The sequence below is a fragment of the Oncorhynchus tshawytscha genome, linkage group LG06 (assembly GCF_018296145.1).
Source record: "Oncorhynchus tshawytscha isolate Ot180627B linkage group LG06, Otsh_v2.0, whole genome shotgun sequence".
Taxonomy (NCBI): domain Eukaryota; kingdom Metazoa; phylum Chordata; class Actinopteri; order Salmoniformes; family Salmonidae; genus Oncorhynchus; species Oncorhynchus tshawytscha.
Genome location: NC_056434.1, coordinates 1,022,671 through 1,310,419, shown reverse-complemented (window position 1 = coordinate 1,310,419; position 287,749 = coordinate 1,022,671). Strand labels below are relative to the sequence as shown.

General features: G+C 47.0%; 5 protein-coding genes across 11 annotated transcripts; 4 read left to right on the top strand and 1 right to left on the bottom strand.

Moving 5' to 3' along the window:
• Nucleotides 1-34,067: 34,067 nt before the first annotated feature.
• Nucleotides 34,068-50,307, top strand: chst7 (carbohydrate (N-acetylglucosamine 6-O) sulfotransferase 7). 3 transcript variants are annotated; one of them, XM_042322797.1, is made up of 2 exons: nt 34,068-35,448; nt 47,232-47,256. In XM_042322797.1, exon 1 carries the CDS (start codon nt 34,179-34,181, stop codon nt 35,424-35,426), a length of 1,248 nt encoding a protein of 415 aa, XP_042178731.1. In that variant the 5' UTR covers nt 34,068-34,178; the 3' UTR covers nt 35,427-35,448; nt 47,232-47,256. The 3 variants fall into 3 exon arrangements, with proteins under 3 accessions (XP_042178731.1, XP_024278644.1, XP_042178730.1); XM_024422876.2 differs by lacking the exon at nt 47,232-47,256 and adding an exon at nt 40,097-40,401; XM_042322796.1 differs by lacking the exon at nt 47,232-47,256 and adding an exon at nt 49,836-50,307 and having other exon boundaries at nt 34,069-35,448.
• On the top strand, nt 44,932-49,513 carry LOC121846703 (glutenin, high molecular weight subunit PW212-like). Its single transcript, XM_042323676.1, has 2 exons — nt 44,932-44,938; nt 47,571-49,513. Exons 1-2 carry the CDS (start codon nt 44,932-44,934, stop codon nt 49,511-49,513), a joined length of 1,950 nt encoding a protein of 649 aa, XP_042179610.1.
• Nucleotides 50,308-72,312: 22,005 nt separating the features above from the next.
• Nucleotides 72,313-167,698, bottom strand: slc9a7 (solute carrier family 9 member 7). Its single transcript, XM_024422874.2, has 16 exons — nt 167,343-167,698; nt 161,146-161,348; nt 158,769-158,846; nt 151,804-151,880; nt 151,616-151,728; nt 151,323-151,428; nt 137,976-138,117; nt 137,576-137,681; nt 135,214-135,302; nt 129,609-129,722; nt 118,810-118,921; nt 107,918-108,071; nt 91,356-91,419; nt 82,285-82,364; nt 80,170-80,275; nt 72,313-73,770 (listed from the first exon to the last, which is right to left on the bottom strand). Exons 1-16 carry the CDS (start codon nt 167,638-167,640, stop codon nt 73,525-73,527), a joined length of 2,088 nt encoding a protein of 695 aa, XP_024278642.2. The 5' UTR covers nt 167,641-167,698; the 3' UTR covers nt 72,313-73,524.
• A 7,542-nt stretch (nt 167,699-175,240) lies between these two features.
• Nucleotides 175,241-198,022, top strand: LOC112252006 (RP2 activator of ARL3 GTPase). 5 transcript variants are annotated; one of them, XR_006083542.1, is made up of 7 exons: nt 175,241-175,586; nt 186,536-187,204; nt 193,144-193,239; nt 193,656-193,770; nt 194,922-195,007; nt 195,671-195,843; nt 196,164-198,022. XR_006083542.1 is itself a non-coding variant. In XM_042322793.1 (6 exons), exons 1-6 carry the CDS (start codon nt 175,419-175,421, stop codon nt 195,752-195,754), a joined length of 1,218 nt encoding a protein of 405 aa, XP_042178727.1. In that variant the 5' UTR covers nt 175,241-175,418; the 3' UTR covers nt 195,755-198,022. The 5 variants fall into 5 exon arrangements, 3 of the variants coding, with proteins under 3 accessions (XP_042178727.1, XP_042178728.1, XP_042178729.1); XR_006083543.1 differs by having other exon boundaries at nt 195,671-195,906; nt 196,267-198,022; XM_042322793.1 differs by having other exon boundaries at nt 195,671-198,022.
• A 15,361-nt stretch (nt 198,023-213,383) lies between these two features.
• LOC112252005 (protein Jade-3) lies at nt 213,384-264,801 on the top strand. The gene is made up of 12 exons (XM_042322792.1): nt 213,384-214,116; nt 239,988-240,047; nt 240,807-240,889; nt 241,074-241,231; nt 241,332-241,522; nt 247,759-247,970; nt 252,038-252,205; nt 252,788-252,904; nt 253,627-254,163; nt 261,707-261,824; nt 262,614-262,766; nt 262,825-264,801. The coding sequence occupies exons 2-12, from the start codon at nt 239,999-240,001 to the stop codon at nt 263,613-263,615; spliced, it is 2,577 nt and encodes an 858-aa protein (XP_042178726.1). The 5' UTR covers nt 213,384-214,116; nt 239,988-239,998; the 3' UTR covers nt 263,616-264,801.
• The last annotated feature ends 22,948 nt before the right edge of the window (nt 264,802-287,749 follow it).

Genomic DNA, 287,749 nt, shown 5'->3' with positions numbered 1-287,749 from the left:
GATCCAGTTGCAGAGGGAGGTGTTTAGTCCCAAGGTCCTTAACTTTGTGATGAGCTTTGAGGGCACTATGGTAGGTGTAGGTAGGGGTAAAGTGACTTTGCATAGATAATAAACAGCGAGTAGCAGCAGCGTAAAAAGGGGGGGATCAATGCAAATAGTCTGGGTAATTATTTGAATAACTGTTCAGCAGTCTTATGGCTTGGGGATAGAAGCTGTTAGAAGAAGCTGCCTTTTGGACCTAGACTTGGTGCTCCAGTACCACTTGCTGTGCGGTAGCAGAGAAAATTGTCTATGACTAGGGTGGCTGGAGTCTTTGACAATTTTTAGGGCCTTCCTCTGACACTGCCTGGTATAGAGGTCCTGGATGGCAGAAAGCTTGGCCCCAGTGATGTACTGGGCTGTACACACTACCCTCTGTAGTGCCTTTGGACAATGATAGTTTGTTGGGGATGTGGACACCAAGGAACTTGAAGCTCTCAACCTGCTCCCCTACAGACCTGTTGATGTGAATGGGGGCGTGCTCGGTCCTCCTTTTCCTGTAGTCCACAATCATCTCCTTAGTCTTGGTTACGTTGAGGGATAGGTTGTTATTCTGGCATCACACTCCCAGGTCTCTGACCTCCTCCCTATAGGCTGTCTCATCGTTGTTGGTGATCAGGCCTACCACTGTTGTGTCGTCAACAAACTTAATGATGGTGTTGGAGTCGTGTTTGGCCATGCAGTCGTGGGTGAAAAGGGAGTACAGGAGGGGACAGAGCACGCACCCCTGAGAGACCCCCGTGTTGAGGATCAGTGTGGCGGATGTGTTGTTGCCTACTCTCACCACCTGGGGGTGGCCCATCAGGAAGTCCAGGATCCAGTTGCAGAGAGGAGGTGTTTAGTCCCAGGGTCCTTAGCTTAGTGATGTGTTTTGAGGGTACTATGGTGAACAGTGTTGTGTCAGAAACCACTTAAGGTGAGACTGATTCTTACTGCAGTGCTGCTGTCAGCCATCTCTTTGAAAATAACTTGTGTGTGAAACATTGTTACATTTAAAGTGGAACTGACAGCATTTCAGCAACATGACATCTTATTCAAATCTGTTCATTTACACCCCCAGGAAGAATGTGACTCTTAAAAAACAGAAACATCTGATACTTGACCACTTATATAAGGTCATTTTCACATTTTCTTAAATTCTGATGTTTGAGAATGATGTATAGTAAAGCATTTGTGAAAATTCTATCGCAATACAGAGTGGGAAAGAGTCCTTGTGTTTGGACAAGAAATACCTGCCCTTAGTGTTTACCCTCCACTACACCACTGGCCCTTAGTGTTTACCCTCCACTACACCACTGACCCTTAGTGTTTACCCTCCACTACACCACTACACTACTGGCCTTTAGTGTTTACCCTCCACTACACCACTGACCCTTAGTGTTTACCCTCCACTACACCACTGGCCCTTAGTATTTACCCTCCACTACACTACTGGCCCTTAGTGTTTACCCTCCACTACACCACTGACCCTTAGTGTTTACCCTCCACTACACTACTGGCCCTTAGTGTTTACCCTCCACTACACCACTGGCCCTTAGTGTTTACCCTCCACTACACCACTGGCCCTTAGTGTTTACCCTCCACTACACCATTGGCCCTTAGTGTTTACCCTCCACTACACCATTGGCCCTTAGTGTTTACCCTCCACTACACCACTGACCCTTAGTGTTTACCCTCCACTACACCACTACACTACTGACCCTTAGTGTTTACCCTCCACTACACCATTGGCCCTTAGTGTTTACCCTCCACTACACCATTGGCCCTTAGTGTTTACCCTCCACTACACCACTGGCCCTTTGTGTTTACCCCCACTACTGGCCCTTAGTGTTTACCCTCCACTACACTACACTACTGACCCTTAGTGTTTACCCTCCACTACACCACTGACCCTTAGTGTTTACCCTCCACTACACTACTGGCCCTTAGTGTTTACCCTCCACTACACCACTGGCCCTTAGTGTTTACCCTCCACTACACCACTGGCCCTTAGTGTTTACCCTCCACTACACCACTGACCCTTAGTGTTTACCCTCCACTACACTACTGTCCCTTAGTGTTTACCCTCCACTACACTACTGGCCCTTAGTGATTACCCTCCACTACACCACTGGCCCCTAGTGTTTACCCTCCACTACACCACTGGCTCTTTGTGTTTACCCTCCACTACCCCACTGGCCCTTAGTGTTTACCCTCCACTACACCACTGTCTGAACCTTAGTGTTTATCCTCCACTACACACTGACCCTTAGTGTTTACCCTCCACTACACTACTGGCCCTTAGTGTTTACCCTCCACTACACCACTACACTACTGGCCCTTAGTGTTTACCCTCCTCTACACTACTGGCCCTTAGTGTTTACCCTCCACTACACCACTGACCCTTAGTGTTTACCCTCCACTACACTACTGGCCCTTAGTGTTTACCCTCCACTACACCACTGACCCTTAGTGTTTACCCTCCACTACACCACTGGCCCTTAGTGTTTACCCTCCACTACACTACTGGCCCTTTGTGTTTACCCTCCACTACACTACTGGCCCTTAGTGTTTACCCTCCACTACACCACTGGCCCTTAGTGTTTACCCTCCACTACACCACTGACCCTTAGTGTTTACCCTCCACTACTGGCCCTTAGTGTTTACCCTCCACTACACTACTGGCCCTTAGTGTTTACCCTCCACTACTGGCCCTTAGTGTTTACCCTCCACTACACTACTGGCCCTTAGTGTTTACCCTCCACTACACCACTGGCCCTTAGTGTTTACCCTCCACTACACTACTGGCCCTTAGTGTTTACCCTCCACTACTGGCCCTTAGTGTTTACCCTCCACTACACTACTGGCCCTTAGTGTTTACCCTCCACTACACCACTGGCCCTTAGTGTTTACCCTCCACTACACTACTGGCCCTTAGTGTTTACCCTCCACTACACCACTGGCCCTTAGTGTTTACCCTCCACTACACCACTGGCTCTTTGTGTTTAGCCTCCACTACCCCACTGGCCCTTAGTGTTTACCCTCCACTACACACTGACCCTTAGTGTTTACCCTCCACTACACTACTGGCCCTTAGTATTTACCCTCCACTACACTATGGGCCCTTAGTGTTTACCCTCCACTACACCACTGACCCTTAGTGTTTGTCCTCCACTACACCACTGGCCCTTAGTGTTTGCCCTCCACTACACTACTGGCCCTTAGTGTTTGTCCTCCACTACACCACTGGCCCTTAGTGTTTGCCCTCCACTACACCACTGGCCCTTTGTGTTTACCCTCCACTACACTACTGGCCCTTAGTGTTTACCCTCCACTACACTACTGGCCCTTAGTGTTTACCCTCCACTACACACTGACCCTTAGTGTTTACCCTCCACTACACCACTGGCCCTTAGTGTTTACCCTCCACTACACCACTGACCCTTAGTGTTTACCCTCCACTACACTACTGGCCCTTTGTGTTTACCCTCCACTACACCACTGACCCTTAGTGTTTACCCTCCACTACACTACTGGCCCTTAGTGTTTACCCTCCACTACACCACTACACTACTGGCCCTTAGTGTTTACCCTCCACTACACTACTGGCCCTTAGTGTTTACCCTCCACTACACCACTGGCCCTTAGTGTTTACCCTCCACTACACCACTGACCCTTAGTGTTTACCCTCCACTACTGGCCCTTAGTGTTTACCCTCCACTACTGGCCCTTAGTGTTTACCCTCCACTACACTACTGGCCCTTTGTGTTTACCCTCCACTACACCACTGACCCTTAGTGTTTACCCTCCACTACACTACTGGCCCTTAGTGTTTACCCTCCACTACACCACTACACTACTGGCCCTTAGTGTTTACCCTCCACTACACCACTACACTACTGGCCCTTAGTGTTTACCCTCCACTACACTACTGGCCCTTAGTGTTTACCCTCCACTACACCACTGGCCCTTAGTGTTTACCCTCCACTACACCACTGACCCTTAGTGTTTACCCTCCACTACTGGCCCTTAGTGTTTACCCTCCACTACACTACTGGCCCTTAGTGTTTACCCTCCACTACACCACTGGCCCTTAGTGTTTACCCTCCAATACACCACTGGCTCTTTGTGTTTACCCTCCACTACCCCACTGGCCCTTAGTGTTTACCCTCCACTACACACTGACCCTTAGTGTTTACCCTCCACTACACTACTGGCCCTTAGTATTTACCCTCCACTACACTACTGGCCCTTAGTGTTTACCCTCCACTACACCACTGGCCCTTAGTGTTTACCCTCCACTACACTACTGGCCCTTAGTGTTTACACTCCACTACACTACAGGCCCTTTGTGTTTCCCCACCACTACACCACTACACCACTGGCCCTTTGTGTTTACCCCACCACTACACCACTGGCCCTTGTGTTTACCCCACCACTACACCACTGGCCCTTAGTGTTTACCCTCCACTACACTACTGGCCCTTAGTGTTTACCCTCCACTACACCACTGGCCCTTAGTGTTTACCCTCCACTACACTACTGGCCCTTAGTGTTTACCCTCCACTACACTACTGGCCCTTAGTGTTTACCCTCCACTACACTACTGGCCCTTTGTGTTTACCATCCACTACACCACTGGCCCTTAGTGTTTACCCTCCACTACACCACTACACTACTGACCCTTGGTGTTTACCCTCCACTACACTACTGGCCCTTAGTGTTTACCCTCCACTACACTACTGGCCCTTAGTGTTTACCCTCCACTACACCACTGACCCTTAGTGTTTACCCTCCACTACACTACTGGCCCTTAGTGTTTACCCTCCACTACACTACTGGCCCTTAGTGTTTACCCTCCACTACACCACTGACCCTTAGTGTTTACCCTCCACTACACCATTGGCCCTTAGTGTTTACCCTCCACTACACTACTTGCCCTTTGTGTTTACCCTCCACTACACTACTGACCCTTAGTGTTTACCCTCCACTACACTACTGGCCCTTAGTGTTTACCCTCCACTACACCACTACACTACTGACCCTTGGTGTTTACCCTCCACTACACCACTGGCCCTTAGTGTTTGCCCTCCACTACACCACTGACCCTTAGTGTTTACCCTCCACTACTGGCCCTTAGTGTTTACCCTCCACTACACTACTGGCCCTTATTGTTTACCCTCCACTACACCACTGGCCCTTAGTGTTTACCCTCCACTACACTACTGGCCCTTAGTGTTTACCCTCCACTACACTACTGGCCCTTAGTGTTTACCCTCCACTACTGGCCCTTAGTGTTTACCCTCCACTACACTACTGGCCCTTAGTGTTTACCCTCCACTACACTACTGGCCCTTAGTGTTTACCCCACCACTACACCACTACACAACTGGCCCTTAGTGTTTGCCCTCCACTACACCACTGGCCCTTTGTGTTTACCCCACCACTACACCACTGGCCCTTTGTGTTTACCCCACCACTACACCACTGGCCCTTGGTGTTTACCCTCCACTACACCACTACACCACTGGCACTTAGTGTTTACCCTCCACTATACCACTACACCACTGGCCCTTAGTGTTTACCCTCCACTACACTACTGGCCCTTAGTGTTTACCCTCCACTACACTACTGGCCCTTAGTGTTTACCCTCCACTACACTACTGGCCCTTTGTGTTTACCCTCCACTACACCACTGACCCTTAGTGTTTACCCTCCACTACACTACTGGCCCTTAGTGTTTACCCTCCACTACACCACTACACTACTGGCCCTTAGTGTTTACCCTCCACTACACCACTACACTACTGGCCCTTAGTGTTTACCCTCCACTACACCACTGGCCCTTAGTGTTTACCCTCCACTACACCACTGACCCTTAGTGTTTACCCTCCACTACTGGCCCTTAGTGTTTACCCCACCACTACACCACTGGCCCTTAGTGTTTACCCTCCACTACACTACTGGCCCTTAGTGTTTACCCTCCACTACACTACTGGCCCTTAGTGTTTACCCTCCACTACACTACTGGCCCTTAGTGTTTACCCTCCACTACACCACTGGCCCTTAGTGTTTACCATCCACTACACCACTGGCCCTTAGTGTTTACCCCCACTACACCACTACACTACTGACCCTTGGTGTTTACCCTCCACTACACTACTGGCCCTTAGTGTTTACCCTCCACTACACTACTGGCCCTTAGTGTTTACCCTCCACTACACCACTGACCCTTAGTGTTTACCCTCCACTACACTACTGGCCCTTAGTGTTTACCTTCCACTACACCACTGACCCTTAGTGTTTACCCTCCACTACACCACTGACCCTTAGTGTTTACCCTCCACTACACTACTGGCCCTTAGTGTTTACCCTCCACTACACCACTGACCCTTAGTGTTTACCCTCCACTACACCACTGGCCCTTAGTGTTTACCCTCCACTACACTACTGGCCCTTTGTGTTTACCCTCCACTACACTACTGACCCTTAGTGTTTACCCTCCACTACACTACTGGCCCTTAGTGTTTACCCTCCACTACACCACTACACTACTGACCCTTGGTGTTTACCCTCCACTACACTACTGGCCCTTAGTGTTTACCCTCCACTACACCACTGGCCCTTAGTGTTTGCCCTCCACTACACCACTGACCCTTAGTGTTTACCCTCCACTACTGGCCCTTAGTGTTTACCCTCCACTACACTACTGGCCCTTAGTGTTTACCCTCCACTACACCACTGGCCCTTAGTGTTTACCCTCCACTACACCACTGGCCCTTAGTGTTTACCCTCCACTACACTACTGGCCCTTAGTGTTTACCCTCCACTACACCACTGGCCCTTAGTGTTTACCCTCCACTACACACTGACCCTTAGTGTTTACCCTCCACTACACTACTGGCCCTTAGTATTTACCCTCCACTACACTATGGGCCCTTAGTGTTTACCCTCCACTACACCACTGACCCTTAGTGTTTGTCCTCCACTACACCACTGGCCCTTAGTGTTTGCCCTCCACTACACTACTGGCCCTTAGTGTTTGTCCTCCACTACACCACTGGCCCTTAGTGTTTGTCCTCCACTACACCACTGGCCCTTTGTGTTTAGTGTAGTGGAGGGCAAACACTAAGGGCCAGTAGTGTAGTGGAGGGCAAACACTAAGGGCCAGTGGTGTAGTGGAGGACAAACACTAAGGGTCAGTGGTGTAGTGGAGGGTAAACACTAAGGGCCCGTAGTGTAGTGGAGGGTAAATACTAAGGGCCAGTAGTGTAGTGGAGGGTAAACACTAAGGGTCAGTGTGTAGTGGAGGGTAAACATATGACTATGCTTCCAATCCTAGCGGATAAAACAGACTGCAAAGACGTCCTGGGCATAAGAAAGTAATCTATTCTAGTCTGACATCCATGAGGTGCAGAGAAAAAAGTGAACTCTCTGTTGGAGGGATGAAAAGCTCTCCAGACATCCGCATACCCCAGATCATCACAAATAGCTTTAAGTGACTTAGCTTGAGGAGAGAGTGAAGCTATACCACTGGGAAACCTATCAATAAGGGGGTTCAACAAGCAGTTAAAATCTCCTCCAACCACTGCAGTGTCTGAGTTTAATTCTGAAAAGTCTAGAAATACCTTAGTGAGGAAATCAGGGGGGTGAGCAGGGGGGAAGTAAATATTCATTATGGAAATGTTCTGCCCTTGTAAAGTACCATGAATTATAACAAAGCGACCAAATGTATCTTTCACACAATTCAAGACCTTAAGTGGTAAGTTATTTTTCACCAGAATTGCTACATCTCTACTTCTGGATGTAAATGATGAGAAAAACACTTGACCAAACCCCCCCTTGTTGTAATTTCAGGTGCTCCTTATCATCCAAATGAGTTTCTTGCAACAGGGCAAGATCAATATTTTCTTTTTTCAAAAAAGACAGTACCTTCTTCCTTTTAATGGGGTTATGGCTCCCTCTAATGTTCCATGTACATACACACAGTCTGTTACCTGCCATTGTGTCTTGACCATTCAATATCCCGACTGGATCCTACTGTAAAAGTGGGGTGGTACCTTTTTCCATGTGTTGAACTCTCCTCTATCTCACCGAGCATAAACAAACGACATGAAGCCTGAACTCGAACTATACTAAACCCAAAAATTAAACATGTAAAGATCCAAAAGGGGGTTTTCCCACTAGCTAACATGCAGGGATTTCAACTCTCCAATGTAGACACTTAAGTCCGCATTGCCGCTCAATAGCCTCATCCTTTATATGTATAGAAAAGAAAATCAATAGAAGAAGATTGAGGCTCTTCCACCTAAAACCAAGCCTGGGCACCAATATGGATTCACACATATCTCAGCCTGAGCTATAGCGGCTATTACTTTAGCAAGAAAAATAATAAAGATACGAATATTACTGAGCCGGAGTACGTGAGGACTCACACCACTGTTTCATGATCAGATTCAACCAAAAATAAACAAAGTTATTCAATGCTGTGGAGGTGCAGCTTAAAGTTATTTACCCGAGAGAGTCAGTAAACGCAGCAGCCTCTTCAGGTGTGTAGAGCTTTTTGGCGATCGGTTGACCATAATCTTCAATGTGGCCGGGTACAACAGTGCATAGTCCATCTTCATTCTCCTGAGTCGAGCCTTCGCCTCATCAAACGCTTTGCGTCTTCGTACAACCGCAGTGGAATAATCATTGAAGAATGAGACCTTTGGACTTTTACGTTGACTACCATCAGAGCCGATGTTTCTAGCCGCGTCCATGACACGCTGCTTGTCGGTGAAGTTGTGGAACTTTATAACCACCGTGATTGGGACCGGGTATTGGTGCTTGAGAGCGATGGGTTCTGTCCAGCTTCACACGACCAGCCTTAGTGTCCATTTGAATTTTCCGGGAGTCCCACAACACGAATATTGCATCTGTGTCCTCGATTATCCAAGTCATCAATGTGCTCCGCCATTTCGCGCACCTGTTTCTCAAGTGCTTTTATCTTCTGGCTGCCCCCAGGTGGTAAGGATAGGTAACAACACATCCGCCATGCTGATTGTCAACATGGGGGCCCCTTAGGGGTGTGTGCTTAGTCCCCTCCTGTACTTCCTGTTCACCCATGACTGCGTGGCCAAACACGACTCCAACACCGTCATTAAGTTTACTGACGACACAACAGTGGTAGGCCTGATCACCGACAACGATGAGACAGCTTATAGGGAGGAGGTCAGAGACCTGGCAGTGTGGTGCCAGGACAACAACCTCTCCCTCAATGTGAGCAAGACAAAGGAGCTGATCGTGGACTACAGGAAAAGGAGGGCTGAACAGGCCCCCATTACTATTGACGGGGTAATGGGTAGAGAGTTTCAAGTTCCTTGGTGTCCACATCACCAACGAACTATCGTGGTCCAAACACACCAAGACAGTCGTGAAGAGGGCAAGACATAACCTATTCCCCCTCAGGAGAATGAAAAGATTTGGCATTGGTCCTCAGATCCTCAAAAGGTTCTACAGCTGCATAACATAGTTGGTCAGAAGAACGATCAGAATTATCAGTGGGATCAGTGACCCTGCAGGACACCTGGAGATTCTCTGTCCAGCAGGCAGGAAGAACTGCTTGTGTGTTGGTGTGTGTGTGTCTACGTGTGTGTTTTACATACCTTCACCCTGCCTGAAGCCAATTTGCGTAGAGGCTGAGCTTGTTGTGTTTCAGTCCATTACTTTTCAACCACAGCTGAGGAGATCATGGTTTACACTTCCTCCTCCATATTTCCAGACCATTACACAGCCACCGGGCTATGCACCCTGCTTGTATGGACAGAGGAGGGGGAGAGAGAGATGACAGGGGAGGAAAAGAAAGGAGTGAGTGAGAATGGAGGGTGGAGGAGGGAGAGATAGTGAAGGGTGAGAGGAGGATTAGAGGATATACCGTAACGTTATATATAGAGAGGAGGGGGTTAGAGAATATACTGTAACGTTATATATAGAGAGAGAAAAGGGGGAGAGGGGGATTAGAGAATATACTGTAACGTTAAACAGTATATATATAGAGAAAAGGGGGTTAGTGTCACGTTTTATCAAGGTGGGTGGAATCAGGCGCAGAGAGCAGGTTTCAGTGATTCGACAGTTTATTCTCCGGCGCACAAAAAACACGGTCAACCCAACACACAGGGTGAATAATCCAACACAGGATCAAAAATAGACCGGAGAATAAAACACAAGTACTACACCAGATGACATGAATACAAAAACAATCCCGCACAAAACAAGGGCGGGACAACCTACTACATATAAGGACGTTAATTAAACTAAAATACACACAGGTGAAACTAATAAGACAAAACCAACAGACAAACGGAAAAGGGATCGGTAGTGGCTAGTAGGACGGTGACGACGACCGCCGAGCACCGCCCGAACAGGCAGGAGAGCCAACTTCGGCGGAAGTCGTGACAGTTAGAGAATATACTGTAACGTTATATAGAGAGAGAAAAGGGGGTTAGAGAATATACCGTAATGTTATATATATAGAGAGAAAGGGGGATTAGAGAATACACTGTAACGTTTTTATAGAGAGAGAAAAGGGGGAGAGGGGGATTAGAGAATATACTGTAACGTTATATATACAGAGAGAAAAGGGGGTTAGAGAATATACTGTAACGTTATATAGAGAGAGAAAAGGGGATTAGAGAATATACTGTAACGTTATATATACAGAGAGAAAAGGGTTTAGAGAATATACTGTAACGTTATATAGAGAGAGAAAAGGGGGTTAGAGAATATACCGTAATGTTATATATATAGAGAGAGAAAAGGGGATTAGAGAATATACCGTAATGTTATATATATAGAGAGAGAAAAGGGGGTTAGAGAATATACCGTAATGTTATATATATAGAGAGAGAAAAGGGGATTAGAGAATACACTGTAACGTTTTATATAGAGAGAGAAAAGGGGGAGAGGGGGATTAGAGAATATACTGTAACGTTATATATACAGAGAGAAAAGGGGATTAGAGAATATACTGTAACGTTATTTATACAGAGAGAAAAGGGGGTTAGAGAATATACTGTAACGTTATTTATACAGAGAGAAAAGGAGGTTAGAGAATATACTGTAACGTTTTATATAGAGAGAGAAAAGGGGAGAGGGGGATTAGAGAATATACTGTAACGTTATTTATAGAGAGAGAAAAGGGGTTAGAGAATATACAGAGAGAAAAGGGGGTTAGAGAATATACTGTAACGTTTATTATATATATATAAATATAGAGAGATACTGTAACGTTTATTATATATATATATATAGAGAGAGAGAGAGAGAGAGAGAGAGAGAGAGAGAGAGAGATTCAGTTGAATTGGGAAGTTTACATACACTTGGGTTGGAGCCATTAAAACTTGTTTTTCAACCACTCCACAAATTTCTTGTTAATTAACAAACTATAGTTTTGTCAAGTCGGTTAGGACATCTGCTTTGTGCCATGACACAAGTAATTTTTCCAACAATTGTTTACAGACAGATTTTTTCACTTATAACTTACTGTATCACAATTCCAGTGGGTCAGAAGTTTACATACACTAAGGTGACTGTGCCTTTAAACAGCTTGGAAAATTCCAGAAAATGATATCATGGCTTTAGAAGCTTCTGATATTTGACATTATTTGAGTCAATTGGAGGTGTAGCTGTGGATGTATTTCAAGGCCTACCTTCAAATTCAGTGCCTCTTTTCTTGACATCATGGGAATATCAAAAGAAATCAGCCAAGACCTCAGAAAAAAATATTGTAAACCGCCACTAGTCTGGTTCATCCTTGGGAGCAATTTCCAAACGCCTGAAGGGACCACGTTCATCTGTACAAACAATAATACGCAAGTATAAACACCATGGGACCACACAGCCATCATACCTCTCAGGAAGGAGACGCGTTCTGTCTCCTAGAGATGAACGTACTTTGATGCGAAAATGTTGTGGGGTGCTTTGCTGCAGAAGGGACTGGTGCACTTCACCAAATAGATGGCATCAGGAGAAGGAAAATTATGTGGATATATTGAAGCAACATCTCAAGACATCAGTCAGGAAGTTAAAGCTTGGTCGCAAATGTGTCTTCCACATGGACAGTGACCCCAAGCATACTTCCAAAGTTGGGGCAAAATGCCTTAAGGACAACAAAGTCAAGTTATTGGAGTGGCCATCACAAACCCCTGAAAAAGTGTGTGTGAGCAAGGAGGCCTACAAACCTGACTCAGTTACACCAGCTCTGTCAGGAGGAATGGGCCAAAATTCACCCAATTTATTGTGGGAAGCTTGTGGAAGGCTACCCGAAACGTTTGACCCAAGTTAAACCATTTGAAGGAAATGCTAATACTAATTGATTGTATGTAAACTTCTGACCCACTGGGAATGTGATGAAGGAAATGAAAGCTGAAATAAATCATTCTCTCTACTATTATTCTGACATTTCACATTCTTAAAATAAAGTGGTGATCCTAACTGACCTAAGACAGGGAATTTTTACTGGGATTAAATGTCGGGAATTGTGAAACTGAGCTTCAATGTATTTGGCCAAGGTGTATGTAAACTTCCGACTTCAACTGTTCCCTCTCTCCCTCCTCCACCCTCCATTCTCACTCCCTCCTTTCTTTTCCTCCCCTGTCATCTCTCTCTCCCCCTCCTCTGTCCATACAAGCAGGGTCATTGCATAGCCCGGTGGCTGTGTAATGGTCTGGAAATATGGAGGAGGAAGTGTAAACCATGATCTCCTCAGCTGTGGTTGAAAAGTAATGAACTGAAACACAACAAGCTCAGCCTCTCCCAGGTGACCACGCAAATTGGATTCAGGCAGGGTGAAGGTATGTAAAACACACACGTAGACACACGTAGACACACACACACCAACACACAAGCAGTTCTTCCTGCCTGCTGGACAGAGAATCTCCAGGTGTCCTGCAGGGTCACTGATCCCACTGATAATTCTGATCGTTCTTCTGACCAACTATGTTATGCATAAGAAATGTGCTTAGGGAATGATTAAAGACGCACTTCAGCTATTTTGGAACGGCTCCTGTTGAAAAACAATATCCCACGTATAAGTACAGTAACGTGCACACCACGTTTTAAGATAAACGCGAATCCGACCATCCCTGGTGAGACAAAACTGTGACTCGTCAGTAAAGAGCACTTTTTGCCAGTCCTGTCTGGTCCAGCGACAGTGGGTTTGTGCCCATAGGCGATGTTGTTGCTGGTGATGTATGGTGAGGACCTACAAGCCCTCAGTCCAGCCTCTCTCAGACTATTGCAGACAGTCACCACTGATGGAGGGATTGTGCGTTCCTGGTGTAACTCAGGCAGTTGTTGGTGCCATCCTGTACCTGTCCCGCAGGTGTCATGTTCGGATGTACTGATCCTGTGCAGGTGTTGTTACACGTGGTCTGCCACTGCGAGGAAGATCAGCTGTCCATCCTGTCTCCCTGTAGCGCTGTCTTAGGCGTCTCACAGTACGGACATTGCGATGTATTGCCCTGGCCACATCTGCAGTCCTCATGCCTCCTTGCAGCATGCATAAGGCACGTTCACGCAGATGAGCAGGGATCTTGGGCATCTTTATTTTGGTGTTTTTCAGAGTCAGTAGAAAGGCCTCTTTAGTGTCCTAAGTTTTAATAACTGTGACCTTAATTGCCTACCGTCTGTAAGATGTTAGTGTGTTTATAACCGTTCCACAGGTGCATGTTCATTAATTGTTTATGGTTCATTGAACAAGCATGGGAAACAGTGTTTAAACCCTTTACAATGAAGATCTGTGAAGTTATTTGGATTTTTATGAATTATCTTGATAGACAGGGTCCTGAAAAAGGCATGTTTTTTTTTGTTGCTAAGTTTATATAGGGGAGGTAATCAGGGAAGTGATGGAATCCAGGTGAGTCTGATGACGCACAGGTGAGCGTAACGATGGTGACAGGTGTGCGCCATAACGAGCAGCCTGGTGACCTAGAGGCCAGAGAAGGAGCACAAGTGACAATATAGTTGTTAAATGGGAGTTACGAGTGTGTTGATATAACAGTAATATTGTTTAAATTCTGCTTTTGAACAACCATCAGAAATGGTTAAAAAAGGTTATGAATACATATCAGGCGATAATTAAAAGAACGCGTGATCATGTGATCATGTAGAAATTCTATCAAACGTTTTAAGATGTCCGGTCACATTCACCGTCTGAATCTATAGAGTTCAAAGCTGCTGATGCCTCATTGTGATTGGTTAGTTATTCTCCATCATTTGCAACATTGTCCATGAGCATCAACACTATCTTTCCTTTGCTGTACCTCAAACTGTCGAGCAGCTGAGATAAACCTTTATGAGTTGATTTTAATCCTGGCTCAGAGTTTGTATGGGCAGTGTACAACATCATCCTATCGCAAAGTGCTGTACAGAAACCCAGCCTAAAACCCCAAACAGCAAGCAATGCAGGTGTTGAAGCACGGTGGCTAGGAAAAATTCCCTAGAAAGACCAGAACCTAGGAAGAAACCTAGAGAGGAACCAGGCTATGAGGGGTGGCCAGTCCTCTTCTGGCTGTGCCGGGTGGCATTAGTTGTCAAAGGTGCAGCAAATCAGCACCTCAGGAGTAAATGTCAGTTGTCTTTTCATAGCTGATCATTGAGAGTATCTCTACCGCTCCTGCTGTCTCTAGAGAGTTGAAAACAGCAGGTCTGGGACAGGTAGCACATCCAGTGAACAGGTCAGGGTTCCATAGCCGCAGGCAGAACAGTTGAAACTGGAGCAGCAGCACGGCCAGGTGGACTGGGGACAGCAAGGAGTCTTCATGCCAGGTAGTCCTGAGGCATGGTCCTAGGGCTCAGGTCCTCCGAGAGAGAGAAAGAAAGAAAGAAAATAGAGAAAGAGAGAAAGAGAGAATTAGAGAGAGCATACTTAAATTCACACAGGACACCGGATAAGACAGGAGAAGTACTCCAGATATAACAAACTGACCCAAGCCCTCCGACAGGGGGACACTGTGGCCACATCCGATGAAACCCCCGGACAGGGCCAAACAGGAAGGATATAACCCCACCCACTTTGCCAAAGCACAGCCCCCACACCACTAGAGGGATATCTTCAACCACCAACTTACCATCCTGAGACAAGGCCGAGAATAGCCCACAAAGATCTTCGCCACGGCACAACCCAAGGGGGGGTGCCAACCCAGACAGGAAGATCACGTCAGTGACTCAACCCACTCAAGTGACGCACCCCTCCTAGGGACGGCATGAAAGAGCACCAGTAAGCCAGTGACTCAGCCCCTGTAATAGGGTTAGAGGCAGAGAATCCCAGTGGAGAGAGGGGAACCGGCCAGACAGAGACAGCAATGGTGGTTTTTTGCTCCAGAGTTTTTCCGTTCACCTTCACACACCTGGGCCAGACTACACTCAATCATATGACCCACTGAAGAGATGAGTCTTCAGTAAAGACTTAAAGGTTGAGACCAAGTCTGCGTCTCTCACATGGGTAGGCAGACCATTCCATAAAAATGGAGCTCTATAGGAGAAAGCCCTGCCTCCAGCTGTTTGCTTAGAAATTCTAGGGACAATTAGGAGGCCTGCGTCTTGTGACCATAGAGTAGGTGTAGGTATGTACGGCAGGACCAAATTGGAAAGATAGGTTGCTTTGTAGTTCAGCAGTAAAACCTTGAAATCAGCCCTTGCCTTAACAGGAAGCCAGTGTAGAGAGGCTAGCACTGGAGTAATATGATCAAATGTTTTGGTTCTAGTCAGGATTCTAGCAGCCGTATTTAGCACTGACTGAAGTTTATTTAGTGTTTCATCCAGGTAGCCGGAAAGTAGAGCATTGCAGTAGTCTAACCTAGAAGTGACAAAAGCATTGATTAATTTTTATGCATCATTTTTGGACAGAAAGTTCCTGATTTTTGCAATGTTACGTAGATGGAAAAAAGTTGTCCTTGAAACAATCTTTATATGTTCGTCAAAAGAGAGATCAGGGTCCAGAGTAACGCCGAGGTCCTTCACAGTTTTATTTGAGACGACTCTACAACCATCAAGATGAATGGTCAGATTCAACAGAAGATCTCTTTGTTTCTTGGGACCTAGAACATGCATCTCTGTTTTGTCCGAGTTTAAAAGTTTAAAAGTTTGCAGCCATCCACTTCCTTATGTCTGAAACACAGGCTTCTAGCGAGGGCAATTTTGGGGCTTCACCATGTTTCATTGAAATGTACAGCTGTGTGTCATCCGCATAGCAGTGAAAGTTAACATTATGTTTTCGAATGACATCCCCAAGAGGTAAAATATATAGTGAAAACAATAGTGGTCCTAAAACGGAACCTTGATAAGATCTAAACCAGGCCAGAACTTGTCCGTGTAGACCAATTTCAGTTTCCAATCTCTCCAAAAGAATAATCCATCCACCTGACAGGTGTGGCATATCAAGAAGCTGATTAAACAGCATGATCAGTACACCACAACCTTGCCTCCTGAGCCCGTTGGGGAGTTGCAGCGATGAGACAAGATCATAATTGGGGAGAAAAAGGCAGTAAAATACAACAACAACAAAAAATCATAGAATGAATAGCACACACTGTTCCATATGGGATCTATACATTTCTATCAAAACATTCTGTAAATGTCCAGTCTCCTTAATGTCTATTTCCCCAAGTGTACATAATCAAGTCAAACCAATTCTATTTGATACAGCACAGGAGGTTGGTAACACCTGAATTGGGTAAGACGGGTTTGTGGTAATAGCTTGAGTGAAATAGGTGGAATGGTACCAAATACATCAAACACATGGTTTCCATGTGTTACATGCCATGCCATTCACTCCATTCCAGCCATTACTATGAGCCGTCCTCCCCTCAGTGGACAATAGTCCATTTTATTCCACAAACAAACAAAGAAATGGACATATCCTCCAACATAGCACACATACAGTGGGGCAAAAAAGTATTTAGTCAGCCACCAATTGTGCAAGTTCTCCCACTTAAAAAGATGAGAGAGGCCTGTAATTTTCATCATAGGTACACTTCAACTATGACAGACAAAATGAGAAGAAAAAAATCCAGAAAATCACATTGTAGGATTTTAAATTAATTTATTTGCAAATTATGGTGGAAAATAAGTATTTGGTCAATAACAAAAGTTTATCTCAAAACTTTGTTATATACCCTTTGTTGGCAATGACAGAGGTCAAACATCGGGCGGAGCAGTTGCCGTACCAGGCGGTGATACAGCCCGCCAGGATGCTCTCGATTGTGCATCTGTAGAAGTTTGTGAGTGCTTTTGGTGACAAGCCTAATTTCTTCAGCCTCCTGAGGCTGCGCCTTCTTCACGATGCTGTCTGTGTGAGTGGACCAATTCAGTTTGTCTGTGATGTGTATGCCGAGGAACTTAAAACTTGCTCACCCTCACCTCCTCCCTGTAGGCCGTCTCGTCGTTGTTGGTAATCAAGCCTACCACTGTTGTGTCGTCCGCAAACTTGATGATTGAGTTGGAGGCGTGCGTGGCCACGCAGTCGTGGGTGAACAGGGAGTACAGGAGAGGGCTCAGAACGCACCCTTGTGGGGCCCCAGTGTTGAGGATCAGCGGGGAGGAGATGTTGTTGCCTACCCTCACCACCTGGGGGCGGCCCGTCAGGAAGTCCAGTACCCAGTTGCACAGGGCGGGGTCGAGACCCAGGGTCTCGAGCTTGATGACGAGCTTGGAGGGTACTATGGTGTTGAATGCCGAGCTGTAGTCGATGAACAGCATTCTCACATAGGTATTCCTCTTGTCCAGATGGGTTAGGGCAGTGTGCAGTGTGGTTGAGATTGCATCGTCTGTGGACCTATTTGGGCGGTAAGCAAATTGGAGTGGGTCTAGGGTGTCAGGTAGGGTGGAGGTGATATGGTCCTTGACTAGTCTCTCAAAGCACTTCATGATGACGGATGTGAGTGCTACGGGGCGGTAGTCGTGTAGCTCAGTTACCTTAGCTTTCTTGGGAACAGGAACAATGGTGGCCCTCTTGAAGCATGTGGGAACAGCAGACTGGTATAGGGATTGATTGAATATGTCCGTAAACACACCGGCCAGCTGGTCTGCGCATGCTCTGAGGGCACGGCTGGGGATGCCGTCCGGGCCTGCAGCCTTGCGGGGGTTAACACGTTTAAATGTCTTACTCACCTCGGCTGCAGTGAAGGAGAGACCGCATGTTTTCATTGCAGGCCGTGTCAGTGGCACTGTATTGTCCTCAAAGCGGGCAAAAAGTTATTTAGTCTGCCTGGGAGCAAGACATCCTGGTCCGTGACTGGGCTGGATTTCTTCCTGTAGTCCGTGATTGACTGTAGACCCTGCCACATGCCTCTTGTGTCTGAGCCGTTGAATTGAGATTCTACTTTGTCTCTGTACTGACGCTTAGCTTGTTTGATAGCCTTGCGGAGGGAATAGCTGCACTGTTTGTATTCAGTCATGTTACCAGACACCTTGCCCTGATTAAAAGCAGTGGTTCGCGCTTTCAGTTTCACACGAATGCTGCCATCAATCCACGGTTTCTGGTTAGGGAATGTTTTAATCGTTGCTATGGGAACGACATCTTCAACGCACGTTCTAATGAACTCGCACACCGAATCAGCGTATTCGTCAATATTGTTATCTGACGCAATACGAAACATGTCCCAGTCCACGTGATGGAAGCAGTCTTGGAGTGTGGAGTCAGCTTGGTCGGACCAGCGTTGGACAGACCTCAGCGTGGGAGCCTCTTGTTTTAGTTTCTGTCTGTAGGCAGGGATCAACAAAATGGAGTCGTGGTCAGCTTTTCCGAAAGGGGGGCAGGGCAGGGCCTTATATGCGTCGCGGAAGTTAGAGTAACAATGATCCAAGGTCTTTCCACCCCTGGTTGCGCAATCGATATGCTGATAAAATTTACGGAGTCTTGTTTTCAGATTAGCCTTGTTAAAATCCCCAGCTACAATGAATGCAGCCTCCGGATAAATCGTTTCCAGTTTGCAGAGAGTTAAATAAAGTTCGTTCAGAGCCATCGATGTGTCTGCTTGGGGGGGGGGATATATACGGCTGTGATTATAATCGAAGAGAATTCTCTTGGTAGATAATGCGGTCTACATTTGATTGTGAGGAATTCTAAATCAGGTGAACAGAAGGATTTGAGTTCCTGTATGTTTCTTTCATCACACCATGTCACGTTAGTCATAAGGCATACGCCCCCGCCCCTCTTCTTACCAGAAAGATGTTTGTTTCTGTCGGCGCTATGCGTGGAGAAACCCGCTGGCTGCACCGCCTCGGATAGCGTCTCTCCAGTGAGCCATGTTTCCGTGAACCAGAGAACGTTACAGTCTCTGATGTCCCTCTGGAATGCTACCCTTGCTCGGATTTCATCAACCTTGTTGTCAAGAGACTGGACATTGGCAAGAAGAATGCTAGGGAGTGGTGCACGGTGTGCCCGTCTCCGGAGTCTGACCAGAAGACCGCCTCGTTTCCCTATTTTTCGGAGTCGTTTTTTTGGGTCGCTGCATGGAATCCACTCCATTGTCCTGTTTGTAAGGTAGAACACAGGATCCGCGTCGCGAAAAACATATTTTTGGTCGTACTGATGGTGAGTTGACGCTGATCTTATATTCAGTAGTTCTTCTCGACTGTATGTAATAAAACCTAAGATGACCTGGGGTACTAATGTAAGAAATATCACGTAAAAAAAACAAAAAACTGCATAGTTTCCTAGGAACGCGAAGCGAGGTGGCCATCTCTGTCGGCGCCGGAAGTGCGACCAGTGATCCTAGCAAGCATTTGTTCATAAGATGCCACCTCCAACAGTGATTCTGTCCACTGTTTCAGAGTAGGAGTGACCCTTCCAGATTCTAAGGATTACTCTAGCTGCTGTTACAGGTTAACGTCTCCATTAAGGACGATCTGCCCATTAGATGAAGGTTAAAATCTCCATTAAGGATGATCTGCCCATTAGATGAAGGTTAAAATCTCCATTAAGGACGATCTGCCCCTTAGATGAAGGTTAAAATCTCCATTAAGGACGATCTGCCCATTAGATGAAGGTTAAAATCTCCATTAAGGATGATCTTCCCATTAGATGAAGGTTAAAGTCTCCATTAAGGACGATCTGCCCATTAGATGAAGGTTAGGATCTATGATAAACTACTACTGCAACCAAGCCTCCTCTAAATGATGTCTGGTAAACTACTGCAACCCAGCCTCCTCTAAATGATCCGTGATAAACTACTGCAACCCAGCCTCCTCTAAATGATCTGTGATAAACTACTACTGCAACCCAGCCTCCTCTAAATGATCTACGATAAACTACTACTGCAACCCAGCCTCCTCTAAATGATCTATGATAAACTACTGCAACCCAGCCTCCTCTAAATGATCTGTGGTACACTACTGCAACCCAGCCTCCTCTAAATGATCTGTGGTAAACTACTGCAACCCAGCCTCCTCTAAATGATCTGTGGTAAACTACTGCAACCCAGCCTCCTCTAAATGATATGTGATAAACTACTGCAACCCAGCCTCCTCTAAATGATCAGTGATAAACAACTGCAACCAGCCTCCTCTAAATGATCTGTGGTAAACTACTGCAACCCAGCCTCCTCTAAATGATCTGTGGTAAACTACTGCAACCCAGCCTCCTCTAAATGATCTGTGGTAAACTACTGCAACCCAGCCTCCTCTAAATGATCTGTGATAAACTACTGCAACCCAGCCTCCTCTAAATGATCTGTGGTAAACTACTGCAACCCAGCCTCCTCTAAATGATCTGTGATAAACTACTGCAACCCGGCCTCCTCTAAATGATCTGTGATAAACTACTACTGCAACCCAGCCTCCTCTAAATGATCTGTGGCAAACTACTGCAACCCAGCCTCCTCTAAATGATTTGTGGTAAACTACTGCAACCCAGCCTCCTCTAAATGATCTGTGATAAACTACTGCAACCCAGCCTCCTCTAAATGATCTGTGATAAACTACTGCAACCCAGACTCCTTCTAAATGATCTGTGATAAACTACTGCAACCCAGCCTCCTCTAAATGATCTGTGGTAAACTACTGCAACCCGGCCTCCTCTAAATGATCTGTGATAAACTACTGCAACCCAGACTCCTTCTAAATGATCTGTGGTAAACTACTGCAACCCAGCCTCCTTCTAAATGATCTGTGGTAAACTACTGCAACCCAGCCTCCTCTAAATGATCTGTGATAAACTACTGCAACCCAGCCTCCTTCTAAATGATCTGTGATAAACTACTGCAACCCAGCCTCCTCTAAATGATCTGTGGTAAACTACTGCAACCCAGCCTCCTCTAAATGATCTGTGATAAACTACTGCAACCCAGCCTCCTTCTAAATGATCTGTGATAAACTACTGCAACCCAGACTCCTTCTAAATGATCTGTGATAAACTACTGCAACCCAGCCTCCTCTAAATGATCTGTGATAAACTACTACAACCCAGCCTCCTCTAAATGATCTGTGATAAACTACTACAACCCAGACTCCTTCTAAATGATCTGTGGTAAACTACTGCAACCCAGCCTCCTCTAAATGATCTGTGATAAACTACTACAACCCAGCCTCCTCTAAATGATCTGTGATAAACTACTGCAACCCAGACTCCTTCTAAATGATCTGTGATAAACTACTGCAACCCAGCCTCCTTCTAAATGATCTGTGGTAAACTACTGCAACCCAGCCTCCTCTAAATGATCTGTGATAAACTACTGCAACCCAGCCTCCTTCTAAATGATCTGTGATAAACTACTGCAACCCAGACTCCTTCTAAATGATCTGTGATAAACTACTGCAACCCAGCCTCCTCTAAATGATCTGTGATAAAACTACTGCAACCCAGCCTCCTCTAAATGATCTGTGGCAAACTACTGCAACCCAGCCTCCTCTAAATGATTTGTGGTAAACTACTGCAACCCAGCCTCCTCTAAATGATCTGTGATAAACTACTGCAACCCAGCCTCCTCTAAATGATCTGTGATAAACTACTGCAACCCAGACTCCTTCTAAATGATCTGTGATAAACTACTGCAACCCAGCCTCCTCTAAATGATCTGTGGTAAACTACTGCAACCCGGCCTCCTCTAAATGATCTGTGATAAACTACTGCAACCCAGACTCCTTCTAAATGATCTGTGGTAAACTACTGCAACCCAGCCTCCTTCTAAATGATCTGTGGTAAACTACTGCAACCCAGCCTCCTCTAAATGATCTGTGATAAACTACTGCAACCCAGCCTCCTTCTAAATGATCTGTGATAAACTACTGCAACCCAGCCTCCTCTAAATGATCTGTGGTAAACTACTGCAACCCAGCCTCCTCTAAATGATCTGTGATAAACTACTGCAACCCAGCCTCCTTCTAAATGATCTGTGATAAACTACTGCAACCCAGACTCCTTCTAAATGATCTGTGATAAACTACTGCAACCCAGCCTCCTCTAAATGATCTGTGATAAACTACTACAACCCAGCCTCCTCTAAATGATCTGTGATAAACTACTACAACCCAGACTCCTTCTAAATGATCTGTGGTAAACTACTGCAACCCAGCCTCCTCTAAATGATCTGTGATAAACTACTACAACCCAGCCTCCTCTAAATGATCTGTGATAAACTACTGCAACCCAGCCTCCTTCTAAATGATCTGTGGTAAACTACTGCAACCCAGCCTCCTCTAAATGATCTGTGATAAACTACTGCAACCCAGCCTCCTTCTAAATGATCTGTGATAAACTACTGCAACCCAGACTCCTTCTAAATGATCTGTGATAAACTACTACTGCAACCCAGCCTCCTCTAAATGATCTGTGATAAACTACTACAACCCAGCCTCCTCTAAATGATCTGTGATAAACTACTACAACCCAGACTCCTTCTAAATGATCTGTGGTAAACTACTGCAACCCAGCCTCCTCTAAATGATCTGTGATAAACTACTACAACCCAGCCTCCTCTAAATGATCTGTGGTAAACTACTGCAACCCAGACTCCTTCTAAATGATCTGTGGTAAACTACTGCAACCCAGACTCCTTCTAAATGATCTGTGGTAAACTACTGCAACCCAGACTCCTTCTAAATGATCTGTGGTAAACTACTGCAACCCAGACTCCTTCTAAATGATCTGTGGTAAACTACTGCAACCCAGACTCCTTCTAAATGATCTGTGGTAAACTACTGCAACCCAGCCTCCTCTAAATGATCTGTGATAAACTACTGCAACCCAGCCTCCTTCTAAATGATCTGTGGTAAACTACTGCAACCCAGACTCCTTCTAAATGATCTGTGGTAAACTACTGCAACCCAGCCTCCTCTAAATGATCTGTGGTAAACTACTGCAACCCAGACTCCTTCTAAATGATCTGTGGTAAACTACTGCAACCCAGACTCCTTCTAAATGATCTGTGGTAAACTACTGCAACCCAGACTCCTTCTAAATGATCTGTGGTAAACTACTGCAACCCAGCCTCCTCTAAATGATCTGTGGTAAACTACTGCAACCCAGCCTCCTCTAAATGATCTGTGGTAAACTACTGCAACCCAGCCTCCTCTAAATGATCTGTGGTAAACTACTGCAACCCAGACTCCTCTAAATGATCTGTGGTAAACTACTGCAACCCAGACTCCTCTAAATGATCTGTTGTAAACTACTGCAACCCAGCCTCCTCTAAATGATCTGTGATAAACTACTACAACCCAGCCTCCTCTAAATGATCTGTGATAAACTACTACAACCCAGCCTCCTCTAAATGATCTATGATAAACTACTGCAACCCAGCCTCCTTCTAAATGATCTGTGATAAACTACTGCAACCCAGACTCCTTCTAAATGATCTGTGATAAACTACTGCAACCCAGCCTCCTCTAAATGATCTGTGATAAACTACTACAACCCAGCCTCCTCTAAATGATCTGTGGTAAACTACTGCAACCCAGCCTCCTCTAAATGATCTGTGGTAAACTACTACAACCCAGCCTCCTCTAAATGATCTGTGATAAACTACTACAACCCAGCCTCCTCTAAATGATCTGTGGTAAACTACTACAACCCAGCCTCCTCTAAATGATCTGTGGTAAACTACTACAACCCAGCCTCCTCTAAATGATCTGTGATAAACTACTGCAACCCAGCCTCCTCTAACTGATCAGTGATAAACTACTACAACCCAGCCTCCTCTAACTGATCAGTGATAAACTACTACAACCCAGCCTCCTCTAACTGATCAGTGATAAACTACTACAACCCAGCCTCCTCTAACTGATCAGTGATAAACTACTGCAACCCAGCCTCCTCTAACTGATCAGTGATAAACTACTACAACCCAGCCTCCTCTAAATGATCTGTGATAAACTACTACAACCCAGCCTCCTCTAAATGATCTGTGGTAAACTACTACAACCCAGCCTCCTCTAAATGATCTGTGATAAACTACTGCAACCCAGCCTCCTCTAAACTGATCAGTGATAAACTACTACAACCCAGCCTCCTCTAAATGATCTGTGATAAACTACTACAACCCAGCCTCCTCTAAATGATCTGTGGTAAACTACTACAACCCAGCCTCCTCTAAATGATCTGTGATAAACTACTGCAACCCAGCCTCCTCTAAATGATCTGTGGTAAACTACTACAACCCAGCCTCCTCTAAATGATCTGTGATAAACTACTACAACCCAGCCTCCTCTAAATGATCTGTGATAAACTACTGCAACCCAGCCTCCTCTAAATGATCTGTGATAAACTACTACAACCCAGCCTCCTCTAACTGATCAGTGATAAACTACTACAACCCAGCCTCCTCTAACTGATCAGTGATAAACTACTGCAACCCAGCCTCCTCTAACTGATCAGTGATAAACTACTACAACCCAGCCTCCTCTAAATGATCTGTGATAAACTACTACAACCCAGCCTCCTCTAAATGATCTGTGGTAAACTACTACAACCCAGCCTCCTCTAAATGATCTGTGATAAACTACTGCAACCCAGCCTCCTCTAACTGATCAGTGATAAACTACTACAACCCAGCCTCCTCTAAATGATCTGTGATAAACTACTACAACCCAGCCTCCTCTAAATGATCTGTGGTAAACTACTACAACCCAGCCTCCTCTAAATGATCTGTGATAAACTACTGCAACCCAGCCTCCTCTAAATGATCTGTGGTAAACTACTACAACCCAGCCTCCTCTAAATGATCTGTGATAAACTACTACAACCCAGCCTCCTCTAAATGATCTGTGATAAACTACTGCAACCCAGCCTCCTCTAAATGATCTGTGATAAACTACTACAACCCAGCCTCCTCTAAATGATCTGTGATAAACTACTGCAACCCAGCCTCCTCTAAATGATCTGTGATAAACTACTGCAACCCAGCCTCCTCTAAATGATCTGTGATAAACTACTGCAACCCAGCCTCCTCTAAATGATCTGTGATAAACTACTACAACCCAGCCTCCTCTAAATGATCTGTGATAAACTACTGCAACCCAGCCTCCTCTAAATGATCTGTGATAAACTACTGCAACCCAGCCTCCTCTAAATGATCTGTGATAAACTACTGCAACCCAGCCTCCTCTAAATGATCTGTGATAAACTACTGCAACCCAGACTCCTCTAAATGATCTGTGATAAACTACTGCAACCCAGCCTCCTCTAAATGATCTGTGGTAAACTACTGCAACCCAGACTCCTCTAAATGATCTGTGGTAAACTACTGCAACCCAGCCTCCTCTAAATGATCTGTGATAAACTACTGCAACCCAGCCTCCTCTAAATGATCTGTGGTAAACTACTGCAACCCAGCCTCCTCTAAATGATCTGTGATAAACTACTACAACCCGGCCTCCTCTAAATGATCTGTGGTAAACTACTACAACCCAGCCTCCTCTAACTGATCAGTGATAAACTACTACAACCCAGCCTCCTCTAACTGATCAGTGATAAACTACTACAACCCAGCCTCCTCTAACTGATCAGTGATAAACTACTGCAACCCAGCCTCCTCTAACTGATCAGTGATAAACTACTACAACCCAGCCTCCTCTAAATGATCTGTGATAAACTACTACAACCCAGCCTCCTCTAAATGATCTGTGGTAAACTACTACAACCCAGCCTCCTCTAAATGATCTGTGATAAACTACTGCAACCCAGCCTCCTCTAACTGATCAGTGATAAACTACTACAACCCAGCCTCCTCTAAATGATCTGTGATAAACTACTACAACCCAGCCTCCTCTAAATGATCTGTGGTAAACTACTACAACCCAGCCTCCTCTAAATGATCTGTGATAAACTACTGCAACCCAGCCTCCTCTAAATGATCTGTGGTAAACTACTACAACCCAGCCTCCTCTAAATGATCTGTGATAAACTACTACAACCCAGCCTCCTCTAAATGATCTGTGATAAACTACTGCAACCCAGCCTCCTCTAAATGATCTGTGATAAACTACTACAACCCAGCCTCCTCTAAATGATCTGTGATAAACTACTGCAACCCAGCCTCCTCTAAATGATCTGTGATAAACTACTGCAACCCAGCCTCCTCTAAATGATCTGTGATAAACTACTGCAACCCAGCCTCCTCTAAATGATCTGTGATAAACTACTACAACCCAGCCTCCTCTAAATGATCTGTGATAAACTACTGCAACCCAGCCTCCTCTAAATGATCTGTGATAAACTACTGCAACCCAGCCTCCTCTAAATGATCTGTGATAAACTACTGCAACCCAGCCTCCTCTAAATGATCTGTGATAAACTACTGCAACCCAGACTCCTCTAAATGATCTGTGGCAAACTACTGCAACCCAGCCTCCTCTAAATGATCTGTGATAAACTACTGCAACCCAGACTCCTCTAAATGATCTGTGATAAACTACTACTGCAACCCAGCCTCCTCTAAATGATCTGTGATAAACTACTGCAACCCAGCCTCCTCTAAATGATCTGTGGTAAACTACTGCAACCCAGCCTCCTCTAAATGATCTGTGGTAAACTACTGCAACCCAGCCTCCTCTAAATGATCTGTGGTAAACTACTGCAACCCAGCCTCCTCTAAATGATCTGTGGTAAACTACTGCAACCCAGCCTCCTCTAAATGATCTGTGATAAACTACTGCAACCCAGCCTCCTTCTAAATGATCTGTGATAAACTACTGCAACCCAGCCTCCTCTAAATGATCTGTGGTAAACTACTGCAACCCAGCCTCCTCTAAATGATCTGTGATAAACTACTGCAACCCAGCCTCCTCTAAATGATCTGTGGTAGCAAACTACTGCAACCCAGACTCCTCTAAATGATCTGTGATAAACTACTGCAACCCAGCCTCCTCTAAATGATCTGTGGTAAACTACTGCAACCCAGCCTCCTCTAAATGATCTGTGATAAACTACTGCAACCCAGCCTCCTCTAAATGATCTGTGATAAACTACTGCAACCCAGCCTCCTCTAAATGATCTGTGGTAAACTACTGCAACCCAGCCTCCTCTAAATGATCTGTGATAAACTACTACAACCCAGCCTCCTCTAAATGATCTGTGGTAAACTACTGCAACCCAGCCTCCTCTAAATGATCTGTGGTAAACTACTACAACCCAGACTCCTTCTAAATGATCTGTGGTAAACTACTACAACCCAGACTCCTTCTAAATGATCTGTGGTAAACTACTACAACCCAGCCTCCTCTAAATGATCTGTGGTAAACTACTACAACCCAGCCTCCTCTAAATGATCTGTGATAAACTACTGCAACCCAGCCTCCTCTAAATGATCTGTGATAAACTACTGCAACCCAGCCTCCTCTAAATGATCTGTGGTAAACTACTGCAACCCAGCCTCCTCTAAATGATCTGTGGTAAACTACTGCAACCCAGCCTCCTCTAAATGATCTGTGATAAACTACTGCAACCCAGCCTCCTTCTAAATGATCTGTGATAAACTACTGCAACCCAGCCTCCTCTAAATGATCTGTGGTAAACTACTGCAACCCAGCCTCCTCTAAATGATCTGTGATAAACTACTGCAACCCAGCCTCCTCTAAATGATCTGTGGTAAACTACTGCAACCCAGACTCCTCTAAATGATCTGTGATAAACTACTGCAACCCAGCCTCCTCTAAATGATCTGTGGTAAACTACTGCAACCCAGCCTCCTCTAAATGATCTGTGATAAACTACTGCAACCCAGCCTCCTCTAAATGATCTGTGATAAACTACTGCAACCCAGCCTCCTCTAAATGATCTGTGGTAAACTACTGCAACCCAGCCTCCTCTAAATGATCTGTGATAAACTACTACAACCCAGCCTCCTCTAAATGATCTGTGGTAAACTACTGCAACCCAGCCTCCTCTAAATGATCTGTGGTAAACTACTACAACCCAGACTCCTTCTAAATGATCTGTGGTAAACTACACAACCCAGCCTCCTCTAAATGATCTGTGGTAAACTACTACAACCCAGCCTCCTCTAAATGATCTGTGATAAACTACTGCAACCCAGCCTCCTCTAAATGATCTGTGATAAACTACTGCAACCCAGCCTCCTCTAAATGATCTGTGGTAAACTACTGCAACCCAGCCTCCTCTAAATGATCTGTGATAAACTACTGCAACCCAGCCTCCTCTAAATGATCTGTGGTAAACTACTGCAACCCAGCCTCCTCTAAATGATCTGTGATAAACTACTGCAACCCAGCCTCCTCTAAATGATCTGTGATAAACTACTGCAACCCAGCCTCCTCTAAATGATCTGTGATAAACTACTGCAACCAGCCTCCTCTAAATGATCTGTGATAAACTACTGCAACCCAGCCTCCTCTAAATGATCTGTGATAAACTACTGCAACCCAGACTCCTCTAAATGATCTGTGATAAACTACTACAACCCAGACTCCTCTAAATGATCTGTGATAAACTACTACAACCCAGCCTCCTCTAAATGATCTGTGATAAACTACTGCAACCCAGCCTCCTCTAAATGATCTGTGATAAACTACTGCAACCCAGCCTCCTCTAAATGATCTGTGATAAACTACTGCAACCCAGACTCCTCTAAATGATCTGTGATAAACTACTGCAACCCAGCCTCCTCTAAATGATCTGTGGTAAACTACTGCAACCCAGCCTCCTCTAAATGATCTGTGATAAACTACTACAACCCAGCCTCCTCTAAATGATCTGTGATAAACTACTACAACCCAGCCTCCTCTAAATGATCTGTGATAAACTACTGCAACCCAGCCTCCTCTAAATGATCTGTGATAAACTACTGCAACCCAGCCTCCTCTAAATGATCTGTGATAAACTACTGCAACCCAGCCTCCTCTAAATGATCTGTGATAAACTACTACAACCCAGCCTCCTCTAAATGATCTGTGGTAAACTACTGCAACCCAGCCTCCTCTAAATGATCTGTGGTAAACTACTACAACCCAGACTCCTTCTAAATGATATGTGGTAAACTACTACAACCCAGCCTCCTCTAAATGATCTGTGGTAAACTACTACAACCCAGCCTCCTCTAAATGATCTGTGATAAACTACTGCAACCCAGCCTCCTCTAAATGATCTGTGATAAACTACTGCAACCCAGCCTCCTCTAAATGATCTGTGGTAAACTACTGCAACCCAGCCTCCTCTAAATGATCTGTGATAAACTACTGCAACCCAGCCTCCTCTAAATGATCTGTGGTAAACTACTGCAACCCAGCCTCCTCTAAATGATCTGTGATAAACTACTGCAACCCAGCCTCCTCTAAATGATCTGTGATACTACTGCAACCCAGCCTCCTCTAAATGATCTGTGATAAACTACTGCAACCCAGCCTCCTCTAAATGATCTGTGATAAACTACTGCAACCCAGCCTCCTCTAAATGATCTGTGATAAACTACTGCAACCCAGACTCCTCTAAATGATCTGTGATAAACTATTACAACCCAGACTCTAAATGATCTGTGATAAACTACTACAACCCAGCCTCCTCTAAATGATCTGTGATAAACTACTGCAACCCAGCCTCCTCTAAATGATCTGTGATAAACTACTGCAACCCAGCCTCATCTAAATGATCTGTGATAAACTACTGCAACCCAGACTCCTCTAAATGATCTGTGATAAACTACTGCAACCCAGCCTTCTAAATGATCTGTGGTAAACTACTGCAACCCAGCCTCCTCTAAATGATCTGTGATAAACTACTACAACCCAGCCTCCTCTAAATGATCTGTGATAAACTACTACAACCCAGCCTCCTCTAAATGATCTGTGATAAACTACTGCAACCCAGCCTCCTCTAAATGATCTGTGATAAACTACTGCAACCCAGCCTCCTCTAAATGATCTGTGATAAACTACTGCAACCCAGCCTCCTCTAAATGATCTGTGGTAAACTACTGCAACCCAGCCTCCTCTAAATGATCTGTGATAAACTACTGCAACCCAGACTCCTCTAAATGATCTGTGGTAAACTACTACAACCCAGCCTCCTCTAAATGATCTGTGATAAACTACTGCAACCCAGACTCCTCTAAATGATCTGTGGTAAACTACTGCAACCCAGCCTCCTCTAAATGATCTGTGGTAAACTACTGCAACCCAGCCTCCTCTAAATGATCTGTGGTAAACTACTGCAACCCAGCCTCCTCTAAATGTCAGTGCTTCTATCTGTTAAATGTGATTCCTGTATGAAGACATTATCCACCTGTTTTGATTTTAAATATGTCCAAATCTTTTTCCTCATCTCTTGGCTACCACAACTATTTATGTTCCAAGAGATTATGTTTACACAACCATAGGAGTAGTTACAGCCTGTGAAGTATCCCATGTAACAGATCACAACTGAACATCATTATATAACCATGAGTAGTTACAGCCTGTGAAGTATCCCATTTAACAGATCACAACTCTAATGAACATCATTATATAACCATGAGTAGTTACAGCCTGTGAAGTATCCCATTTAACAGATCACAACGGAACATCATTATATAACCATGAGTAGTTACAGCCTGTGAAGTATCCCATTTAACAGATCACAACTCTAATGAACATCATTATATAACCATGAGTAGTTACAGCCTGTGAAGTATCCCATTTAACAGATCACAACTCTAATGAACATCATTATATAACCATGAGTAGTTACAGCCTGTGAAGTATCCCATTTAACAGGTGACATTTAGTACCGTTTCCTCTTCTTTTTGTTTTAGTTTAGTCACATGATTTCTCAGTTTGCAGTAGTTTGCCAGTTGGTTGTGCAGCCAGACTTATGTGCCATTCCTTTAACCTCATCCCTCTCAACCATGCAATTGTTCAATTCCTCATCAATCCATGGGGATTTCAGTTTTTATAGTCATTTTCTTAGTGGGTGCGTGCTTATTAGTAACTGGCTACTAAATCCAAAGGATTTAGATAGTGCTTTAAAGCAGATTTCTGCAGCATTAGTAAAGATGGGATGAATACATGTTGTGATGATTTCATTCCTGTGCTGTTTGTAACTGGTAGGGTGACTGATAACCTGAACCAGGTTGCAGGCACTAGTTAGAGTTTGAAGCTTTTCCTTGAGTGGGCAGCTTGATGAAAGCTGGTCAATATTTAAATCACCCAGAAAATATACCTCTCTGTTGATGTCACATACATTATCAAGCATTTCACACGTTATCCAGATACTGACTGTTAGCACTTGGTGGTCTATAGCAGCTTCCCACCAGAATGGGCTTTAGGTGAGGCAGATGAACCTGTAGCCATATTACTTCAACAGTATTTAACATGAGATCCTCTCTATTCTTTACAGGAATGTGGTTCTGAATGCAAACAGCAACACCTCCACCTTTGGCATTTCTATATTTTCTGTCGATGTTATAACCTTGTATTACTACCACTGTATCATCTAAGGTATTATCTAGCTGAGTTTCAGAGATGAATGTCATCTGTTACTAGGAAATTATTGATTTCATGAACCTTTTTTAGCACTTTTCTGGGATGCTTGATTGTTTTTATCACTTAACACTGTTCATTTAAAGATGTTGCTGACTTTTCTTAGCAGATGTACATTCCTTGATTTATGGGGAGTTTCAGGCCCCGGAGTGAACATAATTGTACACTCGCAAAGCCGACTGAAAACAAGGGTGAGGGGCTTACGTTGCAATCTTCCCTTGCTTGGCTAATCATTTGGACCACCCTCCAAGATGGCGACGGGGATTCCCCCAAGGGTAAGTGGACAAGGGTAAGTGGACGAGGGTAAGTGGACGAGGATAAGTGGACGAGGGTAAGTGGACGAGGGTAAGTGGACGAGGATAAGTGGACGAGGGTAAGTGGACGAGGGTAAGTGGACGAGGGTAAGTGGACGAGGGTGTCTTTTTAAAGTGTTTGAACCGCATTCATTTTGTCCTGGTTGCGGACTTCGGTCTCACATTTTCGCCAATGCAAGGAGTTATGGGATAGCCTCCCTGGCGAAGGGAACCAAATAGTAAAAAAGGATGCTCACATGCCTGCTGTGTTTTCCAGACCTCCCAAATAGACCTACGCTTATAAAACTTCTAGTAAACTTAGTACAAACTTGCCTTTTCGCCTTATTATTTTTGGAATCGCACTTGATAAATGATAGTTGACTTAAGTACTCGCTATATGCTCTAGAAAGAACACAAGTATGTATTTTTTAACACACACAAAGTCACACAACACACACTCAACTCTTATTTTGAAGGCTAGGTTTGAACAGGATATGCGTTTGGCCAACGATACAAGACTGTGGATTTAGCCCAACCCACATCACCAGTAATGGAACCGATTCCTTATTTTCTAAGATCATTATCTACCGATGAGTGCTTTTTTGTTTTCGGCAATATAATATCTTCCAACTGAAAAATAAAACAACTTGGTTTTGGTATTTCGAATTCGAACACATGAAAAGAAAAATAAATATATTATTACATGGAAATAGAACAATCTTGTTGTTTTTATATTTTGTCCGCTACTCACATTTAGAGATAAGTGGGAAATCAAAGCATTTCGCAGTAGACCATTTATTGGCATTGAAATTGACAAAAGGAAAAATATGATTAAAAAAATTAATTTCCTCGTTTGGCCTTGCCGAGATGAAAGGAAATTTGAATTACACATAAACCAGTTTCCATGTGTTTTTTTTTCAGTTGCGTTAGTTTCAAAAGCACATAGACCAACGACCTGATCGATACTAGTGATTTATTGACTCTTGTCAAAGCAACAGGGTTTTTGGTGTGTGTGCAGTTTATAAATTGCTTGTTTAAAATATATAAGTTGTATAAAAGCCCCTTATATTTGAATCTAGAATCCCACTAAATGTCATTAGATCAACAAATACATGTAATTGAAACGCAAGTATTTTTAATGTAGAGATTCCGGTAAACTCTTTCATGTGTCCTACCAATTGCTATTGGATGGCAACAGGCCTGAATACATATGGAAAATAAAATTGGCAACAAATTGTTAGAATAAAAACTGAACTACAGTTATTTCTCTGTTTTCAGTCGGCTTTCGTTGGAGAACAGCTTTTCCTTTGCAGGGATATGTGTGTTTTTCACCAGTACAGCGCAAAGTATTCAGACTGCTTGACTTTTTTTTGTAACCTTTATTTAATATTTATTTAACATGTATTTATTTCAAGTAAGCTAAGAACCCTTTTTTATTTACAATGATGGCCTATACAACTTTTCCCACATTTTGTTACAGCCTTATTCTAAAATGGATTAAATGACATTTTCCCTCATCAATCTACACACGATATCTCATAATAACAAAGCGAAAAGAAAACAGTTTTTTTGGAAGAAACCCCCCAGAAATATCTTATTTTCCATATGTATTCAGGCTCTTTGCTATAAGACTCTACATTGACATAGAAACATCTATATAGGCTTAGCTATACATAAATATGATTCGAAAAAAACGTTTTATTAAAAAATAAAATTAAAATAAGGCTACATGAATGCACACTAGACTGAAACTATATAACTGGGCTTTTATTTTGAACCTGTGACGGTGGGCTTTTATGTCGTCATTTGAATGGGCGTGTCTAAGTCATTTATTGTTAAACTCTTTCTTCTTGCTGGTTTTAGCCTTCACAGAGCGGCACCGAACCCAACAACAGCCCTGTCTATCTGTGAGAGAGGGAAATGAAAAGGAGGCTACAGAAGAAATACTTCATTTTAATTCTAGCATATTCCGTGTTACTTCTGTTAATTCCGTATATGCTGGACTACAGGAGTAAATCAGGGCATATTAAACATGGCAAGCAACAGCCGAGGTGCCCCGACCTCGATGTGTGGAATAACGGGGACAAGTTCAGCAACACTACGGGTACCGTGGAAGAGACGGTAGTCAACAGGAGCCAGTCTAAAATACACGTTTATTTACATGCTACATGGAGGACGGGGTCATCGTTCTTAGGAGAGTTATTCAATCAACACCCCGATGTGTTTTACCTCTACGAGCCCATGTGGCATATCTGGCAGGCTCTCTATCCAGGAGATGCGGTCAGTCTGCAAGGAGCCGTGCGTGATATGATGAAGGCGTTATTACGATGCGACTTCTCAGTTTTAAAACTGTACACAGGGAGCCAAAATATCACCACGTCTTTTATATTTGGATGGAGAAAGAACAAAGTGATCTGCTCGGAACCTCTATGCGAGGCGTACAAGAGAAACGACGTGGGATTAATCCAAGATGACGTCTGTGGAAAGTGTCCAAGGAAAGATATCAAAGAGTTGGAGAGGGAGTGCAAGAAGTACCGCGTCGTGGTAATCAAAGGTGTGCGGGTTCTGGACCTCGGTGTACTCGTCCCGTTAATGAGAGATCCCGCTTTAAATCTCCAGATCATTCAGCTGTTTAGAGACCCGCGGGCAGTGCACAATTCACGACTGAAATCGAAACAAGCTCTGGTCAAGGAGAGCATACAGGTACTGAGGAGTAAAAAACAGACGGAGAAATACAAGCGTCTACTGGTGCCAAACAACAGGGGGAACCGGGCAGAGAATTATGTCTCTAGCGCAATGGAGCTAATATGTGACAACTGGCTGAACGACATGATGCTCATGATGAACGCGCCCCCCTGGGTGAAGAGGAATTACATCAAGATCCGCTACGAGGACTTGGTTCTACACCCCATGGAGGAACTCAGGAGACTCTACAGCTTCTCCAAACTCTCCTCCTTTCCTGCCATGGATAAGTTCGTGTTGAACATGACCCACGGACACGGTTACTCCTCAGACAAACCGTTTGTAATATCGTCCAGGGACGCTAAGGAAGCCATCTTCGCATGGAGAGAGCGGTTGAACGTTGAGCAGATCTCCCAAGTGGAAGACTACTGCAGTGAGGTCATGAGACAACTGGGCTATCAGAAGAACAGTGTGGATCAAACATAGACATTACAGCATCAAGATGGAGGTATGTAGGCCTGTGATGATAATGGTTTGTAGGCCTGTGATGATAATGGTATGTAGGGCCTGTGATGATAATGATGAAGGTATGTAGGCCTGTGATGATGATGACGAAGGTATGTAGGCCTGTGATGATGATGACGAAGGTATGTAGGCCTGTGATGATGATGACGAAGGTATGTAGGCCTGTGATGATGACGAAGGTATGTAGGCCTGTGATGATGATGACAAAGGTATGTAGGCCTGTGATGATGATGACAAAGGTATGTAGGCCTGTGATGATGACTGAGGTATGTAGGCCTGTGATGATGACTGAGGTATGTAGGCCTGTGATGATGACTGAGGTATGTAGGCCTGTGATGATGATGATGATCGTTTGTAGGCCTGTGATGATGGTATGTAGGCCTGTGATGATGATGGTATGTGATGATGATGGTATGTAGGCCTGTGATAAATGGTTTGTAGGCCTGTGATGACGATGGTATGTAGGCCTGTGATGATGATGGTTTGTAGGCCTGTGATGATGATGACGAAGGTATGTAGGCCTGTGATGATGATGGTATGTAGGCCTGTGATGATGATGGTTTGTAGGCCTGTGATGATGATGGTTTGTAGGCATGTGATGATGATGGTATGTAGGCCTGTGTTTATGATGGTATGTAGGCCTGTGATGATGATGACGAAGGTACAGGCCTACAGCTCAGTGCTTTCAACATGTCAATACCTCTCACAAATACAATGAAGTGATGAAGTCAATCTCTCCTCCACATTGAGCCAAGAGAGATTGACATGCATGTCATTAATGTTAGCTCTCTGTGTACATCCAAGGGCCAACCGTGCTGCCCTGTTCTGAGTCCCTCTTTGTGGCACCTGACCACATGACTGAACAGGACCTGCCTTGTTGATAGTGTTAAGAAGGCAGAGCATCGCTTTATTATAGACAGACGTCTCCACAATATGTTTTGACCATGACAGTTTACGATCTAGTGTTATTCCAAGCAGTTTAGTCACCTCAACTTGCTCAATATCCACAGTATTCATGACAAGATTTAGTTGAGGTAGTGGATGATTTGTCACAAATGCAATTATTTTAGTTTTTTAAATATTTAGGGCAAACTTATTCCTTGCCACCCATTCTGAGATTAACTGCAGCTCTTTAAGTGTTGCTGTCATTTCAGTCACTGTAGTAGCTGATGCATTGAGTCATCTGCATACATGGGCACAGTCTTTAGCATAGACTGGAAAAAGTAAGGGGCCTAGACAGCTGCCCTGGGGAATTCCTGATTCTACCTAGATTATGTTGGAGAGGCTTCCATTAAAGAACACCCTCTGTGTTCTGTTTAGACAGGTTGCTCTTTATCCACAATTTACATTTTATTTAACCTTTTTATTTAACTAGGCAAGTCGGTTAAGAAACAAATTCTTATTCACATTGATGGCCTACCAAAAGTCAAAAGGCCTCCTGACATGTGTTGCAACACATGACAACATAGCTTGGTAGCATCACAACATGACACCACAGCATGGTAGCAACATAGCATGGTAGCAACACAACATGACAACATGGCATGGTAGCAACACATGACACCATAGCATGGTAGCAACAACATGACACCACAGCATGGCAGCAACACAACATGGCAGCAACACAACATGACCACAGCATGGCAGAAACACAACATGACAACACAACATAGCATGATAGCAACACATGACAACACAACATAGCATGGTAGCAACACAGCATGACAACACAACATGACAACATAGCATGTTAGCAACACAACATGACAACACAACATAGCATGGTAGCAACACACCACAGTATGGTAGCAACACAACATGACTCCACAGCATGGTAGCAACACAACATGATACCACAGCATGTCAGCAACACATGACCACAGCATGATAGCAACACACCACAACATGGTAGCAACACAACATGACAACACAACATAGCATGGTAGCAACACACCACAGCATGGTAGCAACACAACATGATACCACAGCATGTCAGCAACACATGACCACAGCATGATAGCAACACAACATGACAACACAACATAGCATGGTAGCAACACAACATGACAACACATTATAACAGGGGGTGTAAAACCATAACACATGTTTTTCCAACAACAGACTATGATCAATAATGTCAAAAGCCGCAAGAATTCTAACAAAAACAGACCCCACAATCGTTTTATCCTACATTTTTCACAGCCAATCATCATCAGTCATTTGTGTAACTGAGCTTGTTGAGTGTCCTTCCCTATAAGCGTTATTAAAGTCTGTTGTCAATTTGTTTACTGTAAAATAGCATTGTATCTGGTCAAACACCATTTTTTTCCAGAAGTTTACTACGGGTTGGTAACAGGCTGATTGGTCGGCTATTTGAGCCAGTAAAGGGGGCTTTACTATTCTTGGGTAGATAAATAACTTTCGCTTCCCTCCAGGCCTGAGGGCACACACTCTAGTAGGTTTAAATTGAAGATGTGGCAAATAGCGTCTGCTATTATTCCATCCAGATTGTCAGACCCTGGTGGCTTGTCATTGTTGATAGACAACAATAATTTGTTCTTCCATATTAACTTTACGGAACAAAAAATTAAAATGCTCGTCTTTCATAAGTCAGTTATACTTGTGTAGTGTCAGCGTTTGTTGCTGGCATGTCATCCCTAAGTTTGTCTTGCCAATGAAAAAATCATTGAAGTATGTCACGACTCCGACCGAAGGACACTCCCCTTCCCGTTCGGGTGGCGCTCGGCGGTCGTCGTCGCCGGCCTACTAGCTGCTACTGATTATTTCCTCCCCCTCCTTATGTGTTGATTGAGTGCACCTGTTTTGAATTAGGTAGTAGGCTTTATTAGTCAGTCGACCCGCAGAGTTCCTTGTGCGGGATTAATTATTGTGACCATCTGTTTAGTGTACTTGTGTGCACGTCTATGGGTTTTGTGTTTTTCCCATTTTGAGGGTTTTCCCTGGACCGTTTTAAGTCCCCCTGTTTGGGGGCATTTGTTGGTTCATTACGCCCTGTGTGTTCGTGAGGGTTGGTTTATGTTCGCCGTTTGTCGGTGCATTAAAATAGCACTCACCTGAACTCTCTGCTTCCTGCGCTTGACTCCTCACCCACTACACTCAGATCGTTACAAAGTAGTTGGAAAGATCAGTGGGTTTTGTGATGAATGAGACATCTATTTCAATAAATGGATGTAATTTAAGGTGCTCCAAAGCTTTTTATTTATCTTTGTCTCATAGTGTCGTTTCTTCCCCTTTCTATTCAGTTTAGTCACATGATTTCTCAAATTGCAGTACGTTTGCAATTTTGATTATACAGCCAGACTTATTTGCCATCTATTTTGCCTCATCCCTCTACACCATACCAGTTTTCTATTCCTCATCAATCCACAGGGATATAACAGTTTTTACAGTCATTCTCTTAATGGGTGCTTATTAGTAACTGGGATAGGCAAATGTGTCAAGTGCAGCGTCTGGTTGCTCCTCATTACACACCATAGACCAGCAGCGTCTGGTTGCTCCTCATTACACACCACAGACCAGCAGCGTCTGGTTGCTCCTCATTACACACCACAGACCAGCAGCGTCTGGTTGCTCCTCATTACACACCACAGACCAGCAGCGTCTGGTTGCTCCTCATTACGCACCACAGACCAGCAGCGTCTGGTTGCTCATCATTACACACCACAGACCAGCAGCGTCTGGTTGCTCATCATTACACACCACAGACCAGCAGCGTCTGGTTGCTCCTCATTACACACCACAGACCAGCAGCGTCTGGTTGCTCCTCATTACACACCACAGACCAGCAGCGTCTGGTTGCTCCTCATTACACACCACAGACCAGCAGCGTCTGGTTGCTCCTCATTACACACCACAGACCAGCAGCGTCTGGTTGCTCCTCATTACACACCACAGACCAGCAGCGTCTGGTTGCTCCTCATTACACACCACAGACCAGCAGCGTCTGGTTGCTCCTCATTACACACCACAGACCAGCAGCTCTGGTTGCTCCTCATTACACACCACAGACCAGCAGCGTCTGGTTGCTCCTCATTACACACCACAGACCAGCAGCGTCTGGTTGCTCCTCATTACACACCACAGACCAGCAGCGTCTGGTTGCTCCTCATTACACACCACAGACCAGCAAATATGATTTACATCAACAACATAGGAATCACAACAAAACGTCTTATATGACCTCTTATACACTATATAAGTTCCAGCCTTTGGAACTTAGGTTTTCCTGGTTATGGCTACTATATTGTGATCACTACATCCAATGGACCTGGATGCTGCTTTAGAGCCGAGTTCTGCAGCATCAGTAAAGATGTGATCAATACATCAATACATGTTGCTGTTTTCATTCCTGTGCTGTTTACACTTTAAAGCTTTTCCTTGAGTGGGCAGCTTGATGAAAGCTGGTCAATATTTAAATCACCCAGAAAATATACCTCTCTGTTGATGTCACATACATTATCAAGCATTTCACACGTTATCCAGATACTGACTGTTAGCACTTGGTGGTCTATAGCAGCTTCCCACCAGAATGGGCTTTAGGTGAGGCAGATGAACCTGTAGCCATATTACTTCAACAGTATTTAACATGAGATCCTCTCTATTCTTCACAGGAATGTGGTTCTGAATACAAACAGCAACACCTCCACCTTTGGCATTTCTATCTTCTCTGTCAATGTTATAACCTTCTATTGCTACCACTGTATCATCTAAGGTATTATGAATGTAATCTGTTACTAGCAAATTATTGACTTGATGAACCTTGTTTCTTAAGCTACATATATTACCACGGGCTATTTTTAACACATTTCTGGGATGCTTGGTTGTTTTTATTACTTTACTGGGAAGCTTAGCAGAGGTAGACAGACATACTCATGTGTTTTTTTTTTATTAATGCAGGGTGAGATGCACACAGTGGTCTTCCTATAGGACACACCACCTCAGTGGTCTTCCTACTAGGACACACCTCCTCAGTGTTAACAGTGGTCTTCCTACTAGGACACACCTCCTCAGTGGTCTTCCTACTAGGACACACCACCTCAGTGTTAAGTGGTCTTCTTACTAGGACACACCACCTCAGTGGTCTTCCTACTAGGACACACCTCCTCAGTGTTAAGTGGTCTTCCTATAGGACACACCACCTCAGTGGTCTTCCTACTAGGACACACCTCCTCAGTGTTAACAGTGGTCTTCCTACTAGGACACACCTCCTCAGTGTTAACAGTGGTCTTCCTACTAGGACACACCTCCTCAGTGTTAACAGTGGTCTTCCTACTAGGACACACCTCCTCAGTGTTAACAGTGGTCTTCCTACTAGGACACACCTCCTCAGTGTTCAGGTCTTTAGGACACACCACCTCACTAGGACACACCTCCTCAGTGTTAACAGTGGTCTTCCTACTAGGACACACCACCTCAGTGTTAACAGTGGTCTTCCTACTAGGACACACCACCTCAGTGGTCTTCCTACTAGGACACACCACCTCAGTGGTCTTCCTACTAGGACACACCACCTCAGTGGTCTTCCTACTAGGACACACCTCCTCAGTGTTACAGTGGTCTTCTTACTAGGACACACCACCTCAGTGGTCTTCCTACTAGGACACACCTCCTCAGTGTTAACAGTGGTCTTCCTACTAGGACACACCACCTCAGTGGTCTTCCTACTAGGACACACCTCCTCAGTGTTAAGTGGTCTTCCTAGGACACACCATAGGACACACCACCTCAGTGGTCTTCCTACTAGGACACACCTCCTCAGTGTTAACAGTGGTCTTCCTACTAGGACACACCTCCTCAGTGTTAACAGTGGTCTTCCTACTCAGTGGGGACACACCTCCTCAGTGTTAACAGTGGTCTTCCTACTGGGACACACCACCTCAGTGGTCTTCCTACTAGGACACACCTCCTCAGTGTTAACAGTGGTCTTCCTACTAGGACACACCACCTCAGTGTTAACAGTGGTCTTCCTACTAGGACACACCTCCTCAGTGTTAACAGTGGTCTTCCTACTGGGACACACCACCTCAGTGTTAACAGTGGTCTTCCTACAGGACACACCACCTCAGTGGTCTTCCTACTAGGACACACCTCCTCAGTGTTAACAGTGGTCTTTCTATAGGACACACCACCTCAGTGGTCTTCCTACTAGGACACACCACCTCAGTGTTAACAGTGGTCTTCCTACTAGGACACACCACCTCAGTGGTCTTCCTACTAGGACACACCTCCTCAGTGTTAACAGTGGTCTTCCTACTAGGACACACCACCTCAGTGTTAACAGTGGTCTTCCTACTAGGACACACCTCCTCAGTGTTAACAGTGGTCTTCCTACTAGGACACACCACCTCAGTGTTAACAGTGGTCTTCCTACTAGGACACACCACCTCAGTGTTAACAGTGGTCTTCCTACTAGGACACACCACCTCAGTGGTCTTCCTACTAGGACACACCTCAGTGTTAACAGTGGTCTTCCTACTAGGACACACCTCCTCAGTGGTAACAGTGGTCTTCCTATTGGACACACCTCCTCAGTGGTAACAGTGGTCTTCCTACTGGGACACACCACCTCAGTGGTCTTCCTACTAGGACACACCTCCTTAGTGCTAACAGTGGTCTTCCTACTAGGACACATCTCCTCAGTGTTAACAGTGGTCTTCCTACTAGGACACACCACCTCAGTGTTAACAGTGGTCTTCCTACTAGGACACACCACCTCAGTGTTCAGTGGTCTTCCTACTAGGACACACCACCTCACACACCTCAGTGTTAACAGTGGTCTTCCTACTAGGACACACCACCTCAGTGTTAACAGTGGTCTTCCTACTAGGACACACCTCCTCAGTGTTAACAGTGGTCTTCCTACTAGGACACACCACCTCAGTGTTAACAGTGGTCTTCCTACTAGGACACACCACCTCAGTGTTAACAGTGGTCTTCCTACTAGGACACACCTCCTCAGTGTTAACAGTGGTCTTCCTACTAGGACACACCTCCTCAGTGTTAACAGTGGTCTTCAGTGGTCTTCCTACTAGGACACACCTCCTCAGTGTTAACAGTGGTCTTCCTACTAGGACACACCTCCTCAGTGTTAACAGTGGTCTTCCTACTAGGACACACCACCTCAGTGTTAACAGTGGCCTTCCTACTAGGACACACCTCCTCAGTGTTAACAGTGGTCTTCCTACTAGGACACACCACAGTGGTCTTCCTACTAGGACACACACCTCAGTGTTAACAGTGGTCTTCCTACTAGGACACACCTCCTCAGTGGTAACAGTGGTCTTCCTATTGGACACACCTCCTCAGTGGTAACAGTGGTCTTCCTACTGGGACACACCACCTCAGTGGTCTTCCTACTAGGACACACCTCCTTAGTGCTAACAGTGGTCTTCCTACTAGGACACATCTCCTCAGTGTTAACAGTGGTCTTCCTACTAGGACACACCTCAGTGTTAACAGTGGTCTTCCTACTGGGACACACCACCTCAGTGGTCTTCCTACTAGGACACATCTCCTCAGTGTTAACAGTGGTCTTCCTACTAGGACACACCTCCTTAGTGCTAACAGTGGTCTTCCTACTAGGACACATCTCCTCAGTGTTAACAGTGGTCTTCCTACGAGGACACACCACCTCAGTGTTAACAGTGGTCTTCCTACTAGGACACACCTCCTCAGTGTTAACAGTGGTCTTCCTACTAGGACACACCTCCTCAGTGTTAACAGTGGTCTTCCTACTAGGACACACCTCCTTAGTGCTAATAGTGTAACTCTGGTTCATAGGCACATGATTACTGCAGGCAATAGCTGTAGGATCAACAGAGGCTTTCAGGCAGTTAGAGGGACATATATTTGGTGACGTACATTGTGTCTACCAACACCCCTGGTGTAATGTACATTTGCCTGAAGCATTATGACAACTCAGCGTCACAATGGTAGGGATTAACTGAGCTGGGCTTGGGTCTTTAATAAGTCATTGTCTCAACGCAGCCTTATAATGCAGATTAACAGCAACAAGATATCATGATGAAACAGCAGTTTGAATTTGTTATTCTAATGGTCATATTGGTAACAATAAATAGTGATGTAGTCTTTTCAACATTTTATTAGTGAAAAAGCTGTGTGCATTAATTAAATAGATTCCTGGGGATCACTGTCCCAAGCCAATGCATATCTCCGGAGTAGGCGGTAGGCCTATTTCACTGTAGTCAGGGAATGGACTCTGTTCCATGTCAGTTAGTATCTAAGTCCTGACTAACCACTAGAGTCCACAGACTATGAAGTAATCACACACAACCACAGGAGTGTCTGATATCTCACACATATCTGTTATCACACATTAATTAACCGGTTGAACAAGCCAAGTTGTGCCCTCCGCTCTGCGGTGACTATGTCCAACCCAGTATTATTAGAAATATCACCTCAGTCTGAGATCATCATGAAACATCTCAGGATGAGATCAATGGATTGTAGAACCACACTAGTACTGCAGTAAGACCCATAGACCCACTAGTACTGCAGTAAGACCCATAGACCCACTAGTACTGAAGGTAAGACCCATAGACCCACTAGTACTGCAGTAAGACCCATAGACCCACTAGTACTGCAGTAAGACCCATAGACCCACTAGTACCGCAGTAAGACCCATCTCACAGTACCGCAGTAAGACCCATAGACCCACAAGGACAGTAAGACCCATAGACCCCTAGGACCGCAGTAAGTAGCTAGGACAGTAAGACCCATAGACCCACTGCAGTAAGACCCATAGACCCACTAGGACTGCAGTAAGACCCATGACCCATAGTACTGCAGTAAGACCCATAGACCCACTGTACCGCAGTAAGACCCATAGACCCACTAGTACAGCAGTAAGACCTATAGACCCACTAGTACTGCAGTAAGACCTATAGACCCACTAGTACTGCAGTAAGACTTATAGACCCACTAGTACTGCAGTAAGACCTATAGACCCACTAGTCAGTAAGACCCATAGACCCCAGTGCAGTAAGTAATGACCCACTAGGACCCAGTAAGAAGACCCACTAGTACCGCAGTAAGACAGACCCACTCACCGCAGTAAGACCCACAGACCCATAGTAGGGACCCACAGACCCACTGAGCTGGGCTTGGCAGTAAGACCCATTAATAAGTCATTGACCCACAACGCAGCCTTATAATGCAGATTAACAGCAACAAGATATCATGATGAAACAGCAGTTTGAATTTGTTATTCTAATGGTCATATTGGTAACAATAAATAGTGATGTAAGACTTTAGACCAACATTTTATTAGTGCAGTAAAAGACTGTGTAAGACCCATTAATTAAATAGACCCCTAGGGGACCCACAGACCCACTGACCCAGTAAGACCCAATGCATATCCCAGTAAGAGTAGGCGGTAAGGACCCACTAGGACCGCAGTTAGACCCACTAGGACCGTCAGTAAGGAATGGACAGTAAGACCCTAGTTCCATAGGTCAGTAAGACCCATAGATCTAAGTCCTAAGACCCTAACCACTAGGAGAGTCCCAGACTATGAAGTAAGAATAGACCCACACAGTAAGACCCAGACCCACAGGAGTGACCCTAGACCCATATCTCACACATATCTAAGTTATCACACATAAGAATTAACCAGTAAGAACAAGACCCACTAGTTAAGTAGACCCACTCCGCTAAGACCCTAGACCCACTAGGTAAGACCCTAGACCCACTAGTCCAGACCCAGTATTATAAGAAATATCACCTCAGTCTGAGATCATCAGTGAAACATCTCAGGATGAGATCAAGGACCGCAGTAAGATTGTAGAACCCACAGTAAGACCCTAGACCCACTGCAGTAAGACCCATAGACCCACTAGTACCGCAGTAAGACCCATAGACCCACTAGTACTGCAGTAAGACCCATAGACCCACTAGTACTGCAGTAAGACCCATAGACCCACTAGTACTGCAGTAAGACCCATAGACCCACTAGTACTGCAGTAAGACCCATAGACCCACTAGTACTGCAGTAAGACCCATAGACCCACTAGTACTGCAGTAAGACCTATAGACCTAGTACAGTAAGTACCCACGCAGTAAGACCCATAGACCAGTAAGACCCACAGTACCGCAGTAAGACCCATAGACCCACTAGTACCGCAGTAAGACCCATAGACCCACAGTAAGACCCATAGACCCACTACCCACAGACCCGCAGTAAGACCCATAGACCCACTAGGACCGCAGTAAGACCCATAGACCCACTAGGACCGCAGTAAGACCCATAGACCCACTAGACCGCAGTAAGACCCAGTAGACCCACTAGTACCGCAGTAAGACCCATAGACCCACTAGTACCGCAGTAAGACCTATAGACCCACTAGTACTGCAGTAAGACCTATAGACCCACTAGTACCGCAGTAAGACCCATAGACCCACTAGTACCTGCAGTAAGACCCATAGACCCACTAGTACTGCAGTAAGACCCATAGACCCACTAGTACCGCAGTAAGACCCATAGACCCACTAGTACCGCAGTAAGACCCATAGACCAGTAAGACCCATAGACCCACTAGGACCGCAGTAAGACCCATAGACCCACTAGGACCGCAGTAAGACCCATAGACCCACTAGTACCGCAGTAAGACCCACTAGACCCAGTAAGACCCTAGACCCACTAGGACCGCAGTAAGACCCATAGACCCACTAGGACCGCAGTAAGACCCATAGACCCACTAGGACCGCAGTAAGACCCATAGACCCACTAGGACCGCAGTAAGACCCATAGACCCACTAGGACCGCAGTAAGACCCATAGACCCACTAGGACCGCAGTAAGACCCATAGACCCACTAGGACCGCAGTAAGACCCATAGACCCACTAGGACCGCAGTAAGACCCATAGACCCACTAGACCCACAGACCGCAGTAAGACCCATAGTAAGACAGTAAGACCCATAGACCCACTAGGACCGCAGTAAGACCCATAGACCCACTAGGACCGCAGTAAGACCCATAGACCCACTAGGACCGCAGTAAGACCCCATAGACCCACTACCGCAGTAAGACCGCAGTAAGACCCTAGACCGCATAGACCCACTAGTACCGCAGTAAGACCCATAGACCCACTAGTACCGCAGTAAGACCTATAGACCCACAGTACCGCAGTAAGACCCATAGACCCACTAGGACCGCAGTAAGACCCATAGACCCACTAGTACCGCAGTAAGACCCATAGACCCACTAGTACCGCAGTAAGACCCATAGACCCACTAGTACCGCAGTAAGACCCATAGACCCACTAGTACCGCAGTAAGACCCATAGACCTCACAGTACCGCAGTAAGACCCATAGACCTCACAGTACCGCAGTAAGACCCATAGACCCACTAGTACCGCAGTAAGACCCATAGACCCACTAGGACCGCAGTAAGACCCATAGACCCACTAGGACCGCAGTAAGACCCATAGACCCACTAGGACCGCAGTAAGACCCATAGACCCACTAGGACCGCAGTAAGACCCACTAGGACCGCAGTAAGACCCATAGACACACTAGGACCGCAGTAAGACCCATAGACCCATTAGTACCGCAGTAAGACCTATAACTGACCAGTTTAACATCATCACAACACACCTCCAGCACGTCAGAGGGTAGACTGTACTATGTAGGCTTTACTGAGTCCTTCTGACGGGAAACGGAATGGTAGGGAAGTATTTCTTCCTCATTTATTTAAAAAATGTTTTTTTCACCTTTATTTAACCAGGTAGGCCAGTTGAGAACAAGTTCTCAATAACAACTGGGACCTGGCCAAGATAAAGCAAAGCAGTGTGACAAACAACACAGAGTTACACATAAACAAACGTACAGTCAATAATACAGTAGAAATATCCATGTACAGTGTGTGCAAATAGAGTAAGGTTAGGGAGGTAAGGCACTAATGAGGGACTGACGTTTATAAAGGCCTCTGGTGGGGAGGGGGGGTTGGCAGGGACTGAATCACACCCCCAGGCAGCAGCAGGCCTGCCCTGCTGGCGAGAACTGAACATAGGGACCATTGTATGAGTCTGGGCTCAGCCTGTCACCACACATCTCCTCTGACAAGCCCAGCCTTCAGGGCCAGGGGGGAGGGAGGCCAGCACCAGACACCAGGGCCAGGGGGAGGGAGGCCAGCACCAGACACCAGTCACAGGGGAGGGAGGCCAGCACCAGACACCAGTCACAGGGGAGGGAGGCCAGCACCAGACACCAGTCACAGGGGAGGGAGGCCAGCACCAGACACCAGTCACAGGGGAGGGAGGCCAGCACCAGACACCAGTCACAGGGGAGGGAGGCCAGCACCAGACACCAGTCACAGGGGAGGGAGGCCAGCACCAGACACCAGTCACAGGGGAGGGAGGCCAGCACCAGACACCAGTCACAGGGGAGGGAGGCCAGCACCAGACACCAGTCACAGGGGAGGGAGGCCAGCACCAGACACCAGTCACAGGGGAGGGAGGCCAGCACCAGACACCAGTCACAGGGGAGGGAGGCCAGCACCAGACACCAGTCACAGGGGAGGGAGGCCAGCACCAGACACCAGTCACAGGGGAGGGAGGCCAGCACCAGACACCAGTCACAGGGGAGGGAGGCCAGCACCAGACACCAGTCACAGGGGAGGGAGGCCAGCACCAGACACCAGTCACAGGGAGGGAGGCCAGCACCAGACACCAGTCACAGGGGGGGAGGCCAGCACCAGACACCAGTCACAGGGGGGAGGCCAGCACCAGACACCAGTCACAGGGGAGGGAGGCCAGCACCAGACACCAGTCACAGGGGAGGAGGGAGCCAGCACCAGACACCAGGGGGGGAGGGAGGCCAGCACCAGTCACCAGTCACAGGGGAGGGGAGGCCAGACCAGACACCAGTCACAGGGGGGAGGCCAGCACCAGACACCAGTCACAGGGGAGGAGGCCAGCACCAGACACCAGTCACAGGGGAGGGAGGCCAGCACCAGACACCAGGGGAGGGAGGCCAGCACCAGACACCAGGGGAGGAGGGGACCAGCACCAGACACAGGAGGAGGGAGACCAGCACCAGACACCAGGGGAGGGGAGGGAGACCAGCACCAGTCACCAGTCACAGGGGAGGAGGCCAGCACCAGACACCAGTCACAGGGGAGGAGGCCAGCACCAGACACCAGTCACAGGGGAGGAGGCCAGCACCAGACACCAGTCACAGGGGAGGGAGGCCAGACCAGACACCAGTCACAGGGGGAGGAGGCCAGCACCAGACACCAGTCACAGGGGAGGAGGCCAGACCAGCACCAGACACAGGGGGGAGGAGACCAGCACCGGTCACAGGGGAGGAGGCCAGACCAGCACCAGTCACAGGGGGGAGGGAGACCAGCACCAGACACAGGGGGGAGGGAGACCAGCACCAGTCACAGGGGAGGAGGGAGACCAGCACCAGTCAGGGGAGGAGGGAGTCACAGGGGAGGAGGGAGACCAGCACCAGTCACCAGTCACAGGGGAGGAGGGAGACCAGCACCAGTCACCAGTCACAGGGGAGGAGGGAGACCAGCACCGGTCACAGGGGAGGAGGGAGACCAGCACAGGGGAGGAGGGAGACCAGCACCGGACACAGGGGAGGAGGGAGACCAGCACCGGGCACAGGGGAGGAGGGAGACCAGCACCGGGACACAGGGGAGGAGGGAGACCAGCACCTGGCACAGGGGAGGAGGGAGACCAGCACCAGGCACAGGGGAGGAGGGAGACCAGCACCAGACACAGGGGAGGAGGGAGACCAGCACCAGACACAGGGAGGAGGGAGACCAGCACTAGACACAGGGAGGAGGGAGACCAGCACCAGACACAGGGGAGGAGGGAGACCAGCACCAGACACAGGGAGGAGGGAGACCAGCACCAGACACAGGGGAGGAGGGAGACCAGCACCAGACACAGGGGAGGAGGGAGACCAGCACCAGACACAGGGGAGGGAGACCAGCAGGTCTGTAAGCCGTCACCTTTCACAGAGTGGAGGAGGTGGGAGGCTGTTACTACCCATTGAGCAGCAGGCCTGTTACTACCCATTGAGCAGCAGGCCTGTTACTACCCATTGAGCAGCAGGCCTGTTACTACCCATTGAGCAGCAGGCCTGTTACTACCCATTGAGCAGCAGGCCTGTTGAGCAGCAGGCCTGTTACTCCATTGAGCAGCAGGCCTGTTACTACCCATTGAGCAGCAGGCCTGTTACTACCCATTGAGCAGCAGGCCTGTTCCTACCCATTGAGCAGCAGGCCTGTTACTACCCATTGAGCAGCAGGCCTGTTATTTTAGCTTGAGAAGGAATTTGCTAACTTTAGCTGTGCCATTTTTTCCTTTTCATCCAGGTGCCTGAAATTGATGGGAGAAACTATGATGTCAGGACTGGTGCCAAGGGAAGAGGAACTGGGAAGCAGCTAGACTGTTATAGGGTCGGTTTTCTTCAGCCAATCCTGTATGAACTGAAGGAGAGAGGATACACAGGGAGGGAGTCTGTCACGGGCTGGACAGAAGCATGTCAACATGAAGAGGACTTAGAGGGACAGAATTGTGCTTGAGATGCTAAAATGAGTTGTGCTTCCTGTTTGTGGATCTGTCAAAAGTGTTTGATACTGCTTTTTTTATTGAACAAGTTGTCCTCCACTGGCCTGAGCTCATGACATCAATCACGATGTCCTGAGTCCGAATTTCTTGAAGTACGTAAAGGTGTTCCCCAGGGATCGATACTAGAACCTGCTCTTTTCATTATTTATATAAATGCTATTGGTAAATTTGTTTAATAAAATAATTTAACTCCTGTTTAATACGGGGGCAACTACATGTTGTTTTCAAGTTCTCTCTAATGATCTCAGACCAGGCCCATAAATCAGCCTGTAGTGTCCGTGCCCCTTATGTGAGGAGTGATCTACAATACACTTTAAATTGGAGGAATTGATGCCTCTAGAGCATTTCAGACAGTTATTAGGTCAGCTTTTTACTGACAAATGTGTCTTTTTATAATTCAAATCAAATCAAATTTATTTATATAGCCCTTCGTACATCAGCTGATATCTCAAAGTGCTGTACAGAAACCCAGCCTAAAGCCCCAAACAGCAAGCAATGCAGGTGTAGAAGCACGGTGGCTAGGAAAAACTCCCTAGAAAGGCCAAAACCTAGGAAGAAACCTAGAGAGGAACCAGGCTATGTGGGGTGGCCAGTCCTCTTCTGGCTGTGCCGGGTGGAGATTATAACAGAACATGACCAAGATGTTCAAATGTTCATAAATGACCAGCATGGTAATAATAAGGCAGAACAGTTGAAACTGGAGCAGCAGCACGGTCAGGTGGACTGGGGACAGCAAGGAGTCATCATGTCAGGTAGTGCTGGGGCATGGTCCTAGGGCTCAGGTCCTCCGAGAGAGAGAAAGAAAGAGAGAATTAGAGAGAGCATATGTGGGGTGGCCAGTCCTCTTCTGGCTGTGCCAGGTGGAGATTATAACAGAGCATGGCCAAGATGTTCAAATGTTCATAAATGACCAGCATGGTCAAATAATAAGGCAGAACAGTTGAAACTGGAGCAGCAGCACGGCCAGGTGGACTGGGGACAGCAAGGAGTCATCATGCCAGGTAGTCCTGAGGCATGGTCCTAGGGCTCAGGGTCCTCCGAGAAAGAGAGAATGCACACTTAGATTCATACAGGACACCGAATAGGACAGGAGAGGTACTCCAGATATAACAAACTGACCCTAGCCCCCCGACACAAACTACTACAGCATAAATACTGGAGGCTGAGACAGGAGGGGTCAGGAGACACTGTGGCCCCATCCGAGGACACCCCCGGACAGGGCCCAACAGGAAGGATATAACCCCACCCACTCTGCCAAAGCACAGCCCCCACACCACTAGAGGGATATCTTCAACCACCAACTTACCATCCTGAGACAAGGCCGAGTAGAGCCCACAAAGATCTCCGCCATGGCACAACCCAAGGGGGGGCGCCAACCCAGACAGGATGACCACAACAGTGAATCAACCCACTCAGGTGACGCACCCCCTCCAGGGACGGCATGAGAGAGCCCCAGTAAGCCAGTGACTCAGCCCCTGTAATAGGGTTAGAGGCAGAGAATCCCAGTGGAAAGAGGGGAACCGGCCAGGCAGAGACAGCAAGGGCGGTACGTTGCTCCAGAGCCTTTCCGTTCACCTTCCCACTCCTGGCCAGACTACACTCATTCATATGACCCACTGAAGAGATAAGTCTTCAGTAAAGACTTAAAGGTTGAGACCGAGTTTGCGTCTCTGACATGGGTAGGCCTACCGTTCCATAAAAATGGAGCTCTATAGGAGAAAGCCCTGCCTCCAGCTGTTTGCTTAGAAATTCTAGGGACAATTAGGAGGCCTGCGTCTTGTGACCGTAGCGTACGTGTAGGTATGTACGGCGGGACCAAATCAGAGAGATCGGTAGGAGCAAGCCCATGTAATGCTTTGTAGGTTAGCAGTAAAACCTTGAAATCAGCCCTTGCTTTGACAGGAAGCCAGTGTAGAGAGGCTAGCACTGGAGTAATATGCTAAAAAATGTTGGTTCTAGTCAGGATTCTAGCAGCCGTATTTAGTACTAACTGAAGTTTATTTAGTGCTTTATCCGGGTAGCCGGAAAGTAGAGCATTGCAGTAGTCTAACCTAGAAGTGACAAAAGCATGGATTAATTTTTCTGCATCATTTTTGGACAGAAAGTTTCTGATTTTTGCAATGTTACGTAGATGGAAAAAAGCTGTCCTTGAAATGGTCTTGATATGTTCTTCAAAAGAGAGATCAGGGTCCAGAGTAACGCCGAGGTCCTTCACAGTTTTATTTGAGACGACTGTACAACCATTAAGATTAATTGTCAGATTCAACAGAAGATCTCTTTGTTTCTTGGGACCTAGAACAAGCATCTCTGTTTTGTCCGAGTTTAAAAGTAGAAAGTTTGCAGCCATCCACTTCCTTATGTCTGAAACACATGCTTCTAGCAAGGGCAATTTTGGGGCTTCACCATGTTTCATTGAAATGTACAGCTGTGTGTCATCCGCATAGCAGTGAAAGTTAACATTATGTTTTCGAATAACATCCCCAAGAGGTAAAATATATAGTGAAAACAATAGTGGTCCTAAAACGGAACCTTGAGGAACACCGAAATTTACAGTTGATTTGTCAGAGGACAAACCATTCACAGAGACAAACTGATATCTTTCCGACAGATAAGATCTAAACCAGGCCAGAACTTGTCCGTGTAGACCAATTTGGATTTCCAATCTCTCCAAAAGAATGTGGTGATCGATGGTATCAAAAGCAGCACTAAGGTCTAGGAGCACGAGGACAGATGCAGAGCCTCGGTCCGATGCCATTAAAATGTAATTTACCACCTTCACAAGTGCCGTCTCAGTGCTATGATGGGGTCTAAAACCAGACTGAAGCATTTCGTATACATTGTTTGTCTTCAGGAAGGCAGTAAGTTGCTGCGCAACAGCCTTTTCTAAAAATTTTGAGAGGAATGGAAGATTCGATATAGGCCGATAGTTTTTTATATTTTCTGGGTCAAGGTTTGGCTTTTTCAAGAGAGGCTTTATTACTGCCACTTTTAGTGAGTTTGGTACACATCCGGTGGATAGAGAGCCGTTTATTATGTTCAACATAGGAGGGCCAAGCACAGGAAGCAGCTCTTTCAGTCTGACAGAAAGACGACATGGTTTAGCTGCCTGACAGAAAGACGACATGGTTTAGCTGCCTGACAGAAAGACAACACGGCTCTCCAGAGGGCAGTGAGGTCTGCACAATGCATCACCGGGGGAAAACTACCTGCCCTCCAGGACACCTACAGCACCTGGTCACAGGAAGGCCAAAAAGATCATCAAGGACAACAACCACCCGAGCCACTGCCTCCTCACCCCGCTTCCATCCAGAAGGAGAGGTCAGTACAGGTGCATCAAAGCAGGGACCGAGAGACTGAAAAACAGCTTCTATCTCAAGGCCATCAGACTGTTAAACAGCCACCACTAGCAGAGAGGCTGCTGCTAACATAAAGACTTGAAATCATTGTCCACTTTAGTAAATGGAACACTAGTCACTTTAATAATGTTTACATATCTCACATTACTCATCTCATATGTATATACTATATACTGTATCCTTCACTATTCTTTACTATCTATTGCATCTTAGCCACTCTGTCTCTGCTCATCCATATAGTTTATACTTATATTCTCATCCCATTCCTTTACAAGATTGTTAGATATTAGATTTTGTTGTGGAATTGTTAGATATGACATGTTAGATACTGCTGATCTAGAAGCATTTCACTACACTCACAATAACATCTGCTAATAATGTGTATGTGACCAATAACGTCTGCTAACCATGTGACCAATAACATCTGCAAACCATGTGACCAATAACTTCTGCTAACCATGTGACCAATAACATCTGCTAACCACGTGACCAATAACATCTGCTAACCATGTGACCAATAACATCTGCTAACCATGTGACCAACAACTTCTGCTAACCATGTGTATGTGACCAATAACATCTGCTAACCATGTGGCCAATATAATGTGCTAACCATGTGTATGTGACCAATAACATCTGCTAACCACGTGTATGTGACCAATAACATCTGCTAACCATGTGTATGTGACCAATAACATCTGCTAACCATGTGACCAATAACATCTGCTAACCATGTGACCAATAACTTCTGCTAACCATGTGACCAATAACTTCTGCTAACCATGTGTATTTGACCAATAACATCTGCTAACCATGCGACCAATAACATCTGCTAACCATGCGACCAATAACATCTGATTTGGGTTAGCTGCCTTACAGAGGGGGATCACGTTGGTTTGTGCTGCCATCTCATAGGACGAGAGGCCTAATCCTTCCATCCAGTAGGCTATGCTCTATCCGTCCGTCGGCCAATCAGCCAGGCCCTGTCCTTCCGTCCCGGTCACTGGTGTCATCAGCACTAATCCGTCTTCAATCCCCAGAAAAGACAACAAGGCCACAGTCATAATAAGCCTCAGCCTGACTCGGGGTGGCTCCAGCTGGCCCTACCTGCCCTGGCCCTACCTCCCCTACCCTGGCCCTACCTGCCCTAGCCTGACCTGCCTGGCTCCAGCTGACCCTACCTCCCCTCCCCCTGCCCTGGCCCTACCTCCCCTCCCCCTGCCCTGGCCCGACCTGCCTGGCTCCAGCTGGCCCTACCTCCCCTCCCCTGGCCCGACCTGCCTGGCTCCAGCTGGCCCTACCTCCCCTCCCCCTGCCCTGGCCCTACCTCCCCCTGCCCTGGACCGACCTGCCTGGCTCCAGCTGGCCCTACCTCCCCTCCCCCTCCCCTGGCCCGACCTGCCTGGCTCCAGCTGGCCCTACCTCCCCTCCCCCTGCCCTGGCCCTACCTCCCCTCCCCCTCACCCTGCCCTGGCCCTACCTCCCCTCCCCCTGCCCTGGCCCTACATCCCCCTGCCCTGGCCCGACCTGCCTGGCTCCAGCTGGCCCTACCTCCCCTCCCCCTGCGCTGGCCCTACCTCCCCTCCCCTGCCCTGGCCCTACCTCCCCTCCCCCTGCCCTGGTCCTACCTCCCCTCCCCCTGCCCTGGTCCTACCTCCCCTCCCCCTGCCCTGGCCCGACCTGCCTGGCTCCAGCTGGCCCTACTCCCCCTGGCCCTGCCCTGGCCCGACCTGCCTGGCTCCAGCTGGCCCTACCTCCCCTTCCCATGCCCTGGCCCGACCTGCCTGGTTCCAGCTGGCCCTACCTCCCCTCCCCCTGCCCTGGCCCAACCTGCCTGGCTCCAGCTGGCCCTACCTCCCCTCCCCTGCGCTGGCCCTACCTCCCCTCCCCCTGCCCTGGTCCGACCTGCCTGGCTCCAGCTGGCCCTACCTCCCCTCCCCTGCCCTGGCCCTACCTCCCCTCCCCTGCCCTGGTCCGACCTGCCTGGCTCCAGCTGGCCCTGTCCTGGCCCTACCTCGCCCCTGGCCTGCCTGGCTCCAGCTGGCCCTGCCCAGGCCAAACCTTGCCCCTGGTCTGTCTGGATGGCTCCAGCAGATGAGTGTGGTTTCCAAGGTGTACAACATAGGAGAGGAGATAAGCCATAGAGCTTTAAAATGAACAACTGTATGGAGTCAACAGTTGTCCCCCTTCCTTCCCCCTCCCCCACCCTCCTTCCCCCACCCCCACCCCCACCCTCCTTCCCCCACCCCCTCCCTCCCCAGTCTACCACAGGAATCCAGCCAGCTGCAGCTCCACTGTTACTGAAAACACTCTCACATTAGTGTTAAATACAGAAATACCTGGGGTACCAGACCAGCCCACCAACCAGCCATCCAGCCAGACCAGCTCACCAGCCAGCCATACAGCCCACCAGCCAGCCATCCAGCCCACCAGCCATCCAGCCAGACTAGCCCACCAGCCATCCAGCCATTCAGCCCACCAGCCATCCAGCCAGACCAGCCATCCAGCCAGACCAGCCATCCAGCCATTCAGCCCACCAGCCATCCAGCCAGACCAGCCATCCAGCCAGACCAGCCATCCAGCCAGACCAGCCCCCAGCCAGCCAGCCAACCAGACCAGCCTTCCAGCCACCAACCATCCATCCAGCCATCCACCAGCCCACCAGCCAGCCAACCAACCAACCAGCCAGCCAGCCAGACAGCCATCCAGCCAGCCAACCAGCCAGACCGCCATCCAGCCAGCCAACCAGCCAGCCAACCAACCAACCAGCCAACCAACCAACCAGTCATCCCAGCCAGCCAACCAGCCATCCAGCCAACCAACCAGCCAACCAACCAGCCATCCAGCCAACCAACCAGCCATCCAGCCAACTAATCAGCCATCCAGCCAACCACCAGCCATCCAGCCAACCAACCAGCCAGCCAGCCAGCCAAACCGCCAGCCAACCAACCAGCCAACCAACCATCCAGCCAACCAACCAACCAACCAGCCATCCAGCCAACTAATCAGCCATCCAGCCAACCAACCAGCCATCCAGCCAACCAACCAGCCAGCCAGCCAGCCAAACCGCCAGCCAACCAACCAGCCAACCAACCATCCAGCCAACCAACCAGCCAGCCAGCCAACCAACCAGCCAGTCCGCCAACCAACCAGCCAACCAACCAGCCAGCCATCCAGCCAGCCAACCAAGCAGCCAGCCAACCAGCCATCCAGCCAACCATCCAGCCAGACCGCCAGCCAGACCGCCTTCTCCAAGACATTCAAGCCAGGCAGACACAGAACTGCTGACAACCATTACATGACGCGTTAAATCCATGAGTTATACCAAACATTTCATTAGCCTTTATTCACAGACCGCGTAGAGACTACCATTACATGAATCATCCAGCCACACACATACACTGAGTGCACAAAACATTAGGAACACCTGCTCTTTCCATGACAGACCGACCAGGTGAATTCAGGGTATGGTAGTAGGTGCCAGGTGCACCGGTTTGTGTCAAGAACTGCAACGCTACTGGATTTTTCACACTCAACAGTTTCCTGTATGTATCAAGAATGGTCCACCACCCAAAGGACATCCAGACAACTTGACACAACTGTGGGAAGCATTGGAGTCGACATGGACCAGCATCCCTGTGGAACGCTGGACACCCCGTAGAGTCCATGCCCCGACTAATTGAGGTGGTTCTCAGGGCAAAAAAGGGTGCAACTCAATATTAGGAAGGGGTTCCTAATGTTTTGTACTTTCAAAGTAGATTGGGACTATTGATTCAACTTGAATGTAGTGCTGTCTGTAATCATATTGATTCAACCTGAATGTAGTGCTGTCTGTAATCATATTGATTCAACCTGAATGTAGTGCTGTCTGTAATCATATTGATTAAACCTGAATGTAGTGCTGTCTGTAATCATATTGATTCAACCTGAATGTAGTGCTGTCTGTAATCATATTGATTCAACCTGAATGTAGTGCTGTCTGTAATCATATTGATTCAACCTGAATGTAGTGCTGTCTGTAATCATATTGATTCAACCTGAATGTAGTGCTGTCTGTAATCACATTGATTCAACCTGAATGTAGTGCTGTCTGTAATCATATTGATTCAACCTGAATGTAGTGCTGTCTGTAATCATATTGATTCAACTTGAATGTAGTGCTGTCTGTAATCATATTGATTCAACCTGAATGTAGTGCTGTCTGTAATCATATTGATTCAACCTGAATGTAGTGCTGTCTGTAATCATATTGATTCAACTTGAATGTAGTGCTGTCTGTAATCATATTGATTCAACCTGAATGTAGTGCTGTCTGTAATCATATTGATTCAACCTGAATGTAGTGCTGTCTGTAATCATATTGATTCAACTTGAATGTAGTGCTGTCTGTAATCATATTGATTCAACCTGAATGTAGTGCTGTCTGTAATCATATTGATTCAACCTGAATGTAGTGCTGTCTGTAATCATATTGATTCAACCTGAATGTAGTGCTGTCTGTAATCATATTGATTAAACCTGAATGTAGTGCTGTCTGTAATCATATTGATTCAACCTGAATGTAGTGCTGTCTGTAATCATATTGATTCAACCTGAATGTAGTGCTGTCTGTAATCATATTGATTCAACCTGAATGTAGTGCTGTCTGTAATCATATTGATTAAACCTGAATGTAGTGCTGTCTGTAATCATATTGATTCAACCTGAATGTAGTGCTCTCTGTAATCATGTTGATTAAACCTGAATGTAGTGCTGTCTGTAATCATATTGATTAAACCTGAATGTAGTGCTGTCTGTAATCATATTGATTCAACCTGAATGTAGTGCTCTCTGTAATCATGTTGATTAAACCTGAATGTAGTGCTGTCTGTAATCATATTGATTAAACCTGAATGTAGTGCTGTCTAATCATATTGATTCAACCTGAATGTAGTGCTGTCTGTAATCATATTGATTCAACCTGAATGTAGTGCTGTCTGTAATCATATTGATTCAACTTGAATGTAGTGCTGTCTGTAATCATATTGATTAAACCTGAATGTAGTGCTGTCTGTAATCATATTGATTCAACCTGAATGTAGTGCTGTCTGTAATCATATTGATTCAACCTGAATGTAGTGCTGTCTGTAATCATATTGATTCAACTTGAATGTAGTGCTGTCTGTAATCATATTGATTCAACCTGAATGTAGTGCTGTCTGTAATCATATTGATTAAACCTGAATGTAGTGCTGTCTGTAACCATGGCCTCTGCTGTCTCAGTGCTGTGACAGTCAATAAGAGGGGAGTGGAATGTCAGTATTCTCATTGTTCTGTCTCCAAAGTGACGGATATCTAAAACAAACACCCTGGAATCATCTGTGAAATAATAAAACCCTTATGATTAAATGATAAACACTTCAATAAAGAGATTGTTCATAGTAAAATAGTGTGGATGTTGTTGGTACTGAGAAGCATGCAGAGTACAGGATTTGATAACACTGCTATGACAAACGGACATGACGGATAGAGAGATTAGGGAAGCATTTAGAATTGTCATTTATTTGACCTGCAGAACATTGCAGGTAAAACTTTGCAGTCAGTTGTTGCTACAGGAGAGGTGTGACAGAAAGAGAGAGAGAGGAAGAGAGATGGGAGGTGTGACAGAAAGAGAGAGAGAGAGGGAGAGAGAGATATAGATGGGAGGTGTGACAGAGAGGTGAGAGGTGTGACAGAGAGAGAGAGAGAGAGATGGGAGGTGTGACAGAGAGAGAGATATAGATGGGAGGTGTGACAGAGAGGTGAGAGGTGTGACAGAGAGAGAGAGAGAGAGAGAGATGGGAGGTGTGACGCCGAGAAACTTGAAGCTTTCCACCTTCTCCATTGCGGTCCCATCAATGTGGATAGGGGGGTGTTCCCTCTGCTGTTTCCTGAAGTTCACGATCAGCTCCATTGTTTTGTTGAAGTTAGGAGTGAGGTTATTTTAAAGTTAAGCAAGCAACGCGGCTTGACAGGGTCTTGTTACGGAGGATGCATGATCCCGAGTCGGTAGGGGAGTTGCAGCCATGAGACAAGGCTGTAATTGGATATCACGAAAAGTAAAAATAATACCCTACAACCCAGCCCCATACAGCTATTAGAGGTGGATTGCATAACTAAGGCTGTGTCTTCAATACACGCACTCTATAGGGAAAAGGACGCCATTTGGGATGCGACCCTAGATCGTTAACATCATTGAGCTTCTCCTCTCACGTCCGTCTCTCTATAGGGAAAAGGGCGCCATTTGGGATGCGACCCTAGATCGTTGACATCATTGAGCTTCTCCTCTCACCTCCGTCTCTCTATAGGGAAAAGGGCGCCATTTGGGATGCGACCCTAGATCGTTGACATCATTGAGCTTCTCCTCTCACCTCCGTCTCTCTATAGGGAAAAGGACGCCATTTGGGATGCGACCCTAGATCGTTAACATCAGTGAGCTTCTCCTCTCACGTCCGTCTCTCTATAGGGAAAAGGACACCATTTGGGATGCAAACCTAGATCGTTAACACCATTGAGCTTCTCCTCTCACGTGTGTCCGTCTCTCTATAGGGAAAAGGGCGCCATTTGGGATGCGACCCTAGATCGTTAACATCATTGAGCTTCTCCTCTCACGTCCGTCTCTCTATAGGGAAAAGGACGCCATTTGGGATGCGACCCTAGATCGTTAACATCATTGAGCTTCTCCTCTCTCCGTCTCACACATTCCAGATTCCAGTGGAACAATGTGGCATTCATTCACCCTGCAACGTTCCACAACCCGCCTGTATATAGGATCCTCTGTGGACTCTGTCTGTACGTTCGGGACAACACACCCATACAGCCCACGCATAGAACATTGGGGATTTGTTCCCTTCAAGAAGGAAGGGATTTGTTCATTAACATTCAAAGCAGATGAGACAAACACTAATGTGTCTGCCTAGAAAACAGAATCCAAATTCCACTCCCAGGACATGCTTGTTCAACCCGCAGCTTGTTGGGTTGGTCTCCTTTGCTGCACAGCTGAACAGCCCCCCCCCCTCCCTCCCTCCGAAAACAATATTACTTAGAAAGACCCACTGGGCTAAAAGTGGACCAGCACATCTGGCATTTGCCTGAAATACCCTGCGGCCAGTCTGATACAGCTGGAGAGGACAGATCCAGCCAATCCAGCTGCAGTAACCAGTACAGATCCAGCCAATCCAGCTGCAGTAACCAGCACAGATCCAGCCAATCCAGCTGCAGTAACCAGCACAGATCCAGCCAATCCAACTGCAGAAACCAGTACAGATCCAGCCAATCCAGCTGCAGTAACCAGTTCAGATCCAGCCAATCCAGCTGCAGAAACCAGTACAGATCCAGCCAATCCAGCTGCAGTAACCAGTACAGATCCAGCCAATCCTGGAAGCTGGAGAACAGAGGAACAGGAACAGAAACAGGAAGCTGGAGAACAGAGGAACAGGAACAGAAACAGGAAGCTGGAGAACAGAGGAACAGGAACAGAAACAGGAAGCTGGAGAACAGAGGAACAGGAACAGAAACAGGAAGCTGGAGAACAGAGGAACAGGAACAGAAACAGGAAGCTGGAGAACAGAGGAACAGGAACAGAAACAGGAAGCTGGAGAACAGAGGAACAGGAACAGAAACAGGAAGCTGGAGAACAGAGCAACAGGAACAGAAACAGGAAGCTGGAGAACAGAGGAACAGGAACAGAAACAGGAAGCTGGAGAACAGAGGAACAGGAACAGAAACAGGAAGCTGGAGAACAGAGGAACAGGAAGAGAAACAGGAAGCAGGAACAGGGATGCAGGAGAGCAGAGACATACAGGAAGCTGGAACAGGGATGCAGGAGAGCAAAGACATACAGGAAGCTGGAACAGGGATGCAGGAGAGCAGAGAAATACAGGAAGCTGGAACAGGGATGCAGGAGAGCAGAGACATACAGGAAGCTGGAACAGGGATGCAGGAGAGCAGAGACATACAGGAAGCTGGAACAGGGATGCAGGAGAGCAGAGACATACAGGAAGCTGGAACAGGGATGCAGGAGAGCAGAGACATACAGGAAGCTGAAATGAAACCCTTTCCCCTATCTAGTGCACAGTTTTTTTTACCAGGGTCCAATGTGTCCTTGTCAATAGTGATGGACCCTGGTCAAATATACTGCACTTTATAGAAGACAGGGTGCCATTGGCTTCATAACAGAGATCACAGGAAGAAGGGTCCTGAACATGATTCTCTAGACACTCCTCGAGATAGGAGAGAGTACTACAACATCTAATGCTACTGTAGAAAACCTTGAAGCTTTCTACACTTCCTGGGATGATGTGTGTGTAACAGGGTTGGTTTCTTGCCTCTAAAGAAAGGTGTATTTAATGTTCAAGCATTCTTATTGGTTGGTTCAACTCTGATGACAATAAGGTGTGTTGTGATTGGCCCCGCTTGCAGATAGGGGGAGATCGTGAACGTCAGGTCTGCCCAGTATGAAAATGTGATGCAAGGGGTAGGTCACGTTCTGAATACTGGTTTCTTTTTTACAATGTGTACAAGTTTGCTGTACGTTACTGATTTATACATGTGTGGGTATATGGTACCTGTTAGGGATTGAGGGCTTTCCTGGGATGTGCTTTGGCATGTGATTGCTGTAAATAAGTGTGTTAGCTAGCATACACCGATGTAATGGTCACATAAGCCCACTGCTAACACAGTTGTCTTCATGCTACAGATTTTGCCATCGACAACCATCCATATCGTTAAGCCCTGACCAACTAACGTGCTGTTTCCCATTTAACAACAGAAATAAATGATGCTCAACTGGGACCACTGGCTGATGTGATTTATTAGGAGAAAACACAACGCAAGGAGACTACGATATCCATCTGTTACATGTGGAGTCATGTGAATGGATGTGTAGACAGATGCTAGTTTTCTGTGTTCCACTTAAGTGATAATGCCCGAGAAGCCAGTGTTTAGAGGATATATTGGCACGAGTGTTGTTAGACCCGGCTTCGAAGGCATTATCACTTTTATACAATGGGTTACCAACATATTCACATAATGATTGATATATTTTGAAAAAACTTTATTTTGTTGAATTTATTCATACTATTTCATCATTCCACGAGATATAGTCCCGAAGCAAATATTGGGTTGCTACCCAAGCAGGCTGTTCGTTCTATTGGTTCGGTTGTCAGACCCAGTCGTTCTAAATCGAATCCCCGAGCTGACAAGGTAAACATCTGTCGTTCTGCCCCTGAACAGGCAGTTAACCCACTGTTCCTAGGCCGTCATTGAAAATAAGAATGTGTTCTTAACTGACTCTCCTAGTTTAAAAAAAGGTAACATAAAAAAAAATACAAAAATGAAATGTTCTATTGCCATACTGGCTGGCAACATTCTTACCCCTTGCTTGCTAATTTACAGTCACGTCAAACCGTGCAGAAAGAATAACTACAGTAGCTGCATTTGTTTAATTTGTTTTCTAGTGACATTTATTTGTATACATCCATAACGATGACCTAATGAGGCGTGATTTCACTTGGCGTAGAAAATGTGCTCTCTTGTCAGGAAACTGTTGTTCAGAGGAGCTAGCCAACAACACAGCTAACACAACCACTTCAAACTGAAGCTGGACACTGTTGTTCAGAGGAGCTAGCCAACAACACAGCTAACACAACCACTTCAAACTGAAGCTGGACACTGTTGTTCAGAGGAGCTAGCCAACAACACAGCTAACACAATCACTTCAAACTGAAGCTGGACACTGTTGTTCAGAGGAGCTAGCCAACAACACAGCTAACACAACCACTTCAAACTGAAGCTGGAAAGACTGCAAACTAGCTGCACTTCGTTTAATCTTTTTTCAATTGACATTTCTGTATATATCCATAAAAATTATGCCAGCTGATTCATGATTTAGACTGGCTAAGAAACGCTGCCTGGCTGTCTGTCTTGTTCAGACTCCCGACACGTTAATTACTATGGGAAAGCTGGAGATCGAATTTGAATATTGAAACAACATTGCAAATGTCAGCGAGACAGACAGCAAGGTTGATACAAATCTCCACTGTTAAATTAAATGTTAGTCTAAAGGAAATGTGAGATAATGTCTAGATGCTTTTTATAGTGGAGATCAAGTTTATAAATTGCCTGGCTGGGCTGATGAGACAGTGGATTGTGCAGTCAGATGGAACAGAGTAAATAGACATTTTAACATCATAGATTTAACCGGTGGTAACTTCTGGAATAGACATCGGCTGGAATGCGCTTTTAATAGTGTTTATAAACTGGGCAGTTTGAGCGCTGAATGCTGATTGGCTGACAGCTGTGGTATATCTTCTACCTGAGTGATCCAGCACACACATGATGTGCATCCCAAATGGGACTCTATTGCCTACATAGTGCACTACCTAAGGGGACATTTCGAATGCAGAGGTACGGTACAGTAGAGACACGGTCTGTGTACGGTACAGTAGAGACACGTTCTGTGTACGGTACAGTAGAGACATGTTCTGTGTGTATGAATCTAGCAGTACCATAGATGATTAACAGAACTAGAGAGGACTAATGCCATGTCTGGCTAGCAGCCCAGACTAATCTAGGTCGGCATCCCAAAGAGCTCTGGTCAATAGTAGTGCACTATAATAGGGAATAGGGCTCTGGTCTAAAGTAGCGCACTATATAGGGAATAGGGCTCTGGTCTAAAGTAATGCACTATATAGGGAATAGGGCTCTGGTCTAAAGTAGTGCACTATATAGGGAATAGGGCTCTGGTCTAAATTAGTGCACTATATAGGGAATAGGGCTCTGGTCTAAAGTAGTGCACTATATAGGGAATAGGGCTCTGGTCTAAAGTAGTGCACTATATAGGGAATAGGGCTCTGGTCTAAAGTAGTGCACTATATAGGGACTAGGGCTCTGGTCTAAAGTAGTGCCACTATATAGGGAATAGGGCTCTGGTCTAAAGTAGTGCACTATATAGGGAATAGGGCTCTGGTCTAAAGTAGTGCACTATATAGGGAATAGGGCCCTGGTCTAAAATAGTGCACTATATAGGGAATAGGGTGCCATTTGGGATGCATCCCTAGTCAATACAGAGTTCTCTGTTCATGTTACAGGTGGACTTTAGATCTCTGGCCGAAACAGATCACACGTTGCATTCTTCACTGTCATGAGATGTGACCCGTTGAACGGCAGAGAACTGAGACAGAGGGTGTCATTGTGTTCACATGCTGTCGTTGTTCAGCCCCGCCAGCCAGTCTGTCAGAAATCCTTCCGTCAACAATGCTTTTAAGACTGTGGTTGTTATGTTGTACAAAAGGTTAACTTGGCTGGTTTTGTTGGAAAATACTTTTTATTTCATAAACATATAAACCCATAATGTAAAGTGTTGGTTTCGTGTTTCATCAGCTGAAATAAAAGATCCCTGAAATGTTCCATATGCCCAAAAAGCTTATTTCTCTAAAATGTTGTGCACATATTAGTTTATATCTCTATTAGTGAGCATTCCTACTTTGCCAAAACAATCCATCCCCCTGACAGGTGTGGAATATCAAGAAGCTGATTAAATAGCATGATCATTACAGAGGTGCACCTTGTGCTGGGGACAATAAAAGGCCACTCTAAAATGTGCAGTTTTTTCACACAACACAAGGCCACAGATGTCTAAAGTTTTGAGGGAGCGTGGAATTGTTATGCTGACTGCAGGAAGGTCCACCAGAGCTGTTGCCAGATAATTGAATCCTTCTCTACCATAAGCAACTCCAACGTCGTTTAAGAGAATCAGGCAATAGGTCCAACCGGCCTCACAACTGCAGGCGTAACCACACCAGGCCAGGATCTCCACATCCAGCTTCTTCACCTGGATCGTCTGAGACCAGCCACCCAGACAGCTGATGAAAATGAGGAGTATTTCTGTCTGTAATGAAGCCCTTGAGTTGGGAAAAACTCATTCTAATTGGCTGGGCTCTCCCAGGACCACCCATGCCTGCACCCTTGCCCAGTCAAGTGAAATCCATAGATTAGGACCTAATTAATTTATTTCAATTGACTAGTTTCCTTATATGAACTGTAAAATCATTGAAATTGTTGCATGTTGCATTTATATTTTTGTTCAGTACAGTTTTATTACGGATATTTAAAAAATGTTCAAATATTTTTCTAGTGAGACGCACACGGTGGTTACTGGCTGCACTCAGAAACTCTCCTCCTCCTAGCCAGGAGCCCCCACTGTCCTCTCCTCCTCCTAGCAGCCCCAGACCATTATTTATCCTCCACCAAACTTTACAGTTGGCACTATGCATTGGGACAAGTAGCGTTCTCCTGGCATCCGCCAAACCCAGACTCGTCCGTCGGACTGCCAGATGGTGAGTCCAATGGTGGAGAACTTTACACCACTCCAGCCAACGCTTGGCATTGTGCATGGTGATCTTAGGCTTGTGTGCGGCAACTCGGCCAATGAAACCCATTTCATGAAGCTACCGACAAACAGTTCTTGTGCTGACGTTGCTTCCAGAGACAGTTTGGAACTCAGTAGAGGGTTGCAACTGAGGACAGACTATTTTTACGCTCTACACGCTTCAGCGGTCCCGTTCTGTGAGCTTCTGTGGCCTACCACTTCACTGCTGAGCTTTTGTTGCTCCTAGATGTGTCCACTTCACAATAAGAGCGCTTAGAGTTGACAGGGCCAGCTCTAGCAGGGCAGAAATTTGACAAACTGACTTGTTGGAAAGGTGGCTTCCTATGCCGATGCCACGTTGAAAGTCACTGAGCTCTTCAGGAAGGACATTCTACTGCCAATGTTTGTCTATGGAGATTGCATGGCTGTGTGCTCGATTTTATACACGTGTCAGCAACAGGTGTGGCTGAAATAGTTGAATCCACTCATTTGAAGGGGTGATAGCATACTTTTGTATGTATACTGTACAGTTGATGTCGGAAGTTTACATACAACTTAGCCAAATACATTTAAATTCCTGACATTAATCCTAGTAAAAATTCCCTGTCCTAGGTCAGTTAGGATCACCACTTTATTTTAAGAATGTGGAATGTCAAAATAATAGTAGAGAGAATGATTTATTTCATCTTATCTTCATCATCTCCCCCTTTTCCCTCCTAACATAACGATGGTCATTATGGCCAAACTATTCTATTTTTGTTTCATCAGACCAGAGGACATTACTCCAAAAAGTACAATCTTTGTCCCCATGTGCAGTTTGCAAACCGTAGTGTGGCTTTTTTATGGTGGTTTTGGAGCAGTGGCTTCTTCCTTGCTGAGCGGCCTTTCAAGGTTATGTCAATATAGGACTCGTTTAACTGTGGATATAGATACTTTTGTACCTGTTTCCTCCAGCATCTTCTCAAGGTCCTTTGCTATTGTTCTGGGATTGATTTTTGCACCTTTCTCACCAAAGTACGTTCATCTCTAGGAGACAGAACGGGTCTCCTTCATGAGCGGTATGATGGCTGGGTGGTCCCATGGTGTTTATACTTGCGTACTGCTGTTTGTTCAGATGAACGTGGTACCTTCAGGAGTTTGGAAATTGCTCCCAATGATGAACCAGACTTGTGCAGGTCTACCAAATGTATTACAATGTCACAACAGAACCCATAGACTAGTGACCAAATGTATTACAACGTCATGACAGAGCCCATAGACTGGAGACCAAATGTATTACAACGTCACGACAGAGCCCATAGACTGGAGACCAAATGTATTACAACATCACAACAGAGCCCATAGACTGGAGACCAAATGTATTACAACGTCATGACAGAGACCATAGACTGGAGACCAAATGTATTACAATGTCATGACAGAGCCCATATACTGGAGACCAAATGTATTACAACGTCACAACAGAGCCCATAGACTGGAGACCAAATGTATTACAACGTCATGACAGAGCCCACAGACTGGAGACCAAATGTATTACAATGTCATGACAGAGCCCATAGACTGGAGACCAAATGTATTACAACGTCACGACAGAGCCCATAGACTGGAGACCAAATGTATTACAACATCATGACAGAGCCCATAGACTTGAGACCAAATGTATTACAACGTCATGACAGAGCCCATAGACTGGAGACCAAATGTATTACAATGTCACGACAGAGCCCATAGACTGGAGACCAAATGTATGACAATGTCACAACAGAGCCCACAGACTGGAGACCAAATGCATTACAACGTCATGACAGAGCCCACAGACTGGAGACCAACTGTATTACAACGTCATGACAGAGCCCATAGACTGGAGACCAAATGTGTTACAATGTCACGACAGAGCCCATAGACTGGAGACCAAATGTATGACAATGTCACAACAGAGCCCACAGACTTGAGACCAAATGTATTACAACGTCATGACAGAGCCCATAGACCAAATGTATTACAACGTCATGACAGAGCCCATAGACCAAATGTATTACAACGTCATGACAGAGCCCACAGACTGGAGACCAAATGTATTACAACGTCATGACAGAGCCCACAGACTGGAGACCAAATGTATTACAATGTCACGACAGAGCCCATAGACTGGAGACCAAATGTATTACAACGTCATGACAGAGCCCACAAACTGGAGACCAAATGTATTACAACGTCATGACAGAGCCCATAGACTGGAGACCAAATGTATTACAACGTCATGACAGAGCCCATAGACTGGAGACCAAATGTATTACAACGTCATGACAGAGCCCATAGACCAAATGTATTACAACGTCATGACAGAGCCCATAGACTGGAGACCAAATGTATTACAATGTCAAGACAGAGCCCATAGACCAAATGTATTACAACATCATGACAGAGCCCACAGACTGGAGACCAAATGTATTACAACGTCATGACAGAGCCCATAGACCAAATGTATTACAACGTCACGACAGAGCCCATAGACTGTAGACCAAATGTATTACAACGTCATGACAGAGCCCACAAACTGGAGACCAAATGTATTACAACGTCAGGGCAGAGCCCATAGACTGGAGACCAAATGTATTACAACTTCACAACAGAGCCCATAGACTGGAGACCAAATGTATGGTGGCAGTGAAACAAGACTCTGTAAAGGGGTGTGTAACTGGTGGCAGTGAAACAAGACTCTGTAAAGGGGTGTGTAACTGGTGGCAGTGAAACAAGAATCTGTAAAGGGGTGTGTAACTGGTGGCAGTGAAACAAGAATCTGTAAAGGGGTGTGTAACTGGTGGCAGTGAAACAAGACTCTGTAAAGGGGTGTGTAACTGGTGGCAGTGAAACAAGACTCTGTAAAGGGTGTGTAACTGGTGGCAGTGAAACAAGACTCTGTAAAGGGGTGTGTAACTGGTGGCAGTGAAACAAGACTCTGTAAAGGGTGTGTAACTGGTGGCAGTGAAACAAGACTGTAAAGGGGTGTGTTGCAGTGAAACAAGACTCTGTAAAGGGGTGTGTAACTGGTGGCAGTGGAACAAGACTCTGTAAAGGGGTGTGTAACTGGTGGCAGTGAAACAAGACTCTGTAAAGGGGTGTGTAACTGGTGGCAGTGAAACAAGACTCTGTAAAGGGGTGTGTAACTGGTGGCAGTGAAACAAGACTCTGTAAAGGGGGGTGTAACTGGTGGCAGTGGCAGTGAAACAAGACTCTGTAAAGGGGTGTGTAACTGGTGGCAGTGAAACAAGACTCTGTAAAGGGGTGTGTAACTGGTGGCAGTGAAACAAGACTCTGTAAAGGGGTGTGTAACTGGTGGCAGTGAAACAAGACTCTGTAAAGGGGTGTGTAACTGGTGGCAGTGAAACAAGACTCTGTAAAGGGGTGTGTTGCAGTGAAACAAGACTCTGTAAGGGGTGTTTAACTGGGGCAGTGAAACAAGACTCTGTAAAGGGGTGTGTAACTGGTGGCAGTGAAACAAGACTCTGTAAAGGGGTGTGTTGCAGTGAAACAAGACTCTGTAAAGGGGTGTGTAACTGGTGGCAGTGTAACAAGACTCTGTAAAGGGGTGTGTTGCAGTGAAACAAGACTCTGTAAAGGGTGTGTAACTGGTGGCAGTGAAACAAGACTCTGTAAAGGGGTGTGTAACAAGACTCTGTAAAGGGGTGTGTTGCAGTGAAACAAGACTCTGTAAAGGGGTGTGTTGCAGTGAAACAAGACTCTGTAAAGGGGTGTGTTGCAGTGAAACAAGACTCTGTAAAGGGGTGTGTTGCAGTGAAACAAGACTCTGTAAAGGGGTGTGTAACTGGTGGCAGTGAAACAAGACTCTGTAAAGGGGTGTGTAACTGGTGGCAGTGAAACAAGACTCTGTAAAGGGGTGTGTAACTGGTGGCAGTGAAACAAGACTCTGTAAAGGGGTGTGTTGCAGTGAAACAAGACTCTGTAAAGGGTGTGTAACTGGTGGCAGTGAAACAAGACTCTGTAAAGGGGTGTGTAACTGGTGGCAGTGAAACAAGACTCTGTAAAGGAGTGTGTAACTGGTGGCAGTGAAACAAGACTCTGTAAAGGGGTGTGTTGCAGTGAAACAAGACTCTGTAAAGGGGTGTGTTGCAGTGAAACAAGACTCTGTAAAGGGGTGTGTAACTGGTGGCAGTGAAACTAGACTCTGTAAAGGGTGTGTAACTGGTGGCAGTGAAACAAGACTCTGTAAAGGGGTGTGTAACTGGTGGCAGTGAAACAAGACTCTGTAAAGGGTGTGTAACTGGTGGCAGTGAAACAAGACTCTGTAAAGGGGTGTGTAACTGGTGGCAGTGAAACAAGACTCTGTAAAGGGGTGTGTAACTGGTGGCAGTGAAACAAGACTCTGTAAAGGGGTGTGTTGCAGTGAAACAAGACTCTGTAAAGGGGTGTGTTGCAGTGAAACAAGACTCTGTAAAGGGGTGTGTAACTGGTGGCAGTGAAACAAGACTCTGTAAAGGGGTGTGTTGCAGTGAAACAAGACTCTGTAAAGGGGTGTGTAACTGGTGGCAGTGAAACAAGACTCTGTAAAGGGGTGTGTAACTGGTGGCAGTGAAACAAGACTCTGTAAAGGGAATGTGTAACTGGTGGCAGTGAAACAAGACTCTGTAAATGGGGGTGTGTTGCAGTGAAACAAGACTCTGTAAAGGGTGTGTAACTGGTGGCAGTGAAACTAGACTCTGTAAAGGGGTGTGTTGCAGTGAAACAAGACTCTGTAAAGGGGTGTGTTGCAGTGAAACAAGACTCTGTAAAGGGGTGTGTTGCAGTGAAACAAGACTCTGTAAAGGGGTGTGTAACTGGTGGCAGTGAAACTAGACTCTGTAAAGGGGTGTGTTGCAGTGAAACAAGACTCTGTAATGGGTGTGTAACTGGTGGCAGTGAAACAAGACTCTGTAAAGGGGTGTGTAACTGGTGGCAGTGAAACAAGACTCTGTAAAGGGGTGTGTAACTGGTGGCAGTGAAACTAGACTCTGTAAAGGGGTGTGTTGCAGTGAAACAAGACTCTGTAAAGGGGTGTGTAACTGGTGGCAGTGAAACTAGACTCTGTAAAGGGGTGTGTTGCAGTGAAACAAGACTCTGTAAATGGGGTGTGTTGCAGTGAAACAAGACTCTGTAAAGGGGTGTGTAACTGGTGGCAGTGAAACTAGACTCTGTAAAGGGGTGTGTTGCAGTGAAACAAGACTCTGTAAAGGGGTGTGTAACAAGACTCTGTAAAGGGGTGTGTTGCAGTGAAACAAGACTCTGTAAAGGGGTGTGTAACTGGTGGCAGTGAAACAAGACTCTGTAAAGGGGTGTGTAACTGGTGGCAGTGAAACAAGACTCTGTAAAGGGGTGTGTAACTGGTGGCAGGGATGTCAGACGCAGGAGAGCAGAACTAGGTAATAACCGGAGCAGTTTATTTTCAGCTGCATAAAGAAATAACCAACATGGATACAAAACCCGATGTGCACCAGTCAACATGTGCACAAGCACTTACAACAAACAATCCCACACAAAGACATGGGGGGAACAGAAGGTTAAATACATAGCACTTAATGAGGGGAATGAGAACCAGGTGTGTAGGAAAACAAGACAAAACAAATGGAAAATGAAAAGAGGATCGACGATGGCTAGAAGACCGGTGACCCAACCGCCACCCGAACAAGGAGAGGAACCGACTTCGGAGGAAGTCGTGACAGACACACTGTTTTGACATTTGAGAAATATGGCAAGGCCCGTTTCTCTGTCCATTCTTCCCTGAAACTTATATTTTCATTATTCACCTTTCTTTTTTACGTATTGTTTAATTTGTAGCATAGGCCTATGAATGGGCTGTTATTATGATGTAGCAGAGGCCTATGAATGGGCTGTTATGATGTTGTAGCAGAGGCCTATGAATGGGCTGTTATTATGATGTAGCAGAGGCCTATGAATGGGCTGTTATGATGTAGCAGAGGCCTATGAATGGGCTGTTATTATGATGTAGCAGAGGCCTATGAATGGGCTGTTATTATGATGTAGCAGAGGCCTATGAATGGGCTGTTATGATGTAGCATAGGCCTATGAATGGGCTGTTATTATGATGTAGCATAGGCCTATGAATGGGCTGTTATGATGTAGCAGAGGCCTATGAATGGGCTGTTATTATGATGTAGCAGAGGCCTATGAATGGGCTGTTATTATGATGTAGCAGAGGCCTATGAATGGGCTGCTATTATGATGTAGCAGAGGCCTATGAATGGGCTGTTATGATGTTGTAGCAGAGGCCTATGAATGGGCTGCTATTATGATGTAGCAGAGGCCTATGAATGGGCTGTTATGATGTTGTAGCAGAGGCCTATGAATGGGCTGTTATTATGATGTAGCAGAGGCCTATGAATGGGCTGTTATGATGTAGCAGAGGCCTATGAATGGGCTGTTATTATGAGGCCTATGAATGGTAGCAGAGGCCTATGAATGGGCTGTTATTATGATGTAGCAGAGGCCTATGAATGGGCTGCTATTATGATGTAGCAGAGGCCTATGAATGGGCTGTTATGATGTTGTAGCAGAGGCCTATGAATGGGCTGCTATTATGATGTAGCAGAGGCCTATGAATGGGCTGTTATTATGATGTAGCAGAGGCCTATGAATGGGCTGCTATTATGATGTAGCAGAGGCCTATGAATGGGCTGCTATTATGATGTAGCAGAGGCCTATGAATGGGCTGTTATGATGTAGCAGAGGCCTATGAATGGGCTGTTATGATGTAGCAGAGGCCTATGAATGGGCTGTTATTATGATGTAGCAGAGGCCTATGAATGGGCTGCTATTATGATGTAGCAGAGGCCTATGAATGGGCTGTTATGATGTTGTAGCAGAGGCCTATGAATGGGCTGCTATTATGATGTAGCAGAGGCCTATGAATGGGCTGTTATGATGTAGCAGAGGCCTATAAATGGGCTGTTATTATGATGTAGCAGAGGCCTATGAATGGGCTGCTATTATGATGTAGCAGAGGCCTATGAATGGGCTGTTATGATGTAGCAGAGGCCTATGAATGGGCTGTTATTATGATGTAGCAGAGGCCTATGAATGGGCTTTTATTATGATGTGGCAGAGGCCTATGAATGGGCTGCTATTATGATGTAGCAGAGGCCTATGAATGGGCTGTTATGATGTAGCAGAGGCCTATGAATGGGCTGTTATTATGATGTAGCAGAGGCCTATGAATGGGGCTTTTATTATGATGTGGCAGAGGCCTATGAATGGGCTGCTATTATGATGTAGCAGAGGCCTATGAATGGGCTGTTATGATGTTGTAGCAGAGGCCTATGAATGGGCTGTTATGATGTAGCAGAGGCCTATGAATGGGCTGCTATTATGATGTAGCAGAGGCCTATGAATGGGCTGTTATTATGATGTAGCAGAGGCCTATGAATGGGCTGTTATGATGTTGTTCTATGTTGACTATTAGCAGAGAAAAGGCCAAACCTATAGCAGACCCCTAAACTATGCTAGTTTAGCTGCAATTTATTGTTTTAGGTGCATACACAGGAGGTCCCATACCGGGAAGTAATGACATCTAATATCAGCCCTGTTTTAAACCAAACCCTTTCCTCCAACCCTCCTCTCCTCCCATAGTCTGGTGTGTGTGTGTGGGCTGGAGGGCGAGGGTTCATGGTGTAGGGGTCAGGCGTGGTCTTCGATGGGAAAGACAAGGCGTGTGCTGCGGGACAGGAATTCCTGGTCCATCTCTCTCTCTAGTGCCTCTTCAGATGTGCTGCTGCTCCTCTTCCCGTTGACCCCCCAGCCCCCCGCGTCCGCCCCTCCACTGGACGCTCCTTTAGCCCTAATGGCCATGTCGTCGTAGGTCAGCGCCAAGTCGCCGTCATTCAGGATCAGATCGGAGTCGTCGTCTCTCAGCTGCTCATGGTTCTGGAAGATGGGAACAGAGACATGAAGAGTTCGGCTATGAAAAGCTAACTGACATTTACTCCTGAGGTGTTGACTTGTTGCACCCTCTACAACTACTGTGATTATTATTATTTGACCCTGCTGGTCATCTATGAACATTTGAACATCTTGGCCATGTCCTGTTATAATCTCCACCCGGCACAGCCAGAAGAGGACTGGCCACCCCACATAGCCTGGTTCCTCTCTAGGTTTCTTCCTAGGTTTTGGCCTTTCTAGGGAGTTTTTCCTAGCCACCGTGCTTCTACACCTGCATTGCTTGCTGTTTGGGTTTTTAGGCTGGGTTTCTGTACAGCACTGAGATATCAGCTGATGTAAGAAGGGCTTTATAAATACATTTGATTGTTCCTCTATTCATTCAATCAATCAAAGACTTGAACAGAGGGACAGAGCGTTAGAGGAGAGCGTTAGAGTTCGAGGAGAGACAAAGAGTTAGAGGGTTAGCGAGTTAGAGGAGGGTTAGAGAGTCAGAGAGTTAGAAGAGGGTTAGAGGAGGGCTTAGAGGAGGGCTTAGAGGAGGGTTAGAGGGTCAGAGAAGGGTTAGAGGAGGGCTAGAGGAGGGTTAGTCAGAGCTCCATATTGTTCGGATGAGTATGTCTAAGACAGACAGCTGCTGGATTAATCACCCAAAGCTGACAGACAAACCAGCTGTACTGTGTTACACACACACACACACAGGACAGCTTTAACACTGTTCGTACGGAGAAAGCAACAGTCGATGTACACTGAGTTTATGAAACATTAGGAACACCTTCCTAATATTGAGTTGCACCCTTTTTTGCCTTCAGAATAGCCTCCATTTGTCAGGGCATGGACTCTATGGGGTGTCCAGCGCTCCACAGGGATGCATGTCCATGTTGACTCTACGGGGTGTCCAGCACTCCACAGGGATGCTGGACCATGTTGACTTCAATGCTTCCCACAGTTGTGTCAAGTTGTCTGGATGTCCTTTGGGTGGTGGACCATTCTTGATACACACAGGAGACTGTTGAGTGTGAAAAATCCAGTAGCGTTGCAGTTTTTGACACAAACCGGTGCACCTGGCACCTACTACCATACCCTGTTCAAAAGGCACTTAAATATTTTATCTTGCTATTCACCCTCTGAATGGCACACACACAATCCATGTGTAATTGTCTCTAGGCTTAAAAATCATTCTTCAACCCGTCTCCTCCCCTTCATCTACACTGATTGAAGTGGATTTAACAAGTGACATCAATAAGGGATCATATCTTTCACCTGGTCGGTCTGTCATGGAAAGAGCAGGTGTTCCTAATGTTTTGTCAATGTAGCTACATCGTAATGATCAATGTTTCCTTCCATCATACTGTGACATATAAAGCTCTGGTCGGGTTGGACGTCCAATCAATGCCACTGGTCCCCAGGGTGTAGGGAGTGTGTGTGTGTGTGTGTTGAGTTTATATAGGGTCGGTGGACTCGGATTACAACCTGGTGAAACGGATCAAAGTTAGTAATCAGGATGACATAATCTGGCGGCAGGGTAGTCTAGTGGTTAGAGCATTGGACTAGTAACCGAAAGGTTGCAAGATCAAATCCCTGAGCTGACAAGGTACAAATCTGTCATTCTACCCCAGAACAAGGTTCCCCTGTAGGCTGTCATTGAAAATAAGAATTTGTTCTTAACTGATTTGACTAGTTAAATAAAAGGTCAAATAAAAAACAATCTGGATGAGTGACCGAGTCAACATTTATCTGGAATGAGATAACCCTAAAGGAAAGCTCTACATCCAACGGTCAGTGGACAGGATGTACTTGGTATTTATCATTCAGAGAGACAAACAGCAGAGAAGTAAAACACGACTAGTTTTGGATTTAACTGTTGATTGTTCCATTAATGTTAACAGTTAAATACTAACGATAATCTACAACATCTTGAGCATAAAAACATTATTAATAGGGACATTTCAGATGAAAAGATAACATTATAATAAAGGACATTTCAGACGGTGTGAAAGGTAAAAACAAAAACTCAAGGCTGTAGAAGTTGTAGAAGCTCTCCCATAGGTTATTTAGCTGAGATAAGCAGAGCTCTAGTTACCGAAGGGAAGCAAAACTCCCCACAAGGTCGGAGTTCGGGCCACTTCAGATACATGTTTATTGGTAGGCCTATTAGGTTGTCGATTCCGGGACTAAAATGACAGATGTGGTGATTTGTGCTTGTGCACATAACTACATTACCCGAGCTCCCCCCAATAAAACTTCTCATCCGAAAAATGGCTTTAGTCTTGAATGATGCCGAGATATACCAGACAGAAGGGTCTGTTGATATTACAACCACACAACTCAAACACCGGTTCATGAGGATGAAGAAAATCTCAAACTGCTTTTTTGAACCTTCATGAACGGTTGTCAGCTAAAGATGATCATCTGTTTTGCATCTGCCAATGTGTCGTCTGTCCAGTATCCAGATGACCTTTCCCCAGAGATTCCGATACAGTTACTCTCTCTATAACGTGTTGAGGCCGGCAATTAAGGAGAATGAGGCTCAATGTTACAGAACTGCTGTATTTGAAGCATCACTCCCTTCTGCCCAGTTTCCCAGATATTACTGTAATATATTACTGTAATACATTACTGTAAGTAATAACTGTACTGCGTACTGGTGGCAGAGAAGGCGCAGTGTATAATAAAAATCACCGTAAACAGAAACAATCAATACAATGGGTACAAGACCGGTCGCACGCCAGAATAAACAGCACAAGCACTTACAATAAACAATCAATACAATGGGTACAAGACCGGTCGCACGCCAGAATAAACAGCACAAGCACTTACAATAAACAATTAATACAATGGGTACAAGACCGGTCACACGCCAGAATAAACAGCACAAGCACTTACAATAAACAATTCCGGACATGGACATGGGGGGGGACAGATGGTTAAATACACAACATGTAATGATGGAATTGAAACCAGGTGTGTGGGAAGACAAGACAAAACAAATGGAAAATTAAAAATAGATCAATGAATGCTAGAAGCCCGGCGTCGCTGACCGCCGAACGCCGCCCGAACAAGGAGAGGAACCAACTTTGGCGGAAGTCGTTACTACGGCAATCAAGCTGTTTTTACCATCCCTGTAACTGTTGCAGAGAAATAGGAAAAACTAAACTAAAACTCATAGAGGTACCTAAGATGGAAGCATTAGGCTCTGGGTGCTCTGTTGAACACCTTAGTAAACTCCACTCACTGGCATCGTCCTTAACCACAGCATATCCCCTTACTTTCAATCAGTTGAGTTATTTATTTTCCTACAGATGAGAGGAGCCAGAACACTAGAGGACTGATGGATACTAAAGCCCTGCAGATTCAATTGGGGGGACTAAGATAATAAATATCCCACAGCAGAGAGGAGCCAGAACACTAGAGGACTGATGGATACTAAAGCCCTGCTGATTCTATTGGGGGGGACTAAGATAATAAATATCCCACAGCAGAGAGGAGCCAGAACAGTAAAGGATGTTGTTATGGTTGTTATGGTGATACTAGTTATCAAAGTGCAGCTGCCTCTACTCTTAAACCCCTGGATGGTGTTTTTCATAGAGCCCTTCGTTTTATTACAGGAGACCTGAACAGGCCTACCACTGTTGTGTCATCGGCAAATGTAATGATGGTGTTGGAGTCGTGCCTGGCCGTGCAGTCATGAGTGAACAGGGAGTACAGGAGGGGACTGAGCACACACCCCTGAGGGGCCAGTGTTGAGGATCAGCATTGCAGACGTGTTGTTGCCTACCCTCATCACCTGGTGTCAGCCCGTCAGGAAGTCCAGGATCCATGTGCAGAGGGAGGTGTTAAATCCCAGGGACCTTAAGCTTATTGATGAGCTTTGAGGGCTCTATGGTGTTGAACGCTGAGCTGTAGTCAATGAAGCATTCTCACATAGGTGTTCCTTTTGTCCAGGTGGGAAGGGCAGCGTGGAGTGCAATGGAGATTGCATCATCTGTGGATCTGTTGGGGTGGTATGCAAATTGGAGTGGGTCTAGGGTTTCTGGGGTGATGGTGTTGACGTGAGCTATGACCAGCCTTTCAAAGCACTTCATGGCTACAGACGTGAGTGCTACGTGTCAGTAGTAATTTAGGCAGGTTACCTTAGTGTTCTTGGGCACATGGACTATGGTGGTCGGCTTAAAACATGTTGGTATTATAGACACGGACAGGGAGAGGTTGAAAATGTCAGTGAAGACACTTACCAGTTGGTCAGCGCCTGCTCGCAGTACACGTCCTGGTAATCCGTCTGGCCCTGCGGCCTTGTGAATGTTGACCTGTTTAAAGGTCTCATGTATGTTACAGTGTTATTTGCCTCAAAAGCGAGCATAGAAGTGGTTTAGCTCGTCTGGTAGGTTCGTCTGATAGGCTCTCGGCTGTGCTTCCCTTTGTAGTCTGTAATGGTTTGCGGTCAGAGCTGGTGTAGTACGATTCAATCTTAGTCCTTTATTGACGCTTGGCCTCTTTGATGTTTCGGCGGAGAGCATAGAGGCATTTCTTATAAGCTTCTGGGTTAGAGCCTAGCCTTTAGCTCAGTGCGGATGTTGCCTGTAATCCATGGCTTCTGGTTGGGGTATGTACGTACACTCACTGTGGGGAAGAAGTCATCGATGCACTTATTGATGAAGCCAGTGACTGATGTAGTGTATTCCTCAATGCCATCGGAAGAATCCCGGAATCCAGTCTGTGTTGCAAAACAGTCCTGTAGCTTAGCATCTGCTTCATCTGACCACTTTTTTTTATAGACCGAGTCACTGGTGCTTCCTGCTTTAGTTTTTGCTTGAATAATAAGCAGGAATCAGGAGGATATAATTATGGTCAGATTTGTCAAATGGAGGGCGAGGGTGAGCTTTGTATGCATCTCTGTGTGTGGAGTACAGGTGGTCCAGAATTGTTTTCCTTCTGGTTGCATATTTAACATGTTGATAGAAATTTGGTAAAACGGATTTAAGTTTCCCTGCATTAAAGTCCCTGGCTACTAGGAGCGCCGCCTCTGGGTGAGCGGTTTCTTGTTTGCTTATGGAAGAATACAGCTCATTCAGTGCTGTCTTAGTGCCAGCCTCTGACTGTGGTGGTATGTAAACAGCTACAAAGAATACAGATGAAAACTCTCTCGGTAGGTAGTGTGGTCTACAGAATATGATCTACATAATCAGTCTCTGGGTGTAAAATTAAAAGTGGTTAATGTGAACCAAACTCACAGCTAAAAAATGTAAAGAAAGAAATCCAGTGTTATTTGTTGCCTAGACTTTACTGCAAACAACACTCAAGTCGCAGGAGGTACCACTGATTGAGTGCGCTGTGCACTAGGATTCAGTGGGTCCGCACCATGATATATGTTGGCGGTCTGACCCTTGGATCTGAGGTTCTGCCTCTCTCTACTGTTGCTCTGCACCTGTTCTTGATGGTAGCGCTGGACTAGTCTGCTTGACAGTCTCTGCTGCTGAGCCTTGTCTTGAAGCCACCTTGGCAGATTGTAGGGATTAAGGCTTTCGGAGTGTAGTTGACCCTTCAGCTGTAAGGACAGTATGAAGCCATCTCGAAGATACTTCGGCAGCTTGCTGAGAAGTCTCAATATTGGAATAGCAGTTCAACTCATAGCCATAAGGACCTTCCAAGGATAGCAACATCCTTGAAAGCAGATGGACTCATAGAGCAAAGCTCTGGAACCCTGACACGGAACCCAAACCGGTTGTGCGCCATCGTGCATAAATGTATTATTTTGTACCCCACCCACACCAAACGCGATCACGACACGCAGGTTAAAATATCAAAACAAACTCTGAACCAATTATATTAATTTGGGGACAGGTCGAAAAGCATTAAATATCTATGGCAATTTAGCTAGCACTTGCTATCTAATTTGTCTTTTTTAGCTAGCTTGCTGTTGCTAGCTAATTTGTCCTGGGATATAAACATTGAGGTGTTATTTTACCTGAAATGCACAAGGTCCTCTACTCCAATTAATCCACACATAAAACGGTCAAACGAATTGTTTCTAGTCATCTCTCCTCCTTCCAGGCTTTTTCATCTTTTGACTTCATGTTGCGATTGTCAACTTTCATAAATTAGGTGCATTACCGCCACCGACCTCGTTCGTCTTTCAATCACCCACGTGGGTATAACCAATGAGGAGATGGCACTTCTATAAACCAATGAGGAGATGGGAGAGGCAGGACTTGCAGCGCGATGTGCATCAGAAATAGAAGTGATTTCTCACTCGTTGGTGCGAGAGGACCGAAGGGGCATGTAAACATTATGAGACTAGGTGAGGTACACTGTACATGCATTTGTGATGTATTTTTTGTGTGCATATGATTGTGATTGTATACACTGTGTGCAGTGTCCAGTACTCACCTCGTAGGCCTGAGGGCTGGTTAAGCATCGTGCCAGGGGACCACAGCAGGATGGCAGGGTCGTGGTGAGAGGAGGACCACTGTGAGTCAACATGGGCTTCAGGTAGCTGGCATACCCTTAAGGAAGACAAAGACCTTTCCATACTAATATTACCCAAGGAACTCTAACACAGTGATTTCTGGATTAGCTCGAAATTAATGTGAGAAGGTGTCAAAGTCTAGTGGGATGTCAGAATATCAGTTTTCATGTTGACAAATTGATAGTAGTCAGCATAATGAGGGCTGTGTGTGTTGCTGTGTAGGCAAGGCCTTCTGCTAAACCACTGGGTTCAGGGAGAGGAGGGGGGAGCAGGGGGAGGGAGCGGGAGAGGAGGAGGGAGCGGGAGAAGAGGGAGCAGGAGAGGAGAGCAGGGGGAGGGATCGGGAGAGGAGGGGGAGCGGGAGAGGAGAGCAGGGGGAGGTAGCGTGAGAGGAGGAAGTAGCGGGAGAGGAGAGCAGGGGGAGGGAGGAGGAGGAGGGAGCGGGAGAGGAGGAGGGAGCGGGAGAGGAGGAGGGAGCGGGTGGGGAGGAGGGGAAGAAAGAGAACAAACCCACTGTTGTAACAGAAGGAAACACCTTGTCTTCGGGGTTAGGGAAGGGTATCTAGCTAGCCCGTCTCCGGGGTTAGGGAAGGGTATCTAGCTAGCCCGTCTCCGGGGTTAGGGAAGGGTATCTAGCTAGCCCGTCTCCGGGGTTAGGGAAGGGTATCTAGCTAGCCCGTCTCCGGGGTTAGGGAAGGGTATCTAGCTAGCCCGTCTCCGGGGTTAGGGAAGGGTATCTAGCTAGCCCGTCTCCGGGGTTAGGGAAGGGTATCTAGCTAGCCCGTCTCCGGGGTTAGGGAAGGGTATCTAGCTAGCCCGTCTCCGGGGTTAGGGAAGGGTATCTAGCTAGCCCGTCTCCGGGGTTAGGGAAGGGTATCTAGCTAGCCCGTCTCCGGGGTTAGGGAAGGGTATCTAGCTAGCCCGTCTCCGGGGTTAGGGAAGGGTATCTAGCTAGCCCGTCTCCGGGGTTAGGGAAGGGTATCTAGCTAGCCCGTCTCCGGGGTTAGGGAAGGGTATCTAGCTAGCCCGTCTCCGGGGTTAGGGAAGGGTATCTAGCTAGCCCGTCTCCGGGGTTAGGGAAGGGTATCTAGCTAGCCCGTCTCCGGGGTTAGGGAAGGGTATCTAGCTAGCCCGTCTCCGGGGTTAGGGAATGGTATCTAGCTAGTCCGTCTCCGGGGTTAGGGAAGGGTATCTAGCTAGCCCACCTCAGACGGTATTGAAGGGTATAGTGGCTAGCCCGTCTCAGAGGGTATTGAAGGGTATAGTGGCTAGCACAGCCCACGGGTCTCCTATCCATGGACAAAGAGACAACGGGAGTGCGACAGGGAGGATAAAGGAAGTCAAATCAAATTTTACAGCAGGTGTAGTAGACCTTACAGTGAAATACTTAATTACAAGCACTTAACAATGCAGTTAAGAAAAATAAGTGTTAAGTAAAAAATAGATAAGTAAAAAAAATTAAGTGAGAGGAAGTGAGTGAAGACAAAAGGGAGGGAGGGGAGGAAGGGGATGGGGGGAGGGGAAGGAGAAGGGAGGGAGAGAGGGAGGGGAGGAAGAGCGTGAAGACAAAAGGGAGGGAGGGGAGGAAGGGGAGGGGAAGGAGAAGGGAGGAAGAGAGTGAGAGAGGGAGGGGAGGAAGTGAGTGAAGACAAAAGGGAGGGAGGGAGAGAGGGAGGGGAGGAAGAGAGTGAGAGAGGGAGGGAGGGGGAGGAGAGAGAGAGAGGGAGGAAGAGAGAGGGGAGGAGAGGGCGTGAGAGAGAGAGGGGAGGAGAGGGCGTGAGAGGGGAGGAGAGGGGAGGGGAGGAGAGGGAGGGGAGGAGAGGGAGGGGAGGAGAGGAGAGGGAGGGAATGAGGATTAAGGGAGTGAGAGAAGGGGTGAGGGAGGAGGGAATGTTAATTTCAGCATTTGTCCCTCAAGTACCTCTCCACAGCCACAGAATTCCCTCCATATCAGCATAGTGGAAAGGTCAGAAAGTTGAGATCAACCAATAAGTGGAGTTCTCTGGGTGTCTTGGTGAAACATATTAAAAGGATACTTGTGATCGAAGGTGTACCACAGCCTGAAGAGCCAGGCGCTCTCCTGCTTGGTTTTACTGACTTCTGGCATGGTCCCGTCCTACAGAAAGACATTTACACAACATCCATCATGTTCACACCTTCAACCACCATCCTGTGGATCAACTAGGGCCCTCAAATCCAACTCTGGCACTCAAAGCCAGTTCCACTGCGTTTTTTTCATTCTTCCCCTCTAATCGGGGACTGATTTAGTGGATGCAATTATTTATCAGGAAGAACAAAAAAACAGCAGGCTCTGGACCTCATAGGGTAAGAGATGAAAACCCCTGCACTTGTTGGATTTGAGAGTTGAATATCCCTGCACTTGTTGGATTTGAGAGTTGAATATCCCTGCACTTGTTGGATTTGAGAGTTGAATATCCCTGCACTTGTTGGATTTGAGAGTTGAATATCCCTGCACTTGTTGGATTTGAGAGTTGAATATCCCTGCACTTGTTGGATTTGAGAGTTGAATATCCCTGCACTTGTTGGATTTGAGAGTTGAATATCCCTGCACTTGTTGGATTTGAGAGTTGAATATCCCTGCACTTGTTGGATTTGAGAGTTGATTATCCCTGCACTTGTTGGATTTGAGAGTTGAATATCCCTGCACTTGTTGGATTTGAGAGTTGAATATCCCTGCACTTGTTGGATTTGAGAGTTGATTATCCCTGCACTTGTTGGATTTGAGAGTTGAATATCCCTGCACTTGTTGGATGGATCATCAGTGTTCCTGAATCCATGACAATGTTGACAGTATTCACACCCCTCTTTCCGTTGTGGAAAACCACTTAGCAGAGGACAGGACACATTGAACAGGAGAGAATGGGAGGGGTCAGTCTATTGGCAGGCTGGTAAAGAAGAGACAGAGACAGAGGTGTTGTCCCAAATTACCAATACACCAGGGGTAAACAACCCTGTTCCTGGACCCTACACACCAGGGGTAGACAACCCTGTTCCTGGACCCTACACCAGGGGTAGACAACCCTGTTCCTGGACCCTACACACCAGGGGTAGACAACCCTGTTCCTGGACCCTACACACCAGGGGTAAACAACCCTGTTCCTGGACCCTATACGCCAGGGGTAGACAACCCTGTTCCTGGACCCTACACACCAGGGGTAGACAACCCTGTTCCTGGACCCTACACACCAGGGGTAGACAACCCTGTTCCTGGACCCTACACACCAGGGGTAGACAACCCTGTTCCTGGACCCTACACACCAGGGGTAGACAACCCTGTTCCTGGACCCTACACACCAGGGGTAGACAACCCTGTTCCTGGACCCTATACACCAGGGGTAGACAACCCTGTTCCTGGACCCTACACACCAGGGGTAGACAACCCTGTTCCTGGACCCTACACACCAGGGGTAGACAACCCTGTTCCTGGACCCTACACACCAGGGGTAGACAACCCTGTTCCTGGACCCTACACACCAGGGGTAGACAACCCTGTTCCTGGACCCTATACCAGGGGTAGACAACCCTGTTCCTGGACCCTACACACCAGGGGTAGACAACCCTGTTCCTGGACCCTACACACCAGGGGGACAACCCTGTTCCTGGACCCTACACACCAGGGGTAGACAACCCTGTTCCTGGACCCTACACACCAGGGGTAGACAACCCTGTTCCTGGACCCTACACACCAGGGGTAGACAACCCTGTTCCTGGACCCTATACCAGGGGTAGACAACCCTGTTCCTGGACCCTACACACCAGGGGTAGACAACCCTGTTCCTGGACCCTACACACCAGGGGTAGACAACCCTGTTCCTGGACCCTACACCAGGGGTAGACAACCCTGTTCCTGGACCCTACACACCAGGGGTAGACAACCCTGTTCCTGGACCCTACACACCAGGGGTAGACAACCCTGTTCCTGGACCCTACACACCAGGGGTAGACAACCCTGTTCCTGGACCCTACACACCAGGGGTAGACAACCCTGTTCCTGGACCCTACACACCAGGGGTAGACAACCCTGTTCCTGGACCCTACACACCAGTGGTAGACAACCCTGTTCCTGGACCCTACACACCAGGGGTAGACAACCCTGTTCCTGGACCCTACACCAGGGGCAGCAGGGTAGCCTAGTGGTTAGAGTGTTGGACTAGTAACCGAAAGGTACTAGTCCGACTAGTAACCGAAAGGTACTAGTCCGACTAGTAACCGAAAGGTTGCAAGTTCGAATCCCCGAGCTGACAAGGTACAAATCTGACGTTCTGCCCCTGAACAGGCAGTTAACCCACTGTTCCTAGGCCATCATTGAAATTAAGAATTTGTTCTTAACTGACTTGCCTAGTAAAATAAAGGTAAAATAAAAATAAAAAATTTAGACAGTGGCCAATAGGCTGTACCCTGACAGTGTTAGACAGTAGGCTGTACCCTGACAGTGTTAGACAGTAGGCTGTACCCTGACAGTGTTAGACAGTAGGCTGTACCCTGACAGTGTTAGACAGTAGGCTGTACCCTGACAGTGTTAGACAGTAGGCTGTACCCTGACAGTGTTAGACAGTAGGCTGTACCCTGACAGTGTTAGACAGTAGGCTGTACCCTGACAGTGTTAGACAGTAGGCTGTACCCTGACAGTGTTAGACAGTAGGCTGTACCCTGACAGTGTTAGACAGTAGGCTGTACCCTGACAGTGTTAGACAGTAGGCTGTACCCTGACAGTGTTAGACAGTAGGCTGTACCCTGACAGTGTTAGACAGTAGGCTGTACCCTGACAGTGTTAGACAGTAGGCTGTACCCTGACAGTGTCAGACAGTAACCAATAGGCTGTACCCTGACAGTGTCAGACAGTAACCAATAGGCTATATCCTGACAGTGTTAGACAATAGGCTGTATCCTGACAGTGTTAGACAGTAACCAATAGGCTGTATCCTGACAGTGTTAGACAGTAACCAATAGGCTGTATCCTGACAGTGTTAGACAGTAGGCTGTACCCTGACAGTGTTAGACAGTAACCAATAGGCTGTACCCTGACAGTGTTAGACAATAGGCTGTATCCTTACAGTGTTAGACAGTAACCAATAGGCTGTAACCTGACAGTGTTAGACAGCAACCAATTGGCTGTATCCTGACAGTGTTAGACAGTAACCAATAGGCTGTATCCTGACAGTGTTAGACAGTAGCCAATAGGCTGTATCCTGACAGTGTTAGACAGTAGCCAATAGGCTGTAACCTGACAGTGTTAGACAGTAACCAATAGGCTGTACCCTGACAGTGTTAGACAGCAACCAATTGGCTGTATCCTGACAGTGTTAGACAGTAACCAATAGGCTGTATCCTGACAGTGTTAGACAGTAGCCAATAGGCTGTATCCTGACAGTGTTAGACAGTAGGCTGTATCCTGACAGTGTTAGACAGTAGGCTGTACCCTGACAGTGTTAGACAGTAGGCTGTATCCTGACAGTGTTAGACAGTAGGCTGTATCCTGACAGTGTTAGACAGTAGGCTGTATCCTGACAGTGTTAGACAGTAGGCTGTATCCTGACAGTGTTAGACAGTAGGCTGTATCCTGACAGTGTTAGACAGTAGGCTGTATCCTGACAGTGTTAGACAGTAACCAATAGGCTGTATCCTGACAGAGTTAGACAGTAGGCTGTACCCTGACAGTGTTAGACAATAGGCTGTATCCTGACAGTGTTAGACAGTAGGCTGTACCCTGACAGTGTTAGACAGTAGGCTGTACCCTGACAGTGTTAGACAATAGGCTGTACCCTGACAGTGTTAGACAGTAGGCTGTATCCTGACAGTGTTAGACAGTAGGCAATAGGCTGTATCCTGACAGTGTTAGACAGTAGCCAATAGGCTGTAACCTGACAGTGTTAGACAGTAACCAATAGGCTGTACCCTGACAGTGTTAGACAGCACCCAATAGGCTGTATCCTTACAGTGTTAGACAGTAACCAATAGGCTGTACCCTGACAGTGTTAGACAGTAGGCTGTACCCTGACAGTGTTAGACAGTAGGCTGTATCCTGACAGTGTTAGACAGTAGGCTGTATCCTGACAGTGTTAGACAATAGGCTGTACCCTGACAGTGTTAGACAATAGGCTGTATCCTGACAGTGTTAGACAATAGGCTGTACCCTGACAGTGTTAGACAGTAGGCTGTATCCTGACAGTGTTAGACAGTAGGCCGTATCCTGACAGTGTTAGACAATAGGCTGTACCCTGACAGTGTTAGACAATAGGCTGTATCCTGACAGTGTTAGACAGTAGGCTGTACCCTGACAGTGTTAGACAGTAGGCTGTACCCTGACAGTGTTAGACAGTAGGCTGTACCCTGACAGTGTTAGACAATAGGCTGTACCCTGACAGTGTTAGACAGTAGGCTGTAACCTGACAGTGTTAGACAGTAACCAATAGGCTGTACCCTGACAGTGTTAGACAGCACCCAATAGGCTGTATCCTTACAGTGTTAGACAGTAACCAATAGGCTGTACCCTGACAGTGTTAGACAGTAGGCTGTATCCTGACAGTGTTAGACAGTAACCAATAGGCTGTATCCTGACAGTGTTAGACAGTGTAGGCAGTACCCTGACAGTGTTAGACAGTAGGCTGTATCCTGACAGTGTTAGACAATAGGCTGTATCCTGACAGTGTTAGACAGTAACCAATAGGCTATACCCTGACAGTGTTAGACAGCAACCAATAGGCTGTATCCTTACAGTGTTAGACAGTAACCAATAGGCTGTACCCTGACAGTGTTAGACAATAGGCTGTACCCTGACAGTGTTAGACAGTAGGCTGTACCCTGACAGTGTTAGACAGTAACCAATAGGCTGTACCCTGACTGTGTTAGACAGTAGGCTGTACCCTGACAGTGTTAGACAGTAGGCTGTACCCTGACTGTGTTAGACAGTAGGCTGTACCCTGACAGTGTTAGACAGTAGGCTGTACCCTGACAGTGTTAGACAGTAGGCTGTACCCTGACAGTGTTAGACAGTAACCAGTAGGCTGTACCCTGACAGTGTCAGACAGTAACCAATAGGCTGTACCTAACAGTGTTAGACAGCAACCAATAGGCTGTATCCTGACAGTGTTAGACAATAGGCTGTACCCTGACAGTGTTAGACAGTAACCAATAGGCTGTATCCTGACAGTGTTAGACAATAGGCTGTATCCTGACAGTGTTAGACAGTAGGCTGTATCCTGACAGTGTTAGACAGTAGGCTGTATCCTGACAGTGTTAGACAGTAGGCTGTATCCTGACAGTGTTAGACAGTAGGCTGTACCCTGACAGTGTTAGACAGTAGGCTGTACCCTGACAGTGTTAGACAGTAAATAATAGGCTGTATCCTGACAGTGTTAGACAGTAACCAATAGGCTGTATCCTGACAGTGTTAGACAGTAGGCTGTACCCTGACAGTGTTAGACAATAGGCTGTACCCTGACAGTGTTAGACAGTAGGCTGTACCCTGACAGTGTTAGACAGTAGGCTGTACCCTGACAGTGTTAGACAGTAGGCTGTACCCTGACAGTGTTAGACAGTAGGCTGTACCCTGACAGTGTTAGACAGTAGGCTGTACCCTGACAGTGTTAGACAGTAGGCTGTACCCTGACAGTGTTAGACAATAGGCTGTACCCTGACAGTGTTAGACAATAGGCTGTACCCTGACAGTGTTAGACAGTAGGCTGTACCCTGACAGTGTTAGACAGTAGGCTGTACCCTGACAGTGTTAGACAGTAGGCTGTACCCTGACAGTGTTAGACAATAGGCTGTACCCTGACAGTGTTAGACAGTAGGCTGTACCCTGACAGTGTTAGACAGTAACCAATAGGCTGTACCCTGACAGTTTAGTTAGGCTGTACCCTGACAGTGTTAGACAATAGGCTGTACCCTGACAGTGTTAGACAATAGGCTGTATCCTGACAGTGTTAGACAGTAGGCTGTACCCTGACAGTGTTAGACAGTAGGCTGTATCCTGACAGTGTTAGACAGTAACCAATAGGCTGTACCCTGACAGTGTTAGACAGTAACCAATAGGCTGTACCCTGACAGTGTTAGACAGTAGGCTGTACCCTGACAGTGTTAGACAGTAGGCTGTACCCTGACAGTGTTAGACAGTAGGCTGTACCCTGACAGTGTTAGACAGTAGGCTGTACCCTGACAGTGTTAGACAGTAGGCTGTACCCTGACAGTGTTAGACAGTAGGCTGTATCCTGACAGTGTTAGACAGTAGGCTGTACCCTGACAGTGTTAGACAGTAGGCTGTACCCTGACAGTGTTAGACAGTAGGCTGTACCCTGACAGTGTTAGACAGTAGGCTGTACCCTGACAGTGTTAGACAGTAGGCTGTACCCTGACAGTGTTAGACAGTAGGCTGTACCCTGACAGTGTTAGACAGTAGGCTGTACCCTGACAGTGTTAGACAGTAGGCTGTACCCTGACAGTGTTAGACAGTAGGCTGTACCCTGACAGTGTTAGACAGTAGGCTGTACCCTGACAGTGTTAGACAGTAACCAATAGGCTGTACCCTGACAGTGTCAGACAGTAACCAATAGGCTGTATCCTGACAGTGTTAGACAGTAACCAATAGGCTGTATCCTGACAGTGTTAGACAATAGGCTGTATCCTGACAGTGTTAGACAGTAACCAATAGGCTGTACCCTGACAGTGTTAGACAATAGGCTGTACCCTGACAGTGTTAGACAATAGGCTGTACCCTGATAGTGTTAGACAATAGGCTGTATCTTGACAGTGTTAGACAGTAGCCAATAGGTTATTTGAGCATAATGTAGGCCTACCAACAAAACCAATGGAGCAAATCCCATAACATTTTCACATGGAAATACATTTTGTGGCAATTCACATGTCCACAAAAAGTGTTATGTTTGGGGCAAATCCAATACAACACATTACTGAGTACCACTCTCCATATTTTCAAGAACAGTGGTGGCTTCTCATGTTATGGGTATGCTTGTAATAGCTCCATTCCTTTTCTTTTTTATCCTGAAAAACTCTCCAGTCATTAACTAAGCACAGGATAAATCCTAGAGGAAAACCTGCTTCAGTCTGCTTTCCACCAGACACTGGGAGATGAATTCACCTTTCAGCAGGACAATAACCTAAAACACAAGGCCAAATCTACACTGGAGTTGCTTAACAAGAAGACAGTGAATGTTCCTGAGTGGCCGAGTTTTGACTTAAATCTGCTTGAAAATCTATGGCAAGACTTGAAAATGGTTTTCTAGCAATGATCAACAACCAATTTGACAGAGCTTGAAGAATAATAATGGGTAAATGTTGTACAATGCAGGTTTGCAAAGCTCTTAGACATTTACCCAGAAACACTCACAGCTGTCAAAGGTGATTCTGTAGTGACTGAATACTTATATTAGATATTGCTATACTTAATTTCCCCCCCTCAAAAATGTAACATTTCAAAAAAACGTTTTCACTTTATTATGGGGTGTGTAGATGTGTGAGAAATGTGTGTTTCTGGAATCCATTTTGAATTCAGGCTGTGACACAACAAAACGTTGAATGAGTGAAGGGGTATGAATACTTTCGGAAGGCCACTATATATAGAGTCAGTTGTATCAAATCAATTCAAATGTTTTTTGTCACATGTGCCGAATACAACAGTGAAATGCTTACTTTACAAGCCTGTAACCAATAATGCAGTTTATTTGATTAACTGTTCAGCAGTCTTGGACCTAGTGCTTCGGTACCGCTTGAGGTAGCAGAGAGAACAGTCTATGACTTGGGTGACTGGAGTCCTTGACAATTTTTGGGCCTTCCTCTGACACTGCCTAGTATATAGGTCCTGGATGGCAGGAAGATTGTCCCCAGTGATGTACTGGGCCGTACGCACTACCCTCTGTAGCGCCTTACTGTCAGATGCTGAGCAGTTGCCATACCAGGCAGTGATGCAACCGGTCAGGATGCTCTCGATGGTGCAGCTGTAGAACTTTTTGAGGATCTGGGGACCCATGTCAAATCTTTTCAGTCTCCTGAGGGGGAATAGGTGTTGTCGTGCCCTCTTCATAACTGTCTTGGTGTGTTTGGACCATGACAGTTTGTTGGTGATGTGGACACCAAGGAACTTGGCCCCCATTAACATCTGTCAACGTCAATGGGGGCCTGCTTGGCCCTCCTTCTCCTATAGTCCACGATCAGCTCCTTTGTCTTGTAGTGAGTGTTTTGTAGTCGGAGGCGCTCCAGGGCTGTTGAAAGAGCCAAGACACACAGGAAACAACTTTGACTGTTTTCAGTCTTACCCTGATAGGCCATGAACCCTGAACCAACCACAACATCCGGCAACCAGTAGAAGAGGAAGTGACATCAAAGTTGACTGATGAAGAGGAGTCTCTTTCCCCTGATGCCAGAACAGTTTATATCTCTCCAGTGGAGGGCAGGGTAGAAGTCTTAAACTTCCTCTTGAGAGTTGTAATAGTAGAAAGCACAAGGTGGTGCATCACAAGTTCCTCTTAGAGAGATATTTATAACTTGTCAGAAATGTCCAGATCAACCCGCCTACAGATCAGTTAGGTTTTTTAGCACATAGATATTGTTGTATTTTTCTTGTCACTCAAATATCCCATGAATACACATGAGACAGGGCAAAAATGTATAGAATTCCAAGAAAATGTGCTTTAAAACATCAAATTATTCTTTGTATCACAATGACAAGATGTGTAGAATTGCAGGTAATAAACTAACAAAATGTTCTCCACCAACAAGAGGGAACAGATGGTGTCATGAACAGGGCTTGAATAACCAGAGGGAACAAGGCTTGAATAACCAGAGGGAACAGGGCTTGAATAACCAGAGGGAACAGGGCCTGAATAGCCAGAGGGAACAGGGCCTGAATAACCAGTAGAGGGGACAATGGGACACACAGAGATAAACAGATGGGCTCTGGTCTAAAGTAGTGCACTATATAGGGAATAGGGTTCTGGTCTAAAGTAGTGCACTATATAGGGAATAGGGCTCTGGTCTAAAGTAGTGCACTACATAGGAAATAGGGCTCTGGTCTAAAGTAGTGCACTATATAGGGAATAGGGTGCCATTGAGGACAGAACTATAGACTCACCCCTTGAAAGAGCAGGAAGTTATCTCCACATTGTTGCAGGTCTTGATCTGGATCCACTCCGACCCTGTAGAGAGGTCAGGACAGGTTAAAGATGTCCACTCTGACCCTGTAGAGAGGTCAGGACAGGTTAAAGATGTCCACTCTGACCCTGTAGAGAGGCCAGGACAGGTTAAAGATATCCACTCTGACCCTGTAGAGAGGTCAGGACAGGTTAAAGGCCTGATATCCACTCTGACCCTGTAGAGAGGTCAGGACAGGTTAAAGGCCTGATATCCACTCTGACCCTGTAGAGAGGTCAGGACAGGTTAAAGATGTCCACTCTGACCCTGTAAAGAGGTCAGGACAGGTTAAAGATATCCACTCTGACCCTGTAGAGAGGTCAGGACAGGTTAAAGATATCCACTCTGACCCTGTGGAGAGGTCAGGACAGTTTAAAGATATCCACTCTGACCCTGTAGAGAGGTCAGGACAGTTTAAAGATATCCACTCTGACCCTGTAGAGAGGCCAGGACAGGTTAAAGATAGTTTGGAACCACCAAGACTCTTCCTAGAGCTGGCCTCCCGGCCAAACTGAGCAATTGGGGGAGAACGGCCTTGGTCAGGGAGGTGACCAAGAACCCGATGGTCACTCTGACAGAGCTCCAGAGTTCCTCTGTGGACGTGGGAGAACCTTCCAGAAGGACAACCATCTCTGCAGCACTCCACCAATCAGGGCTTTATGGTAGTGGCCAGACAGAAGCCACTCCTCAGTAAAAGGCACATGACAGCCCACTTAGAATTTGTCAAAAGGCACCTAAAGACACTCAGACCATGATAAACTACAGTCCAGTCGAGTCCAGTCCAGTCCAGTCCAGTCGAGTCCAGTAGAGTCCAGTAGAGTCCAGTACAGTACAGTACAGTCCAGTACAGTACAGTCCAGTCCAGTATAGTAGTCCAGTCCAGTATAGTAGTCCAGTCCAGTATAGTAGTCCAGTAGAGTCCAGTACATTAGTCCAGTCCAGTACAATAGTCCAGTACAGTATAGTAGAGTAGAGTCCAGTAAAGTCCAGTTCGGTACAGTCCAGTACAGTAGGAACCAGTACAGTCCAGTCCAGTAGAGTAGTGACCAGTAGAGTAGCGTTCAGTACAGTAGGAGTCAGTTCAGTCCAGTAGAGTCCAGTCCAGTAGAGGCCGGTACATTACAGTAGGAACTAGTCCAGTACATTACAGTAGGAATCAGCCCAGTACAGTAGGAATCAGTCCAGTAGAGTCCAGCAGAGTCCAGTCCAGTAGAGTACATTAGGAATCAATACAGTCCAGTAGAGTAGTGTCCAGTCCAGTAGAGTAGGAATGAGTCCAGTCCAGTAGAGTTCAGTCCAGTAGAGTACATTAGGAATCAATACAGTCCAGTAGAGTAGCGTCCAGTACAGTAGGAGTGAGTCCAGTCCAGTAGAGTTCAGTCCAGTAGAGTTTAGAATAGTCCCGTCCACTACAGTAGAGGACAGTAGATTCCAGTTCAGTACAGTAGAAACCAGTACAGTCCAGTCCAGTAGAGTAGAGCCCAGTAGAGTAGCGTCCAGTACAGTAAGAGTCAGTTCAGTCCAGTAGAGTCCAGTCCAGTAGAGGCTGGTACATTACAGTAGGAATTAGTCCAGTACATTACAGTAGGAATCAGCCCAGTACAGTAGGAATCAGCCCAGTACAGTAGGAATCAGTCCAGTATAGTCCAGTCAAGTAGAGTCCAGTCCAGTAGAGTACAGTAGGAATCAATACAGTCCAGTAGAGTAGCGTCCAGTACAGTAGGAGTGAGTCCAGTAGAGTCCAGTCCAGTCCAGTAGTCCAGTCCAGTAGAGTCCAGCCCATATAAACCCAGTCACACTAACACATCTCATATAAACCCAGTCACATTCCATATAAACCCAGTCACATCCCATATAAACCCAGTTACACTATCACATCCCATATAAAATCAGTCACATCCCATATAAAACCAGTCACATCCCATATAAAACCAGTCACACGATCACATCCCATATAAACCCAGTCACATCCCATATGAACCCAGTCACACCCCATATAAACCCAGTCACACTATCACATCCCATATAAACCCAGTCACATCCCATATAAAACCAGTCACACGATCACATCCCATATGAACCCAGTCACACCCCATATAAACCCAGTCACACTATCACACCCCATATAAACCCAGTCACACCCCATATAAACCCAGTCACATCCCATATAAACCCAGTCACATCCCATACAAACCCAGTCACACTATCACATCCCATACAAACCCAGTCACACTATCACATCCCATATAAACCCAGTCACACTATCATACCCCATATAAACCCAGTCACACCCCATATAAACCCAGTCACATCCCATATAAACCCAGTCACACTATCACATCCCATACAAACCCAGTCACACTATCACATCCCATACAAACCCAGTCACACCATCACATCCCATATAAACCCAGTCACACCATCACATCCCATATAAACCCAGTCACACCATCACATCCCATATAAACCCAGTCACACCATCACATCCCATATAAACCCAGTCACACCATCACATCCCATATAAACCCAGTCACACTGTCACATCCCATATAAACCCAGTCACACTATCATATCCCATATAAACGCAGTCACATCCCATAAAAACCCATTCACATCCCATATAAACCCAGTCACATCCCATATAAACCCAGTCACATCCCATATTAACCGAGTCACATCCCATATAAACCCAGTCACATCCCATATAAACCCTATCACATCACATCCCATATAAACCCAGTCACATCCCATATAAACCCTATCACACTATCACATCCCATACAAACCCAGTCACACTATCACATCCCATATAAACCCAGTCACATCCCATAAACCCAGTCACATCACATATAAACCCAGTCAAACTATAACGTCCCAAATAAACCCAATCACACTATCACATCACATATAAACCCTATTGCATCCCATATAAACCCAGTCACACTATCACATCCCATATAAACCCTATCAAATCCAATATAAACCCTATCACATCCCATATAAACCCTATCACATCCCATATAAACCCTATCACATCCCATATAAACCCTATCACATCACATCCCATATAAACCCTATCACATCCCATATAAACCCTATCACATCCCATATAAACCCTATCACATCACATCCCATATAAACCCAGTCACATCCCATATAAACCCAGTCACATCCCATATAAACCCAGTCACATCCCATATAAACCCAGTCACATCCCATATAAACCCAGTCACATCCCATATAAACCCAGTCACATCCCATATCAACCCAGTCACATCCCATATAAACCCAGTCATATCCCATATAAACCCAGTCACATCCCATAGAAACCCAGTCACATCCCATAGAAACCCAGTCACAACCCATATAAACCCAGTCACATCCCATATAAACCCAGTCACATCCCATATAAACCCAGTCACATCCCATATAAACCCAGTCACATCCCACATAAACCCAGTCACATCCCACATAAACCCAGTCACATCCCACATAAACCCAGTCACATCCCACATAAACACTATCACATCCCACATAAACACTATCACATCCCATATAAACCCTGTCACACTATCACATCCCATATAAACCCTATCACACTATCACATCCCATATAAACCCTATCACACCCCATATAAATCCAGTCACATCCCATATAAACCCAGTCACATCCCATATAAACCCAGTCACAACCCATATAAACCCAGTCACAACCCATATAAACCCAGTCACACTATCACATCCCATATAAACCCTATCACACCCACATAAACACTATCACATCCCACATAAACACTATCACATCCCATATAAACCCTGTTACATTATCACATCCAATATAAACCCTATCACATCCCATATAAATCCTATCACATCACATATAAACCCTGTCACACTATCACATCCCATATAAACCCTATCACACTATCACATCCCATATAAACCCTATCACATCCCATATAAACCCAGTCACATCCCATATAAACCCAGTCACAACCCATATAAACCCAGTCACACTATCACATCCCATATAAACCCTATCACACCCACATAAACCCTATCACATCCCACATAAACACTATCACATCCCATATAAACCCAGTCACATCCCATATAAACCCAGTCACATCCCATATAAACCCAGTCACATCCCATATCAACCCAGTCACATCCCATATCAACCCAGTCACATCCCATATCAACCCAGTCACATCCCATATAAACCCAGTCATATCCCATATAAACCCAGTCACATCCCATATAAACCCAGTCATAGAAACCCAGTCACACAGCTCCAGTCCCATAGAAACCCAGTCACAACCATATAAACCCAGTCACATCCCATATAAACCCAGTCACATCCCATATAAACCCAGTCACATCCCACATAAACCCAGTCACATCCCACATAAACCCAGTCACATCCCACATAAACCCAGTCACATCCCACATAAACACTATCACATCCCACATAAACACTATCACATCCCACATAAACCCTGTCACACTATCACATCCCATATAAACCCTATCACACTATCACATCCCATATAAACCCTATCACACCCCATATAAACCCAGTCACATCCCATATAAACCCAGTCACATCCCATATAAACCCAGTCACAACCCATATAAACCCAGTCACAACCCATATAAACCCAGTCACACTATCACATCCCATATAAACCCTATCACACCCACATAAACACTATCACATCCCACATAAACACTATCACATCCCATATAAACCCTGTTACATTATCACATCCAATATAAACCCTATCACATCCCATATAAATCCTATCACATCACATATAAACCCTGTCACACTATCACATCCCATATAAACCCTATCACACTATCACATCCCATATAAACCCAGTCACATCCCATATAAACCCAGTCACAACTCATATAAACCCAGTCACACTATCACATCCCATATAAACCCTATCACACCCACATAAACACTATCACATCCCACATAAACACTATCACATCCCATATAAACCCTGTTACATTATCACATCCAATATAAACCCTATCACATCCCATATAAATCCTATCACATCACATATAAACCCTGTCACACTATCACATCCCATATAAACCCTATCACACTATCACATCCCATATAAACCCAGTCACATCCCATATAAACCCAGTCACATCCCATATAAACCCAGTCACATCCCATATAAACCCAGTCACACTATCACATCCCATATAAACCCTATCACACCCACATAAACCCTATCACATCCCACATAAACACTATCACATCCCATATAAACCCAGTCACATCCCATATAAACCCAGTCACATCCCATATAAACCCAGTCACATTACATATAAACCCAGTCACATCCCATATCAACCCAGTCACATCCCATATAAACCCAGTCATATCCCATATAAACCCAGTCACATCCCATATAAACCCAGTCACATCCCATAGAAACCCAGTCACAACCCATATAAACCCAGTCACATCCCATATAAACCCAGTCACATCCCACATAAACCCAGTCACATCCCACATAAACCCAGTCACATCCCACATAAACCCAGTCACATCCCACATAAACACTATCACATCCCACATAAACACTATCACATCCCATATAAACCCTGTCACACTATCACATCCCATATAAACCCTATCACACTATCACATCCCATATAAACCCTATCACACCCCATATAAACCCAGTCACATCCCATATAAACCCAGTCACATCCCATATAAACCCAGTCACAACCCATATAAACCCAGTCACAACCCATATAAACCCAGTCACAACCCACATAAACCCAGTCACACTATCACATCCCATATAAACCCTATCACACCCACATAAACACTATCACATCCCACATAAACACTATCACATCCCATATAAACCCTGTTACATTATCACATCCAATATAAACCCTATCACATCCCATATAAATTCTATCACATCACATATAAACCCTGTCACACTATCACATCCCATATAAACCCTATCACACTATCACATCCCATATAAACCCTATCACACTATCACATCCCATATAAACCCAGTCACATCCCATATAAACCCAGTCACAACCCATATAAACCCAGTCACACTATCACATCCCATATAAACCCTATCACACCCACATAAACCCTATCACATCCCACATAAACACTATCACATCCCATATAAACCCAGTCACATCCCATATAAACCCAGTCACAACCCATATAAACCCTATCACATCCCATATAAACCCTATCACATCCCATATAAATCCTATCACATCACATATAAACCCTATCACATCCCATATAAACCCTATCACATCCCATATAAACCCTATCACATCCCATATAAACCCTATCACATCCCATATAAACCCTATCACATCCCACATAAACCCTATCACATCCCACATAAACACTATCACATCCCACATAAACACTATCACATCCCACATAAACACTATCACATCCCACATAAACCCTGTTACATTATCACATCCCATATAAACCCTATCACATCTCATATAAACCCAGTCACATCCCTTATAAACCCAGTTACATCCCTTATAAACCCAGTCACATCCCATATAAACCAAGTCACACTATCACATCCCATATAAACCCAGTCACATCCCATATAAACCCAGTCACATCCCATATAAAACCAGTCACAGTATCACATCCCATATAAACCCAGTCACACTAACACATCTCATATAAACCCAGTCACATTCCATATAAACCCAGTTACATCCCATATAAACCCAGTCACACAATCACATCCCATATAAACCCAGTCACATCCCATATAAACCCAGTCACATCCCATATAAACCCAGTCACATCCCATATAAACCCAGTAACACTATCACATCCCATATAGACCCAGTCACATCCCATATAAAACCAGTCACACGATCACATCCCATATGAACCCAGTCACACCCCATATAAACCCAGTCACACTATCACATCCCATATAAAACCAGTCACACGATCACATCCCATATGAACCCAGTCACACCCCATATAAACCCAGTCACACTATCACATCAAATATAAACCCAGTCACACCATCACATCCCATATAAAACCAGTCACACCATCACATCCCATATAAAACCCAGTCACATCCCATATAAAACCCAGTCACATCCCATATAAAACCCAGTCACATCCATATAAAACCCAGTCACATCCCATATAAAACCCAGTCACATCCCATATAAACCCAGTCACATCCCATATAAACCCAGTCACATCCCATATAAACCCAGTCACATCCCATATAAACCCAGTCACATCCCATATAAACCCAGTCACATCCCATATAAACCCAGTCACATCCCATATAAACCCAGTCACATCCCATAAACCCAGTCACACTATCACATCCCATAAACCCAGTCACACTATAACATCCCATATAAACCCAGTCACACTATAACATCCCATATAAACCCAGTCACACTATAACATCCCATATAAACCCAGTCACACTATCACATCCCATATAAACCCAGTCACACTGTCACATCCCATATAAAACCCAGTCACATCCCATATAAAACCAGTCACATCCCATATAAAACCAGTCACATCCCATATAAACCCAGTCACACTATCACATCCCATATAAAACCCAGTCACATCCCATATAAAACCAGTCACATCCCATATAAAACCAGTCACATCCCATATAAACCCGGTCACACTATCACATCCCATATAAATCCAGTCACACTATCACATCCCATATAAATCCAGTCACACTATCACATCCCATATAAACTCAGTCACACTATCACATCCCATATAAACCCAGTCACACTATCACATCACATATAAACCCAGTCACACTATCACATCACATATAAACCCAGTCACATTCCGTATAAACCCAGTCACACTGTCATATCCCATATAAACCCAGTCACACTATCACATCCCATATAAACCCAGTCACATCCCATATAAACCCATTCACATCCCATATAAACCCAGTCACATCCCATATAACTGGCTAACTGACTGGTGTCTATGGATATTATGCTCAGTGGGTAGACTGACTGACTGACTGGTGTTAGTGGATATTATACTCAGTTAGCTGATGTGTAATAGTAATATAGAGAGACAGAAAGACTTGAGGGCCTACTGTGATGATGAAAGGATTATAGACAGAGAGCTATAATCTTTATAATCACTCAGCTTAGTAAAGCATTAATTGGCATCCATCTCAGATACATACGAGTTTGTGTTTTGGGTAGTGCACTACACATGCACTGATCCCATCCTGGCAAGGAGACAGACACAGCAGCTGGAGCTGACCTGAGGAGGACACTGAGAGGATAAGTCTGGTCTAGGCTAACCTAGGGGACACGGCACTGCTGCCAGACCCTGAGCTCACCTGCATGATTTTTATTTTTATAGTTATATCGTTCAATTTTGTTCGTTTTGTCTAAATCTAAGTGCGTCGTCGCAAGTTTAAAAGTGTATTGTTCGTGGCATGTGTGACGACCTTAATCCTAATCACTGTATTATGCGGGAAAACATTAGAATCACTACCAGAAGTTGTCTTGTATTACAACCTGTAATTAAAATGGATTTTGGGGGGTTTGTATCATTTGATTTACACAACATGCTTATCACTTTGAAAATGCATTTTTTAATTATTATGAAACAAACGAGGAAGAAGACAAAAAAACAGAAAAATTGAGCGTGCATAACTATTCACCCCCCCAAAGTCAATACTTTGTAGAGCCAACTTTTGCAGCAATTACAGCTGCACGTCTCTTGGAGTATAAGCTTGGCACATCTGGCCACTGGCCACACTCCTTACCCCTAACCCTACCCTACCGAAAGCAGACTCCCTACCCCTACCCTACCGACAGCAGACTCCCTACCCATACCGACAGCAGACTCCCTACCCATACCGACAGCAGACTCCCTACCCATACCGACAGCAGACTCCCTACCCATAGCGACATCAGACTCCCTACCACTAGCGACAGCAGACTCCCTACCACTACCCTACCGACAGCAGACGCCCTACCCCTACCCTACCGACAGCAGACTCCCTACCCACCCTACCGACATCAGACTCCCTACCACTAGCGACAGCAGACTCCTACCCCTACCCTACCGACAGCAGACTCCCTACCCCTACCCTACCGACAGCAGACTCCCTACCCTACCCTACAGACAGCAGACTCCCTACCGACAGCAGACCCTACCCTACCGACAGCAGACTCCCTACCCCTACCCTACCGACAGCAGACCCCGACAGCACCACTACCCTACCGACAGCAGACTCCCTACCCCTACCCTACCGACAGCAGACTCCCTACCCCTACCCTACCGACAGCAGACTCCCTACCCCTACCCTACCGACAGCAGACTCCCTACCCCTACCCTACCGACAGCAGACTCCCTACCCCTACCCTACCGACAGCAGACTCCCTACCCCTACCCTACCGACAGCAGACTCCCTACCCTACCGACAGCAGACCCTACCCTACCGACAGCAGACTCCCTACCCCTACCCTACCGACAGCAGACTCCCTACCCCTACCCTACCGACAGCAGACTCCCTACCCCTACCCTACCGACAGCAGACTCCCTACCCCTACCCTACCGACAGCAGACTCCCTACCCCACCCTACCGACAGCAGACTCCCTACCCCTACCCTACCGACAGCAGACTCCCTACCCCTACCCTACCGACAGCAGACTCCCTACCCCTACCCTACCGACAGCAGACTCCCTACCCCTACCCTACCGACAGCAGACTCCCTACCCCACCCTACCGACAGCAGACTCCCTACCCCTACCCTACCGACAGCAGACTCCCTACCCCTACCCTACCGACAGCAGACTCCCTACCCCTACCCTACCGACAGCAGACTCCCTACCCCTACCCTAGCGACAGCAGACTCCCTACCCCTACCCTACCGACAGCAGACTCCCTACCCCACCCTACAGACAGCAGACTCCCTACCCCTACCCTACCGACAGCAGACTCCCTACCCCTACCCTACCGACAGCAGACTCCCTACCCCTACCCTACCGACAGCAGACTCCCTACCCCTACCCTACCGACAGCAGACTCCCTACCCCTACCCTACCGACAGCAGACTCCCTACCCTACCCTACCGACAGCAGACTCCCTACCCCTACCCTACCGACAGCAGACTCCCTACCCCTACCCTACCGACAGCAGACCCCCGACAGCAAACCCTACCCTACCGACAGCAGACTCCCTACCCTACCCTACCGACAGCAGACTCCCTACCCCTACCCTACCGACAGCAGACTCCCTACCCCTACCCTACCGACAGCAGACTCCCAGACCCTACCCCTACCACTACCGACAGCAGACTCCTACCCCTACCCTACCGACAGCAGACTCCCTACCCTACCGACAGCAGACCCCTACCCTACCGACAGCAGACTCCCCCCCCCCCTACCCCAGACTCCTACCCTAGCGACAGCAGACTCCCTACCCCTACCCTACCGACAGCAGACTCCCTACCACTACCGACAGCAGACTCCTACCCCTACCCTACCGACAGCAGACTCCCTACCCCACCCTACCGACAGCAGACTCCCTACCCCTACCCTACCGACAGCAGACTCCCTAACCCTACCCTACCGACAGCAGACTCCCTAACCCTACCCTACCGACAGCAGACTCCCTAACCCTACCCTACCGACAGCAGACTCCCTACCCTACCCTACCGACAGCAGACTCCCTAACCCTACCCTACCGACAGCAGACTCCCTAACCCTACCGACAGCAGACTCCCCTACCCTACCGACAGCAGACTCCCTAACCCCCACCGACAGCATCCCCTACCCTACCGACAGCAGACTCCCTACCCTACCCTACCGACAGCAGACTCCCTAACCCTCCCTAACCCTACCCTACCCTACAGACAGCAGACTCCCTAACCCTACCCTACCGACAGCAGACTCCCTACCCTACCGACAGCAGACTCCCGACCCCTACCCTACCGACAGCAGACTCCCTACCCCTACCCTACCGACAGCAGACTCCCTACCCTACCGACAGCAGACTCCCTACCACTACCCTACCGACAGCAGACTACCTACCCTACCGACAGCAGACTCCCTACCCTACCCTACCGACAGCAGACTCCCTACCCCTACCCTACCGACAGCAGACTCCCTACCCCTACCCTACCGACAGCAGACTCCCTACCCCTACCCTACCGACAGCAGACTCCATACCCTACCGACAGCAGACTCCCTACCCCTACCCTACCGACAGCAGACTCCCTACCACTAGCGACAGCAGACTCCTACCACTACCCTACCGACAGCAGACTCCCTACCCTACCGACAGCAGACTCCCTACCCCTACCCTACCGACAGCAGACTCCCTACCCCTACCCTACCGACAGCAGACTCCCTACCCCTACCCTACCGACAGCAGACACCCTACCACTAGCGACAGCAGACTCCCTACCCCTACCCTACCGACAGCAGACTCCCTACCCCTACCCTACCGACAGCAGACTCCCTACCCCTACCCTACCGACAGCAGACTCCCTACCCCTACCACTAGCGACAGCAGACTCCCTACCCTACCGACAGCAGACTCCCTACCACTAGCGACAGCAGACTCCCTACCCCTACCCTACCGACAGCAGACGCCCTACCCCTACCCTACCGACAGCAGACTCCCTACCCCTACCCTACCGACAGCAGACTCCCTACCTCTACCCTACCGACAGCAGTGCCATCCGTTTTGTCACTAAAGCACCTTATACCACCCACCACTGCAACTTGTATGCTCTAGTCGGCTGGCCCTCGCTACATATTCGTCGCCAGACCCACTGGCTCCAGGTCATCTACAAGTCCATGCTAGGTAAAGCTCCGCCTTATCTCAGTTCACTGGTCACGATGGCAACACCCATCCGTAGCACGCGCTCCAGCAGGTGTATCTCACTGATCATCCCTAAAGCCAACACCTCATTTGGCCGCCTTTCGTTCCAGTACTCTGCTGCCTGTGACTGGAACGAATTGCAAAAATCGCTGAAGTTGGAGACTTTTATCTCCCTCACCCACTTCAAACATCAGCTATCTGAGCAGCTAACCGATCACTGCAGCTGTACATAGTCTATTGGTAGATAGCCCACCCATTTTCACCTACCTCATCCCCATACTGTTTTTATTTATTTACTTTTCTGCTCTTTTGCACACCAATATCTCTACCTGTACATGACCATCTGATCATATATCACTCCAGTGTTAATCTGCAAAATTGTAACTTTTCGTCTACCTCCTCATGCCTTTTGCACACATTGTACATTGTATATAGACTCCCCCTTTGTTTTCTACTGTGTTATTGACTTGTTAATTTGTTTATTCCATGTGTAACTCTGTGTTGTCTGCTCACACTGCTATGCTTTATCTTGGCCAGGTCGCAGTTGTAAATGAGAACTTGTTCTCAACTAGCCTACCTGGTTAAATAAAGGTGAAATAAAAATAAATAAAAAAGACTCCCTACCCCTACCCTACCGACAGCAGACTCCCTACCCCTACCCTACCGACAGCAGACTCCCTACCCCTACCCTACCGACAGCAGACTCCCTACCCCTACCCTACCGACAGCAGACTCCCTACCCCTACCCTACCGACAGCAGACTCCATACCCCTACCCTACCGACAGCAGACTCCCTACCCCTACCCTACCGACAGCAGACTCCCTACCCTAACCCTACCGACAGCAGACTCCCTACCCCTACCCTACCGACAGCAGAATCCCTAACCCTACCCTACCGACAGCAGAATCCCTAACCCTACCCTACCGACAGCAGAATCCCTAACCCTACCCTACCGACAGCATCCCCCTACCCTAGCGACAGCAAACTCCCTGACCCTGCCCTACCGACAGCAGACTCCCTAACCCTACCCTACCGACAGCAGACTCAAACCTAACCCTACCCTACCGACAGCAGACTCCCTAACCCTACACTACCCGACGACAGCAGACTCCCTACCCTACCGACGGCAGACTCCCTACCCCTACCGACGGCAGACTCCCTACCCCACCGACGGCAGACTCCCTACCCCTACCCTACCGACGGCAGACTCCCTACCCCCACCGACGGCAGACTCCCTACCCTACCGACGGCAGACTACCCCTACCCCTACAGCAGACCCCTACCCTACCGACAGCAGACTCCCTACCCTACCGACAGCAGACTCCTACCCTACCGACAGCAGACTCCCTACCCTACCGACAGCAGACTCCCTACCCTACCCTACCGACAGCAGACTCCCTACCCTACCGACAGCAGACTCCCTACCCTACCGACAGCAGACTCCCTACCCTACCGACAGCAGACTCCCTACCCTACCGACAGCAGACAGCAGACTCCCTACCCTACCGACAGCAGACAGCAGACTCCCTAACCCTACCCTACCGACAGCAGACTCCCTAACCCTACCCTACCGACAGCAGACTCCCTACCCTACCGACAGCAGACTCCCTACCCTACCGACAGCAGACTCCCTAACCCTACCGACAGCAGACTCCCTAACCCTACCGACAGCAGACTCCCTAACCCTACCGACAGCAGACTCCCTAACCCTACCGACAGCAGACTCCCTACCCTACCGACAGCAGACTCCCTACCCTACCGACAGCAGACTCCCTAACCCTACCGACAGCAGACTCCCTAACCCTACCGACAGCAGACTCCCTACACTACCGACAGCAGACTCCCTAACCCTACCCTACCGACAGCAGACTCCCTAACCCTACCCTACCGACAGCAGACTCCCTAACCCTACCCTACCGACAGCAGACTCCCTAACCCTACCCTACCGACAGCAGACTCCCTAACCCTACCCTACCGACAGCAGACTCCCTAACCCTACCCTACCGACAGCAGACTCCCTAACCCTACCGACAGCAGACTCCCTAACACTACCGACAGCAGACTCCCTACCCTACCGACAGCAGACTCCCTATCCCTACCCTACCGACAGCAGACTCCCTACCCCTACCCTACCGACAGCAGACTCACTACCCCTACCCTACCGACAGCAGACTCCCTACCCTACCCCGACAGCAGAGACTCCCTACCCTACCGACAGCAGACTCCCTACCCTACCGACAGCAGACTCCCTACCCTACCGACAGCAGACTCCCTACCCTACCGACAGCAGACTCCCTACCCTACCGACAGCAGACTCCCTACCCTACCGACAGCAGACTCCCTACCCTACCGACAGCAGACTCCCTACCCTACCGACAGCAGACTCCCTACCGACAGCAGACTCCCTACCGACAGCAGACTCCCTACCGACAGCAGACTCCCTACCGACAGCAGACTCCCTAACCCTACCGACAGCAGACTCCCTACCGACAGCAGACTCCCTACCGACAGCAGACTCCCTAACCCTACCGACAGCAGACTCCCTACCCCTACCCTACCGACAGCAGACTCCCTACCCCTACCCTACCGACAGCAGTCTCCCTAACCCTACCGACAGCAGACTCCCTAACCCTACCCTACCGACAGCAGACTCCCTAACCCTACCCTACCGACAGCAAACTCCCTAACCCTACACTACCGACAGCAGACTCCCTAACCCTACCCTACCGACAGCAGACTCCCTAACCCTACACTACCGACAGCAGACTCCCTAACCCTACCCTACCGACAGCAGACTCCCTAACCCTACCCTACCGACAGCAGACTCCCTTACCCACCCTACCAACAGCAGACTCCCTAACCCTACCCCTGCCCTATCATTGGCTGCTCTGCTGCTCAGTAAGTCAGTGTGACGAGAGGCAGGAGGCCTGCTATCAGTGACTGTCAAACACACACAGATCCATGACCCAGAACAGACTGGCTTCTCTCCTCCAAACACATGCTATAGTCCCTTTTGGCACGACTCTGGGCACTATAGTGATGGGTTTAAGTGAACCGGGTTAACCCTACAGACTTCTCAGATTAACCAAAAGACATTACAGTATGAAGATAGGCTAAAACTGCTTCTCCATTATATGTTATGGCAAAGTTGGCTAGCTAAGCTCATGCCTAGAAACATCATTGGCTCTAGAGGTTGCCTCGCGACAAACTTCACATTTTGCAGGCCTTCAAATCAAAGGCACGGACGATATAAAGTAGTTTTTAACGAAAAATGAAAATGTGTCATCAGTTTTACATTCACAAGCATGTTCAACTACTTAAGACATTAGCTCCAATCTAGGCCGTCTCTTTCGATTTCGAGAAAATGTATAATATAACTCAGGAAGAATGATTGACTTCTCTCATGGACTTCTTAAAGTCCAAACCCCAGCCTGGTCTGTTTGACATGCCTTCTTGGGAGTCTCACCATGTTGCTCCTCTCAGGTTTAGAAACTGTGGATTAACCCTGTCTGTACACCACACAGAGACAGCATTAGTCATTCAAATGAGCAGCTGCCAACACACATCACTACCCATAATCCTCTTTACTCTGATCAATATGGACCAGGGCCTGGCCAGACCATACTGGATGACAGACAGGCAGATAGTCATGTTAGATAAGCTCTTCAAACAACTCACTCTGACAGTGAGTTTGACATCACAGGTAATATGTCCATTCCCAGAGCAGCAGGTAGAGTCACCTGGCCCGACATCCCTACTCTTAGCAGCAGGTGGAGTTACCTGGCCCGACATCCCTACTATTAGCAGCAGGTAGAGTTACCTGGCCCGACATCCCTACTATTAGCAGCAGGTAGAGTTACCTGGCCCGACATCCCTAATATTTGAAGCAGGTACTACAGTCCTCTAGGTGGTACAACAGTCAGGTGATACAGCCCTCTAGGTGGTACTACAGCCCTCTAGGTGGTACTACAGCCCTCTAGGTGGTACTACAGCCCTCTAGGTGGTACTACAGTCAGGTACTACAGTCCTCTAGGTGGTAGTACAGCCCTCTAGGTGGAGCTGCAGTCAGGTATGACAGACTTCTGGCTGAACACTGTCCTGCACAGGAGCACCTTTCCACTCTCCCAGCAGTTCCCATGGTGACAGTTAGGGGGAACTACAGTGGTGGATGGATAAAGAGGTGTAAAGATTTGGGCCAATGGGTGAAGCTGCTGTAGGGCTCTCTGGCCCCACCTTCTGGGTAACACCACACAGACTCACCCTCACCAAACCACACAGACTGTCTCACCCTCACCAAACCGCAATGAGAGAACTGGAATTACATAACAAACAAATAATTGTAATTAAAAGGGGCTGGACAGATGAACAGAGTGAATAGGGGAATGGGGGCTCTGGTCTAAAGTAGTGCACTATATAGGGAATAGGGCTCTGGTCTAAAGTAGTGCACTATATAGGGAATAGGGTTCTGGTCTAATGTAGTGCACTATATAGGGAATAGGGTAAAGGAGAGAGGTTATTCTGTGTGTAATCATGATAACATGGGGGTGGTCCCTCCTCCAAACACCCACACATCTATCTAACCTTATGTGTAGCCATGACAACATGGGGGTGGTCCCTCCTCCAAACACCCAGACGGTGAAGAAGACGATGAGGAGGGTGGTGGTGAACGTCATCTGACGGGCGTAGGTAGCTGTGTCCCGGATTGCCAGGGCAAACGCCATTGCCCCCCGCAGGCCTGGAGAGGAACACACAAGCAAATCACTCAATCAAGTGTATTTTTAAAGCCCCTTTATACATCAGCAGTTGTCAAAGTCCTTTAGAGTAAATCCACCTAGCTAGTGACGTCTGGAGAGGAACCCACGGTAAAACCACCTAGCTAGTGACGTCTGGAGAGGAACCCACGGTAAAACCGCTTAGCTAGTGACGTCTGGAGAGGAACCCACGGTAACACCGCCTAGCTAGTGACGTCTGGAGAGGAACCCACGGTAACACCACCTAGCTAGTAACGTCTGGAGAGGAACCCACGGTAAAACCACCTAGCTAGTGACGTCTGGAGAGGAACCCACGGTAAAACCACCTAGCTAGTGACGTCTGGAGAGGAACCCACGGTAAAACCACCTAGCTAGTGACGTCTGGAGAGGAACCCACGGTAAAACCACCTAGCTAGTGACGTCTGGAGAGGAACCCACGGTAAAACCACCTAGCTAGTGACGTCTGGAGAGGAACCCACATAATGGGTGGGTGTCATCAGAGCCCTGTGGAGTGGGTGGGTGTCAGAGTACTGTGGAGTGGGTGGGTGTCATTGTCCAAGATCATGTGTGGTTTAACTTTTCATTCCAGGATGCACTGAGGATTCTGAGGATTCTCCTTCAGTTCAGTCTGGGCTTTTTAGGAGACACTGAGGACTCTACTTCCAGTTCAGTCTGGGCTTTTTAGTAGACACTGAGGACTCTACTTCCAGTTCAGTCTGGGCTTTTTAGTAGATACTGAGGACTCTACTTCCAGTTCAGTCTGGGCTTTTTAGTAGACACTGAGGACTCTACCAGTTCAGTCTGGGCTTTGTAGTAGATACTGAGGACTCTACTTCCAGTTCAGTCTGGGCTTTTTAGTAGATACTGAGGACTCTACTTCCAGTTCAGTCTGGGCTTTTTTTAGGACTCTACTTCCAGTTCAGTCTGGGCTTTTTAGTAGATACTGAGGACTCTACTTCCAGTTCAGTCTGGGCTTTTTAGTAGACACTGAGGACTCTACCAGTTCAGTCTGGGCTTTGTAGTAGATACTGAGGACTCTACTTCCAGTTCAGTCTGGGCTTTTTAGTAGACACTGAGGACTCTACTTCCAGTTCAGTCTGGGCTTTTTAGGAGATACTGAGGACTCTACTTCCAGTTCAGTCTGGGCTTTTTAGTAGACACTGAGGACTCTACTTCCAGTTCAGTCTGGGCTTTTTAGTAGATACTGAGGACTCTACTTCCAGTTCAGTCTGGGCTTTTTAGTAGATACTGAGGACTCTACTTCCAGTTCAGTTTGTTGTCCACTATTACACCCAAGTATTTACAAGAGTCAACCGTGCCAATCTCTCAGTTAGAGATGGGATGAAAAACATCTCCATTTGTCCTAACTCCATGGTCTCCAGTACATCCAGGACCAAGTAGTTGCATCATTTCACAAAAGACTCCTCTCATCACACAGCTGACTATTGCAGAGTCTCCTCTCATCACACAGCTGACTATAGCAGAGTGTCCTCCCATCACACAGCTGACTATAGCAGAGTCTCCTCTCATCACACAGCTGACTATAGCAGAGTCTCCTCTCATCACACAGCTGACTATAGCAGTCTCCTCTCATCACACAGCTGACTATAGCAGAGTCTCATTTCATCACACAGCTGACTATAGCAGAGTCTCCTCTCATCACACAGCTGACTATAACAGAGTCTCCTCCCATCACACAGCTGACTATAGCAGAGTCTCTTCCCATCACACAGCTGACTATAGCAGTCTCCTCTCATCACACAGCTGACTATAGCAGAGTCTCTTCCCATCACACAGATGACTAAAGCAGAGTCTCCTCTCATCACACAGCTGACTACAGCAGTCTCCTCTCATCACACAGCTGACTATAGCAGCATCTCTTCCCATCACACAGATGACTATAGCAGAGTCTCCTCTCATCGCACAGCTGACTATAGCAGCATCTATTCCCATCACACAGCTGACTATAGCAGCAGAGTCTCCTCTCATCACACAGATGACTATAGCAGAGTCTCCTCTCATCACACAGCTGACTACAGCAGTCTCCTCTCATCACACAGCTGACTATAGCAGAGTCTCTTCCCATCACACAGCTGACTACAGCAGTCTCTTCTCATCACACAACTGACTACAGCAGTCTACTCCCATCACACAGCTGACTACAGCAGAGTCTCCCCCATCACACAGCTGACTACAGCAGAGTCTCCCCCATCACACAGCTGACTACAGCAGAGTCTCCCACCATCACACAGCTGACTATAGCAGAGTCTCCTCTCATCACACAGCTGACTATAGCAGTCTCCTCCCATCACACAGCTGACTATAGCATATTCTCCTCTCATCACACAGCTGAATATAGCAGTCTCCTCCCATCACACAGCTGACTATAGCAGCATCTCTTCCCATCACATAGCTGACTATAGCAGAGTCTCTTCCCATCACACAGATGACTATAGCAGAGTCTCCTCTCATAACACAGCTGACTATAGCAGCATCTCTTCCCATCACACAGCTGACTATAGCAGAGTCTCTTCCCATCACACAGATGACTATAGCAGAGTCTCCTCTCATCACACAGCTGACTATAGCAGCATCTCTTCCCATCACACAGCTGACTATAGCAGAGTCTCTTCCCATCACACAAATGACTATAGCAGAGTCTCCTCTCATCACACAGCTGACTATAGCAGTCTCCTCCCATCACACAGCTGACTATAGCAGAGTCTCTTCCCATCACACAGCTGACTATAGCAGTCTCCTCTCATCACACAGCTGACTATAGCAGAGTCTCTTCCCATCACACAGATGACTATAGCAGAGTCTCCTCCCATCACACAGCTGACTATAGCAGCATCTCTTCCCATCACACAGCTGACTATAGCAGTCTCCTCTCATCACACAGCTGACTATAGCAGAGTCTCCTCTCATCACACAGCTGACTATAGCAGTCTCCTCCCATCACACAGCTGACTATAGCAGAGTCTTCTCCCATCACACAGATGACTATAGCAGTCTCCTCTCATCACACAGCTGACTATAGCAGAGTCTCTTCCCATCACACAGATGACTATAGCAGAGTCTCACACAGATGACTCCCATCACACAGCTGACTATAGCAGAGTCTCTTCCCATCACACAGCTGACTATAGCAGTCTCCTCCCATCACACAGCTGACTACAGCAGAGTCTCTCTCATCACACAGCTGACTATAGCAGTCTCCTCCCATCACACAGCTGACTATAGCAGAGTCTTCTCCCATCACACAGATGACTATAGCAGTCTCCTCTCATCACACAGCTGACTATAGCAGTCTCCTCTCATCACACAGCTGACTATAGCAGAGTCTCTTCCCATCACACAGATGACTATAGCAGAGTCTCCTCCCATCACACAGCTGACTATAGCAGAGTCTCCTCCCATCACACAGCTGACTATAGCAGAGTCTCCTCCCATCACACAAATGACTATAGCAGTCTCCTCTCATCACACAGCTGACTATAGCAGAGTCTCCTCTCATCACACAGCTGACTATAGCAGTCTCCTCCCATCACACAGCTGACTATAGCATATTCTCCTCATCACACAGCTGACTATAGCAGAGTCTCCTCCCATCACACAGCTGACTATAGCAGAGTCTCCTCCCATTACACAGCTGACTATAGCAGAGTCTCCTCCCATTACACAGCTGACTCTAGCAGTCTCTTCTCATCACACAACTGACTACAGCAGTCTCCTCCCATCACACAGCTGACTACAGCAGAGTCTCCCCCCATCACACAGCTGACTACAGCAGAGTCTCCCACCATCACACAGCTGACTATAGCTGAGTCTCCTCCCATCACACAGCTGACTACAGCAGAGTCTCCCCCATCACACAGCTGACTATAGCTGAGTCTCCTCCCATCACACAGCTGACTCTAGCAGTCTCTTCTCATCACACAACTGACTACAGCAGTCTCCTCCCATCACACAGCTGACTACAGCAGAGTCTCCCCCATCACACAGCTGACTACAGCAGAGTCTCCCACCATCACACAGCTGACTATAGCTGAGTCTCCTCCCATCACACAGCTGACTACAGCAGAGTCTCCCCCCATCACACAGCTGACTATAGCTGAGTCTCCTCCCATCACACAGCTGACTACAGCAGAGTCTCCTCCCATCACACAGCTGACTATAGCAGAGTCTCTTCCCATCACACAGCTGACTACAGCAGATTCTCCTCCCATCACACAGCTGACTATAGCATCTCCTCCCATCACACAGCTGACTATAGCAGAGTCTCCTCCCATCACACAGATGACTATAGCAGTCTCACACAGCTCTCAGTCTCACACAGCTGACTATAGCAGAGTCTCTTCCCATCACACAGCTGAGAGTCTCTTCAGAGTCCATCCCATCACACAGCTACAGCAGAGTCTACAGCTGCAGAGTCTTCTCCTCCCATCACACAGCTGACTATAGCAGAGTCTCCTCCCATCACACAGATGACTATAGCAGTCTCCTCTCATCACACAGCTGACTATAGCAGAGTCTCTTCCCATCACACAGCTGACTATAGCAGAGTCTCCTCCCATCACACAGCTGACTATAGCAGAGTATCCTCTCATCACACAGCTGACTATAGCATATTCTCCTCATCACACAGCTGACTATAGCAGAGTCTCCTCCCATTACACAGCTGACTCTAGCAGTCTCTTCTCATCACCCAACTGACTACAGTCTCCTCCCATCACACAGTGACTATAGCAGAGTCTCCCATCACACAGCTGACTACAGCAGAGTCTAGCAGTCCCCCATCACACAGCTGACTACAGCAGTCTCCCACCATCACACAGCTGACTATAGCTGAGTCTCCTCCCATCACACAGCTGACTACAGCAGAGTCTCCCCCATCACACAGCTGACTATAGCTGAGTCTCCTCCCATCACACAGCTGACTACAGCAGAGTCTCCTCCCATCACACAGCTGACTATAGCAGAGTCTCCTCCCATCACACAGCTGACTACAGCAGAGTCTCCTCCCATCACACAGCTGACTCTCCCATCACAAGCAGCAGAGTCTCCTCCCATCACACAGCTGAGTATAGCAGCATTTCTATAGTCTTTTGTGTGACGGGAAGAGAAGTCTCATCTCATCACACAGCTGACTATAGCAGAGTCTCCTCTCATCACACAAAGAATATAGAAAAGTCTCATCTCATCACACAGCTGACTATAGCAGAGTCTCCTCTCATCACACAGCTGACTATAGCAGTCTCCTCCCATCACACAGCTGACTATAGCATATTCTCCTCTCATCACACAGCTGACTATAGCAGAGTCTCCTCTCATCACACAGCTGACTATAGCAGAGTCTCCTCCCATCACACAGCTGACTATAGCAGAGTCTCCTCCCATCACACAGATGACTATAGCAGAGTCTCCTCTCATCACACAGATGACTATAGCAGTCTCTTCCCATCACACAGATGACTATAGCAGGCTCTTCCCATCACACAGATGACTATAGCAGGCTCTTCTCATCACACAGCTGACTATAGCAGAGTCTCCTCCCATCACACAGCTGACTATAGCAGAGTCATCAGAGAATGTCTAAGTGGCTCAGTTCATTGGTGTTTGAAGTCATTTGTATAAAGGGTAAACAGAAAAGGTGACAGGACCGTCCCCCGCGCCACCTCCGTGTTGGTACATATCGGATCTGATACAGCCAGGTTCAGCCTTACCAACGCTGTTCCATTTGTCAGGTAGTTCACAATCCATTTGGCTTCATGTGGGTTTACGTTAATGTCCTTTAGCTTTTGGGCCTGCAGGTGGGGTTGTATGGTATTGAAAGCACTGGAGAAGTCAAAGAACATTGTTGTCACCACAGCCAGGCTTCTCCGGGTGTGGAGGAGGTAGGGCATCTTCAACACCAGTTTTTGGGCATCTAGGCACATTGCAAGGATCCAGATAGGCTGCCACCTCGACTCTTCATAAAAAGGTTTTCATGACTTGTGTGAAGTCTTTCAGTGCAGTCCCTCCTGCTTTCTTTGAAATGGGTACTATGCAGGATGTTTAGTAGGAATATCTATGAGTATTAGGGACAGGTTGAAAACATACTGCAGTCTTGACAGCCTGTTGATTAGCACACACCTTGAGTCCTCTGGCTTTCACCCCATCAGGTCCTACTGACTTCCAGGGATTGATCGTCTTCAGCAGCTTCACCAAATGTTCCTCCCTGATGCTCATGTTCTCAGTGCTTCCCAGATCCCCAGAGTCCAGCACCTCCCCAATCTGCTGTTGCTCTGCTGAGAAACTGGTTCAACTCTGTGGCTCTGTCCCTTCCCTCATCACTCTGTAGACGTCTCCTGGTGCTGTAGCCGGTCATCTTCTTCATACCATCCCAGACATCATGTTTTTCTCTTGCAGTTTTCTAATTTCAGTTTGTATTTTGTGTCTTTCCTGATCAGCCCTTTAACCTCGTTCTGTACTACTGTCAACTCATCTCTATTTCCACTATGTAAACCCTCCTTCCTGTTCAGTGCCTCCGTGATTTATTTTATGACACATGGCTTATTATTTGCATAACATTTCACAGCTTGACACCACATTGTCAGTACAGGAGTTCACATAGTCCGTTACACATTCAGAAAAATCAGATTCCAATCTGTACCTGCCAAGCAGCTCTGCAGATCCTCCTCCCAGTCATCTGTAAATAGATTCCAATCTGTACCTGCCAAGCAGCTCTGCAGATCCTCCTCCCAGTCATCTGTAAATAGATTCCAATCTGTACCTGCCAAGCAGCTCTGCAGATTCTCCTCCCAGTCATCTATAAATAGATTCCAATCTGTACCTGCCAAGCAGCTCTGCAGATCCTCCTCCCAGTCATCTATAAATAGATTCCAATCTGTACCTGCCAAGCAGCTCTGCAGATTCTCCTCCCAGTCATCTATAAATAGATTCCAATCTGTACCTGCCAAGCAGCTCTGCAGTGACTCTCCAGTGTCGGTTGTCCACTCGTGAATCACCGCCTAAGTAAAGCATTGCCTCTGGACCAGTGGGCGGTATTCTGGTAGCAGCTGGACCAGTGGGCGGTATTCTGGTAGCAGCTGGACGGTATTCTGGTAGCAGCTGGACCAGTCGGTGGTATTCTGGTAGCAGCTGGACCAGTGGGCGGTATTCTGGTAGCAGTTGGACCAGTGGGCTGGTATTCTGGTAGCAGCTGGTGGTAATCTGGCCAAGCAGCTGGACCAGAGGGTGGTGAATCATCCTGGTAGCAGCTGGACCAGTGGGTGGTATTCTGGTAGCTGCTGGACCAGTGGGTGGTATTCTGGTAGCAGCTGGACCAGTGGGTGGTATTCTGGTAGCAGCTGGACCAGTGGGTGGTATTCTGGTAGCAGCTGGACCAGTGGGTGGTATTCTGGTAGCAGCTGGACCAGTGGGTGGTATTCTGGTAGCAGCTGGTGGTATTCTGGTAGCAGCTGAACCAGTGGGCAGTATTCTGGTAGCAGCTGGACCAGTGGGCAGTATTCTGGTAGCAGCTGGACCAGTGGGTGGTATTCTGGTAGCAGCTGGACCAGTGTACGGTATTATGGTAGCAACTGGTGGTAATCTGGTAACAGCTGGACCAGTGGGTGGTATTCTGGTAGCAGCTGGACCAGTGGGTGGTATTCTGGTAGCAGCTGGACCAGTGGGTGGTATTCTGGTAGCAGCTGGACCAGTGGGTGGTAATCTGGTAGCAGCTGGACCAGTGGGTGGTAATCTGGTAGCAGCTGGACCAGTGGGTGGTATTCTGGTAGCAGCTGGTGGTATTCTGGTAGCAGCTGGACCAGTGGGCGGTATTCTGGTAGCAGCTGGACCAGTGTGCGGTATTTTGGTAGCAGCTGGACCAGTGTGGGTATTCTGGTAGCAACTGGTGGTAATCTGGTAGCAGCTGGACCAGTGGGTGGTATTCTGGTAGCAGCTGGACCAGTGGGTGGTATTCTGGTAGCAGCTGGACCAGTGGGTGGTATTCTGGTAGCAGCTGGACCAGTGGGTGGTATTCTGGTAGCAGCTGGTGGTATTCTGGTAGCAGGTGAACCAGTGGGCAGTATTCTGGTAGCAGCTGGACCAGTGGGGTATTCTGGTAGCAGCTGGACCAGTGGGTGGTATTCTGGTAGCAGCTGGACCAGTGTACGGTATTATGGTAGCAACTGGTGGTAATCTGGTAGCAGCTGGACCAGTGGGTGGTATTCTGGTAGCAGCTGGACCAGTGGGTGGTATTCTGGTAGCAGCTGGACCAGTGGGTGGTAATCTGGTAGCAGCTGGACCAGTGGGTGGTAATCTGGTAGCAGCTGGACCAGTGGGTGGTATTCTGGTAGCAGCTGGACCAGTGTGTGGTATTTTGGTAGCAGCTGGACCAGTGTGCGGTATTCTGGTAGCAACTGGTGGTAATCTGGTGCAGGTGTTTCCAGTGGGCTGGCTTCCGGGTTGGATGCAATGCGTCTTGGTTGGGTTGTGTTTTGGAGGACGCATGGCTTTCGACCTGTAGTAGACCTCACAGTGAAATGCTGAATACAACAGGTGTAGTAGACCTTACAGTGAAATGCTGAATACAACAGGTGTAGTAGACCTTACAGTGAAATGCTGAATACAACAGGTGTAGTAGACCTCACCGTGAAATGCTGAATACAACAGGTGTAGTAGACCTCACAGTGAAATGCTGAATACAACAGGTGTAGTAGACCTCACAGTGAAATGCTGAATACAACAGGTGTAGTAGACCTCACAGTGAAATGCTGAATACAACAGGTGTAGTAGACCTTACAGTGAAATGCTGAATACAACAGGTGTAGTAAACCTTACAGTGAAATGCTGAATACAACAGGTGTAGTAGACCTCACAGTGAAATGCTGAATACAACAGGTGTAGTAGACCTTCACAGTGAAATGCTGAATACAACAGGTGTAGTAGACCTCACAGTGAAATGCTGAATACAACAGGTGTAGTAGACCTTACAGTGAAATGCTGAATACAACAGGTGTAGTAAACCTTACAGTGAAATGCTGAATACAACAGGTGTAGTAGACCTCACAGTGAAATGCTGAATACAACAGGTGTAGTAGACCTCACAGTGAAATGCTGAATACAACAGGTGTAGTAGACCTCACAGTGAAATGCTGAATATAACAGGTGTAGTAGACCTCACAGTGAAATGCTGAATACAACAGGTGTAGTAGACCCACAGTGAAATGCTGAATACAACAGGTGTAGTAGACCTTACAGTGAAATGCTGAATACAACAGGTGTAGTAGTCCACAGTGAAATGCTGAATACAACAGGTGTAGTAGGTTTACAGTGAAATGCTGAATACAACAGGTGTAGTAGACCACACAGTGAAATGCTGAATATAACAGGTGTAGTAGACCGGGCACAGTGAAATGCTGAATATAACAGGTGTAGTAGACCTCACAGTGAAATGCTGAATACAACAGGGTAGTAGACCTCACAGTGAAATGCTGAATTGTGTTTTGTAGACCTCACAGTGAAATGCTGAATACAACAGGTGTAGTAGACCTCACAGTGAAATGCTGAATATAACAGGTGTAGTAGACCTACAGTGAAATGCTGAATACAACAGGTGTAGTAGACCTCACAGTGAAATGCTGAATACAACAGGTGTAGTAGACCTCACAGTGAAATGCTGAATACAACAGGTGTAGTAGACCTCACAGTGAAATGCTGAATATAACAGGTGTAGTAGACCTCACAGTGAAATGCTGAATACAACAGGTGTAGTAGACCTCACAGTGAAATGCTGAATACAACAGGTGTAGTAGACCTCACAGTGAAATGCTGAATACAACAGGTGTAGTAGACCTCACAGTGAAATGCTGAATACAACAGGTGTAGTAGACCTCACAGTGAAATGCTGAATACAACAGGTGTAGTAGACCTCACAGTGAAATGCTGAATACAACAGGTGTAGTAGACCTCACAGTGAAATGCTGAATATAACAGGTGTAGTAGACCTCACAGTGAAATGATGAATACAACAGGTGTAGTAGACCTCACAGTGAAATGCTGAATACAACAGGTGTAGTAGACCTCACAGTGAAATGCTGAATACAACAGGTGTAGTAGACCTCACAGTGAAATGCTGAATACAACAGGTGTAGTAGACCTCACAGTGAAATGCTGAATACAACAGGTGTAGTAGACCTCACAGTGAAATGCTGACTTACGAGCCCTTAACCAACAATGCAGTTAAGAAAATACTAATTTTTTTGTAAGAGGTAAGAATAACAAATAATTAAAGAGCAGCAGTAAATGACAATAGCAAGGCTATATACAAGGGGTACTGGTACGGAGTCAATGTCGAGGCTATATACAGGGGTACTGTGTGTAGTGGGGCTACTATACGGTTTCCTCTCAGGGGGTGGCAGGTCTAGATGTAGTGGGGCTACTATACGGTTTCCTCTCAGGGGGTGGCAGGTCTAGATGTAGCCATGGGGCCTACACCACAGACATTTGGCCTACACCACAGGGGTGGCAGGTCTAGACCACAGCCATCATTGGCCTACACCACAGACATCATTGGCCTACACCACAGACATCATTGGCCTACACCACAGACATCATTGGCCTATACCACAGACATCATTGGCCTATACCACAGACATCATCGGTCTATACCACAGACATCATCGGTCTATACCACAGACATCATCGGTCTATACCACAGACATCACTGCTCTGTACCTGCAAACATCATCATGTGCTGTAAGTTGCCCCTGATCTTGTGTCTGCGTCCCAGGTTGAGCAGGAAGGAGAGGGGGTAGATGTTGGAGGCACGGCCTATGAAGATGGCCAGCTGACGGACGGGACAGTGTTGAGGAAAGAAGTCGGTATACATAAAGGACATAAACTCTGCCACAATGTGAAGAACACCCCACAGCCCTGTTTAATTTGAACTATCACCACTGACAGAACTATCAACTCTTAAAGGGGAATGGAAACACTATCCACTCTTAAAGGGGATGAGACCATCCTGTTACAATGGTAAGTATAAGGTCATACTGAAAACTAGCTCCCATGATGCAATTCCTTTGGCTTCCACAGGGTGTCAGCAGTCTATGTTCATGGTTTCAGGCTTGTAACTTCAAAAACAAATAAGAAACATCAGTTTTAGTACAGGAACACAGTCTTGGAAATTCGTGTTGGCGTGCGCCATGAACAGGACCTGCTAAAATCAGTTTACGTAAGAAATATTATAGTTTGATTACATTTTAGAGTATCTGAGGATTAAATAGAAACATATTTTGACTTGTTGAAACAAAGTTTATGGGTAGATTTTTTGATTCCTTTCTCTGAATGTTGAACGAGTGGATTACTCAAATCGATGGCGCCAACTAAACAGACTTTTTGGGATATAAAGAAGGATTTTATCTAACAAAACGACACTGCATGTTATAGCTGGGACCCTTTGGATGACAAATCAGAGGAAGATATTCAAAAAGTGAATATTTAATCGCTATTTGTGAATTTATAAAACCTGTGCTGGGGGAAAAATATTTGATGTGGGGCGCCGTCCTCAAACAAATGCATGGCATGCATTCGCTGTAAAGCCTACTGTAAATCAGACAGTGCAGTTAGATTAACAATAATTTAAGCCTTCAACTGATATGAGACACTTCTATGTACCTAAATGTTTAATATCCATAATTGTTATGATTATTCATTTGAATTGTGCCCCCTCCAGTTTCCCCGGAAGTTGTCCCACTAGAGGGACGCCAATCCCTAAGAATTAAGAGGAAGGACGTGTCAGCTCGAGCTAGCAGGATCTGCAGCCAGCACTTTGTGGAGGAAGGGCACTTTCGATGCGGCAACCGGGAGTTTCCGAATGGAAAGGAATGATAGGCCTCTGCTTGCCCCTCCATTTTACAATTCGAGGGTTATGGTGTGTAGGGGTTACCGACCGACCATCAGCAACGTCGCTGACTTCGGAGTCATGCAAAAGCCAGACTGAACTGAGGCGATGACGCGAGTCAATGGAGCCCGAGGTAACGTTAAACCGGTCATGACTGTTGTTGACTAGGCTAGCGTTAGACACTGGACATCTTTGTTGCAACTCTAGTTGAAGGTAACAAGCTAATTGTGTCTGATGTGTTTTATGTAACACCTCAGTAACTAGCGTTAGCAAGCAACTGCAACTACAAATGCAACACAGTTCCTCCGTATAGCCCTGTTACTAGGTAGTCACTCTGTAGCCCTGTTACTAGGTAGTCACTCTGTAGCCCTGTTACTAGGTAGTCACTCTGTAGCCCTGTTACTAGGTAGTCAGTAACACTCTGTAGCCCTTGTCATGACTGTCCTGATCAGGTCAGGTTACAGGAGACCACAACCCTACAGACTATCTCTCAAAGCCAACAGAGGAGGAGAGATCTAGGGGTCTGAAGATGTAAATCTTAGGCCACAGACAAATTCCTTTGTCCTGTTACTATGGAGAACCAGCCTCAGAACATTAAACATGAACTAAAGGGACTTTGGAACAATGGTTTTTGTCAGCCACAATGGTGGTCATGACGATAGATGGAATATGAAAATGTATGTCATTTTTGTTCTGTTATTAAAGGTTAATAGATGACGTTATTACGAAAACATTGTAATGTGAAGGGTTTTCCTAGTATATGTTTGATATTTATACATTGTATGGAAAATATCCAAATCAAAGAGAATGTTTTGGGGAAGATGAAATGTTAAGTTAGTTGTCTAAAATTGGATTTGAGTCAAATCTGGACCTTGCCTCATTAACTTGGTACGCCCAGAGAATTGCCCTAAAGGCGGTTACGCCCACTTCTGACCCGAGGGTATAAAACCTGTGAGTATAAAATTTACAGGAGGACTACGTGACCCCAGCTGCAGCAGGGTCTAAAAAAGTCAACAAACCCAGAATGCAGAAGACAAAGAAATCCTTTTCTACCCAAGCTACGGATGAGTAGCTGTGTCTAAACGGGTGAATTCAAGTCGAACCACCCAGCCTCCATCTCCCATCGAATCGTGGTATCTAAAGGGTTTCATTCCTATGCTGTGAGCTCCAGAGCTGTCTGTCCTCACAAGACCCATTCCAGAGAAAGGGGTGAGGGAACTGACTCCTAAGCCAAAAAAGGACACCGGGAGGACGAGCAGGGAGGTGTGCAGGAGAAGTGCGTCATCGAACAGAGGAACGGTCCACGCAGAGAATCCCGGGAGATCACCCCCCACGTAATTACATCATTATATTCTGACCCATAAGAGTGGCAGTTTGGGGCAAGGCTAGGGTTAGAATAGCATAGCTGACAAATTCACCCAAATGTATATTTCTCGTGTACTTTCTTTTTTCTCTCTCTTTTGAAATCCCCATTGTGGGTAACACACACCATAGTGTGTTGGCCTGTTATACTAAGTTCTAATCAATAGCCTATAATGTGTTTTGTCTATGTGTATCTTTTATCATCATTTTAGCTTTTTAGTAAATAAATATTCAACTAAGATTGGTGTGGAACTCATTGGTGAGACCCGGGTCTGTGCAGATTCACGGGCTATACGACGTTCAGAACGAGATTGGTAGAGGAAACTGGTTAATTAGCGGCTGTTTTAAAATCGATATTCTGATATTCTTTGCGTTAATTTGGGAAATAGAAACTCAATATAGTCACTCTGTAGCCCTGTTACTAGGTAGTCACTCTGTAGCCCTGTTACTAGGTAGTCACTCTGTAGCCCTGTTACTAGGTAGTCTCTCTGTAGCCCTGTTACTAGGTAGTCTCTCTGTAGCCCTGTTACTAGGTAGTCACTCTGTAGCCCTGTTACTAGGTAGTCACTCTGTAGCCCTGTTACTAGGTAGTCTCTCTGTAGCCCTGTTACTAGGTAGTCTCTCTGTAGCCCTGTTACTAGGTAGTCACTCTGTAATACATTTTGTTGACATGTGTTTTACTGGAAAAAATAAATGTCCCTGTATTTGCTGTGTGTGTGTTGACAAAACATACAAGACAGGTAGCTTCTTAACGCCAACTTATATATTTGGGTTCAGTTGTTTTAACAAATCGTCTGTTTGTTTCCAGGCATCTTCATCCCTGGGGAGAATGTTCAGGAGGCAGAGGAGGTACAAGCATATCCCATGTTATTTCAAGACACAATCTGTCATCCCGGAGGCCATTTTGGATATAAACTGGACAATATATAGGGATTCTTGAAAATACCTATTGCCTAATAGATGCCTTAATTATTTACCAACAGGAAAGAACGGTTAGTACAGCATTCAAAACGGACCCCTGGGTGCCAGAGTGTTACTGTGCTGCATGGAGAAGAGGTCCACCGGGTCCCTCACTAAAGAGGTCCACCGGGTCCCTCACTAACGAGGTCCACCGGGACCCTCACTAAAGAGGTTTACCGGGACCCTCACTAAAGAGGTTTACCGGGACCCTCACTAAAGAGGTTTACCGGGACCCTCACTAAAGAGGTTTACCGGGACCCTCACTAAAGAGGTTTACCGGGACCCTCACTAAAGAGGTTTACCGGGACCCTCACTAAAGAGGTTTACCGGGACCCTCACTAAAGAGGTTTACCGGGACCCTCACTAAAGAGGTTTACCGGGACCCTCACTAAAGCTCCACCGGGACCCTCACTAAAGCTCCACCGGGACCCTCACTAGAGATCCACCGGGACCCTCACTAAAGAGATCCACTGGGACCATCACTAAAGAGATCCACTGGGACCCTCACTAAAGAGCTCGGGGCCCAGCCAGATTGATCTCACGACCATCAGTATACAACGGAGTCCTGCTCATATCCTCCACAGATGGAGCTGACGGAGAGAGAGATCAGTGAAGACCAGAACTACACCACAGATGGAGCTGACGGAGAGAGAGATCAGTGAAGACCAGAACTACACCACAGATGGAGCTGACGGAGAGAGAGATCAGTGAAGACCAGAACTACACCACAGATGAAGCTGATGGAGAGAGGGAGAGATCAGTGAAGAACAGAACTACACCGCAGATGGAGCTGACGGAGAGTGATCAGTGAAGACCAGAACTACACCACAGATGGGGATGACGGAGAGAGAGATCAGTGAAGACCAGAACTCGCTGTAAGAACCTGAGAGATCAGAATCAATCATCACAGTCTTAGCCAAGATATATTATCGAAGAGAATGTGTAAAATTCTAAACGCGTAGTCTTTGATAGCAAGCTGAAGGAGTTGTTCAATGTCTGCCATGAGCCTGGATGTCGAGCAGGTGTCATCAGTTCAACCCTGAAAATAAATGGTTTTGCCATCACCAAGGAGACAGTGTGTTGTGGGCCACAGGAGGAAGTGGGAAGGTTGTTAGCAGGGAATCTGTTGGTGCCATCAGCGGTCTTCCTTACTGGCTGCTCATGAGCAGTGACCTGTGACCCATTGCCAAAGGTGTGAGGAAACAGCTGGTGGCCATCGGAAAGCCAGAGGTACTGTCATATATTTTATAGTAAAATCAGAACTGATTATGATGATTCCAGTCAGTGATACAGGAGTCGTGTGTAGAGATGACATCAGGCTGCAACACAGGAGAGACCGACAGCAGGCTACAACACAGGAGAGACCGACAGCAGGCTACAACACAGGAGAGACCGACAGCAGGCTACAACACAGGAGAGACCGACAGCAGGCTACAACACAGGAGAGACACAGGAGAGACAGCAGGCTACAACACAGGAGAGACCGACAGCAGGCTACAACACAGGAGAGACCGACAGCAGGCTACAACACAGGAGAGACCGACAGCAGGCTACAACACAGGAGAGACCGACAGCAGGCTACAACACAGGAGAGAGACAGCAGGCTACAACACAGGAGAGACCGACAGCAGGCTACAACACAGGAGAGACCGACAGCAGGCTACAACACAGGAGAGACCGACAGCAGGCTACAACACAGGAGAGACCGACAGCAGGCTACAACACAGGAGAGACCGACAGCAGGCTACAACACAGGAGAGACCGACAGCAGGCTACAACACAGGAGAGACCGACAGCAGGCTACAACACAGGAGAGACCGACAGCAGGCTACAACACAGGAGAGACCGACAGCAGGCTACAACACAGGAGAGACCGACAGCAGGCTACAACACAGGAGAGACCGACAGCAGGCTACAACACAGGAGAGACCGACAGCAGGCTACAACACAGGAGAGACCGACAGCAGGCTACAACACAGGAGAGACCGACAGCAGGCTACAACACAGGAGAGACCGACAGCAGGCTACAACACAGGAGAGACCGACAGCAGGCTACAACACAGGAGAGACCGACAGCAGGCTACAACACAGGAGAGACCGACAGCAGGCTACAACACAGGAGAGACCGACAGCAGGCTACAACACAGGAGAGACCGACAGCAGGCTACAACACAGGAGAGACCGACAGCAGGCTACAACACAGGAGAGACCGACAGCAGGCTACAACACAGGAGAGACCGACAGCAGGCTACAACACAGGAGAGACCGACAGCAGGCTACAACACAGGAGAGACCGACAGCAGGCTACAACACAGGAGAGACCGACAGCAGGCTACAACACAGGAGAGACCGACAGCAGGCTACAACACAGGAGAGACCGACAGCAGGCTACAACACAGGAGAGACCGACAGCAGGCTACAACACAGGAGAGACCGACAGCAGGCTACAACACAGGAGAGACCGACAGCAGGCTACAACACAGGAGAGACCGACAGCAGGCTACAACACAGGAGAGACAGACAGCAGGCTACAACACAGGAGAGACCGACACCAGGCTACAACACAGGAGAGACCGACAGCAGGCTACAACACAGGAGAGACCGACAGCAGGCTACAACACAGGAGAGACCGACAGCAGGCTACAACACAGGAGAGACAGACAGCAGGCTACAACACAGGAGAGACCGACAGCAGGCTACAACACAGGAGAGACCGACAGCAGGCTACAACACAGGAGAGACCGACAGCAGGCTACAACACAGGAGAGACCGACAGCAGGCTACAACACAGGAGAGACAGACAACAGGCTACAACACAGGAGAGACCACAGCAGGCTACAACACAGGAGAGACCGACAGCAGGCTACAACACAGGAGAGACAGACAACAGGCTACAACACAGGAGAGACCGACAGCAGGCTACAACACAGGAGAGACCGACAGCAGGCTACAACACAGGAGAGACAGACAACAGGCTACAACACAGGAGAGACCGACAGCAGGCTACAACACAGGAGAGACCGACAGCAGGCTGTTCTCCAAGGCTGCCAGGAGTTCTCCAAGGCTGCCAGGAGTTCTCCAAGGCTGCCAGGAGTTCTCCAAGGCTGCCAGGGCATTTGTGGTGAAACCCATCAAGGAGGATAAGACATGGTGTTTCCGGTCTGAGCTCCTACACAGCATCGTTGACCGTTGTACCACTGGGAAGTCTATAATGATTTGTGTAGCTTCTATCTGGCCATCCCAGCAGACTCTCCTGAGTGCTCAGAGAGAAAGAGTGACGGTCAGTTTGGGGGAGCGGAAATGGAGAAGGAGCAGGCCATTCAACAGCGAATTTAAAGATCCACTCTGATTCCCTTTATGAATGGGTGTAATTGTTTTCCCACAGATTTTTATTTTTTATTTAACCTGTTTAAACTGACTTGCTACCTTGTCCCAGACCTGCTGTTTCGACTTTCTCTTTCCTGGACCAACTTGGAAAAACACCTTAACTCTGTAATTGACTATGTATTTTATAATCATGTTTCTATGGTCTGTTTCCACTACCATGTAGCCAGGTCGCTTTGGATGAAGGCGTCTGCTAAATGGCATATATTATTAAAGTCTACTTTGACTCTGCCAACTAGCTGCCCATTCCACTAGATGGCAGCCAAAGCTAGTTGAAGTCACTACTCTGCCAACTAGCTGTCCAGTGTAGTGACCATTCCTTTCCACTAGATGGCAACCAAAGCTAGTTGAAGTCACTACTCTAGCGACAGCGACACAGGGTTACTGCTCGTTGAAAGTAGTTTAATCTTCAAAGCAAGTTTATCTGGTTACGCTTGAACCTGTTGTTATAGTGGACAAGCTAACTAGTACTATTTTTACATAAGAAGCAGGTATTCGGTCTATGTCTTCAGGCTACATTTACTAAATTAACTGGTTTCATTCAAACTCAAACCCTATGTAGATGCCACTTGCTTCTGGGTATGTTGCCTTATGGAAGAGACGACACACGCAGGGATGAGACGCCGTACACCTCGTCCCATTCTCCCATGTGCCCACAGGGATGATACACCTCGTCCCGTTCTCCCATGTGCCCACAGGGATGGGACACCTCGTCCCGTTCTCCCATGTGCCCACAGGGATGGGACACCTCGTCCCGTTCTCCCTTGTGCCCACAGGGATGGGACACCTCGTCCCGTTCTCCCATGTGCCCACAGGGATGGGACACCTCGTCCCATTCTCCCATGTGCCCACAGGGATGGGACACCTCGTCTACTTCTCCCATGTGCCCACAGGGATGGGAAACCTCGTCCAATTCTCCCATGTGCCCACAGAGATGAGACGCCATACACCTCATCCAATTCTCCCATGTGCCCACAGGGATGAGACGCCATACACCTCGTCCAATTCTCCCATGTGCCCACAGGGATGAGACACCTCGTCCAATTCTCCCATGTGCCCACAGGGATGAGACACCTCTAACCCAATTCTCCCATGTGCCCACAGGGATGAGACACCTCGTCCAATTCTCCCATGTGCCCACAGGGATGGGACACCTCGTCCAATTCTCCCATGTGCCCACAGGGATGGGACACCTCGTCCAATTCTCCCATGTGCCCACAGGGATGAGACACCTCGTCCAATTCTCCCATGTGCCCACAGGGATGAGACACCTCGTCCAATTCTCCCATGTGCCCACAGGGATGAGACACCTCGTCCAATTCTCCCATGTGCCCACAGGGATGAGACACCTCGTCCAATTCTCCCATGTGCCCACAGGGATGAGACACCTCGTCCAATTCTCCCATGTGCCCACAGGGATGAGACACCTCGTCCAATTCTCCCATGTGCCCACAGGGATGAGACACCTCGTCTACTTCTCCCATGTGCCCACTTGGATGAGACACCTCGTCTACTTCTCCCATGTGCCCACAGGGATGGGAAACCTCGTCCAATTCTCCCATGTGCCCACAGGGATGGGAAACCTCGTCCAATTCTCCCATGTGCCCACAGGGATGAGACACCTCGTCCAATTCTCCCATGTGCCCACAGGGATGAGACACCTCGTCCAATTCTCCCATGTGCCCACAGGGATGAGACACCTCGTCTACTTCTCCCATGTGCCCACTTGGATGAGACACCTCGTCTACTTCTCCCATGTGCCCACAGGGATGGGAAACCTCGTCCAATTCTCCCATGTGCCCACAGGGATGAGACGCCATACACCTCATCCAATTCTCCCATGTGCCCACAGGGATGAGACGCCATACACCTCGTCCAATTCTCCCATTTTGACCCAAACAGAAACAATGGAAATGTATCAACGCATTAAGCAAATACTGCAATAGCCAGATATTGTGGAAGTATCAGGGAAGCTTTGAGGAGCAGTTATACTGGTTGTCTGAGAAGTGTATCAATGTAAACAGTCTTGGACAACAAACAGTATAACTGATCAAAGCTTCCCTGATACTTCCACAATATCTGGCTATTGCAGTATTTGCTTCAGCGCTGTCTGTAAAGTAGCTCTCTGTTTATGTTTACCTAGACTGACCGTGTGGAAGCAGCAGGGAGGTCACTGTTACCTAGACTGACCGTGTGGAAGCAGCAGGGAGGTCACTGTTACCTAGACTGACCGTGTGGAAGCAGCAGGGAGGTCACTGTTACCTAGACTGACCGTATGGAAGCAGCAGGGAGGTCACTGTTACCTAGACTGACCGTGTGGAAGCAGCAGGGAGGTCACTGTTACCTAGACTGAGTGTGTGGAAGCAGCAGGGAGGTCACTGTTACCTAGACTGACCGTGTGGAAGCAGCAGGGAGGTCACTGTTACCTAGACTGACCGTATGGAAGCAGCAGGGAGGTCACTGTTACCTAGACTGACCGTGTGGAAGCAGCAGGGAGGTCACTGTTACCTAGACTGAGTGTGTGGAAGCAGCAGGGAGGTCACTGTTACCTAGACTGACCGTGTGGAAGCAGCAGGGAGGTCACTGTTACCTAGACTGACCGTGTGGAAGCAGCAGGGAGGTCACTGTTACCTAGACTGACCGTGTGGAAGCAGCAGGGAGGTCACTGTTACCTAGACTGACCGTATGGAAGCAGCAGGGAGGTCACTGTTACCTAGACTGACCGTATGGAAGCAGCAGGGAGGTCACTGTTACCTAGACTGACCGTGTGGAAGCAGCAGGGAGGTCACTGTTACCTAGACTGACCGTATGGAAGCAGCAGGGAGGTCACTGTTACCTAGACTGACCGTGTTGTCACCAAAAGCACCAAAAGCACTCACAAACTTCTACAGATGCACAATCGAGAGCATCCTGGCGGGCTGTATCACCGCCTGGTACGGCAACTGCTCCGCCCACAACCGTAAGGCTCTCCAGAGGGTAGTGAGGTCTGCACAACGCATCACCGGGGGCAAACTACCTGCCCTCCAGGACACCTACACCACCCGATGTTACAGGAAGGCCATAAAGATCATCAAGGACATCAACCACCCGAGCCACTGCCTGTTCACCTCGCTATCATCCAGAAGGCGAGGTCAGTACAGGTGCATCAAAGCTGGGACCGAGAGACTGAAAAACAGCTTCTATCTCAAGGCCATCAGACTGTTAAACAGCCACCACTAACATTGAGTGGCTACTGCCAACACACTGTCAATGACACTGACTCTACTCCAGCCACTTTAATCATGGGAATTGATGGGAAATGATGTAAATATATCACTAGCCACTTTAAACAATGCTACCTTATATAATGTTACTTACCCTACATTATTCATCTCATATGCATACGTATATACTGTACTCTATATCATCGACTGTATCCTTATGTAATACATGTATCACTAGCCATTTTAACTATGCCACTTTGTTTACATACTCATCTCATATGTATATACTGTACTCGATACCATCTACTGTATCTTGCCTATGCTGCTCTGTACCATCACTCATTCATATATCCTTATGTACATATTCTTTATCCTCTTACACTGTGTATAAGACAGTAGTTTTGGAATTGTTAGTTAGATTACTTGTTGGTTATTACTGCATTGTCGGAACTAGAAGCACAAGCATTTCGCTACACTCTCATTAACATCTGCTAACCATGTGTATGTGACAAATAAAATTTGATTTGATTTGATTTTGGAAGCAGCAGGGAGGTCACTGTTACCTAGACTGACCGTGTGGAAGCAGCAGGGAGGTCACTGTTACCTAGACTGACCGTATGGAAGCAGCAGGGAGGTCACTGTTACCTAGACTGACCGTGTGGAAGCAGCAGGGAGGAGGTGCTGGAGTTATAGAGTAGTCACTGTTCAGGGTTAAAGGATACGAAGGCCCCGGCGATGAAGATGGGGCTGAATACATGGTTCTGGAAGGTGAACAGAGCCAGGCCCATGTAGGAGAAGATGAAGTTCTCTGCTAGGAAGTGAAGGACCTCAAACAGCTGAAACGCAGAGAGATTAATTCATTACATACTCACACACACATCCAAGTCAACAAAGCTGAGAAGGCTAATCTTTATGTTTAATCCCTTTTATATTCTGAGGTTTCTCCTCAACCAGGTAGCTTTAAAAGGATGCCAGTCAGTCAGTTAAAACCAGGCCTAGCAAACAGAAACATAGAACTTCCTCACACTCTTGTGAGTAGGTGAATGTGGTAAGATGGGTCACTCATAATATCAGAGAACCAGGGTTAAGCAAGAAACCTTAAGTTATCTTTCAATTATTAGTTTAGACAATCTCACAGTGGGGTATGGCCAGAGGCCCTCCGAAGCCAGACAGTCCAAACGTATCAACCCTCAGAGGCCCCGACACTGAGGACGTGCCAATGAAGGTACAGGGACGTCTGGTCAGTTGGACCTCAAATGTATGAGAGGATGCTAAACAAGCCGCATCGCAAATCTCCTGCAAGGAGATGCCCTTGAACATTGCCTAAGATGTAGCCATGGAGTGAGCCCTGCTTATAACCCCTTGCTGTTATAGGCCAATATTATATCATCCACAATCCAATGTGATAACTGTTGATGAGAAAGGGGCCTCCCCTTGCAGGGAGGTGCCCAGGACACGTGTTCAGCAGATGTTATTGGTCACATGGTTAGCAGATGTTATTGGTCACATACACATGGTTAGCAGATGTTATTGGTCACATACACGTGTTCAGCAGATGTTATTGCGTGTGTATCGAAATGCTTGTGTTTCTTGCTCCAACAGTGCAGTAATATCTAACAGGTAATATCTAACAAAAGACACAAATCTAAAGTAAAGAATTAAGAATATATAAATATTTGGACGAACAACGTCGGAGCGGCAGAGACTAAAATACAACACAGTATATATATATACACAGTTGAAGACGGAAGTTTACATAAACTGAGTTTAAATGTATTTGGCTAAGGTGTTTCACAATTCCTGACATTTAATCCTAGTAAAAATTCCCTGTCTTTGGTCAGTTAGGATCACCACTTTATTTTAAGAATGTGAAATGTCAGAATAATAGTAGAGAGAATGATTTATTTCAACTTTTATTTCTTTCATCACATTCCCAGTGGGTCAGAAGTTAACATACACTCAATTGGTATTTTGTAGCATTGCCTTTTAAATTGGTTAACATGGGTCAAACATTTTGGGTAGCCTTCCAAATGCTTCCCAAAATAAGTTGGATGAATTTTGCTCCTGACAGAGCTGGTGTAACAGAGTCAGGTTTGTAGGCCTCCTTGCTCGCACATGCTTTTTCAGTTCTGCCCCCACAAATGTTCTATAGGATTGAGGTCAGGGCTTTGTTATGGCCACTCCAATACCTTGACTTTGTTGTCCTTAAGTCATTTGCCACAACTTTGGAAGTATACTTGGGGTCATTGTCCATTTGGAAGACCCATTTGCGACCAAGCTTTAACTTCCTGACTGATGTCTTGAGATGTTGCTTCAATATATCCACATCATTTTCCTGCCTCATGATGCCATCCATTCTGTGAAGTGCACCAATCCCTCCTGCAGCAAAGCACCCCCACAACATGCTGCTGCCACCCCCGTGCTTCACGGTTGGGATGGTGTTCTTCGACTTGCAAGCCTCCCCCTTTTTCCTCCAAACATAACGATGGTCATTATGGCCAAACAGTTCTATTTTTGTTTCATCAGACCAGAGCACATTTCTCCAAAAAAGTATGACCTTTGTCCTCACATTCAGTTGCAAATCGTAGTCTGGCTTTTTTATGGCGGTTTTGAAGCAGTGGCTTCTTCCTTGTTGAGCGGCCTTTCAGGTTATGTCAATTTAGGACTTGTTTTACTGTGGATATAGATACTTTTGTACCAGTTTCCTCCAGCATCTTCACAGGGTCCTTTTCTGTTGTTCTGGGATTGATTTGTACTTTTTGCACCAAAGTATGTTCATCTCTAGGAGACAGAACGCATCTCCTTCCTGAGCGTTATGACGGCTGCGTGGTCCCATGGTGTTTATACTTGCGTACTATTGTTTGTACAGATGAACGTGGTACCTTCAGGCGTTTGGAAATTGCCCCCAAGGATGAACCAGACTTGTGGAGGTCTACAATTAATTTTCTGAGGTCTTGGCTGATTTCTTTTGATTTTCCCATGATGTCAAGCAAATGGGCACTGAGTTTGAAGGTAGTCCTTGAAATACATCCACTGGTACAGCTCCAATTGACTCAAATGATATCAATTAGCCTATCAGAAGCTTCTAAAGCCATCATTTTCTGGAATTATCCAAGCTGTTTAAAGGCACAGTCAACGTAGTGTATGTAAACTTCTGATATCACTGGAATTGTGATACAGTGAATTATAAGTGAAATAATCTGTCTGTAAACAATTGTTGGAAAAATGACTTAGGACATCTACTTTGTGCATGACACAACTGCCAAAAGTATAGTTTGTTAAGACATTTGTGGAGTGGTTGAAAAACTAGTTTTAATGACTCCAACCTAAGTGTATGTAATCTTCCGACTTCAACTGTACGTACGGTCACTATGGGGAACACATCATGGATGCACTCATTAATGAAGCCAATGACTGATGTGATGTACTCCTCAACGCCATCAGAGGAATCCCGGAACATATTCCAGTCTGGGAACACGTAAACATAAGTCTTCTTCTCCGGCGCCATCTTAGTAATCGTACTAATCGTAATCGTGGCGATTGCATCATCTGTGGATCTATTGGGGCGGTAAGCAAATTGAAGTGGGTCTAGGGTGTCAGGTAGGGGGGAAGTTATATGATCCTTGACTTGTCTCTCAAAGCACTTCATAATTACAGAAGTGAGTGCTACAGGGCAATAGTCATTTAGTTCAATGGTGGACATCTTGAAGCATGTGGGGACAGCAGACTGGGATAGGGAGAGATTGAATTTATCCGTAAACACTCCAGCCAGCTGGTCATTGCATCCTCTGAGGACACGGCTGGGGATGCCGTCTAGGCCGGCAGCCTTGCGTGGGTTAACACACTTTTTGCCCCTCACTCGGACGATGGGCAGTACGAGGCTTAGAGCAGAAGAAGTTTTTCACAACTTGGGGATGGAGTCCCCAGTCTGAGTGGCCTTTAACAGCTTATTGGACCATCTGTCCCAGTGCAGTTGGCTCTTTACAGCTTATTGGACCATCTGTCCCAGTGCAGTTGGCTCTTTACAGCTTATTGGACCATCTGTCCCCAGTGCAGTTGGCTCTTTACAGCTTATTGGACCATCTGTCCCAGTGCAGTTGGCTCTTTACAGCTTATTGGACCATCTGTCCCCAGTGCAGTTGGCTCTTTACAGCTTATTGGACCATCTGTCCCCAGTGCAGTTGGCTCTTTACAGCTTATTGGACCATCTGTCCCCAGTGCAGTTGGCTAACCTTTACAGCTTATTGGACCATCTGTCCCCAGTGCAGTTGGCTCTTTACAGCTTATTGGACCATCTGTCCCCAGTGTAGTTGGCTCTTTACAGCTTATTGGACCATCTGTCCCCAGTGTAGTTGGCTCTTTACAGCTAATTGGACCATCTGTCCCAGTGCAGTTGGCCCTTTACAGCTTATTGGACCATCTGTCCCAGTGCAGTTGGCCCTTTACAGCTTATTGGACCATCTGTCCCAGTGCAGTTGGCTCTTTACAGCCTATTGGACCATCTGTCCCCAGTGCAGTTGGCTCTTTACAGCTTATTGGACCATCTGTCCCCAGTGCAGTTGGCTCTTTACAGCTTATTGGACCATCTGTCCCCAGTGCAGTTGGCTCTTTACAGCTTATTGGACCATCTGTCCCCAGTGCAGTTGGCTCTTTACAGCTTATTGGACCATCTGTCCCCAGTGCAGTTGGCTCTTTACAGCTTATTGGACCATCTGTCCCCAGTGTAGTTGGCTCTTTACAGCTTATTGGACCATCTGTCCCCAGTGTAGTTGGCTCTTTACAGCTTATTGGACCATCTGTCCCAGTGCAGTTGGCTCTTTACAGCTTATTGGACCATCTGTCCCAGTGCAGTTGGCCCTTTACAGCTTATTGGACCATCTGTCCCAGTGCAGTTGGCCCTTTACAGCTTATTGGACCATCTATGAAAGGATCCAGGAACCCAAGTGATCTGGGTGGATCCCATCCTCTTTATAAAACAAGCTGTTTCCAGAAGGTATCAATATTGTCAATAAATGTTAAACCCACAGAGCTGCAATAGTTTTGTTATGGAGGGATAAAAAAAAACTTGGGTTGTGCCGTGGCGGAGATCTTTGTGGGCTATACTCGGCCTCGTCTCAGCATGGTAGGTTGGTGGTTGAAGATATCCCTCTAGTGGTGTGGGGGCTGCGCTTTGGCAAAGTGGGTGGGGTTATATCCTGCCTGTTTGGCCCTGTCCAGGGGTATCATCGGATGGGGCCACAGTGTCTCCTGACCCCTCCTGTCTCAGCCTCCAGTGTTTACGCTGCAGAAGTTTGTCTCTCGAGGGGCTAGGGTCAGTCTGCTATATTTGGAGTACTTCTCCTGTCTTATCTGGTGTCCTGTGTGAATTTAAGTATGCTCTCTCTCCTTCTCTCTCGGAGGACCTGAGCACTAGGACCATGCCCCAGGACTACCTGGCCTGATGACTCCTTGCTGTCCCCAGTCCACCTGGTCGTGCTGCTGCTCCAGTTTCAACTGTTCTGCCTACGGCTATGGAACCCTGACCTGTTCACCGGATGTGCTACCTGTCCCAGACCTGCTGTTTTCAACTCTCTAGAGACAGCAGGAGCGGTAGAGATACTCTTAATGATCGGCTATGAAAAGCCAACTGAAATTTACTCCTGAGGTGCTGACTTGCTGCACCCTCTACAACCACTGTGATTATTATTATTTGACCATGCTGGTCATCTATGAACATTTGAACATCTTGGCCATGTTCTGTTATAATCTCCACCCAGCACAGCCAGAAGAGGACTGGCCACCCCACATAGCCTGGTTCGTCTCTAGGTTTCTTCCTAGGTTTTGGCCTTTCTAGGGAGTTTTTCCTAGCCACCGTGCTTCTACACCTGCATTGCTTGCTGTTTGGGGTTTTAGGCTGGGTTTCTGTACAGCACTTTGAGATATCAGCGGATGTAAGAAGGGCTTTATAAATACATTTGATTTGATTTAAAAGTCTGATGAAACCTTCAATGCCACAATTTAGGAGGGCAGAGGGACAGATATTATGGGGCGTTTGTTGGTGTCAAGTAGAGACCCAATCAGTTCTTTAAAATCAATCTTCAACTGTTCTGAGCTGTCCTTCACAATGTCATTGAATCCCACATGAACTATGATAGACTACATTTCCTGATGCTGGTTTAAAATGTTTGGGAGCAGCTTATTGATGTCCTGTGCTCCTGGATAGCACCGTTTTTGCTCCAGATTGAACCCTTTACAGCTAGCATGACAACCAGGAGAGGAGAGGGGCTGGAGAGGGTTAGTGGTAAGGTTTAGGGCTAGAGTGTTAGTGTGTAGTATGTAGGGTGTTACCTGCTTGGTGCGCTTGGTGGACTCCTCAGACAGGTTGTTGTATGTGTAGTGGGCCTGAGTGATCCCACAGAATAGCACTGCCACGACACCTGGGACAGAACACACAGAGATAGAACAGCCTAAGCATAACACAGCTAACACACCTGAGGATACAGTCTGCTTCCCATGTGGACCTCTCTGGCCAAAAGTAGTGCACTATAAATGGAACAGGGTGCCATATGGATAGTGCACTATCTAGGAAATAGGGTGCAATTGGGAACACAAATGGCTTATTCCAGTTACTTATAAGTAATAAGTATGCAGCCATTAACAAAATGAGTAAAATATGTTAAATCCCCGTGGATTGATAAAGAATTAAAAATATTATGGTAATTACGGTTGAGAGGGATAAGGCAAAAGGCATTGAATTGCAAATAAGTCTGGCTGCATAACCGATTGGCAAATGTATTGCAAATTGAGAAATCATGTTACTAAACTGAATAAAAAGCATAAACTAAAACTATGAAACAAAGATAAATGACAAAGATTGATAGTTAAAAGATTTGGAGCACCTTAAACTACATTTTGGGCAAAAAGGCAAACTCAGCTCCATCATTCATTGAATCAGATGTCTCATTCACCAGTGATATTGGCAATTACTTAAATGATTTTTTCATTGGCAAGATTAGCAAACTTAGTGTGACGGCCCTGAATTTGTCTAAACCGTCTCAGTGCTTCTCCTGCCAATGGGCCGCTTCCCCTATAATTCCCAAATAGACAGCCTCAGCATCAGCGGCGCAAAAGTGGGTTGTGCAAGAGAGGAAGTGTTCAACCTTCAGCTTAGAAGCTTGTTCAAACCCAATTTGTTTTGTTGTATTTAAAAGTGTGTACTGTAGCCGTGTCGCAGGATCAACCAGTCTATCGTTGCTGATCTACATTAGTCTCCACTGTTCTCCGTGGCCTTCCTCGGCTGGAGATCTGTTGGCAGATTGGAAGTTCTGACTGACTATCATTTTTTTGGCATTCGGTATTTCCTTTGTTTTGGTGTGATTTATACCGTGTTGGTTTATGTGTTCAGTTGTAGCTGAAGATTTCTGATACTCCATTGTGTGTGGAACAGAAATTTATTGCATTCTGAGTGTATGAATGAGACCGGTTTTTACACATCACTTTATGGAAGGACAATTGCGTGACTATGGTCACTTGGGTTCACTGAACTCATTTAATGGGCTGGACTCTTTTTAGGCCTGAGGTACGGGACTTTTCTTGAGGAACCAGAGTTCATTGTGTTGTGACATTATTGCGTGTATTTTTTAATTTATTCTGGGAATACAACCAGCACAAAAAGAGTTGATTTCAAGTTATTTCCAATGTGTTCAGGGTTTATGAAAATTGTACGTCCATACTGAGTTCTGCATGATTCCTTTGTATTGGTGTAGACTTGACGAACCAGACGGGACTCAATCCCTCAAACCAAAAGGACAAATCTATATTTTTTCTGGTCGGCACAACCTACCCTAAAAAAACAACTCAAAACCGTTACATTAGGCATGACATGCCAGCAACAAATGCTGACAGTACACATCCAAGTATAACTGATCAATTATGGAAGACAAGCATTATAATTGTCAATTCTGTAAAGTCAGTGTGGAAAAGGTGAAAGAATTATTGTTGTCAATTAACAATGACAAGACACCAGGGTCTGACAATCTGGATGGAATAATAGCAGATGATATTTGCCACATCTTCAAGCTAATCCTTCTAGAGAGTGTGCGCCCTCAGGCCTGGAGGGAAGCAAAAGTCATTCTAGTGAATAGTAAAGCCCCTTTACTGGCTCAAATAGCCAACCTAAGAGTGTACAAAGCTGTCAAAGGCAAAAGGTGGCTATTTGAAGAATCTCAAATGTAAAATATATATTTGAATTTTATTTAACACTTTTTGGGGGTTATTACATGATTCCATATGTGTCATTTCATAGTTTTGATGTCTTCACTATTATTCTACACTGTTAAAAATAAAGAAAAACCCTTGAATGAGTAGGTGTGTCCAAACTTTTGACTGGTAATGTACACACAAGACATGCACTCTCTACACACGTTGTATTGTAGATGTGTGATAGTGGAGCAGTGGCCTGCTAGGCCTAGCTGCGCAGCATCATAATCCTCCTATTGTTTTTCTCTGTGCTCTGCTCTTTCTTTAGCAGAATCTGGAAAACATTTACTGCAGCCAGTGTGCTGACCATACTGTGTATACTTCCCAAACAGCACCCTATTCCCCACATTGGTCAAAAGTAGTGCACTGAGCCATATGCACTTTATAGGGAATAAGGTGCCATTTGGGATGCAAACAGAGCCCCTCTTAACCCCTCCAACCCGGTCCTGACCTGTGAACCCGCAGGCCTCGGCCAATAGGAAGGTGCTCCAGGACATGAGGAAGAAGAGGGCCGTCTCCAGCAGAGGGAAACAGTGCAGCTTGGTGAACTTGGTCACGTAGAGAGAGTTAGAGAATCAGAACATTTCACAAACACTATTGCCATTGCTTCAGGGGACACTACAATACACTATTGCCAGTGTACTGGATACGCTGTTAATAAAGTTATCTTTTAGAAATGTAAACAAAAACAAGTTGTGGTAATCTTTCAGGTAAGGATGAGGGCAGTGACCACTTCAGACTAGCTCAAACATGACTCTTTCCACCCAACATCATAACAAGCAGCACCATTTGTCAGTGATTTTAGTTACTAGATCCCCATGTTGTGTAGTGATGTTTCAGTAGAAGGATATGAGGGCAGTGACCACTCCAGTGATGGCTCCCATGGCGAAGGATCCACTGAAGATGCCCAGGAAAACCCCCACTGACTTGAAGAAGGCTGTGGCATCGAAGGTGTGTGTGCTGGCTCCAGCCGGCTGATAGGCTACAATAGACCTGAAACAAAGAAACAGGACACACAACTTTCAGTAAACACTTTCATCCATCAAATATCCTGTTTCACAGGTGGTAGACACAATACGTTTCACAGACACAATACGTTTCACAGACACAATACGTTTCACAGACACAATACGTTTCACAGACACAATACGTTTCACAGACACAATACGTTTCACAGACACAATACGTTTCACAGACACAATACGTTTCACAGACACAATACGTTTCACAGACACAATACGTTTCACAGGTGGTAGACACAATACGTTTCACAGGTGGTAGACACAATACGTTTCACAGGTGGTAGACACAATACGTTTTACGTTTCACAGACACAATACGTTTCACAGACACAATACGTTTTCACAGACACAATACGTTTCACAGACACAATACGTTTCACAGGTGGTAGACACAATACGTTTCACAGACACAATACGTTTCACAGACACAATACGTTTCACAGACACAATACGTTTCACAGGCAATACGTTTCACAGGCAATACGTTTCACAGGTGGTAGACACAATACGTTTCACAGACACAATACGTTTCACAGACACAATACGTTTCACAGACATAATACGTTTCACAGACACAATACGTTTCACAGACACAATACGTTTCACAGACACAATACGTTTCACAGACACAATACGTTTCACAGACACAATACGTTTCACAGACACAACGTTTACGTTTCACAGACACAATACGTTTCACAGACACAACGTTTCACGACACAATACGTTTCACAGGACACAATACGTTTCACAGGTGGTAGACACAATACGTTTCACAGACACAATACGTTTCACAGACACAATACGTTTCACAGACACAATACGTTTCACAGACACAATACGTTTCACAGACACAATACGTTTCACAGGTGGTAGACACAATACGTTTCACAGACACAATACGTTTCACAGACACAATACGTTTCACAGACACAATACGTTTCACAGGTGGTAGACACAATACGTTTCACAGACACAATACGTTTCACAGACACAATACGTTTCACAGACAATACGTTTCACAGACACAATACGTTTCACAGACACAATACGTTTCACAGGTGGTAGACACAATACGTTTCACAGGTGGTAGACACAATACGTTTTTCACAGACACAATACGTTTCACAGACGTTTCACAGACACAATACGTTTCACAGACACAATACGTTTCACAGGTGGTAGACACAATACGTTTCACAGGTGGTAGACACAATACGTTTCACAGACACAATACGTTTCACAGGTGGTAGACACAATACGTTTCACAGGTGGTAGACACAATACGTTTCACAGGTCACAGGTGGTAGACACAATACGTTTCACAGACACAATACGTTTCACAGGTGGTAGACACAATACGTTTCACAGACACAATACGTTTCACAGACACAATACGTTTCACAGACACAATACGTTTCACAGACACAATACGTTTCACAGGTGGTAGACACAATACGTTTCACAGGTGGTAGACACAATACGTTTCACAGGTGGTAGACACAATACGTTTCACAGACACAATACGTTTCACAGGTGGTAGACACAATACGTTTCACAGGTGGTAGACACAATACGTTTCACAGGTGGTAGACACAATACGTTTCACAGGTGGTAGACACAATACGTTTCACAGACACAATACGTTTCACAGACACAATACGTTTCACAGACACAATACGTTTCACAGACACAATACGTTTCACAGACACAATACGTTTCACAGACACAATACGTTTCACAGACACAATACGTTTCACAGGTGGTAGACACAATACGTTTCACAGGTGGTAGACACAATACGTTTCACAGGTGGTAGACACAACGTTTCACAGACACAATACGTTTCACAGGTGGTCACAGACACAATACGTTTCACAGACACAATACGTTTCACAGGTGGTAGACACAATACGTTTCACAGGTGGTAGACACAATACGTTTCACAGGTGGTAGACACAATACGTTTCACGTTTCAGACACAATAGACACGTTTCACAGACACAATACGTTTCACAGGTGGTAGACACAATACGTTTCACAGGTGTTTCACAGACACAATACGTTTCACAGGTGGTAGACACAATACGTTTCACAGACACAATACGTTTCACAGGTGGTAGACACAATACGTTTCACAGGTGGTAGACACAATACGTTTCACAGACACAATACGTTTCACAGGTGGTAGACACAATACGTTTCACAGGTGGTAGACACAATACGTTTCACAGGTGGTAGACACAATACGTTTCACAGAGACAATACGTTTCACAGGTGGTGACACAATACGTTTCACAGACACAATACGTTTCACAGGTGGTAGACACAATACGTTTCAGACAGGTGTTTCACAGACACAATACGTTTCACAGACACAATACGTTTCACAGACACAATACGTTTCACAGACACAACGTTTCACGTTTCACAGGTGGTAGACACAATACGTTTCACAGGTGGTAGACACAATACGTTTCACAGACACAAACGTTTCACAGGTGGTACGTTTCACAGACACAATACGTTTCACAGACACAATACGTTTCACAGACACACAGACACGTACGTTTCACAGGTGGTAGACACAATACGTTTCACAGGTGGTAGACACAATACGTTTCACAGGTGGTAGACACAATACGTTTCACAGACACAATACGTTTCACAGACACAATACGTTTCACAGACACAATACGTTTCACAGGTGGACGTTTCACAGACACAATACGTTTCACAGACACAATACGTTTCACAGACACAATACGTTTCACAGACACAATACGTTTCACAGGTGTTTCACAGACACAATACGTTTCACAGACACAATACGTTTCACAGGTGGTAGACACAATACGTTTTCACAGACACAATACGTTTCACAGATACGTAGACACAATACGTTTCACAGGTGGACACAATACGTTTCACAGACACAATACGTTTCACAGACACAATACGTTTCACAGGTGGTAGACACAATACGTTTCACAGACACAATACGTTTCACAGACACAATACGTTTCACAGACACAATACGTTTCACAGGTGGTAGACACAATACGTTTCACAGACACAATACGTTTCACAGACACAATACGTTTCACACGACACAATACGTTTCACAGGTGGTAGACAATACGTTTCACAGGTGGTAGACACAATACGTTTCACAGACACAATACGTTTCACAGACACAATACGTTTCACAGACACAATACGTTTCACAGACACAATACGTTTCACACAGACACAATACGTTTCACAGACACAATACGTTTCACAGACACAATACGTTTCACAGACACAATACGTTTCACAGGTGGTAGACACAATACGTTTCACAGGTGGTAGACACAATACGTTTCACAGGTGGTAGACACAATACGTTTCACAGGTGGTAGACACAATACGTTTCACGTTTCACACACAATACGTTTCACAGACACAATACGTTTCACAGGTGGTACACAATACGTTTCACAGGTGGTTTAGACACAATACGTTTCACAGGTGGTAGGTACGTTTAGACACAATACGTTTCACAGGTGGTAGACACAATACGTTTCACAGACACAATACGTTTCACAGGTGGTAGACACAATACGTTTCACAGACACAATACGTTTCACAGTAGACACAATACGTTTCACACAGACACAATACGTTTCACAGGTGGTAGACACAATACGTTTCACAGGTGGTAGACACAATACGTTTCACAGGTGGTAGACACAATACGTTCACAGACACACGTTTCACAGGTGGTAGACACAATACGTTTCACAGACACAATACGTTTCACAGACACAATACGTTTCACAGACACACGTTTCACAGGTGGTAGACACAATACGTTTCACAGACACAATACGTTTCACAGGTGGTAGACACAATACGTTTCACAGGTGGTAGACACAATACGTTTCACAGACACAATACGTTTCACAGACACAATACGTTTCACAGACACAATACGTTTCACAGACACAATACGTTTCACAGACACAACGTTTCACGTTTCACAGGTGGACACAACGTTTACGTTTCACAGGTGGTAGACACAATACGTTTCACAGGTGTTTAGACACAATACGTTTCACAGGTGGTAGACACAATACGTTTCACAGACACAGGTACGTTTCACAGACAATACGTTTCACAGACACAATACGTTTTTCACAGACACAATACGTTTCACAGACACAATACGTTTCACAGGTGGTAGACACAATACGTTTCACAGGTGGTAGACACAATACGTTTCACAGGTGGTAGACACAATACGTTTCACAGGTGGTAGACACAATACGTTTCACAGGTGGTAGACACAATACGTTTCACAGACACAATACGTTTCACAGGTGGTATACGTTTCACAGACACAATACGTTTCACAGGTGGTAGACACAATACGTTTCACAGGTGGTAGACACAATACGTTTCACAGACACAATACGTTTCACAGGTGGTAGACACAATACGTTTCACAGACACAATACGTTTCACAGGTGGTAGACACAATACGTTTCACAGGTGGTAGACACAATACGTTTCACAGGTGTAGACACAATACGTTTCACAGGTGGTAGACACAATACGTTTCACAGGTGGTAGACACAATACGTTTCACAGACACAACGTTTCACAGACACGTTTCACAGGTGGTAGACACAATACGTTTCACAGACACAATACGTTTCACAGGTGGTAGACACAATACGTTTCACAGGTGGTAGACACAATACGTTTCACAGGTGGTAGACACAATACGTTTCACAGGTGGTAGACACAATACGTTTCACAGGTGGTAGACAATACGTTTCACAGGTGGTAGACACAATACGTTTTCACAGAGACAATACGTTTCACAGGTGGTAGACACAATACGTTTCACAGGTGGTAGACAATACGTTTCACAGGTGGTAGACACAATACGTTTCACAGACACAATACGTTTCACAGGTACGTTTCACAGACACAATACGTTTCACAGGTGGTAGACACAATACGTTTCACAGACACAATACGTTTCACAGACACAATAGACGTTTCACAGACACAATACGTTTCACAGACACAATACGTTTCACAGACACAATACGTTTCACAGGTGGTAGACACAATACGTTTCACAGACACAATACGTTTCACAGGCGGTAGACACAATACGTTTCACAGGCGGTAGACACAATACGTTTCAGACACAATACGTTTCACAGGTGGTAGACACAATACGTTTCACAGGTGGTAGACAATATGTTTCACAGGCGGTAGACACAATACGTTTCAGACAATACGTTTCACAGGTGGTAGACACAATACGTTTCACAGACACAATACGTTTCACAGGTGGTAGACACAATACGTTTCACAGACACAATACGTTTCACAGACACAATACGTTTCACAGGTGGTGGACACAATAGACACAATACGTTTCACAGGTGGTAGACACAATACGTTTCACAGACACAATACGTTTCACAGGACACAATACGTTTCACAGGTGGTAGACACAACACGTTTCACAGACACAATACGTTTCACAGGTGGTAGACACAATACGTTTCACAGGTGGTAGACACAATACGTTTCACAGACACAATACGTTTCACAGGTGGTAGACACAATACGTTTCACAGGTGGTAGACACAATACGTTTCACAGGTGGTAGACACAATACGTTTCACAGACACAATACGTTTCACAGGTGGTAGACACAATACGTTTCACAGACACAATACGTTTCACAGGTGGTAGACACAATACGTTTCACAGACACAATACGTTTCACAGGTGGTAGACACAATACGTTTCACAGGTGGTAGACACAATACGTTTCACAGGTGGTAGACACAATACGTTTCAGACACAATGCGTTTCACAGGTGGTAGACAATACGTTTCACAGGTGGTAGACACAATACGTTTCACAGACACAATACGTTTCACAGGTGGTAGACACAATACGTTTCACAGGTGGTAGACAATATGTTTCACAGGCGGTAGACACAATACGTTTCAGACACAATACGTTTCACAGACACAATACGTTTCACAGACACAATACGTTTCACAGACACAATACGTTTCACAGGTGTTTCACAGACACAATACGTTTCACAGGTGACACAATACGTTTCACAGACACAATACGTTTCACAGACACAATACGTTTCACAGACACAATACGTTTCACAGGTGGTAGACACAATACGTTTCACAGACACAATACGTTTCACAGACACAATACGTTTCACAGACACAATACGTTTCACAGGTGGTAGACACAATACGTTTCACAGGTGGTAGACACAATACGTTTCACAGGTGTTTCACAGACACAATACGTTTCACAGGTGGTAGACACAATACGTTTCACAGACACAATACGTTTCACAGACACAATACGTTTCACAGGTGGTAGACACAATACGTTTCACAGGTGGTAGACACAATACGTTTCACAGGTGGTAGACACAATACGTTTCACACAGACACAATACGTTTCACAGGTGGTAGACACAATACGTTTCACAGGTGGTAGACACAATACGTTTCACAGGTGGTAGACACAATACGTTTCACAGGTGGTAGACACAATACGTTTCACAGACACAATACGTTTCACAGGTGGTAGACACAATACGTTTCAGACAGACGTTTCACAGACACAATACGTTTCACAGGTGGTAGACACAATACGTTTCACAGGTGGTAGACACAATACGTTTCACAGGTGGTAGACACAATACGTTTCACAGACACAATACGTTTCACAGGTGGTAGACACAATACGTTTCACAGACACAATACGTTTCACAGACACAATACGTTTCACGTTTCACAGACACAATACGTTTCACAGACACAATACGTTTCACAGGTGGTAGACACATACGTTTACGTTTCACAGACACAATACGTTTCACAGGTGGTAGACACAATACGTTTCACAGACACAATACGTTTCACAGGTGGTAGACACAATACGTTTCACAGGTGGTAGACACAATACGTTTCACAGACACAATACGTTTCACAGACACAATACGTTTCACAGGTGGTAGACACAATACGTTTCACAGACACAATACGTTTCACAGGTGGTTTAGACACAATACGTTTCACAGACACAATACGTTTCACAGACACAATACGTTTCACAGACACAATACGTTTCACAGACACAATACGTTTCACAGGTGGTAGACACAATACGTTTCACAGGTGGTAGACACAATACGTTTCACAGGTGGTAGACACAATACGTTTCACAGACACAATACGTTTCACAGGTGACACAATACGTTTCACAGACACAATACGTTTCACACAGACACAATACGTTTCACAGACACAATACGTTTCACAGACACAATACGTTTCACAGGTGGTAGACACAACACGTTTCAGACACAATACGTTTCACAGGTGGTAGACACAATACGTTTCACAGACACAATACGTTTCACAGGTGGTAGACACAATACGTTTCACAGGTGGTAGACACAATACGTTTCACAGTAGACACAATACGTTTTTCACAGGTGGTAGACACAATACGTTTCACAGGTGGTAGACACAATACGTTTCACAGGTGGTAGACACAATACGTTTCACAGACAATACGTTTCACAGGTGGTAGACACAATACGTTTCACAGACACAATACGTTTCACACAGACACAATACGTTTTCACAGGTGGTAGACACGTTTCACGTTTCACAGGTGGACACAATACGTTTCAGACACAATACGTTTCACAGGTGGTAGACAATACGTTTCACAGACACAAACGTTTCACAGTTTCACAGACACAATACGTTTCACAGGTGGTAGACACAATACGTTTCACAGGTGGTAGACAATACGTTTCACACGGTAGACAATACGTTTCACAGACACAATACGTTTCACAGACACAATACGTTTCACAGACACAATACGTTTCACAGGTGGTAGACACAATACGTACGTTTCACAGGTGGTAGACACAATACGTTTTCGTTTCACAGGTGGTAGACACAATACGTTTCACAGACACAATACGTTTCACAGGTGGTAGACACAATACGTTTCACAGGTGGTAGACACAATACGTTTCACAGACACAATACGTTTCACAGACACAATACGTTTCACAGACACAATACGTTTCACAGACACAATACGTTTCACAGACACAATACGTTTCACAGGACAATACGTTTCACCAGACACAATACGTTTCACAGGTGGTAGACACAATACGTTTCACAGGTGGTAGACACAATACGTTTCACAGACGTTTCACAGGTGGTAGACACACGTTTCACAGACACAATACGTTTCACAGGTGGTAGACACAATACGTTTCACAGGTGGTAGACACAATACGTTTCACAGGTGGTAGACACAATACGTTTCACACAGACACAATACGTTTCACACAGACACAATACGTTTCACAGGCGGTAGACACAATACGTTTCACAGGTGGTAGACACAATACGTTTCACAGGCGGTAGACACAATACGTTTCACACAGTAGACACAATACGTTTCACAGACACAATACGTTTCACAGGTGGTAGACACAATACGTTTCACAGGTGGTAGACACAATACGTTTCACAGGTGGTAGACACAATACGTTTCACAGGTGGTAGACACAATACGTTTCACAGACACAATACGTTTCACAGGTGGTAGACACAATACGTTTCACAGACACAATACGTTTCACAGACACAATACGTTTCACAGGTGGTACACAATACGTTTCACAGGTGGTAGACACAATACGTTTCACAGACACAATACGTTTCACAGGTGGTAGACACAATACGTTTCACAGACACAATACGTTTCACAGACACAATACGTTTCACACACAATACGTTTCACAGACACAATACGTTTCACAGACACAATACGTTTCACAGACAATACGTTTCACAGACACAATACGTTTCACAGGTGGTAGACACAATACGTTTCACAGACACAATACGTTTCACAGGTGGTAGACACAATACGTTTCACAGACACAATACGTTTCACAGACACAATACGTTTCACAGACACAATACGTTTCACAGGTGGTAGACACAATACGTTTCACAGACACAATACGTTTCACAGGTGGTAGACACAATACGTTTCACAGACACAATACGTTTCACAGGTACGTTTCACAGACACAATACGTTTCACAGACACAATACGTTTCACAGACACAATACGTTTCACAGACACAATACGTTTCACAGGTGGTAGACACAATACGTTTCACAGACACAATACGTTTCACAGGTGGTAGACACAATACGTTTCACAGACACAATACGTTTCACAGGTGGTAGACACAATACGTTTCACAGGTGGTAGACACAATACGTTTCACAGACACAATACGTTTCACAGACACAATACGTTTCACAGACGTTTCACAGACACAATACGTTTCACAGACACAATACGTTTCACAGACACAATACGTTTCACAGACACAATACGTTTCACAGTAGTTTCACACAATACGTTTCACAGACACAATACGTTTCACAGGTGGTAGACACAATACGTTTCACAGACACAATACGTTTCACAGACACAATACGTTTCACAGACACAATACGTTTCACAGGTGGTAGACACAATACGTTTCACAGACACAATACGTTTCACAGGTGGTAGACACAATACGTTTCACAGGTGGTCACAGACACAACGTTTCACAGACACAATACGTTTCACAGACACAATACGTTTCACAGACACAATACGTTTCACAGACACAATACGTTTCATTTCACAGACACAATACGTTTCACAGACACAATACGTTTCACAGACACAATACGTTTCACAGACACAATACGTTTCACAGGTGGTAGATACGTTTCACAGACACAATACGTTTCACAGGTGGTAGACAATACGTTTCACAGACACAATACGTTTCACAGGTGGTAGACAATCGTTTCACAGACACAATACGTTTCACAGGTGGTAGACAATACGTTTCACAGGCGGTAGACACAATACGTTTCACAGGCGGTAGACACAATACGTTTCACAGACACAATACGTTTCACAGACACAACGTTTCACAGGTGGTAGACAATACGTTTCACAGACACAATACGTTTCACAGGTGGTAGACACAATACGTTTCACAGACACAATACGTTTCACAGGTGGTAGACACAATACGTTTCACAGACACAATACGTTTCACAGACACAATACGTTTCACAGACACAACGTTTACGTTTTTCACAGACACAGACACAATACGTTTCACAGACACAATACGTTTCACAGGTGGTAGACACAATACGTTTCACAGGTGGTAGACAATACGTTTCACAGACACAATACGTTTCACAGGTGGTAGTAGACAGACACAATACGTTTCACAGGTGGTAGACACAATACGTTTCACAGGTGGTAGACACAATACGTTTCACAGACACAATACGTTTCACAGACAATACGTTTCACAGGTGGTAGACACACGTTTCACAGGTGGTAGACACAATACGTTTCACAGACACAATACGTTTCACAGGTGGTAGACACAATACGTTTCACAGGTGGTAGACACAATACGTTTCACAGGTGGTAGACACAATACGTTTCACAGGTGGTAGACAATACGTTTCACAGACACAATACGTTTCACAGGTGGTAGACAATACGTTTCACAGGTGGTAGACACAATACGTTTCACAGACACAATAACGTTTCACAGGTGGTAGACGTTTCACAGATCGTTTCAATACGTTTCACAGGTGGTAGACACAATCACGTTTCACAGACACAATACGTTTCACAGGTGGTAGACACAATACGTTTCACAGACACAATACGTTTCACAGACACAATACGTTTCACAGACACAATACGTTTCACAGGTGGTAGACAATACGTTTCACAGGTGGTAGACACAATACGTTTCACAGACACAATACGTTTCACAGGTGGTAGACACAATACGTTTCACAGGTGGTAGACACAATACGTTTCACAGGTGGCAGGTAGCCTAGCGGTTAGAGCATTGGGCCTGTAAGTGAAAGGTCGCTGCTTTTGTATACCCTAGCCGACAAGGTGAAAAATATGTTGAAATGCCCTTGAGCAAGACACTTAACCCTAATTTGCTCCAGAGGCAGCATACTACACTGAACAATTCTAAACACCTATCATGTACAGTTTTGGTCCCATGTTTCATGAGCTGAAATAATTTATCCACCTGACAGGTGTGGCATATCAAGAAGCTGATTAAAACAGCATGACCATTACATAGGTGCACCTTGTTCTGGGGACAATAAAAGGCCACTTTAAAATGTGCCGTTGTGTCACACAACACAACAGATGTCTCAAGTTTTGACAGAGCATCCAATTGGCATGCTGACTGCAGGAAGGTCCACCAGAGCTGTTACCAAAGAACCTAATGTTAATTCTTATTATCATATACTGCCTTCAAAGTCGTTGAAGAAAATTTGGCAGCGCGTCCAACTGGTCTCAACTGCAGGCCTCGTGTAACCACGCCAGTACACAAGACCTCCACATCCGGCTCCTTCACCTCAGGCCTCGTGTAACCACGCCAACCCAGTACCTCCACATCCGGCTCCTTCACCTCAGGCCTCGTGTAACCACGCCAACCCAGGACCTCCACATCCGGCTCCTTCACCTCAGGCCTCGTGTAACCACGCCAACCCAGGACCTCCACATCCGGCTCCTTCACCTCAGGCCTCGTGTAACCACACCAATCCAGGACCTCCACATCCTGCTCCTTCACCACAGGCCTCGTGTAACCACGCCAACCCAGGACCTCCACATCCGGCTCCTTCACCTGCGGGATCGTCTGAGGAGTATTTCTGTCTGTAAAAGCCCTTTTGTTGGGGAAAAACTCCCACCAAAGTCCAGTCATGTGAAATCCATAGATTAGGGCCTAAATCATTTATTTCAATTGGCTGATTTCTTAATATGAACTGTCACCCAGGAAAATATTTTTTATTGTTTCATGTTGCGTTCATATTTTTGTTCAGTATACTATGGCTGACCCAGTAAAACCATACATTTCACTGCACCTATCATACTACTATGGCTGACCCAGTAAAACCATACATTTCACTGCACCTATCATACTACTATGGCTGACCCAGTAAAACCATACATTTCACTGCACCTATCATACTGCACCTATCATACTACTATGGCTATGGCTGACCCAGTAAAACCATACATTTCACTGCACCTATCATACTACTATGGCTGACCCAGTAAAACCATACATTTCACTGCACCTATCATACTACTATGGCTGACCCAGTAAAACCATACATTTCACTGCACCTATCATACTACTATGGCTGACCCAGTAAAACCATACATTTCACTGCACCTATCATACTACTATGGCTGACCCAGTAAAACCATACATTTCACTGCACCTATCATACTACTATGGCTGACCCAGTAAAACCATACATTTCACTGCACCTATCATACTACTATGGCTGACCCAGTAAAACCATACATTTCACTGCACCTATCATACTACTATGGCTGACCCAGTAAAACCATACATTTCACTGCACCTATCATACTACTATGGCTGACCCAGTAAAACCATACATTTCACTGCACCTATCATACTACTATGGCTGACCCAGTAAAACCATACATTTCACTGCACCTATCATACTACTATGGCTGACCCAGTAAAACCATACATTTCACTGCACCTATCATACTACTATGGCTGACCCAGTAAAACCATACATTTCACTGCACCATCCAACATGTGACAATAAAACCTTTTTGAATTGTATCATACTTTCACATAACACCTGATGTGTCATTGCAGCTGCACCACACTAGGCCTTCCAGCAGGGGGTAGTAGAGTGCCAGCTCTGTCTCAGCTCCACATCAACAACATTACTGATGTAACACTGTCACCTCAGTGAGGAATCTCTACAACATCGGGGAAAAGGAGGGGAAACGAGGAGGGAACAGGAACATTTCCCAGAAACTGAGGAACCCTCTGACACACACAGAGCGAGAGAGAGAAGACAGACAGACGACAGAGCGAGAGAGAGAAGACAGACAGAGCGAGAGACAGACAGAGCGAGAGAGACAGACAGAGCGCTGGGAGGAGAGAGGAGGAGCATGGTAACTTACGAGGAGAGGACGATGGCCACTGCGTCGTTCATGACACTCTCTCCAAACAGCAGGGCATAAAGATCCACATCTGCATGGAGCTCATTGAAGATGGCCAGCACCGTCACTGAAATACACACACACACTTAAGAGAGTTGAGGAGCAACGTGTTGCTTGCTAGGATGTACCATGACCATCCTTGTAGTGAACTAGGAGGGATGATATGTTAAGGACGGACTGCAGAGGTATGCTCCTGGAGGCCTGTAGAGAGAGCCCTCCACTGGGATGAGGTGGTGAGGAGCTCCAGTGCCTACCTGGGTCAGTGGCAGAGACGATGGCTCCAAAGAAAAGACAGTCTGTGTAGTAGAACTTGTTAGTCAGCTGCCCTATGAACTGCATCAGCTTCACCACTCCATACATCAGGTTTCTGAAGAGAGGAGAGGACTAGAAGAGCTCCATACCAGACATGATCTAAATCAGTCCCAACAATACGCTGACTCACCCAATGACGAAGCATGAGATAGCTGTTCCTAGGAAGGCATAGGTTATGATGGAGCCCAGGTTCCTGAAGAAGTGTCTCTGGAAAAAGAGAAGGGATATTATAAATCGCTAGGCTACATCATAGAATGTAGAGAGGTCAGTGTGTGATCTACATGGGCATTAAATAAACACTTATTTCTGTGCCATTGATGTCAGCCAGCCCCATAAGAAGGCCTTGGTGAGCAGGGAGAGGGTTGCCTGTCATCTCCCCTCACAAGAAGGCCTTGGTGAGCAGGGAGAGGGTTGCCTGTCATCTCCCCTCAGAGAGAAACTTGCAGTCTCTCTTCTGGGTCCCTTCTAGCCACCAGCCATTGGTGACCTGGTCACTCCCTCTACAACAGACCCTCCTCCCCATGGGGGTGTGACTGGACTGGCAGGAGAACACCGAACAATCTGACAACGGCTCACCTTTTAGTAGGTACATTTCTATGGCAATGAAACATTCAGAACGAACCTGCTCTGGGGCAGGCTAACTAAGGGCCAACTCCATTTATCCTGCATTCAGAACTAACCTGCTCCGGGGCAGGCTAACTAAGGTATAATCTATTTATCTTGAATGAAGTGTCTGAGGCATGAGTTGAGGACCAATCAAATCCCCTCCCTCTCACAAAGACCGTGTCACCTTCATTTGAGGAAGACAAATTATTCAATATTTTATGAATGAAATGTGTAAAAAAATCTAATGTTGAAATACCTATCACATGGCCTCCTGAGTGGAACAGTGGTCTTAGACGCTGGCCTCCTGAGTGGAACAGTGGTCTTAGACACTGCATCTCAGTGCTAGCTGTGCCACTAGAGTGTCACGCCCTGACCTAATATATCTCTGTTTTCTTTATATTTTGGTTAGGTCAGGGTGTGACTAGGGTGAATACGCTAGTTTTTGTATTGTCTAGGGGTTTTGTATTGTCTAGGGTTTTTGTATGTCTAGGTGATTTTTATGTTTATGGTGGCCTGATATGGTTCCCAATCAGAGGCAGCTGTTTATCGTGGTATTTGTTCACATATTTGGGTAGCCATTTTCCCTTTTGCGTTCGTGGGTTCTTATTCTATGTTTAGTTGCCTGTCTGCACTATTCGTATTAGCTTCACGTTTCATTAATTTTGTTGTTTTGTTAGTTTGTTCAGTGTTCTTTCTATATTAAAAGAAGAATGTACGTATACCACGCTGCACCTTGGTCTCCTTCGTATGACGAACGTGACAGAAGATCCCACGCCAAAAGGACCAAGCATTGTGGTAAGGAGGAGCAGCGTTTAATGGAGAAATGGACATGGGAGGAGGTCCTGGATGGAGCAGGACCCTGGACGCAGGCTGGGGAGTATCGCCATCCGAAGGAGGAAATAGAGGCAGCGAAAGCAGAATGGAAAAGTTCAAAGTTACGAGGAGTTATACCAACGAGGTAGGCCACAGAAACTAAGATAAGGGGCACATGGAGCAGTCGGCGGAGCCGAGGAGCGAACCAGAGCCAGTCAGGGAGTCGGATGAGGAGTTCGACGCAAGATTCCGGAGAGAGGTGCTAGCATTGAGAGCGCTACAGAACGGGCGTGCTGGGGTGTGTCATCAGCCCGGTGTCACCTGTACCGGTCCCACGCATCAGGTCTCCAGTGCACCTTCACAGTCCAGTGTGTCCTGTGCCACCTCTCCGCACTCGCCCTGAGGTGCGTGTCACCAGCCCGGTACCACCAGTGCCGGCACCATGCATCAGGCCTCCTGTGCGCCTCCTCAGCGCAGAGCCTCCAGCGACGGGCCACAGGCCGGAGCCTCCAGCGACGGGCCACAGGCTGGACTCCAAGTTCTGGAAACATCTCAAGATGATCAATGGAAATAGGATGCACCGGAGCTCAATTTCGAGTCTCATAGCAAAATATCTGAATACTTATGCAAATAGGTATTTCCGCATGAACACATTTGTTTTCCAGTTTCTGCTTTGTCATTAATGGGTATTGTGTGTAGATTGATGAGATTTTTTTGAATCCATTTTAGAATACTGAAAAAGGGGTCTAAATACATTCCGAAGGCACTGTGTGTACGGGATACATCGTCTAACGAAATGCTTACTTGCATGTTCCTTCTCAACAAGGCAACAATATAAAATAACACATACACGCAAGGTTAAAAGCCTAGTAGAGTTAGCGGCAGGTGGATGAGCAATATGGATGAAACCTGACCTGGAATGTGAAGCTAACTGAAGCTGGCTAGCATTATAAAAGCCTGAGTAGATGTAGCTTGCTTTGTACTATACCACTCTGGTTGCTCTATGCTTGATCCTATATCCCTCTGAACTCTACAGGATGTCCTTTTATTGGGGGCTTGGGTTGGCACTACAGCTCTCAGAAAGGACTAACTAAACTCAAATCCAGCTACACTGGAGATAGCTAGAAGCAGGCTAGCTGGAGATAGCTAGAAGCAGGCTAGCTGGAGATAGCTAGAAGCAGGCTAGCTGGAGATAGCTAGAAGCAAGCTAGCTGGAGATAGCTAGCTGGAGATAGCTAGCTGGAGATAGCTAGCTGGAGATAGCTAGCTGGAGATAGCTAGCTGGAGATAGCTAGCTGGAGATAGCTAGCTGGAGATAGCTAGCTGGAGATAGCTAGCTGGAGATAGCTAGCTGGAGATAGCTAGAAGCAGGCTAGCTGGAGATAGCTAGAGACCGGCTGACTGAGCCGGTTAGAACCCATCTACGGAGAAAGGTGTGCAGGCCTACATAGGAGAAGGTCGGAAATAGTGGGACTTTTCGTCGTGGTCTTTTTTATGTGCTATTTCCTGTTATGTTTTATGTCCTACAACTTGGACCACATTGGAAATACCTGGTTTACACTGTGTCATTCTCTGGGTTTCTTGTACTCTTAAATACTGTTTTAAAAACTGTACAACTTGTTTAACCCAAAATAAAAAAATAAAATCAACTATGGATAGATTGAATATAGATCGATAGGCTGTTAGCCTAACTGGACAGACAGGCCACCGGGAGGTCGACAGACAGGCCACCGTGAGGTCGACAGACAGGCCACCGGGAGGACGACAGACAGGCCACCGGGAGGTCGACAGACAGGCCACCGGGAGGTCGACAGACAATCCATCCACCTGACAGGTGTGGTCTATCTTGGTAAAGGAGAACTGCTCACTATCAGGGAGGGAAACTCATTTGAGCAAAATAAGCTTTATGGAACATTTTTCAAATCTTGAATTTCAGCTCATGATACATGAAACCAACACTTTACACTTTACATGTTGCATTTATATTTTTGGTTTTAAATCACGTTCTACAGCAATGACTTTGTACAAAAGTAGAGTATGTAGAGTATGTGTACTTCACATCAGTCCCACAGGCCTGTATCAGAGAGTACCAGTCTGACATGTGTCCTTCACAGCAGTCCCACAGGCCAGTATCAGAGAGTACCAGTCTGACATGTGTCCTTCACAGCAGTCCCACAGGCCAGTATCAGAGAGTACCAGTCTGAAATGTGTCCTTCACATCAGTCCCACAGGCCTGTATCAGAGAGTACCAGTCTGACATGTGTCCTTCACATCAGTCCCACAGGCCAGTATCAGAGAGTACCAGTCTGACATGTGTCCTTCACATCAGTCCCACAGGCCAGTATCAGAGAGTACCAGTCTGACATGTGTCCTTCACATCAGTCCCACAGGCCAGTATCAGAGAGTACCAGTCTGACATGTGTCCTTCACATCAGTCCCACAGGCCTGTATCAGAGAGTACCAGTCTGAAATGTGTCCTTCACATCAGTCCCACAGGCCTGTATCAGAGAGTACCAGTTTGACATGTGTACTTCACATCAGTCCCACAGGCCAGTATCAGAGAGTACCAGTTTGACATGTGTCCTTCACATCAGTCCCACAGGCCTGTATCAGAGAGTACCAGTCTGAAATGTGTCCTTCACATCAGTCCCACAGGCCAGTATCAGAGAGTACCAGTCTGACATGTGTCCTTCACATCAGTCCCACAGGCCAGTATCAGAGAGTACCAGTCTGACATGTGTCCTTCACATCAGTCCCACAGGCCAGTATCAGAGAGTACCAGTCTGACATGTGTCCTTCACATCAGTCCCACAGGCCAGTATCAGAGAGTACCAGCCTGAAATGTGTCCTTCACAGCCGTCCCACAGGCCAGTATCAGAGAGTGGGTCTAGCAGGGTAACCTAAGACAGAAACTGGAAGTTTGCGTCCCAAATGGAACCCTATTGACTATATAGTGATCTACTGTTGACCAGGGCCCATAGGGGTAGTGTACTACTGTTGACCAGGGCCCGTAGTGCTCTACTGTTGACCAGGGCCCATAGGGGTAGTGCTCTACTGTTGACCAGGACCCATAGGGGTAGTGCTCTACTGTAGACCAGGACCCATAGGGGTAGTGCTCTACTGTAGACCAGGACCCATAGGGGTAGTGCTCTACTGTAGACCAGGACCCATAGGGGTAGTGCTCTACTGTTGACCAGGACCCATAGGGGTAGTGCTCTACTGTTGACCAGGGCCCATAGGGGTAGTGCTCTACTGTTGACCAGGGCCCATAGGGGTAGTGTTGACCAGGGCCCATAGGGGTAGTGCTCTACTGTTGACCAGGGCCCATAGGGGTAGTGCTCTACTGTTGACCAGGGCCCATAGGGGTAGTGCTCTACTGTTGACCAGGGCCCATAGGGGTAGTGCACTACTGTTGACCAGGGCCCATAGGGGTAGTGCACTACTGTTGACCAGGGCCCATAGGGGTAGTGCTCTACTGTTGACCAGGGCCCATAGGGGTAGTGCTCTACTGTAGACCAGGACCCATAGGGGTAGTGAGACCAGGGCCCATAGGGGTAGTGTTGACCAGGGCCCATAGGGGTAGTGCTCTACTATTGACCAGGGCCCATAGGGGTAGTGCACTACTGTAGACCAGGGCCCATAGGGGTAGTGCTCTACTGTTGACCAGGGCCCATAGGGGTAGAGCTCTACTGTTGACCAGGGCCCATAGGGGTAGAGCTCTACTGTTGACCAGGGCCCATAGGGGTAGAGCTCTACTGTTGACCAGGGCCCATAGGGGTAGAGCTCTACTGTTGACCAGGGCCCATAGGGGTAGAGCTCTACTGTAGACCAGGACCCATAGGGGTAGTGCTCTACTGTAGACCAGGACCCATAGGGGTAGTGCTCTACTGTAGACCAGGACCCATAGGGGTAGTGCTCTACTGTTGACCAGGGCCCATAGGGGTAGAGCTCTACTGTTGACCAGGGCCCATAGGGGTAGAGCTCTACTGTAGACCAGGACCCATAGGGGTAGTGCTCTACTGTAGACCAGGACCCATAGGGGTAGTGCTCTACCAGACCAGGACCCATAGGGGTAGTGCTCTACTGTTGACCAGGACCCATAGGGGTAGTGCTCTACTGTTGACCAGGGCCCATAGGGGTAGTGCTCTACTGTTGACCAGGGCCCATAGGGGTAGTGTTGACCAGGGCCCATAGGGGTAGTGCTCTACTGTTGACCAGGGCCCATAGGGGTAGTGCTCTACTGTTGACCAGGGCCCATAGGGGTAGTGCTCTACTGTTGACCAGGGCCCATAGGGGTAGTGCACTACTGTTGACCAGGGCCCATAGGGGTAGTGCACTACTGTTGACCAGGGCCCATAGGGGTAGTGCTCTACTGTTGACCAGGGCCCATAGGGGTAGTGCTCTACTGTAGACCAGGACCCATAGGGGTAGTGCTCTACTGTAGACCAGGGCCCATAGGGGTAGTGTTGACCAGGGCCCATAGGGGTAGTGCTCTACTATTGACCAGGGCCCATAGGGGTAGTGCACTACTGTAGACCAGGGCCCATAGGGGTAGTGCTCTACTGTTGACCAGGGCCCATAGGGGTAGAGCTCTACTGTTGACCAGGGCCCATAGGGGTAGAGCTCTACTGTTGACCAGGGCCCATAGGGGTAGAGCTCTACTGTTGACCAGGGCCCATAGGGGTAGAGCTCTACTGTTGACCAGGGCCCATAGGGGTAGAGCTCTACTGTTGACCAGGGCCCATAGGGGTAGAGCTCTACTGTTGACCAGGGCCCATAGGGTAGAGCTCTACTGTTGACCAGGGCCCATAGGGGTAGAGCTCTACTGTTGACCAGGGCCCATAGGGGTAGAGCTCTACTGTTGACCAGGGCCCATAGGGGTAGAGCTCTACTGTTGACCGGGGCCCATAGGGGTAGAGCTCTACTGTTGACCGGGGCCCATAGGGGTAGAGCTCTACTGTTGACCAGGGCCCATAGGGGTAGAGCTCTACTGTTGACCAGGGCCCATAGGGGTAGTGCTTTACTGTTGACCAGGGCCCATAGGGGTAGAGCTCTACTGTTGACCAGGGCCCATAGAGCTCTATTTAGGGAATAGGGTGCCATTTGGGACATGGCTTCCTCCCAGAAGGGTGATACTCTAAAGGCTGGCCAATGAGAGGGCTCCCCTGTCTACAGTATGTCCAATCAGAGATATCGTTGTTGCAGCAGATCAGCCCATTCTGAACCACAGTAGATGACCAGATCATGTTGAGCGCCTTGCTACAGTAGTTAACCTTTTAATATCAGTAACAATGTCCTGAGTCAACTGAACACTGTTGCGATGTTGAGAAACCTGGACAGTTCTTACATGCTACTACCTAGGAGACAATACTGGCCAATCTGAAGTCAGAAATTACACCAGAATAACATGTCACATGTTCCCGAGTGACGCAGCGGTCTAAGGCACTGCATCTCAGTGCTTGAGGCTCTGGTTCGATCACGGGCTGTATCACAACCGGCCGTGATCGGGAGTCCCATAGGGCGGCGCACAATTTTCCCAGCGTCGTCCGGGTTAGGGGAGGGTTTGGCCGGGGTAGGCAGTCATTGTAAAATAAGACTGTGTTCTTAACTGACTTGCCTCGTTAAATAAAAAGGTTTTAAAAAATACAGAATACAAATGTTAAAGCTGTCACTTACCTTTTTGAGACTATATCCAGCATGGAAAATGATTGGAGGTAGCAGTATATTGAAGAATACTTCAGGGTCAAAGGTAACCTGTACATTTAGGAGAAAAACATGTATGTAAACAGATCAATCCTAAACAAGTTGCTATTAGCCAGCTAATACACTGCTGAGATGCAGACTGATGACAAAGAGGTTACATTGTAAAGCACTGCCAACCAGGGCTGCTTGTGATCAAATACTTAGCGAGCCAGGACTGTACAGACAACCACAGATTCAGGATGCAGAGACTGACATGAAAATAGGTTGGACTGGATACTGGGAAATGTTTTCAGGATGCCTTTCCACAAGTTCAGTCGTGTTTAGTCAGTAGTTAGGGGGGGGTTATACAGTTGTGTTTAGTCAGTAGTTGGGGGGTTATACAGTTCAGTTGTGTCTAGTCAGTAGTTGGGGGGGGTTATACAGTTCAGTTGTGTCTAGTCAGTAGTTGGGGGGGGGGTTATACAGTTTGTGTTTAGTCAGTAGTTGTGGGAGGGGGTTATACAGTTCAGGTGTGTTTAGTCAGTAGTTGGGGGGGGGGTTATACAGTTCAGGTGTGTTTAGTCAGTAGTTGGGGGGTAATACAGTTGTGTTTAGTCAGTAGTTGGGGGTTATCAGTTGTGTTTAGTCAGTAGTTGGGGGGTTATACAGTTGTGTTTAGTGTGTTTAGTCAGTAGTTGGGGGGGGGGGTTTAGTACAGTTCAGTTGTGTTTAGTCAGTAGTTGGGGGGTTATACAGTTGTGTTTAGTCAGTAGTTACAGTTGTGTTTAGTCAGTAGTTGGGGGGGGGGTTCAGGTGTGTTTAGTCAGTAGTTGGGGGGTTATACAGTTGTGTGTTTAGTCAGTAGTTGGGGGGGGTTATACAGTTCAGTTGTGTTTAGTCAGTAGTTGGGGGAGGGGGTATACAGTTCAGGTGTGTTTAGTCAGTAGTTGGGGGAGGGGGGTTATACAGTTCAGTTGTGTTTAGTCAGTAGTTGGGGGGTAATACAGTTCAGTTGTGTTTAGTCAGTAGTTGGGGGGTAATACAGTTGTGTTTAGTCAGTAGTTGGGGGGGTAATACAGTTGTGTTTAGTCAGTAGTTGGGGGGTAATACAGTTCAGTTGTGTTTAGTCAGTAGTTGGGGGGTAATACAGTTGTGTTTAGTCAGTAGTTGGGGGGTTATAAGTTCAGTTGTGTTTAGTCAGTAGTTGGGGGGTTATACAGTTCAGTTGTGTTTAGTCAGTAGTTGGGGGGTAATACAGTTGTGTTTAGTCAGTAGTTGGGGGGGGTAATACAGTTGTGTTTAGCCAGTAGTTGGGGGGGGTAATACAGTTGTGTTTAGTCAGTAGTTGGGGGGTAATACAGTTGTGTTTAGTCAGTAGTTGGGGGGTAATACAGTTGTGTTTAGTCAGTAGTTGGGGGGTAATACAGTTGTGTTTAGTCAGTAGTTGGGGGGGTAATACAGTTGTGTTTAGTCAGTAGTTGGGGGGTAATACAGTTGTGTTTAGTCAGTAGTTGGGGGGTAATACAGTTGTGTTTAGTCAGTAGTTGGGGGGTAATACAGTTGTGTTTAGTCAGTAGTTGGGGGGGGTAATACAGTTGTGTTTAGTCAGTAGTTGGGGGGTAATACAGTTGTGTTTAGTCAGTAGTTGGGGGGGGTAATACAGTTGTGTTTAGTCAGTAGTTGGGGGGTAATACAGTTGTGTTTAGTCAGTAGTTGGGGGGTAATACAGTTGTGTTTAGTCAGTAGTTGGGGGGGGTAATACAGTTGTGTTTAGTCAGTAGTTGGGGGGTAATACAGTTGTGTTTAGTCAGTAGTTGGGGGGTTATAGTCTGGGGGTTATCATAACTATATTATTGTGCAGCATATCATTCTTTCCAACATAGTGTGTGTGTGTGTGTGTGTGTGTATGTTTGTTACCTTACGCAGCATGTCATTCTGCTCCAACATAGTGTGTGTGTGTGTGTGTGTATGATTGTTACCTTACGCAGCATGTCATTCTGCTCCAACATAGTGTGTGTGTGTGTGTGTGTGTGTGTGTGTGTGTGTGTGTGTGTGTGTGTGTGTGTGTGTGTGTATGATTGTTACCTTACGCAGCATGTCATTCTGCTCCAACATAGTGTGTGTGTGTATGATTGTTACCTTGCGCAGCATGTCATTCTGCTCCAACATAGTGTGTGTGTGTGTGTGTGTGTGTGTATGTTTGTTACCTTACGCAGCATGTCATTCTGCTCCAACATAGTGTGTGTGTGTGTGTATGATTGTTACCTTGCGCAGCATGTCATTCTGCTCCAACATAGTGTGTGTGTGTGTGTGTGTGTGTGTGTGTGTGTGTGTGTGTGTGTGTGTGTGTGTGTGTGTGTATGATTGTTACCTTGCGCAGCATGTCATTCTGCTCCACATTGTGTATCTCCCTCGAGTTGATCTCTCCTTTCAGCGTGTACTCAAAGAACTTCCCACTGACGTTCAGTAGGAGCGTACTGACTGGCCCCTCCTCAAGAGAACAGCTGGGAGGAGTTCTTTTGTGGTAGCTGGTGGCTGGGATTCCATAACGCAGGATCACACCTACCAACAGTCCTGGGAAGGAGAGAGAGAGGGAGCGAGAGAGAGCGAGGGCGAGAGAGAGAGAGATATACTGAGGATATAATATCTTCACACTGCCAAAATGTCTTAAACCTCAGAGGTGGCTTATGGTAGTGAAATTAACATTCAATTATCTGGCAACCGTTTTGGTGGACATTCCTGCACTCAACATGCCAATTGCACAATCCCTCAAAACATCTGTGGCATTGTGTTGTGTGACGCCTTTTATTGTCCCCAGCACAAGTTGCACCTGTGTAATGATCATGTTGTTTAATCAGCTTCTTGATATGCCACACCTGTCAGGTGGATGGATTATCTTGGCAAAGGAGGAATGCTCACAAACAGGGATGTAAACTAATTTGAGCACAACATTTGAAAGAAGTAAGCTTTTTGTGCATATGGAACATTTCTGGGATATTTTATTTCAGTTTATTATTATTAATATTATTACAACTACATTATTATTACTAGCTACACTATTAGTATTAGCTACATTATTATTATTATTATTATTATTATTATTATTATTATTATTACTACTACTACTACTACTACTACATTATTACTACTAGCTACATTATTATTTTACTAGCTACATTATTATTATTACTAGCTACACTATTAGTATTAGCTACATTATTATTATTATTACTACTACATTATTACTACTAGCTACATTATTATTCTACTAGCTACATTATTATTATTACTAGCTACATTATTATTACTAGCTACATTATTATTGGCTAGATTATTATTACTACTAGCTACATTATTATTATTATTATTAACTACCTTTCTATTATTACTACTTGCTACATTATTATTATTAGCTACATTATTATTGTTATTACTGGTTACATTATTATTATTATTAGCTACACCATTATTAATTATTTACTACTACTACTAGCTTTATTATTATTACTAGCTACATTATTATTAAATTAGTATTACTTCTACTACTAGCTACATTATTATTACTACTACTATTATTATTATTTATATTATTACTAGTTACATTATTACTACTAACTACATTATTAATTATTATTGCTACTACTAGCTACATTATTACGAGCTACATTACTACTAATACCATTATTACTAACTACATTATTATTATTGATTATTATTACTAGCTACACTATTATAACTACATTATCACATTGCTAGCTACATTATTATTTCTAGCTACATTATTATTATTGCTGTAGCTATCATTAATGTGAATATTATTTTATTATTAATATTACTACATTATCATTATTACATTTGCTAACTACATTATTATTATTACTAGCTGCATTATTACTAGCTACATTATATTTTTTATTATTACTAGCTACATTATTATTATTATTATTATTATTACTAGATAAAAAATACAATAATAATGTATCATTACTAGCTACATTATTATTACTGCTTTAGTCAGTATTAGGACATTAGCATAGAGTCAGTCATGTCTCAGCAACACACGGCAGCTGAGTCTGTCTGTCCTCCAGCTAAGACTAGCCGGACGGTGTGCAGTGCATCTTAAAGAGGGCCAGGCTCACACACAGACTACGCAGAGAGATAGACGGACAGATTCTGGTCCTCTAGGCAACCCCAACAGGCTGTGGCAACCTCCTACTAATGACACCGAAGAGGCATATGCCATGTGAAATGGTTTCTAACTGACAATATGTGTTATTATCCTGCAACATGGTGCTTGACAAGGACTGAAATAGGTGCTGGTGGTAATTTTAGCCAATATTCTATCAGGAACTCAAGCAGTAGAAAATTGGATGTCCCGGGAACTCCGTTGTGGTGAGTTCCTGACTAAATAAAGCACAAATACTGTCCCTATGTCCACACAAGGATGCTATCACAGAACAGACTACAATTCACCTACAAATAGGCTTAGCAATGAGAGATGAGATGGAATTTTAACATTCAAATGAAGGGTATATCAGGTGACTTTCATGAGGTTTGGATGCCTTGTATTGAACACAGTAAGACAGAAGGTGTAACAGAAGGTGTAACTCTTAGGATGCTCTGGCCTGTCCCTGGGGCCCAATTTTTCAGTTTTTGATTTGTTAAAAAAAGTTTGAAATATCCAATAAATGTCGTTCCACTTCATGATTGTGTCCCACTTCTTGTTGATTCTTCACAAAAAAATACAGTTTTATATCTTTATGTTTGAAGCCTGCAATGTGGCAAAAGGTTGCAAAGTTCAAGGGGGCCGAATACTTTCGCAAGGCACTGTATATACTGTATTCTAGTCATGGTTCATCCTACACACAGTACATTCTGAAAGTATTCAGAGCATTTTACTTTTTCTACATTTTGTTACTTATTGTAAAATGGATTGAAGTTTTTTTCCCCTCATTAATCTACACACAATACCCCATAATGACAAAGAAAAACTGGTTTAGACATTTTTGCACATATAAAAACATTAAAACAGAAATATCACATTGACATAAGTATTCAGACCCTTTACTCAGTACTTTGTTGAAGATCCTTTGGCAACGATTACAGCCTCGAGTCTTCTTGGGTATGACGCTACAAACTTGGCACACCTGTATTTGAAGAGTTTCTCCCATTCTTCTCTACAGATCCTCTCAAGCTCTGTCAGGTTGAATGGAAAGCGTCACTGCACAGCTATTTTCAGGTCTCTCCAGAGATGTTCAAATCGGGTTCAAGTCAGGGCTTTGGCTGGGCCACAAAGACATTCAGAGACTTGTCCCGAAGCCACTCCTGCATTGTCTTGGCTGTGTGCTTAGGGTCGTTGTCCTGTTGGAAGGTGAATCTTCGTCCCAGTCTGAGGTCCTGAGTGTTCTGGGGCAGGTTTTCATCAAGGATCTCTCTGTACTTTGATCTGTTCATCTTTGCCTCGATCCTGACAATGGTATTGAGTTTTCCACCACAGTCATCGGCTTCATCAATAAGTGCATTGACGACATCGCCCCCACAGTGACCGCACGTACATATTCCAACCAGAAGCCATGGATTACAGGCAACATCCGCACCGAGCTAAGGCTACAGCTGCTGCTTTCAAGGAGCGGGACACTAATCTGGACGCTTAAAAGAAATCCCGCTATGCCCTCAGACGAACCATCAAATAAGCAAAGCATCAATAAAGGATTAAGATTATTATTGATGAAGCCAGTGACTGAGGGGTCATACTCCTCAATGCCATTGACATATTCCAGTCTGTGCTAGAAAAACAGCCCTGTAGCGTAGCATTCACATCATCTGACTACTTCCGTATTGAGCGAGTCACTGGTACTTCCTGCTTTAGTATGACAGCAAGAAAAAATCCCCCTCAGCACTGCGCCAAAATGCAAACTCCTTCCGTTTGAGTTACGTTATAAAAAATGTTTTTTTATAACATCTCTTGGTAGATAGTGTGGTCTACAGCCTATCATGAGATACTCTACCTCAGGCAAGCAATACCTCGAGACTACCTTAATATTTGACATTGCGCACCAGCTGTTATTGACAAATAGACACCCCCACCCCTCGTCTTACCGGAAATAGCTGTTCTGTCCTGTTGATGCCCGAAAACCCAGCCAACTGTATATGATCCATGTTGTCGTTCAGCCACGACTCGGTGAAACATAAGATATTACAGTTTAATGTACCGTTGGTAAGATAGTCTTGAACGGAGCTCATCCAGTTTATTCACCTGTGATTCCACTTTGGCCAATAGAACGGATGATAGAGGCGGGTTACCCACTCGCGTTTGGCGACGAGTATGAAGCGAGGGCCAACCAACGAGAGCGTACAGGTCGCAATGGTGGGTAGTGTATGGGGCTTTGGTGACAAAACAGATGGCATTGGGATAGACTGCATCCAGTTTGTTGAGTAGAGTGTTGGAGGCTATTTTATAGATGACATCAACGAAGTCGAGGATCGGTAGGATGGTCAGTTTTACAAGGGTATGTTTGGCAGCATGAGTGAAGGATGCTTTGTTGCGATATAGGATGCCGATTCTAGATTTAATTTTGGATTGGAGATGCTTAATGTGAGTCTGGAAGGAGAGTTTAGTCTAACCAGACACCCAGGTATTTGTAGTTGTCCACATATTCTAAGTCAGAGACGTCCAGAGTAGTGATGCTGGACGGGTGGGCAGGTGCGGGCAGTGATCGATTGAATAGCATGCATTTAGTTTTACTTTCGTTTAAGAGCAGTTGGAGGCCACGAAAGGAGAGCTGTATGGCATTGAAGCTCGTCTGGAGGTTAGTTAACACAGTGTCCAAAGAAGGGCCAGAAGTATACAGAATGGTGTCGTCTGCGTAGAGGTGGATCAGAGAATCACCAGCAGCAAGAGCAACATCATTGATGTATACAGAAAAGAGAGTCGGCCCGAGAATTGAACCCCGTGGCACCCCCATAGAGACTGTCAGAGGTCCGGACAACAGGCTCTCCGATTTGAGACACTGAACTCTATCAGAGAAGTAGTTGGGAAACCAGGCGAGGCAATCATTTGAGAAACCAAGGCTGTGGAGTCTGCTAATAAGAATGTGGTGATTGACAGAGTCGAAAGCCTTGGCCAGGTCGATGAATACGGCTGCACAGTAATGTCTCTTACCGATGGCGGTTATGATAACGTTTAGAACCTTGAGCGTGGCTGATGTGCACCCATGACCAGCTCGGGAACCAGATTGCATAGCGGAGAAGGTATGGTGGGATTCAAAATGGTCAGTAATCTGTTTGTTAACTTGGCTTTCGAAGACCTTAGAAAGACAGGGTAGGATAGATATAAGTCTGTAGCAGTTTGGGTCTAGAGTGTCACCCCCTTTGAAGAGGGGGATGACCGCGGCAGCTTTCCAATCTTTGGGAATCTCAGGACATACGAAAGAGAGGTTTAACAGGCTAGTAATAGGGGTTGCAACAATTTTGGCAGATAATTTTAGAAAGAGAGGGTCCAGATTGTCTAGCCCGGCTGATTTGTAGATGTCCAGATTTTGCAGCTCTTTCAGAACATCAGCTATCTGGATATGGGTGAAGGAGAAATGGTGGGGGCTGTGGCGGGTTGCTGTGGAGGGTGCTGGGCAGTTGACCAGGGTAGGGGTAGCCATGTGGAAAGCATGGCCAGCCGTAGAGAAATGCTTACTGAAATTCTCAATTATAGTGGATTTATCGGTGGTGACAGTGTTTCCTAGCCTCAGAGCAGTGGGCAGCTGGGAGAAGGTGCTCTTATTCTCTAAGGGGATAGGCTCTTGATTCACATCACATTGACATGTCTTGACTCAGCAGAGTGAGAAGCACATTTTCAGAAACATCAGGCGATGTTTGTATTGTAGTTGCGCCACACTGACTGCATCCCATGGCAGATATATATTTAGAGATTGATAGCGTGAGAGATAGCGCGAGAGATAGAGATAGGACAGACAGAGACAGGACAGACAGACAGACAGAGACAGAGATAGAGAGATAGATAGATATTCCATCCATGATATGGAGCAGTTACTACAAGCTGCTATGGGTAATGAATGAGTCAACACAGTAGTTGTAAACCCAGGCCATGACGTTATACAATTTATCTGCTAATATGTCAAGTAAAAATCATGATTATTCCTACTAGCCAATAGTGCAATGTGATTCAGGCTATACCAATCAAGTCAAAGCTATAATATATTGTTATTTGTTGGTGGCATAGGAACATGGTTCTGTGGGTATCTATGCAGGACTGTGATGCCCAATCTAAATACTGTGTAGCACATTCGAGACTGTCACTCCCATCTAAACCAATTAGGACTGGGAATGAGCGCTGAATGGCGCATCATGTAATACCGTAACATTTTAACTGTCTACAATGTATCTACAATATTGATCAATTGTAACTAACTCGTCATGGTTCAATGTAGCAGTGACATAGAGCCGCACTAATAATCACCGACGTGAGTTGGCATCATTCATACGGGGATTAGGGGGTTGGGTTGGCAAAGTTACATGCGTTGCAAACGTCTGACAGATTAATGTGTCGAGTCTTACCGTATATCATTGCCAACCCGGTCTCATGGAGAAAACGAACTCTTCTGTGTTTGAAAAGCCAAATGGTCAGAATTGTTAATGTCAGCAGTAAAATGAATGTCAATAAATTCACACTGTCCTGTCGATGACTTTCTTCTGCCTCTTTCTCAGATGCCAGTTCCTCCATAACTCCGTCCTCGGCGTTCATTTTAGAGGCCTGGTTTATCAGCAGAATTAAAATGGGAAATAACATCAATTGCTTTTCCAAAGGAAAGAAGAATCTGCATAGCTTTGGTTTTTTGGCAACAGCAGCATCCATGGTACAGTTTGATGAGCCAAGCCTATCAGACCTATCAGACTTCTTCTTCTTCTTTAGGATTGTGTTGACGGGTCGCATCCAATTGAATGTGCATACACTGCCCCCTACTGTACTGGAGTGTGAGGCCATTCACGGAATACCCACATTAGTTAACAAGAGAAGGAAAAATTACCCTGACAAGTATTAGCCCTCAGTAAAACACCACCCCATTCCACTATTTAACCTTCCCTAATCCTACTCCAGACCAACCGTCTGGGAGGACAGAGCACTACCATTCAACATCCCCTGCAAATGTTCAGCAGTAAACTCACAGGAATCCTCTCAGGATCCCCCACCCCGTACCCATCTTCGTCTACCACCCTCTTCACTGCTTCGGCATACAACATTTTCTGTGCTGGGCCAGAATCATCCTTTACATCCTCGGACAGAGGCCCGATCTCGGCGGTCCTCACTGCAGGAATTTCATCCACACTCTCGTCCGGTTCCATCTCTGAGCTACTTGAGCACGTATTCTGCTTTTTGCACTTGACGCCAACCTTCCTCGACAGACTGCTTCCCTCTACACTCATCTTCTTCTCAACAGTCATCACTGCACTCGCCACCACATTTAATTCATTCTCACTCTCGTCACTCTCAGTTTCCTCAAGGTCTTCCAAACGGTTCTGTGAAATCCCTCATTCCATATTCCCTCGTAAACATTTCCAGTTTCTTTTTCTTGTCCATCATCTTGTTCTTCGCCAGATCTTCCAGAAGGCCTGTGTAATCACCCACTCCATGTTTATTCATAATACGCTACACTTTATTTCTTATTTCCTTTTCCTCCTTCTTCTCCTCCATCGTTTAATGGCGGTTGGCATCCAATACGTTGCATTACCACCCCAACTGGACTATAATATACATCCATTATACTTTGTTATACAAAATAAAAAAATATTTAAAAATTAGTTAAATACTTGTTTTAAAAATGTCAAAAAATGTCTTCGTCTTCTTTCTTCTTCTGGTATTATGGCGGTCCGCAAACAGAGAGGTGCATGCCGCCACCTACTGGATGGGGTGAAACCTGAACGTTGTAATAATAGGGGAAGGGGAAAAAACATACACCTAATATTCCATAAGCAACTAAATACATAAACTAAAATTCCTTCAGTCGGATTAAAATGTCTATCTTCATCCAGCATTCCCTGCAACGTATCGGACGTGAAGTCCTGGAGATACAAAAATATTTTCGGCACCTTCACAATGATAGAGTTATTCTATTTGTTATAATTTTGTCAAGTGCAATTTATCACTGCGCAATAAACGCAACTAAGTTCACCTTCTTCACTATTAGTATTTCAAGATCCCTCTGATGCATTACATGAACTACAGGCTGTGGGGAATCCACTACCATCTCATCACCACTCGCTCCTTCAGCATGTGTCCTGCCTCCACATAGGAGACCTAATGGATAGCCTTGATCCTAGTTACTGCGACCTCTTTCACCCTTACAGGGCACTCTAGGAAGTCAGGAAAGTGGTTCCTACTACCGTGCTTCCTCAGACTCTTCACCCACGACACCCTTTCAGCTCCACTCATCTTCATTCTCACGCCAACAGAATCGAACAATGCTTCCTATTCTGCCATTGGTCCAAAAATCGAAGCTGCTCCATTGTACTGCGCAAGGTTGATGACTAGATGACTAGCAAAACATGGTTGATGACTAGATGACTAGTAAAACATGGTTGATGACTAGATGACTAGTAAAACATGGTTGATGACTAGATGACTAGTAAAACATGGCTGATGACTAGATGACTCGTAAAACATGGTTGATGACTAGATGACTAGTAAAACATGGTTGATGACTAGATGACTAGTAAAACATGGTTGATGACTAGATGTCTAGTAAAACATGGTTGATGACTAGATGACTAGTAAAACATGGTTGATGACTAGATGACTAGTAAAACATGGTTGATGACTAGATGACTAGTAAAACATGGTTGATGACTAGATGACTAGTAAAACATGGTTGATGACTAGTAAAACATGGTTGATGATTAGATGACTAGCAAAACATGGTTGATGACTAGTTAAACATGGTTGATGATTAGATGACTAGTAAAACATGGTTGATGACTAGATGACTAGTAAAACATGGTTGATGACTAGTTAAACATGGTTGATGATTAGATGACTAGTAAAACATGGTTGATGACTAGATGACTAGTAAAACATGGTGGATGACTAGATGACTAGTAAAACATGGTTGATGACTAGATGACTAGTAAAACATGGTTGATGACTAGATGACTAGCAAAACATGGTTGATGACTAGTTAAACATGGTTGATGATTAGATGACTAGTAAAACATGGTTGATGACTAGATGACTAGTAAAACATGGTTGATGACTAGATGACTAGTAAAACATGGTTGATGACTAGATGACTAGTAAAACATGGTTGATGACTAGATGACTAGTAAAACATGGTTGATGACTAGATGACTAGTAAAACATGGTTGATGACTAGATGACTAGTAAAACATGGTTGATGACTAGATGACTAGTAAAACATGGTTGATGACTAGATGACTAGTAAAACATGGTTGATGACTAGTTAAACATGGTTGATGACTAGTTAAACATGGTTGATGACTAGATGACTAGTAAAACATGGTGGATGACTAGATGACTAGTAAAACATGGTTGATGACTAGATGACTAGTAAAACATGGTGGATGACTAGATGACTAGTAAAACATGGTTGATGACTAGATGACTAACAAAACATGGTTGATGACTAGATGACTAGTAAAACATGGTTGATGACTAGATGACTAACAAAACATGGTTGATTACTGCCAAAACATTTTTACTAGTCATCAACCCAAATTTTTCTGCATTCACAACATCTCGTAATTTCATAAATACGAGCATACGACTGGAAAAAAACCATTTGAAAGCCCCACCAACTGGTACTAGTGGGGAACTCTTGCCTGGCTACCCATCCACATTTTTGCTTCCTCCTCGACAACTTCTCAAATGCGTTCAACCCGTTCCGATTGGTTCCAGAAACTGATGGGTTGGACCAGAGCTGGCCTACACGAATCATGAATCAGGTCATTTTGAAGTCAGCAAAAACTACTTCTAGGATGGTAGGTCCAGACTGGTGTGTGGCGCGATCGATAGAGCAGCATAATTAAATTCAGGATGAGTTGTCAGGAAACCTGTCAGGCAAGGGAAGCTCTGTTGGTTCTTTCACGACAACTGGGAACTCTGAATAAAACTGAGGTAAAATCATGAATTTACTGATCTTCAGGTCGGTAAGTCGGAGCTCTAGGATGACACCGCCGAGTTTCCGACTTGGAATTCCTAGTTACTGTTACAGTTCAAAACCATTCTTCCCAGTCGGAGCTAGTTTTTCTTCGAGTTCCCAGTTGTCTTGAACGAGACATATCATCCTGTGTTTCCTACTTGACTTGCACCTTTCTGACGTCATTTGTCAACAAAAAAAAACAGCAAGTATGGCGGCATCTTCAGCAGTTGTTGTTTATGGAAAGAACAAAATACAAATTGATCAAAATTGATTCTGTTCATCTTCCTTTTGATTTAGAAAGTGAAAGCAGCTCTAGCAGCTCTCTACTTTTTATGGGCAAAAAAGAGCAAAACATTCACAAGCCTTCTAATGACCTCCATGTTTGATGGTTTTTCCAAGTTCAAAATGGTAATGTACTCGACTCATATTTACAACTTCACAACTGGTAATTACCACTTTCCCATTTGGTTATGAACACAGCTTAGAGCAGAGAAACCCTTAACTGTAGTTCAACGTTTTAAAGGAACACTGCACCTTTCTGAGGACACACTACAGCTAAAGTTGTAGAGCCCCCTTGGATGAAAATCAAAATCCCCACGGTTCATTTGGGTTTAATAGGGAGAAGAATAAATAAACTCATACTCATCAATTTAATCCAGACATATTTTCACAAGACTTCACTATTGTTTTATAGCTTATCAAACTGCCTAATCCTAGTGCTGCGGTTTGACAGTTCCACCACGTCACAAAACAGGACATTTAGATTTCCTTTTGTCATTTCTTCTTAAAGGATGTTTTCCTTTAGAAAATGACAACTCATCAGATTTAGGGCTGAATAAGCAGTAGGTAGCTGGAACAAAGTTTCCAGTCCAATGAGTGTATGCCTCAGTTAAGTTTACTGTTGTGTTAAGTTTACTGTAGTTAAATTTACTGTAGTTCTGTGTGTTCTTTTAAGTAAGTGGTGTCATTGCTGTATTGTATCTTGTTTTTTCACTTTCTGGTCTGGATGTTACCTAATGTAATGTACCCATCAGTGGTGTAAGCAGTTGTGTACAGTACTTAAGTAAAAGTACTACTTAAGTAGTTTTTGGGTATCTGTACTTTACTTTACTATTTATATTTTTGGCAACTTTTACTTTTACTTCACTTACATTCCTAAAGAAAATAATGTACTTTTTACTCCATACATTTTCTCTGACACCCAAAATTACACGTTACATTTCGACAGGAAAATGGTCCAATTCACTTATCAAGAGAACATCCCTGGTCACTAATCTGGTAGCCTCTGCCATGGTAAGGCCTCTGTTTACCACATGGCCAATGACAATGGCCTGGACTTCATTAGACAAAACAGTTCCCTGCAATCTGCCTCCCTCCCTCTGGTGTAGGGCAGCTGCCTCTAAGGTACAGGGTTGAGGAACCGGGTGGAAGCCGGCTAGTGATGGCTATTTAACAGTCTGATGGCCTTGAGATAGAAGCTGTTTTTCAGATGCATCTGTACTGACCTCGCCTTCTGGATGATAGCGGGGTGAACAGGCCGTGGCTCTGGTGGTTGTTGTCCTTGATGATCTTTTTGGCCTTCCAGTGACATCGGGTGCTGTAGGTGTCCTGGAGGGAAGGCAGTGTGCCCCCGGTGATGCGTTGGACAGTCCGCACCACCCTCTGGAGAGCCCTGCGATTGCAGGCGGTGCAGCCCGACAGGATGCTGTCAATGGTGCATCTGTAAAAGCTTGTCTTTGGGGACAAGACAAATTTCTTCAGCCTATTGAGGTTGAAGAGGCGCTATTGCGCCTTCTTCACCACACTGTGTGGGTGGACCATTTCAGATTGTCAGTGATGTGTACGCCAAGGAACTTGAAGCTTTCCACCTTCTCCACTGCTGTCCCTTCGATATGGATAGGGGCGTGCTCCCTCTGCTGTTTCCTGAAGTCCACGATCATCTCCTTCGTTTTGTTGATGTTGAGGGAGGTTTCTTTCCAGGCACCACTTCGCCAGGGCCATCACCCCCTCCCTGTAGGGTGTCTTGTCATTGTTGGTAGTCATGCCCATTACTGTTGTGTTGTCTGCAAACTTAATGATTGAGTTGGAGGCGTACATGGCCACGCAGTCATGGGTGAACAGGGAGTACAGGAGGGGGCTGAGCACACACCCTTGTGGGGCCCCTGTGTTGAGGATCAGCGAAGTGGAGGTGTTGTTTCCTTCCTTCACCACCTGGGGGTGGCCTGTCAGGAAGTCCAGGACCCAGTTGCACAGGGCGAGGTTCAGACCCAGGGACTCAAGCTTAATGATGAGCTTGGAGGGTACTATGGTGTTGAATGCTGAGCTATAGTCAATGAACAGCACTCTTACATAGGTATTCCTCTTGTCCAGATGGGACAGAGCAGTGAGCAGGGTGATGGCGATTGCATCGTCTGTGGATCTTTTGGGGCGGTAAGCAAATTGGAGTGGGTGTCAGGTAAGGTGGAGGTGATATGAACCTTAAATAGCCTCTCTAAGCACTTCATGATGACAGAAGTGAGTCATTTAGTTCAGTTGCCTTTGCTTTTTTGGGAACAGGGACAATGGTGGACATTTTGAAGCAAGCGTGGACAACAGACTGGGAGAGATTGAATATATGGTGACCAATTGTGGTTCCAACCATGTGAAATCAATTATCAATAATGAGTAGTCATTATGTATGGCTATCATGTATCATACAGTACATGTCATTTAAATGTTTATACTTTACAAACACACACTTTATTTCTGTAGTTCTCAAAATCCATATATAGTAGATTTTTTAATTTTTTTAATCTATAGGTTTACCAAATGGTTAAGTGATTAACCATTAAACACAGTTGGATTAAGTGATGGTCAAATGTATTCAAACAAATGAGAAGAGAATCATATGAAAAGTATTGTGAGCATTGCACTGTGAAAGGCAATTACTTTATATGAAAGGTATTGCTAGATGAAACACTCATTAGGTTTGGTGAGAAAGTTACTGTGTGATGTTGTGTGTTGTACATAGTCAATTGAAAATGTGCTTTCAGTTTTTGATGATCAGGTGAAATTTTAACACATACTTGTGAAGAATAGTACCAAAGCGATAAAAAATAACTAAATGTGGTCATATTCAGAACATGTGGTAGCCTGTACAGACACAGTACAGCAGGAGGTGTCGGAAACATGCTGCAAACCTGTTTGTTCTCTTGTAAATTTCAAACAGGCCTCCATACCAAATGATCATGTGAAATGTTCAGATAGACAGAATAGCCTAGTTGTTTGTGACTGGAGCATGAATTAACGTTTGTTTTATCGTGATGATAAGAGGTTATACACCTTAGTTCAGAAGCAGCAGCACGTCCCGTTGTGTTACAGTGAGTGTGTATACATAGGCCGCAGCCTATAATTAGAATGGACAAGTAGCTTAAGTTGTTAGCTAATAAGCATGTTGTTTTGTTTTGACGCATAAATAAAGTTATAGCATAACTGATCCACCCATGGATAGTACGTCAGGAAAGAGTTTAACAGACTGCATTGCATGATGCATCATCACGTGTCAAAATCCGACATTACAACAAACAAACAGAAACGTAAAATTGTATTCAAAATGTTTTACTTTATAGAATGTACGATATCTGGACGAATGTTTATTTTTATTACCAATGATTTATATACATCTGACGGAGTTCTATTAACCTGAGCCGCGGTGTACGGGTCTATGGCCCGGTGACGTGAACGGAAAAAAAGCATTCTTCTCATGTCGAACAATAATCTGCGCCACTCAGTCATGTTGTCAACAGGGCAGCATGGTGCATCGTCCAGAAACATACACTTTATATTTTATATAACATATACGTTAGAATGTTTTAACTAGTTTTAATTTGAGGCAGATTAAACGTAATTATCCAAAACAATCACTTTTGCATGTGAAAACACCATTTTAGTCATTACTCCACGTGCTTAATCTAGCCTAGACTACGAGACATTTGTTTTGAGATTATTTCGTTTTGGGGTTTGAACCGTCACCTTGCTCGTGCCGGGAGGCAGCCGGTTCCAAAAGGAATGCAATCACCTTTCACCGATTTAACCCCTCTCCCCGGCGGTAAACCGGGCCAGAAAATCGAAACCCCTCACTGTTTACCACACTGCATACTGAGCGCTGCTAAAACAACGCCCAACTCCCAAAAAGCAGAACACTCATTTGATTGGCTGACATTGTCCACGTTGTCCCCTCCCAGACTGTTGTTGTACTGTGATTCGCTGTTACTAAGTAACGGATTGCAAAGTATTGATTGGCTGTTGAACTGAGTAAGGAAAAGGGAAGCTCAAACGAAAGACATGTTTACGAGTACGTGATAAGAAGCCAGAAACCGAGGAGGCAAGAAGACCGAAATACCTGTACATGTTATACAAAGTAGGCGATAAATCTTTTGGGGACAGACTCTTATCATATTTTCCTATACACGTTTGATTGGTTTATTGTTAAAAGGACAAAATGGGTTGCTGGTTCTCCAAAAAATCCAAGAGAAAATCACCCGAAAAGGAACCTACTCCGAAAACGGTGGAAGATAAGGCGAACAGCAGCAACGCCAACAACATTGACCTCTGCAGCAATACAACAGAGGACCCACCTAAACAATACAGCTGGGACAAACGTGAAAAGGTATGGAGATGATGCATGGCCAGGGAGACTAGCGGCGAGGATGCATGTATGACCAGGGGGGATCGCTGAGGATGCATGTATGACCAGGGGGGATCGCTGAGGATGCATGTATGACCAGGGCGGATCGCTGAGGATGCATGCATGGTTAGGGATAGAACGAGTCAAAATTCACCCAGGGCTGAAAAACGGCCAAAAAACGTTGGTTGAGAACGAACACTAGCGCCAGGCAATAGCAAATGAATTAAAACGAACCTTCGCTGGGTCTCTTCTGACTGGAATGATCCTTAGAATTCCATTTCCCTAAATGGCACCAAACAAATTATACCTTTTTTATTTGACCACTACAGTCTGTTCACAGGAAGAAACTGAAAAATAACAACTCGTGTAGAAAGTAAACATCCGCACCTCGATGGTGCCAAGTGTGCTTATGTCTGTATAAGAGGAAGTCGGAAACAAATTGTAACTTGACTATTTCTGGTCTAGCGATCGATGAAAGCAGAGTATGCTGTTTACTCAACCGTGTGTCATTAGAAAGAGATGATTATCCTGATTATAATGGTGACTTAATAAAAAATATATATACACATTGCGAAATATACCAGCATGCCTCGCTATAAGAAAACAAGGGGGAGCTCAGCGTTCCAAGGGAAACATTTCGGGGCTAGCGTTTGATGACAACGGAGTACGCTGCCCAGCATTACACAATTAGAAAGAGGAGCTTCATGATTAAAATGGTGTCCGACTTGTAAAATTCAAATATACACACTGCGAGATATTATGTAAAAACGAACATACCTATCTATATTTCTCCTACTGGAAACAATGGGACGACCTCAGAGTTCCGTAAGTTTTTTTTTTGTTTTGACGTTTTAGCTACCAGAAATTGGTAAACTCATTAGAAATAATTTTATCCTGATTTAAAATGGTGTAGAACTTAAAACCATTAAAATAAATACATGTTGAGAGATTTGGTGAAATAGACAGACATGTCCCTATTTTTCCAAAAAGTTCCAAGAGCAGTCTTTAATTTTACCAGCTTGCCATTTATCTACTACTGTTCGCCTTTTTGTGTTTTGTAATGTAGCGATTAAGAGTGTTGGGCAGTAACCGAAAGGTGGCTGGTTCGAATCCACGAACCGACTAGGTAAAAAATGTTATGTACCCTTGAGCAAGACACTTACCCAGGGTCGCACTGGAAAAGAGCTTCTGCTCAATGACCCTAAGGCAGCCTTTCTTAATGCATGGGTCGCGATGTGTCAGAGTAAATGTATGAATATTTCATAATTTACTGGAATTGATTTGGCCAAATGCGTCTGCGCACTCTGCTTAGCAGCGGTCTCTGCTCAGTTTGGCAGCTGCGGTAGAGGGAGATGCCCTTGTGCTTCGCGGTTTACCGGATCATTTTCCTGCAGTTTTGTTGTAGATCACTCCGCGACACACGACGCAGCGCTGTCGTTCAGCAGCAGATGATGTGCTGTCATTCAGCAGCAGATGATGATGATGTGCTGTCATTCAGCAGCAGATGATGTGCTGTCGTTCAGCAGCAGATGATGATGATGTGCTGTCGTTCAGCAGCAGATGATGATGATGTGCTGTCATTCAGCAGCAGATGATGATGATGTGCTGTCATTCAGCAGCAGATGATGATGTGCTGTCGTGCAGCAGATGATGATGTTGATGTGCTGTCGTTCAGCAGATGATGATGATGATGTGCTGTCGTTCAGCAGCAGATGATGATGTGCTGTCGTTCAGCAGCAGATGATGATGATGTGCTGTCGTTCAGCTGCACATGATGATAATGATGGTGTGCTGTCGTTCAGCAGATGATGATGTGCTGTCGTGCAGCAGCAGATGATGATGATGATGATGTGCTGTCGTTCAGCAGATGATGATGTGCTGTCGTTCAGCAGCAGATGATGATGATGATGTGCTGTCGTTCAGCAGCAGATGATGATGATGATGTGCTGTCGTTCAGCAGCAGATGATGATGATGATGATGTGCTGTCGCTCAGCAGCAGCAGATGATGATGATGTGCTGTCGTGCAGCAGCAGATGATGATGATGTGCTGTCGTTCAGCAGCAGCAGATGATGTGCTGTCGTTCAGCAGATGATGATGATGTGCTGTTCAGCAGCAGATGATGATGATGTGCTGTCGTTCAGCAGCAGCAGATGATGATGATGTGCTGTCGTTCAGCAGCAGCAGATGATGATGTACTGTTCAGCAGCAGATGATGATGATGATGTGCTGTCGTTCAGCAGCAGATGATGATGATGTTCAGCAGATGATGATGATGTGCTGTCGTTCAGCAGATGATGCTGATGTGCTGTCGTTCAGCAGCAGATGATTTGCTGTCGTTCAGCAGCAGATGATGTGCTGTCGTTCAGCAGCAGATGATGTGCTGTCGTTCAGCAGCAGCAGATGATGATGATATGCTGTCGTTCAGCAGCAGCAGATGATGTTGATGTTGATGTGCTGTCGTTCAGCAGATGATGATGTTGATGTGCTGTCGGTCAGCAGATGATGATGATGATGTGCTGTCGTTCAGCAGCAGATGATGATGTGCTGTCGTTCAGCAGCAGATGATGATGATGTGCTGTCGTTCAGCTGCACATGATGATAATGATGGTGTGCTGTCGTTCAGCAGATGATGATGTGCTGTCGTTCAGCTGATGATGATGATGTGCTGTTGTTCAGCAGCAGCAGATGATGATGATGATGTGCTGTCGTTCAGCTGATGATAATGATGTGCTGTCGTTCAGCAGCAGATGATGATGATGATCTGCTGTCGTTCAGCAGCAGATGATGATGATGATGTGCTGTCGTGCAGCAGCAGATGATGATGATGTGCTGTCGTGCAGCAGCAGATGATGTGCTGTCGTTCAGCAGATGATGATGATGTGCTGTTCAGCAGCAGATGATGATGTGCCGTCGTTCAGCAGCAGCAGATGATGATGATGTGCTGTCGTTCAGCAGCAGATGATGATGATGTGCTGTCGTTCAGCAGCAGATGATGATGATGTGCTGTCGTTCAGCAGCAGATGATGTGCTGTCGTTCAGCAGCAGATGATGATGTGCTGTCGTTCAGCAGCAGATGATGTGCTGTCGTTCAGCAGCAGATGATGTGCTGTCGTTCAGCAGCAGATGATGTGCTGTCGTTCAGCAGCAGATGATGATGTGCTGTCGTTCAGCAGCAGATGATGATGTGCTGTCGTTCAGCAGCAGATGATGATGTGCTGTCGTTCAGCAGCAGATGATGATGTGCTGTCGTTCAGCAGCAGATGATGATGTGCTGTCGTTCAGCAGCAGATGATGATGATGTGCTTTCGTTCAGCAGCAGATGATGTGCTGCCGTTCAGCAGCAGATGATATGCTGTCGTTCAGCAGCAGCAGATGATTATGTGCTGTCGTTCAGCAGCAGCAGATGATGTTGATGTGCTGTCGTTCAGCAGCAGCAGATGATGTTGATGTTGATGTGCTGTCGTTCAGCAGATAATGATGTGCTGTCGTTCAGCAGCAGATGATGATGTGCTGTCGTTCAGCAGCAGCAGATGATGATGATGATGTGCTGTCGATCAGCTGATGATAATGATGTGCTGTCGCTCAGCTGATGATAATGATGTGCTGTCGTTCAGCAGCAGATGATGATGTGCTGTCGTTCAGCAGCAGCAGATGATGATGGTGTGCTGTCGTGCAGCAGCAGATGATGTTGATGTGCTGTCGTTCAGCAGATGATGATGATGTGCTGTCGTTCAGCAGATGATGATGATGTGCTGTTCAGCAGCAGATTTATGATCATGATGTGCTGTTGTGCAGCAGATGATGATGATGTGCTGTCGTTCAGCAGATGATGATGATGTGCTGTCGCTCAGCAGCAGATGATGTGCTGTCGTTCAGCAGCAGATGATGTGCTGTCATTCAGCAGCAGATGATGTGCTGTCGTTCAGCAGCAGCAGATGATGTTGATGTGCTGTCGTTCAGCAGATGATGATGTGCTGTCGTTCAGCAGCAGATGATGATGTGCTGTCGTTCAGCAGCAGCAGATGATGATGATGATGTACTGTCGATCAGCTGATGATAATGATGTGCTGTCGCTCAGCAGATGATGATAATGATGTGCTGTCGTTCAGCAGATGAGATGATGATGTGCTGTCGTTCAGCAGCAGATGATGATGATGATGTGCTGTCGTCAGCAGCAGCAGATGATGTTGATGTGCTGTCGTTCAGCAGCAGCAGATGATGATGATGTGCTGTCGTTCAGCAGATGATGATGATGTGCTGTCGTTCAGCAGATGATGATGTGCTGTCGCTCAGCAGCAGATGATGTGCTGTCGTTCAGCGGCAGATGATGTGCTGTCGTTCAGCAGCGGATGATGTGCTGTCGTTCAGCAGCAGCAGATGATGTTGATGTTGATGTGCTGTCGTTCAGCAGATGCTGATGTTGATGTGCTGTCGTTCAGCAGATGATGATGATGATGTGCTGTCGTTCAGCAGATGATGATGATGATGTGCTGTCGTTCAGCAGCAGATGATGATGTGCTGTTGTTCAGCAGCAGATGATGATGTGCTGTCGTTCAGCTGCATATGATGATAATGATGGTGTGCTGTCATTCAGCAGATGCTGATGTGCTGTCGTTCAGCTGATGATGATGATGATGTGCTGTCATTCAGCAGCAGCAGATGATGATGATGTGCTGTCGTTCAGCTGATGATAATGATGTGCTGTCGTTCAGCAGCAGATGATGATGATGTGCTGTCGTTCAGCAGCAGCAGATGATGATGATGATGATGTGCTGTCGTTCAGCAGCAGCAGATGATGATGTGCTGTCATTCAGCAGCAGCAGATGTGCTGTCGTTCAGCAGATGATGATGTTGTGCTGTTCAGCAGCAGATGATGATGTGCTGTCGTTCAGCAGCAGCAGATGATGATGATGTGCTGTCGTTCAGCAGATGATGATGATGTGCTGTCGTTCAGCAGCAGATGATGATGATGTGCTGTCGTTCAGCAGCAGCAGATGATGATGATGATGTGCTGTCGTTCAACAGATGATGATGATGTGCTGTTCAGCAGCAGATGATGATGATGATGATGTGCTGTCGTTCAGCAGCAGCAGATGATGATGATGTGCTGTCGTTCAGCAGCAGATGATGTTCTGTCAGCCACTGACTTATCATTCCCACTCGCCATCACTCACCGCTGTCACCAACTGGACTCATGCTAGCTACAAGTTCTGACTGAGCTCAATTGTCATGAAACACAAATACAGTGATGAGTTTCTCTTTTTAATACCAACTTTGAGAAGTAAGAAGGAGCGCCCACAATGTGTTTTGTGTGGGGAAGTGCTTAACGTTAGTAATGAGTCTCTCAAATGAAACTTTCCCTTGGTTTAAAAACCCTGAACAAATGAATAGAAATGCCATCGTCCTGACCAAACACCCATCAGCATGACTGTCAAACCCTGTCTGGAGGTCTTTCAGAACAGGGCAGATCTGTCAGTAGACTCTGGAAAATAGGTCAACTAGTCAAGACTTTACGGATACAGATCTGCCTCTAGTATTCTGTGTGTGTGTTTCTTTCTCAATGCCATCTTCTCCTCTCCTCACAGGTGGCAATCATCATTCTGTAGATCTCCTGTCAATCAGTCGCTGTCAATGCCAGAAGACTGTCAACCTCCTAGTTTCCATTACCTGTCAATCACTTTCCCAATGGTTTCAAAAACCATCTGTCTGTAGATCTGTTGTTTGCTCAATCTCTCTGTCAATGCCAGCTGTCTGTAGATCTTTTGTCAATGCCATCTGTCTGTAGATCTCTTGTCAATGCCATCTGTCTGTAGATCTCTTGTCAATGCCATCTGTCTGTAGATCTCTCTGTCAATGCCATCTGTCTGTAGATCTCTCTGTCAATGCCATCTGTCTGTAGATCTCTCTGTCAATGCCATCTGTCAGTAGATCTCTCTGTCAATGCCATCTGTCTGTAGATCTCTCTGTCAATGCCAGCTGTCTGTAGATCTTTTGTCAATGCCATCTGTCTGTAGATCTCTTGTCAATGCCATCTGTCTGTAGATCTCTTGTCAATGCCATCTGTCTGTAGATCTCTCTGTCAATGCCATCTGTCTGTAGATCTCTCTGTCAATGCCATCTGTCTGTAGATCTCTCTGTCAATGCCATCTGTCTGTAGATCTCTTATTTGGTTTTTGGCATCTACATGTCACTTTGTCCCCACCTGTGAGTATTGGTTTTGTTATGGTGTTTGTTTGACGGTGGGAAGAGGGGGTACCAAGATAAGTCGCCCATGGGCATACATTACCCGTAGGAATACTTTGTATAAAAACACTAGTTAGAACTGGGCGGACCACCCACTGTATTTTTGGTTAGTTAGTTAGCTGTTGGTGAAGTAGGCTAGTCTAGCTTAGGGGTATTTTTGGTTAGTTAGTTAGCTGTTGGTGAAGTAGGCTAGTCTAGCTTAGGGGTATTTTTGGTTAGTTAGTTAGCTGTTGGTGAAGTAGGCTAGTCTAGTTTAGGGGTATTTTTGGTTAGTTAGTTAGCTGTTGGTGAAGTAGGCTAGTCTAGTTTAGGGGTATTTTTGTATACTTATTATTTCTTTCTTTGGGTCCAGCTCAGCCCCTTTTCCTGCTCCCCCCATTACCATGTGTTTTCAAATAAACCCTGAGTGTTTAACGGTAATTTAGTTGGGTTAGTTTAGTTGGGATACCCCCCTAGACTGCCGGGCCAAAGGGACTCGTAACAAAGACATTTTTGTTGTTTTTATAACAGGTGATGATCAGCAGGCATAAGGGAGTACTAACTCTCATAGTAGTAGATGTGATATTCTCTTTCAAAAAAAAACCTGGCCTTGTACACATGTAATAGCTAATGATAGCCAAAGCAAGCTAGTTACTGATAGTGCAACCCTAAGTAACAGCACAGATGAAACATGATCATGCCCACTTTACATCTTACTGTAGAAATTATTGTTGAAAACTAGTCTCGGTTGGAACTGTTTGTTAACTTGCAAGTAATAATTGTTATTCTGAACTAGAATGAACTGTCTCAAAAAGCCTCTTGCTTCAAACACACTCGCACAGTTCTGGGTTCTACAGCAGGAAGTGGTCTCCTTCCTGACTGAGAAAGCAGTAGCTGTTCTGATCCAGTTTGGCATCACATACAGTCCCCGACGGCAGGGTTCTCAAGTACAGAAACGGTGTCATTGCTGAGTATGACCTCAGTGTTAAACTGTCAAACTGAGCCCAGAATAGACCTGCTTGTTGAGAACTTGAACCAGCCACAGACCTCTCATTAGGTGTGTGTGTGATGTGATCAATCTGTTTATTCCAGTTCAGAATAAAGCATATGTATTTTAACAGCAACATTTCCAACCTAGACTTTATTTTAACAATAATTTATACATTAGGATATGCAGGAGGATGTGCAGCTGTAATGTTAATTAGTATTGCTAACTGGAGAGACGCAATCCGAAGCGGTGCAGCCAGCGGGTTTCTCCACGCATCGCGCCGACAGAAACAAACATCTTTCTGGTAAGAAGACGGGCGGGGGCGTATGCCTTATGGCCAACGTGACATGGTGTGATGAAAGAAACATACAGGAACTCAAATCCTTCTGTTCACCTGATTTAGAATTCCTCACAATCAAATGTAGACCGCATTATCTACCAAGAGAATTCTCTTCGATTATAATCACAGCCGTATATATCCCCCCAAGCAGACACATCGATGGCTCTGAACGAACTTTATTTAACTCTCTGCAAACTGGAAACGATTTATCCGGAGGCTGCATTCATTGTAGCTGGGGATTTTAACAAGACTAATCTGAAAACAAGACTCCTAAATTTTATCAGCATATCGATTGCGCAACCAGGGGTGGAAAGACCCTGGATCATTGTTACTCTAACTTCCGCGACGCATATAAGGCCCTGCCCCGCCCCCTTTCGGAAAAGCTGACCACGACTCCATTTTGTTGATCCCTGCCTACAGACAGAAACTAAAACAAGAAGCTCCCACGCTGAGGTCTGTCCAACGCTGGTCCGACCAAGCTGACTCCACACTCCAAGACTGCTTCCATCACGTGGACTGGGAGATGTTTCGTATTGCGTCAGACAACAACATTGACGAATACGCTGATACGGTGTGCGAGTTCATTAGAACGTGCGTTGAAGATGTCGTTCCCATAGCAACGATTAAAACATTCCCTAACCAGAAACCGTGGATTGATGGCAGCATTCGTGTGAAACTGAAGGCACGAACCACTGCTTTTAATCAGGGCAAGGTGTCTGGTAACATGACTGAATACAAACAGTGCAGCTATTCCCTCTGCAAGGCTATCAAACAAGCTAAGCGCCAGTACAGAGACAAAGTAGAATCTCAATTCAACGGCTCAGACACAAGAGGCATGTGGCAGGGTCTACAGTCAATCACGGACTACAGGAAGAAACCCAGCCCAGTCACGGACCAGGATGTCTTGCTCCCAGGCAGACTAAATAACTTTTTGCCCGCTTTGAGGACAATACAGTGCCACTGACATGGCCTGCAACGGAAACATGCGGTCTCTCTCCTTCACTGCAGCCGAAGTGAGTAAGACATTTAAACGTGTTAACCCTCGCAAGGCTGCAGGCCCAGACGGCATCCCCAGCCGCGCCCTCAGAGCATGCGCAGACCAGCTGGCCGGTGTGTTTACGGACATATTCAATCAATCCCTATACCAGTCTGCTGTTCCCACATGCTTCAAGAGGGCCACCATTGTTCCTGTTCCCAAGAAAGCTAAGGTAACTGAGCTAAACGACTACCGCCCCGTAGCACTCACATCCGTCATCATGAAGTGCTTTGAGAGACTAGTCAAGGACCATATCACCTCCACCCTACCTGACACCCTTGACCCACTCCAATTTGCTTACCGCCCAAATAGGTCCACAGACGATGCAATCTCAACCACACTGCACACTGCCCTAACCCATCTGGACAAGAGGAATACCTATGTGAGAATGCTGTTCATCGACTACAGCTCGGCATTCAACACCATAGTACCCTCCAAGCTCGTCATCAAGCTCGAGACCCTGGGTCTCGACCCCGCCCTGTGCAACTGGGTACTGGACTTCCTGACGGGCTGCCCCCAGGTGGTGAGGGTAGGCAACAACATCTCCTCCCCGCTGATCCTCAACACTGGGGCCCCACAAGGGTGCGTTCTGAGCCCTCTCCTGTACTCCCTGTTCACCCACGACTGCGTGGCCACGCACGCCTCCAACTCAAACATCAAGTTTGCGGACGACACAACAGTGGTAGGCTTGATTACCAACAACGACGAGACGGCCTACAGGGAGGAGGTGAGGGCCCTCGGAGTGTGGTGTCAGGAAAATAACCTCACACTCAACGTCAACAAAACTAAGGAGATGATTGTGGACTTCAGGAAACAGCAGAGGGAACACCCCCATCCACATCGATGGAACAGTAGTGGAGAGGGTAGCAAGTTTTAAGTTCCTCGGCATACACATCACAGACAAACTGAATTGGTCCACTCACACAGACAGCATCGTGAGGAAGGCGCAGCAGCGCCTCTTCAACCTCAGGAGGCTGAAGAAATTCGGCTTGTCACCAAAAGCACTCACAAACTTCTACAGATGCACAATCGAGAGCATCCTGGCGGGCTGTATCACCGCCTGGTATGGCAACTGCACCGCCCTCAACTGTAAGGCTCTCCAGAGGGTAGTGAGGTCTGCACAACGCATCACCGGGGGCAAACTACCTGCCCTCCAGGACACCTACACCACCCGATGCTACAGGAAGGCCATAAAGATCATCAAGAACATCAACCACCCGAGCCACTGCCTGTTCACCCCGCTGTCATCCAGAAGGCGAGGTCAGTACAGGTGCATCAAAGCTGGGACCGAGAGACTGAAAAACAGCTTCTATCTCAAGGCCATCAGACTGTTAAACAGCCACCACTAACATTGAGTGGCTACTGCCAACACACTGTCAATGACACTGACTCTACTCCAGCCACTTTAATCATGGGAATTGATGGGAAATGATGTAAATATATCACTAGCCACTTTAAACAATGCTACCTTATATAATGTTACTTACCCTACATTGTTCATCTCATATGCATACGTTGATACTGTACTCTATATCATCGACTGCATCCTTATGTAATACATGTATCACTAGCCACTTTAACTATGCCACTTGGTTTACATACTTATCTCATATGTATATACTGTACTCGATATCATCTACTGTATCTTGCCTATGCTGCTCTGTACCATCACTCATTCATATATCCTTATGTACATATTCTTTATCCCCTTACACTGTGTATAAGACAGTAGTTTTTTTGGAATTGTTAGTTAGATTACTTGCTCGTTATTACTGCATTGTCGGAACTAGAAGCACAAGCCTTTTGCTACACTCGCATTAACATCTGCTAACCATGTGTATGTGACAAATTAAATTTGATTTGATTTGATTTATTGCACCATCATGAAGCCTTTGTTCTGTTATTCATCTGTGTGATGGGATCAATCTGTTTATTCTAGTTCAGAATGAAACATGATTTATTGTATTTTAACAGCAACATTTCCAACCTAGACAGATATGTAATAGTGTTTTTAATGGGGGGAAATGAACATGAATATATATTTATACGAATATTTAATGTTTTTGTCTATATTGCGTTTGTTTTAGGCATAAAGGTAATGAAATGTACCGATATTTATGTATGGTTTCATCTTTTCCTAAGCTTGGGTCCCAGGAAAACACATTTCTCTTGGGTCCCGGGCTGAAAAAGTTTAAGAACCACTGCCCTAAGGAACTAATGTCCGTCTCTATGCAGATTGACCCAAAGGAACTAATGTCTGTCTCTATGCAGATTGACCCTAAGGAACTAATGTCTGTCTCTATGCAGATTGACCCTAAGGAACTAATGTCTGTCTCTGTGCAGGTTGATCCTAAGGACTTCATGCTAACAGGGCTGAAGAATGCCACGGTGGGCCGTCTGCCAGGCAAGCTGAACGGACAGCAGTTTGTCATCCAGGACTGTGACAACTGTAAGATCTTCGTGTTGGACCACTCTGCCACCATCACCATCGACGACTGCACTAACTGCTGCATCGTTATGGGGCCAGTGAAGGGCAGTGTGTTCTTCAGGGACTGTAAGGACATCAAGTGTGTGGTGGCCTGCCAGCAGTTCAGGACCAGGGACTGTCAGAAGATGGAGGTGTTCCTGTGTTGCGCCACTCAGCCCATCATCGAGGCGTCCACGGGAATGAAGTTCGGCTGCTTCCAGTACTACTACCCCGAGCTGGCCTTCCACTTCAAGGACGCAGGCCTCAGCATCTTCAACAACAACTGGAGCAACGTCCATGACTTCACGCCCGTCTCAGGGGAGACCAATTGGAGCCTGCTGCCTGAGGACACTGTGGTGTTGGACCATGTTCCAGCCCCTGACCCGGAGTCAGAGTTTAAATCAGTCCGGATCTCAGCTGAGGCATCCCGCAGCATCGTGCCCATGACCAAAGGAGGCAGACGCAAGGAGAGTGACGAGTCCTGTCTGTTTGTGTTCTTCTCTGGGGACTACACCACTGCTAACGCCCGGAAACTCATTGATGAGGTGAGCAGGTAGAGGAGGGTGAGGAGGATAAGAGAGTGTGTTCAATGACTTAAAGTAATACAAAAAATGAGGGAAGGTTAGACACTTTGTCATGCAGTTAAAGGTCTCCTTCCCTTGCTGCAATGGTTCTATTTTTGGCCTTTCCATTAAGGTCATTCTCTACTGGTCATCCTCCAGATGAGGAAGTGACTCAAGGTCCTTCTGGTGTTGGTGGGTCATCATTGTTTACTAGTCTGTTGGTGGGTCATCATTGTTTACTAGTCTGTTGGTGGGTCATCATTGTTTACTAGTCTGTTGGTGGGTCATCATTGTTTACTAGTCTGTTGGGGGGGTCATAATTGTTTACCAGTCTGTTGGTGGGTCATCATTGTTTACCAGTCTGTTGGTGGGTCATCATTGTTTACCAGTCTGTTGGTGGGTCATCATTGTTTACCAGTCTGTTGGTGGGTCATCATTGTTTACCAGTCTGTTGGTGGGTCATCATTGTTCACTAGTCTGTTGGTGGGTCATCATTGTTTACCAGTCTGTTGGTGGGTCATCATTGTTTACTAGTTTGTTGGGGGTCATCATTGTTTACTAGTCTGTTGGGGGGTCATCATTGTTTACTAGTCTGTTGGGGGTCATCATTGTTTACTAGTCTGTTGGGGGTCATCATTGTTTACTAGTCTGTTGGGGGGGTCATCATTGTTTACTAGTCTGTTGGGGGGTCATAATTGTTTACTAGTCTCTTGGGGGGGTCATCATTGTTTACTAGTCTGTTGGTGGGTCATCATTGTTTACTAGTCTGTTGGTGGGTCATCATTGTTTACTAGTCTGTTGGGGGTCATCATTGTTTACTAGTTTGTTGGGGGGTCATCATTGTTTACTAGTCTGTTGGGGGGGTCATCATTGTTTACTAGTCTGTTGGGGGGTCATAATTGTTTACTAGTCTCTTGGGGGGGTCATCATTGTTTACTAGTCTGTTGGTGGGTCATCATTGTTTACTAGTCTGTTGGTGGGTCATCATTGTTTACTAGTCTGTTGGGGGGTCATCATTGTTTACTAGTTTGTTGGGGGTCATCATTGTTTACTAGTCTGTTGGGGGGTCATCATTGTTTACTAGTCTGTTGGGGGTCATCATTGTTTACTAGTCTGTTGGGGGTCATCATTGTTTACTAGTCTGTTGGGGGGTCATCATTGTTTACTAGTCTGTTGGGGGGTCATCATTGTTTACTAGTCTGTTGGGGGGTCATCATTGTTTACTAGTCTGTTGGGGGGTCATCATTGTTTACTAGTCTGTTGGGGGGGGGTCATCATTGTTTACTAGTCTGTTGGGGGTCATCATTGTTTACTAGTCTGTTGGTGGGTCATCATTGTTTACTAGTCTGTTGGTGGGTCATCATTGTTTACTAGTCTGTTGGTGGGTCATCATTGTTTACTAGTCTGTTGGGGGGTCATAATTGTTTACTAGTCTGTTGGTGGGTCATCATTGTTTACCAGTCTGTTGGTGGGTCATCATTGTTTACCAGTCTGTTGGTGGGTCATCATTGTTTACCAGTCTGTTGGTGGGTCATCATTGTTTACCAGTCTGTTGGTGGGTCATCATTGTTTACCAGTCTGTTGGTGGGTCATCATTGTTCACTAGTCTGTTGGTGGGTCATCATTGTTTACTAGTCTGTTGGGGGTCATCATTGTTTACTAGTCTGTTGGGGGGTCATCATTGTTTACTAGTCTGTTGGGGGGTCATCATTGTTTACTAGTCTGTTGGGGGGTCATCATTGTTTACTAGTCTGTTGGGGGGTCATCATTGTTTACTAGTCTGTTGGGGGGGGTCATTGTTTACTAGTCTGTTGGGGGGGGTCATAATTGTTTACTAGTCTCTTGGGGGGTCATCATTGTTTACTAGTCTGTTGGTGGGTCATCATTGTTTACTAGTCTGTTGGTGGGTCATCATTGTTTACTAGTCTGTTGGGGGGGTCATCATTGTTTACTAGTTTGTTGGGGGGTCATCATTGTTTACTAGTCTGTTGGGGGGTCATCATTGTTTACTAGTCTGTTGGGGGGTCATAATTGTTTACTAGTCTCTTGGGGGGTCATCATTGTTTACTAGTCTGTTGGTGGGTCATCATTGTTTACTAGTCTGTTGGTGGGTCATCATTGTTTACTAGTCTGTTGGGGGGGTCATCATTGTTTACTAGTTTGTTGGGGGGTCATCATTGTTTACTAGTCTGTTGGGGGTCATCATTGTTTACTAGTCTGTTGGGGGGGTCATCATTGTTTACTAGTCTGTTGGGGGGTCATCATTGTTTACTAGTCTGTTGGGGGGTCATCATTGTTTACTAGTCTGTTGGGGGGTCATCATTGTTTACTAGTCTGTTGGGGGGTCATCATTGTTTACTAGTCTGTTGGGGGGGGTCATCATTGTTTACTAGTCTGTTGGGGGGTCATCATTGTTTACTAGTCTGTTGGGGGGTCATTGTTTACTAGTCTGTTGGGGGGTCATCATTATTAACTAGTCTGTTGGGGGGTCATCATTGTTTACTAGTCTGTTGGGGGGTCATCATTGTTTACTAGTCTGTTGGGGGGGGTCATCATTGTTTACTAGTCTGTTGGGGGGTCATCATTGTTTACTAGTCTGTTGGGGGGGTCATCATTGTTTACTAGTCTGTTGGGGGGTCATCATTGTTTACTAGTCTGTTGGGGGGGTCATCATTGTTTACTAGTCTGTTGGTGGGTCATCATTGTTACTACTCTGTTGGGGGGTCATCATTGTTTACTAGTCTGTTGGGGGGTCATCATTGTTTACTAGTCTGTTGGGGGTCATCATTGTTTACTAGTCTGTTGGGGGGTCATCATTGTTTACTAGTCTGTTGGGGGTGGGGTCATCATTGTTTACTAGTCTGTTGGTGGGTCATCATTGTTACTAGTCTGTTGGGGGGTCATCATTGTTTACTAGTCTGTTGGGGGGTCATCATTGTTTACTAGTCTGTTGGGGGTCATCATTGTTTACTAGTCTGTTGGGGGGGTCATCATTGTTTACTAGTCTGTTGGGGGGGTCATCATTGTTTACTAGTCTGTTGGGGGGTCATCATTGTTTACTAGTCTGTTGGGGGTCATCATTGTTTACTAGTCTGTTGGGGGGTCATCATTGTTTACTAGTCTGTTGGGGGTCATCATTGTTTACTAGTCTGTTGGGGGTCATCATTGTTTACTAGTCTGTTGGGGGGTCATCATTGTTTACTAGTCTGTTGGGGGGTCATCATTGTTTACTAGTCTGGGGGGGGTCATCATTGTTTACTAGTCTGTTGGTGGGTCATCATTGTTACTAGTCTGTTGGGGGTCATCATTGTTTACTAGTCTGTTGGGGGGTCATCATTGTTTACTAGTCTGTTGGTGGGTCATCATTGTTTACTAGTCTGTTGGTGGGTCATCATTGTTTACTAGTCTGTTGGGGGTCATCATTGTTTACTAGTCTGTTGGGGGTCATCATTGTTTACTAGTCTGTTGGGGGGTCATCATTGTTTACTAGTCTGTTGGTGGGTCATCATTGTTTACTAGTCTGTTGGGGGTCATCATTGTTTACTAGTCTGTTGGGGGGTCATCATTGTTTACTAGTCTGTTGGGGGTCATCATTGTTTACTAGTCTGTTGGGGGGTCATCATTGTTTACTAGTCTGTTGGTGGGTCATCATTGTTACTAGTCTGTTGGGGTGGGTCATCATTGTTTACTAGTCTGTTGGGGGGTCATCATTGTTTACTAGTCTGTTGGTGGGTCATCATTGTTTACTAGTCTGTTGGGGGGTCATCATTGTTTACTAGTCTGTTGGGGGGTCATCATTGTTTACTAGTCTGTTGGGGGGTCATCATTGTTTACTAGTCTGTTGGGGGTCATCATTGTTTACTAGTCTGTGGGGGTCATCATTGTTTACTAGTCTGTTGGTGGGTCATCATTGTTTACTAGTCTGTTGGTGGGTCATCATTGTTTACTAGTCTGTTGGTGGGTCATCATTGTTTACTAGTCTGTTGGGGGTCATCATTGTTTACTAGTCTGTTGGGGGTCATCATTGTTTACTAGTCTGTTGGGGGTCATCATTGTTTACTAGTCTGTTGGTGGGTCATCATTGTTACTAGTCTGTTGGGGGGGTCATCATTGTTTACTAGTCTGTTGGGGGTCATCATTGTTTACTAGTCTGTTGGTGGGTCATCATTGTTTACTAATCTGTAGTCTGGGGGGGTCATCATTGTTTACTAGTCTGTTGGGGGTCATCATTGTTTACTAGTCTGTTGGTGGGTCATCATTGTTTACTAGTCTGTTGGGGGGGTCATCATTGTTTACTAGTCTGTTGGGGGGGTCATCATTGTTTACTAGTCTGTTGGTGGGTCATCATTGTTTACTAGTCTGTTGGTGGGTCATCATTGTTACTATGCCGCTGTGCTGCACCCAACTGGTTGATCTTATTAAGCTGTGGTAAGCTCTTCACCTCATCTGTAAAATACACTACAGCAGATGTTCCCAAACTACTTTACAGTCCCCTACCCCTTCAAACATTCAACCTCCAGCTGTACCCCCTCTAGCACCAGGGTCAGCGCACTCTCAAATGTTGTTTTTGCCATCATTGTAAGCCTGCAGCACACACTATACAACACATTTATTAAACATATGAATGAGGGTTTTTGTCACAACCCGGCTGAAGGGAAGTGACGTGCTCTTATAGGACCAGGGCACAAATGATAATAATCAACAATTATGCTCTTCATTTAACCATCTTACATAAAACCTTATTTTTTTCATCAAAAATTGTGAATAACTCACCACAGATTAATGAGAATGTTGTGCTTGAAAGGATGCACGTAACTCTGCTATGTTAGGTTGTATTGGAGAGAGTCTTAAATCATTTTCCACACAGTCTGTGCCTTTTTCATGCTAGTGGGGGCCGAGAATCCACTCTCACATAGGTACGTGGTTGCAAAAGGCATCAATGTCTTACCTGCACGATTTGCCAAGGCAGGATACTCTGAGCGCAGCCCAATCCAGAAATCTGGCAGTGGCTTCTGATGAGTCTTTCGATGAGGCTCTCTTGTTCAGATATCGGTAAGTGGACTGGAGGCCGGGCATGAAAGGGATAAACGAATCCTGTTGTCATCCGTTTCGGGAAAGTACCTGCATAATTGCACACCCAACTCACTCAGGTGCTTCGCTATATCACATTTGACATTGTCCATAAGCTTGAGTTTATGTCTCCCTGTCATGGCTTTTGTGCCATCAGTACAGATACCAACATGAGCATCAGCTACGTTTGGCTACATACCGACCGTTAGTGGAATTCCCACGAGAGAGTAACGGTTAATGTGATTGGATGTTAATTATATTTTTGGGCAGTGAAACAAGGCTAATCAGGCGAGAGGGGGGGGGACTCACCCAAATGTATATTAATGTATAGCCCCGTTGGACTGTTTGAAAATGGGAAGACATTGTGTACCCCCGTTTGGGATTACCTCACTACGATAAGATCCCTGTATTAAGAGCTGTAAGAGCGTTGTTGTAATGTACAGTTGAAGTCAGAAGTTTACATCCACTTAGGTTGGAGTCATTAAAACTCATTTTTCAACCACTCCACAAATCTCTTGTTAACAAACTATAGTTTTGGCAAGTCGGTTAGGACATGACTAGTTAGCGGTGGTGTGCGCTAATAGCGTTTCAGGGCGAGGAGAGGGACGGAAGCAATACTGTTACATTGATGCTGTTGACCCGGATCACTGGTTGCTGCGGAAGAGGAGGAGGGCAAAAGGGGGGTGAGTGTAACCGATGTGAAACGGCTAGCTAGTTAGCGGTGGTGCACGCTAAATAGCATTTCAATCGGTGACGTCACTTGCTCTGAACCTTGAAGTAGTTGTTCCCCTTGCTCTGTAAGGGCCGCTGCTTTTGTGGCGCGATGGGTAACGATGCTTCGTGGGTGTCAGTTGTCTGTGTGCAGAGGGTCCCTGGTTCGAGCCCGGGGCGAGGAGAGGGACGGAAGCAATACTGTTACACAGGCCTACTGTCTCTTTCATAACAAGGTAGGATTACTTTGGTGCTAGTTGAGTGTGTGAGTCGGCACAGCCTACAGTCCAGATGGACTGATGCTTTGGAAGAAAACTTCTGCTAAATGTCATACATTATTTGTGTTCATGGTTTCCTTGGCTCTTGTCTGTATTAACTCCAAGCCTCTGGGAAAGGGTTTAACGGTGTCATTGCTTCCTGTCTGTATTAACTCCAGGCCTCTGGGAAAGGGTTTAACGGTGTCATTGCTTCCTGTCTGTATTAACTCCAGGCCTCTGGGAAAGGGTTTAACGGTGTCATTGCTTCCTGTCTGTATTAACTCCAGGCCTCTGGGAAAGGGTTTAACGGTGTCATTGCTTCCTGTCTGTATTAACTCCAGGCCTCTGGGAAAGGGTTTAACGATGTCATTGCTTCCTGTCTGTATTAACTCCAGGCCTCTGGGAAAGGGTTTGTGCTGATACAGACTAAGGAAGTGTCCATGCGCCCCGAGGACGTCAGCAGAGTGTTCCAGAATGATGCAGAGGGACTCCTCGAGTGGATCACCAACGGTAAGGAACACAGACTGTCCCAAATAGCACCTTATTCCCTATATAGGGCACTACTTTTGACCAGGGCCTGCAGACAATCTGCCTATCATCTGGGTTAATCATTCAATAGTCGGTTTGAGGCTAGGGCTGACATCGGTTTGAGGCTAGGGCTGACATCTGTTTGAGGCTAGGGCTGACATCTGTTTGAGGCTAGGGCTGACATCGGGTTGAGGCTAGGGCTGACATCGGGTTGAGGCTAGGGCAGACATCGGGTTGAGGCTAGGGCAGACATCGGGTTGAGGCTAGGGCAGACATCGGGTTGAGGCTAGGGCAGACATCGGTTTGAGGCTAGGGCAGACATCGGTTTGAGGCTAGGGCAGACATCGGTTTGAGGCTAGGGCTGACATCGGGTTGAGGCTAGGGCAGACATCGGTTTGAGGCTAGGGCTGACATCGGTTTGAGGCTAGGGCTGACATCGGTTTGAGGCTAGGGCTGACATCGGTTTGAGGCTAGGGCTGACATCGGGTTGAGGCTAGGGCTGACATCGGGTTGAGGCTAGGGCTGACATCGGGTTGAGGCTAGGGCTGACATCGGGGTTGAGGCTAGGGCAGACATCGGTTTGAGACTAGGGCTGACATCTGTTTGAGGCTAGGGCTGACATCGGGTTGAGGCTAGGGCAGACATCGGGTTTGAGGCTAGGGCTGACATCGGGTTGAGGCTAGGGCTGACATCGGGTTTGAGGCTAGGGCTGACATCGGTTTGAGGCTAGGGCTGACATCGGTTTGAGGCTAGGGCTGACATCGGGTTGAGGCTAGGGCTGACATCGGGTTGAGGCTAGGGCTGACATCGGGTTGAGGCTAGGGCTGACATCGGGTTGAGGCTAGGGCTGACATCGGGTTGAGGCTAGGGCTGACATCGGGGTTGAGGCTAGGGCTGACATCGGGTTGAGGCTAGGGCTGACATCGGTTAGAGGCTAGGGCTGACATCGGGTTGAGGCTAGGGCAGACATCGGTTTGCTGTTTCTGGTTCTCTGTAATGTATGATGACCTTTGAAACAAGAGAAAGGAGGGATAAGATCCTCATAGTTGAAGGAAAGAATTGTGTTAATGAGTTGGTTTAGTGCTTATGATGATTAGGCATGCATTTCTGAACTGCATCTCTTGTTGCCACAGGCCCAGTGACAGCTCTGGAGTTGAATGGGGACGGGGTAGTGGAGGCCTGCAAGAGCATGGCCAGTGACATGTTCAGTGGAACCAAGGTAACAGCATTCCTGACATCTCTAGACAAAACATTTATTGTTGGGTCTACTGAGTGGCACAGTGGTCTAAGGCACTGCATCTCAGTGCTAGCTGTGTTACTGGTTCTAGTCCAGGCTCTGTCGCAGCCTGCCGCAACCGGGAGACCCATGGGGCGGTGCACAATTGACCCAGCGTTGTTAGGGGAGGGTTTGGTCGGCAGGGATGTCCTTGTTTCATCGCGCACTAGCGACTCCTGTGGTGGACCGGGCGCAGTGCACGCTAACATGGTCGCCAGGTGCACGGTGTTTCCTCCGACACACTGGTGCGGCTGGCTTCTAGGTTAAGCTGGCATTGTGTCAAGAAGCAGTGCGACTTGGTCGGGTCGTGTTTCGGAGGACGCACGGCTCTCGACCTTCGCCTCTCCCGAGTCCGTACGGGAGTTGCAGCGATGAGACAAGACTGTAACTACCAGTTGGATAATACGAAATTGGGGAGAAAAAAGGGGTTATCGTTTATATATTTTTTTACATTTATTGTTTTAATGTCAGTGAAACTAACCTGGTAAAATACCATTTTAAAAAGATCTCAGGATTTTATCAATTGTACTGAAAGTGTTAGTCAGAACTGTACGAGCTAATAATATAGTACCTGTATGTGAAGTAACTCTGTCCTATTCCCTGCAGGTGTTTGTTTCAGACAACAGAAATACTTCCTCTCGAGATGTGGACAACTTCTTCAACTTCGCTGACATGCAGATGGGCTTGTGATTGAGTCACTGTATGACAATCAACTTACTACACAACCAAGGACTTTTTTGTTATATTTTTTTATACTAGTAGGTAGCGGAGAAGGACAGGTTAATCATCAGAATGATGGTAGGTAGTTGAGAAGGACAGGTTAATCAACATAGTGATGGTAGGTAGTTGAGAAGGACAGGTTAATCAACATAGTGATGGTAGGTAGCGGAGAAGGACAGGTTAATCAACATAGTGATGGTAGGTAGCGGAGAAGGACAGGTTAATCATCATAGTGATGGTAGGTAGCGGAGAAGGACAGGTTATTCAACATAGTGATGGTAGGTAGCGGAGAAGGACAGGTTATTCATCAGAATGATGGTAGGTAGCGGAGAAGGACAGGTTATTCATCAGAATGATGGTAGGTAGTTGAGAAGGACAGGTTAATCATCAGAATGATGGTAGGTAGTTGAGAAGGACAGGTTAATCAACATAGTGATGGTAGGTAGCGGAGAAGGACAGGTTATTCATCAGAATGATGGTAGGTAGCGGAGAAGGACAGGTTAATCAACGTAGTGATGGTAGGTAGCGGAGAAGGACAGGTTAATCAACATAGTGATGGTAGGTAGCGGAGAAGGACAGGTTAATCATCATAGTGATGGTAGGTAGCGGAGAAGGACAGGTTAATCAACGTAGTGATGGTAGGTAGCGGAGAAGGACAGGTTAATCAACGTAGTGATGGTAGGTAGCCGAGAAGGACAGGTTAATCAACATAGTGATGGTAGGTAGCGGAGAAGGACAGGTTAATCAACATAGTGGAGAAGGACAGGTTCATTAGTTATAACGAGCAGCCAGGGGGGAAACGCTGTATTAGTTATTTGGCTATTTGAATTTCTTGAAATTCAAGAAAGTATTCTCTTGTTTATATTGTGTATATTTTGGTCTTTGCTGTTCTGTTAGGTAATTTTGGTGTGTGTGTGTGTGTGTGTGTGTGTGTGTGTGTGTGTGTAACACACATTGAAACCATTGTGGTGAATGATCGGTGTAGAGTGAAATTGCCCATAGATTCTGATCTTGAATCAGTTTTGCATTTCCCCCACTGTTTTATGTTAGGATTTGTGGAGGTGAAGAGCTGATCCAAGATCTGTTCCTAGGAGAAACTTTACCCCGTACATCATGTGTTTTCTCTTCTGTATTTGTTAGGGTCCTTGCTATTTGGGGTGCTTGGGACGTCCCAACTCTGTCATCCCATTCAAGTTGAAATTTAAACTAGTCTAGGTAAGGGTTAAGGTTCGGTTCGAGGTTAAGGGCTCAGACACAGCAGTAGTGTTTTCTGGTCCAGAGTACTTGGCCTCTCTGAATGTAATTTGTGAACCGAGTGCGCACAGATTTTACATGTCGAATCAGGTGAAATGTGTCTGTGGTCAGATGTCTATAAAGGTCCCTAAACCACAGTGCGCTGAACGATCGACAGACCAACGCTAAATCCCCATTCGGTGCCATATATGCAAGCCTTTCAAGTTAGGTTTAGGGTAGGGACGTCCCAACCATTCCGATAGCACTAACCCATTAGTTTGTGTGTTTGGTTGAGCAGCAAGACACCGGGACTTCCTTAGTGGTTACCTGAGTTACCTGTGTTGTTTCCAGACACGTTGTCAGGGTGATACTGGTGTAAATAGCTGATTGGACAATGCTGTGATTGAGTACAGGGGTGTATTCACTAGGAAATTAACAGAAGCAAGCGGGACAAAATGGGGAGGAGACCTACCTAAAAAATGTTTTGCTACAGTTGGTGTGCACAAATAGACACCTCAACACTTTGGTTACACCAATGTAGACTACACCTATTATGTAAATAATTATTTCACATATTTTAGTTAATGTATTATTTTGGGGGGGTGAATTAAATAAATGTTATTAGAAAGCATTTAGAATGTATTGAAGACAGGAAGAGATGTGGTAATGTTGTTTTCTATGGGACCAGACAGGAAGAGAGGTGGTAATGTTGTTTTCTATGGGACCAGACAGGAAGAGATGGTAATGTTGTTTTCTATGGGACAGAACCTCATCCCTGTGATGAAATTCCTGCTTCTCAAATGGCGCCCTAGTCCTCTACTATTGACCAGGGTAGTGCACTATAAAAGGACTATGGTGCCGTTTGGGAAGCACGGTAGACTTTAACATTTTGTATTTGTTGAAGGAATGATCTGATTGGGACTTTGTATTGCTAAATGTTTCCTATTGTATCTCTGTAGAATCAAATGAACATGTCATTACTAATATATTAAAGATCCATTTGTATGTGTTGTGTTTGAGATTTTACTGTGGGAGATGTTTCTGACTTACACTACCTTCTCAGTAGCTTGATTTCCATCCAATTGGCGATGTGATTTCTATGGGAATGTTCTAGAATCCACGTAATGAAAATATCCACATTTTCACACCAGTGGAATGTTTGCACCTGATGGATTTGTTGCAGATCAAGAACTGTTCATGACATCTGTTCAAGACATATGTTCACACAGTTTTAAAGTTTATTACCTGCAATTCTACACATCTTGTCATTGTGATACAAAGAATAATTTGATGTTTTAAAGCACATTTTCTTGGAATTCTATACATTTTTGCCCTGTCTCATGTGTATTCATGGGATATTTGAGTGACAAGAAAAATACAACAATATCTATGTGCTAAAAAACCTAACTGATCTGTAGGCGGGTTGATCTGGACATTTCTGACAAGTTATAAATATCTCTCTAAGAGGAACTGGTGATGCACCACCTTGTGCTTTCTACTATTACAACTCTCAAGAGGAAGTTTACAGCCGGACTGAGTTCCCCGCGGTTTGGGAACCACTGGGCTAGTCTGCATGATGAGATTATTATCGATTTTAATATTTTTATTTGTCAAACGGCCATAAAGCATCGATCATCATGTCACCAGAATAAGACCCTCCATTTATTGGAGAAGAGTATCACTGTGCACTTTGTACCACCCTCTGATCGATCATCATGTCACCTGAATAAGACCCTCCATTTATTGGAGAAGAGTATCACTGTGCACTTTGTACCACCCTCTGATCGATCATCATGTCACCTGAATAAGACCCTCCATTTATTGGAGAAGAGTATCACTGTGCACTTTGTAACCCTCTGATCGATCATCATGTCACCTGAATAAGACCCTCCATTTATTGGAGAAGAGTATCACTGTGCACTTTGTACCACCCTCTGATCGATCATCATGTCACCTGAATAAGACCCTCCATTTATTGGAGAAGAGTATCACTGTGCACTTTGTACCACCCTCTGATCGATCATCATGTCACCTGAATAAGACCCTCCATTTATTGGAGAAGAGTATCACTGTGCACTTTGTACCACCCTCTGATCGATCATCATGTCACCTGAATAAGACCCTCCATTTATTGGAGAAGAGTATCACTGTGCACTTTGTACCACCCTCTGATCGATCATCATGTCACCTGAATAAGACCCTCCATTTATTGGAGAAGAGTATCACTGTGCACTTTGTACCACCCTCTGATCGATCATCATGTCACCAGAATAAGACCCTCCATTTATTGGAGAAGAGTATCACTGTGCACTTTGTACCACCCTCTGATCGATCATCATGTCACCTGAATAAGACCCTCCATTTATTGGAGAAGAAGTATCACTGTGCACTTTGTACCACCCTCTGATCGATTTCATGTCACCTGAATAAGACCCTCCATTTATTGGAGAAGAGTATCACTGTGCACTTTGTACCACCCTCTGATCGATCATCATGTCACCTGAATAAGACCCTCCATTTATTGGAGAAGAGTATCACTGTGCACTTTGTACCACCCTCTGATCGATCATCATGTCACCTGAATAAGACCCTCCATTTATTGGAGAAGAGTATCACTGTGCACTTTGTACCACCCTCTGATCGATCATCATGTCACCTGAATAAGACCCTCCATTTATTGGAGAAGAGTATCACTGTGCACTTTGTACCACCCTCTGATCGATCATCATGTCACCTGAATAAGACCCTCCATTTATTGGAGAAGAGTATCACTGCACTTTGTACCACCCTCTGATCGATCATCATGTCACCTGAATAAGACCCTCCATTTATTGAGAAGAGTATCACTGTGCACTTTGTACCACCCTCTGATCGATCATCATGTCACCTGAATAAGACCCTCCATTTATTGGAGAAGAGTATCACTGTGCACTTTGTACCACCCTCTGATCGATCATCATGTCACCTGAATAAGACCCTCCATTTATTGGAGAAGAGTTCACTGTGCACTTTTACCACCCTCTGATCGATCATCATGTCACCTGAATAAGACCCTCCATTTATTGGAGAAGAGTATCACTGTGCACTTTGTACCACCCTCTGATCGATCATCATGTCACCTGAATAAGACCCTCCATTTATTGGAGAAAGTATCACTGTGCACTTTGTACCACCCTCTGATCGATCATCATGTCACCTGAATAAGACCCTCCATTTATTGGAGAAGAGTATCACTGTGCACTTTGTACCACCCTCTGATCGATCATCATGTCACCTGAATAAGACCCTCCATTTATTGGAGAAGAGTATCACTGTGCACTTTGTACCACCCTCTGATCGATCATCATGTCACCTGAATAAGACCCTCCATTTATTGGAGAAGAGTATCACTGTGCACTTTGTACCACCCTCTGATCGATCATCATGTCACCTGAATAAGACCCTCCATTTATTGGAGAAGAGTATCACTGTGCACTTTGTACCACCCTCTGATCGATCATCATGTCACCAGAATAAGACCCTCCATTTATTGGAGAAGAGTATCACTGTGCACTTTGTACCACCCTCTGATCGATCATCATGTCACCAGAATAAGACCCTCCATTTATTGGAGAAGAGTATCACTGTGCACTTTGTACCACCCTCTGAAGTTGATCATTAATTTCATCTGTAATAAACTGCATGGTTTCCTGAGTTGTGGTAGAACCCCATGTCATCGTGTGACTCCAACTTTACTTTGATATGCTGGTGATTATATCAATATTTCCTCATAAAGGCGTTTCCACCGCTATTTCTTGGGTAAATACATTTTACCGACACTAAAAGGTCTCACCATGTCAAATGGACAAATTATCTGTCTGCATTTAGAAAATTGTACCGAAACTTCCTGTTTCCAATATAGCTGTTATTTTATACGGAATGACTACACTCCTCAAATCTGTGGATGGAAATGTGGTTTATGTTACAAACTCTTGGTGAATGTTTTTTTGTACAGTGTGGTAATTTATCACATCTTATCCAGAGCAATTAGGGCTAAGTGCCTTGCTCATGGGCACATTTACAGTTTTTTTTTTAAAATTTTACCTAGTTGGCTTAAGGATTCAAACCAGCAACCTTTTGGTTTCTGGCCCAATGATCTTAACCTCTAGGCTACCTGCTGCCCACAGGATGTGAGGACTTGGTGGACTGTAGGGTGCTTTATTTTACCAGGTAGGTTGACTGAGAACACATTCTCATTTACAGCAACCACCCGGGGAATAGTTACAGGGGGGATGAAGGAGCCAATTGGAAGCTGGGGTTTATTAGGTGGCCATGATGGTATGAGGGCCAGATTGGGAATTTAACCAGGACACCCCCTACAATAAGTGCCGTGATATCTTTAGTGACCACAGAGAGGCAGGACACACAAAAGATGGCACCCTACACAGGTCAATGTCCCCAATCACTGCCCTGGGGCATTGTGATATGTGCCTTCTACTGGCCCTCCAACACCACCTCCAGCAGCATCTGGTCTTCCATCCAGGAACTGACCAGTACAAACACGGTTTAGCTTCAGAAGCAAGCCAGCAGTGGGATGCAGGTGGTATGCTGCTGGCTAGTGCTCTGAGAGGTTGCTAGGGGGCCGGACATCTGGCCACTCTCTTGACTATACAGGCCACACAAAACTGTCAGTCTCCCTCAAGCAGTGGCAGAGAGCAACATGGACACACAAAACTGTCAGTCTCCCTCAAGCAGAGGCAGAGCAACAGGCCACACAAAACTGTCAGTCTCCCTCAAGCAGAGGCAGAGCAACATGGGCACACAAAACTGTCAGTCTCCCTCAAGCAGAGGCAGAGCAACATGGGCACACAAAACTGTCAGTCTTCCTCAAGCAGAGGCAGAGAGCAACAGGCCACACAAAACTGTCAGTCTCCCTCAAGCAGAGGCAGAGAGCAACATGGGCACACAAAACTGTCAGTCTCCCTCAAGCAGTGGCAGAGAGCAACATGGGCACACAAAACTGTCAGTCTCCCTCAAGCAGTGGCAGAGAGCAACATGGGCACACAAAACTGTCAGTCTCCTCAAGCAGTGGCAGAGAGCAACATGGGCACACAAAACTGTCAGTCTCCCTCAAGCAGTGGCAGAGAGCAACATGGGCACACAAAACTGTCAGTCTCCTCAAGCAGTGGCAGAGAGCAACATGGGCACACAAAACTGTCAGTCTCCCTCAAGCAGTGGCAGAGAGCAACATGGGCACACAAAACTGTCAGTCTCCCTCAAGCAGTGGCAGAGAGCAACATGGGCACACAAAACTGTCAGTCTCCCTCAAGCAGTGGCAGAGAGCAACATGGGCACACAAAACTGTCAGTCTCCCTCAAGCAGTGGCAGAGAGCAACATGTCTCTGCCCATCAACAACTGGACTCACTCATATCTCTGGACTTGTGGGATGGTGTGCATGCCCAAAGTGAGTTGTGTGACGTACATATTGTTCTCGATACTTAGTTATTGCTTTATTTATGCTTCTTCTGTATAGCTTGTAACCCATAAACATGTTCAGGGATGATATGTCCTCTGTATAGCTTGTAACCTGTAAACATGTTCAGGGATGATATGTCCTCTGTATAGCTTGTAACCTGTAAACATGTTCAGGGATGATATGTCCTCTGTATAGCTTGTAACCTATAAACATGTTCAGGGATGATATGTCCTCTGTAGAGCTTGTAACCTGTAAACATGTTCAGGGATGATATGTCCTCTGTATAGCTTGTAACCTGTAAACATGTTCAGGGATGATATGTCCTCTGTAGAGCTTGTAACCTGTAAACATGTTCAGGGATGATATGTCCTCTGTATAGCTTGTAACCTGTAAACATGTTCAGGGATGATATGTCCTCTGTATAGCTTGTAACCTGTAAACATGTACAGTATGGTTCCTGTGTGTTAATTCTTGGGCTGCTTTATTCCCCTCTAACCGGGGGTGGTGTCAGTGGGTCAAAACGAGTCAAATATATAGAGCCGGGTCTCTCTTTTTCACTCATAATGCCCAAGGTAACTTCTGGATTATAAACCGGGGGTCACCTGGTTGGAAGATATTGTAATGAAACAGGCGGGGACACGAACCCTTAACCTTTCATCCTTGACATCTTGATTAAACCTAGTCTGTTGACATTTCTCTACAATTATATTTTTTTGTGTCAGAAGCAAATGTTTACTTGTTGACTGAAACAGATACTTTGCTGTCCTTTTATGTTTCATAACATGCAGTACATATTTCCACAGTGTTGTATGATGTGCCATATCCAGTGGTGTAAAGTACTGAAGTAGAATTACTTTAAAGTACTACTAAAATCGGTTTTGGGGTATCTGTACTTTCCTATTAGTATGCACGCAACTACTCACGTACACTACTGATTACACACCATTGTTCATTAAATTTAGTTTACTTTAGATAAATATATTATCTCCATGTTGTCTCTCTTTTTGTTACGGACTTTGAGCCGGTTCGTGATAAGTGGGGCTCATCCGACATTTTGGCAAAAATAACTTTGTTGATTTATGAAGGACTAATACTAGTTTCATTTGGCTTACTAGTATGTGTGTTGTGTATGGGAGAACATGTGGAGGTAACTTAAACTCTGTAGGGGCTTTGTTTGCATCTTTTGTTTGAGTTGTACTGGTTGCCTTTGTTAGTTTGGTAAACTTGCCACTGCTGTGGATAGTTGGTTGTGTGCTGTGTTGGAGAGAAAACATTGGTTAGTTTCCAGGGCCCTGCCCAGGCTGGAGACTCTTGCTCTACTCACTGTTGGGACATCGGTCCAAGTACAGTCGGCTGTGTACCTCAGTGGGAGATTTAGGTAGGGTAGTGACACTTGCTACCCGGAGCTATAGCCTTTTTTCCCCTGTTAGGCTTAGTGATGTTTCATTTTGGGCATGGTTATTTAGTTTTGTTATTTGTGTGGTGTCTGGACTGAGCAGTTGTTTCGGGGGCACATCTGGGGCTTGGGGGAATCTGCTAGTGTGCTGGGTGGTTATTTCCTTGGGTTGAGTTACTGTAGGTTTTGGGAAAGCGCCATAGATATCTCAGCTATCTTTTGTGGTGCCCAGTGTCATTGTCATTTCTCTGGTTGTGGTCCAGTCTGATGTGTTCAGCAGAGAAGAGCGAGAATTATTTTGGTATTTACTTCTGACTATGGTGTCTAATGTAGATGAGTTCATTCGCTTTCCATCAGAGGAACTGTTAGTTATGTACTAAAGAACAGCTGTTGAAGGTTGCTGAACACTACCAGTTTGAAATTGTTGAGTTTATTTTTATTTTTACAGGGACAGTGCACATTAATCAACGTTTCAGTAAAAGTGCTGGTTTTAGCCAGCCGGCTAATTTTCAACCGCAGTCCCTGGGCAGGTTATTAAAAACAATTACAATATAGACAAAGCAACATAGGACAAGCAAGACGTAGCATACAGACAGAGCAACATAGAACAAGCAAGACATAGTATACAGACAGAGCAACATAGAACACAAAGCAGCAAGACAAAATTCATAAAAGCAACAAAGTGTTTCCACACCTCACAAGCTACAGACAACAGACTTGGAAAGCGACAACACACAGCTAGGGACCATGTTCACAAATCTGATTGACCTTTAGCCATGTCTTCAAGCATTTTGTGAAAGTGTGATATGTGGTGCAGTTATGTGTGTCTGATGGCAGTGTATTCCAGACATGGGAAGCTCTCACAGAGAAAGCGGATTTACAGTCACCTCTCATGGCAGACCTTGTGGATCTGCTGCCATATGTTTGGGTTTTCTGTTAAACAAAAATACTGAGTGGAGGGGGAGGAGCCAGGCCATTTAGGATCTTGAATACAAGACATACGTCAGTGTATTGCACAAGATTTTCCCAACTCAGGATATCATGCTTTCTGAGGATGTAACAGTGATGATGGCTATTGGGCTTCCTATCAAGCACTTTGAGAGCCTGTTTGTAGACAGACAGAATAGGTCTTAATGTTGTACAGCAAGCTTGGGCCCAACTAGTCAAGCAGTATGTTAAGTGGGGGAGTATCATAGATTTGAAGTACAGTTTTCCTACTTCTAGTCAAACAATTTTGTATAAATCAGAAATTAGCTAGGTTGAATTTGGTTATTTGAATTACCTTTTTCACATGCTTTTTAAAAGAGAGGTTGGAATCAAGTATGATGCCAAGGTACTTAAAAACCGATACCACCTGGAGCTTCTCCCCTGACACATAGACATCTGGCTCAGTAGCATCAGATACCACCTGGAGCTTCTCCCCTGACACATAGACTTCTGGCTCAGTAGCATCTGTTGCCCTCTTTGTGAAGAACATGCAAACAGTTTTTTTCACATTGAGATGCAGACACGAGTCACTGAGCCACTTTGTAACCTGGACCATTACAGTAGTGAGTTCTTGTGCAGCTTGTTGTTTGCTCTTTGCATGCACATATATCACTATCATCTGCATACATTTGAACTTCAGACCCAGTACAGACAGAAGGTAGATCATTAATGCACAGGCTGAACAGGAGGGGCCCCAGTATTGACCCTTGGGGCACGCCCACATCATAGCTAAGAGTGGGCGACAGCTCATTGCTCACTCTGACACACTGAGTTCTGCCTTCAAGGTATGATTTCATCCATCTAAAGGCATCAGGGGAAAAGTTGAAAATGGACAATTTTGTGATGAAAATCTCATGGTTAACAGTATCAGAAGCCTTCCTTAGGTCCAGAAACACAGCCCCAACAACGCCCCCTTTGTCCATCTTGGACTTCACATTTTCCAGAAGAAAGCAGTAGGCTGTTTCTGTGGAGTGTTTCGCTCTGAAGCCAAACTGCATGGAGTGTAATGTGAAGGGGCTGTTGTTGAGGTGGGCAATCAGTTGTTCTGCTACACACTTTTCAACAACCTTTGACACCACAGGTAGTATACTAATGGGCCTGTAGTTACTCACCTGATTTAAAGATGGCCGTTATTATGGCCGACTTCCATACCCTTGGAAACACCCCCAGACCAATAGATGTGTTGGTGTCCTTAGTAATGAGGCCAATGAGTGACTCATTGTAGTTTTTTAAGAAAGGTAGAGTCCAGCCCAAACACATGCCCCGGACACATTTGATATTGTTGGGAACTTACGGTTGTTGCCTCAATTTAATGAAAAGGACCCTGATACATTATTTTTGTTGTTTGAGCGTGTTGCTGACGCTAGGAGATGGCCTGATTCTGACTGCACTGTAATGTAGCAGTGTGTTGCTGACGCTAGGAGTTGGCCTGATTCTGACCACACTTTAATGTTGCAGTGTGTGCTGACTGGTAAAGCGCAGGAAGCATATTCAGCTCTTAAGTGTAGCTGACAGTGTAAGTTATGATAAGGTTAAAACGGCTGTGTTACAGATTTACCAACTGGTCCCTGAGGCTTACTGCCAACGATATGAACTGGTCCCTGAGGCTACCTCCAACAATATGAACTGGTCCCTGAGGCTTACTGCCAACAATATGAACTGGTCCCTGAGGCTTACTGCCAACAATATGAACTGGTCCCAGAGGCTACCTCCAACGATATGAACTGGTTCCTGAGACTTACTGCCAACGATATGAACTGGTCCCTGAGGCTACCTCCAACGATATGAACTGGTCCCTGAGGCTACCTCCAACGATATGAACTGGTCCCTGAGACTTTACCTCCAACAATATGAACTGGTCCCTGAGGCTTACTGCCAACGATATTAACTGGTCCCTGAGACTTACCTCCAACGATATGAACTGGTTCCTGAGGCTTACTGCCAACGATATGAACTGGTCCCTGAGGCTTACTGCCAACGATATGAACTGGTCCCTGAGGATTACCTCCAACGATATGAACTGGTCCCTGAGGCTTACTGCCAACGATATGAACTGGTCCCTGAGGCTACCTCCAATGATATGAACTGGTCCCTGAGGCTTACCTCCAACGATATGAACTGGTCCCTGAGGCTTACTGCCAACGATATGAACTGGTCCCTGAGGCTTACTGCCAACGATATGAACTGGTCCCTGAGGCTACCTACAATGATATGAACTGGTCCCTGAGGCTTACTGCCAATGATATGAACTGGTCCCTGAGGCTTACTGCAAACGATATGAACTGGTCCCTGAGGCTTACTGCCAACGATATGAACTGGTCCCTGAGGCTTACTGCAAACGATATGAACTGGTCCCTGAGGCTTACTGCAAACGATATGAACTGGTCCCTGAGGCTTACTGCCAACGATATGAACTGGTCCCTGAGGCTTACCTCCTACGATATGAACTGGTCCCTGAGGCTTACCTCCTACGATATGAACTGGTCCCTAAGGTTACCGCCAACGATATGAACTGGTCCCTGAGGTTACCGCCAACGATATGAACTGGTTCCTGAGACTTACCTCCAACGATATGAACTTTTAAAAAGGGATAATAAACAGACTCATGTTGAGTTTGAGTGAGAATTATCTTCAGTTTAATCGCTGGTGTTCTGCCTCTGCAGTTGACTTTCCAAGGGCTGTGTGATCTGATTATGTTAGAGCAATTTAAGGACACAATCCCTGATCGTATAGCCACGCACATTAACGAACGAAAACTGAAGACTGTCGCTGAAACGGCAGTGTCTTTGCAGAGCCCCGTATTCGGAGTGAGTGGGGGCGTTCGGTGAGATACTTTAGTTCACAGGCAAAGTTTAATTTAACTGTGGTTGAGCCTGACTCCTGTGGTAAAGCTGACTTTGGTCAAGAGTGTCACTACTGTCAAGGTTCAGGTCATTGGAAAAACTAATGTCCGGTTCTCAGGGCTGGGGGTAAATTCAGTACGTGTGCTTACGTTAAATCTAAGCCTACGGCTTTAGCTGCACCTGTTCCACATCAGTTCACTCCTGACACATTGTCTCATGCCCAGGGGCATATGAAAGTCCATATTGACCCAGACTATTTACCTCTCATTACGGAGGGTTTTGTGTCTATGTTAGGAAGTAAGAACCTAGTGCTAGTGAAGATCCTGAGAGACACAGATGCCTCTGAATCGTTTATGTTGGAGTCTGTTACCCTTCTCTGCTGAGACTGATTCGGGGAATAGTGTTCTAATTAGGGGAATAGGTTTGAACAGTCTGTCAGTTCCATTGTGTAAACTGATGTTGGATTCTGAACTGGTGAAAGGTGAGGTTGTTGTGGAGGTGCGTTCTTCGTTGCCTATTGAGGGTATCGACATTATCCTTGGGAATAACTTGGCAGGTGAGCGTGTATGGTCTGTCGTGTTCCATCTCTAGTGGTTTCCACTAAGCTGTCATTTGTAGGGATTCCTGATGAGAGTGTGCAGAGTTTCCCAGAGGTTTTCTATGCGTGTGCAGTAACGCGTTTTATGAGCCGTGGCAACCTGGTCACTGCGCCGGCTAATGAGAATACCACAAAAAAGTCTCTCACTGTTATCTGTATCCTGCGCCGATCTAATCAATGCGCAACGGACTGACCCCACATTAGAAGGGCTGCGTGACCAAATTGTGCCTGTGGAACGGTTGGGAGATGTTGCCCATGGCTATTTTCTTCAAGAGGATGTCCTGATGAGAAAGTGGGTGTCTCATGGTAGTTGTTTTCTTGGGGAGGTGATTAGTCAGGTTGTTGTACCAGTTAAGCTTCGTGAGTTGGTGTTGACAACTTCCCACAACGACGTTGCTGGACATATGGGTGTGAGGAAAACCTACAATAGCATATTAAGATTTCTTTTGGACTAGGTTAAAGAGGGATGTTTCTGAGTTCATCAACTTGTCACACCTGTCAATTAACTGGTAAACCTAATCAAGCTATTAAGCTGGTACCACTGTTTCCTATTCCTATACCCAGCCAACCTTTTGAGTATCTGATTTGACTGTTGGTCCTCCTCCTCGTTCTAAAAAGGGTAGTAGTTACCCGTTCACTGTGATGTGTCAGACCACTAGGTTTCCTGCTGTCTATCCTCTCCGGTCTATCACGACAAAGTCTGTGCTAAAAGCTTTGACTCAGTTTCTCTCACTGTTTGGAATCCTTAAGGTCATTCAGAGTGATCAAGGATGTAATTTTACCTCTAATCTGTTTGGTCAGGTTCTCCAACAGCTCCATATTAAACACAATTTGTCTAGCGCCTATCACACTCAAAGTCAAGGAGCACTGGAACGTTTCCATCAAACACTTAAGTATTTGAGAGCTTATTGTACTGAGATGGATAAGGATTGGAAGGAGTGGTTGCCTTGGTTACTGTTAGCCGCTAGGGAGGTTTCACAGGAGAGCACGGGGTTCAGTCCAAATGACATTGAGTTTGGATATAGGGTGCGTGGACTTCTATCTGTTCTCCAGGATGACTGGAAGTCTCCTGAGCCCCCTCAGTCCCTGCTATCTTATGTGTGATGCCTGTACACCGCTGGTGAAGTGGCTAAAGAGAAGCTATCATCTTCACAGGAGAGAATGAAGGGCATATCTGATCGGCGAACTGAGCCTCGTCACTTTAGTCCGGGTGACCAGGTTCTTGCTCTGCTGCCAATTGTTGGTTCTCCTTTTCAAGCCAAGTTTCAAGGTCCATATACGGTGGTGCGCCAGTACACTGAGCAAAACAATCTAGTTGCCACTCCAGAACGTAGAAAAGCACACCAGCTGTGCCATGTAAATGTGTTAACACTACTATGCACGTTCCTCTGAGGCCGAACAGTGGGAGTCTACAGAGGACAATAAACCTGTTCTTTTGGCCGACACCGTTATTCCGCTGGGTTCTTGCCATGCTAGTTCCGTGCATGGGGAGAAAGATGTTCCTGGTCCCGACGATTGCATACTGCAGGGTAGATTGAAAAATTCAGAGACACACTTTTAGACAGTCTTCTCACTCACCTACCTGTTGATGGGCGGAAAGAGACGGTTGGTCTTATTCAGAGATTTCCAGGTTTGTTTTCTGATACACGTACAAACTTAATAGAACATGATATTGACGTTGGAGGTGCTGACCCCATTCTTCAGCGGTTCTATAGAGTTTCTTCAGAGAAACTGCATTGTCTGGATGCTGAGGTCAGGTACATGCTGGAGAGTAAGATAGCAGAGCCTTCTTTATCCAGTTGGGCTTCTCCCTGTATCTTGGTCAGTAAACCAAACAGATTTTGTAAGGTAAAGTGTCACTAAACCAGATTAATCTCCTCTTCCTCGGATGGAGGACGGCGTTGATCAGGTCGGAGCAGCTAAGTTTGTGACCTGTTAAAGGGCTGCAGGCAGGTGCCACTGACAGGTGCCACTGACGAGTAGGGCATGTGGCATCTCTGCCTTTATTACACCCTCTGGTCTGTATTTGGTTATGAGTTTCGGCCTGCGTAATGCACCTGCCACTTTTCAGCGACTTATGAACAGGGTTGTCTCCTGTCTGGCCGGGTGCGCTGTTTATCTGGACGATGTAGTGAAATATGCAGATGCATGGGAGGAACATCTGTCCCGTATTCAAGACTTGTTCGACCACCTAGCTGCGGGTCGCCTCACGATCAATCTGGCTAAATGTGAGTTTGCTCAGGTGACCGTTACATACCTTGGAAAGGTGGTTGGGCAGGGTGAAGTGCGTCCTGTTTGGGCTAAAGTGGTAGCTATTGATTCTTTTCCACCACCAACTACTAAAAAAGAACAGATACGTTTATTGGGAATGATTGGTTAGTTTTTGTAGGAACTTCTCTACTGTGGTCGCTCCCTTGACAGATTTGCTGAAAGCTAAGGCTGTTTACGTCTGGTCTTCTCATTGTCAACAGGCTTTTGAAGATGCAAAGAGGTTTCTTACCTCAACTCCGGTACTGGCTGCTCCTTGTGTGGATTTGTCATTTACCTTGCAGGTGGATGCTAGTCATGTGGGGGCAGGTGCAGTTTTGCTGCAAGCAGATGTGTCTGGGATTGAGAGGCCTGTTAGTTTCTTTTCCAAAAAGTTTAACCATTATCAGTTGAACTACATGGTCACTGAAAAAGAAGCACTAGCACTCATATGGGCGCTACAACACTTCGAGGTGTATGTCGGGTCAGGAGTAGTACCACTTGTGGTCTACACCGACCATAACCCTCTCACCTTTTTGAGGTACATGTGTCCTAATCAGAGGATAATGAGATGGAATGCTTGTAAAAAATAAATACTATCTTGATGTGCGGCACTTCCGGGGGACTGATAACGTCATTGCTGACGCACTCTCTCGTGGGCCCAGTTCCTGAATGTCCACGTGACTGACCACTGTTATTTTGTCTAAACACATGCATCATTTGTAAATTGTCTGACTGTGGATTGTGCCCCTGGCTACCCATAAAAGAAAAAAAGAAACATGTGCTGTCGTCTGGTTTGCTTAAATATGAGGAATTTTAAATGATTCATACTTTGTTTTTTCTTGAGTGGTCAGGGGGCCGGAACATAATTGTTAGACTGCAAACTGACAGATATACAATTTGACTAAAACATAATTATTTCAAACCTTGCTTATGAGTGGTAATACTTTGGAACAGATTTCCAAAATTAAAATCACTTGGAGTTGATTTGATGTTTTTACAGTCATGTCCAATGGAGGGGCCAACTCACCACCGGGGGCCAGTTGGGAAACCCAGATCAGCCCTAAACTGGGCGAAGTCTAGGACCCAGCGGCTAGTTAGAAGGGGCAGTTGCATCCCAATGTGCCGACCTGAGTTGGGTGTGACAAAAGGAAAGTAGTGGGTGTTCAAAGCGCTCTGCTATAGGTTAGATGGTTTTGATTGAGTGGTGTTTTTCTCTCTTCAGTTTATTATTCAGTGAGCTACCATACCACGAGAGATTGGACCTCTGTTTTTCTGCCAGAGGATTAGTCTGTGACATTTTTCACTGTTAGTTCTACACAAATAATTATATACTGCAACAATTTAATTGATTTTACGTAGTTACAGTTCATTTAAAACTCAAGTCAGTTGAAATAAATAAATTAGGCCCTAATCTATGTAATTTTACACAGCTGGGAATACAGATATGCATTTGTTGGTCACAGGTACCTTAAAAAATGGGCCTCACAATGCGCCTCAGGATGTCACTATTTTTGTGCATTCAAATTGCCATCGATAAAATGCAAATGTGTTTGTAGCTTATGCCTGCCCATTCCATAACCCCACCACTCTGTTCACAACATTGACATCAGGAAAAAACGCTCTCCTAAACAACGCCATACACGTGGCCTGCGGTTGTGAGGCCGGTTGGACCTACTGCCAAATTCTCTAAAACTACATTGGAGACAGCGTATGGTAGAGAAATTAACATAAAATGATCTGGCAACATCTCTGGTGGACATTCCTGCAGTCAGCATGCCAATTGCACCCTCCCTCAAAACTTGAGACATCTGTGGCATTGTGTTGTGGGACTAAACTGCACATTTAGTGGCCTTTTATTGCCCCCAGCACAAGCTGCACCTCTGTAATGATCATGCTGTTTAATCAGCTTCTTGATATGCCACACCTGTCAGGTGGATGGATTATTTTGGCAGAGGAGGAATGATCATAAACTTTTTGTACTTATAAAACATGTCTGGGATCTTTTATTTCAGCTAATGAAACATGGGACCAACACTTTACATGTTGCATTTATATATCTGACGATTGTTATTTACTGTTGCTTCATGCGTTGTATGCCTGTGCTTACTGTGACTGCCACCCTGATATTGGCTACTTGGTTGCTACTTCCCACGCCGTTGCCGGACAGTAGTACTTGTCAAACAGTAGAGAAAGTGTTGCCGTTCATGCCCTCCCCATTGAGTAGTAGATTGTACGTTTCAAGCTAACATCTAGATGGTTATCAATATTAGTTATTTCTTGTGTAGGCTGCTATCCTACTTGAAATAAAATCGCGTGAGATAAAAAAATTGCCAAGTTAGCTACCTCTAGCGACACGTTAGTGATACCACAGACAGAACAATTAGATAGATATTTTACCGGATGTAGAAATGTGAAGCATCCGCTTGGTGTTGTCCACTCACTACCAAATATGGGACAAGATAAATTTGGGCCGATATTCTGCTAATATTCTCATCGATTAAACATTTGATCTCAATACAGTTTTCTGATCACAAAACTATAATATGTTACGAACAGTGGACTACATTTTCTGTTGACTTTACCCTTTGGTCAACGCAAAAAATGCGTTGTTTAGGTGTGCAAAGGCGAATTGAATGCACATCAGTGTAGGCGTTCCCTAACTGAAATATGCAAATATTGGCTTAGAACGCACCAATGGGATCTTGCTACATCGTGCTTGGCTCTGCCCACTATGACTCATTAGTTCCCATTTGAAACGACGGCCTGTGGTCTATCTTGGTTCTCTTCTACAGATCCTTGGTGGTATTCGGTAAGAGGAGCTTCATGTCGGCAGGCGGATACAACGCAGCCACAACTTTCGACAAACCCACTCTCCATTCTCTGGTCGCCATATTTGGATGCAGCTACCCATACTTGGATAGGGTGGTACCACAGATAGAACAATGAGACATATTTCACTGGATGGATAACCGTGAAGCGAGGAAGCCTAGTGGCCGGCAGTGGGAGAAGATGGAACGAGATGGATTTTGGCCGATATTCTGCTAAATTTTCTCACCGATTACACATTTGATCTCAATATAGTTTTCTGTTTCCAAAACTAAAATATGTCACGAACAAAGTGGACTACTTTTTGTAGACTTTAGTCTTTGTCAAAGTTACGGGGGAAAAATGCATTGTTTAGGAGTGCAAAGGCGAATTATTACACACGCGCACTCCACACAGTAGGCGTTCCCTAATGGAATATGCAAATGTTAGTTAGAACGCGCCAATAGGATCTCGCTAGCTCGGGCTTGGCTCTGCCCACTATGACTCATTCGTTCCCGTTTGAAACGACGGGCTGTGGTCTATCTTGGTTCTCTTCTACAGATCTTTGTTGGTATTCAATAGGGCTGTTGTGTGTTGGTGAGGAGAGATTGCAGCTAGCCCTGGGAAATATTCAGTGTGGAAAGAAGAAATAATACAGGAACAAAACAAATAGTTTTACTAAGAGTGCCGTGTTTATATGTGAGGAATTTGGCGAAAGCATTCACGTATCGCAATAAGCTGCATAATTTACCGCGGATCCCAAGGTAAGGTCGCTGAACAATCTGCTTGTGTTGTGTCTCAGTGTGGCAAGGCATGCCCAGTATGTAGTCTACCAGCCGGACTGTGGGGCCTGCTGCCTTCCTCTCACACAAGGACTTCAGCCTCGTATGTCGCTAAAATGACGAATGTGGTGCTCGGTCACACCCATACTGAAACCCGTTCACGTCTCAATTAATTTTAGTCCTTGGGAAAAATGTCTTCGACCACTAAATGAAGTGATATTTTTATCATAGCAAACAGACCGAATGGTGGAGTTGTTTGATTTCAGACGCCACAGCGCTGTAATTCCCCAGCATGCAGCGAGGCTGGAGTTTGGCGCCAAGGCCGTCAGGATCTTGTCCCAGTCTACATGTGTGTTTTGTAATGGTGGACTATTGTTGCACATATGACCCACAGAGGAAACGCCACCACGAGGCAATATGCATGGTTTTATTTTCATTACTATGTTATTGAGTGACAGAGGTTGGGGGTAGTTCTATCTAATTCAACGATTTAGGACGGAGTTGAGCAGCGACTAGAGTGAGCGGACTGGGAGTTCCAATAGGACATACAATTTCACGTTTTTAGATATAAAAATACAAATTAAGCTATAAGATTTAGCACCCACATAATAATCCTTCGGGTGATGAAGAAACCAGTAGTTTTTAATAAATAAAAAACACATGACGTTGGAACTGCCGGTCGCCCACACTGTTCAACTGCAGCGTAAATACTTGTTTAATTAGGGTAGTTCAACATTGGAAATGTAGAGTAAAAATAATATTGTGATTGTCAAAGCAATACGGCATATCATCAACTAAATATCCGATGTGTAACTATCCATTTCCTCCCCATCACTACATGTAATAGTAGCTAATAATGTAAACTTTAGCATGTATAATGTAATCATTTTCCAATAATGTAGCCTAATAAGTATACTGAATGTGTAACATAACGTTTATGCTCTTAATGTAATAATTAATCTCTGTTTGCCGAACTTGTACACTGAACACCTCCCTCTACATCTGTGGAGCTGTTGGAGCAGGATACAAACTGGAGTGGGTCTGCCCAAACACTTCTGTGTGTCTTATCTTACAACAGCATCAGACATTTTTACTGTGGAATTATCAAATCAAAGTGTATTTGTCACGTGCGCCAAATACAACAGGTGTAGTAGACCTCACAGTGAAATGCCAAATACAACAGGTGTAGTAGACCTCACAGTGAAATGCTGAATACAACAGGTGTAGTAGACCTCACAGTGAAATGCTGAATACAACAGGTGTAGTAGACCTTACAGTGAAATGCTGAATACAACAGGTGTAGTAGACCTCACAGTGAAATGCTGAATACAACAGGTGTGGTAGACCTTACAGTGAAATGCTGAATACAACAGGTGTAGTAGACCTCACAGTGAAATGCTGAATACAACAGGTGTAGTAGACCTTACAGTGAAATGCTGAATACAACAGGTGTAGTAGACCTCACAGTGAAATGCTGAATACAACAGGTGTAGTAGACCTTACAGTGAAATGCTGAATACAACAGGTGTAGTAGACCTTACAGTGAAATGCTGAATACAACAGGTGTAGTAGACCTCACAGTGAAATGCTGAATACAACAGGTGTAGTAGACCTTACAGTGAAATGCTGAATACAACAGGTGTAGTAGACCTCACAGTGAAATGCTGAATACAACAGGTGTAGTAGCAGTGAAATGCTGAATACAACAGGTGTAGTAGACCTTACAGTGAAATGCTGAATACAACAGGTGTAGTAGACCTCACAGTGAAATGCTGAATACAACAGGTGTAGTAGACCTTACAGTGAAATGCTGAATACAACAGGTGTAGTAGACCTTACAGTGAAATGCTGAATACAACAGGTGTAGTGGACCTCACAGTGAAATGCTGAATATAACAGGTGTAGTAGACCTCACAGTGAAATGCTGAATACAACAGGTGTAGGTAGACCTCACAGTGAAATGCTGAATACAACAGGTGTAGGTAGACCTCACAGTGAAATGCTGAATACAACAGGTGTAGTAGACCTTACAGTGAAATGCTGAATACAACAGGTGTAGTAGACCTTACAGTGAAATGCTGAATACAACAGGTGTAGCAGACCTTACAGTGAAATGCTGAATACAACAGGTGTAGTAGACCTTACAGTGAAATGCTGAATACAACAGGTGTAGTAGACCTTACAGTGAAATGCTGAATACAACAGGTGTAGTAGACCTTACAGTGAAATGCTGAATACAACAGGTGTAGTAGACCTTACAGTGAAATGCTGAATACAACAGGTGTAGTAGACCTTACAGTGAAATGCTGAATACAACAGGTGTAGTAGACCTTACAGTGAAATGCTTACTTACAGGCTCTAACCAATAGTGTGGAGAAAAGTGTGTGTGAGTAAAGAAATAAAACAGTAAAAAGACATTTGATAAAAGAGTAGCAAGGATATATACAGACACCTGTTAGTCATGCTGATTGAGGTAGTATGTACATGTAGATATGGTTAAAGTGACTATGCATATATGATGAACAGAGTAGCAGTAGTGTAAAAGGAGGGGTAGGCGGGTGGTGGGACACAATGCAGATAGCCCAGTTAGTCAATGTGCAGGAGCACTGGTTGGTCGGGCCATTTAGGAAGTATGTACATGAACGTATAGTTAACGTGACTATGCATATATGATAAACAGAGAGTAGCAGCAGCGTAAGAGGGGTTGGGGGGGCACACAATGCAAATAGTCCAGGAAGCCATTTGATTACCTGTTCTGGAGTCTTATGGCTTGGGGGTAAAAACTGTTGAGAAGCCTTTTTGTCCTAGACTTGGCACTTGGTACTGCTTGATATGCGGTAGTAGAGAGAACAGTCTATAACTGGGGTGGCTGGGGTCTTTGACAATTTTCAGGGCTTTCCTCTGACACCGCCTGGTATATAGGTCCTGGATGGTAGGAAGCTTAGCCCCAGTGATGTACTGGGCCGTATGCACTATCCTCTATAGTGCCTTGCGGTCGGAGGTCGAGCAGTTGCCATACCAGGCAGTGATTCAACCGGTCAGGATGCTTTCGATGTTGCAGCTGTAGAACTTTTTGAGGATCTCAGGACCCATGCCAAATCTTTTCAGTTTCCTGAGGGGGAAAAGGTGTTGTCGTGCCCTCTTCACGACTGTCTTGGTGTGTTTGGACCATTCTAGTTTGTTGGTGATGTGGACACCAAGGAATTTGAAGCTCTCAACCTGCTCCACTACAGCCCAGTCAATGAGAATGGGAACGTGCTCGGTGCTCCTTTTCCTGTAGTCCACAATCATCTCCTTAGTCTTGGTTACGTTGAGGGACAGGTTGTTATTCTGGCACAACCCGACCATGTCTCTAACTTCCTACCTATAGGCTGTCTCGTCGGTGATCAGGCCTACCACTGTGTCATCGGCAAACTTAATGATGGTTTGGAGTCATGCCTGGCCATGCAGTTGTGGGTGAACAGGGAGTACAGGAAGGACTGCACACGTACGCCTGGGAGCTCCAGTGTTGAGGATCAGCGTGGCGGATGTGTTGCTACCTACCCTGACCACATGGTGGCGGCCCGACAGGAAGTCCAGGATCCAGTTGCAGAGGAAGGTGTTTAGTCCCAGGGTCCTTAGCTTAGTGATGAGCTTTGAGGGCACTACGGTGTTGAACGCTGAGCTGTAGTCAATGAATAGCATTCTCCCATAGGTGTTCCTTTTGTCCAGGTGGGAAAGGGCAGTGTGGGTTGCAATAGAGATTGCATCATCTGTGGATCTGTTTGGGCAGTATACAAATTGAAGTGGGTTTAGGGTTTCTGGGATAATGGTGTTGATGTGAGCCATTACCAGCCTTTCAAAGCACTTCATGGCTACGGACCTGAGTGCCACGGGTCTGTAGTCATTTAGGCAGGTTGCCTTTGTGTTTTTGGGCACAGGGACTATGGTGGTCTGCTTGAAACATGTTGGTATGACCGATTCAATCAGAGACATGTTGAAAATGTCAGTGAAGACACCTGCCAGTTGGTCAGCACACGTCCTGGTAATCCACCTGGCCCCGCAGCCTTGTGAATGTTGACCTGTTTTTGGTCTTACTCACGTCGGCTACGGAGAGCGTGATCACACAGTCGTCCAGAACAGCTGATGCTCTCATGCATGCCTCAGTGTTGCTTGCCTCCAAGCCGAGCATAGAAGTGATTTTGCTCGTCTGGTAGGCTCGTGTTACTGGGCAGCTCGCGGCTGTGCTTCCCTTTATAGTCTAATAGTTTGCAAGCCCTGCCACATCTGACAAGCGTCGGACCCAGTGTAGTATGATTCAATCTTAGCCCTGTATTGACACTTTGCCTGTTTGATGGTTCGTCACAGGGCATAGCGGGATTTCTTGTAAGCTTCCGGGTTAGAGTCCCGCACCTTGAAAGCAGCAGCTCTACCCTTTAGCTCAGTGCGAATGTTGCCTGTAATCCATGGCTTCTGGTTGTGGTATGTATGTACAGTCACTGTGGGGACAACGTCCTCGATGCACTTATTGATGAAGCCAGTGACTGATGTGGTGTACTCTTCAATGCCATCGGAAGAATCCTGGAACATGTTCCAGTCTGTGATAGCAAAACAGTCCTGTAGTTTAGCATCTGCTTCATCTGACCATTTTTTTTGTAGACAGACTCACTGGTGCTTCCTGCTTTAGTTTTTGCTTATAAGCAGGAATCGGGAGGATAGAGTTGTGGTCGGATTTACCAAATGGAGGGTGAGGGAGAGCTTTGTAATCATCTCTGTGTGGAGTACAGCTGATCTAGAATTATTTTCCCTCTGGTTGCACATTTAACATGTTGATAGAGATTTGGTAGAACTGATTTAAGTTTCCCTGCATTAAAGTCTCTGGCCACTAGGAGCGCCGCCTCTGGGTGAGTGGTTTCCTGTTTGCTTATTTCCTTATACAGCTGACTGAGTGCGGTCTTAGTGCCGGCATCTGTTTGTGGTGGTAAATAAACAGCCACGAAAAGTATAGCTGAGAACTCTCTTGGCAAGTAGTGTGGCCTGCAATTTATCACAATATACTCTACTTCAGGTGGGCAAATCTAGAGACTTCCTTAGATGTCGTGCACCAGCTGTTGTTTACAAATACGCACAGACCCCCCTCATTTTACCGGAGTGTGCTGTTCTGTCCTACCGGTGCATCGTGTATCCCGCTAGCTGAATATCCATGTCGTCATTCAGCCACGATTCCGTGAAGCATAGGATATTACAGTTTTTGATGTCCCGTTGGAAGGATATTCGTGATCGTACCTAGTCTAATTTATTGTCCAATGATTGCACGTTGGCGAGTAATATTGACAGTAACGGCAGCTTTCCTAGTTGTCTTCTGCGGGTCCGGACGAGGCATCCGGCTCTTCGTCCTCTGCGTCGCTTCCTTTTGCGAATAATTGGGATGTCTGCCCTGTGCGGTGTTTGGAGAATATCGTGTGAGTCCTGCTTGCTGTTGTTGAAAAAATCTTTTGTCTAATCCGAGGTGAGTGATCACTGTCCTGATATCTAGAAGCTCTTTTCTTCCATAAGATACGGTTGCAGAAACATTATGTACAAAATAAGTTACAAATAACGCGAAATAAAAACGCATAATAGCACAATTGGTTAGGAGACCGTAAAACGGCGGCCATCTCCTCCGGCGCCATTTTCAAGCTAGTGCTTGAGGATATTGATATGGCAAATGGCCCTTAAATGTTCAATTGATCCTTATGGAACGACACCTGACTTCTGTAAAATATGAAGAGTGCGAGTAGTAGTAGCAGCACTGGTGGTAGTAGTGGTAGTAGCACTGGTGGTAGTAGTAGCACTGGTGGTAGTAGTAGTAGCAGCACTGGTGGTAGTAGTAGTAGTAGCAGCACTGGTGGTAGTAGTAGTAGCAGCACTGGTAGCACTGGTAGCACTGGTGGTAGTAGTAGTAGTAGCACTGGTAGCACTGGTGGTAGTAGTAGTAGCACTGGTAGCACTGGTGGTAGTAGTAGTAGCACTGGTGGTGGTGGTAGTAGTAGTAGTAGCACTGGTGGTGGTGGTAGTAGTAGTAGCACTGGTGGTGGTAGTAGTAGTAGCACTGGTGGTGGTGGTAGTAGTAGTAGCACTTGTGGTGGTGGTAGTAGTAGTAGCACTGGTGGTGGTGGTAGTAGTAGTAGCACTGGTGGTGGTAGTAGTAGTAGTAGCACTGGTGGTGGTGGTAGTAGTAGTAGCACTGGTGGTGGTGGTAGTAGTAGTAGCACTGGTGGTGGTGGTAGTAGTAGTAGCACTGGTGGTGGTGGTGGTGGTAGTAGTAGTAGTAGTAGCACTGGTGGTGGTGGTGGTGGTAGTAGTAGCAGCACTGGTGGTGGTGGTAGTAGTGGTGGTAGTAGTAGTAGCACTGGTGGTGGTGGTAGTAGTGGTGGTAGTAGTAGTAGTAGCACTGGTGGTAGTAGTAGTAGTAGCACTGGTGGTAGTAGTAGTAGTAGCACTGGTGGTAGTAGTAGTAGTAGCACTGGTGGTAGTAGTAGTAGTAGTAGCACTGGTGGTGGCAGTAGTAGCACTGGTAGTAGTAGTAGCACTGGTGGTGGTAGTAGTAGTAGTAGCACTGGTGGTAGTAGTAGTAGCACTGGTGGTAGTAGTAGTAGCACTGGTGGTGGTGGTAGTAGTAGTAGCACTGGTGGTGGTGGTAGTAGTAGTAGCACTGGTGGTGGTGGTGGTAGTAGTAGTAGTAGTAGTAGTAGCACTGGTGGTGGTAGTAGTAGTGGTGGTAGTAGTAGCAGCAGCACTGGTGGCAGTAGTAGTAGCACTGGCACTGGTAGTAGTAGTAGCACTGGTGGTGGTGGTAGTAGTCGTAGCACTGGTGGTAGTAGTAGCACTGGTGGTGGTGGTAGTAGTAGTAGTAGCACTGGTGGTAGTAGCAGCAGTAGTAGTAGTAGTAGCAGCAGCACTGGTGGTGGTGGTAGTAGTAGCAGCAGCAGCAGCACTGGTGGTGGTGGTAGTAGTAGCAGCAGCAGCACTGGTGGTGGTGGTGGTAGTAGTAGCAGCAGCAGCACTGGTGGTGGTGGTGGTAGTAGTAGCAGCAGCAGCACTGGTGGTGGTGGTGGTAGTAGTAGCAGCAGCAGCACTGGTGGTGGTGGTGGTAGCAGCACTGGTGGTGGTGGTGGTAGCAGCAGCAGCACTGGTGGTGGTGGTGGTAGCAGTAGCAGCAGCAGCACTGGTGGTGGTGGTGGTGGTAGCAGCAGCAGCACTGGTGGTGGTGGTGGTGGTAGCAGCAGCAGCACTGGTGGTGGTAGTAGTAGCAGCAGCAGCACTGGTGGTGGTGGTAGTAGTAGCAGCAGCAGCACTGGTGGTGGTGGTGGTGGTAGTAGCAGCAGCAGCACGTGGTGGTGGTGGTGGTGGTAGTAGTAGCAGCAGCAGCACTGGTGGTGGTGGTGGTGGTAGTAGCAGCAGCAGCACTGGTGGTGGTGGTGGTGGTAGTAGCAGCAGCACTGGTGGTGGTGGTGGTGGTAGTAGTAGCAGCAGCAGCACTGGTGGTGGTGGTGGTAGTAGTAGCAGCAGCAGCACTGGTGGTGGTGGTGGTGGTGGTAGTAGTAGCAGCAGCAGCACTGGTGGTGGTGGTGGTAGTAGCAGCAGCAGCACTGGTGGTGGTGGTGGTGGTAGTAGCAGCAGCAGCACTGGTGGTGGTGGTGGTGGTAGTAGCAGCAAAGCAGCAGCACTGGTGGTGGTGGTGGTGGTGGCAGCAGCAGCTGTTAACTGGTGGTGGTGGTGGTAGTAGCAGCAGCAGCACTGGTGGTGGTGGTGGTGGTAGTAGTAGCAGCACTGGTGGTGGTAGTAGTAGCAGCACTGGTGGTGGTGGTGGTAGTAGTAGCAGCACTGGTGGTGGTGGTAGTAGCAGCACTGGTGGTAGTAGTAGCAGCACTGGTGGTGGTGGTGGTAGTAGTAGCAGCACTGGTGGTGGTAGTAGCAGCACTGGTGGTGGTGGTGGTAGTAGTAGCAGCACACTGGTGGCAGTAGCAGCACTGGTGGTGGTGGTGGTAGTAGTAGCAGCACTGGTGGTGGTGGTAGCAGCACTGGTGGTAGTAGTAGCAGCACTGGTGGTGGTGGTAGTAGCAGCACTGGTGGTAGTAGTAGCAGCACTGGTGGTGGTAGTAGTAGCAGCACTGGTGGTGGTAGTAGTAGCAGCACTGGTGGTGGTAGTAGCAGCAGCACTGGTGGTGGTGGTGGTAGTAGCAGCACTGGTGGTGGTAGTAGTAGCAGCACTGGTGGTGGTAGTAGTAGCAGCACTGGTGGTGGTAGTAGTAGCAGCACTGTGGGTGGTAGTAGTAGCAGCACTGGTGGTGGTAGTAGTAGCAGCACACTGGTGGTGGTAGTAGTAGCAGCACTGGTGGTGGTAGTAGTAGCAGCACTGGTGGTGGTAGTAGTAGCAGCACTGGTGGTGGTGGTGGTAGTAGTAGCAGCACTGGTGGTGGTGGTGGTAGTAGTAGCAGCACTGGTGGTGGTGGTGGTGGTAGTAGTAGCAGCACTGGTGGTGGTGGTGGTGGTAGTAGTAGCAGCACTGGTGGTGGTGGTGGTGGTAGTAGTAGCAGCACTGGTGGTGGTGGTGGTGGTAGTAGTAGCAGCACTGGTGGTGGTGGTAGTAGTAGCAGCACTGGTGGTGGTGGTAGTAGTAGCAGCACTGGTGGTGGTGGTAGTAGTAGCAGCACTGGTGGTGGTGGTGGTGGTGGTAGTAGTAGCAGCACTGGTGGTGGTGGTGGTGGTGGTAGTAGTAGCAGCACTGGTGGTGGTGGTGGTGGTGGTAGTAGTAGCAGCACTGGTGGTGGTGGTGGTGGTGGTAGTAGTAGCAGCACTGGTGGTGGTGGTGGTAGTAGTAGCAGCACTGGTGGTGGTGGTGGTGGTAGTAGTAGCACTGGTGGTGGTGGTGGTGGTAGTAGTAGCAGCACTGGTGGTGGTGGTGGTGGTAGTAGTAGCAGCACTGGTGGTGGTGGTGGTAGTAGTAGCAGCACTGGTGGTGGTGGTGGTAGTAGTAGCAGCACTGGTGGTGGTGGTGGTAGTAGTAGCAGCACTGGTGGTGGTGGTGGTGGTAGTAGTAGCAGCACTGGTGGTGGTGGTGGTGGTAGTAGTAGCAGCACTGGTGGTGGTGGTGGTAGTAGTAGCAGCACTGGTGGTGGTGGTGGTGGTGGTGGTAGTAGTAGCAGCGGTGGTGGTGGTGGTAGTAGTAGCAGCACTGGTGGTGGTGGTAGTAGCACTGCACTGGTGGTGGTAGTAGTAGCAGCACTGGTGGTGGTGGTAGTAGCAGCACTGGTGGTGGTGGTGGTAGTAGTAGCAGCACTGGTGGTGGTGGTGGTAGTAGTAGCAGCACTGGTGGTGGTGGTGGTAGTAGTAGCACTGGTGGTGGTGGTGGTGGTAGTAGCAGCACTGGTGGTGGTGGTGGTAGTAGTAGCAGCACTGGTGGTGGTGGTGGTAGTAGCAGCAGCACTGGTGGTGGTGGTGGTAGTAGTAGCAGCACTGGTGGTGGTGGTGGTAGTAGTAGCAGCACTGGTGGTGGTGGTGGTAGCAGTAGCAGCACTGGTGGTGGTGGTGGTAGCAGCACTGGTGGTGGTGGTGGTAGTAGTAGCAGCACTGGTGGTGGTGGTGGTAGTAGTAGCAGCACTGGTGGTGGTGGTGGTGGTAGTAGTAGCAGCACTGGTGGTGGTGGTGGTGGTAGTAGTAGCAGCACTGGTGGTGGTAGTAGTAGCAGCACTGGTGGTGGTGGTAGTAGTAGCAGCACTGGTGGTGGTAGTAGTAGTAGCAGCACTGGTGGTGGTGGTGGTAGTAGTAGCAGCACTGGTGGTGGTGGTGGTGGTAGTAGTAGCAGCACTGGTGGTGGTGGTAGTAGTAGCAGCACTGGTGGGTGGTGGTGGTAGTAGTAGCAGCACTGGTGGTGGTGGTGGTAGTAGCAGCACTGGTGGTGGTGGTGGTAGTAGCAGCAGTGGTGGTGGTAGTAGTAGCAGCACTGGTGGTGGTGGTGGTAGTAGTAGCAGCACTGGTGGTGGTGGTGGTAGTAGTAGCAGCACTGGTGGTGGTGGTGGTAGTAGTAGCAGCACTGGTGGTGGTGGTGGTAGTAGTAGCAGCACTGGTGGTGGTGGTGGTAGTAGTAGCAGCACTGGTGGTGGTGGTGGTAGTAGTAGCAGCACTGGTGGTGGTGGTGGTAGGTAGCAGTAGCAGCACTGGTGGTGGTGGTGGTAGCAGCACTGGTGGTGGTGGTGGTAGTAGTAGCAGCACTGGTGGTGGTGGTGGTAGTAGTAGCAGCACTGGTGGTGGTGGTGGTGGTAGTAGTAGCAGCACTGGTGGTGGTGGTGGTGGTGGTGGTAGTAGTAGCAGCACTGGTGGTGGTGGTGGTGGTAGTAGTAGCAGCACTGGTGGTGGTGGTGGTGGTGGTAGTAGCAGCACTGGTGGTGGTGGTGGTGGTGGTAGTAGCAGCACTGGTGGTGGTGGTGGTGGTAGTAGTAGCAGCACTGGTGGTGGTGGTGGTGGTAGTAGTAGCAGCACTGGTGGTGGTGGTGGTGGTGGTAGTAGTAGCAGCACTGGTGGTGGTGGTGGTGGTGGTAGTAGTAGCAGCACTGGTGGTGGTGGTAGTAGTAGCAGCACTGGTGGTGGTGGTGGTGGTAGTAGTAGCAGCACTGGTGGTGGTGGTGGTGGTGGTGGTAGTAGCAGCACTGGTGGTGGTGGTGGTGGTAGTAGTAGCAGCACTGGTGGTGGTGGTGGTAGTAGCAGCACTGGTGGTGGTGGTAGTAGTAGCAGCACTGGTGGTGGTGGTGGTGGTAGTAGTAGCAGCACTGGTGGTGGTGGTAGTAGCAGCACTGGTGGTGGTGGTGGTGGTGGTGGTAGTAGTAGCAGCACTGGTGGTGGTGGTGGTGGTGGTAGTAGTAGCAGCACTGGTGGTGGTGGTGGTGGTGGTGGTAGTAGTAGCAGCACTGGTGGTGGTGGTGGTGGTGGTGGTGGTGGTGGTAGTAGTAGCAGCACTGGTGGTGGTGGTGGTGGTAGTAGTAGCAGCACTGGTGGTGGTGGTGGTAGTAGTAGCAGCACTGGTGGTGGTGGTGGTGGTAGTAGTAGCAGCACTGGTGGTGGTGGTGGTAGTAGCAGCACTGGTGGTGGTAGTAGTAGTAGCAGCACTGGTGGTGGTGGTGGTGGTAGTAGTAGCAGCACTGGTGGTGGTGGTGGTAGTAGTAGCAGCACTGGTGGTGGTGGTGGTGGTAGTAGTAGCAGCACTGGTGGTGGTGGTAGTAGTAGCAGCACTGGTGGTGGTGGTGGTAGTAGTAGCAGCACTGGTGGTGGTGGTGGTAGTAGTAGCAGCACTGGTGGTGGTGGTAGTAGTAGCAGCACTGGTGGTGGTGGTAGTAGTAGCAGCACTGGTGGTGGTGGTGGTAGTAGTAGCAGCACTGGTGGTGGTGGTGGCAGTAGTAGCAGCACTGGTGGTGGTGGTGGTAGTAGTAGCAGCACTGGTGGTGGTGGTGGTGGTGGTAGTAGTAGTAGCGGTGGTGGTGGTAGTAGTAGCGGTGGTGGTGGTAGTAGTAGCAGCACTGGTGGTGGTAGTAGTAGCAGCACTGGTGGTGTAGTAGTAGCAGCACTGGTGGTGGTGGTAGCACTGGTGGTGGTGGTGGTGGTGGTGGTAGTAGTAGCAGCACTGGTGGTAGCAGTAGTAGTAGCAGCACTGGTGGCAGTAGTAGTAGCAGCACTGGTGGTGGTGGTGGTAGTAGTAGCAGCACTGGTGGTGGTGGTGGTGGTAGTAGTAGCAGCACTGGTGGTGGTGGTGGTGGTAGTAGTAGCAGCACTGGTGGTGGTGGTGGTGGTGGTGGTAGTAGTAGCAGCACTGGTGGTGGTGGTGGTGGTAGTAGTAGCAGCACTGGTGGTGGTGGTGGTAGTAGTAGCAGCACTGGTGGTGGTGGTGGTGGTAGTAGTAGCAGCACTGGTGGTGGTGGTGGTGGTGGTAGTAGCAGCACTGGTGGTGGTGGTAGTAGTAGCAGCACTGGTGGTGGTGGTGGTGGTAGTAGTAGCAGCACTGGTGGTGGTGGTGGTGGTAGTAGTAGCAGCACTGGTGGTGGTGGTGGTGGTAGTAGTAGCAGCACTGGTGGTGGTGGTGGTGGCAGCAGCAGTAGTAGCAGCACTGGTGGTGGTGGTGGTGGTAGTAGTAGCAGCACTGGTGGTGGTGGTGTAGCAGTAGCAGCACTGGTGGTGGTGGTAGTAGTAGCAGCACTGGTGGTGGTGGTGGTGGTAGTAGTAGCAGCACTGGTGGTGGTGGTGGTGGTAGTAGTAGCAGCACTGGTGGTGGTGGTGGTGGTAGTAGCAGCACTGGTGGTGGTGGTAGTAGCAGCACTGGTGGTGGTGGTGGTGGTGGTGGTGGTAGTAGCAGCACTGGTGGTGGTGGTGGTGGTAGTAGTAGCAGCACTGGTGGTGGTGGTGGTGGTAGTAGTAGCAGCACTGGTGGTGGTGGTGGTGGTAGTAGCAGCACTGGTGGTGGTGGTGGTGGTAGTAGCAGCACTGGTGGTGGTGGTGGTAGTAGTAGCAGCACTGGTGGTGGTGGTGGTAGTAGTAGCAGCACTGGTGGTGGTGGTGGTAGTAGTAGCAGCACTGGTGGTGGTGGTGGTAGTAGTAGCAGCACTGGTGGTGGTGGTGGTAGTAGTAGCAGCACTGGTGGTGGTGGTGGTGGTAGTAGTAGCAGCACTGGTGGTGGTGGTGGTGGTAGTAGTAGCAGCACTGGTGGTGGTGGTGGTGGTGGTAGTAGTAGCAGCACTGGTGGTGGTGGTGGTGGTGGTAGTAGTAGCAGCACTGGTGGTGGTGGTGGTGGTGGTAGTAGTAGCAGCACTGGTGGTGGTGGTGGTGGTAGTAGTAGCAGCACTGGTGGTGGTGGTGGTGGTAGTAGTAGCAGCACTGGTGGTGGTGGTAGTAGTAGCAGCACTGGTGGTGGTGGTAGTAGTAGCAGCACTGGTGGTGGTGGTAGTAGTAGCAGCACTGGTGGTGGTGGTAGTAGTAGCAGCACTGGTGGTGGTGGTAGTAGTAGCAGCACTGGTGGTGGTGGTAGTAGTAGTAGCAGCACTGGTGGTGGTGGTGGTAGTAGTAGCAGCACTGGTGGTGGTGGTGGTAGTAGTAGCAGCACTGGTGGTGGTGGTGGTAGTAGTAGCATCACTGGTGGTGGTGGTGGTGGTGGTGGTAGTAGTAGCAGCACTGGTGGTGGTAGTAGTAGCAGCACTGGTGGTGGTGGTGGTAGTAGTAGCAGCACTGGTGGTGGTGGTGGTGGTAGTAGTAGCAGCACTGGTGGTGGTGGTGGTAGTAGTAGCAGCACTGGTGGTGGTGGTGGTGGTAGTAGTAGCAGCACTGGTGGTGGTGGTGGTGGTGGTAGTAGTAGCAGCACTGGTGGTGGTGGTAGTAGTAGCAGCACTGGTGGTGGTGGTGGTGGTAGTAGTAGCAGCACTGGTGGTGGTGGTGGTGGTAGTAGTAGCAGCACTGGTGGTGGTGGTGGTGGTAGTAGTAGCAGCACTGGTGGTGGTGGTGGTGGCAGTAGTAGCAGCACTGGTGGTGGTAGTAGTAGCAGCACTGGTGGTGGTGGTGGTGGTAGTAGTAGCAGCACTGGTGGTGGTGGTGGTGGTGGTAGTAGTAGCAGCACTGGTGGTGGTGGTAGTAGTAGCAGCACTGGTGGTGGTGGTGGTGGTAGTAGTAGCAGCACTGGTGGTGGTGGTGGTGGTAGTAGTAGCAGCACTGGTGGTGGTGGTGGTGGTAGTAGTAGCACAGCACTGGTGGTGGTGGTGGTGGTAGTAGTAGCAGCACTGGTGGTGGTGGTGGTGGTAGTAGTAGCAGCACTGGTGGTGGTGGTGGTGGTAGTAGTAGCAGCACTGGTGGTGGTGGTGGTGGTAGTAGTAGCAGCACTGGTGGTGGTGGTGGTGGTGGTAGTAGCACTGGTGGTGGTGGTGGTAGTAGCAGCACTGGTGGTGGTGGTGGTGGTGGTAGTAGCAGCACTGGTGGTGGTGGTGGTGGTGGTAGTAGCAGCACTGGTGGTGGTGGTGGCAGTAGTAGCAGCACTGGTGGTGGTGGTGGTAGTAGTAGCAGCACTGGTGGTGGTGGTAGTAGTAGTAGCAGCACTGGTGGTGGTGGTGGTGGTGGTGGTGGTAGTAGCAGCACTGGTGGTGGTGGTGGTGGTGGTAGTAGCAGCACTGGTGGTGGTGGTGGTAGTAGTAGCAGCACTGGTGGTGGTGGTGGTAGTAGTAGCAGCACTGGTGGTGGTGGTGGTAGTAGTAGCAGCACTGGTGGTGGTGGTGGTAGTAGTAGCAGCACTGGTGGTGGTGGTGGTAGTAGTAGCAGCACTGGTGGTGGTGGTGGTAGTAGTAGCAGCACTGGTGGTGGTGGTGGTGGTAGTAGTAGCAGCACTGGTGGTGGTGGTGGTGGTGGTAGTAGTAGCAGCACTGGTGGTGGTGGTGGTGGTAGTAGTAGCAGCACTGGTGGTGGTGGTGGTGGTAGTAGTAGCAGCACTGGTGGTGGTGGTGGTGGTAGTAGTAGCAGCACTGGTGGTGGTGGTGGTGGTAGTAGTAGCAGCACTGGTGGTGGTGGTGGTGGTAGTAGTAGCAGCACTGGTGGTGGTGGTGGTGGTAGTAGTAGCAGCACTGGTGGTGGTGGTGGTGGTAGTAGTAGCAGCACTGGTGGTGGTGGTGGTGGTAGTAGTAGCAGCACTGGTGGTGGTGGTGGTGGTAGTAGTAGCAGCACTGGTGGTGGTGGTGGTAGTAGTAGTAGCAGCACTGGTGGTGGTGGTGGTGGTAGTAGCAGCAGTGGTGGTGGTAGTAGTAGCAGCACTGGTGGTGGTGGTGGTGGTAGTAGTAGCACACTGGTGGTGGTGGTGGTAGTAGCAGCACTGGTGGTGGTGGTGGTAGTAGCAGCACTGGTGGTGGTGGTGGTGGTGGTGGTAGTAGCAGCACTGGTGGTGGTGGTGGTAGTAGTAGCAGCACTGGTGGTGGTGGTGGTAGTAGTAGCAGCACTGGTGGTGGTGGTGGTGGTAGTAGCAGCAGCACTGGTGGTGGTGGTAGTAGTAGCAGCACTGGTGGTGGTGGTGGTGGTAGTAGTAGCAGCACTGGTGGTGGTGGTAGTGGTAGTAGTAGCAGCACTGGTGGTGGTGGTGGTGGTGGTAGTAGTAGCAGCACTGGTGGTGGTGGTGGTGGTAGTAGTAGCAGCACTGGTGGTGGTGGTAGTAGCAGCACTGGTGGTGGTGGTGGTGGTAGTAGTAGCAGCACTGGTGGTGGTGGTGGTAGTAGTAGCAGCACTGGTGGTGGTGGTAGTAGCAGCACTGGTGGTGGTGGTGGTAGTAGTAGCAGCACTGGTGGTGGTGGTGGTAGTAGTAGCAGCACTGGTGGTGGTGGTGGTGGTAGTAGTAGCAGCACTGGTGGTGGTGGTAGTAGTAGCAGCACTGGTGGTGGTGGTAGTAGTAGTAGCACTGGTGGTGGTAGTAGTAGCATCACTGGTGGTGGTGGTAGTAGCAGCAGCACTGGTGGTGGTGGTGGTAGTAGTAGCAGCACTGGTGGTGGTGGTGGTAGTAGCAGCAGCACTGGTGGTGGTGGTGGTGGTAGTAGTAGCAGCACTGGTGGTGGTGGTAGTAGTAGCAGCACTGGTGGTGGTGGTGGTAGTAGTAGCAGCACTGGTGGTAGTAGTGGTAGTAGTAGCAGCACTGGTGGTGGTCGTAGTGGTAGTAGTAGCAGCACTGGTGGTGGTCGTAGTGGTAGTAGCAGCACTGGTGGTGGTCGTAGTGGTAGTAGCAGCACTGGTGGTGGTCGTAGTGGTAGTAGCAGCACTGGTGGTGGTCGTAGTGGTAGTAGCAGCACTGGTGGTGGTCGTAGTGGTAGTAGCAGCACTGGTGGTGGTGGTGGTAGTAGTAGCAGCACTGGTGGTGGTGGTGGTGGTAGTAGTAGTAGCAGCACTGGTGGTGGTGGTGGTAGTAGTAGCAGCACTGGTGGTGGTGGTGGTGGTGGTGGTAGTAGTAGCAGCACTGGTGGGTGGTGGTGGTGGTGGTAGTAGCAGCACTGGTGGTGGTGGTGGTGGTGGTAGTAGTAGCAGCACTGGTGGTGGTAGTAGTAGCAGCACTGGTGGTGGTGGTGGTGGTAGTAGTAGCAGCACTGGTGGTGGTGGTGGTGGTAGTAGTAGCAGCACTGGTGGTGGTGGTGGTGGTAGTAGTAGCAGCACTGGTGGTGGTGGTGGTGGTAGTAGTAGCAGCACTGGTGGTGGTGGTGGTGGTGGTAGTAGTAGCAGCACTGGTGGTGGTGGTGGTGGTAGTAGTAGCAGCACTGGTGGTGGTGGTGGTGGTAGTAGTAGCAGCACTGGTGGTGGTGGTGGTGGTGGTAGTAGCAGCAGCACTGGTGGTGGTGGTGGTAGTAGTAGTAGCAGCACTGGTGGTGGTGGTGGTGGTAGTAGTAGCAGCACTGGTGGTGGTGGTGGTGGTAGTAGTAGCAGCACTGGTGGTGGTGGTGGTGGTAGTAGTAGCAGCACTGGTGGTGGTGGTGGTGGTAGTAGTAGCAGCACTGGTGGTGGTGGTGGTGGTAGTAGTAGCAGCACTGGTGGTGGTGGTGGTGGTAGCAGCACTGGTGGTGGTGGTGGTGGTGGTGGTAGTAGCAGCACTGGTGGTGGTGGTGGTAGTAGTAGCAGCACTGGTGGTGGTGGTGGTAGTAGTAGCAGCACTGGTGGTGGTGGTGGTGGTGGTAGTAGTAGCAGCACTGGTGGTGGTGGTAGTAGTAGCAGCACTGGTGGTGGTGGTGGTGGTAGTAGTAGCAGCACTGGTGGTGGTGGTAGTAGCAGCACTGGTGGTGGTGGTGGTGGTAGTAGTAGCAGCACTGGTGGTGGTGGTGGTAGTAGTAGCAGCACTGGTGGTGGTGGTAGTAGCAGCACTGGTGGTGGTGGTGGTAGTAGTAGCAGCACTGGTGGTGGTGGTGGTAGTAGTAGCAGCACTGGTGGTGGTGGTGGTAGTAGTAGCAGCACTGGTGGTGGTGGTAGTAGTAGCAGCACTGGTGGTGGTAGTAGTAGCAGCACTGGTGGTGGTAGTAGTAGCATCACTGGTGGTGGTGGTAGTAGCAGCAGCACTGGTGGTGGTGGTGGTAGTAGTAGCAGCACTGGTGGTGGTGGTGGTAGTAGCAGTAGCAGCACTGGTGGTGGTGGTGGTGGTAGTAGTAGCAGCACTGGTGGTGGTGGTAGTAGTAGCAGCACTGGTGGTGGTGGTGGTAGTAGTAGCAGCACTGGTGGTGGTGGTGGTAGTAGTAGCAGCACTGGTGGTGGTCGTAGTGGTAGTAGCAGCACTGGTGGTGGTCGTAGTGGTAGTAGCAGCACTGGTGGTGGTCGTAGTGGTAGCAGCAGCACTGGTGGTGGTCGCAGTGGTAGCAGCAGCACTGGTGGTGGTCGTAGTGGTAGTAGCAGCACTGGTGGTGGTCGTAGTAGTGCAGCAGTAGCAGCACTGGTGGTGGTCGTAGTGGTAGTAGCAGCACTGGTGGTGGTAGTAGCACTGGTGGCAGTAGCAGCACTGGGTGGTAGTAGCAGCACTGGTGGTAGTAGTAGCAGCACTGGTGGTGGTAGTAGTAGCAGCACTGGTGGTGGTAGTAGTAGCAGCACTGGTGGTGGTAGTAGTAGCAGCACTGGTGGTGGTAGTAGTAGCAGCACTGGTGGTGGTAGTAGTAGCAGCACTGGTGGTGGTAGTAGTAGCAGCACTGGTGGTGGTAGTAGTAGCAGCACTGGTGGTGGTAGTAGTAGCAGCACTGGTGGTGGTAGTAGTAGCAGCACTGGTGGTGGTAGTAGTAGCAGCACTGGTGGTGGTAGTAGTAGCAGCACTGGTGGTGGTAGTAGCAGCAGCACTGGTGGTGGCAGTAGCAGCACTGGTGGTGGTAGTAGTAGCAGCACTGGTGGTGGTAGTAGTAGCAGCACTGGTGGTGGTCGTAGTGGTAGTAGCAGCACTGGTGGTGGTGGTGGTAGTAGTAGCAGCACTGGTGGTGGTGGTGGTAGTAGTAGCAGCACTGGTGGGTGGTGGTGGTGGTGGTAGTAGTAGCAGCACTGGTGGTGGTGGTAGTAGTAGCAGCACTGGTGGTGGTGGTAGTAGTAGCAGCACTGGTGGTGGTGGTTGTAGTAGTAGCAGCACTGGTGGTGGTGGTGGTAGTAGTAGCAGCACTGGTGGTGGTGGTGGTGGTGGTGGTAGTAGTAGCAGCACTGGTGGTGGTGGTGGTGGTAGTAGTAGCAGCACTGGTGGTGGTGGTGGTGGTGGTAGTAGTAGCAGCACTGGTGGTGGTGGTAGTAGTAGCAGCACTGGTGGTGGTGGTAGTAGTAGCAGCACTGGTGGTGGTGGTAGTAGTAGCAGCACTGGTGGTGGTGGTAGTAGTAGCAGCACTGGTGGTGGTGGTAGTAGTAGCAGCACTGGTGGTGGTGGTAGTAGTAGCAGCACTGGTGGTGGTGGTAGTAGTAGCAGCACTGGTGGTGGTGGTAGTAGTAGCAGCACTGGTGGTGGTGGTAGTAGTAGCAGCACTGGTGGTGGTGGTAGTAGTAGCAGCACTGGTGGTGGTGGTGGTAGTAGCAGCACTGGTGGTGGTGGTGGTGGTAGTAGCAGCACTGGTGGTGGTGGTGGTGGTAGTAGTAGCAGCACTGGTGGTGGTGGTGGTGGTAGTAGTAGTAGCAGCACTGGTGGTGGTGGTGGTGGTAGTAGTAGTAGCAGCACTGGTGGTGGTGGTGGTAGTAGTAGCAGCACTGGTGGTGGTGGTGGTAGTAGTAGCAGCACTGGTGGTGGTGGTAGTAGTAGCAGCACTGGTGGTGGTGGTGGTAGTAGTAGCAGCACTGGTGGTGGTGGTGGTGGTAGTAGCAGCAGCACTGGTGGTGGTAGTAGTAGTAGCAGCACTGGTGGTGGTGGTGGTAGTAGTAGTAGCAGCACTGGTGGTAGTAGTGGTAGTAGTAGCAGCACTGGCAGTAGTAGTATCAGCACTGGTGGTAGTAGCAGCACTGGTGGTAGTAGTAGTAGTAGCACTGGTGGTAGTAGCAGTAGTAGCACTGGTGGTAGTAGCAGTAGTAGCACTGGTTGGTAGTAGTAGCAGCACTGGTGGTGGTGGTAGTAGTAGTAGCAGCACTGGTGGTGGTAGTAGTAGTAGCAGCACTGGTGGTGGTAGTAGTAGTAGCAGCACTGGTGGTGGTAGTAGTAGTAGCAGCACTGGTAGTAGTAGTAGCAGCACTGGTGGTAGTAGTAGTAGTAGTAGCACTGGTGGTAGTAGTGGTAGTAGTAGCAGCACTGGTAGTAGTAGCAGCACTGGTGGTAGTAGCAGCACTGGTGGTAGTAGTAGTAGTAGCACTGGTGATAGTAGTAGCACTGGTGGTAGTAGCAGTAGTAGCACTGGTGGTAGTAGCAGTAGTAGCACTGGTGGTAGTAGCAGTAGTAGCACTGGTGGTAGTAGTAGTAGCAGCACTGGTGGTGGTCGTAGTGGTAGTAGCAGCACTGGTGGTGGTCGTAGTGGTAGTAGCAGCACTGGTGGTGGTAGTAGTAGCACTGGTGGTGGTAGTAGCAGCACTGGTGGTGGTAGTAGCAGCACTGGTGGTGGTAGTAGTAGCAGCACTGGTGGTGGTAGTAGTAGCAGCACTGGTGGTGGTAGTAGTAGCAGCACTGGTGGTAGTAGTAGTAGTAGTAGCACTGGTGGTAGTAGTAGTAGCACTGGTGGTAGTAGTAGTAGTAGTAGTAGCACTGGTGGTAGTAGTAGTAGTAGCACTGGTGGTGGTAGTAGTAGTAGTAGTAGTAGTAGCACTGGTGGTAGTAGTAGCAGCAGCACTAGTAGTAGTAGCACTGGTAGTAGTAGTAGCACTGGTAGTAGTAGTAGTAGTAGTAGCACTGGTGGTAGTAGTAGTAGTAGCAGCACTGGTGGTGGTAGTAGTGGTAGTAGCACTGGTGGTGGTAGTAGTGGTAGTAGCACTGGTGGTGGTAGTAGTGGTAGTAGCACTGGTGGTGGTAGTAATAGTAGTAGCACTGGTGGTGGTAGTAGTAGTAGCACTGGTGGTGGCAGTAGCAGCAGCACTGGTGGTGGTGGTAGCAGCAGCACTGGTGGTAGTAGTGGTAGTAGCAGCACTGGTGGTAGTAGTATTAGCAGCAGCACTGGTGGTGGTAGTAGTAGCAGCAGCACTGGTGGTAGTAGTATTAGCAGCAGCACTGGTGGTAGTAGTATTAGTAGCAGCACTGGTGGTAGTAGTAGTAGCAGCAGCACTGGTGGTAGTAGTAGTAGCAGCAGCACTGGTGGTAGTAGTAGTAGCAGCAGCACTGGTGGTAGTAGTAGTAGTAGCAGCAGCAGCACTGGTGGTAGTAGTAGCAGCAGCACTGGTGGTAGTAGTAGTAGTAGCAGCAGCACTGGTGGTAGTAGTAGTAGTAGCAGCAGCACTGGTGGTAGTAGTAGTAGTAGTAGTAGTAGCAGCAGCACTGGTGGTAGTAGTAGTAGTAGTAGTAGTAGTAGCAGCAGCACTGGTGGTAGTAGTAGTAGTAGCAGCAGCACTGGTGGTAGTAGTAGTAGTAGCAGCAGCACTGGTAGTAGTAGTAGTAGCAGCAGCAGCACTGGTAGTAGTAGCAGCAGCAGCACTGGTAGTAGTAGCAGTTAACCGGCAGCACTGGTAGTAGTAGTAGTAGTAGTAGCAGCAGTAGTAGTAGTAGTAGTAGCAGTAGTAGTAGTAGTAGTAGTAGTAGCAGCAGCAGCACTGGTGGTAGTAGTAGCAGCAGCACTGGTGGTAACACTGGTAGCAGCAGCAGCAGCAGCACTGGTGGTAGTAGTAGCAGCAGCAGCACTGGTGGTAGTAGTAGTAGCAGTAGTAGTAGTAGTAGTAGTAGCAGCAGCAGCACTGGTGGTAGTAGTAGTAGCAGTAGTAGTAGTAGTAGCAGCAGCAGCACTGGTAGTAGTAGTAGCAGCAGCAGCACTGGTAGCAGTAGCAGCAGCACTGGTAGTAGTAGTAGTAGTAGCAGCAGCAGCACAGGTAGCACTGGTAGTAGCAGTAGCAGCAGCAGCGCTGGTAGTAGTAGTAGCAGCAGCAGCAGCTGGTAGTAGTAGTAGCAGCAGCAGCGCTGGTAGTAGTAGTAGTAGTAGCAGCAGCACTGGTAGTAGTAGTAGTAGTAGTAGTAGTAGTAGTAGTAGCAGCAGCAGCACTGGTAGTAGTAGTAGCAGCAGCAGCACTGGTAGTAGTAGCAGCAGCAGCACTGGTAGTAGCAGCAGCAGCAGTAGTAGTAGTAGTAGCAGCAGCACTGGTAGTAGTAGTAGCAGCAGCACTGGTAGTAGTAGCAGCAGCACTGGTGGCAGCAGCACTGGTGGTGGTAGTAGTAGTAGTAGCAGCAGGACTGGTGGTAGTAGTCATAGCAGCACTGGTGGTAGTAGTAGTAGTAGTAGTAGTAGTAGTAGTAGTAGTAGTAGTAGTAGCAGCACAAGTAGTAGTAGTAGTAGTAGTAGTAGCAGCAGCTCAGTACCTCTGCTGTGTGTGTACCTGACTGATCATCAGTATCACAGCTCCTGTATACTACCAGTATGTGTTGCTGCTGTTCCACCCAGGGAGCTTCCAGCAGCCAGAGCACATATTAATCTAACAACCAGCCAGACAAGTCAGTGACTCATCAGGGTCCATGCTCTGATAAGTAGTCTAGAATAAGGTTCCGTTCTCGGGTCCAGTCAGTGTTTGCTACGCAGCTGTAACCCTGTCCTGTTTCTGTAATTACCGTTCTAGACAGGGATGAGAAGAGGTTGGTTGGAGGTCACCAGAGAAACTCTAGCATGCTTTTTGACTTGACATTTATGGTGAGTGATGTACTTGACGGTCTTTGGAACCTTCTACCCCACACATACAATTATCTGTAAGGTCCCTCATCTCTCTACCCCACACACAATTATCTGTAAGGTCCCTCAGTCCAGCAGTGAATTTCAAATCCATTTTTATTTGTCACACGTGTTTAGTAGATATTATTGTGGGTGTAGTGAAATGCTTGTGCTTCAAGCTCCGAAACTGCAGTAATATCTTAAGTTTCACAACATATATCCCCCAAAACATGTAAATCTGAGATTAAAAATATATATACATACACTACCATTCAAAAGTTTAGTGTCACTTAGAAATGTCCTTGTTTTTGAAAGAGAAACATATAAAAATTTAAGTCAATTTTAAAATAACATCAAATTGATCAGAAATACAGTGTAGACATTTAATGTTGTAAATGACTACTTTAGCTGGAAACGGCAGATTTTTAATGGAATATCTACATAGGTGTACAGAGGCCCATTATCAGCAACCATCACTCCTGTGTTCCAATGGCACATTGTGTTAGCTAATCCAAGTTTACCATTTTAAAATGCTAATTGCTCATTCGAAAACACTTTTGCAATTATGTTAACACAGCTGAAAACTGTTGTTCTGATTAAAGAAGCAATAAAACTGGCCTTCTTTAGACTAGTTGAGTATCTGGAGCATCAGCATTTGTGGGTTCGATTACAGGCTCAAAATGGCCAGAAACTAAGACCTTTCTTCTTCCTTGCTGAGCGACCTTTCAGGTTATGTCGATATAGGACTCGTTTTACTGTGGATATAGATATTTTTGTACCTGTTTCCTCCAGCATCTTCACAAGGTCCTTTGCTATTGTTCTGGGAATGATTTGTACTTTTCGCACCAATGTACGTTCATCTCTAGGAGACAGAATGCTTCTCCTTCCTGAGCTGTATGACGGCTGCGTGGTCCCATGGTGTTTATACTTGCGTACTATTGTTTGTACAGATGAACGTGGTACATTCAGGAGTTTGGAAATTGCTCCCGAGGAGGAACCAGACTTGTGGAGGTCTACAATATTTTTTTCTGATGTCTTGGCTGATTTCTTTTGATTTTCCCATGATGTCAAGCAAAGAGGCACTGAGTTTGAAGATATGCCTTGAAATACATCCACAGCTGCACCTCCAATTGAATCAAATGATGTCAATTAGCCTATCAGAAGCGTCTAGAGCCATGACATCATTTTCTGGAATTTTCCAAACTGTTTAAAGGCACAGTCAATTTAGTGTATGTAAACTTCTGACCCACTGGAATTGTGAGTTATAAGTGAAATAATCTGTCTGTAAACAGTTGTTGGAAAACTTACTTGTGTCAAGCACACAGTTGATGTCCTAACCGACTTGCCAAAACTATAGTTTGTTTACAAGAGATTTGTGGAGTGGTTGAAACACTTAGGTTGGAGTCATTAAAACTAGTTTGTCAACTTCCCACTTCAACTGTATATGAGTTGGGAGATGCACTATTTACAAACAATTAGTGATTAAGATACTCTAGTATAGAGTACAGTTTAAACATATGAGATGAGTAATGCAAGATATGGAGACATTATTAAAGTGGCCAGTGATTCCTAATCTATGTCTATAGGCAGCAGCCTCTGATGTGCTGGAGATGGCTGTTTAACAGTTTAACAGTCAGTGGTGTAGTATAGAATGCAATACCGTATATACATATGAAATGGGTGATGCAATATGTAAACACAATTTAAAAGTGACTAAGATACTGTAGAATAGTGTGGAGGGCAGTTTATACATATGCGATCAGAAATGCAAGATACGGATCATTATTGAAGTGGCTAGTGATCCATTTATAAATGTGGCCAGTGATTCCTAATCTATGTCTGTAGGCAGCCGCCTCTGATGTGTTGGAGATGGCTGTTTAGCAGTCTGATGGCCTTGAGATAGAAGCTGTTTTTCAGTCTCTCGGTCCCTGCTTTGATGCACCTGTACTGACCTCGCCTTCTGGATGATAGCGGGGTGAACAGGCAGTGGCTCGGGTGGTTGATGTCATTGATATTTTGGCCTTCCTATGACATCGGATGGTGTAGGTGTCCTGAAGGGCAGGTAGTTTGCGCCCGGTGATGCATTGTGCAGACCTCACTACCCTCTGGAGAGCCTTGCGGTTGCGGGCGGAGCAGTTGCCGTACCAGGCTGTGATCCAGCCCAACAGGATGCTCTCGATTGTGCATCTGTGAAAGTTAGCGTTTTAGGTTTTAAGCCAAATTTCTTCTGAGGTTGAACAGGCGGTGTTGTGCCTTCACCACACTGTCTGTGTGGGTGGACCATTTCAGTTTGTCCGTGATGTGTACGCCGAGGAACTTGAAGCTTTCCACCTTCTCCACTGCAGTCCCATCGATGTCTATAGGGGGGTGCTCCCTCTGCTGTTTCCTGAAGTCCACAATCATCTCCTTTGTTTTGTTGACATTGAGTGAGAGGTTATTTTCCTGCCCTCACCTCCTCCCTGTAGGCTGTCTCATCGTTGTTGGTAATTAAGTCTACCACTGTTGTCGTATACAAACTTGATGATTTAGTTGGAGGCGTACTTGGCCACGCAGTCATGGGTGAACAGGGAGTACAGGAGGGGGCTGAGCACGCACCCTTGTGGGGCCCCAGTGTTGAGGATCAGCGAAGTGGAGGTGTTGTTTCCTACCTTCACCACCTGGGGGTGACCCGTTAGGAAGTCCAGGACCCAATTGCACAGGGCGGGTTCAGACCCAGGGACTCAAGCTTAATGATGAGCTTGGAGGGTACTATGGTGTTGAATGCTGAGCTATAGTCAATGAAAAGCATTGTTACATAGATGTGCCTCATGTCGAATGGGACAGAGCACTGTGCAGTGTGATGGAAATTGCGTCGTCTGTGGATCTTTTGGGGCGGTAAGCAAATTGAAGTGGGTGTCAGGTAAGGTGGAGGTGATATGATCCTTGACTAGTCTCTCAAAGCACTTCATGATGACAGTTATTAATTGCACTTTGGACATCGAATGTTCCTGAGTGGCCTCGCTAGTTGGCTTGAAAATCTATGGCTTGAAAAGTGCGGTCTAGCAATGGTCAACAAGCAGCTTTACAGAGCTTGAGGAATGTAACGAATAATGTGCAAATATTGTACAATCCAGGTGTGCAAAGCTCTTAAACTTACGCAGAAACACTCTGATGTATCACTGCCAAAGGTGATTCCAACATGGTGACTCGGAGTTGAATACTTCCCTAATCAAGATGTATTTGTTTTTTTATTTTTAATATTTTAGAATTTTTCTTCCACTTTGACATTAGAGTGTTTTGTGTAGATCGTTGACGAAAAATTACAAATTTAAATCCATTTTAATTCCACCTTGTAACAACAGAATGTGTTCAAAGTCGAGGGGTGTGACAACTTTTTGAAGGGACTGTATCTAATGCAGACATACGTTTTGTAGGCAAACGCCTCGATGACACCGACAGAGTCACTGCATTTTGGTACACCGGAAGTAAATACATTTACAATGGAATGTTGCGTGTGCCTTGCAGCGTGTGCCTTGCAGCGTGTGCCCTGCAGCGTGTGCCCTGCAGCGTGTGCCCTGCAGCGTGTGTGCCCTGCAGCGTGTGTCCCCTGCAGCGTGTGTCCCCTGCAGCGTGTGTGCCCTGCAGCGTGTGTGCCCTGCAGCGTGTGTCCCCTGCAGCGTGTGTCCCCTGCAGCGTGTGTGCCCTGCAGCGTGTGTGCCCTGCAGCGTGTGTGCCCTGCAGCGTGTGTGCCCTGCAGCGTGTGTGCCCTGCAGCGTGTGTGCCCTGCAGCGTGTGTGCCCTGCAGCGTGTGTGCCCTGCAGAGGCAGTTGCAGTATGTCCTGTGTGGTGCCCACGTTGCATAAATCCAACCTATGCATCAAACTGTATGTGTAGACTTGACAGAAATAGAATCAGAAGGTGAATGGTTAGATTACATAATGAAGAAAGTTTGACTGCAGAATTTTACGCTGCGGATCTGATGGAGGCCTAATGCTCCCCTGAATGTTTCTAAGTTGACGCTAGTACAAAGGCCCCATTCTGCAAGCTGGCTCTTAGCTCTGTCATGTCTTCTACCTCTGATGTCTCCTCTTCTCCCTGTAGGATCCATCAGGATGAAACGGCTCAGGTCTTCAAGCAGCAGTGACAGTTCTGACAATGAGAGTGAGTTCCAACTGTCTTTACATCATGACATGATGAAACCCACGACAGTCATTCAGAATAACATGCTGTCTGTAAACAGAGAAAGGCTTTAAATGTTTTTTAACATGAACCGCTCTACCCCCTCTTCCTCTCGCTAAAGCCTTCCGCGTACTTTATGTCGGCGAGTTCGGAGTGAACTGAACCAGTCACATACTCCCTTAAAAGACCTTCGCTTGAAAAATGATTTTAAACTGCAATAGTACTATTTGTCCATCTTGGGACGCCGTATCCAGTATACAAATTCTCAAAATAATCCGAATTAATCTAAGATATCTCAAGAAATCTGTCATTCATTTTGAAGTTGTTGCCGAGGAGCTCTTAGTCATCAGATGTTTGGTTCAGTATTTCTCAAGTGGAAACGATTAGTGTCTTGTTGAATGACCACCCACTTCATTGGAGAATCCCTCCTGTTAACCAATCACAAGGTGGTGTAGACTTTGGATGCAGGCTGGGGGAAAAACTTTGCCGAAGACCAAATCGAATAAAAACATCACAATGTCATAATATTTGTACGAATTGTTCCAGATGGGAAGAAGGCAAATGCCTTAAACCTCTCTCTGCCCCCCCTCCCTCCATCTACCTCTCTCTGCCCCCTCCCTCTACCTCTAACCCTTCTATACCCTCCTCTGCCTCTCTCTACCCCCTCCCCTCTACCTCGTTCTACCACCTCGTTCTACCTCTCTCTAACCCCCCCCTCCCCCTCTACCTTGTACTCCCCAGGTCCTTCCACCTCCTTCTGCTCCTCTAACAAGTATGGAAGTAAACCTGGAACCCCTGCCTCCGTGCCCAAGAAACCAGCAGAGGTACGCCATGCTGCCGTTCCTGTCCTGCACACCTCACGTCAGCTTCCGGAGTGTTTTGTCCCAAATGGCACCCTATTCCCCACAGGGCTCTGGTCAAAAGTAGTGGACTATGTAGGGAATAGGTTATCAATTGGGACACAGACAATGTAATGTGTGTATTTGTGTCTCCTCTCCTCCTCTCTAGGTGTTCAGGAAAGACCTGATCAGTGCCATGAAGCTGCCAGACTCTCACCATGTCTCCCCTGAAGACTATTACCTGCTGGGGGACACCTGGAGACAGGAGTGGGAGAAGGGGGTGCAGGTGCCGGCCTTCCCTGAAACCATCCCACAGCCCTCCATCAGGTAATCACGCCTCCACTAGTCTCTGTACCTCAAGATGCTGATTTCTCTGAGTAATAGCCACTGCTAGCCTCTCATTGTGTCTGTGTGCGTCTGTCTGTAGGAACATAGAGGAGAAGCCTAAGGAGGTGTTGTTCACCCTACAGAAGAGGTATATCCAGTGTTGGAGCCAGGCCTCTACAGAGACGGGTTACGTTAACATCAAGGAGCTGGCTGAGGCCATGTGCTCTTATGACCTGGATAACATGGACCTCTACTGGCTGCAGGCACTCAACGCTGAGCTGGAACACATGGGTAAGGACTCAACGCTGAGCTGGGACACATGGGTAAGGACTCAACGCTGAGCTGGGACACATGGGTAAGGACTCAATGCTGAGCTGGGACACATGGGTAAGGACTAGAGGTCGACCGATTATGATTTTTCAACGCCGATACCGATTTATTGGAGGACCGAAAAAAGCCGATACCGATTAATCAGACAATTTTTTAAAATTTTTATTTGTAATAATGACAATTACAACAATACTCAATGAACACTTATTTTAACTTAATATGATACATCAATAAAATCAATTTAGCCTCAAATAAATAATGAAACATGTTCAATTTGGTTTAAATAATGCAAAAACAAAGTTTTAGAGAAGAAAGTAAAAGTGCAATATGTGCTATGTAAGAAAGCTAATGTTTCAGTTCCTTGCTCAGAACATGAGAACATATGAAAGCTGGTGGTTCCTTTTAACATGAGACTTCAATATTCCAAGGTAAGAAGTTTTAGGTTGTAGTTATTATAGGAATTATAGGACTATTTCTCTCTACCATTTGTATTTCATTAACCTTTGACTATTGGATGTTCTTATAGGCACTTTAGTATTGCCAGTGTTACAGTATAGCTTCCGTCTCTCTCCTCCCTGGGCTCGAACCAGGAACACAACGACAACAGCCACCCTCGAAGCAGCGTTACCCATGCAGAGCAAGGGGAACAACCACTCCAAGTCTCAGAGCGAGTGACGTTTGAAACGCTATTAGCACGCACCCCGCTAACTAGCTAGCCATTTCGCATCACATCGTTACACCAGCCTAATATCGGGAGTTGATACGCTTGAAGTCATAAACAGCAGAGCTGCTGGCAAAATGCACGAAAGTGCTGTTTGAATGAATGCTTATGAACCTGCTGCTGCCTACCATCGCTCAGTCAGACTGTTCTATCAAATCATAGACTTAGTTATAACATAATAACACACAGAAATACGAGCCGTAGGTCATTGATCTGGTTGAATCCGGAAACTATTGTCTCAAAAACAAGACTTTTATTATTATTACTGGCAAATTAGTTCGCAATGAGCCAGGCGGCCCAAACTGTTGCATATACCCTGACTCCGCGTGCAATGAACGCAAGAGAACTGACACAATTTCACCTGGTTAATATTGCCTGCTAACCTGGATTTCTTTTAGCTAAATATGCAGGTTTAAAAATATATACTTCTGTGTATTGATTTTAAGAAAGGCATTGCTGTTTATGGTTAGGTACACATTGGAGCAACGATATGCACCGCATCGATTATATGCAATGCGGGACACGCTAGATAAACTAGTAATATCATCAACCACGTGTAGTTAACTAGTGATTATTATTAAGTTTAATGCTAGCTAGCAACTTACCTTGGCTTCTTACTGTATTTGCGTAGAAGGCAGGCTCCTTGTGAGGCAGGTGGTTAGAGCGTTGGACTAGTTAACTGTAAGGTTGCAAGATTGAATCCCAGAGCTGACAAGGTAAACATCTGTCATTCTGCCCCTGAACAAGGCAGTTAACCCACCGTTCCTAGGCCATCATTGAAAATAAGAACGTGTTCTTAACTGACTTGTCTAGTTAAATAAAGATTAAATAAAGGTGTAAAAAAAAATAAGCTAAATCAGTGATTTTGGGACACATGGGTAATGGTGGGGGAGAAGAACATTAGCTAGGACACATGGGTAATGGTGGGGGGAGAAGAACATTAGCTAGGGCACATGGGTAATGGTGGGGTAGAGAAGAACATTAGCTAGGGCACATGGGTAATGGTGGGGGAGAAGAACATTAGCTAGGGCACATGGGTAATGGTGGGGTAGAGAAGAACATTAGCTAGGACACATGGGTAATGGTGGGGGGAGAAGAACATTAGCTAGGACACATGGGTAATGGTGGGGGGGAGAAGAACATTAGCTAGGACACATGGGTAATGGTGGGGGAGAAGAACATTAGCTAGGACACATGGGTAATGGTGGGGGAGGAGAACATTAGCTAGGACACATGGGTAATGGTGGGGGGAGAAGAACATTAGCTAGGGCACATGGGTAATGGGGGGTAGAGAAGAGGAACATTAGCTAGGACGTGTGTGTGGGGGTGGGCATTGTTTTAGCCTGTTTCTCTAAAGCAGGGGTGTCAAACTCAAATACCCAGTGGGCCAAAATGTAAAACCTGAACAAAGTCACGGGCCAACATTGAATGCTAACAAATTAACCTTTTAATATGGACCCAAACAAGTTTTGCTTTAACATTGAATATGGAACAAGCATCGCTTATTACCATACAATATATAATTTAATAGTGGAGACATGCAAAATCGAATTTCAAATGAAAAAACACATCAATGGCATTCATTTATTAAATAAATAAAATTTAAATAGAATTTGTATGCCTCTCTTCTATTTGCAGCCTTCTGATTTAAATACCAAAATAAACTTTTTCCACTGGCTAATAATTTTACAAATAAAATGATCATAAATCAATCAACCATTCAAGCCCATGCCTTGTAGCAAGAAAAAGTGCATAAAGAAAACGTTAATTATTGCACACTGGTCTAATCTGATGTGCCCAAGCCAGATACCTGGCATCTCTTCTTGGATGCTAGTTCATCAATGTCTGGGCTCAAGCTCTGAGCTGAAGAAATCCTCAGTATCGAGCGAAGATGTTCATCAGTCAGACGTCTCCTGTGAGTTGTTTTGGTCATCTTCATCGAGGAGAAAAGTTGCTCGCATAGATAAGTGCTGCCGAACATGGAGAGCATCTGAGCAGCTTGGGTGCGGAGCTGAGGCATTGTGTCAGGGATGAACCGTGGAAACTGTGCGGCGCCCACAGCATCATACTTTGACTTCAGCGTGTCGTTGCACTGGAGTTCAATCAGCTCCATTTGGATGTTGGTTGGTGCATTTTCCACATCAACTGCGAAGGGATTACTAAGCAGTTCAAACTTGCATTTCTGGGCATCGAAGTCGGCAAATCGCCGGCTAAACTCAGCGGTGAGAACACTGAGTTTTTCAGCAAACTGTGCGCATGGGAACACGGCGGTAGAGATCTGCGCTTTTATGGATTGGCAGCAGGGAAAATGGCAAGGGTTTCCTTGCAGCATCTGATTCTCCCACAGGCACAGTTTAGTTTTGAAGGCCCTCACTGCAGCGTACATGTCTGTGATGATGCGTCCCCGCCCCTGAAGCTGCAGGTTCAGCGCATCGAGATGGCTCGAGATGTCACAGAGAAAGGCCAGCTCACACAGGAACTTTTGCTCCCGGAGCTCTGCTGTATCCTTCCCTTTGGTTTCCAGGAATTGACATATTTCCTCACGCAGCTCGAAACATCTGTTCAGTACTTTTCCTCTGCTTAGCCATCTCACCTCTGTGTGATACGGCACGTCTGCGTATTCCGAACCACACTCCTCCAGAAAAGATTTAAACTGGCGGTGATTTAGACCTTTGGCTCTTATAAAGTTAACTACCTGTGTTACTGTGGTCATAACATGTTCCATCTTTAGGGCTTTGGCACACAGTGCTTCCTGATGTATGATGCAGTGGTAAACAGTTAGCTCACCTGCACAGTTCTCTTCCCGCATCTTCTCCCGAACCATGCCCACCAGTCCACTCTTTTTACCGCACATCGCTGGCGCACCATCTGTCGTTAATCCAACGAGTTTATCCCACGGCAGCTTTATTTCAGTTACACATTTGGAAACCTCCTCAAAGATTTCCTTTCCTGTGGTTGTGCCATGCATTGATTTGAATCCTAATAGCTCCTCCGTAACACACAGATTTGAGTCCACTCCACGGATGAAGACTGACAGCTGAGCAGTATCAGATGCGTCGCAGCTCTCATCCACAGCGAGGGAGAACGCAACAAAATCTTTTCCCTTTTCCATCTGCTTGGTCATACAGATTGGTGGCAAGATCACATGTGCGATCAGCTACTGTGTTCCTGCTCAGGCTCACGTTTGAAAATGCTTGTTTTTTCTCTGGGCATACGAGGTCACAAACCTTCATCATGCACTTTTTCATGAACTCTCCCTCATTAAAGGGCCGGGCTGATTTTGCGATCTCTGCTGCCACTATATAACTAGCCTTTACAGCAGCCTCGCTTTGTGATGTGGCTTTTTTAAACATATTCTGTTGTGAAACCAAACTTCTTTTCATCTCCTCTACTTTCTGGCTCCTTTGAGTCATGTCCAGGTCCTTGTATTTGTCATGGTGTTTCGTTTCATAGTGTCGTCTAATGTTGTACTCCTTACTTACAGCCACGTTGACTCCACAAACAAGACAAACAGGTTTGTCTTTTACATGTGTAAACAGATATTCTGCCTCCCACTTGTCCAGAAAGCTCCTGTTTTCTGCCTTTCTTTTCACCATTTTTGGGAAGGGTTAGCTCGCTGACAGTTGTAGCGTCTATGTTGCTATGACTACTGTCACAGAGGAGAGAGCGTTTCTGGGTCCTGTCCTGATTGGCGCGCGAAAACAGCAGAGCATTATGGGATTCGTAGTATTAGTGGTGAATGCGCTGTATAATACCGGCGGGCCAGCTCTAGTAGTAATTTGGTATTGTCTCGCGGGCCAAATATAATTACCCCGCTGGCCAAATTTGGCCCGCGGGCCAGAGTTTGACACCCATGCTCTAAAGCCTCTCCTTGTTCTCTCAAATCATCATCACATTTCCTCACTTCTCTCTGATGTGTTGGCAAGGAAACTGGAGGCGACCAAGGATAGACTTCACACTATAATGACAAAGCAATAACAGGTCTTCTTGGGTATGACGCCACAAGCTTAGCATGCCTGTATTTGGAGAGTTTCTCCCTTTCTCAAGCTCTGTCAGGTTGGATGGGGAGCATCGCTGCACAGCTATTTTCAGGTCTCCAGAGATGTTAGATTGGGTTCAAGTCCGGGCTCTGGCTGGGCCAGTCAAGGACATTCATAGACTTGCCCCGAAGCCACTCCTGCGTTGTCCTGTTGGAAGGTGAACCTTCGTCTCCCAGGCTGAGGTCCTGAGCTGGTTTTCTTCAAGGATCTCTCTGTACTTTGTTCTGTTCATCTTTCCCTTGATCCTGACTAGTATCCCAGTCCCTGCGGCTGAAAAACATCCCCACAGCATGATGCTGCCACCAGGTTTCACGGTAGGGATGGTGCCAGGTTTCCTCCAGACGTGAAGCTTGGCTTTTAGGGCCAAATAATTAAATCTGGTTTCATCAGACCAGAGAATCTTGTTTCTCATGGTCTGAGAGTTCTTTAGGTGCCTTTTGACAAACTCCAAGTTTTTACTGAGGAGTGGCTTCCGTCTGACCACTCTACCATAAAGGCCTGATTGGTGGAGTGCTGCAGAGATTGTTGTTCTTTTGGAAGGTTCTCCCATCTCCACAGAGGAACTCTGGAGCAGTGTCTGTGACCGTCGGGTTCTTGGTCACCTCCCTGAGGACCTTCTCCCCCGTTTGCTCAGTTTGGCCGTCTCGGAGCTCTACGGACAATTCCTTTGACCTCATGGCTGGATTTTTGCTCTGACATGCACTGTCAACTGTGGGACCTTTAAATAGACAGGTGTGTGCCTTTCTAAATGTTGTATTTTTATTTAACCTTTATTTAACTAGGCAAGTCAGTTAAGGACAAATTCTTATTTACAATGACGCAACAGGCCTCCTGCGGGGGCTGGGATTAAAATAAATTAAATAAAAATATATGACAAACACACATCACCAGAAGAGACAACACTACATGAAGAGAGACCTAAGACGACAGCACAGCATGGTAGCAGCCCATGACGACAACATGGCAGCAACACTACATGGTAGCAACACAAAAGAAGGTATAAACATTGGGCATAGACAACAACAAGAAGGTAGAGACAACACATCATGCAAAGCAGCCACAACTGTGTGTCCATGATTGAGTATTTGAATGAAGAGATAAAACTGTCCAGTTTGAGTGTTGGGTCATTATGGGCTATTGTGATGTCATTATGGGCTATTGTGATGTCATTATGGGCTATTGTGATGTCATTATGGGCTATTGTGTGTAGATTGACGGAAAACATTTAATACATTTAGAGTAAGGCCTGTCTATATAAGGCTGTAATGTAACAAAATGTGGAAAAGGTCAAGTGGACTGAATACTTTCCAGATGCACTGTATGGCCTTAGAGAAAAGAGGGAGGTTTGGAGCTCTCGCAACAGTGTTCTGACTGAGTCTATTCCCAAGACCTGTAGAGGAGCTATGTTTTGATTGGTGTATTATTCTGTCTCCCAGGGGAGGGGCCTGTAGATGAGTTGACGCTGGAGCGTACCATGGAGGCGTTGGAGCGTCAGTGCCATGACAACATGAACCACGCCATCGACACCGTAGAAGGGCTGGGCATCGAGTACGACGAGGATGTCATCTGTGACGTGTGTCGCTCCCCCGACAGCGAGGAAGGCAACGACATGGTCTTCTGTGACAAATGTAACATCTGTGTTCACCAGGTAGGAACCTACAAGCACTGATTTTGCGCATAGCGGCTATTTTGAAGAAGGCTTTACTTGCAATGAGAGTAATGTGGTTGTTTTTATATACATTAGTTAAATGCACTGGTTATAAGTCGCTCTTGATTAAGTGCTAATTAACTCTTAATTAATAGTTTTTTTCTACACGTACCCAGTTCTCTGACAATCTCTCATCCCTCAGTTGAACCCTTCATCATAAATACATCTAACCCACTGCGTTAACCCACTGTCAATTCAAGTTAAGGGCTTTATTGGCATGGGAAACTTATGTTTACATTGCCACAGCAAGTGAAATAGATAATAAACTAGAAAAAATGAACAGTAAACATTACACTCACACAAGATCCAAAATAATAGAGACATTACAAATGTCATATTTATATATACAGTGTTGTAACAATGTGCAAATAGTTAAGTACAAAAGGGAAAATAAATATGGGTTGTAATTTACAAGGGTGTTTGTTCTTCACTGGTTGCCCTTTTCTTGTGGCAACAGGTCACAAATCTTGCTACTGTGATGCAACACTGGTATTTCACCAAGTAGATTTGGGAGTTTATCAAAATTGGATGTGTTTTCGAATTCTTTGTGGGTCTGTGTAATCTGAGAGAAATATGTGTCTCTAATACGGTCATACATTGGGCAGGAGGTTAGGAAGTGCAGCTCAGCTTCCACCTTATTTTGTGGGCAGTGGGTACATAGGCAGACCTGGCTCTCAAGAGAAGACAGGCTATGGTAACCTTTCTTAATAGCAAGGCTATGGTCACTGAGTCTGTACATAGTCAAAGCTTTCCTTAATTTTGTGTCCATCACAGTGGTCGGGTATTCTGCCACTGTGTACTCTCTGTTTAGGGCCAAATAGCATTCTAGTTTGCTCAGTTTTTGTTGTTAATTCTTTCCAATATGTCAAGTAATTATCGTTTTGTTTTCTCATGATTTGGTTGGGTCTAATTGTGTTGCTGTCCTGGGGCTCTGTGGGGTCTGTTTGTGAACAGAGCCCCAGGACCAGCTTGCTTAGGGGACTCTTCTCCAGGTTCATCTCTCTGTTGGTGATGGCTTTGTAATGGAAGGTTTGGGAATCGCTTTCTTTTTAAGTGGTTGTAGAATTTAACAGCTCTAGTAGTATCGGCATAATTCTGCTCTGCATGCATTATTTTGTGTTTTCCGTTGTACACAGAGGATATTTTTGCAGAATCTCAATTTGGTGAATTCTTGATTGGTGAGTGGACCCCAGACTTCACAACCATAAAAGACAATGGGTTCTGATTCAAGTATTTTTAGCCACATTCCTAATTAGTATGTTGAAATGTTGTTCCTTTTGATGGCATAGGAGGCCCTTCTTGCCTCTCAGATAGTTCACAGCTTTGTGGAAGTTACCTGTGGCGCTGATGTTTAGGCCGAGGTATGTATAGTTTGTTGTGTGCTCTAGGGCAACGGTGTCCAGGTGGAATTTGTATTTGTTGTCTTGGCAGCTACCCTTTTATGGAACACCATTATTTTTGTCTTAGAGATTTACTGTCAGGGCCCAGGTCTGTCAGGGCCCAGGTCTGTCAGGGCCCAGGTCTGTCAGGGCCCAGGTCTGTCGGGTGAGGCCGGGGGCTGCAGTTCGAGTCGGGTGAGGCCGGGGGCTGCAGTTCGCGTCGGGTGAGGCCGGGGGCTGCAGTTCGAGTGCCCTCGCCAAAATCGTTGATATATGTTGAAGCGGGTGGGGCTTAAGCTGCATCTCTTTCACCCCACGGCCCTGTGGAAAGAAATGTGCGTTTTCCCAATTTTAACCGCACACTTGTTTGTGTACATATATTTTATAATGTCGTATGTTTTTCCCCAACACCACTTTCCTTCACTTTGTATAGCAGACCCTCCAAATTGAGTCAAAAGCTTTTTTGAGATCAGCAATATGAGAATACTTTGCCTTTTGTTTTGTTTGTTTCTTTGATTTGACATTTGCTCAGTACATTGTTTTCACTGAGGAAATGTACGAGTCTGCTGTTAATGATAATGCAGAGGATTTTCCCAAGGTTGCTGTTGACGCATATCACACGCTAGTTATTGGGGTCAAATTTGTCTCCACTTTTGTGGATTGGGGTGATCAGTCCTTGGTTCCAAATATTGGGGAAGAAGCCAGAGCTGAGAATGATGTTAAGGAGTTTAAGTTTAGCCAATTGGAATTTGTGACCTGTGCAACTGGGTACTGGACTTCCTGACGGGCCGCCCCCAGGTGGTGAGGGTAGGCAACAACATCTCCTCCCCGCTGATCCTCAACACTGGGGCCCCACAAGGGTGCGTTCTGAGCCCTCTCCTGTACTCCCTGTTCACCCACGACTGCGTGGCCATGCACGCCTCCAACTCAATCATCAAGTTTGCGGACGACACAACAGTGGTAGGCTTGATTACCAACAACGACGAGACGGCCTACAGGGAGGAGGTGAGGGCCCTCGGAGTGTGGTGTCAGGAAAATAACCTCACACTCAACGTCAACAAAACTAAGGAGATGATTGTGGACTTCAGGAAACAGCAGAGGGAACACCCCCATCCACATCGATGGAACAGTAGTGGAGAGGGTAGCAAGTTTTAAGTTCCTCGGCATACACATCACAGACAAACTGAATTGGTCCACTCACACAGACAGCATTGTGAGGAAGGCGCAGCAGCGCCTCTTCAACCTCAGGAGGCTGAAGAAATTCGGCTTGTCACCAAAAGCACTCACAAACTTCTACAGATGCACAATCGAGAGCATCCTGGCGGGCTGTATCACCGCCTGGTATGGCAACTGCACCGCCCTCAACCGTAAGGCTCTCCAGAGGGTAGTGAGGTCTGCACAACGCATCACCGGGGGCAAACTACCTGCCCTCCAGGACACCTACACCACCCGATGCTACAGGAAGGCCATAAAGATCATCAAGGACATCAACCACCCGAGCCACTGCCTGTTCACCCCGCTGCCATCCAAGGCGAGGTCAGTACAGGTGCATCAAAGCTGGGACCGAGAGACTGAAAAACAGCTTCTATCTCAAGGCCATCAGACTGTTAAACAGCCACCACTAACATTGAGTGGCTACTGCCAACACACTGTCAATGACACTGACTCTACTCCAGCCACTTTAATCATGGGAATCGATGGGAAATGATGTAAATATATCACTAGCCACTTTAAACAATGCTACCTTATATAATGTTACTTACCCTACATTGTTCATCTCATATGCATACGTTGATACTGTACTCTATATCATCGACTGCATCCTTATGTAATACATGTATCACTAGCCACTTTAACTATGCCACTTGGTTTACATACTTATCTCATATGTATATACTGTACTCGATATCATCTACTGTATCTTGCCTATGCTGCTCTGTACCATCACTCATTCATATATCCTTATGTACATATTCTTTATCCCCTTACACTGTGTATAAGACAGTAGTTTTTTTGGAATTGTTAGTTAGATTACTTGCTCGTTATTACTGCATTGTCGGAACTAGAAGCACAAGCATTTCGCTACACTCGCATTAACATCTGCTAACCATGTGTATGTGACAAATAAAATTTGATTTGATTTGTATATTTGATCATTTCATTGAGGATACCATCAACACCACAGGCCTTTTTGGGTTGGAGGGTTTGTATTTTGTCCTGTTGTTCATTTCAATGTAATTAGAGAATCCAGTGGGTTCTGGTCATCTATAATTGTTGATTCTAAGATTTGTATTTGATCATGTCTATGTTTTTGCTGTTTGTTCTTTGTTATAGGGCCAAAAAAATGGAGAAGTGGTTTATCCATACGTCTATGTTTTGGATAGATAACTCTTCGTGTTTTAGTGTTTTCCATCTAATTTTCCCAGAAGTGGTAGTCTATGGATTCTTCAATTACATTGAGCTGATTTCTGACGTGGTGTTCCTCCCCACCCGTAGTGTATTTCTGTGTTGTTTTAGTGATTCCTCAGGTCTCCTCTCCCTGTCTGCCTGTTAACCTACTGTCTCTCTCCTGCTACCATGTGTAATCCTAACTCTCTCTCTCTCTCTCTCTCCCCCCCCCCTGCCCAGGCATGTTATGGTATAGTGAAGGTACCAGATGGTAACTGGCTGTGCAGGACGTGTGTCCTGGGCATTGACCCCCAGTGTCAGCTGTGCCCCATCAAGGGAGGGGCGATGAAGGCTACGAGGGCGGGCACCAAGTGGGCACACGTCAGCTGTGCTCTGTGGATCCCTGAGGTAAAAATTAACACCTTTTTATGCATTCATCTGTCTGTCAGAATGTGGTGTTAAAACAGTAAAGCTGACTGACGGTACCGCGTGTCTCTAGCTGACTGACGGTACCGCGTGTCTCTAGCTGACTGACGGTACCGCGTGTCTCTAGCTGACTGACGGTACCGCGTGTCTCTAGCTGACTGACGGTACCGCGTGTCTCTAGCTGACTGACGGTACCGCGTGTCTCTAGCTGACTGACGGTACCGCGTGTCTCTAGCTGACTGACGGTACCGCGTGTCTCTAGCTGACTGACGGTACCGCGTGTCTCTAGCTGACTGACGGTACCGCGTGTCTCTAGCTGACTGACGGTACCGCGTGTCTCTAGCTGACTGACGGTACCGCGTGTCTCTAGCTGACTGACGGTACCGCGTGTCTCTAGCTGACTGACGGTACCGCGTGTCTCTAGCTGACTGACGGTACCGCGTGTCTCTAGCTGACTGACGGTACCGCGTGTCTCTAGCTGACTGACGGTACGGTCCCGCGTGTCTCTAGTTGACTGACGGTCCCGCGTGTCTCTAGCTGACTGACGGTACCGTGTGTCTCTAGGTGAGCATCGCGTGTCCAGAGAGGATGGAGCCCATCACCAAGGTGTCTCACATCCCCCCCTCCCGCTGGTCTCTCATCTGCAGCCTCTGTAAACTGAAGACTGGAGCCTGTATACAGGTGAGTATGGTGGTTGGACTGTGTATTTCTGAACATATGTAGGTGACTAGATATCACACGTCTCTTGGTTTGTTGTTGACACTCGTAGTGTCTTAGTTTGTAGTATAGTGTGGTTTAACTTTTGTATTTGCTCGTGAAGTGTGTATTAACACAGGGGTTTTCAAACTTTTAGAGACCCCTTCTGTGATAGTTAATTAATCAGGGACCCCCCTCATAATGAGAACACAACTGCAGTGAGATAGAAATAAGATAAGGAGTGTCACTGGCAGTGCATGGCGAGAAGTATTGAGTTGAAAAATGTGTAATTGTTGGGGTACTGTGGATATCAATATCTGTGTGAGCCCCCCAGGCCCATGTTGCTCTGTGGTAAGAACAGACATTATAGTTGAATAATATGCCATTGTATCACAACCTCTAACCTTGGCCAAAATGAGTTTTATTTGTTAGTAATATTCATTAAAAAATTACATGCAAAAAAAAAAGGTGATATATATTTTGAAATCTGCCTGCGGACCTCCTGCAGGAGCTCACTTTGACAACCCCTAAGTTAATGAACCTTGTCCTCCTGCAGGACCCCACTTTGACAACCCCTGAGTTAATGAACCTTGTCCTCCTGCAGGACCCCACTTTGACAACCCCTGAGTTAATGAACCTTGTCCTCCTGCAGGACCCCACTTTGACAACCCCTGAGTTAATGAACCTTGTCCTCCTGCATCCCTCAGTGCTCAGTGAAGAACTGCACCATCCCGTTCCATGTGACGTGTGCCTTCGAGCACAGCCTGGAGATGAAGACTGTCCTGGATGAAGGAGACGAGGTGAAGTTCAGGTCCTACTGCCTGAAGCACAGCAAGCCCAAGAACCAGGCCTCCTCCGACCCACCAGCCCCCGGCCTCAGCCCCTGTCAGCCAGCCCACAGCAAGCAGTCCAAGGCAGGGGAGCCAGGCTCCGGTCTCAGTCCGGCCCGGCCCAAACCCCCCGTAGACCCAGAGAGGGGGGGCCTGAGGGCCCAGAGGTTGCTAGAACTAGAGGAGGAGTTTTCTACTCTGATTCACCCTGAGGAGCTGGCCCTGAACCTGGGCCTTCCTCCCAGCCTGCTGGACTTCATCTACCAGTACTGGAAACTGAAGAGGAAGAGCAACTTCAACCGTGCTTTGCTGCCCCCTAGTGAGGAGGAGGGTAACCTGCTGCTGTTGCCTCATGAAGACAGCATCCACACACGGATGAGAATGTTCATGCACCTCCGACAGGACTTAGAGAGGGTTAGTATTACTTATATTGTATTTAATATAGATATACACTGAGTATACAAGCATAAAGAACACCTGCTCTTTCCATGACAGACCGACCAGGTGAATCCAGGTGGAAGCTATGATCCCTTATTTATGTCACTTGTTAAATCCACTTCAGTGTAGATGAAGGGCAGGAGACGGGTTAAAGAAGGATTTTTAAGCTTTGAGACAATTGAAACATGGTTTGTGTACACTACCGTTCTAAAGTTTGGTCACTTATAAATGTAATTGTTTTTGAAAGAAAAGCAAATTGTCCATTAAAATAACATCAAATTGATCAGAAATACAGTGTAGACATTGTTAATGTTGTAAATGACTGTTGTAGCTGGAAACGGCAGATTTTAATGGAATATCTACATACGAGTACAGAGGCCCATTATCAGCAACCATCACTCCTGTGTTCCAATGGCACATTGTGTTAGCTAATCCAAGTTTACCATTTTAAAATGCTAATTGCTCATTCGAAAACACTTTTGCAATTATGTTAACACAGCTGAAAACTGTTGTTCTGATTAAAGAAGCAATAAAACTGGCCTTCTTTAGACTAGTTGAGTATCTGGAGCATCAGCATTTGTAGGTTCGATTACAGGCTCAAAATGGCCCTGAAACAAAGACCTTTCTTCTGAAACTCGTCAGTCTATTCTTGTTCTGAGAAATGAAGGCTGTTTCATGTCAGAAATGTGGATTAGCTAACAAGGTGCCATTGGAACACAGGAGTTATGGTTGCGGACATGTATGTACATCTATATCTATCTACATCTATGTAGATATTCCATTAAAAATCAGCCGTTTCCAACAACAATAGTTATTTTAATGGACCAAAAATGTGATTTTCTTTCAAAAGGACATTTTGTACATTTGTAAGTGACCCCAAACTTTTGAACGGTAGAGTATGTGTGCCATTCAGAGGGTGAATGAACAAGACAAAAGATTTAAGTGGCTTTGAACGGGGAATGGTTGCAGGCGCCAGGCGCACTGGTTTGTGTCTAGAACTGCAATGCTGCTGGGTTTTTCACACTCAACCCTTTCCTGTGTGTATCAAGAATGGTCCACCACCCAAAGGAAATCAAGCCAACTTGACACAACTGTGGGAAGCATTGGAGTCAACATCCTGTGTAACGCTTTACCTCCTTTTGGAGTCCATGCCCCGACCAATTGAGGCTCTTCTGAGGGCTAATGGGGGTGGGGGGCCAACTCTATTTTTTAGAAGACGTTATCCACACATACGGATGGATGGTCATGGACCCCAGACGATACTTTTATATACGTTGTAAATTATACTACACTGAACCCAAATATAAACGCAACATGTAAAGTGTTGAAATTAAAGATACCAGAAATGTTCCATACGCACAAAAAATGGCGCAAAAATTTTGTGGATGACTTAGTTTACATCCCTGTCAGTGAGCATTTCTCCTTTGCCAAGATAATCCATTCACCTGACAGGTGTGGCATATCAAGAAGCTGATTTAACAGCATGATCATTTACATAGGTGCACCTTATGCTGGGGACAATAAAGAACACTCTAAAATGGGCAGTTTTATCACACAACACAATGCCACAGATGTCTCAAGTTTTGAGGGAGTGTGCAATTGACATGCTGACTGCAGGAATGTCCACCAGAGATGTTGCCAGATAATTTAATGTTCATTTCTCTACCATAAGCTGCCTCCCAACGTCATTTTAGAGAATTTGCAGTATGTCCAACCGGCCTCAACCCCAGGACTTCCACATCCGGCTTCTTCACCTGCGGGATAGTCTGAGACCAGCCACCCAGACAGTTGATGAAACTGAGGAGTATTTCTGTCTGTAATAAAGCCCTTTTGTGATGGAAAAACTCTTTCTGATTGGCTGGGCCTGGCTCCCCAGTGGGTGGGCCTATGCCTTCCCAGGCCCACCCATGGCTGCCCCCCCTACCCAGTCATGTGAAATCCATAGATTAGAGCCTTATTTATTTCAATTGACTGATATCCATATACAGTACGTTCGAAATTATTCAGACCCCTTCCCCATTTTGTTACGTTACAGACTTTATTCACTTTTTTTTTAATCCTCATCAATCTACACTCAGTACCCCATAATGACAAAGCAAAAACAGGTTTTTAGAAATTTGTGTAAATATATCTTAAAAAACAGAAACGGTATTTAAATAAGTATTCAGACCCTTTGCTACGAGACTTGAAATTGAGCTCAGGTGCCTCCTGTTTCCATTGATCATCCTTGAGATGTTTCTATAACTTCACTGGAGTACACCTGTGGTAAATTCAATTGATTGGACATGATTTGGAAAGACACACACCTGTCTATGTAATGACCCACAGTTGACAGTGCATTTCAGCATTGAAGGTCCCCAAGAACACAGTGGCCTCCATTCTTAAATAGAAGAAGTTTGGAACCACCAAGTCACCAAATCAGGGGAGAAGGGCCTTGGTCAGCGAGGTGAGCAAGAACCCCATTGGTCTCTCGGACAGCTCCAGAGTTTATCTGTGGAAATGGGAGAACCTTCCAGAAGGACAACCATCTCTGCAGTAGTCCCCCAATCAGGCTTTTATGGTAGACTGGTCAGATGGAAGCCACTCGGTAAAAGGCACATGACAGCCCACTTGGAGTTCGCCAAAAGGCACCTAAAGGACTCTCAGATTATGAGAAACGAGATTCTCTGGTCTGAAACCAAGATTGAACTATTTGGCCTGAATGCCAAGTGTCACGTCTGGAGGAAACCTGGCACCATCTCTACTGTGAAACGTGTTGGTGGCAACATCATGCTGTGGGGATGTTTTTCAGCGGCAGGGACTGGGAGACTAGTCAGGATCGAGGGAAAGATGAACGGAGCAAAGTACAGAGGTCCTTGATGAAAACCTGCTCCAGAGCACTCAGGACCACAGACTGGGGTGAAGGTTCACCTTCCAACAGGACAATGAACCTAAGCACACAACCAGGACAAAGCAGGAGTGGCTTCGGGAAAAGTCTCTGAATATCCTTGAGTTGCTCAGCCAGGGCCCAGGCTTGAACCCTATCGAACATCTCTGGAGAGACCTGAAAATAGCTGTGCAGCAACGCTCCCCATCCAACCTGACAGAGCTTGAGAGGATCTGCAGAGAAGAATGGGAGAAACTCCCCAAATTCAGGTGTGTCAAGCTTGTAGCATCATACCCAAGAAGACTCGAGGCTGTAATCACTGCCAAAGGTGCTTCAACAAAGTACTGAGTAAAGGGTCTGAATACTTCTGTCAATTTCAGTTTTTTATATTGAATAAATTTGCAAAAGATGTTTACCTGTATTTGCTTTGTCATTATGGGGTGTTGTGTGTAGATTGACAAGGGGGAAACATTGTATTTAATCCATTTTAGAATAAGGCTGTAATGTAACAATGTGGAAAAAGGAAAGGGGTCTGAATACTTTCCCAATGAATTGTCAAATTGTTACATGTTGAGTTTCTATTTTTGTTCAGTATAGTTCTATGAACTCCAAGCTCTGTCATATCAAGATCTGAGTTGGGTGCTTCTATGGGATGGCAGGTAGCCAGGGGTTGCCGGTTCCAATCCAGGGTCTTACAGGACGAATCTGTCACCGTGTTGTTCCCTGCAGGAGAGGTATTCGGTTATGGGCCCGTACATAATATAACCTTCCCTTCAGAATGTAAAAAGGAATGAGAGTAGGCTACCTGCCACCGTAACAGGGAGGGGGAGGGTTACGGTGGGGAGGGGGAGGGTTACGGTGAGGAGTTACGGTGTTGGGGAGGGTGACAGAGGTTAGGGCTCAGGTCTCTGGAATGGTTAGCGGTCAGGCCTGGGGGCCAAAGAGGTTAGGGTATATAAAAGCGCTTCAAAAAGCAGGAATATTGGGGGTGGGGAATGAGTGCAAATCAGAAGAGCTCAAATCTCTTGAGGGAAGAAAACAAATTCAGTTCCTGTAGATATTCCCTCAAATTTAAGCTAAAATAGGCATATCAAATCAAATTTTATTTGTCACATGCACATGGTTAGCAGATGTTAATGCGAGTGATACAGTAGATGGTATCGAGTACAGTATATACATATATGAGTATGTAAACAAAGTGGCATAGTTAAAGTGGCTAGTGATACATGTATTACATAAGGATGCAGTCGATGATATAGAGTACAGTATATACATATACATATGAGATGAATAGTGTAGGGTAAGTAACATTATATAAGGTAGCATTGTTTAAAGTGGCTAGTGATATATTTACATCATTTCCCATCAATTCCCATTATTAAAGTGGCTGGAGTTGAGTCAGTGTCAGTGTGTTGGCAGCAGCCACTCAATGTTAGTGGTGGCTGTTTAACAGTCTGATGGCCTTGAGATAGAAGCTGTTTTTCAGTCTCTCGGTCCCAGCTTTGATGCACCTGTACTGACCACGCCTTCTGGATGATAGCGGGGTGAACAGGCAGTGGCTCGGGTGGTTGATGTCCTTGATGATCTTTATGGCCTTCCTGTAACATCGGGTGGTGTAGGTGTCCTGGAGGGCAGGTAGTTTGCCCCCGGTGATGCGTTGTGCAGACCTCACTACCCTCTGGAGAGCCTTACGGTTGTGGGCGGAGCAGTTGCCATACCAGGCGGTGATACAGCCCGCCAGGATGCTCTTGATTGTGCATCTGTAGAAGTTTGTGAGTGCTTTTGGTGACAAGCCGAATTTCTTCAGCCTCCTGAGGTTGAAGAGGCGCTGCTGCGCCTTCTTCACGATGCTCTCTGTGTGAGTGGACCAATTCAGTTTGTCTGTGATGTGTATGCCGAGGAACTTAAAACTTGCTACCCTCTCCACTACTGTTCCATCGATGTGGATAGGGGGTGTTCCCTCTGCTGTTTCCTGAAGTCCACAATCATCTCCTTAGTTTTGTTGACGTTGAGTGTGAGGTTATTTTCCTGACACCACACTCCGAGGGCCCTCACCTCCTCCCTGTAGGCCGTCTCGTCGTTGTTGGTAATCAAGCCTACCACTGTTGTGTCGTCCGCAAACTTGATGATTGAGTTGGAGGCGTGCGTGGCCACGCAGTCGTGGGTGAACAGGGAGTACAGGAGAGGGCTCAGAACGCACCCTTGTGGGGCCCCAGTGTTGAGGATCAGCGGGGAGGAGATGTTGTTGCCTACCCTCACCACCTGGGGGCGGCCCGTCAGGAAGTCCAGTACCCAGTTGCACAGGGCGGGGTCGAGACCCAGGGTCTCGAGCTTGATGACGAGCTTGGAGGGTACTATGGTGTTGAATGCCGAGCTGTAGTCGATGAACAGCATTCTCACATAGGTATTCCTCTTGTCCAGATGGGTTAGGGCAGTGTGCAGTGTGGTTGAGATTGCATCGTCTGTGGACCTATTTGGGCGGTAAGCAAATTGGAGTGGGTCTAGGGTGTCAGGTAGGGTGGAGGTGATATGGTCCTTGACTAGTCTCTCAAAGCACTTCATGATGACGGATGTGAGTGCTACGGGCGGTAGTCGTTTAGCTCAGTTACCTTAGCTTTCTTGGGAACAGGAACAATGGTGGCCCTCTTGAAGCATGTGGGAGCAGCAGACTGGTATAGGGATTGATTGAATATGTCCGTAAACACACCGGCCAGCTGGTCTGCGCATGCTCTGAGGGCGCGGCTGGGGATGCCGTCTGGGCCTGCAGCCTTGCGAGGGTTAACACTTTTAAATGTCTTACTCACCTCGGCTGCAGTGAAGGAGAGACCGCATGTTTTCATTGCAGGCCGTGTCATTGGCACTGTATTGTCCTCAAAGCGGGCAAAAAAGTTATTTAGTCTGCCTGGGAGCAAGACATCCTGGTCCGTGACTGGGCTGGATTTCTTCCTGTAGTCCGTGATTGACTGTAGACCCTGCCACATGCCTCTTGTGTCTGAGCCGTTGAATTGAGATTCTACTTTGTCTCTGTACTGACGCTTAGCTTGTTTAATAGCCTTGCGGAGGGAATAGCTGCACTGTTTGTATTCAGTCATGTCACCAGACACCTTGCCCTGATTAAAAGCAGTGGTTCGCGCTTTCAGTTTCACACGAATGCTGCCATCAATCCACGGTTTCTGGTTAGGGAATGTTTTAATCGTTGCTATGGGAACGACATCTTCAACGCACGTTCTAATGAACTCGCACACCGAATCAGCGTATTCGTCAATGTTGTTGTCTGACGCAATACGAAACATCTCCCAGTCCACGTGATGGAAGCAGTCTTGGAGTGTGGAGTCAGCTTGGTCGGACCAGCGTTGGACAGACCTCAGCGTGGGAGCTTCTTGTTTCAGTTTCTGTCTGTAGGCAGGGATCAACAAAATGGAGTCGTGGTCAGCTTTTCCGAAAGGGGGGCGGGGCAGGGCTTTATATGCGTCGCGGAAGTTAGAGTAACAATGATCCAAGGTCTTTCCACCCCTGGTTGCGCAATCGATATGCTGATAAAATTGAGGGAGTCTTGTTTTCAGATTAGCCTTGTTAAAATCCCCAGCTACAATGAATGCAGCCTCCGGATAAATCGTTTCCAGTTTGCAGAGTTAAATAAAGTTCGTTCAGAGCCATCGATGTGTCTGCTTGGGGGATATATACGGCTGTGATTATAATCGAAGAGAATTCTCTTGGTAGATAATGCGGTCTACATTTGATTGTGAGGAATTTTAAATCAGGTGAACAGAAGGATTTGAGTTCCTGTATGTTTCTTTCATCACACCATGTCACGTTAGTCATAAGGCATACGCCCCCGCCCCTCTTCTTACCAGAAAGATGTTTGTCTCTGTCGGCGCGATGCGTGGAGAAACCCGTTGGCTGCACCACCTCGGATAGCGTCGTTCCAGTGAGCCATGTTTCCGTGAAGCAGAGAACGTTACAGTCTCTGATGTCCCTCTGGAATGCTACCCTTGCTCGGATTTCATCAACCTTGTTGTCAAGAGACTGGACTTTGGCAAGAAGAATGCTAGGGAGTGGTGCACGGTGTGCCCGTCTCCGGAGTCTGACCAGAAGACCGCCTCGTTTCCCTCTTTTCGGAGTCGTTTTTTGGGTCGCTGCATGGAATCCACTCCGTTGTCCTGTTTGTAAGGGCAGAACACAGGATCCGCGTCGTGAAAAACATATTCTTGGTCGTACTGATGGTGAGTTGACGCTGATCTTATATTCAGTAGTTCTTCTCGACTGTATGTAATGAAACCTAAGATGACCTGGGGTACTAATGTAAGAAATAACACGTAAAAAAACAAAAAACTGCATAGTTTCCTAGGAACGCGAAGCGAGGCGGCCATCTCTGTCGGCGCCGGAAGTAAAAATTAAGAATTGTTTCCACACAAGTTTTACTAAATCCACACAAGTAATCAAATGTAAAAATAATTATACAAGGATCCAACGAAAAAGATAGAATAATAATCATGACAAGTACAATAGATCTGTAGCTTGACCTCTAAATCAATTCATTTATCTCAGGGGAGATGGAAACTATAAAACGGCCTCCAGATGGAGACAGATTGCTGGGTGGCTTAGGGTGAGTGTTTGTTAGCTCACCTGACGGCCATGTTGTGTCCCCTACAGGTGAGGAACCTGTGTTACATGGTGAGTCGGAGGGAGAAGCTGAAACTGTCTCAGAGCAAGGCCCAGGAGCAGATCTTCAACCTCCACGTCAAACTGCTCAGCCAGGAGATCTCCGCTGGTAAGATTTGTGTGTGGCCGTATCCGAATTAACCATACTTGCATTCTAAATAATAGGTATTTTGGACATGTGAAAAAATAACGTTTTATAGTATGTGAAATTAGTATGCTTTAAAGGCCAGGATGGCATACTAATTTATGCATTTAAAAAATGATATATATTTTTAACTAGGCAAGTCAGTTAAGAACAAATTCTTATTTACAATGACGGCCTACCCCGGCCGAACCTGAACGACGCTGGGCCAATTGAGAGCCACCCTATGGGACACCCAATCACGGCCGGATGTGATACAGCCTGGATTCGAACCAGGGACTGTAGTGACGCCTCTTGCACTTAGACCGCTGTGCTACTTGGGAGCGATATCCCTATGGGGCTAGTTAGTGACCATCAGTAAATTAAAGTACATGGGACAATATTATAAAATGTCAATAGCTCCAAATTTCAATGACTTAACCTCAAACCAACTATAAATAGTAAAAAATCATATTAACAAGACAACTAAAAGATGTGCAACATGAAAATATCTTCCCATCGTGTAATTTATTGACGGCCCCTAACTAGCCCCAGAGCTAGGCTGCTCTAATTGACTCTCATTTGTAGTCAGTCATGGCATTTCTTTATGACCAAGCCACAAAATGAGGCCAAATCAAAGTTCATTCCCCCTTTTAAAAGTTTCTATGGGAGGGGATGGGGACCAACCCATAATTCTGATTGGCCCTCATGGTGGTGTGGGAGGAGATGGGGACTAACCCATAATTCTGATTGGCCCTCATGGTCTTTTCTCTCCAGGTCTGCCGGTGGACAGCATGTTGTTCCGGCCTCCTCCCAGAATCACCCTGACGCTGAAGATGCCCAAAGTGTCGCTGGGTAACGGGAAGACCGGCTCCAAGTCAGGCAACGGCCCCCTGTGTCCAGATAACAGCGGGAACGTTCACCAACGCAGTGGGGGAGGGAAGGGGCTAGGGAAGGGGGGCTGGGGAAGGGTAAGGGGGAGGGTTAGGTAAAGGAGGAGGGAAGCCTCAGCTCCATGGGCGAGGCAAGAGAGAGGAGTGCTCCAATGGCAGCCTGCTGTCTGCTTCAGGTCAGTCACGTAGGGAGGGGAGTAATGCCACTGGACCAACACTGACTAACCGTTCTGCCAGGGGCTCAGCCCTGACCATTAAACAGACTGGCAAGCCTCTAATGGGTAAACCGTTGACGCTCCACCCTGCCCTACATGGCCACCCTTCCAATGGAAACGGCAAACTGGACCAAGAGTGGACAGGCCACGTCCCTAGATCCAACGGCGTGATGGAGAAGATGGTGGGCGTGGCCCAGAAGGACAGCTCTTGTCAGACCCCCAGCGAACAGGAAACCAGCGAGGACTCAGGGGTCAAGGCCAGCCAATCAGTCAGCTTCAGTGATTCCACCATGGAGCACTTCAGCCGGTCGTTCAAGGAGGCGACGGTCAGCTTGGTGCGGACCACGGAGGACCTGCGGGGGGACAAGGTGTCCCAGGAGGGTAAAGGCACCAGATCAGCCCAGGACCGACCCTGGGCCAAACCAGTTCCCGGAGTCCCCCAGGGACTCGGTGGTACCAGATCAGCCAAGGACCGACCCTGGGCCAAACCAGTTCCTGGAGTCCCCCAGGGACTCGGTGGTACCAGATCACCACCGTACAAGGAGACGGATGGATACTGCCCTGACCTGGAACTCAGTGACTCAGAGCCAGAGGCTAAAGGTCAGAGGTTGAGGCAGGGTAGGGTAAAGCAGAGCCTGGGGGGGTCCAGTAGGACCTCAGTACAGAGGTGACAGCCATGACATGACCTTTGCCCCGGCTCTGTCTGAGCGAGCAGCTCTCTGGTCATAGGTCAGAGCCAGAGCCCCGACAATGGCTGGGCCATCTATCTATTGTACACAGGGACAGGAGCACAGGACTGCTGCATGACAGGTGTCCTGACCCAGATCATCACCTCAGTGGGACTCTAAGCCACATGTCTTCTTTAATGGATTTTTGTTGTCTCTCCCTCTATGCTCGGTGTGAACGGAATGCCCTTGGACTGTCTCCTGATTAAACTACTTGTCTGTTTATTTCTGTCTTCTTTGCTCTGGCTAGAAATGATTAGAGCCTGAATGATGGGGGTTTCTTTTTTTGGGGGGGGGCACAACTTACTGATGTTGATTTGAGTGTTTTACATCGGAGAAATTAAGGTGTAATTTTTCCACACTGGAGTCTCGTAAATTGCCATCCAAAATTAGCAATTGTCCAATAAAATATGTTTCAAATGTCGATTTTCATCCTATCGGTCGTGCTCTATAAATGATTTTCTGTTCTGTACTCAACCTCCCTATCTAGGTTAACATCGACATAATAGGTGAATCTACTCAACCTCCCTCTCCTTTTCTCTCGCTCTTTTGCGATCTCTTGAACTGCCAGCATTAGCATCTCTTGAACTGCTAGCATTAGCATCTCTTGAACTGCCAGCATTAGCATCTCTTGAACTGCCAGCATTAGCATCTCTTGAACTGCTAGCATTAGCATCTCTTGAACTGCCAGCATTAGCATCTCTTGAACTGCTAGCATTAGCATCTCTTGAACTGCCAGCATTAGCATCTCTTGAACTGCCAGCATTAGCATCTCTTGAACTGCCAGCATTAGCATCTCTTGAACTGCCAGCATTAGCATCTCTTGAACTGCCAGCATTAGCATCTCTTGAACTGCCAGCATTAGCATCTGCCAGCATTAGCATCTCTTGAACTGCTACCTATCCTTTCACATCATTTCAGATGAGGAGACTGTCATTCAACAGCCAGTTCTTCCGTTAGTCTCCATTTCCAGAGTTGGACAGAGGGAGTGTTGTATCTCTTTAAGGGAATCATTGTGTTCAATAGCACACATGTTTTTGATATGTATGAATATGAAATTCACTGACTGTGTATTGGTATGATTTTGTATCCTTTTTACTAGGGAATAAATAGTATATTTAATCAAATTCGATATTTGGTGACATTTTTGACCCCTGGAACAGAAGAGCTGCAGGGTTATAGAACCTGATGCTATGGTGTACGACTGGTGGGGGTGTATGTTCTGACTGGTGGGGGTGTATGTTCTGACTGGTGGGGGTGGAGGGTCTGACTGGTGGGGGTGGAGGGTCTGACTGGTAGTGGTGGTGGGGTGGATGATGGAGGGTCTGACTGGTAGTGGTGGTGGGGTGGATGATGGAGGGTCTGACTGGTGGTGGAGGGTCTGACTGGTGGTGGAGGGTCTGTATGTTCTGACTGGTGGTGGAGGGTCTGTATGTTCTGACTGGTGGGGGTGGAGGGTCTGACTGGTGGGGGTGGAGGGTCTGACTGGTGGGGGTGGAGGGTCTGACTGGTGGGGGTGGGGGTGGTGGGGTGGATGATGGAGGGTCTGACTGGTAGTGGTGGTGGGGTGGATGATGGAGGGTCTGACTGGTGGTGGAGGGTCTGACTGGTGGTGGAGGGTCTGTATGTTCTGACTGGTGGTGGAGGGTCTGTATGTTCTGACTGGTGGGGGTGGAGGGTCTGACTGGTGGGGGTGGTGGGGTGGATGATGGAGGGTCTGACTGGTAGTGGTGGTGGGGTGGTGATGGAGGGTCTGACTGGTGGTGGGGGTCTGACTGGTGGTGGAGGGTCTGATGTTCTGACTGGTGGGGGTGGAGGGTCTGACTGGTGGTGGTGGATGGTCTGGGTCTGAGGGTCTGGTGGTGGTGGGGCTGATGGTCTGATTGGTGGTGGATGGTCTGACTGGTGGTGGTGGAGGGTCTGACTGGGGGTGGAGGGTCTGACTGGTGGGGGTGGAGGGTCTGGGGGTGGAGGGGACTGGTGGGGGTGGAGGGTCTGGGTGGTGGTGGAGGGTCTGACTGGTGGTGGAGGGTCTAACTCGGGGTGGGGGTGGAGGGTCTGACTGGTGGGGGTGGAGGGTCTGGGTGGTGGTGGAGGGTCTGGGTGGTGGTGGAGGGTCTGACTGGTGGTGGAGGGTCTAACTCTGGGTGGGGGTGGAGGGTCTGACTGGTAGTGGTCGTGGAGGGTCTGACTGGTAGTGGTCGTGGAGGGTCTAACTCGGGGTGGAGGGTCTGACTGGTAGTGGAGGTGGTGGTGGAGGGTCTGACTGGTAGTGGTGGTGGAGGGTCTGACTTGTAGTGGTGGTGGAGGGTCTGACTGGTGGGGGTGGAGGGTCTGACTGGTGGGGGTGGAGGGTCTGGGTAGTGGTGGAGGGTCTGACTGGTGGTGGAGGGTCTAACTCGGGGTGGGGGTGGAGGGTCTGACTGGTAGTGGTGGTGGAGGGTCTGGGTGGTGGTGGAGGGTCTGACTGGTGGTGGGTCTAACTCGGGGTGGGGGTGGAGGGTCTGACTGGTAGTGGTCGTGGAGGGTCTAACTCGGGGTGGAGGGTCTGACTGGTAGTGGAGGTGGTCGTGGAGGGTCTGACTGGTAGTGGTGGTGGAGGGTCTGACTTGTAGTGGTGGTGGAGGGTCTGACTTGAAGTAGTAGTGGTGGTGGAGGTTCTGACTTGTAGTAGTAGTGGTGGTGGAGGGTCTGACTTGTAGTAGTAGTGGTGGTGGAGGGTCTGACTTGTAGTAGTAGTGGTGGTGAAGGAGGGTCTGACTGGTGGTGGTGGTGGAGGGTCTGACTGGTAGTGGTGGTCGTGGTGGTGGAGGGTCTGACTGGTGGGGGTGGAGGGTCTGGGTGGTGGTGGAGGGTCTGACTGGTGGTGGAGGGTCTAACTCGGGGTGGGGGTGGAGGGTCTGACTGGTAGTGGTGGTGGTGGTGGTGGTGGAGGGTCTGACTGGTGGGGGTGGAGGGTCTGGGTGGTGGTGGAGGGTCTGACTGGTGGTGGAGTGTCTAACTCGGGGTGGGGGTGGAGGGTCTGACTGGTAGTGGTGGTGGAGGGTCTGGGTGGTGGTGGAGGGTCTGACTGGTGGTGGAGGGTCTAACTCGGGGGGGGGGTGGAGGGTCTGACTGGTAGTGGTCGTGGAGGGTCTAACTCTGGGTGGAGGGTCTGACTGGTAGTGGAGGTGGTCGTGGAGGGTCTGACTGGTAGTGGTGGTGGTCTGGTGGTGGTGGAGGGTCTGACTGGTGGTGGAGGGTCTGACTGAAGTAGTAGTGGTGGTGGAGGGTCTGACTTGTAGTAGTAGTGGTGGTGGAGGGTCTGTGGTAGTAGTGGTGGTGGAGGGTCTCTGGGTGGTGGTGGAGGGTCTGACTTGTAGTGGTGGTGGTGGAGGAGGGTCTGACTGGTGGTGGTGGTGGAGGGTCTGACTGGTAGTGGTGGTGGTGGTGGAGGGTCTGACTGGTAGTGGTGGTGGTGGAGGAGGGTCTGACTGGTGGTGGTGGAAGGGTCTGACTGGTGGTGGTGGAGGAGGGTCTGACTGGTAGTGGTGGTGGTGGAGGAGGGTCTGACTGGTGGTGGAGGAGGGTCTGACTGGTAGTGGTGGTGGTGGAGGGTCTGACTGGTAGTGGTGGTGGAGGGTCTGACTGGTAGTGGTGGTGGTGGAGGAGGGTCTGACTGGTAGTGGTGGTGGTGGAGGAGGGTCTGACTGGTAGTGGTGGTGGTGGTGGAGGAGGGTCTGACTGGTAGTGGTGGTGGTGGTGGTGGAGGAGGGTCTGACTGGTAGTGGTGGTGGTGGAGGGTCTGACTGGTGGGGGTGGAGGGTCTGGGTGGTGGTGGAGGGTCTGACTGGTGGTGGAGGGTCTAACTCGGGGTGGGGGTGGAGGGTCTGACTGGTAGTGGTCGTGGAGGGTCTAACTCTGGGTGGAGGGTCTGACTGGTAGTGGAGGTGGTCGTGGAGGGTCTGACTGGTAGTGGTGGTGGAGTGTCTGACTTGTAGTGGTGGTGGAGGGTCTGACTTGTAGTGGTGGTGGAGGGTCTGACTTGAAGTAGTAGTGGTGGTGGAGGGTCTGACTTGTAGTAGTAGTGGTGGTGGAGGGTCTGACTTGTAGTAGTAGTGGTGGTGGAGGGTCTGACTTGTAGTAGTAGTGGTGGTGGAGGGTCTGACTTGTAGTAGTAGTGGTGGTGGAGGGTCTGACTTGTAGTAGTAGTGGTGGTGGAGGGTCTGACTGGTAGTGGTGGTGGTGGTGGAGGAGGGTCTGACTGGTGGTGGTGGTGAAGGAGGGTCTGACTGGTAGTGGTGGTGGTGAAGGAGGGTCTTACTGGTAGTGGTGGTGGTGGAGGAGGGTCTGACTGGTGGTGGTGGAGAAGGGTCTGACTGGTAGTGGTGGTGGTGGAGGAGGGTCTGACTGGTGGTGGAGGAGGGTCTGACTGGTAGTGGTGGTGGTGGAGGAGGGTCTGACTGGTAGTGGTGGTGGTGGAGGAGGGTCTGACTGGTAGTGGTGGTGGTGGAGGAGGGTCTGACTGGTAGTGGTGGTGGAGGAGGGTCTGACTGGTAGTGGTGGTGGTGGAGGAGGGTCTGACTGGTAGTGGTGGTGGTGGAGGAGGGTCTGACTGGTGGTGGTGGAGGAGGGTCTGACTGGTAGTGGTGGTGGTGGAGGAGGGTCTGACTGGTAGTGGTGGTGGTGGAGGGTCTGAGTGGTGGTGGTGGTGGAGGAGGGTCTGACTGGTAGTGGTGGTCGTGGTGGTGGAGGGTCTGACTGGTGGGGGTGGAGGGTCTGGGTGGTGGTGGAGGGTCTGACTGGTGGTGGTGGAGGGTCTGACTTGTAGTGGTGGTGGTGGTGGAGGGTCTGACTTGTGGTGGTGGAGGGTCTGACTGGTGGTGGTGGTGGTGGTGGAGGTTCTGACTGGTGGTGGTGGTGGTGGAGGTTCTGACTGGTGGTGGTGGTGGTGGAGGGTCTGACTGGTGGTGGTGGAGGGTCTGACTGGTGGTGGTGGTGGTGGAGGGTCTGACTGGTGGTGGTGGTGGTGGAGGGTCTGACTGGTGGTGGTGGAGGGTCTGACTGGTGGTGGTGGTGGAGGGTCTGACTGGTGGTGGTGGTGGTGGAGGGTCTGACTGGTGGTGGTGGTGGTGGTGGAGGGTCTGACTGGTAGTGGTGGTGGTGGAGGGTCTGACTGGTAGTGGTGGTGGTGGAGGGTCTGGTGGTGGTGGTGGTGGAGGGTCTGACTGGTGGTGGTGGTGGTGGGGTCTGACTGGTGGTGGTGGAGGGTCTGACTGGTAGTGGTGGTGGTGGTGGAGGGTCTGACTGGTGGTGGTGGTGGTGGTGGTGGAGGGTCTGACTGGTGGTGGTGGTGGTCTGGTGGTGGTGGTGGAGGGTCTGAGGGTCTGACTGGTGGTGGTGGTGGAGGGTCTGACTGGTAGTGGTGGTGGTGGAGGGTCTGACTGGTAGTGGTGGTGGTGTGGAGGGTCTGACTGGTAATGGTGGTGGTGGTGGTGGTGGAGGGTCTGACTGGTAATGGTGGTGGTGGTGGTGGTGGAGGGTCTGACTGGTGGTGGTGGTGGTGGTGGAGGGTCTGACTGGTAGTGGTGGTGGTGGTGGTGGTGGAGGGTCTGACTGGTGGTGGTCTGACTGGTGGTGGTGGTGGAGGGTCTGACTGGTAGTGGTGGAGGGTGGTGGAGTGTCTGACTGGTGGTGGTGGAGGGTCTGACTGGTAGTGGTGGTGGAGGGTCTGACTTGTAGTGGTGGTGGAGGGTCTGACTGGTGGTGGTTTCTGACTTCCACCTGAGTAGTGGTGGTGGAGGGTCTGACTGTAGTAGTGGTGGTGGGTGGTAGTGGTGGTGGAGGGTCTGACTGGTGGTGTGGTGGTGGAGGGTCTACTTGTAGTAGTATTGGAGGGTCTGACTTGCTGTTTGGTGTTGAACAACTTGGCCATGTTCTGTGGCACAGCCAGTGGTGGTGGAGGGTCTGACTGGTGGGGGTGGAGGGTCTGGTTGGTGGTGGAGGTCTGACTTGGTAGGGTGGTGGTGGTGGAGGGTCTGACTGGTGGTGGTGGTGGTGGAGGGTCTGACTGGTAGTTTGGGGGTGGTGGAGGGTCTGACTGGTAGTGGTGGTGGTGGTGAGGGTGATGGAGGGTCTGACTGGGTGGTGGTGGTGGTGGAGGAGGGTCTGACTGGTGGTGGAGGGTGGTGGAGGGTCTGACTGGTGGTGGTGGAGGGTCTGACTGGTGGTGGTGGTGGTGGAGGGTCTGACTGGTAGTGGTGGTGGTGGTGGAGGGTCTGACTGGTAGTGGTGGTGGTGGAGGAGGGTCTGACTGGTAGTGGTGGTGGTGGTGGTGGAGGGTCTGACTGGTGGAGTGGTGGGTGGAGGGTCTGACTGGTAGTGGTGGTGGAGGGTCTGGGTGGTGGTGGAGGGTCTGACTGGTAAGTGGTGGTGGTGGAGGGTCTGACTGGTAGTGGGTGGTGGTGGTGGAGGGTCTGACTGGTAGTGGTGGTGGTGGTGGAGGGTCTGACTGGTAGTGGTGGTGGAGTGTCTGTGGTGGTGGTGGAGGGTCTGACTGGTGGTGGTGGTGGTGGAGAGGGTCTGACTGGTGGTGGTGGAGGGTCTGACTGGTAGTGGTGGTGGTGGTGGAGGGTCTGACTGTAGTAGTAGTGGTGGTGGAGGGTCTGACTGTAGTGGTGGTGGTGGAGGGTCTGACTGTAGTGGTGGTGGTGGAGGAGGGTCTGACTGGTGGTGGTGGTGGGGTCTGACTGGTAGTGGTGGTGGTGGTGGAGGAGGGTCTGACTGGTAGTGGTGGTGGTGGAGGAGGGTCTGACTGGTAGTGGTGGTGGTGGGAGGGTCTGACTGGTAGTGGTGGTGGTGGAGGGTCTGACTGGTAGTGGTGGTGGTGGGAGGGTCTGACTGGTGGTGGTGGAGGGTCTGACTGGTGGTGGTGGTGGAGGAGGGTCTGACTGGTAGTGGTGGTGGTGGTGGAGGGTCTGACTGGTAGTGGTGGTGGTGGTGGAGGGTCTGACTGGTAGTGGTGGTGGTGGAGGAGGGTCTGACTGGTAATGGTGGTGGTGGTGGAGGAGGGTCTGACTGGTAGTGGTGGTGGTGGAGGAGGGTCTGACTGGTGGTGGTGGTGGTGGTGGAGGGTCTGACTGTAGTGGTGGGTGGGTGGTGGTGGTGGAGGAGGGTCTGACTGGTAGTGGTGGTGGTGGAGGAGGGTCTGACTGGTAGTGAACATTTGAACAACTTGGCCATGGTGGTGGTGGTGGAGGAGGGTCTGACTGGTAGTGGTGGGTGGTGGTGGAGGGTCTCTGGAGGGTCTGACTGGTGGTGGAGGGTCTGGGTGGTGGTGGAGGGTCTGACTGGTGGTGGTGGAGGGTCTGACTGGTAGTGGTGGTGGTGGGAGGGTCTGACTGGTGGTGGTGGTGGTGGAGGGTCTGACTGGTGGTGGTGGTGGTGGTGGGGTCTGACTGGTGGTGGTGGTGGTGGTCTGACTGGTGGTGGTGGTGGTGGAGGTTCTGGTGGTGGTGGTGGTGGAGGGTCTGACTGGTGGTGGTGGTGGTGGAGGGTCTGACTGGTGGTGGTGGTGGTGGTGGAGGGTCTGACTGGTGGTGGTGGAGGGTCTGACTGGTGGTGGTGGTGGTGGAGGGTCTGACTGGTAGTGGTGGTGGTGGAGGGTCTGACTGGTGGTGGTGGTGGTGGTGGAGGGTCTGACTGGTGGTGGTGGTGGAGGGTCTGACTGGTGGTGGTGGTGGTGGAGGGTCTGACTGGTGGTGGTGGTGGTGGAGGGTCTGACTGGTAGTGGTGGTGGTGGAGGGTCTGAATGGTAGTGGTGGTGGTGGAGGGTCTGACTGGTAGTGGTGGTGGTGGAGGGTCTGACTGTAGTGGTGGTGGTGGAGGGTCTGACTGGTAGTGGTGGTGGTGGTGGTGGAGGGTCTGACTGGTAGTGGTGGTGGTGGTGGTGGAGGGTCTGACTGGTAGTGGTGGTGGTGGTGGTGGAGGGTCTGACTGGTAGTGGTGGTGGTGGAGGGTCTGACTGGTAGTGGTGGTGGTGGAGGGTCTGACTGGTAGTGGTGGTGGTGGAGGGTCTGACTGGTAGTGGTGGTGGTGGAGGGTCTGACTGGTAGTGGTGGTGGTGGAGGGTCTGACTGGTAGTGGTGGTGGTGGAGGAGGGTCTGACTGGTGGTGGTGGTGGAGGGTCTGACTGGTAGTGGTGGTGGTGGAGAGTGGTCTGACTGGTGGTGGTGGTGGTGGAGGAGGGTCTGACTGGTGGTGGTGGTGGAGGAGGGTCTGACTGGTAGTGGTGGTCGTGGTGGTGGAGGGTCTGACTGGTGGGGGTGGAGGGTCTGACTGGTGGGGGTGGTGGTCTGTGGTGGTGGAGGGTCTGACTGGTGGTGGTGGAGGGTCTGACTGTAGTGGTGGTGGTGGTGGTGGTGGTGGAGGGTCTGACTTGTGGTGGTGGAGGGTCTGACTGGTGGTGGTGGTGGTGGTGGTGGTGGTGGAGGTTCTGACTGGTGGTGGTGGTGGAGGTTCTGACTGGTGGTGGTGGTGGTGGAGGTTCTGACTGGTGGTGGTGGTGGTGGAGGGTCTGACTGGTGGTGGTGGTGGTGGTGGAGGGGTCTGACTGGTGGTGGTGGTGGTGGAGGGTCTGACTGGTAGTGGTGGTGGTGGTGGGAGGGTCTGACTGGTGGTGGTGGTGGTGGAGGGTCTGACTGGTGGTGGTGGTGGTGGAGGGTCTGACTGGTAGTGGTGGTGGTGGTGGTGGAGGGTCTGACTGGTAGTGGTGGTGGTGGAGGGTCTGACTGGTGGTGGTGGTGGTGGTGGAGGGTCTGACTGGTAGTGGTGGTGGTGGAGGGTCTGACTGGTGGTGGTGGTGGTGGAGGGTCTGACTGGTAGTGGTGGTGGTGGAGGGTCTGACTGGTAGTGGTGGTGGTGGTGGAGTGGTGGAGGGTCTGACTGGTAGTGGTGGTGGTGGAGGGTCTGACTGGTAGTGGTGGTGGTGGAGGGTCTGACTGGTGGTGGTGGAGGGTCTGACTGGTAGTGGTGGTGGTGGTGGTGGAGGGTCTGACTAGTAGTGGTGGTGGAGGGTCTGACTGGTAGTGGTGGTGGTGGTGGTGGTGGAGGGTCTGACTGGTAGTGGTGGTGGTGGTGGTGGAGGGTCTGACTGGTGGTGGAGGGTCTGACTGGTAGTGGTGGTGGTGGAGGGTCTGACTGGTAGTGGTGGTGGAGGAGGGTCTGACTGTAGTGGTGGTGGTGGTGGAGGGTCTGACTGGTGGGTGGTGGGAGGGTCTGACTGGTGGTGGAGGGTGGTGGTGGTGGAGGGTCTGACTGGTGGTGGTGGAGGGTCTGGTAGTGGTGGTGGTGGTGGTGGTGGTGGAGGGTCTGACTGGTAGTGGGTGGTGGAGGGTCTGACTGGTGGTGGTGGTGGTGGTGGAGGGTCTGACTGGTGGTGGTGGTGGAGGGTCTGTGGTGGTGGTGGAGGGTCTGACTGTAGTGGTGGTGGTGGTGGAGGGTCTGACTGGTGGTGGTGGTGGTGGTGGAGGGTCTGACTGGTGGTGGTGGTGGTGGAGGGTCTGACTGGTAGTGGTGGTGGTGGTGGTGGAGGGTCTGACTGGTAGTGGTGGTGGTGGAGGAGGGTCTGACTGGTAGTGGTGGTGGTGGTGGAGGAGGGTCTGACTGGTGGTGGTGGTGGAGGGTCTGACTGGTGGTGGTGGAGGGTCTGACTGGTGGTGGTGGTGGTGGAGGGTCTGACTGGTAGTGGTGGTGGTGGAGGGTCTGACTGGTAGTGGTGGTGGTGGAGGGGTCTGACTGGTAGTGGTGGTGGTGGAGGGTCTGACTGGTAGTGGTGGTGGTGGAGGGTCTGACTGGTAGTGGTGGTGGTGGAGGGTCTGACTGTAGTGGTGGTGGTGGTGGAGGAGGGTCTGACTGGTAGTGGTGGGTGGTGGAGGAGGGTCTGACTGGTAGTGGTGGTGGTGGAGGGTCTGACTGGTAGTGGTGGTGGTGGAGGGTCTGACTGGTAGTGGTGGTGGTGGAGGGTCTGACTGGTAGTGGTGGTGGTGGTGGAGGGTCTGACTGGTAGTGGTGGTGGTGGAGGGGTCTGACTGGTGGAGGGTCTGACTGGTAGTGGTGGTGGTGGTGGTGGAGGGTCTGACTGGTGGTGGTGGTGGGGTCTGACTGGTAGTGGTGGTGGTGGAGGGTCTGACTGGTAGTGGTGGTGGTGGAGGGTCTGACTGGTATGGTGGTGGTGGTGGTGGTGGAGGGTCTGACTGGTGGTGGTGGTGGTGGAGGGTCTGACTGGTGGTGGTGGTGGTGGAGGGTCTGACTGGTGGTGGTGGTGGTGGAGGGTCTGACTGGTAGTGGTGGTGGTGGAGGGTCTCTGACTGGTGGTGGTGGTGGAGGGTCTGACTGGTGGTGGTGGTGGTGGTGGTGGAGGGTCTGACTGGTGGTGGTGGTGGTGGAGGGTCTGACTGGTGGTGGTGGTGGTGGAGGGTCTGACTGGTAGTGGTGGTGGTGGAGGGTCTGAATGGTAGTGGTGGTGGTGGAGGGTCTGACTGGTAGTGGTGGTGGTGGAGGGTCTGACTGTAGTGGTGGTGGAGGGTCTGACTGGTAGTGGTGGTGGTGGTGGTGGTGGAGGGTCTGACTGGTAGTGGTGGTGGTGGTGGTGGAGGGTCTGACTGGTGGTGGTGGAGGGTCTGACTGGTGGTGGTGGAGGGTCTGACTGGTAGTGGTGGTGGTGGAGGGTCTGACTGGTAGTGGTGGTGGTGGAGGGTCTGACTGGTAGTGGTGGTGGTGGAGGGTCTGACTGGTAGTGGTGGTGGTGGAGGGTCTGACTGGTAGTGGTGGTGGTGGAGGGTCTGACTGGTAGTGGTGGTGGTGGAGGGTCTGACTGGTAGTGGTGGTGGTGGAGGGTCTGACTGGTAGTGGTGGTGGTGGAGGGTCTGACTGGTAGTGGTGGTGGTGGAGGGTCTGACTGGTAATGGTGGTGGTGGTGGTGGTGGAGGGTCTGACTGGTAGTAGTGGTGGTGGAGGGTCTGACTGGTAGTGGTGGTGGAGGGTCTGACTTGTAGTGGTGGTGGAGGGTCTGACTTGTAGTGGTGGTGGAGGGTCTGACTTGTAGTGTCCCCAGTCCACCTGGCCATGCTGCTGCTCCAGTTTCAACTTCCACCTGACTGTGCTGCTGCTCCAGTTTCAACTGTTCTGCCTTATTATTATTCGACCATGCTGGTCATTTATGAACATTTGAACAACTTGGCCATGTTCTGTTATAATCTCCACCCGGCACAGCCAGAAGAGGACTGGCCACCCCACATAGCCTGGTTCCTCTCTAGGTTTCTTCCTAGGTTTTGGCCTTTCTAGGGAGTTTTTCCTAGCCACCGTGCTTCTACACCGGCATTGCTTGCTGTTTGGGGTTTTAGGCTGGGTTTTTGTACAGTACTTTGAGATATCAGCTGATGTACGAAGGGCTATATAAATAAATTTGATTTGATTAGTGGTGGTGGTGGAGGAGGGTCTGACTGGTAGTGGTGGTGGTGGAGGAGGGTCTGACTGGTGGTGGTGGTGGTGGAGGAGGGTCTGACTGGTAGTGGTGGTGGTGGTGGTGGTGGTGGAGGAGGGTCTGACTGGTAGTGGTGGTGGTGGAGGAGGGTCTGACTGGTAGTGGTGGTGGTGGAGGAGGGTCTGACTGGTAGTGGTGGTGGTGGTGGAGGGTCTGACTGGTAGTGGTGGTGGTGGAGGGTCTGACTGGTAGTGGTGGTGGTGGAGGGTCTGACTGGTAGTGGTGGTGGTGGAGGAGGGTCTGACTGGTAGTGGTTGTGGAGGAGGGTCTGACTGGTAGTGGTGGTGGTGGTGGAGGAGGGTCTGACTGGTAGTGGTGGTGGAGGGTCTGACTGGTAGTGGTGGTGGTGGTGGAGGAGGGTCTGACTGGTAGTGGTGGTGGTGGTGGAGGAGGGTCTGACTGGTAGTGGTGGTGGTGGTGGAGGAGGGTCTGACTGGTAGTGGTGGTGGTGGTGGAGGAGGGTCTGACTGGTAGTGGTGGTGGTGGTGGAGGAGGGTCTGACTGGTAGTGGTGGTGGTGGTGGAGGAGGGTCTGACTGGTGGTGGTGGTGGTGGAGGAGGGTCTGACTGGTAGTGGTGGTGGTGGAGGAGGGTCTGACTGGTAGTGGTGGTGGTGGTGGAGGAGGGTCTGACTGGTGGTGGTGGAGGAGGGTCTGACTGGTAGTGGTGGTGGTGGTGGAGGAGGGTCTGACTGGTAGTGGTTGTGGAGGAGGGTCTGACTGGTAGTGGTGGTGGTGGTGGAGGAGGGTCTGACTGGTAGTGGTGGTGGAGGAGGGTCTGACTGGTAGTGGTGGTGGTGGTGGAGGAGGGTCTGACTGGTAGGGTCTGTGGTGGTGGTGGTGGAGGAGGGTCTGACTGGTAGTGGTGGTGGTGGTGGAGGAGGGTCTGACTGGTAGTGGTGGTGGTGGTGGAGGAGGGTCTGTGGTGGTGGTGGGAGGAGGGTCTGACTGGTAGTGGTGGTGGTGGAGGAGGGTCTGACTGGTAGTGGTGGTGGTGGTGGTGGTGGAGGAGGGTCTGACTGGTGGTGGTGGAGGAGGGTCTGACTGGTGGTGGTGGTGGTGGTGGAGGAGGGTCTGACTGGTAGTGGTGGTGGTGGAGGAGGGTCTGACTGGTAGTGGTGGTGGTGGTGGAGGAGGGTCTGACTGGTAGTGGTGGTGGTGGTGGAGGAGGGTCTGACTGGTGGTGGTGGTGGAGGGTCTGACTGGAGGGTCTGACTGGTAGTGGTGGTGGTGGTGGTGGAGGAGGGTCTGACTGGTAGTGGTGGTGGTGGTGGTGGAGGAGGGTCTGACTGGTAGTGGTGGTGGTGGTGGAGGAGGGTCTGACTGGTAGTGGTGGTGGTGGTGGAGGAGGGTCTGACTGGTAGTGGTGGTGGTGGTGGAGGAGGGTCTGTGGTGGTGGTGGTGGTGGAGGGTCTGACTGGTAGTGGTGGTGGTGGTGGTGGAGGGTCTGACTGGTAGTGGTGGTGGTGGTGGTGGAGGGTCTGACTGGTAGTGGTGGTGGTGGTGGTGGTTCTGACTGGTAGTGGTGGTGGTGGTGGGGTCTGACTGGTGGTGGTGGTGGAGGGTCTGACTGGTAGTGGTGGTGGTGGTGGTGGTGGAGGGTCTGACTGGTAGTGGTGGTGGTGGTGGTGGTGGAGGGAGGGTCTGACTGGTAGTGGTGGTGGTGGAGGGTCTGACTTGGTAGTGGTGGTGGTGGTGGTGGAGGGTCTGACTGGTAGTGGTGGTGGTGGAGGAGGGTCTGACTTGTGGTGGTGGTGGTGGAGGAGGGTCTGACTGGTAGTGGTGGTGGTGGTGGAGGAGGGTCTGTGGTGGTGGTGGTGGTGGTGGAGGAGGGTCTGACTGGTAGTGGTGGTGGTAGTGGAGGAGGGTCTGACTGGTAGTGGTGGTGGTGGAGGGTCTGACTTGTAGTGGTGGTGGTGGTGGTGGTGGAGGGTCTGACTGGTAGTGGTGGAGGGTCTGACTGGTAGTGGTGGTGGTGGAGGGTCTGACTGGTAGTAGTGGTGGTGGAGGGTCTGACTGGTAGTGGTGGAGGGTCTGACTGGTAGTGGTGGTGATGGTGGTGGTGGAGGGTCTGACTGGTAGTGGTGGTGGTGGAGGGTCTGACTATAACCAGTCACAGCCCAGTCCTCCTCCTTCCTACTGGCCTCCACTATAACCAGTCACAGCCCAGTCCTCCTCCTTCCTACTGGCCTCCACTATAACCAGTCACAGACCAGTCCTCCTTCCTACTGGCCTCCACTATAACCAGTCACAGCCCAGTCCTCTTTCCTACTGGCCTCCACTATAACCAGTCACAGCCCAGTCCTCCTTCCTACTGGCCTCCACTATAACCAGTCACAGCCCAGTCCTCTTTCCTACTGGCCTCCACTTTAACCAGTCACAGCCCAGTCCTCCTTCCTACTGGCCTCCACTATAACCAGTCACAGCCCAGTCCTCTTTCCTACTGGCCTCCACTATAACCAGTCACAGCCCAGTCCTCCTTCCTACTGGCCTCCACTATAACCAGTCACATCCCAGTCCTCTTTCCTACTGGCCTCCACTATCCAGTTACAGCCCAGTCCTCCTTCCTACTGGCCTCCACTATAACCAGTCACAGCCCAGTCCTCCTTCCTACTGGCCTCCACTATAACCAGTCACAATCCAGTCCTCTTTCCTACTGGCCTCCACTATAACCAGTCACATCCCAGCCTCTTTCCTACTGGCCTCCACTATAACCAGTCACATCCCAGCCTCTTTCCTACTGGCCTCCACTATAACCAGTTACAGCCCAGTCCTCCTTCCTACTGGCCTCCACTATAACCAGTCACTTCCCAGTCCTCCTTCCTACTGGCCTCCACTATAACCAGTCACATCCCAGTCCTCCTTCCTACTGGTCTCCACTATAACCTCCACTATAACTAGTTACAGCCCAGTGTGAAGTATATACGATAGGCTAAAGGTTTCCATGCAACAGCTTGTTTGGGTAACGTTGTCATGACGTGGCCCTCTTTGCCTATAACAAGCACCAACTTTCTCTCTCTTCCCCCTACACCCAGGCTCTGAAATCTCAGGTCGTAAATTCCTGGAGGAAATTCTCTTCCCGGCCATGCAGTATAGAGAGCGGGTTCACAGTAGAACAAAGGAACTTCTTCTACCTCACAGAACTTGGTAACTGAACAATATCCATGTTTTGGAGAATGTGTAAACGGTCGGTGGCGAATCCAGCTACGACCCGGGCCATTTTGTTTTATGATTGTGACATTTCCATAACTCTGTTTATACAGGAGCCTCTGTTCTGAGGTTTGCATCTAATTATTGTATAAATTGAATGAGTAAAGATTAAACTATTTGTGAAATTGTGTAATGTGATTTTAAACCGTTAATGTGAGAGAATTATATTTCTGTTTAAAGTTTCACTAAGTCATTGGCCCGCCCCCATGGGCACAGGCATCGATCTGGCATCATGGGACAGCCTTTTCTGCTGTTCTGAATAAAAAACCCACCTGGAGAAGCCCCTTCAGACCAAGCGTACCTCGATTACCAAGAGGGTTACGGTTTGAGTAGAGCCCATGCGTACCTTCAGTATAAGCTAAGGTTGTAATGGTTGTTAAACTCTGAGACTGTCGATACCGACAGAATAAGAGTAAATCTTCAATACTAATTACTAGTCTGCAGCTAGGAATTATGTACCCGTGAACGCCTGGACCAACAACCGCCGAAACATCTATTCTATAAGAACATTTCTGACCAAGTTCATGTAAACTAGACCAGGTCGGTGTAAACTAGACCAAGTTAATTATACCAAGTCTGTGTAAACTATAGAACAGCAGAAAGTGTATCAGCAGCACGACCAGGTGGACTGGGGACGGGGACAGCCAGGAGTCATCAGGCCAGGTAGTCCTGAGGCATGAGCCTAGGGCTGAGAGAGAAGTTCACACAGGACACCAGATAAGACTTTCACAACATAGGACAGACTGACCCTGGCCCCCTGGCACATGGACTGTTGCAGCATAGTTTGGAATGAGCTGTTCTAGGGTTAGGTGTCCATACTTTTGGTCATGGAGTGTAGGTAGGAGCAAGTGTAATGCTTTATAGGTTAGCAGTAGAACCTTGAAATCAGCACTAGCCTCAACAGGAAGCCAGTGTAGAGATACATTTTGGGGAGTTTTCGTCAAGATTCTAGCAGCCGCTGAGTTCGAGTCCAGGCTTTGTCGCAGCCGGCTGCGACCGGGAGACTCATGGGGTGGGGTGCAATTGGCCCAGCTTCGTCCGGGTTAGGGGAGGGTTTGGCCGGCAGGGATGTCACTTGGTCACAACCCCGCCCTGTGCGACTGGGTACTGGACTTCCTGACGGGCCGCCCCCAGGTGGTAAGGGTAGGTAACAACATCTCCACCCCGCTGATCCTCAACACTGTGGCCCCACAAGGGTGCGTTCTGAGCCCTCTCCTGTACTCCCTGTTCACCCACGACGGCGTGGCCATGCACGCCTCCAACTCAATCATCAAGTTTGCGGACGACACAACAGTAGTGGGCTTGATTACCAACAACGACGAGACGGCCTACAGGGAGGAGGTGAGGGCCCTCTGAGTGTGGTGTCAGGAAAATAACCTCACACTCAACGTCAACAAAACAAAGGAGATGATTGTGGACTTCAGGAAACAGCAGAGGGAGCACCACCCTATCCACATCGACGGGACAGTAGTGGAGAGAGTAGTACGTTTTTTGAGTTCCTCTGTGTACACATCACGGACAAACTGAATTGGTCCACCCACACAGACAGCGTTGTGAAGAAGGCGCAGCAGCACCTCTTCTACCTCCAGGAGGCTGAAGAAATTTGTCTTGTCACCAAAAGCACTCACAAACTTCTACAGATGCACAATCGAGAGCATCCTGTCGGTCTGTATCACCGCCTGGTACGGCAACTGCTCCGCCCACAACCGTAAGGCTCTCCAGAGGGTAGTGAGGTCTGCACAACGCATCACCGGGAGCAAACTACCTGCCCTCCAGGACACCTACACCACCCGACGCTACAGGAAGGCCATAAAGATCATCAAGGACAAAAACTACCCGAGCCACTGCCTGTTCACCCCGCTATCATCCAGAAGGCGAGGTCAGTACAGGTGCATCAAAGCAGGGACCGAGAGTCTGAAAAACAGCTTCTATCTCAAGGCCATCAGACTGTTAAACATCTATCACTAACATTGAGTGGCTGCTGCCAACACACTGACAATGACACTGACTCAACTCCAGCCACTTTAATAATGGAAATTGATGGAAATTGATGTAATAAATATATCACTAGCCACTTTAAACAATGCTACCTTATATAATGTTTACATACCCTACATTACTCATCTCATATGTATATATTGTACTCGATACCATCTACTGCATCTTGCCTATGCCGCTCTGTACCATCACTCATTCATATATCTTTATGTACATATTCTTTATCCCTTTACACTTGTGTGTATAAGGTAGTAGTTGTGGAATTGTTAGGTTAGATTACTAGTTGGTTATTACTGCATTGTCGGAACTAGAAGCACAAGCATTTCGCTACACTTGCATTAACATCTGCTAACCATGTGTATGTGACAAATAACATTTGATTTGATTTGAGTGTAGGGAGATGTTTATTAGGTTCAACATACAGTGCATTTGAAACATATTCAGACCTCTTGACTTTTTCCACATTTTGTTGTTACAGCCTTATTTGAAAATGTATTAAATTGTTTTTTTCCTGATCAATCTACACACAATACCCCATAAAGGCGAAGCAAAAACAAGTTTTGTGTACAAATCCTTGTGACATGGAGCCGTGGACACTCACCAGACATGTCACCCATTGAGCATGTTTGGTATGTTCTGGATCGACATGTACGACAGCGTGTTCCAGTTCCCGCCAATATCCAGGAACATCCCACAGCCATTGAGGAGTGGGACAACATTCCACAGGCCACAATCAACAACCTGATCATCTCTATGTGAAGGAGACGTGTCACGCTGCATGAGACAAATGGTGGTCACACCAGATACGGACTGGTTGTCTGATCCACTCACCTACCTTTTTTAAGGTATCTGTGACCAACAGATGCATATCTGTATTCCCAGTCATGTGAAATTCATAGATTAGGGCCTAATTTATTTATTTCAATTGACTGACTTCCTAATATGAACTGTAATTCAGTAAAATCTTTGAAATTGTTGCATGTTGCGTTTATATTTTTGCTCAGTTTATCTTTTTGCTTTCCCAATAGATTGGTTGGGTCTAATTGTGTTGCTGTCCTGGGGCTTTGTGGGGAATCAGCTGGCTGAGGGGACTCTTCTCCAGGTTATCTCTTCTCTAGGTTCATCTTTCTGTTGGTGATGGCTTTGTTATGGAAGGTTTGGGAATCACTTCCTTTTAGGTGGTTGTAAAATTTAATGACTCTCTTTCTGGATTTTATAATTCGCGGGTATCATCCCAATTCTGCTCTGCATGCATTATTTGGTGTTTTACACAGAGGATGTTGCAGAATTCTGCAATTTGGTGTTTTTTGTGAGTTCTTGGTTGGTGAGCGGACTCCAGACCTCACAACCATAAAGGGACATGGGTTCTATAACTGATTCAAGTATTTTTAGCCAGATCCTAATTGGGATGTCAAATTTTGATGTTCCTTTTGATGGCGTAGAAGGCCCGCCTTGCCTTGTCTCTCATATTGTCTATGTCTATTGTTTATAGCCTACTGCCAGGCCTCTGACCCCTATGGCTTTACACAGTCTGTCACCTAGTTCCTTTATTCTCAGTGATTAAAGCTTTTAACAAGGTCATGAAAATATTGGGCCCATCTGAAGAGGGAACATTTAGGCCTACTCTCTATGTTAGAGGAAGCTTTATGTTTTAAGAGCTGTGAGAAAGCAACTCAAAGCAGGGAATATTTTTGAATTGCACCTCACTAGTTTCCCTTTTCCAAGGCTAAATGTAGTGGGTTGACTTTCCTGCAGAGCTCCAGTCTGAAAATACTGTATAGGTGAAAGTAATCTGTAGGAAGCTGCAGTTTGCCTGTGGCAGGGCTAGGTGGAACCATCTCCGTATGGCTTACATCTATCTACCTAGTTCTTTCTGATCTGAGCTGAGGGCAAGTGTCTTGAGGTGGATTTGGGGCGCTTCTATTTTTCAACACTTGGGTGCTTGATTGCATCCCAAATGGCACCCTATTCCAGACAGTGGGGCAAAAAAGTATTTAGTCAGCCACCAATTGTGCATGTTCTCCCACTTAAAAAGATGAGAGAGGCCTGTAATTTTCATCATAGGTACACGTCAACTATGACAGACAAAATGAGAAAAAAAATCCAGAAAATCACATTGTAGGATTTTTAATGAATTTATTTGCAAATTATTGGTCAAATGTCGTGCCCTATATAAAGGACTATGGCACCATGTGGGAGGTTATTCCAGTGGTGTGGCTACTGCTGCCTCAGCCAGGGTGTATTGATCCACAGTATGAAAGCAGCTGATTCAAACCTAACTGACTTGCGTTAGTCACCAGTTTTATCCCGAAACAGCAACCTTGCCCGGCTCCAGTAAGAAATCCATTACGCATGCGAATAGTCAAACTGAGATTTACGATCCCTCCCTCATTTATCATGGAGACTTCGTCCAAATGGCATCCAATCCCCACAGAGCTTTGGTCAATTTACTGCACTATTTAGGAAGCAATTTGGGACAATAGAGGACTCCGTCATGTTGTTCATCACCACATTTGCAAACAGTTGTGCAACAAGGATCCTAGTAGAAATGTGAATGGGCAAAGGCTGTGTTTTAGTTTGTAAAATGTCGACAGATTAGTAACCTCTCATATCTGGGGACAGCAGCCTATTCCCACACTACTTTAGACCAGGACCCATGAGACGCTATTCTGAAGTAGTGCACTATATAGGGAATAGGGCTCTGGTCTAAAGTAGTGCACTATATAGGGAATAGGGCTCTGGTCGTTGATGGCCTACAGTGAAAACGCTGAACTACTTTCTGGTGGCCAACCAGGGGTAGGCAACTAGATTCACCCAGTGTGTATAGACAGTATGGACAGTATATAATGGTGTGTATAGACAGTATATAATGGTGTGTATAGACAGTATATAATGGTGTGTATAGACAGTATATAATGGTGTGTATAGACAGAATATAATGGTGTGTATAGACCGTATATAATGGTGTGTATAGACAGTATATAATGGCGTGTATGGACAGTTTCAACAGTATATAATGGTGTGTATAGACAGTATATAATGGTGTGTATAGACAGTATGGACAGTATATAATGGTGTGTATAGACAGTATATAATGGTGTGTATAGACAGTATATAATGGTGTGTATAGACAGTATGGACAGTATATAATGGTGTGTATAGACAGTATGGACAGTATATAATGGTGTGTATAGACAGTATGGACAGTATATAATGGTGTGTATAGACAGTATGGACAGTATATAATGGTGTGTGTTTATAGTCAATATATAATGGTGTGTATAGACAGTATATACTGGTGTGTATAGACAGTGTATATCGATCGCTGTAGCTGTAAATAGCCCACCCAATCTACCTACCTCATCCCCATACTGTTTTTATTTTATTTACTTTTCTGCTCTTTTGCACACCAATATCTCTACATGCACATCATCATCTGCTCATTTATCACTCCAGTGTTAATCTGCTAAATTCTAACTATTCGCTCCTATGGCCTATTTATTGCCTACCTCCTCATGCCTTTTGCACACACTGTATATAGACTTTCTTTTTTCTACTGTCATTGACTTGTTTATTGTGTTATTGGCTTGTTTATTGTTTATTCCATGTGTAACTCTGTGTTGTTATCTGTGTCACACTGCTTTGCTTTATCTTGGCCAGGTCGCAGTTGTAAATGAGAACTTGTTCTCAACTAGCCTATATCATGGTCTGTATAGACCGTATATCATGGTGTGTATAGACAGTATATCATGGTGTCTGTGGACAGTATATCATGGTGTCTGTGGACAGTATATCATGGTGTGTGTGGACAGTATATCATGGTGTGTGTGGACAGTATATCATGGTGTGTGTGGACAGTATATCATGGTGTGTGTGGACAGTATATAATGGTGTGTATAGACAGTATATAATGGTGTATATAGACAGTATATCATGGTGTGTGTGTGGACAGTATATCATGGTGTGTGTGGACAGTATATCATGGTGTGTGTGGACAGTATATCATGGTGTATATAGACAGTATATAATGGTGTGTGTGGACAGTATATCATGGTGTGTATAGACAGTATATAATGGTGTATATAGACAGTATATAATGGTGTGTGTGTGGACAGTATATCATGGTGTGTATAGACAGTATATAATGGTGTATATAGACAGTATATCATGGTGTGTGTGGACAGTATATCATGGTGTGTGTGGACAGTATATCATCCCGGAAGAGACCATAGTAATGATCCAGGGAGGGAGGGAGGGCCTTGTAGCCAACCCGGAAGAGACCATAGTAATGATCCAGGGAGGGAGGGAGGGCCTTGTAGCCATCCTGGAAGAGACCATAGTAATGATCCAAGGAGGGAGGGGAGGGACTTGTAGCCATCCCGGAAGAGACCATAGTAATGATCCAGGGAGGGAGGGGAGGGCCTTGTAGCCATCACGGAAGAGACCATAGTAATGATCCAGGGAGGGAGGGGAGGGCCTTGTAGCCATCCCGGATGAGACCATAGTAATGATCCAGGGTACCAAGTGTTGCAGGAGACAGATTTTCACTAGCTTTCTTTTTCATTTATTAAAGTCCCCAGCTACAAATCAAATCAAATTGTATTTGCCACTTGCACCAAATACAACAGATGTAGACCTTACAGTGAAATGCTTACTTATAAGCCTCTTAAACAACAATGCAGTTTTAAGAAAAATACCCCCAAAATAATAAATACAAGTAACTAATAATTAAAGAGCATCAGCAGTAAAATAACAATAGCGAGGCTATATACAGGGTGTACCGGTACAGAGTGAATGTGGAGGCTATATACAGGGGGTACCGGTACAGAGTCAATGTGGAGGCTATATACAGGGTATTATGGTACAGAGTCAATGTGGAGGCTATATACAGGGGGTACTGGTACAGAGTCAATGTGGAGGCTATATACAGGGGGTACCAGTACAGAGTCAATGTAGAGGCTATATACAGGGGGTACCGGTACAGAGTCAATGTAGAGGCTATATACAGGGTGTTATGGTACAGAGTCAATGTGGAGACTATATACAGGGTGTTACGGTACAGAGTCAATGTGGAGGCTATATACAGGGGGTACCGGTACAGAGTCAATGTGGAGGCTATATACAGGGGGTACCGGTACAGAGTCAATGTGGAGACTATATACAGGGTGTTACGGTACAGAGTTAATGTGGAGGCTATATACAGGGGTACCGGTACAGAGTCAGTGTGGAGGCTATATACAGGGGGTACCGGTACAGAGTCAATGTGGAGACTATATACAGGTGGTACCGGTACAGAGTCAATGTGGAGGCTATATACAGGGTGTTACGGTACAGAGTCAATGTGGAGGCTATATACAGGGGGTACCGATACAGAGTCAATGTGGAGGCTATATACAGGGGGTACCGATACAGAGTCAATGTGGAGGCTATATACAGGGGGTACCGATACAGAGTCAATGTGGAGGCTATATACAGGGGGTACCGATACAGAGTCAATGTGGAGACTATATACAGGGTGTTACGGTACAGAGTCAATGTGGAGGCTATATACAGGGGGTACCGGTACAGAGTCAATGTGGAGGCTATATACAGGGGGTACCGGTACAGAGTCAATGTGGAGACTATATACAGGTGGTACCGGTACAGAGTCAATGTGGAGGCTATATACAGGGTGTTACGGTACAGAGTCAATGTGGAGGCTATATACAGGGGGTACCGATACAGAGTCAATGTGGAGGCTATATACAGGGGGTACCGATACAGAGTCAATGTGGAGGCTATATACAGGGGGTACCGATACAGAGTCAATGTGGAGGCTATATACAGGGGGTACCGATACAGAGTCAATGTGGAGGCTATATACAGGGGGTACCGGTACAGAGTCAATGTGGAGGCTATATACAGGGGGTACCGATACAGAGTCAATGTGGAGGCTATATACAGGGGGTACCGGTACAGAGTCAATGTGGAGGCTATATACAGGGGGTACCGGTACAGAGTCAATGTGGAGGCTATATACAGGGTGTTACTGTACAGAGTCAATGTGGAGGCTATATACAGGGTGTTACTGTACAGAGTCAATGTGGAGGCTATATACAGGGGTACCGGTACAGAGTCAATGTGGAGGTTATATACAGGGTGTTACGGTACAGAGTCAATGTGGAGGCTATATACAGGGGGTACTGGTACAGAGTCAATGTGGAGGCTATATACAGGGTGTTACGGTACAGAGTCAATGTGGAGGCTATATACAGGGGGTACCGGTACAGAGTCAATGTGGAGGCTATATACAGGGGGTACCGGTACAGAGTCAATGTGGAGGCTATATACAGGGGGTACTGGTACAGAGTCAATGTGGAGGCTATATACAGGGTGTTACGGTACAGAGTCAATGTGGAGGCTATATACAGGGGGTACCGGTACAGAGTCAATGTGGAGGCTATATACAGGGGGTACCGGTACAGAGTCAATGTGGAGGCTATATACAGGGTGTTACGGTACAGAGTCAATGTGGAGGCTATATACAGGGTGTTATGGTACAGAGTCAATGTGGAGGCTATATACAGGGTGTTACGGTACAGAGTCAATGTGGAGGCTATATACAGGGGGTACCGGTACAGAGTCAATGTGGAGGCTATATACAGGGTGTTTTATTTTTTTATGTATTTTATTTAACCAGGTAGGCTAGATGAGAACACCTTTATTTAACCAGGTAGGCTAGATGAGAACACCTTTATTTAACCAGGTAGGCTAGATGAGAACACCTTTATTTAACCAGGTAGGCCAGATGAGAACACCTTTATTTAACCAGGTAGGCTAGATGAGAACACCTTTATTTAACCAGGTAGGCTAGATGAGAACACCTTTATTTAACCAGGTAGGCCAGATGAGAACACCTTTATTTAACCAGGTAGGCCAGATGAGAACACCTTTATTTAACCAGGTAGGCAAGTTGAGAACAAGTTCTCATTTACAATTGCGACCTGGCCAAGATAAAGCAAAGCAGTTCGACACATACAACGACTGAGTTACACATGGAGTAAAACAAACATACAGTCAATAATACAGTAGAAACAAGTCTATATACAATGTGAGCAAATGAGGCGAGAAGGGAGGTAAAGGCAAAAAGGCCATGGTGGCAAAGTAAATACAATATAGCAAGTAAAACACTGGAATGGTAGTTTTGCAATGGAAGAATGTGCAAAGTAGAAATAAAAATAATGGGGTGCAAAGGAGCAAAATAAATAAATAATAAATAATAATAAATAAATAAATAAAAATTAAATACAGTTGGGAAAGAGGTAGTTGTTTGGGCTAAATTATAGGTGGGCTATGTACAGGTGCAATAATCTG

Excerpts from the sequence above, each read along its gene's own strand:
- chst7 (XM_042322796.1), top strand. The coding sequence starts at position 34,179 with ATGAAAAGGAGGCTACAGAAGAAATACTTCATTTTAATTCTAGCATAT.
- slc9a7 (XM_024422874.2), bottom strand. The coding sequence starts at position 167,640 with ATGGATGCTGCTGTTGCCAAAAAACCAAAGCTATGCAGATTCTTCTTT. Across the intron at positions 151,881-158,768 it reads CTGGATATAGTCTCAAAAAG|AGACACTTCTTCAGGAACCT; the intron begins GTAAGTGACAGC and ends CTCTTTTTCCAG. Across the intron at positions 138,118-151,322 it reads GTGGCCATCGTCCTCTCCTC|GTCTATTGTAGCCTATCAGC; the intron begins GTAAGTTACCAT and ends TCTTTGTTTCAG.
- LOC112252006 (XM_042322793.1), top strand. The coding sequence starts at position 175,419 with ATGGGTTGCTGGTTCTCCAAAAAATCCAAGAGAAAATCACCCGAAAAG. Across the intron at positions 187,205-193,143 it reads CCCGGAAACTCATTGATGAG|TTGTCTGTGTGCAGAGGGTC; the intron begins GTGAGCAGGTAG and ends CGTGGGTGTCAG. Across the intron at positions 195,008-195,670 it reads ACATGTTCAGTGGAACCAAG|GTGTTTGTTTCAGACAACAG; the intron begins GTAACAGCATTC and ends TATTCCCTGCAG.
- LOC112252005 (XM_042322792.1), top strand. The coding sequence starts at position 239,999 with ATGAAACGGCTCAGGTCTTCAAGCAGCAGTGACAGTTCTGACAATGAG. Across the intron at positions 240,890-241,073 it reads TGCCCAAGAAACCAGCAGAG|GTGTTCAGGAAAGACCTGAT; the intron begins GTACGCCATGCT and ends CCTCCTCTCTAG. Across the intron at positions 241,232-241,331 it reads ATCCCACAGCCCTCCATCAG|GAACATAGAGGAGAAGCCTA; the intron begins GTAATCACGCCT and ends GTCTGTCTGTAG.